The sequence below is a fragment of the Sinohyriopsis cumingii genome, chromosome 8 (assembly GCF_028554795.1).
Source record: "Sinohyriopsis cumingii isolate HCF-2022 chromosome 8, ASM2855479v2, whole genome shotgun sequence".
In the NCBI taxonomy this organism is placed as follows: Eukaryota; Metazoa; Mollusca; class Bivalvia; order Unionida; family Unionidae; genus Sinohyriopsis; species Sinohyriopsis cumingii.
The window spans coordinates 64,438,484-64,652,555 of record NC_142968.1 but is presented as its reverse complement, the minus strand read 5'-3'; the positions used below and the strand labels follow the sequence as shown (position 1 = coordinate 64,652,555).

Here is a 214,072-nt window from a genome sequence, read left to right as displayed (position 1 = left end):
TTCTGACGCCATAGTGTTGGAGCTAAAATGCAACATGTTGATGTGGCACTTTATTGAACGTTTTGCTGAAGTCCAGCAAGATGGCATCTATCTGATGTTTATTGTTCAACCCAACTGCAAGGTCATGAACTTTAGTAATTAGTTGGGTCTCACATGATCATTTCTTTCCGAAACTGTTATTGTTGGTCACGAACGATGTTATTTTGTTCCAGATGCTTCATCAAGGGACTGTGGACAATGCTTTACATGAATTACAACAAACTGACATCAAGAACAGTGTTGGTTTATAGTTGGTGGTATTATTCTTGTCTCCCTTCTTGAACAGTGGAGTGATGTATGCTCCCTTCCAGTCTTCTGAACCTTGACCTTGATCATGTGATGCTTGTAAGATTAATGTGAGAGCTGGTGTAACGGCTGGTGCCATTTTCTTCGAGAAATGATTTGAAATGGTTGCTTTTTATGGGTTCAATTCTTCAAGGAGTCTCTTCACTTTCTTCACACCTTTTTCTTGAACAAGAAGTGGAAAAGCAGTTGGAGAAGAAGCAAATCCTACCTGAAGAAGGAATTGTCACAGTCTTCATTAGAAAAGACCAATGAGAACAGATTATTGAGGATCTCAGCCTTGTCTTTGGTGTCAGAGTAAGTAATACCATCCTTGGTGTCAGAGTAGGTAATACCATCCTTCCTCAATGGAGCCACACTAGAGCTGTCATGCTTCATGCTTTTTATGTAAGTGTAGATTTTCTTGTTCTTAGTGCCAGGCTCATGACCATGAATGAAACTGTTGCGGATGTCCTTGCACACTGACTGGGTGTTCTTCTGAACGTGCTGTATCTCTCTCAGTCTGATTGTAGTCTGGTATAGCTTGCTTTCTTGAAGGCTCTTTGCTTCCATGTCATCAGTAACTTTGTGTTTTTCTTTCCTTTTTCTCACTTTTTACAATACAATAACCATTGATTTCAGCAAATGAATTCTGGATTCCAGTTTCCAAACATTATTATCCTGTCTGTTTCCTTATATAAGAATGTCAAGTTAAAATATCAATATACTGTGCTTACAATTGAAAATGCAGCAAGCAGAGTAAGCCTCACATAAAAAATACCTACATGTATGATCAAGAAAACATGAGGTTCATTGTATTCATTTATAACTTCAAGTATGCAACTTTTACGACTAAGGACAAATGCTATAGAGCAGTTTTTCCTAAACCTTTTTTTTTTCTCACTGGCTACTTGAACATGAGGGTCTCAGTGGACAACATAATGATCCATCCTAATGCTGATTGTACCATTAGGTAACTATTGCAAACTTTCTTTGGATCACCTGAACTTGTGGACCACCAATGGTCCAACATACCACAGTTTGAGAACCTCTGCTTTAGAGATCTCGTTGTCATAAGTGTCTGTAAGTATATGAAGAGTGTACACAGATGTAATACATGAATATAACAACTCAGGTTACACAATGGCTGTCTTTATATATATATATATATATATATATATATATAGAGAGAGAGAGAGAGAGAGAGACAAATAGCAAGTATATACAGGTAAGTCAGTAATGCAGTGAATTTAAACAAATGATGAAGCATAGATTGATAGACAAATAAATAAACAATCTGAAAGAAAACAATTAAATACAATAGTTTAATAGACAGGGACAGGCAGACAGAAGGTATATTAACAGTCAGAAAGAGGAATAAACAGGATTTTATCCTAATCACTCTTTGCTAAAATACAGCAGTTCATGAATGTCCATGGAAATGGAATATTACTGGTTGCTGGTTGCTATAATGCATGTAACTATTTAAGAAATTTTTAGAGGAGTAAGAAATAGTGGTCTGTATGGGTAGATGGTCATTATATGCAGGTTGTCACAATACCAGGTAATTGTATGTTTTCAAACTAAAACAAAATATTTTCATTGCAATTTTATTTAAATTAAACAGTGCATGTTAAATAAATTTTTGCAAATTACTTTCACTTTCATTAAACTGATCTTTATTTGCCAGGCAGAGATTACACATTTATTACGAGTTTAACATGTTACATTTCAGTTAGCAGGTCCATGTGAACTGTTGTGTTAATCATGGTGAGGTTGTGCAGTTTATTTCATTCACCATGCACTACTTCTGTATATGTAAGTTAGGAAATACCAAAGTGATAGAACTCAAGTACTATTACACCATCATCAAAAGTAAGGACAGTCTCACTCTAGTCACTAATTTTATTTTTTGCTTAAAAAGTATACAAGTAATTTCCTCTAAAAACCACTGTGCTTGAAAGAATTGTGGCACCTTGACGTGATGCATTCCTGTCAATGTTAACAAGCACATGAAAAAATGTACAATTTAAAATTTCATTAACAAAATGTTAGGATTGCATTGTCTTCAACATAATTTCTTCAGATGTGGCATTCATATCATTTTGCTGTGTTTAGATGTAGGGTATTTTCTAAAATTCTGTATACTGGAAATAATTAGCTCTATTTTTGGTGAAGGGAAACTTTAGTAAATTTGATCCACTGAAATTTGGTTTTATTTTAGTGCAGTTTCTTTTAGTGGATTTAAGAATACCAAGTAAAATACACTTGAGTATTACAGTAAGGACAAATCTGGAGGTTCTAAATTTGTACACAAACAAAGCCTCACACTAAAATGACCACATAAATATTTAAAAGCCAAATGAGAAGAGCTGACCACAAATGAAGAAACCCAACCTAATTTCTTGACAAGCTTCAGTCATCAACACACTGGGAAAAGTACTGATTCAGAACATCTCAGAGAAGTCAGCTCCAACATTTGGCATATATGAAACAGATTAAGTTAATATAAGCACAATGTGGATGATTTTAGACAAATACTGACATGTGTATATCATGATGAATCATGTAGAAATTGTAACTATCTGGTTCTTGTAAGGCATGCCATAAACCAGAATTAAGTATGTTTATTTTTGTTCAACTGTTTCTGTTGGATTTTCCTCATAAACGGCTGAACATTTCTGAGCTGTAACCGTGACTGTTCCGGTGGCCTAGTAGTTTGATTGTCCACCTTGGATGCAGGAGGTCATGGGTTCGTACCCCAGCTGAATCATATCAAAGACTTATGAAAATGTTACTAGCAGCTGCATTGCTTGGTGCTCAGCATTAAGGGGTTTGTGTTAGGACTGATCAGCCTGCTGACAAAATAATGTGACTCAGGGGTGGGACATCATGTTAGATGTCTGCGGCATGAGGCCCCAGTGCTTATTATTAAAGGTTTTCCCCAAACTAGATACCAATCATGTTTACTGGCAAGCACCTCTGGATGATGACAGCCAGTTATAAACATTTAACACCCCATTTGGTAGATACTGCTATCTTAGAATGCCTTTTGGTATTAAATCTCTTTTAAAAGTGTTCCAAAAATGCATAGCACAGTGTTTTGAGGATATACCATGGGTTGAGACTGATATTAATAACATAACTATTTGGGGAACTTCAAAACAAGATCATGATGAAAAATTCCAGTGATGTCTGGAAATAAGAAATAAATATAACAATGAATCTGGATAATGCCAATTTAGACTAACAGAAGTGTGTTTCATGGGGCATGTACTGACATCATCAAGCATAAAACTTGATCCAGAAAAAGTTAAAGCAATCACAGAAATGTCCACTCTGATAGACAGGAACTGAAAGATTGCTGGATGCAGTCAACTTGCAAAATATATCCCAAATATGTCTAAAGTGCCAGAACAAATCAGAGCACTTTTGAAAAGTGACATGGAATTTGTTTTAGGAAACTGCACAAAAAGATGCATTTGAAGAGAAATTTATAAAACACTGCTGATTCTAAGCAAAGAAACTTTTTTGAAATATTTTGATGTCAAGAGGCCTGTTGTTAGTTATGATGCCTCCATATCAGGACTTGGAGCACTGCTAATGCAATCTGGCAAACCAGTGGCATTTGCATCAAGGTCCTTGACAGATGCAGAAATTTGGTATGCACAGATGGAAAAAGAACTGCTAGTTGTGTTACTTAGAAATATTTAATCAATATACATGTACTTATGGTCATCAAGTACAATATGAATCAGATCATAAACCTCAAGAATCATTCCTCAATAACCCTCTATCTGCCACACTGCCTAGACTTCAGAGGCATTTAAAACTGCAGATGTACAGTTTTGACTTGACTCATTGTCCAGGAAAAATAAATTGTAGCAGATACATTGTCCAGAACACAGACAGACAGACACATCTGCTAAGAACATGGAAAGTGAACTTGAATGCTATGTGCACATGATCATATCAAATCAGATACACAGTTAGAAGCATTAAAGAACTAAACTTAATTTGACAACAAAATGGCCAACTTATGAGAAATGAATCAGATGGGACGGCCAAATGATAAACATCTTTGAAATCCTTTGAAATCAGAAACTTTTTGAACTGCATAAATTAAATTCTTTCAGAAATAGATGGATCACTTCCAAAAGAAGAGAAGATTGTAATACAAGATACCTTTCATAAAGGAATTCTAGAGGAGTTATACAAAAGTCACATGGGCATTGACAAACAAAGAGCAAGAAACTTGTATTGACCTGGCATGAATGCAAAAATTGCAGACACTTTATATCTAATTGTTTTGCTTACCAGGAATATAGAAAGTCAAATAAAAAAGAATCATTATTGTCAACACATCCTAATGCACAGTGGGATATGGTAAGAACAGATTTTTTTATGTTTGATAATTACAACTTCGTCTTGATAGTAGACTGTTGCTCCAGATATTTTTAAGTTGCCAAGTTAAAAAATATATGAGCAGGCATTATAATCACACAAAGTCAGTGTTTGCAAGACACAGAATACCACAAGAAGTAAGGAGTGATAATGGCCCACAGTTCTCCTCAAAAGAATATGGTCTGTTTGCAAACACCTGGCGATTTTAACACCCTACATCAAATCCCAAGTATGGGCTGGACATCTTTTAACAACATTCAGCAGTTAGTATACAATATCATGTCCATGGGCTCTATGTTGGACTTAGTATCAATGGCATTCTTCCAAAAGGAGGAACACAGCTTATCTTCTCCCACTCCGAATCCCACAGGACATGCATGGAAATCAGCCTTCAGAATGGCCTAAGTATTAAACAGAGCTGCCTATGCCATAACAGTAGCTGTGAATTTACAGCTGGTGGAATGATATGCAGTGCTCTCTACTTTTGTCTTATTTAAGAGTCACCATAAGTCCAAGCTTCATTTGCAACCTTTATCTTTTGATCTCCTATTTAATGGTCATGTTGATGGAATCTGCAAACAAGCCTCCAAATAGACCAATTTCCCATCCCCACAACCTCAGTATCAGTACTGCTGACTTTTTCATATATCATGCTTTCCTTGAAATAAAGAGCCACGTCTCCATCATCAGGTGGTGACCATACTGTTGAAGATGCATTTTACCAAGTTATTGATTCCATACTTGAGCAAGTACAGTATAAAGGGTTGTTGTTTGACAAAACAGTTACTTCCACTGAAAAATGGTATGATCTGCTTCACTAGAGGACAGTGACCAAATTTATACACAACCATCCTGACCACATGAGAAATCAACCAACTGATACAGAAAATCTGACTACCTGGCTATCACAGTATCATATGCTCCACTGTGCTATAATTATAGAAATATGATGGTGCTGTTACAACAGTTCAATATTTTTTAAAATTTATATAACAGCTGCTATATTTAATATCTTTTTAATTTCAAATGCATGCAAATATAAAAATTATGGTTTTATTTAAACATTGTAATAAAAGCAGATCTGGGATAAAATATTAGGAAATGGCTTCAAATCAACCAATGGTTTGCGCTGATTTAACTTGTCGTGCGGGATACTGGCTTAGACAAATATTGCCACTCAAACTCGGCGCCTGGGATACAAGCTAGGTAAACTCAGAAACGTTATCAAGGCACTCAGGAGTTGAGGGAGGTAAAGTACAACGAGTTATCAAGGCAGCAGGGGTTAATGTGTTAACACTATAAAATTTTGTCAGTAAAGTCTATACATAACTCGAAAATAAATACCTGTAATGATCCAGATTGAAAAATATTTAATAACCTTGTTGTGTTATTAAATATTTCATAATGAATATAAACCAACCAAAGTTATGGAAACTAATCTCTCTTGAAAATCACAACATACAGTGACAAAAATCTTTAATACGAATCTTCCACACATGTATGACCAAAGGAATTGTAGCATGAGAAAAGAGTTACAAATATACAGGAATAACAGTTGCCATGATCAACAGTTACCATTATCAGGTTTCAAATAAGCAACATGTGGGGCAGTAGAATTTGAACACAATTATCATTATGGACAGTTGAAAAAACTGCATGATTCAGGAAGTCAGTGACATTAAATTTGTGTAACTGGGTCATATTCTTCTTAAATGCTGGTTCTGCATCATTTAGTATTTGTATGGTGTGTGAGGCCTGTCCTTCATTTAGTAAGGGTTAGTCGATCATATTCTGTATATAAGGGAAGTGGGTGTTGGTATGTGGTATTGTAATTACATATGGCTAGAGAAAAGATAGAGAGAGACAGATACATGTAACAGAGGCATGCAGAATTGTAGCAGACTGGAATAAGAGAACTTATTAGACTGGCACAATGTATCAGAAAACCATGTAGCTCAACTGCTGTGTAAAAGAATTGAAGAGGTGGACAGAGCATTATTATGAATATACATGTATATACCTGTAAACAGTAACTATCCCAAATGATTAAGCGATTTATTATACACAACTGAGTTCCCCTCTCTCCAAAGCTGGAAGAAGAGAACCTGCAGCTCAGACATGTTGGAGAATATTCTGGTAAGTTGTCTTTACAGCTAAGCTGGAACTGAAACAACAAATGGCTTTCAGGTGAGATTTTGTAATCTTACTATCCTTCTCAGTCGAAAAGTGTGGTATTCAACATTTTTTAAATTTTGCAAAATCAAATGTCTAAAAGAGGAGAGAAAAACGCCACTTCTACAATTAAATGTATCTAGTGAAGCAGAAAACTGGTTATATTCACTCCCAGAGGAAGTGCTGTCTGATTATACGGCACTGCAGTCACAGAAATGGGAGGACAGATTCTTCCCATCAGAGGACTCACAGCACAATCAAGTGTGAGATCTATATTTAGTGGTACAGGCAAGTGACACTGCTCAGTTATCTGGAGAAAGTGAAATCAAAATGGGATGGACCTGGGAAAACCAATATCAGAAATCTTTGACACTGCAATAAATGGACTGGATTCAAGTGTTTTGATCGTTCATCTTGGTGAAGGAGACCAAATCACTGGAGGATGTGGTGAAATATGAAAGCATGGTTCATTTGGTGGAGGCAGTAAATTCTAAAAAGCTAGGAGAGATCTTGAACTTGAGAAATTCAACAACTGAAGCTTAAAAATAACTCTTAAAGGAGACTAGAAATCAAAATTTTCCTTTTACGTATTTAATTCTCTACAGATTGTAATTCGACTTTAATGTTTATAAATTAAATATCGTAAGCGGGCAGTGATTATATTGCGTGGAAGATACCACGATTCCGTAAATTGCCGAGTTTTTCCGAGTTTTAATGAGACGACAGATCACGTGGTACCGTGACGCAATACTAGCCAGTCCTCGAAACAAACATAAACATTGGCGAGCGAGGCAGACAGGGGACCACATTTTGGTAATATCTCTCAATTTGGCGCAGCGAAGTCCCGATTATTACATTATGTCTGTCAATTTTCATTTGTCAGAAGAAAAAAACCCAACCCCAAACCATTTTTAAATATAACGTATGCAATCCACAGTCTAAACTGCCACACTACTGACATCGTAGCGATATGACTGAAAAATTGTTAAAGCTACGTTAAAAATTCAAATCACACACGTCTAAACCCGGCACTGGACGAAATAATTAATATCATACAACAGTTTTTTTCTTCTTTTTTTCTTCTTCAGTAAATAGAACGTGAAGATTAAACATTATTCAAGTAAATTTCAGATTTTTTAAACAACTACAACAGTACTATAGTAAAAAAAAATAATAATTAAAAGAATAAAATTGTCACCAATTAGCTTAAATGAATTATCACGTTGAAATTTTCTCTGCAAACAAAATCGCATCTCCATTTCCGCCAAAGAAATTCGGCCAGTTAACACCTGACATTCTTCTACCGTATATGAAAAGTTTAATTACCATGATTAAATTACAAGGAATAAAACAAAATATACCATGCAATATATGTGGCCCTAAAGAACTAATTCTGAATAAATATTTTAATCAGCAAACAGTGTTACATGCATTAAGACTTAAACCTAAGGAAATAAGGTGGGGCATAAAACTTGAGAAAAACAGTTGCCACATGTACGGTAACTTTTGACTGCAGATTTGAACTGTTAAAATGAAGTCCATGGCATCGTAAGTAACAACAAAATAGGCATCGTTTATTTGGTAATCAATTGCTGGTGCTTACACATACACACACTGTCGAACATGGTTTCTTTGAAGTATGTCCGAAGGGCAGTCCTTTTCACAAGATCAATGCAAGGATAAGGATTCTGTTCATTAGTCACACCGGCTTTATTGTTTGCGTACTTAAATCAAAACTTTAGCTATTTTGCAGTTTAGCCAGAATATGCAAAAGGGACTTGTCATGGGGGAATAATAAGGCGTATCACAGCGAGAAAAGGCACGTCAAATGGGCGGTCGCACAATGGGGCAAGGGGGGGGGGGTCAATAGCCCCCCCCCCCCGTTCTATTGTCAGACAGTTAATGTGAAACTTTGACCTTTTTTTTTTAATAGCTGCTTTTTAAACTGCCCAAGGAATAGTTTTATATCAGTTCCAATTAATACAGATTACGTTTATGCATAATACATGTATACAATGCATTTTTTTTAAAAAATTAATTTTTATAAGATTACTGAAAATTGTGTTTTCTCGAAACACGACAGGTTTAGAATCTTATTTTTAGCAAAGCTTCCATTTGATTAAAATCAAATCTAAATTTCACCTAGGACAGTGGTGATTTGATTTAGATTGTGCCGTGTTAAGGCATGTATGTCAACATCTTGAAAATACATTTACTCATTTCACCAGCGCGATCAAAGTTTCCTCAGGCAAACAATTTTTGTTTCGACAAGCCTGACGGGCACCTCACTTTGAATACAGGATGGGCCGGAACTAAAACCAGAAGGGGCACAGGGTGTCGGGCTATCAGATTTGTTTTTAGCACTGCTGTTTTAGATAAAAGATATGTGGATTGATTGTTGCATTTTGTGGTCACTTACTCGTCCTTCTGCCTATTTTCGTAACTGACACGTTTAACTCTTTTCCCAGGATTTAAAATGTCCAAAGGTATGTCTGGAACAGCGCCAACTTTTAGTCTAGGCCTAGCATTTGCGTATCTTTGAGCTGCTATTTTTTCATGATCCCTCTCGTAACATTCCTTTGAGAAATGTAACGAGCACAGTGCTGTATGGTGTTGCTTTGAAATCAACTCGTTTGTAATAATGTACCCATTCTTTCATGATGCCTTTATCTTTCGGAAAAGAAAAAAATATTATGTCCACAGGCTTTTCTTAATGTTCTATTACACCCTTAAGCAACGCAAAACGGTATTGTCTTTTACACTGGCAACTCCCACTTGGGCTGCTGGAGTCGCTACTATGACGTCAGATCCCGAAAGTAACCGAATAGGCGCGGAAATTTTGCATACGAGGTCACGGAAATTCAGCTCCTAGAAGATAGGCCAATATTTAATTATTGGCATTACGGTCGCAGATGATACTTCAGAATAAGGTTTTCTGCTATAGTACTTTTATTATTATTCTATATTTCCATTGGTTTCTGGTCTCCTTTAATGCCCTACAGAAGGAAAGGAGCATTTTTTCGTTTATATTCTTGAACATCAACCATCTGCTCCCAACTGGTACCCATGAAATTTAAATGAAAATTACATGTCTGATAGATGATGAATAATTTCAGTAAACCAGCATGGGGTGTACTTGATTCCTCCAAGTCTAAAAGCAACTTAAATAACTCCAGTTTCTCTTGATTTTCTAGAGTATTGATACGGGCTACACATTTGCTTCATAGTGGTAGCTCCATCTGTACAAAAAATATACAATAGCTGTAAATATTGCAGCCTTATAACAGGAATAAATAAAAGAAAAGTAAATAAAAATCTCATTAAATAGTCCCTGGAATAATTCTAATTTTTTTCAATTAAAGAAATGTCAAACAAAAACCAATAGTAAAATCATCATTTTTAAATTTTTCTTAGCACATAATGAAATAGGAGAAATTATTTCATGTGAAGAAATAATCCTCAGCATGAACCAAGTTTTTTTTAAAGAAATATAGTTCTTCATTTCTTTACAAGATAAGCAATTGAATCCTGCCATAAATATTATTATAAACCTGATCTGTTGTTCCCAAATTAAGCATTAATTCTGGCTGCACATTCCTTTCAAACAATATTATCTTCTCCACCCTCTGATAGCACAATCTCCTTTACAATAGATTTGTCACTCAGAGTCCATTTTGACATTGTTTTCAGCATGGTCTGGAAAAATAGATTTGTCACTCAGAGTCCATTTTGACATTGTTTTCAGCATGGTCTGGAAAAAATATTTAAAATCATAGGATCTATAGTAATATCATACAGGTCATGTGTGTGCATTTACTCATCTTAAATGAAAAATAAATGACTGTTTCAAAATTTAATACTAATTTTGTTTAACCAAAGTCTATTCAATCCCAGTTATTGAATGCTCTGCACCTTAAGTGTCATCAAGAAACTTCCATATAAGAATTATCAATCGACTTTTACACTGGTGTCCTGGGTCAAGAAAAGAGCACATCAAATTTTTTAAATTGTCACAATATAGGGTAGTATGAATGTGCTTATCAATATGTATAGCTTTCATTGTGACATCACAGCATGTGACATTCAATCTGGATCATATTGGATCACACCTTTAGGCTGATTTTGTCACAAAATGTCTATGTACTTTAACATAGATTTGTCATTTGTACTTCTTGTGGCTTGTAAATAATAACCTTCCAAAGGAAAATGGATGTATGAAGATTCAAACAAAGAGAATCATTGCCATTTAAAAGTAAGTACAATCAAATTCTAAAAAATGAGACCCATTACTAAAATAATCAGTGATGAACATGACCTGTATAATTTTGACTATAATTAATAGGAAAATGATCTATGAAAAACAAATCAGCAAATATAATGCACTTTCTCACTGACGACAATTTGCAGCAGTAAAATGAACAATATACTGTCATAACCTTTGACACCAATGTTATATCGCAATTCTCCTTATGACTTAACACCAAAAATTTCTTAGAACAGGTACAAATTTTGTGTTAGATATGTTACAGCATGAAATAATGGTTGTTTTATTGTCAAAAATATCTATTCTACCAGATCTGTACACAGGCTGCCATTAGAACTCAAAATGGCAAAAGAAAAACCAACATATGTATGTATGTATGTATGTATGTATGTATGTATGTAACCCCCTTTACTACTTCTCTTGTGAAAGTGTGTGTTTGTACGCAAGGGTATAGTAGTGTGTCTATAAACACTGCTTTACCTTCCTTGTGTGATAGTGTGTGTTTGTATGTAACACTATAGTAGTCTCTCTATAAGCACTTAATACCCTTCCTTGTGTAACAGTGTGTTTATATGTAACGATACAGTAGTGTATCTGTCAACACTTCCTACCCTTCCTTGTGTGATAATGTGTTTTATGTGATGATGTATAGTACTGTATCTGTAAACACTTCCTACCCTTCCTTGTGTGATAGTATGCATGCATGTAAGGGTATAATAGTATGAATAGTCCGAGTTTCCTCTGACCCTTGCCACCTAAGTTTTGATATTTGGATATACACCCCAACATAAATGTCCAAATACTAAAATGGGGTGGCAATGGTCAGAGGAAACTCAGACCTTAGTATGAATGACAGTCAAAACTTGGGTGACGGATATTGTATAAGTGGTGCATTTGAATAGTAAAAAAAATATCAGACCATTTTAACATTACCATACCCCGTTTGACTCCATAAACACTTTTGACCCTTAATATCATTCCCATGAGAAAAACCAAAAAAATATAGGCAACTATATCATTATGATATGATATGACCCACAAGCGATCCCCCACATATGCCTGTATATGATTTGACAGCCAAGCATACCCCGCATGTTTATCAATGGGTGCCTATATAACTAGGTATGATGCTGTTACAACTCAGAGCCCTCACAGAGGATTTGCCTATAGTGGAAATGGGAGAAAAGCAATAATCAGTATGATATACATTTAATCACAAAACATATAAAAAAATTAAACAACTTCATTTGTTTGATTTTGTTTGAGTGTTTTCAACATTTTATTTCTTCTCTCTTTCAGAGAGAGAGAAAGAGAGAGTGCAATTTTAAAGCATTAAAAATCTTTGTTGTATTTTACAAAAGAAAGATTTTTCTTGTTTTTTTTTCTTTGCATAATTTGGTTATTTATTATTCATTTTAATGGTTGTCTTGTGTCCAGACTGAATTGATATGCATATAAAGACATTTATAAAACGTTTTTATCGCTTGAACACATTTACCAACCAACTATATAAGAACTATGCAATTATTGTGGACATCAAATTTTGGCACGTGTAACATATATGAATATGCAGTATTTGGTAAAAGCATAATCAACAGTTTTAATTGGTTATGCAATTGAATTTTGTCTTGTCTTTACAATAACAATAGATATACAATTATCAATGATATTTTAGCCTTTTCTCCTCAAATATAAATCAGCTAACCACTTTTTATGAAAACTTAGAAAATAAAAACTTCAAAAATCTCAAATGGAATAAAAAATAAACAAATAAATATAAATATATTAAGTTCCATGACTACACGCTATTCTTTGTTGCTGTTTGCTAAAATAGAATATTTTATATCGTTATGTATATTTGTGTTCTGGTACTATACACACACACTGTCAAGTACATTAATGTCAGCTTGGAGGAGGGGGACAATGATTAAAAAGTCTCAGAACTGGAGAATATAATTTTATGATTATTTCCATCGGCAACAAACTGTAAAATATTAACTTTTGATTTACTCCATTACTTTAATATTTCTTCTTCGTCGTCTTTACGGTCCACAACAGTACATTACTGTGTTTAGGGTGACAAACCGGGCTCACATATAGTACCGGAAGTTATGAAGTTTTGGATTGGAGTGGAGCGTAGAAGGACAAGATGGCTGAATATTTAGCCTCCATTTTTGGAACAGAAAAAGACAAGTATTTAAATAATTTTCTGTCATCTTTATATTTCCATGCTCAGTTTGGTGCATTTAAAATACATTTTTTGACATCTATACATAGAAACCGGTTTTTGAATCAAATCAGTGACGTACATTAGCAGCCACAAAGAACCACGGTTTGTCAAGGCGAGTTTAACGAAACGTGCTGGAAGCTAAAAAATATAACCACGAATAAAATACAGTTTGCTTAGTGAGAGACAGAGCTACAGCTGATAGGCACTCAATTACGACGGACACTGTCGGTTTGGATATTTCTTTCTAGAAATTTATCATTTTTCTATATATATCCTGTAAATCGATAATCCCCCCCCCCCCCCGTTTATTATAATACGTCAGGTCATGCATGCGCATTTACGCATTTTAAATTAAATATAAGTTGCTTTAAAATTTAACGCTAATTTTCTTTAAGCAAAGTCTGTACAATTCTGGTTAGTGATTGCTCTGCACATTAATTGTCGTCAAGAAACTGCCAGACGAAAATTATTGATCGCTTTGGACTTTTACAGTGGTGGCCATGTACTAAACTGGGTCAAGAAAAGAGCACGTTGAGTGGAATCGTCTCAACATAGTGTAGTACGAATTTGTTTATCAATGTGCATAGCTTTAATTATGTGCGACATTCAATCAGGATGGTACCTTCAGGTTGATTTCGTGCAAAAATGTATATGTACTTTATTGAATTGTCGTATGTGATTTTGGATTTTTAACGTAGCTTTAAACATTTTCCAGTCATATCGCTATGATGTCTGCAATGTGGCAGTTTATAGTGATATCTAGCACTGGGGCATCATGCCGCAGACATGTAGCATGATGTCCCACCCAGTCACATTATCATGACACCGGGCCGACCAGTCCTAACACTAAGCTTTTAATGCTGAGTGCCAAGCGAAGCAGCTGTTAGTACCATTTTTGTAAGTCTTTGGTATGATTCGGCCAGGGATCAACATAGCTGCCAACCCTCACGAATTTGGTGTGAATTTCACGACTTTTTCAGCGATTCACGGATTCACGCCGCAAGCCAAAAATTCACGAATTCTCCAATCCTCAATTATTTTAAATTTTTAATAAAATAACCGATTTCCCGTTAAGCGCTAGTCATGATATTAGCAGTTGCCGAAACGGTCCGGTACTGCTGGACGCGATATTAGTAGATCTACAGCCGATTAGTACAGTTGGCCCAGTAGCAAGCATTTTAGCCTATTTTAATCTGTATGTATAAGAGTAGTTTTACAAATGCTTTTGAGAGAAACCAGGGCCTAACCGGAATTTTGCTCCGCGCAAGCGTCACTAACACTGATTTGAGTTACGGTTCAGCATCGCATGTACGATTTTGAAAACGTCTTCACCACTAAGAAAAAAGAACTCTATTACTCAAAAAGTGAAGTTTAATTTGGAATAAATAAAAAATTGGCCGTGCATTCTGCTATTAAACATCGATATTCATCATGCTTTCTGCACGCAGTGCACCATCGCAAAGACGATGTGAGGAAGCACGTCGGTTGCATAAAACACATAGAAGTTGGGAAAATTAAGAATTCGCAGATTTCAGCTCCGGAATATTTTAAACAATTGGCGGAGGAAATGCAGGCTACCAACACTGAAGCATTATTTGTGAGTTTTCTTGTCGAACACAATCTACCTTTATCAGCTGGAGACCATGCTAAACATTTGTTCTGACAAATGTTGCCAGACTTGAAAATCGATTCCAAATTTTCCTGTGGAAGGACCAAAAGTGCTGCAGCTCCTGTGCATTCCTCACAGCAACAGTGCAAGCGAAGTGTATTTTCTCTTGTGAGGAAAAATAAGACTTTAGCCGGCAAGAAGTTTGAACTGTTTAGAAAACAAAGTTACGATCAAGCAGTTGAGGAAGTTTAAGTCTGTCACAGTATCATGTCTTGATAAATAAATATTTCTGCATATATGTAGTGTTTTAGTTTTATATTGCGAACTTTATATAGTGTAGTATTGACGGTCGGAGTGGTCAGAGTGGATGGAGTTATTGTCATGGTATTTTTCACGAATTCTTGTCTAAATTCACGACTTTTTATCCCTACTTTCACTAATTGTGAGCCTGGAAGGTTGGCAGCTATGGATCAAACCCACGACCTCCCGCATCCGAGGCGGATGCTCTAACCACTAGGCCACCGGAGCGGTTGAATTGTCGTATGTACTTCTTGTGGTGTGTAAATGACCTTCTAAAGGAAGATGGATGTATAAGGATCCAAATGAAGTGAACAATTGCAGTTTTAAAGGCATTTTGAATCAAGTTCTAAAAATTGACACCCATTGCTGAAACAGTCTGTTGTACATAGATTGTATCATCATCCTCGTCGTAAACAACCATTACAGTGTAATTGTTATTCCCATGTGGATCTGGATTTCAGAAATTTTAAAATTGCTTTTTCAGGTCTTGATGTCTGGAAATGTTGAAAAAAATGACTAAAATGTCTTGAAAAATCTTACTATTTTGTTATTACAACTGTGTTAATCAGAAGTCAGTGATCTTTTGTGTTAGAGAGAAGTTTTAGTATTGAGAGGTCTGGACAATTTAAATTTTTGGTCCAAAATTTAGTATTGTAAATTTGTGTCAGGAACCCAATAATAGTGAAAAGCACAACCTCATGAAAATCTAACAAAAAAGCATCATAAAACGGGTCAAGTGCTTACTTATGAATGGCTGATTTTTAAGCTTGGAAGCATATGCATTGTTTTTTTTTAATATTGTCATCATGGTCTTAATGGACAGAGGAGCCATACTGAGTCAGTCTGAAAGACTCATCTGAAGACATGTAATGGCAACATATCATCTTTCATATGTTCCTATCCATGAAGGTTATTGGATATTTTTCTTGGGTTGAACACTTTCCTATATTCTAACATTTTATTTATTTTCTTTCCCAGGGTCAACTGTTCCTTTTATTTTAAAATTGGTGCCTGTCGTCATGGAGAGAGATGTTCAAGATTGCACAACAAGCCAACATTTAGTCAGGTAGATATCAGTCTTAGTAACATGTGAGCTTTGTTCATATCCACACAGAATTGATGTTTAGTTTTTAGCTCTACTGGTAGCAGACAAGAGCTTATGGGATGAACTTTTATCCATACTCTGTCGTTCATACCTTGTTATAGGTACTTCTAAAATGCTTGGGGGATTGCCATGACACATTGCACACATTCATCCAGAGGTCTAGTTGGTCCTAAATGAAAATGGTGCTGTTCAGACAGTGGCAGACATCTTGAAAGTATTGTCTCTATTCCTCCTGAGTGTATGGTTATATCAACATAATGCTTTCACTAAAAAGGCTTTTATTTTCATATCCAATCTGTCCACCACAGCAGCCAGTTTGAAAACCTTGTCAATGCTATTCCTTCTAAGTGGAAAGTCTTATTAGTATCGGGTTTTCACAAGATGACTTTATATTGTGTCTGCTTGGTCCAAATGCCAACCAGAGCAGCCATTTTGGAAATCTTGCCACCTCACTTCCATGATGGAAAGTCATATCAACAGAAGTTTTCATTAGAAGACTTTATAATTTCTGGTTGGTTCTATATGAAAATTATGCTAATCTGACATCCACTATGGCAGCCATCTTGAAGATATTATTATTTCTACTTGTTCTAAATGGAGAGTTACGTCTACATGGGGTTTCCACCAGAAACTAAATATGATATTTAGTTGGCATGAATGAAAATGGTGCTGATCTGATTTCAGATATATCCACCATGACTGCCATTTTGAAAATCTCACTCCTCGTAAATGGAAAGTCATATTGAAATGGGGTTTTCACTAGAAGATGTATTTTGGTGTCTGATTGGTTCTGAATAAAAAGCGTTTGTGATGTATATTTGAAGCAGCTTTTTAACATACAAAAGAAAATCTCTGACTTTCTAAATGAATTTGGTTTATAAAATAAGTTGGATCCTAAGACTTCAAAAGTAAAACCTTTTTGTTTTAAGATCTTTGTAACTTTTACTTGGCATTATATAGCCTGGAGTATGCTGATATTCACTGAAACCATATACATACAGTTACTTTGCTTGAAGTTCACCAGACAACAAATAGATTCTTTTTTTTCATGCAGTTACAAAAAGTGTTTAAATTTTTCTAAACTTTTATGTTTATGAAGCAGTTATAACAATCTTGTCTGTTTTTTTGTGTGAAAAATATGATCAATAATTTTTTAACTGATCTGGCAGCCAGTAAGAAAAGTTATTTCATTGAAACATTTCCAAAGTCTTGAAACAATTATTTGCACATTTTGTATAAATTGACATGTAATTTCTGTTGAGCTTTACTCACAAAATGCTGTTTACAAATGACATGGTAATAATATAAGATGTAAACCTATGTATGTTTTCAAGATATGTTACCTCTTGTGACATGCATTCGTGTTTTATCATAAACTTTCTTTTTCATGCAGACTGTTTTGCTGCAGAACCTGTATTTGAACCCACAGAATGCTGCCCTCACAGCTGATGGTTCCCACAGTAAGTATTCACAGATATATTCCATCTCTGTTTTCTCTGCTTTGTTTTGCATGCAACACAATCACGCTTTGATTTGCTTCATTTTGATACATTAGGTACCAATGATTTGGATGATAAGATTTCATTTCATAAACAATTACGCTTACATGGTGAAATGTACTTATGACTTCTTTCCATTACATGCCCTAACCTGCATTCTTTAACATGGTTGTTTTGTAAAGCTTGTGAGCCCCCTACCATTTCCAATATTTTCAGAGACAAGTCTCACTTGTGTACTACTCTGTTTTCTTTTATGGTGAACTTTGTTCAACTATCAAAAAATGATGCAAGCAGCAGATTCTAGCCAAATTAATGTTGGATTCAGGACCTTCAGATGACAGAAAAACAGGTTAAAGTAACAGAGTTGTAATTATTTGACCAAGTTGAATTAAAACAAATGAGGTCAAAGTTGGCCAGCGTATTCTGTTTATTGTAGGATATCAAAGCTGTCATGTTGCAAAAGGTTACCTGTTTTCCCTAATAGGCTAGTGAACTGCATAATGCTATAGCCACAGATAGAAATGTCACATAGAAAGTGTTCTAGAACATTGATTCTAGTAAAAAAAATCTTGATTTCAAATTTTACTGCAGTCAAGGCAGAAACAAACAAAGGAATTGATCTCCGAAACTTTTATATGTCATGGACAGTTTGGTTGAATGAACAATGACATTCAGAAATATTTAGTATTTCCAATTGTGTAGACAGTAACAAGATATGCCAAATATGTTACCAAAGAGAATAGACTTTCTGAAGATTTTGGACAGTGCACGCCTGTCAAAAGTGAACCTGAGGATAAGAATGCTTGCTTGGACAAAGCACAATTTTAGTTTTTTTATTTCACATGGTTACGTATAGATCCATAATCTCACTCAGTCAGTATTTGTATGCAGTAAGGGTTTAGCTTACAAAAGTATACAGCAGAAAGAACCCATCACTGATGCTGCATTTGTCAGTATGGGGCATTTTTGCAGTGTCCAAATAATCACATGATCAAGTATAATGTGCAGGTGCATTTCATTCATAACTGACCAAATTAAAGAGTATACACTTTTAGAATTTAAGTTCAGACAAGTCACAGGAAGTAAATCCCATTTCATTCATAAATGACCATGTTAACGGTTGTCTATTTTTAGAATGCAAGTTCAGACGTACCACAGGAAGTAAATCCATTTGTACATTTCAATATGCTCGTGTAATGTTTACTAAAACAATTTTAACTTTATCCTAAAATTTCCCAATTTTGTATATGAACAATTTGAACGATTTTAATGTTATTTCTGTTGATTTCAGCAATAAACTTAACTTGTTGTCACCATGGCTGTATTTTGTACAAAACATGTAAAACTTTAGGTTGCAAACATGATTGGTTCTTGGGAATATTTGTGAAGAGGAATCTTGACATAGCAGTTTCATTGGGATCTATTTACATTTGTTGTTGTTGTTGTAGGGTTTAACGCCATTTTTTAGCACATGATAGGCTATACATGGCAGCCAGTATTAATGGTGGAGGAAGAACCTGGGAAAACCCCCAGAAAGAACCACTGCCCCACGAGAAGCTACTGGCAAGCTTTCTCACATACCCACGTTGGCTCTATCCAAGACTCGAACCCACACAGACAGGTGAGATGGCAGTGATCCATAACAGAGAGCACTTTCGGCCACTCGGGGCCCCTTACATGTGTCTGTCTGTTCATGATCACTATAGATTAACATCAGTATTAAAGGGTTTTAATTCTTTATATTAAAGACAGATTTAACAAAATTGGTGTGTGTAGATGTTTCTGCAGTTTTAATAGCGGTAATACAGTTCCTGTTTGCTATTGCATCATTTTTCTTTTCCGATTATGTACAAATGTACACACACAGATGGATATCCTGTTTGTTGTCAGTGGACAGATGTTGAGTGGGACAGAAAATTGTCAAACTTTGTATGAGAGTAAGAAAGGTTCCTCTTCATCCCAGGACAACCCTCTCTGTTCTTGGTTCTGGATTGCTTCTGGTCATGATGAAGTACGCACCCTTACCCACCCACCCCAGTGGGTCTGGAACCAGGAACAATCTCTCTTCTGAGATTGCAACAAGGTCTGATATCAGTACCTGTTAGAGGTAGATCATTGGCCTCTCCTAAGGGAGCTAAATTGTCATTGCCTGACTTGGATGAGTAGCGCCCTCTGCTGACTGATAAGAGCTAGTTGCACCTTCCCAAAGACAGGGAAGAACTACACTTTTCCTCATTGATATCTGTTGAGCACTCTGGTCTGCCAGACAAAGTTTTATCTGTCAGATCTGTAGATCGATCTTTAATAGTGACCAGTCACCAGAGAACACTCTTCAAGAAACCAGGCACTGGGTTTTGATCAAAGATCTTGGAACAGTGACCCATTACTCGGTGTTACTGCAAATTTCCACATGCTTTGATCATCCATCTAAAGAAGAGGATTGAATCAGATTCCGCTTCTTTCCAATGTTCCTGTTTAGTCCCAATGGGATTTGGTTGCCCACACTACCAGGTTGATACTCTACTTTATCCTCCATTACATCATGATGTGTCTGCCTTAGTTTCAAGGTATGTTAGACATGGTAGTCCATGGACTTACTCCTGACGTGTCAGATGTTGTCCAGCAAAAATGAGTTGGGTGACCATTCTCCTCTTGGAAGATCGTTGATGAGGGATCTAATTTGCTAAGGAGTAAAGATAGTATTGTTCGATGGATTTCAGTGTCTCTCACTCCAGAGAAGGAGACTAGGAAGGACAGCCCTGTATTGTCATGGGAGTGGGTTGAGGATGACGATGCCCATTCAATTCATATGGACTTGAATGAGTTTTAAGATGAAATGGTTGTGGCAGATCCTTCACTTCCATTAGAGTCTCTAGTTTCTTTCCACTTCTGTGTCAGATGGAGGAGTCAGCTCCTTCCCCAGACCTGTACACCTAGCCTTCATGGGCATAGGACACAAGAATTCTTTCCAGTCTGGTACAGCTTTCTGGGGCCCTGAGCAATGGTTTATGAGGTAGCGCAGATGCATTCTTGTCGCTAAGAGGACAACAGACAACAAAAGGGGTGGTCTCTTCCCGCCCCCTTCTAAACTACATCCACTAGAGAACAGGTTGATTCTTCTGCGAGGACCCTTAAGCCCCCCCTGCCCCGGGTTTTCTCTCAGTGAAAACCACAGAAGCATTGGAACTAAAGGCTCACACCCTGGTGACAGTTAATTTTCATGCCATCTTTTCCGCCTCCTTCAAATCATTGTCTCTAGCAGCTCCTGGAGGCTGTGACTAAAACTTTTATGCTCTGTCAGTGTCCATTCCATTTACTGCAGAGTTTATCTTCTTCTACAAAGCTGCCATCTTGGAGATGTGCAAGGTCTTGCTGGGCCACACTGCTTGATGCAGAGACACTTTTTGGAAGTATCGTCCCGTCGATGGCATCGCAGGATTTGAGGGACCAGCTACACCACTCCCTAGCCTGAACTCTTGGCCAGTTGAAACCTGCCAAGAAGCTTGCCCACCCTGATTGACATATTTTATCTTCCAGCTTTTTAAACAAGGGTCAACTTTAAAACAACCACATAATCAGTTCAACACTCTTGCCCTACACTACACCCTCTCTAACCCATCCCCAATCCTATACCAGATAAGGCAGTTGTAGAAACCAAGGGAAGATGTCTTTGGAGGCCTATGCAGTCACCTCTCACATTCTGATTGTCTTTCTCTTCCCATTGTACTACTATGTGCCTAACCCTTTTTTAAGAGGCTTGGTTGGGCATGGGAGTAATAGCAGTTCACTTGAGGTCTTTAGGAATCATCATCTGTCATTATGTCTACCACCTCCTCAGCAATACTCTCATGAAGGGCCAATCCTTCTGCTGGGTGGCTGTGACTTGTCTGGATCTAAATCCCAACCTCCATAATTTGAATCTCATCCCTTGTTGGGACTTTGTAGGTTTAGTTTCCACAGGGAGACTTCACTTTTGCCAAATATAGTTTCTGCTTTTGGCCAACTGGAAACCTTATGATGACCTGCTATTGGCTTGAATTCCCCATGGATCTGATTTTCATCACCACTTGAGCTGGTGGCTCGATTTAGATTATTTCCTGACCAGAGTTCTGATTTACAGCTGAGAATCCCACTCCCTTCTGTACACAGATGCATCAGAATCAGTCAGGATGAGGTACAAATCAAGAATCAGAGGACATAGTTCTTCAGGGACTGGTCTTGGGAAGAGGCAACCCAACAGCATCAACAACCAAGAAATGCAGGTTGTGTTCCTATCTGTGCAGTGGTGAGAGAGCCTTGTAGGGTGTTATGATCGCCTCAACACATTGGTAAAAGTGTACCTCTGGTACATGACCTTTCACTTTTTGTGGAAGTCTGCATCATTCTTTGATATGCAGTCTTGGATCTGCCAGTTTCTGGGCCAAAGGACTTTTCTGAGTAGAGAGCTCAACCAGATAGGTCAAGTGGTCCACAGTAAATTGTCTCTGCTCCAGTTGGTAGCAGAATCACTTTTCAGCAGTGGTGGAGGACAGTAGTGGACTTCTTTCCCCTGAGACTGAACAGAGAAGCTCCTCTTTATGTCTCCAGCAACAGGTCAGAGGGATCTGGGTTGAGGACAAATTAAGCGTGATGTGGGATCACCGGTACACTTATGCTTTCCAACCTTCAAAATAAGGTTCTCTACCACATATCAGCTTGACCTCCCCCCACACCAATAGAGATGCAGTATGGAGAATATTCATGTAATTGGTGTAGTAGGAATCTGTTGAACCTAATTTTCTCTCTTTAACTGTATTTGTGGACTTCTCTTCCTTTTGGAGGAAAGAAAACTCTTTGTACTACCATTAGGGACTCTGTTTTAGCTCTAATAAAGTTCTCTACCAGTTCCACCATTGGTTCAGATCTTCAGCTTTCTTATCTCATGAGGTATTTGAGCTTCAGAGACAAGTATGTCATTAATGCATTATCAAACCCTTTATGAAGCTTTGACTGAAGCTTCCTTCTGGAACTTTATCGTTGAGATGGTTTTCCTGCTGTCCATTGCATCATTGAGAAGGAGTGAACTCCATGCCTTATCAATAAAATAGAACTGTTATGGTTCATTTGTAACTATGATTCTGTTTCTTTTCTTTGCCAACCAAAGTTTTTGGCAAAGAATCAGCTATCGTCACTAGACACTTTGCCTATTTAGATTCCCAGTCTTGGTTGTATCTCTGATGGCAATCAAGATAGGGTTCTTGGTCTAGTTAAGGGATTTGGGTTTATTTGACTTACGCTAAAAGGAGCAGGAAAGGTTGGAATTGTCCCTTTCTCCCTCTCAAGGGTTCCTTTGATATTTTGACAGGTCACCTTTTCCAGATGGATTAACCTCACTATTAAAGAGCTTTTCAAACTCTCAGCTAGAGAGCTGTTTCTTTTATGCACCTTAAGTCCTTGAGGTTAATGATATTGCTGCATCTTGGACCTTCTTGAATGACTCCTCTTTTAATAATGTCATGCAAGTCACTTTCTGATGATCTTGCTTTACCTTTTCATCCTTGTACCTTCAATCTTTGGCATACCAGAGTGAAGTAATTTACTCATTGGGTCTAGGCCATCTTTTGGGTTAAAAATGCTCTTAAAGTAAGTGTAAGTACATATTTCTTTCACCAGTTTTGTTTTTGAGATCATCAGTCTCCCTGGTAATTGCTAAATGAAACAATGTAGGCAATATGTTACTGCTTTTAAATTGTTGTTCTTTTCTTTGGATGGGGTAAAATTAATTATATAATACTTAACTGCTACTGTTGCAGTTATTCCTTCCTGCTCTGATGTCCTCTGTAGCCTTGGTCCAAGTAAAAAGAGAAAGATATTCTGTATGTTGGCTACGACTATGGAACCAAACCAGGTCATAGTGTTTTCAGTTTTGGGCCTCTAACATTACTCATTGAAGAAGCGAATATACAACTCATACTGGGGGCTTAGTTTTCACATAGAAATGAAAGCTGTGTAATAGTAGCCAGTAAGTATTATATAATTAAAATTAATTTTAACCCCACCCCATCCCCCAGAAATACATTTTCATATCCAAGTGTCACATAATCACTTTTAACCTCAACATTTGAGAAATTTCATATTTTGTAGTATTGTTAGTCTTTTCTATTCATTTTTAACTGGACTGTTTTGAAGAATAGATCTTATGCACTCACCTGGGTGTCTTTGTCTGATTAGTGTTCATTTGGTTAAAATGTTGAGACTAGCTGCTGTACTTGTTATATCTTTTACGTAATTGACATGGTGCTTAGTTTGAATGCACCTGCACATCATTCCTCTTTAAACAGCCCTAGCAAGTATTGCTGGTGTATTCATGTTTTTCTGAAATCTTGTTTGGGACAAGTTATTTGCATTAATTTTTGTGTTCAGCACAGTTTCTCTGAACATTTAATACCAGAATCCAAAAACTTCCTTGGTTCATGCTTCAGTATGAGTAATATATGCTCAAAAGAAGATCACCTTGAGCTGTATGTATCACATGCTTTAAAGACATTTGCTGATTTTCTATCTCATACAAACCATGGTTAGGTCTTGCTGATCTATATTTCATTCTTTAGCAGCTTTGTTAATTTCAATTTTTTGTGATTTTCTTAAATAATAATAGATGTTGTATGGTCAGGATCTTGGTGGAGGCATGCATATCTATGTTTACTATATGCGTATTAAAATAGATCACTGTGGCAAACCTTTGATTTCTCTTTGACTTTGGTATATTGTCACATTTAAGTTGGTTTCTCTGGCACTATTCATGGTAGGATAATGAATCCTATTGCTGTGATGCATTTCAGTCGGATAAACCAGTGAAGTAAATAAGGTGCTTGTGATCTTAATGTCAAAATTCCACTGGCTGTGATATTTAAGGTAGTATTTTGAATATTGCATGTCACAGAATTATAAAAGTTGTGGATGGTGATGCATTTCCCAGAGAATTGCAACAGAAATTGGTCACCTTAAAAAGTTAATTCATATCATTTCATATCATATCTTTGTTCTTAGAATAATTGAACTTAGCTGTCTTATGATAGCTTGTTCTGGTTCTTTTTCAGACATCTTCATTTACATTTCTTTATTTTCATTAGTCATTGTATGTTTTGCACAGTTGATTTCTTTTCAGTTTTAGTTATTTTCCATTTTCCATACTAATTCTGACTTCCACTTCTTTCAGTTTTAGTTTGAGTTTCCATTGTTAGACTTGAAATATTTGAAATAATTTGCATTTATAAATATGTAATCATTTCACTTTTAGTTGGCCAAAGCAAAATGAGATTTTAATATTGCCCCATATCATTTTTGCATTCATTAGTCACTGTATGCTTTGCACAATTGATTTCTTTTCAGTTTTAGTTTCCATTGTTAGACTTGAAATATTTGAAATAATTTGCATTTATAAATATGTAATCATTTTACTTTTAGTTCACCTGGCCAAAGCAAAATGAGATTTTAATATTGCCCCATATAATTTTTGCATTGTCAGTCCATCAGTTAATACCCCTGAGCAATCAAGAGGCTGATTAAATTTTGATATGCGAGTTTATATCATCAATATGACACACTAGTCTGATTATAAGTGCCATATTAATGATGTGATCCTGCATCTGATCGGTTCACTTTTTGAACACTGTAGCTGCCATATATCTAATCTAGTTTTGATGAGATTTGTTTGGTAAACTTGAATCAAGATCTCAGATGATTTTGATTATGAGTGACATTAACTTTGTTATGTTTGATTTAATTTATATTTGATTTAATTTAATTGTTTGTTAGTTTTAAATTCTTATTGTAATGTAACTTTACTGGATTTGATATTGTCGAGAAATTCAGTTCACTTAAGACTGATTTTTATTTTTGACATAAACAACTTTATGGAAACATTGTATTTAATGATGACCTAGATCCTGACCTTGATTCTGAAACTGTGATAGTTTGTAGTAAACAACTTTTTAAAAAATTCTTTCTCAGAGTAAGATTTATAAATTAAAAGGAATTCAGGCCATACTTGGAGTATGTGACAAATAACATGTAGCAATTGTTACAAACTCTGGTTTTTCCAGAGAATTGACCCATATCTGTGCATCTGTTTTGTGTTGTAGTTAGTTTTAGTATTGATGTTTTGAGTAATAATAATAATAATTAGTCTTGCCTTAACACTTGAGAAGTTAAAGTGTTTTATATTGTGACCAGTTTGGGGCTAATTATTTTAATTTTCTTGAGATTATATTTAAGAAAAGTGATTCTTTTCCCTGGAAATACTAGTGCTCAAAATTAATTCTTGGACAAAGACATTTATTGAAATTTACACAGAATTCAAAAACTGGAATTTTATTTTTTGTGATTCAACAAAGAATTGTTGACACATCAGTATGACGCTGACTACAGTATACGTCATTGCCTTTCATTTTGGATTTCATTGGGATTCTAACTCAATTTCATTAGAGCTTTTTATTACTATGACTTCTATTTTTTAATTCTTGGATTATTTTTGATTTGATTCATAAAACAATAAGTTCTTTTTCTCATTTTTACCTTGTTTTTGTAGGGAAATAAATTTCTTGTTAAATTTTGTAAAGCTTGTTGTCATCACTTTTTTTCTTGTTACATTTTGTAAGGGCCAAAACACATAACAGCTTACATAAATGAGTGATATTGCATCTAATTGGCTGATACAGCTAAGACTAGAAGCCTCTATCCAATCAGATTTTGATGAGATTTGGTATGTAAACTTGTAGCATCAAGATCTCAGATGATTTTGATCATGAGTGACATTAACAGATTTAAATGAGTGATATTGCATCTAACTCGCTGATACAGTGAACACTGTAGAAGCCTCAATCTAATCAGATTTTTATTGGACTTTGTGTATAACCTTGCACCATGGAAATTAGGTCAGTTGTGATCAATAGCCATGATTAATAATAAGGTATATATCATTTGCTGAGCTTGTTATCACCATTGATGTTTTATTGCTGATCAGTTTTTATTTGATTAGTTGATCATTGTTTATAGCATTACTGGAAATTCAAGTGATTCTAGTAATATATTCAAACCCTAGTATAGTGCTTGCAGTTGCCATTTTTTAAAGTTATTTTTACAAAGAAAGGACTTTGATAAGGGCTATCTAAATCACAGGTTTGGGATTGTGCAGAGTGTTTTTGGGGTTGAATGGTCCGAGTTGTGGTCACTGCCAGAGAAGACAAATGATTTTTGCACAATAGTATTAGTTTTCTATCACTGACTTGCACCAAATTATTTGGATGGATTGCACTTTGGGTAAGGAGAAAGAGTATTGAGGTTGGGAACAAATAGTCAAATGTCAAGGTCACTGTGATGAAGAAAAATGGTTTCTGAAAAAGTTGGTTTCTGCCATATGCCTTTGACAGATCTTTTGGATGGCTTACATGGGTAATAAAAAAAACCTATTCATTTTGCAGTTAAACTACCCAAGGTCAAGGTCACTGAATGAAATAGGAAAATAGTTTATGCAACAAAAAAAAAAGCTATAGTTTTAGACAAATGGTACGTACCTTTACTGTGTGAAGATGAAGCTTCAGGAAGTGGCTGTTTATGGAATCCTGTTTGCCTACTACTGGTCCCTGATTGCTAAATCACAATTCTGGAATGCAGCTTACTATGGACCATTTCTCTTTTGGCTTGTATATAGAGTAAAAAGGAATCTGGGGTCTAATGGTCCTGGTAAGACTGTTTAGAAAATAATGGTTTCTGCATGTTATAGTTAGTTTTATGACAAACAGTGAGGTTATTGAGACCTATTGGTTAATAATCTCCAGAGTCAACCTACATCGATGACTATTAAACATTGGACAGGCATTTAATATGCCATCATTGTTTTCTCATTACTTATGGAAAAGGAAACATGAGAATTTACTAATAATGCAAGGTAGCCTCTATGCTGAACAATAAAGTGCCTCTGTTGCTTATAAATAAAGGTATCCAAGTATGATAATTTCTATACAGATTGAAATATGTGCAAGAAGGAGATTCTTACTTCAATAAGAACATTTTTATTGCAAATACCATGTCCAAGTTTATTAATTTATTTGCATATATTTATTGCACACAAAAAAACTTACTGGTAATCACATTGAAAATTTTGAAATATTCAAAGTCTGTTTGATATTTGTTTAAACTAAGTTGCTAGTATTGTCATTAAAATACCTGGAACATTTGCTGTTCTATACATTGTCAAATGTATTGTGCATCATTTTATAGCTTTTCATATACTCAGTAACTTTACTAATTATTTTAAATGTATGTTTTGTGTTTTTGGCTTATAATAATTAAAAAACAATGTTTTTATCCTGAAACACTTAACAGATCTGACAGACAGAATTACCACACATGAATAAAACTATCAGAAGCATAAAGAATGTTTAATTAAGGTAGCATGAGAAAACAGGAAGAGCTTATGTGATTGCCTGTTGTCCATTAGTATAGGTTTGTTATTGCTGCTTCAAATATACTGAGAGGATTGCCATCAAACTTTACAAACATACTCATCTTCAAGCCTAGTTGGTCCTAAATGAAAATCATGCCTTGCAAAGTAAGGCTGCCACTGTAGCCCTATTGAAAATGGTTGTCACTGCTGTTCAAGTATGGATGATGAGAGAATCACTAACAGATTTCTAATGATGGTTGGTTCATCCTAATGATCAAAAGGGTGCACGTCAGGCATGCCCTTGTGCATCCAATATGGCTGCCATGGTGGCTGCATAGTCATATTGACATTGGGTTTTGATTGAAGGATTTCATATGATGTGTTGCCAACATGACTCAATAATGAACGGTCATAGCTGCATACATGTAGGATTTTAACCAAAATACTGATCATGTCTGATTGGTCCTAAATGAATTTAATCTGATTTGATATGCAATAAGGACAGGCCTAGTCACCATTTTGAAATCTTATTATGGCTGCTTCTAAATAGACGGCCATAGTGACATGGTTTTATTTTTGTCAAAATACTCTTTGGCATGTGTGGTTGGTCCTTAATGTAAAGGGTGCCAGTCAGCCATCTAGCATGGTCGCCATCTGGAAAAGTTTCCTATGATTCCTTCTGTTCAGATTGTCATATTGACTTAGAGTTTTCACTAAAGACTTGTGATGTTTAGTTGGTCCTAAATAAAATGATCAGACAACCAGTTCAACACCATTGTTACTTGGTCATATTGATGTGATTTTCACTAAAATAGTTCTCACTATATTTGTATCTAGTTGGCCACAAATGAAGCCACTTTGGTCTCACAACAGTTGATAAATCATTTAACAGCTACTTCTCCATTACGATTAGCCTTGCTGAATTAAAAAAAAAATCAGTTCTTTTCTGCAATATAACATTGTTTCTATATTATGATGTTAGTATAACCTCCAAATAGCAACCATGGTCATTCTTAAGGTCATTTTATGGCTACTTCTCCATAATCAATGGTAATGTCAGTGTGTGGCTTTAGTACAAGCACAGTAGTATTAGCTATTTATGAATGCAAGCAACTCTCATCTGACTCCAAAATGGCACCATAGCTATCTTGAAAATAATTTTGTCACTACTGCTTTGACATGAATAATGGTGTTAACATGGTTTTAATTGGTTCTGAGTGAAAATCTTGCAGATCTGACTTACAACATGTCTGTACTTTTATTGAGGACTTTTGAAGACAAGATCTAATTGACCTTGTCAGATTAAAGGTCATGGCTTGCATTTTTGGACTTCATTGATCTTGTGAACAGAGTGACTTCTTTTTTGTTATACAAGTGGATTTTGAAAATACTTTGTATTTAGTTGTGTTCTGGTGAAGAAGTTGATAGTCAGCCCTCACACATTGATTTTAAGGTCAAAAGTCTTGACTTAGTTATATGCTATACTCTAGTAAGCATCACGAGGCACAAATATATAGATTTTTATTATTAGCCATGTGTGGTTAAATCTGAAGAATGTCATGAATGATACCACTTCAGTACTTTTTTTTCATTCTTCAAAATTATTACTTATGAATATAACCCAGCTTAACATGCAGTTAGATCTTGACATGTTCTCAGACAAGTTCAGTGAACCATGCTACTAGGTTTTAGGTAAACAGGTTATGACAAAGATTTTTTTTTACTTCACTTGTAGTTATGATATCTTGTGAACTTGTTAACTCAAACATAAGGAAATAGTTTTGTTATGTGGGAGATTTGGCAGGATTTCTTGTTTCAGTACTTAAAATGAATCAAAGAGTAGAAGATCCTGGATTTCTGAGGGAAAAAAGTTCGATCAGTAGAGCATCGATCTCTTGGAGGCTATCTTGTTTGTTAATCAGTCTAATGTAAGAATTATGTTTCAGTCCATATGGATGATGTTGAAGCTCAGGAGATGTTTGATGACTTCTTTGAGGAAGTTTTTACTGAGCTAGAAGATAAGGTAAAAACTTATTTGGCTTTGTTTCATTTTAGAAGAAATCCAACGGACAGATCATTCACAGACCACTTCAGCATCTTGTGTTACAGGAAAGTTGTGATATCAAACTTTCCTGTTTAAGTAATCAACATTTTCTCAGGTATTCAAAGAAGTTTAACAAAATCTTGACAAGTTTGACTAACATAATTAAGGCCAAGCCTTTCTCCTAAAAAGTGGTTCATCTGAAAGAAATATTTAAATTTAGTTTTGCTCTTTTTTTGTAAATTTATTCCTCAAAATTAGCTAAACATTGTATTTAAAAAATATGTGCAAATTCTTGCTCTGATGTGAATTATTTTTAATTGACAAAATGGTGCTTTTTGCAGAGGCATGGAAAGTTTCATCATGAGGGAAATACATTTCTAAAATTTTCATACAAGCTATTAAAATTAAATAAACCTAAACATTTCTTGAATACCTTGAGACAGTGGTGGTTATAAAATCAAAATGAATTGCCTTAAATTGCCTAGAATATTTTTCTTTCAAGATTTGTCAAATCTTGAAATATTTTGAATTGTATTTAAAAAGGTGTAATGGTGTTTTTTCTGTAAGCTCAGCATACAGAGAAAGAAAACTTTTATCAAAGATTTTGCATTTATCATCACATTATTATGATTTCTTTATCTTTTCATATCTTTCAACCTGTTAGTTTCTGAAATGTTTTTGTCAGCTAATGAGGCAGCCATGTGGAAGTTAATGAAACAAAAAAAAAGTAAAACACTTGTTGGGCACAAATAAATACTGGTGGCAGTTATATTTAGCCCAGATGTAACTTTATTCAGCCATAAAAGTTTGATACAAATTATTTAGGAATAAAGATGGAAGAAATCAACCATGTTTTTTATGTACTGACTTCCCAACTAACAAATTTTGATCAAAGATCAGTATTAACTATTATTTTGCAAATAACAGATTTGAGAGCATTAGTCCAAAATCGATTGCCTTGTACAGTGTGGACCCATTTTTACTGGTTTGGATATCCATGGTTCACAGTCATGGAAAAACTAAAATAAAAATGCTTTTTGGCTCTGAAGGGAAAAAATGGAGATTGGAAAATATTCTCTGTAATTTTTTAAAGATTTATAGTAATGTTTGATTGTTATGTCAGTTAGAGTCCCAGAGAAATCCGTTCTATGATAATCCGTTCAATGATAGTGGCTGTAACCATGATCTTTTTGCATGCAAGATTTATTAGACCTTTGTTTAGCTAAAAAGTTCTCCATGTGTCTGTATTGGCATGCGATAAAGCCATTCTTCAGCTGAAATTCAAATTGAAAATATAACCTGGCTCTTGAAATGATAGGAACGTGTTGCTGAGTTTTTCAGAAACTAATCGGTTTTGTTAATTTTATTTACAATGTGATGAAATTGCAAAGCTAGCAAGATATATTGGTTGATGTGTAGTATGACCTATGATATGCTCTGTTGTAGTCCAAATGGATGAGCTTGAGATACAGCAGCACTATGATGAGTTTTTTGAAGAAGTTTATGTAGAAATGGAAAAGGTAGGCAGCATTCCTTGATACACATTTATACTATCAGACAGGACACAGATTGTTATGTCACTTGTTCATGTTGACAGAATCAGGATGGTGGCAGAATCTCATTTGATACGAGTCTTGATGCTGTTAATAGAACTTGACACGGCAGTCCATATCATGTTATTGTACTTATATGTTGATTATATGCCTTGATTATATAAATATATGGGACAGAAAATAATTATCATATTTACTAAAAGTGCAAAGTGTGATCTAATTGAACAGAACACTTTTTGGTCACAATCACTAGTAGCAAGCAGTTAAATAGACATGTTGATTCCACATGACCTGTAAAGCCTTTGCAGAAAGACTTGTAATAGTTTATTGCTTTATGGTTATGTTTGTACCCAAAAGTAAGATTTAGTGAGAAAAATTTGTTGGTGTAAAAAATGAAGCCATAAGCTCCTGAAATGGATTAGTGTGACATTACAAAATGGAATCATCCTGATAGGGTGTTTCTTTTCTTTTCAATTCCATCTCATATAGTTATCTATTTCAAGCCTGTGCAGTACCTTTGGGTGATCATTGATAGGAATACAAGAAATATGTACAAAGAAAATTGGACTTTGTGGATTGTTTCTATGAAATGTTATACATGTACATACCACATCATGATCATGTATGAATGCCAGGAAAGGCATAGGAACATTTTGGGAAGGATCCTTAACCTTGTGTCCCTAAATGCCCCAGAACACTAAGTGAAGTCTTAAATTGCATTCATCATTGGTGGCTCAGTCTCAAGAGCGAGTGCGAGTGACAGCCCCTGTTGCAGTTGGTGCAAACATACTAAGAAGTCTGGGGTTGCTGTCGTGCTCTTCTTTCTCTCACGTTTCTCTGCCACCAGCTGGCCTCTCCTCACATCAGTGACTACTATGCCTTTGCAGACCGTCAGTCTCCAGGTGCCTTGGTCTATTCGGTCTACACTTCCAGCAGTCGGGTGAACTGTCACATGCCTTCATGTCCCTCTTGCACACATCCTTGAAACGGAATATGGGTGGCTGACACATCTTGCTGTGTTGGACACGTTCTTGCCAGCTGATTTTCTTCACGCCAGGGGAATGAGTCTGAGGAGGATCCATCATACAAGACTGTTCCCTTCATGTTGGCCTGGATAGAGATTATCATGCTGCTGTGTTTTGGGGGGCAGCTGATCTTACTGAGAAGTTCAAATAGGCCCTTTCTGCTGACCATGTCGAAGGCCTTGGTGAGGTCAGTGAATATCATGTAGAGTGGCTGACCTTGCTCTCTTTTCTTCTCTTAGAGTAATCAGAGGAAAAAATCATGTCTGTTGTTGACCTGCCTGCTCTGAAGCTGTACTGAGATTCCAGGTACACATGGTCCATCAGCAGCTGCAGCCTGTTGAGGATGATGTGGGCGTACACTTTACCAACGATGTTCAGGAGCGAGAACCCTCTGTAATTGTTACAGTCACTGCAGTCGCCCTTGTTTTTGTAAAGGGTCACAATGGTAGCATCCCACATGTCTTAGGGGACTGCTCCTTCCTCCCAGCAGTGGCAGAGTAGCTTATGCAGCTGAAACAATGTCGGTTTACCATATTTGATAGCTTCAGGCGGGATGCTGGTGCTTTGTTGTTTGGGAGGGAGTCAATTGCTTTGCTGAGCTCCTCCAAGGTGGGCACTTTGTCGAGCTCCTCCATGGTGGGCAGTTTCTGTGTTCTGCTAAGAGTTGCGTTGGTGACTGATATTTCTTGGTAGTATAGCTCTTGAGTAGTGCTCCACCCATCTGGCCATCTGTGATCTTCTCTCCCATCAGAGATTTCAGGGATGACCCCTTTCACTGTAGGGCCTAGATCCTTCTTGATGCCACTGTACATACCTTGGATGTTTCCAGACTCGGCACTGCGATGGATCCCTTCACATAGTTGTTGCCAGTACTCATATGAACACTGTCTAGCAATGCGTTGGGTGATACTTTGGAACTTCTGAGGGCGGCAAGCATTCATTCATTGGGGCATTTTTTAAAAGCTTTGAAGGCTTTTCATTTGTCTTCTGTTCTTTGTTCCACCCTTGAAAGGTGTGTGTTGAACCAGTCCTGGCTGGGCCGTTCCTTCTTGCTAAACGTGGACATGGCTGTGCTGTAGATGGCACCCTTCATGGCTGTGGCATCGTGCTCTGGCATGTCCTGGAGAGCCTGTTTGAGGGCAGACACATACCCGTCCGCCTTGGAGGGGACCAGCGTCTGCGCAGTGTTGATGCGAGGGTGACCTTTTGCTTTTGAGTGGTGTAGTGTGTGTGGCTGTAGGTGCACCCTGCTGCTCAGGAGAACGTGGTTGGAATTGCACTCTGCACTGTGGTAGCTTCTCATGGAAAGGACGCTGTTCAGAGCAGAGCACCTGGTGATGACCCAGTCAAGCTAGTGCCAGCAATGAGACCTGGAGTGTTTCCATTACACTATGTTGTTACACACAGGCCATGGTAGGTGCACAGCTGCATTAGTCTCTGACCGTTTTCATTGGTCTTTTCAGTGCAATGATGTTGAAAGCAGATAGACCATGACTAATGGTCCACACCTGCTCTGGCATTAAAGTTGCCAAGGAGGAATTGTGTCTTGTCTTTGGGGCATCCTTTAATCTGTTCATCCAGCTGCCCAAAAATCTGATCCTTTGTGTCTTCTGAAGATGTGTGGATGGGGGCTTAGACACTGAGGATGTTGACAGGACCTGCAGCAGTGGCAAAACAGATGGACAAGAGATGCTCAGCGCCTCCTAAGGGAGGCTCAACTGAGGTCAGGAATTGTTTTTGAAGGTGAAGCCTATTCCGTGCTGGTGGGGCTCCTCGGGTTCTCAACCCTTCCAAAAGGTGTAGTTTTCCTCTCCGAGGGAGCCGCTAGAGGCGAGCCTAGTTTCCTGGAGGGCAGCAATGCTGACATTTAGTGTGGTGAGCTCTCTCTTGATGATGGCCATCTTCCTGGTGTTGTGCACATTCCAGCTTGCAAATCAAAGTCTCATAGTCTTTGTTGGTTTCTTGTTTTGTCTGTTGTGGAATTTCCGTTTGCTTGTGACGCTAAGCAACACACTGAGCTCCAGATACCCACTGGAGCAGGCAGACGTTGGCAGGTCAACACCTTACTGATCAGGGGCTGCCTGGCTTGAGGCATGTGTTAGTTGGCCAGTGGGACACGATGGTACCTCCCACCGTTGAAGCTGCCCCTTCCATACGCCAATCAGGTGGACCTTATAACCTGTAGACTGCCTTTTTCTGTGTTGTTTCAGTTTTTAAAAGTAGGAAGACTTCTAAATCAATGAGGACTAGAAACCGAATTTGTCATAATAATGTAATAGATTGAACACTTGCCTTTAATAGCATCTTGAGTAACAGTCAAACCTCACTTGTTGTCTTGGTTGTTGTCAGTAGTTGAAAGTTTTGTAGGTCACTAGACCATGCCAATAAAACTAACTCATAGCTTTAAGATTTGGTATGGTAGTTGGAATTGGTCTGTCATATTAGATGGCCAATACAAAATAGTTTGCAGAAATTCCATGCAAGAGGAGGGCCATTAGCTTGTTTATACATTGAAAAACATTGAATAAAGAGCTATTGCAGTAATGCTTATGAAATGGTGTTGTTAATCATTTTTTCCAGATTCTATCTGTAGTTGAGGTAAACTTTTTGTCATCAAAGTTGTGAGATTTGTCCACAATTCAGTTCCAGAGGACTGTGTCAGTATTTCACTTTAATAAACATGAAAACTTCTTAATAAAGTCCATATTCAGAACTTGGAAGAAATAGCCTGATCATCATACAACAACTAATGAAGTCCATATTAAGAAATTGGTAGAAAGAGTCTGTTAATCATGTGACAGCTAATCAAGACCATATTCAGAAATTGGTAGAGAGTCTGATAAAAATGTGACAACTGATTAAGACCATATTCATATATTGGTAAAGAGGCTGATAATTATGACAACTAATCAGGTCCATATTCAGAACTTAAATAAAACAGGAGTCTGGTGATTGTTTATTTGCTTACAAATGCCAGTTAGATTGGAAAAAACCAAACCTTGACACCTCATACATCTGGCTTGGGAGTTAGGAGGTTATGATTCAAACTATTTGGTCTCATCTGGTTGCATCATACCAAACATGATCACACATAATTAGTCTTGATTCCGTTCAGGTTAAAAGGTAGAATCCAGCTGAAGAAAATTTCCCTCATCCTCATCCTTCAGAAACAACATCCCATATCTGATCATCCTCCTACAGTCTCTTTAGATGAAGGTCCAGTTACAAGGATAACAGAGACATTTGGGTGTGGACACATTGATTGATGGGCACACGAACAGATCGGATCTCTGACAATGTCCCTCCAAAAGTGAGGATATAAACAGAATGAAAGCACAATGAGTTTAGTGTATAGTTTTTATTAGCCACTCAGATCCATACTGGACTCATCCTGTTTTGATGAAAAATCACATTTCTCTGCAATCAGAATATGGTGAAGCTGTCAGATTGGGAGAAGTGAGTGCAGAAAGTTCAAAAGTTTATGATGTTCAGAATAGTCATTTTAAACATCCCTTTTTCATATTTTCATGTCAGATTATTAAAATATTGATGAAATTCTATCAGAACTTTATACAAATGTTAAAACTTCTGATTTGCTTTGCCACAGTTATTGTATTAAAACAGTAATCTTGAAGATAGCTTGCAAGGGGTGGTTGTCAACTATTCCCATAACTGAGGTTTTCATTTCATACATTTGTGGGCTGAAATAGTGGATAAAATGATTGAGTTTTAACTGACCTGGCTGTAAGATAGAAAAAACAGAATTTGATAAAATTTTACATAATTGATTCAAGTAAGATCGATCTTCCATCAACATGGTCATTGTTACTGAAAGTAGAAAAACCTTGCATTGAATTCTTTGTCAAAAGATGCTCAGAAGAGTTTGACCAAATTTGAAATAAATCATCTGCCATAATTTAGGTCTTTACAGCTGTTATAAATTATGCTGATCTGCCATCATGTGACTGTTGTTACTAAAATTAAAATAAAAAGCAGAGTTCGCTAAACTGAATTCGACCACGTTTAAAAGAATGCACCCTCTCATGGAATTCTTCAATTGTTCAAATGATGATTTGTAATCGAATATGGCCACCTTCAGTAAAAATGATGACGATGAGAATGATACTAGAAAAACCCCAGCTTCTCAAAATCCACTCAAGAGAATTGGGCAGAATTAATGGAAAGCATCCTGGCATGAACAACATTGAAATTTGTTCAAATGATGCCTATCCACAGTCAAATATGGCCATTGTACTACAAATAGAGAAACCTAAAAAAAAAAAAAGACTTTGCAAAAGACAGCTCAATAGAATTTGAACAATTTTGACAGAAAGTATCTAGGCATGAATATATATCAAATTTGTTCTATTGATGCTTGGATCAGATATGACCTCATCTAATAGAAAATGGAAAAACCTACAAATGACTTCCCAGAATTTGCTTGACAGAATTCGACCAAATGTGTAACAACTCATCCTTTCATGAGGGTCTTTTAAATTGGTTCAGATGATGTTTTTATTCACTGGCTACCATCATTATTAGAAAGAGAAAAAAAAACTTTACTTCCTAAAAACCATTTCAGCATAAGCATGCATGCATGCATAGATGACCTTCATTTTTTTACAGATGATTCTGATCCACCATATAATATGGTCACAATTTTAAAAAATTGAAAACCTTAAAAGTGACGTAAACCACTATTGTTCAAGTCACACAGATCATGTAGGCATTCAGCACTGACTATTTCAGTAATGGGTGTCATTTTTAGAATTTGATTCTATATACCTTTAAGTGGCAAGTATTCGCTTCATTCGGATTTGTATACATCCATATTCCTTTGGAAGGTCGTTATTTCGACACTCCCAGACATGCATATGGCAAAATCAATGTTAAAGTATGTAGACGTTTTTGGACGAAATGAACCTAAAGGTGTGATCCAGTACAATCTGGATTGAATGTCGCACGCTTTGATGTTACAGTGAAAGCTACTCATATTGATAAACAAATTCCTACTACCTTTGATTGTGACGATTCCACTGGATGTGCTCTTATTTTGACCCAAGTTTAGTACATGGCCACCATTACAAAAGTCCATAGTGATAGATAATTTTCATCTGGAAGTTCTTTTTTGGCAGTTAACCCATTTTATCCTGAATATGGCTATGGTCGTAATACCTCATTCTATCCTGAATGTGCCTGTGGTCGTAGTATCCCATTTTATCCTGAATACGACTACGGTCATACTCTTCTAAGTATGTGTGTAGTGTCTCTAGAAACGTGTTATACATCACAAATATTTGTGTACTTTTTCACCAACACAGAAAATGGTTAAAGCATACATGCGCAGTGAAATTTTTTTTAAAAATGTGGTTATAAAGGAAATTGGCATAACCATCCACCGTCAGAAATGGCCACTATTACTAAAAAGCTTTTAGTGGCTTCTTCACAAAATTCACTCAACAGAATTATGCTAATCCACTATAAAATACGGCTACAAAATAGGTGATCTTGACGTTACCAGTCATGAATTATATTTTGATCTGTTCAGTTTATTATTGTGAAGATCTAGACGACCTCATCAACAGTTTATTTGGTTAATGTAATTTATTGAAGCAAAGGGGAGTGGGGGACTGGTGTGAAATCAAGGCAAGGTGAAGTGAACTTTTTGGGGGGGGTGTATTTAGGAAAGTGACAGACTTTATCAGGGCATTCTGTAAATACCGTTAACCAGATAATTTACCTGCTAGAGCAGCTGCAACATTTTGCTGCCCCCAGTAGCCTCATCAGGGTAGTATCTTCAGTCACACACAAACTTCAGAATCTTACCTGCTATTTCCAATATCATGGAACATCTTGCTTGAGATCACCTTTATTGCTGCCAGACATGTATCTTGATCATGTTTAATGACTTGATTCATTGGCTTTATGGTTTGTCAGCATGAAAACAATTCGTTGTTGTTATTATTATTATTATTATTATTATTATTTGAAGTGGAACCCATTGAAAACTAATGTATTACAAAGGTAGTCTAAAAGTGAACAAAATTCTGTACGCTTATTTTTGTTTTTGACCAAATTCTTTGTAACAAATTTGATTCCTCCACTAGTTTTCTAAACATTTCACACCCTAGACTTGGCTAGATTATCAAATAATAGCATGTAAACATGCCAGTGGATGCAGGATTAAAAAATTCATGACTCTAGTACGAGTTTTCCATTACTGTCATAAACAAAAAAAGATGAATTGACTATTAAAATTATATTTTTTGTATTTTCAGTATGGTGAGATAGAGGAGATGAATGTATGTGACAATTTAGGTGACCATTTGGTTGGCAATGTGTACGTCAAGGTAAGACGGTTATTTCCAGTACAATAATAATTTTGAGCAATATAAATATGATTGTGTCGTTATTTGTTTCCTTTAATCATTTGCCACTTGTTTGACCTGTCGTTTGAGCCCCTTTTTATTTTTATAACTTAATGGTAATATCAAGCTTAAATTTCAAGACTTTTTTTTTGGTATGCCTGCCAATTATGTTATGATGTCCATCTGGCTGTTACCAATTTTGCTTTTGTATCGTAACTCAGATTGTCTGCCACTACAGGTACCAAACTTTGTTGATGGTTTGGTCTTGGGGTAAAGATGAGTCCTATCAGTTTTGGAGTAGAAACCTCAAATGTCATGGTTACTCTGATTAATGGAAGTAAAATAGGTTCCTCACAATAACTTCAGTTCCACACCAACCACAAATACTAAACTTTGTGTATGGCTTGCAATTATAGTAAGGAGGAGCCCTATTAATTTCATGGTCATAAGGTAAAAGGATTATGGTCACCATAGTTTGCGTGTAATACTTGAATTCTCCACAGTCTGTGGTTAGTAATCTTTATTGATGGCTTGCACTTGGGTTTAGGAAGAATTCTGTCAATTTCAAAAGAGATATGGATGGGTTTCCAATAATGAAAAGTTTCAGCATGTTTTTTTTATATTTTTCCTGACCAAAAACATGCAAAGAGGGTGAATATGGTAAAGATATGGGGGATGTAGGACAAAAGATTGCTGGAAGTCTGTGCTAAATGTGCAACACTGCCAGTGACTGCTAAATGTGCAACACTGCCATTGACTGCCAGACGGATAATGGTCTCTGTACACAAATTTCCTTTATCAACATCAAGGACAATTAAACACACTGGAGGTGTATACTGTTCTGTTCACAGTAATCATGTAAAGTTTGGCATCATATTCAAACTTTCCATTACAACTCTGGCACCTTTTTTTTTTTTGTAGTAATTATAATATTAATCATGCAAATATTTCTAACTGGTTGTTAGGCCAGGCAAGCTTCTGGATTAGCCATTGTCATTATGCATCTTCCATCACATGTTCGTCAGCACATTTGCTTTTTTAAAAAACCACTGTGCCAGATTCTATTAGACTTGGCTGACGGCATTCTCTCTTGGAGGTTTTAAAAGTTTGTACAAATGATGCTGACCTGCAAATATTCATGCTATTTTTAAAGATTATTAAAAATGGAAAATTTATGTAAATGACTTTTTGAAAATGGCTCTTCACAATTTGATCTGATTTAACAGATGAATGAAGAGCTTTCAGTGGTGTTAATCTGCAGTCAAATATAGTTATGGTTCCGTAAAAAAAAGAAAACCTTGAAATGACTTTTTCCCAATACCACTCAACAGAATTTGACCTACTTTGAGAGAAAGCATCCTAACATAAAGAAGGTTTATTCAAATGATCCTGATTTGTGACCAACTACGTTTGTCATTACTAAAACTAAAACTAGAATAACCTTTTAAACAAGTTCTCAAAAGCCATTCTTTGGAATTTAACTACATTTCACAGAAAGCACTCTACATAAATGGCTTTCAAATTAGTAATTCTGCTGATTCATCATCAAATATTGCCACAGTTACTAAAAATGATTTCTAAAAATCACATAATTTGACCATATCTTGCCAGCTTTCATGCCTGATTGTCTTTTAAGATGATAGTATTTTTTAGTTTTTATAAGGAATCAAACCATCATAGAGAATAAAATTTATATACTTTTTGTAAACAACCTATGTGTGAAATAATACATGAGGTAATTTTTGATAGTTTTTACATTTTTGTGTACATATTCTGTTGTTATTCATTCAGTACCGCTACGAGGAAGATGCAGAGAAAGCAGTAAATGACTTAAACAATCGCTGGTTTAATGGGCGACCAATTCATGCAGAGCTATCTCCTGTGACAGATTTCCGTGAAGCATGCTGTAGGCAGTATGAAATGGGGTAGGTGATTCAGTCTTCCATCATTTTACAAACTTTTGATAAATTTTCGTTTAAGAAAGCTTTTACTTTTGCAAATATTAGCTCATCTACTACGCACTCCACTTCCAAAAGAATTTTCAACAAATGTACATGGCTTATCATAGAAGAAATGCTGTTCTAAATTTGTAACATTTAATTATTACAAAAGATAAAATACAGCTGTAATATTAGGTTCAAGCTTCTTGCTATCAGGCATTAAATTTGTTTGAAAGATTTTGATAGACTTGCCTTAAGGCTAAGCATACGTGTCCATCTTTTAGCAATTTTGTTTCTGAACAGTAACTCAAGTTCTTCACCATCTACAGTTACTCAGCCTTGTGGGTGACTTGCATTTGGGGTAAGGAAAAGCCTATTTCTTTTGGTCACATGCATGGACCAAGCTTGTGGACCATTTGCACTTGGAGTAAGGGAAAAGTGTATTGATTTTGGGTCAAAAGATCAAAGGTCAAGATGGCTGTATTTAAGATGGGGGGGATAATGGTTTCTCCATAATAACATTGGTTCTAAATCTTAGACATAAGAAAAATGCTTTTCACAGAATAATGTTAGCAATACACTTCCTACCTGGATTAAACATTGTGAACGACTTGCACTTCAGGTTAGGAAGTAGGCCATTGATTTTGGTGTCAAATGGTCAATATCAAGGTCAGTGGGACTGGAGGAAGTAAATAGGTTTTTGCCTTAAAAGCATTAGTTCCATATCACATATCTAGACCAAACTTTGTGGATGGTTTGCACCATGTGTAAATAGCCTATTGATTTTGGGGTGATCATAGAAATGGAAGTGTGCCAGGTTGGGGTTAATGTTCACATTAGTATTTTATAGGTATTAGTACTTAAATCTTATATGTTATAGAATTTTTTTTGCACCTCAGTGTTTAAAGCCTTATTAATTCCAGCGAGTGTACCCGAGGAGGTTTCTGTAATTTCATGCACTTGAAACCAATCTCCCGTGAACTGAGGCGAGAGCTGTATGGAAGAACTCGCAAATCAAAAAAAAGGTATGTACATGATGCTATTACACAGCACTGCATTAGCTGGGCTGATCAGATTTTTCAAAATCCACTTGTCCAGAACAAGTAGTTACAGTAAATTAACTTGTCCAAAATTTAAATCACTTATTACCTAGATTTTATTAAATGTATGCACTTTAAGAAAAGAATAATGTACAATATATTTATTTCTCATTTTCCATTGTCAACGAAACTTATAGACACCATTTTCGTTTTCTGATATGGAAGCATCATTGATTCCATCAGCAAGAATGGAAAGGAATTTGTTGGAATTTAGATTTTTCCTGACTGCTTTCAAGACTTGATTAGTGGACAGAACAAAGACCATGCCCTGAGTCAGTCCTTGTAATTAACACCAAGTTCAACTGTGTTCTTTTATCAAGTGCACACAGCATTTTTTAAAATAGAAAAGCACACATCATTTTTTAAATTAGAAAATAGGTTTTCACAACAGGTTGGAGTATATGATGTCTTGAAAGAGAATTCTCATTTTTGTTTTCAATACATTCTCATTTAATTTTAAAATGGCTTTTCCTAGTGGTTTGTCAGCAACTATGACTCATTGGATTTTCTTCACATGTACATGCTGGCTGGTGTCATGCATACACTGTGCTGAACATGGGGGTGCTGGCTGGTGTCATGTATATACTATGTTTTACATGTCTACATACTGGCTAGTGTAATGCATATGTTGTGCTGAACATTGGGACATGCTGGCTGATGTCATGCATATACCATGCTGTATGAGATTCAAAACTGTCCTGAGAATTGCTTGATTAAATCCTCAATTTGTCAGTTCCATTGACAAATCCAACTGCTGAATTGCCAACTTGAGCTAGAATGGGATATTGTTCTCATTGACTGTAAAACCTCTTTACTTCAGAGTCAGCGAATTTAAGTCTGGAATAATTATCAACCCAGAGTTGCTATAAAAAAATCTCTTTTTTCCAACATATTTGAAATATTTTACTTCCACAGAGTTTATCTTATGTCTCGTGGGAGGAATAATTACTTCAGACTCTGTGGCAGCTTTACATCATATCCTTACACTTTCAAGTGAAGTTTCATTCTCCAAATCTTTCTATTATCCTTCCTTGTGAAAATAATTTAGGAGAGTACTCGTAGCCATATAGAAAAGATCACCTCCAAATCTTTCTATTAACCTTCCTTGTGAAAATAATTTAGGAGAGTACTCGTAGCCATATAGAAAAGATCACCTCATTGGACAACTACTTCAAATAAAGTGGTCATAGAATGCATTTGGTTGTTAAATGCAAATACAGACCACTGCTTTAGTGTAATTGTTTTGCTTCAGATGCAATACTCCCTTCCTCAGTATAATCAATTAATCATACCAGATTTGTTTTGTTTGACATTATTTGCCTGGCTGATAACTTGGTCACCTAACCACAGTATGCAGTCAAGCTGTAATAGAAATCACATGTGACAATTATCAGTGACTTATTGCTGTAGTGTTACAGTAAGTGGAAGTAGAGTCAAGCAAGCATTCAGTATGCACAGAGGGCATGAATGTCCAGATTAATAGAGATAAAGTGATTAAAGTATGAAAATTAGCACTTGGCTAACTTGCTTTTAAATAGGAAAATCCACTTGTCCCAGTGTGGTGGCATTGAAAAATTTACTAGCTCGACTTCAAGGATATATAGTCTGGGATGTCGGGCTGTGGGATTTGATAGCCATGGTGCTGTACATGAGTACATGCTAGCTAGTGCCATGCATATAGTGTGCCAGAACTGCCACAAGACTTGAGTAGTTCAATTTTGAATTTGTCAGATCCAGTGACATATATACTGGTTGAACTTTGATTTGCTGCCATAGTCAGGCACATGTCTGATTGGACAAATAGTTATCTCAGATTCAATAGCAGCTTTGCATTTTAGCCATAACTTTCATGTAAATTATTGTTCTTTGACTCTTCCTTAATACCTTCCTTGCAAACATATTATCCATATATTAAATATCAATATAAATACAGACAATGCCATAATTAGTGTAATCACTTAAAGCAGAATACTGCATGAGGAAATTGACCCACCATATAATCAGTTAAAATTTCAACCATCATTACTGTCAGAAATGAAGCTGACAATTTAATTGCACTGATTGTAGATTGAAATTAAAGGTGACCCACTTGTATTTTTGATTTGGATGATAATTTGGTTGCTGAACCCAATATGCAGTGAAGCAGTAATTGGATGCACATATATGACTCAAATTGTTAAAACTTCATTAAAAAAATATTTTAAAAATACCCACACAAACACCAAAAAACCCTGCTCTCACATGTGACATTTATCAGTGACCACTTACTGTAGGTGTGACATATTGCAAAATTGGAAAGAATAAATGGAAAGAAGTAGATTCAAGTATCTCTAAGGCATGAATAGTCAGATAAAGGTAGATTATCAAAGAATGAAAATTAGCATTTGCTCAGCTTGTTTTAAAATAGGAAAAAAGTACTTGTCTCTGACTAGCTATTGCCTTGAAACATCCATTTGGCTGACTTTGAGATGAATATTTTGGGACATTGCGCTGTGGTATTTGAACAGCCTTGGTTTTTGGAGACGTGTCTCAATAGCACCATTTCTCAACATCTGCAACCACATGGTGAACAAAGTAGGAATATCTAGCAAAACAAATTCTGCATTGGTTGTGTTAAAAATTTTCAACCCAGACCTGTCAAAAAACTGAAATCCATGGCAGACACATTATGCTAAATACCACCTGTTTCTCAAACTAGAAATACATGTGGGGGCGGGGGGAGAAAGAATATAGTGGTAATGTCTAAATTTCAACCCACAACTATCTTTTAGGTAATGAAGAGAAATGATATTTTTTTAAAAAACTTTTGGAGAAATTAAGCTGCTAAAGTCGAGCTGACTGAATCCAAGTAGTGGTGACTACTTGGGCATCTCTGGGAGATGGACTTGCCAGTGTAGTTAAATGTATGGTACATCTGACTCAAGGACATAGTCTCAGACAGAAATGGCGGGGGGGGGGGGGGCTTTAGTGCAGTTAGGTGTATGGCAGAACTGCATCTACTTAAACTTCACTATAGGTCGGTCTTCTTCAGATACATTACTCAATTATAATACCTTAGGTGTACTACTACTACCTTGAAAATCCAACCCTCCCAAGCTAAAACATGCTAAGTAGTTAAAAATGACCTACCCACATAGATAGCAACTACAGTTGATCTCCCCTTGATACATAGATTGGCCACGAAACCCACGAAAACTTCAGTTCCTGCTTCTGCTCATGCTGAGTTGCACAATCTCTACAGACAGGCCTTTCAGTCAACATGCAAAGTATTATGGAAATTTTCTTTGTTAGAGCAAGTAGGATGAGTGTTCTTTTCAGAGAGAAGTATTCACTATCTCGATTTTCCAACCTTTCTTTCTTCCAAAGACAAAGTTCTCGGTCTTTCTTCAGAATTATAATTTTGCCATCCTCACATGTTTAGGCACCCTTGGTGCATACTTGCACAGGTCACTTGTGCATCCACTCACATTGCTGTGGCTTTATTTTATGTGTGTGCTGTAGAAAATTATATTGTATAGTTTCTGCTGTGTTTGGATATGTGACACTTGGTGACTTTACCTGTATAGGCAGTCAGTTTGCCTTTCCTACAGGTACCTTACAGATCAGTCTTTATCCATTGCCATCACTGACCAAGATTGAATGGCTACAGGATTCAACATTGCATCTTTTCCAGTATTGTCTACCTTGACGTTCAGCCCAGATATCCAGACCAGGAATGACTGTTACCAGTAAGTGCTAAAAACCTGGCTGCAAAGAATAAGATATGGTGGCTCTCTTTCATCGCGACTGAACTTTGCCATCTGATGATTATCACATATGACTATCATATTATGATACATCTTTTCTTGCACCTAAAGGGACGGGTTATAAGGGTCCCATGACCCTTATCCATTCCCAGCACCATAACTTGGGCTTCAGCATCACAATCACATGCTCTCAACCCATATTTGGCTATCATCAGTATGGGGCCACTATAAATACTATTAATTTTAAAGCTACCTTCAATTCTTGCAAGAATCGTATTTCAGCCTGGCAATTCCTCTTGAACAGATTGTGTCTCCCACAGGAACACCTGTGGTACTAATTTAGCAGAGACTTCAGTTGTTACAAAGAACCAATCCACAGCCCAAGAATATTGTGGTAACAGGGTTTAGTCATTGTGACAGAGAATATCATTGTTATAAGTCACTTAGCTTGAGGCCATTATGAATAATACTGTTGTCCCAATGGTGGCCAAAACTTTACTCATTGGAACAAACAGTACCTAAGTGTTCCATTTTCAGGAATGGAAGAACCTCCCTTGGCTTATGTCTGGTGGTCCCAGGCAGTACAGCCTTTGAGTTGGTATGTATGGATGCAAGCACAACAGGCTAGAGTGCAGGTCTCCTTCCATCATTTCAGGAGGCCAGCACACACTGGCTAACTGAGCACTGAGCATCATCTATTGCATATCAGTATCCCAGAGATCAAAACCATAAGGGAAACATTCCGTTGATGGCATGAGGAGCTACATGGACAGGGCGTCCTCATTCTGTCCAACAACTTCACTATGGTGAATTGTATCAGAGAGAAAGATGGAGCAAAGACTCCAGACCTTTGCATTATTTCAGATTTTCTACATTGGCATCTTTCACATACAAATTTGTCATATTCCTGACTGACTAAATGTATTAGTGGACTTTGCTGTGCCAGAAGAATCAGATAATACAAACATATGTGCCTTATAGGATCAACCACTGAAAGCAGCAAGGTGAAATGCAAAACTGTAAGCACATGTCTCACCAGTTCCAGGTCCAAAGACCTGAGTAATTGGTGCTATTTTCATAGATTGGAATGGTTTGGATGCACACACTTACTCTCCAACATTGCTCTGTCCAAATGTGATACAGAAGTCAAAATTCTGATTGTGCCACTCAGGTTTGAATAATCATGTATCAACAGCCTCTTCAATGTGGCAGCGGAAATCCCCAGGAAATTGAGAGCTTTCCTCTGCTAAGGTAACAATGAGGGTGGGCATTCCATCCCAATCCAGAATTGTTGAGCCTGCATGCATGGATATAGTAACAAGCCCTTAAGAAGAAACAGTTCTCTCAGCAAGTTGTAGAGAGAATTACTTGAGTGAGATGGCCCTCCACTTTGAAAGTATGCAGGGGAAAATAATGTTTACCCAGTGATGTAAATGCTAACGCATGGTGCTGTTGAACCAATCAATACATGCACCTGAAATAGTTGCCTTCTTACATTGTCTCTGACGAGAACAGTTAGCTCCAGTGATAGTAAACGGCTACCATTTGATGATCTCCAACACATTAAACCATCCTGAAAGAGAGGATATGAAACAAAACAAAGACCTATCTGGTCCTTTGTCAAATTTTAATTTAGCTTTTGGTGGTGGTCAGTCAAGATTTTCCTTTAACCTACGAGATGTTTCATCCCAAAATCCTCAGCTAGAATTGGTGGTGGGTCCTATAACTGCTGCACAACAGGTAACCTTTCTTGGTTTTTGGCAGCTTGCTTAGGACACAGCTTACTTAAACCGAACTGGTGGTGGGACAATTATTTCCCTTACAGATGTTGTGCCCTGGCATATGGTGCCTATTCTCAAGCTATCTAGAAGCTGCCTCACACACCTTAGGAGAATGGAGATGGTCTATCCAGGGTAAGGGAATGTAACTCCCTCAGCCTTGTGATCGGGTAATGTATTTGAAGAATAATCCAATTTTTCAGTAAGATGTTTTTCACGATAATTCCTGCCCAAGGATAATACATATTCACCCTCCCAGCCACCCTGCAATTACATCTATCTAGAGAGAGCATTTGGCACCAGTTCTGTATTAAGAAGAGATCACTCTTAACTGCCACCTGTATGGGCAGATAACCTTTTGCTTCATAGCTAAGAGGTTTTAGCCTTGGAGGGGTGGATTTGCGAGGTGGTACTAGTTCTAAGGTATTACAATCAGGTAAGTATTGTCAAAGAAACATTTTGCTAGAAAAATTATTCTTGTTTGGGGAAAGCCAGACAGCAAAGTTTCTAGTCATTAAATTAAAGTTATTGGAGCAAAGCTTGTCCAACAAATGTGATAATTTTTGTAAGAGTAGAGATTTTTGACAGAAAAAATAGAACTGGCATTTATCCAATTTCTTGGTGTTAGTGAATGCCTCAAACATTTAAGATGTGAATACAGCTGAGATCTCCCCACCCCTATGTGAAAAACAAGTTTATCTTTTGTCTCTTAACAATTGATTGCATTAGAAGTTCAAAAATGATTTGGGGATTTTATTTCATGTCACCGTGTCTTTATAGATGCAGGGGTATATTGTTGATCTTATTTCCATCCTTCAGTTAGCTCAACTATCCCCATAGTTTTTGATGGATTGCTATGAAACTTGGTAATTATTATAGTTTTCACCTAAATATGCACATATCAACAAATCACTTTGATTCCAGAACTCTTGTTTGTTTTGTTTTTTTCATTTTGGCCATATAGCAGTTTTTGAAAATTATGTGGGGCCCCCAAGTGGCCAAGTGGTCTAAATCGCTCACTGTTCCAGATCACTGCCATCTCACCTGTCTGAATGGGTTTGAGTCTAAGGCTCGGCTAACATGAGTATGTAAGAAAGCCTGCCAGTAGCTTATCATGGGTTGGTGGTTCTTCCTCCACCAGTTATACTGGCCACCATGTATGGCCTATCTTGTGCTGAAAAATGGCGTTAAACCCCACAACAACCTCAAGATATGCATACTGACAAATCACTTTGCTTCTGCAATTTTTTTATAGAGTTCTTGCCCTTTTTGTCTTGAGGCTTCATGCATTGTATTACACAATCTCGTTGCCAAAACTTTTTCTGGAGTATTCGATAGATTGGCATAAAACTCGATAAATTATATGGTCATCACCTGAAAATCAACATATCATGAAATCCCCATTTGCACAAATTTATAAGAGCTATTCCCCTATTTGCTTGCAACTGAATGCAGTGTTTGTCAATGTTTTGATTGAATTGGATCACTGTGAAACATGGGAAATGTTAAATAATCAATGACATGCCATTTTTCGCTCTGAAGGTTATAGAACAGAGGAGTTTTTATGATTACCTGTTACTGCTACTTCTCCTTAACTACTTCAAGGATTGCCACAAAACTTTACATGCTTGCATTTGAAAATGGTGCTGCTCTGGCATCAAGTAAGGCCACCACAACAGCCATCTTGCAAATCTTGGCACTATTTCTAAACCAATGATCAAATCAGCATGTTTTTTTTTTAACTGGAATACTTTTTTAGAACTTAAGATGACGTATTGGTCCAAAATGACAATGATGCCATTCTGATGTCCATCATGGCAGCAATCTTGAGAACCTTGATATGTCTTCTCCCCTTGACAGAAAGTCATATCAACATGATGTTTTCACCAGATGACTTTTTATGGTGTCTAGTTGGTCTTAACCGATTCGGCCCCGATCCCGTCTGTAGGCGTGATGAGGCTGTACCCTACTTCAAAGCCCTGCAGCATCAAGGCCATTTAAGATAGACCAACGTGGATGGTATTAAAAAAAAGCAGACAGATATAGCTCTAAAATGATATCAAATAATCTGGAAGTTCTAGTTGCACTACAAAATACAGTTAGAAAAAGCTCATTTTTTGGACCCGTTTTGTTTCCACCCAAAATTTGCTCGAGATTGGAATGCGATTTTGTGTTCAGATTTTAGACCTTTTGGCCTCAGATCTAAGGCATACCAGTCTTAACTGCACACAGACAGGTGAACCTTTGCAAGACTAGGATAAGGTGGGCATTTGGAATAAATTGCGGTCTCCATACGAAAATGATGGGTCTATTAAGCAAAAAAAAAAAAAAAAAAGAACTCCAACTTTTACCCTTCTGCTCATGCGCAAGCAAAATAACCAATGGAAATTGATGTTTCTAATACAACTAGGCATTATTCTCATGGATAATCCGTTGAAAACCGCTGTATTGCGATGTATTCAGAAATAGCACCCCAAATCTCGTTCCTACGCACATTTCAGGCAAAAAGGACAAAAACCTCTGGGGCCGAATGAGTTAATGGGTGAATTTTCGTGACATCACTAAATCGGAATATGTCTTATTTATTTCATCATTCGTGAATCAGTATTGCACATAAGTTACAAAAAGAGCCATTCTTTGACAATTTCTAAGAAATTTCCATAAACTTGATTCGGCCCCGATCCTGTCTGTAGGCATGATGAGGCTGTACCCTACTTCAAAGACCTGCAGCATCAAGGCCATTTAAGATAGACCAACGTGGATAGTATTAAAAAAAAGCAGACAGATATAGCTCTAAAATGATATCAAATAATCTGGAAGTTCTAGTTGCACTACAAAATACAGTTAGAAAAAGCTCATTTTTTGGATCCGTTTTTTTTTTTTCCCACCCAAAATTCGCTCGAGATCGGAATGCAATTTTGTGTCCAGATTTTAGACCTTTTGGCCTCAGATCTAAGGCATACCGGTCTTAACTGCACACAGACAGGTGAACCTTTGCAAAACCTAGGATGAGGTGGGCATTTGGAATAAATTGCGGTCTCCATACGAAAATGATGGGTCTATTAAGCAAAAAAAAAAAAAAAAAAGAACTCCAACTTTTACCCTTCTGCTCATGCGCAAGCAAAATAACCAATGGAAATTGATGTTTCTAATACAACTAGGCATTATTCTCATGGATAATCCGTTGAAAACCGCTGTATTGCGATGTATTCAGAAATAGCACCCCAGATCTCGTTCCTACGCACATTTCAGGCAAAAAGGACAAAAACCTCTGGGGCCGAATGAGTTAAATAAAAACGTTTGATATCCAGTATGGCCACCATAGCAGCCAGCTTGTTCATCCAAGATGGAAGTCATCTCAACATAGGGTTTTTACCAGAAGACTTCCTATGATGTCTAATTGGTACAAAATGAAAATTATTCCGCTTAAATATCTTGATATTGCTTCTCCTCCTAAATGGAAAGTCATATTGATAAGCAGATTTCACCTGAAGACTAACCATGATATCCAGTTGGTCCTGAATGAAAATGGAGCTTATCAGACCTCAAATGTGGCTGCCACATTGAGCATATTTAAAATCTTGTCAATAATTCTCATTTCAATTTGGGGTTTTCTCCAAAAGTCTTCTAATGGTGTTTTGTTTCTTTTAAATGAAAATGATGCCAATCTTACATCCAATATGGCTGCCACAGTGGCTAAATTGAAAATCTTTTAAGTCAAGAATATCGTAGATTATTTCAACACTCAACAGTTAAAAGAAAGAAACGGTTGTATCTTGAATTCCTGGAGAATTTTTTTTGGGCCAGCAGTGGCAGTCCCTTTTAGGGACTCATATTGCAAGAGTTATTGCTCATTTCCAGATTGATGCACTGTGTAATATAATTTTGTGATTGTAATTATCCTTGCTTGCAGTTTTTGCTGGATTGTTGCAAAATTGGGTACATGTTATGTCATTATTGAAGGTATGCATTTTATTTGCAATTGTTTTATTAGAGTTTTGTGCATCTTTTTATCATAGGGGTAGGGATGGGATGTGGAATAGGTAGGGATATATTTACATTCCTCAATGTCTGTCCACACCCTAGATTAAGGTCAGTGTTGAAGACTTATAGATCAGATTTTTGTTTAAGTTTATTTTATGGGGCTTGACAAAGCGAGAGTCTTTTGTCAAAATTAGTTTTGTATTATTTGTTATTTTAAATCACACTGGTCACTGTGGATGTGTCTGGATAGATTCAAAATGCTTTAATCACATTACACATCTTCATGGGGAAATGTTTGGAGGAGTTGCTCTTATTAGATTTGAAAATTAAGTTTGGTGTTGGTCTTTGTTTTAGAACTGTAGTTTGTGGCTTAAAGTTTATTAATAGTGAAATTAAAGGTTTATTTGTATTCTCTATTGTATTTAATATTCTGTGGATTTAACTGATACAAGAAAGCTGCACATTAGTTAAATGAAACACTCGTTACTCACTCAAGAATATGGCTATTTTCTTCCATTGCTCCTTTATTTGCTTAAAAATGTTTAAAGCTTCTGAAATTTTTTGTTTAAAATTTTAATGGAACTTTTCTTTTGAAGGTCTAAGTCCCGCTCACCACCAACACGACGCAGTAAAAGCCGTGAGAGACGCAGGTCCAGGAGCAGAGAAAAAAGATCTCGCAGTCGTGAACGCAGGAGATCTAGATCACGAGACAGATATGGACGCTACTGAGTGTCCTTGTACACCAAGATGTTTTTTCATCATATTTTGCACCAGTCTCCAAGACCAATTTCACGACAGATTTTTGTGACAGAATCGGCTTGCTTGCCTGTTTCTTTATGCTCATTGATCACTGTTCATTTGTCTTGGCAACTGGCTATGTGGAGTATGTGCAGTTATCATTTCTCATATCAGATGACATTGTAGGGTACTGAGCTTCACAGTAATGTGTATATTGAAAAGTTATCATGGAAAATTCTCATGTTTTGATCACATTTATTATGCATTTTTGGTATTAGTATATTATCACATGAACTGGACTTGATTTTATACTTAAGAAATAAATTCTTTGCTGTCAGTATGTCAGAAGGGCAAAACATGTACAATTATACTGTTTAAGTTGGCAAATAAAGTGTCACTTATTGTGGAATTGCAGAAAATGATAGTAGAGACTGCATCCCATTAAAAGAAAATTTTTACATTTCTCTGGCTATGTGGAGTATGTGCAGTTATCATTTCTCATATCAGATGACATTGTAGGGTACTGAGCTTCACAGTAATGTGTATATTGAAAAGTTATCATGGAAAATTCTCATGTTTTGATCACATTTATTATGCATTTTCGGTATTAGTATATTATCACATGAACTGGACTTGATTTTATACTTTAGAAATAAATTCTTTGCTGTCAGTATGTCAGAAGGGCAAAACATGTACAATTATACTGTTTAAGTTGGCAAATAAAGTGTCACTTATTGTGGAATTGCAGATAATGATAGTAGAGACTGCATCCCATTAAAAGAAAATTTTTACATTTCTTGGTCTTAATGTTTAACAAATGCTTTACAAACATGAAACAAAAAATAGAAGTTTGGCTTTACATTTTGATAATGAACTCTACTGGATATAGACCTAAAAAGGTTATGTGATGCCTGTTGTCCGTCACCATCCTGTCATCTATCTGATGTCTGGTAGCATAAGATCTTTGTACTTTTTCCGCTGAACTACTCGGAGGATTTCCATGAAACTTACATTCATCCAAAGTCTAGTTTGCAAATAAAAATGTTGACAGTTGGACATTAGTAGATGTCATAAAAGTCTCTGTACTATGATATTCATATTGACTTGGGGTTTTCACCAAAAGACTTCAGATGTTGTCTTGTTGATTGTAATGAAAACGATCCCAATCGTACATCCAACAATGCTGCCACAGTAACCATCTTGAACATCTTGAGGTTATGAATGCAGTGATTTTTTGTATACATATGCGAGTGAGTTTGACAACAGTTTGGTTTTATTTGCATTCCAGTGAATACTTAGATAGTTGGCAAATTTCAGCATTTTAGCTCTACATGTTTGTGAGCATGATAACCAAGAGATATGAAAGAATTCTAATTAAACCCAGTTTGTGGATTTATTAGAATAGAATAGTCCAACTGCAAAAAGTCAGATCAATAATTATAATTAATGTAATATATATATATGTATGGCCCACAAACTTTACATTTTTGGTTCGTGTGGCCTGTGGTGTTGAAGACATTGAATCACCAAATATTCAATGTTGCCCATAACAAATTCTCACCAAAACTATTAGAATACTGATTTAACCAAAATTACATTTATGGATATCTTTACATTGTCTGAGACTAGTTTATTTATATTCTGTCCATGGTAATCTGACATATTTTGGATTGTCAGCCAGTAGAGTGTCAGTTCCTTTGAGGGACTTTTGTTTTAAGATATAAATTTCATATGTTTGGAAATAAAAGTGTTTTTTGAAAACCGGTTCAATTTCAGTTTTTCTAATCAAATCTATTATCCCACAGATACAGGAAACTTTGAGAGAGAAGTATAAAATGTGGTGGTAAATGAAAATATGAAAACCGTTTCCTTTACATTTACATAAAGTAAACTTCACATGTGGCAAGAGCTGATACAGCAGAATACTCAGCGTAATGAGCCACTTTTCATCTCCATGGAAAAGGAACTTCATTATCACATTTTTATTAATGGATTCATTAGTGATAAGCAAAATTTTCATGACCTGTGGACTTTGTTAAAAATGAAGTTTTCTATTTTAAATCAAAATGTCAGCAAATGTGTTTTGCTAGTGTATGATTTTCTTACCAGCCAAAGGAGCCACAGAGATGTATCTCGTGACCATCAGTGTTATGGTCGACATGATGATGGTTTTGGTTATGGACCAAACAGTTTGACTGCAAATGCAAAATTCAGCTGATTAGTTCAACAGTGGCTCTTTAGCTGACAGTTTTCATCAAAATTAATCAGTACGCCAAGAATACATGCCATGCAAGGAATCGGTACTACAAGCAAGATTTACTACCCCCGAAATGGAGGAGCTTAACAACAATATCTACACACCTCCAAGAATGAAAATTTGGTAACAGAGTACTCCTTTGAGAATGGGCAATTTCATATTTTGCAAAAACACGTTAACACATTTTTATGAAGACTTTTACTTTGTTCAAATACAGTCAAGACCTATATTTAATAAGTCATCCCAACAGAATAAAGTGGTGAAGTTTTTACATACATGTCCACCAAGCTGGTCAGTTTAGGGAACTAATGTTTACACATTGTGTAGTAAATTTCCAGATAGCAAAAGTGCTTAACTGTATTAGTGCAGAGGTGGGCTTGGTGGGAATTTTCAGTCTCTTATATGTTAGTCTCAAACAGCACAGTGGTTCATGCAATTAGGTACAGCTGTATCAATGAAATTTTGAAAATTGGCAAAAATATAATTGAAGCTATCACATGACCCTTATATAGGATTCATATGACTCCATTTCTTATGTTGGACATCTAGTCTGATTGCAAGGCTGGACTTGGTGCAGACATGCATATCTCAAAGGTGAGGGATTCTATCCTAGAGCTGTCATGGTCTGTGCCTTATCCAGACAAGCACGACTTCATAAGAGAAACCTTTTAAAATAACCAAAGAACACCTTTAAGCTAATGTGGTCCCAGCCATATACTGGCGTTCACAGCTGTGAAACAGTCATAGAATGATGATACTATTTGTTCCTTGGTGTAAGCCTTGTTCAGGCAACATTTAGTAATTGGTAATTTGTAAAAATAAGTTTATCCATATACTGGTAGTCGTCCTCTTGGATCCTAAAGTAACTTGGTTTGAAAATGATAACAGATAGTACTACCACCTCAACACGTTAAAATTTTATGGAGTTATGATCCCTATTTGACTTTTACCTTCTTCATCTGCTTCAGATTGGTTTGGGTGAGTCATGTTGTATAGACATATTTCTAGTTTGAGTGTTTAAATTTCTTTAAATCTGTGAACTTGACCATATTAATGCCATCATTAAATCAGTTTGTTAATTTGTGATCATCACACATTAAAGTTTTGCCTTTGCATTTGGGAAGCATTAGTATGGAGCCAGACAATGTCATCAAAAAAATTATGTAATGTTAAAATATATCTACAATTATATAATCTTGAACTAATGTTTATCTAATAATAAATTTATGAAAATTATTGATTAGACAACATGTAACTTGGAGGAGACAGCATGTGGTATGTATGGTTATGATCAGCCTATTGTTCAAGCTTAAATCCAACTATTCGACCAATTGTAAGTGCTATTGTTACAATCACTAGGGACTATTTTTACTAATCTACATTCATATCTATGTGCCAAAACAATGATATTTTAATGTAAAAAGAAATAAACAACTGTAATAAACGATTTACTTTATTGGCTAAAAGAAATGATATTATTGACCTGGAATGCTGAATAAAGTACAGAAATCAACTTCAGCATTTTTAAGATGACAAGTTTGGATCCCTTTAGGGGCTGGTAAGACTGCTGAATCTCTGATAACATCACAGGAACATAGCTGTCTGAAATCAAAATGTCAAAGACCTAAAATTTCTTTCATGACTTTAGGTATTGCTTAACTTTATTTTGACATTCCCTGTAACAGTGGTATGCTTACTTGCTTGCAGTAATATTAAGAATAACCTACTCCGTTCCCCAAAACCTATGAATCCCTATCATATCTCACATTATGAGAAACATGATTTTACCAATAACTTTGTTAAAAATTTGATCCCATTTTTGTGTTCTTAACTCATCTAGAAACTCTTTGGGGTTTTTCTGTAAAACAACCATGACTATAGTAGTTCTTACACCATCCCATTTGTAAAATGATCATGACAATAGTAGTTCTCACACCATCCCATTTGTACCCACCCATCAATATTAAAAACAGGGTATCAAGGATATAAACAAAAAGTCACAAAACTTGGTCGTTTCTTTCATTGAAAGTTCTAACCTGATTGTCACCATGTGGTCCCAAACACTGTCAGCTTGTTGGCGTTTCAAATCAAAAGGGTGTTTCTTTAGCAACATGGTTGCCTTATTTGCTTGGACCAGTCTGTTTTCTAGCAACTGATATGATGTAATTCGCGGTCTTTGAAATTCCATAAATTCTGGATTTACATCTCTTTGAACACACATACAAAAGTTCATCCAACTTATTTGTTCAATTTGTTTTAGAAATGTTGAACTAAACATTGCAAATAATTGATGCAGATGACAGATCTTTTGATTAAAATAGACTCTTCTAGAAAACAGAAATGGACAGCGAGCAGTCTGTTTGCTTGTTTACATTGGGAGCTGCCATTTGCTTTGAAATGCTATAATTCGACAGTGTTAGGGACCTCTTGGTGACGTTAAGGTTAGACATAAATCAATGAAATGACGATGTTTTTAAATGCTATTGTTTTTAAAATTGGTGGTGGGATGCAAACTAGTATGCGAATACTTGTAGCATTTTTTTGACGCTTGCACACAACTTGTCTGCACTACAGAACCTGAGACTATCTGCTCCAAATGAAACATTTTAATTCATCAGGATGAATTGTTCCTTGGAAGTTAATGTTTCTCCTTGTGCCAGGGTGTCTGCCCATATGTCTGAATCTTTGTGTGAAAATATATATATATATATATATATATATATATATATATATATATATATATATATATATCTGACACACCCTATACACAAAATCCAGTCAATATTAAGCAATCACTCCCAGGGAAGTATAACAATTTGCTTATAATGAGAAAATGCTAAAGAAATCTGGGCCATTTTCTGAAGTGGGGACCTCAATGATTGTTTTGTGTGTGTGTGTGTGTGGTTTGGATATTTAATGTGGCTTTAACAATTTTTCAGTCATATCGCTACGATGTCTGCATTGTGGCAGTTTATAGTGATGTCTAGCACTGGGGCATCATGCCGCAGACGTGATGTAGCATGGGGTCCCACCCAGGCATAATATCTTGACACCAAGCCGACCAGTCCTAACACTAACCTCTTAATGCTGAGTGCCTAGTGAGGCAACTGTTAGTACCGTTTTTTTATAAGTCTTTGGTATGACTTGGCCGTGGTTTGAACCTGCGACATGCTCCATGAGGCAGACGCTCTAACCACTAGGCCACTGGAGCAGTTGTGATTGTTTTGCAGTGAGCATTTCCATCGTATTGGACCCTGCATGTGCATGGTTTAAGAGATGCCGAGAATATTTTAATCGTGATCGAGAAATGAAAGGTTACCCTCCATTTAACTTTGGAACAATGAGTTCAAATATTCTAAGACAAAATAAAGGCAGGTTCTATTAGGTGCTCCAACACAATAAAAAGGTAAAGGGCAGATGAAAAGCACAAGCTTGTAGTTACTTTTCACTAGTGGATTAAACCTGATAATAAAAGTGGTATCGTGCATGCCTGCGGTACAGAGTAAATATTCATGTGAATTGATATGAAATTCCATTATCCATTTAATTAAATTTGGCCCGTTTCATTAATATATATGATTTCAAATACAGAGCTCATCAAATGTGTGTTAATGCAAAAGACATTGTACCATAGCCCGATAATGCAAAGCACCCCGTGACCCGATGATGGATAGTAACCACCTATGAAAGTGTTTTAGTTGAAATACCTTTACTTACAATTTTCTTGTATCCTTAAAAATACCCAACAGTTATTTTTTAGTCTTTAACTGTATGGAGGGTAAGAGTAGATATCTGTAATCTATGTTGTAACTTGTAATGGGTGGAAGATGGTAGCTTCCTGATGACCAGTGTCTCGTTCTGTACATGTTTCTCATGCGATTAAATTCTTGTAACTGTTGATAGTAGAGTTTGCGGCGAAGATCATTGCTGTAGAACGGTATATCACGCCTGCTGGTTGTCATCCAGGGTTCTTTAGTACTGCCATGAATTTGTGGTAAAACCTGTAAAAATGATTAATTTAAATTATTCCTGCCCATGACTGATTCTCTTCTATTAAACCAACCCCTACACAGCCACACACAACAGCTGTGGATACAATGACAAATGTATTTCATCATGAATGCTGCCTTTCATTATTATTTAAATTAGGATATTTAATATTGCAAATAATAAAGTAATACACATACAGTATGGGTACATTATTCATACGATACTGCCAGGATCTTAAAATGTCTTATGGGAGAAACTCGAAATCCATGCACTCTCTCAACAGATATTACATCCATTTTATTCTTTTTTTTTTTCCAATTCCATTCTGCATGATCCACCAGATTTTCATACTTCCTTTTCTGTATTAAACTAATTACATTCATTATACACTCACTCATAAATCAAATATAACTTCTAACAGCAGACTCAGATCTTTGTCACATAATGCAATTTTATATCAGGATCAATGTTGTTTGCAGTTGGATTCAACATGTAATCGAGTATATGCTGTGTATATCAATGTTTTTTATCCTTTGCACATGGTTTGATTTTTTTTTTCTTACTGGTTATCCTGATTATTTTAAAAAGATCTTTTATTTCATGGATATTTTAAAAATAGCTTTTAATACCCATTATTTTGCTGTAGGGTCGTAGGATTAATTTTGGGCTATACATCTTGACCTTACTTCAGATGTGCATTTTAGAATTCATTGATCGCACTTTAAGACCACTCCGTTGGCCTAGTGGTTAGAACGTCCGCCTCGGATGTGAGAGGTCGTGGGTTCAGTCCACGGCCAAGTCATAACAAATACTTATAAAAATGGTACTACCAGTTGCCTCGCTTGGTGCTCAGCATGAAGAGGTTAGTGTTAGGACTGGTTTGCCTCGTGTCAGGATAATGTGACTGGGTGGGACGTTATGCTACATGTCTGTGACATGATGCCCCACTGCTGGAAAATTGTTAAAGCTACATTAAAAATCCAAATCATACACACGCACACATTGCACTTTAAGAAGTTAGTATTGTCTACCCAGGAAAATTTTATTTTTCCTGTTGTAATTACTGCAAAAGTTTGTATTTTGGACTATTTCAAGTTAATTTCTTATGTATATTGGAGCTGCCATTTTGAATGGCCATCTGCTGTGTGCAGCATGTTTCCCTAATGCCAAACATAAGAAAATTTCATTCACAGAACATACAATTTGATTAGAGAAATGTGAATATTCTTTCAATGCTACTTATTGCAAATGCACACAATGCCACCTTATACCAATCCCAGTTTCAGAAGAAAACCACTGTAGAGAAGAACCATAAAGACCTAAACATGATGTTATTGTATATTTAATTTTGGTTATGTTGCTGAAATATTTAAGTTGCAAGCATCTAAACAGTCCTTTTGAATAATTATTGTGAATTTTTTGCACGCTGCCTGCCTCTTCAAGACCCTGATAGAAAGTGAGCTCTTGTATATAAAAAACACTATTTTCTCAGCACAGCAACCAGTGTTATGCTGAAAGACAGGACTTGCCACAAGTCATTCCTGAGATGTCACTGATAACTTTTACAGATGGAACAGGGATGGAACATGTCAGGTTCACAAAGGTCAGAGGGTACAAAATTTGGTAATTAATATTTCTAACACTAGTATATGGAAGTAAGCTATTCTGTTTTGTGATCCTTTTTTCCAATATTTTACAAATGAATGACAAGAAGAAAACATTTTTGTTACATTTTTTTCTCACTTTATCCAATAACTTTTGAATTAAATTTGATGACTTGTATGTTCTAAGACTTTATTTCTGCATGATTAAGGACAATTCAGACACAATACTGCCACAGGCATATTGTATCAACAAGAGGAAGATGGGAACAGTTGGCTTATTTTCAATAGCATCAATATTGATGTACCATTTTACTGAGGAAATTAATCAAATATGAAGGAGAAAAGCAATTGCATAAATGTTCATATTTGTCTTAAGGTCCCGCTCTACAGTTTTCTACTTTGGACAGAGTTCGTTCTTTAATGAAAAAAAGAATTTTGCAGGTTTTCCTCACTTGTTATTCTAGTTACTTAAAAAGACATTTTATATTGGTTATTGTCTGAAAAAAAGGCAACAAATTCTAATTCCCATTGTTTTCTTGTACCATTGTTGGGTGTACTTTGGGTTATAGAGTACATGGGTTGGCCTTTCTCTCAAAAGACAACTCTGCTTGGTCATTTTTATGGTACTTCCTGGACTTAAGTGGTAAAATGGAAAAATAAAATAAACGAGAACGTTTTAAAAAATTTCATTTTTAATATTTCATAATTTATTTATTTTGTACTTGCAGAAGTTAGATTGTCTATTGGATATTTGAAGTTCATTTCCTGAGCATGTTGGAGCAGCCATTTTCATCAGCAGTATGCTTTAAGTGGTGTGTTGTTTCCATAATGCGACATACAAGGATTTTCAGTCACAGTATATAAAAGTAGTCCTGCGGTTTAAGACCTCCACCTTGATATTTATGTTTGAGGTGTAGCCCTAAAACATAAATAACGTAATGTGTTTTACATTGTAGGACTATACATGAAAGAAGCATACGCACAGTCGGTATACTATGTCATAACTGGGATATCCACCACATAATTTCATTGTAAGGTACCTGGAGAATTGCAAGTAATTAGCATGTATTAATCTTATTGCCAAGGACTGTCTGGTCAAACTTCACAAGTTGCAGGTTTTTTTGTTGCTTTTTTTAAAAATTATATTTAGGCATTATGGGATTGCGAACAACAAGCAAGATTTACTTACCTTTAAATCTGAAGAGCTTTGGTTTAATTAAAAACTATGCACCTCCAACGGAAGTGCTCCCATAAGCATCAGCAATTTTACGCTTTGCAAAGACATATGAACACATTTTAAAAAGAATTGTGCTTAGTTTAAAATTACTTCTGAGAGATGTATTAGATTTACTTCAGTATGTCATGAAAATTAAAAAAAATTGGGCCACGTGTTTGGAAATAATCTTGCTCTTAAAATACAGATGTAACCTCAAGAGTTGATTTGCGTAGGTATAATATCCAAAATCGCCAGATAACAGTTGCTTTTTAGCGACTGGCGCAGAATGCTGTCTGGTTTCGGCAAACATTCAAATACATTGACAATTTCAGTTTGCCAGGTACTTTAGTCACAGTCCTTTTTAAGCCGTGGCAAATAAGGAAAGCAGAAGAATAACTTTTACCTTGAAATTATATGGTAGCTATTCCAGTTACGGATTAGTTCACCAACTATGTTATAGGTAAGTCAAGGATCTCACTATTGTGTATGTTACAAATCGCCCCAACTTCAAAATAATTAAAGCGAAACCTACTAGGGTTGAAATGAATGTGCAAGGCACATGTTTTTTGAAATTCATAATTTAATATGTGTACTCTTTATCTTTTGCACTGACCATGATGTAAATTATTTTTGGTTAGTGAAGTATTACAATTAGCGATCACTGATCTGTTGCAAAAAACTTGTCCATTTTTTATTGGTTAATTTCATGATCTCCTTTCCTTTTTAAATTTATTTTAATTACCAAACACCTTTATGAAATCCTGATTTTCTTTTGAAGATAGTGGTCTTGTTTACATTTCAAGGAGTTCATGGAACCAATTTTCGTGTTTTATCTTTGTGTGGGGAAAGATTTTTAAATTCGTAAATCACCTTCAGGTTCATTTGCCCCTGCCATCAGGAATAAGATAACAATATTGATAAACAACTCGTTGATAATCGCTGCTTGCTACATATTTATTGTTTACGCAGTGAGGCAGAATCTTGCAAAAATTTCAGAAGAAAAAAAACACCTTTGGTTTATTGCCATAATTAAATGTGTTTAACTCGTGTAATATTTACTTCTGTTCTGATTATAACCGATATTTAGAGCATCAAAATTTCTAAAATTCATATTGTTCCAATCTTATCTTCATATTTATGGACGGAAGGACACGCTCAGTTTGATTCAACATGTGAAATTTGAAATTCTTGCCATAAGAAATGGAACTTTACAACTACCGCTGTGTAACTCAGCAGATAACATTAAAAAAAAAAACGACATAGGAAATATAACGTTCAACCACCGCCGTATAAGTGAACAGATAAAATCTAAAATCTTAACGTGTGAACATGTGAAATTAAAATTTCAGCACAAAATTTGATTGAGCATGTGAAATTTTAATTTTGGACGTACAACATTGAAATGTCAGCAACCACTGTGTAATTCAAAAAGTTCAAAATCTAAAAACTCGAAATAGGAAATGGAATTTTCAATCACCGCTGTGTAATTCAACAGATACAATCTAAAAACAATGTATGAAATCGAACTTTGAACACAAACAAGTTGATTAAACATGTGAAATTGGAATTCACGATATACTTGCAATGAAATGTCAACTACCGCTGTGTAGACTAAATGTTAAAAAAAATAATACAAAATGGAAGCTTCAGCCACTACTATGTAATTCAACAGATAAAATTGAAAACTCATCACATGAAATAAACGTTCAACACCAGCAATTTGATTTAAACATGTGAAATCACAATTCTCGAAATATGAGATTGAAATTCGAACTGCTACTTTCTCATTGGACCAACTTTTGTCCCGTACGGCGCTTCATACAAAAGTGCTCGTAGTAACGTCTCACCTCAGCTTGTGGTGGTTGTTTTGGTAGTACTTCACGACACCCGTTGAGAGCCGAACTATGGAGTCCGTAATCAATCCTATAGTTGGAACGGGCCGAGATATTATCGTAGCCGAATGTAATTGAGGACTTGGACCTCGGATGATTTCCCATCATAGGTTGGCTTGGATCTCTCGGTCGTCCCTTCATTTTGAGAGGTGTCTTTATAGTCGACGCAAGCTCGTGCAATGATATTACTTAAAGTACTAACAAAACCTAGTGGACAGTCGATCTCTAAGCAGTGACAAGCATCGAGCGTTGCTAGAGTTACAGGCAATGTGACGTTTTGAAGGTACATGACGCTTACGGATCTGACGTCAACATATTATTTGGATGCAAGTTGTGGTACCGGACAATCCACCGTAAATTTCAATCACGCCGCATTTATGTATGTATGTATGTATGTATGTATGTATGTATGTATGTATGTATGTATGTTTCCTTTCTTTCTTCTCATATCCAAGTACACACACAAATGCGTCCCCTATGGATATATGTCCTTTATGAAAAGGCTAAATTTGATGACAAGAATAAGAGAATATAGGTCTACCCATAAATGTTATTCGTCAAATATTGCGAACCGCTCCGATGGCCTAGTGGTTAGAGCGTCCGCCTCAGATGCTGGAGGTCGTGGGAACGATCCCCGGCCGAGTCATACCAGAGACTTACAAAAATGGTACTAACAGCTGCCTCGCTTGGCGTTCAGCATTAAGAGGTTAGGATTAGGACTGGTCGGCCTGGTGTCAGGATAATGTGACTGAGTGGGACATCGTGCTACATGTCTGTGGCATGATGCCCCCATGCTAGACATTACTATCAACTGCCAGATTGCAGACATCGTAGCGACATGACTGAAAAATTGTTAAATTCTACGTTAAAAATCCAAATCACATCAAAACACATCAAATATTGCATCTTGCGACTCGTATTCCCACCTTCTTTTTTTTTCTTCTCCCCCAAATGTCAGTGGATTTGAGTCGAGATCTAAAGATATTTATAAAGAGTGAGAAAGGTGTTTATTCTATCTATCGCAATATTATATTTTTTAAAAAACCTTTCGAGGTCTCTTTGACCTGCATGTTGATAATAGTAACTATATTGAGTCAAAGTTTCTGATTGTGAGTTTTGTTAAAATTGTAATAATTAGTAATCTTTTAAATGTATTTTCATTTTTTGATCACAAAGAGTTTTCTTGTAAATTACTATTTAGCATATTTGGCTTTATAATTACCATCATACATCTTATTTAGCATGTTTGACCTGATAATTACCGTAATACATTTTATTAACATGTTTGGCCTGATAATTACCGTAATATGTTTTATTTAACCTGATTGGCCTGATAATTACCGAAACTCGTTACATCATTGTGTACGTCATTCTGTCTTCTCGATTTTTCTGCAACGAATCATATAATTAACACTAGACGTGAAACAGTTCTGTCATTTATCGATTCAGACGCTTCCGACTAAGTTTGCAACCATAAAACAGAAATCAGAAACCAGACGATAAAACTGTTAATCAGCGGAGCTGCAAGTGCACAGTGTAGGATTAAACATTTGTGATATAATTTATTCCATAAAACCCCCAGATGATCCGATTTCAAAACTAGCCACCCACCAACCCTGCGAATAGTGTCTTGCCTTATATATATATATATATATATATATATATATATATATATATATATATATATATATATATATATATATGCAATAATCTGACAACGAACAGTGCGAAACTAGTATCTAACTAGCATGAGCGCTTTCGACTCTTATTGAGGTTTTTTTTTCAAAGGCAAATACAAAACAGACAAAACAAACGCACAAAACAGAAAAACCGTTGTGTTTGTAAAACTTTACATGACTATTTCTACACGAATGAAACCTTTAAAAATTTATTATGTTTTAACTAATTTACTTTAACTTGATGCAGATGCTGAAAAATTATTTTATATTTGTATTTGCTTTTGAAAAAGACTCATTAAGAGTCGAAAGCACTCGGGTAGTTAGACACTATTTATTCTTATTTGATGTTTGAGATCAACAAAACAATATTGTTATTCTCCTGACTGTTAATTAGTAACGGAAGTACCTTTAACTATGCTTTTATTCCATCTAAACTTGTGAACAAACACATTATTTTTTAGACTGAGATTGTTGTGTTTGTGTTAAACTCGTAACATATTTTTTTCACATTTCTAAAATCTACTTAGATTACCGCAAATAGGTGTTGTGCCATTAGTTATGTTTCGTATAAAATTTTTATTTTGTGATGTGCCAAACATTATGTGCCATAGTTCCGAAGTCACGCTGTACAAAGGCTAAGGGATCTGATTAGGCCGATAAATCATCCCATCACCCGTGATTATGTTGATTTTCGGGTTAGGGGCTGATATCACCCATTTCATAAAAGGCTAATTATTCGCAACCACTTTTATCTGCACACATCGGTGTACATTTTATACACTTACCAGTATTTCTCGCTGCTGTGGAGCTACCGTCGGCTGAAGGGTTCTTCGGGTGACATGTACATTATATTTCTGGAGCAAATTCTATGTTTGGTGACTTGTTAATCCACGTGGAGTAGCACAACCATCTGTCATGTGGACATTTTAAATTTCGCGCTAGACACTGCTGTTACCAATTACTGGCGTGTATCTAAATTGTACGCATTACTATACCGGAATAATTTGCATGCAGCGAAATAGCACATTTAATGATCATGTGACATTAGATCCACATATCGTCCATCAGCATCAATACGGATTTGGGTGGGTGGGTGTTGATTTATCGGACTCCAGTTTGATACATTAGCTTCTATAATTTACAAGTGGTCGCTGGGCTGTCTCATTGCACCTTCGGTGAAATGAACAGTTGTGAAGAAACATCATTGTACTCGCTACAAGACATGGTATCTAATTAATATTTTGCAAGTGGTCTCGAATGGTCATAAACATAGTCAAAATGGCAAATAGTACAGTTGGCCAGTGCAGTAATTAAAAGTTATCTCAGTGATATTTCTTCTAATCTTTTTTATTTATTTTATGTGGGGTTTGCCTCAGCCAATAAGACTGAACTAGTTTCAATCTTTTAATGTGGTGTCTCTTTATCATATAATATATTACTGGTCACCCCATTCTTTTTAGACAAATAGTAGATGTTTATTAATGGATGCAAGACCGCGAACCTATTGTACCTGAAATACCCGGATCTAGCTAATGGTTGATGGTCAAGTAGTAAGAAGCAGCGATCATATCGTTACAGACGAAGGAACGCTATATGACAATACACGACGCTTATGGATCTGACATGAAACTTCAGATCTGATACACGTAGAGGTAGGCCGATAAATCAGCCCCTCTCCCATGACGATACTGAGTTTTGGTTTAGGCGCTGATATTATTATTCATTGCAAGCTGCACAAATTTGCAGAAAATTTTGTCTGCACACATTGATGTACATTTTATACACTTGCACGTATTTCTCACGGCTGTGGAGCTACCGTCAGCTGAAGGGTTCTTTTGGTGACATGTACATTATATTTCCGGAGCAATTCCTGTGTTTGATGACTTGTAAATCCACGTGGAATAGCACAACCATTTGTACTGAAGCCATTTTGAATTTCGCGCTAGATATAGCTGTCACCAATTATATATATGTGTCTAAAGTGTACGCAGATGTGTTCCGGAAATATCTGCATGCAGCAAAATTGCACATTTTAATGAACAAGTGACATTACACCCACATATCGTCCATCAGTATCGACACATATTTTTTTTTTTTTTTTTTGGGGGGGGGGGAATTTATCGGACTAATGTAATAGTAGCAACGAAGTCGCGTTGAATTCTGACATTATTTTATATGTGTAGGTAGGTAGGTTGTGTGTGTACGTGCGTGTACATGTGTATGTATAGTGTATGTATGCAACTGTCGAACAAACCATAGAAACGAATAATAATAATAATAATAATTTTATTCAGACTCAGGTCCAATAAAACCACAATAATTTTAGACAATATATGACCAAAAATAAATAAAAATAAAGACTCTTAATAGAGAACTTTTTATATCAAGGATCATATATTGACCTCTACCAAAGACATTTGCATTTCACCATATTTTGATGGACTTCGTATTGTAATGCTTCATTATAACAAAAACAGTAACAAAGCTTAGGAGTATCAATTCAGTGTAAAAGTTTTCGCATTTAATTTGCTTATCTAAGTTGTGAAACATAGACTTAGCTTTCGGCATAAAGATTTGTTGAATTAGTACACACACAAGTATTAAATAAGAAGATTAAATAGGTAGTAAATTCACAATTATTAACAAGAATTCCGCGGGAATTCCACATATCACCTGCTCCTCCATGGCATAATATAAAACACTTGCATAGTAACCACAGCAGGAAAAGTAGGTTCCTGTGACCTTATCAGTAGGTCATCGAGATGATTATATCCATAATGTAAATACATCTAACTAATGTACACTCAGAAATGTCCAAGGAACTGAGCTAAGTGCAAAAACATAATCACTCTAGCGTACAAAATAGATTATATTGACCTACTTTTGCACATAGTCAGTAGCAACCTCCGAGAAGAATATAACAATCAAGTTTCATGACTGCCTGAATAGCAATGTCGGAGAAACTGAGTTAGAGGCCAAAAACATTATGACCGTTGAGCGTAAAAAGTATGTAACCATGACCTATTTTTTGCCCATGGTGAATCACACTCTCCATGATAAATATACCCATCAAGCTTCATAACTACTTAAAACGGTGTGAAAGAAACTTGAGTTCAATGCCCAAACTTTATGTAACATCTGGTGATTTCTGTGTTACGCATATGCTTCGCAAGCGAGAGAAATATTGACACTAAATATACTTTGACCTCAGCCATCTCGTTCTGTGAACCTTTTGTTAAACTGATCAACTGTCAAATAAACCAACGATACGTGTACGCTCCGCTCCGTTCTTCTACATCACGTATTCACATAACAAACATCATTTTTTCTTCCCTTCTTTGATCTTGGTACAAGTAAATTTCCCACGAAAAATATTTCATCTTGTAATTCACATATTCCTTTTTATTTATCCGTGGATTTTGTTCAAGTTCAGAAGATATCTATAGTGAGTGAGACAGGTGAGTTTTGTTGTTTTTTCTTGCCGCAAACCTATATTTATTTTTCAACAACGCTTTCACTTTGGTTAGGACTGTTGATGGCAGTGGTTCAGTTGATATAAGTTTTCCCTTATCCGTTTAGTGACAGTTAGTGAATTATTGTTTATTATTATTAATTAGTTTATTTTAATCTCTATTGCCAAGATTTTTCTTGGAAAGCATCGTACTAGCACAGTCGTGTTGCTGATGACGATGGCTGATTATACCATCTTCATTTGTTTTGGGACCGTCAATATAAATACTGATATCCTTTAATTAACCAGACATCTTAAATCCTTTCTTAACCTGTTTAATGTGATCGGATCTTGTATGCTGTCATGGGGAAAATTTTGCACTGTCACCTGAAAGAAAGAATTACTTCTTTTAAAAGTTGTATATTTCTATTCAGCTCTCTCTCTCTCTCTCTCTCTCTCTCTCTCTATATATATATATATATATATATATATATACACACACACACACACACACACACACACACGCACACAGAGAAAGAGAGAGAGAGAGAGATTTATAACACTAAAGACGTGTAACGGACATGCAAATTTCAAAACTTGCTATAAAATATCTATTAAAAAATATATATAAAAATAACCATTATATTCCCTGGTCAAGTGCAACATCTGTATATTCCTTGTATAGTACATTAATGTTAAGGCTTAGTTAATTGCATAAAAAAATTAAGACCTACTTAAGTGCAACATCTATATCGGAATACATATCGGTCAAGACCTGTCTATGTGCAGTATGTATATACCATTCATGATACATATCGATTAAGTCCTGGTCAAATCCAGCATCTATATCTATATAACGTAAATCTAATATCATATTCATGAAAACTGTTTAGCCGTCGTAAATCTAATATCAGCGTATCTGTGAAAACTGTTTAGCCGTCGTAAATCTAATATCAGCGTATCTGTGAAAACTGTTTAGCCGTCGTAAATCTAATATCAGCGTATCTGTGAAAACTGTTTAGCTGCCTAATCAGCATAGGGTTTTGTTAATATATTCAGGGTAAGCGTATCACTCAATTACGACATCAAATATTAAGTGGACTTTAAAATGCTGGATCATGATACATAATCAAAATCTCTCCTTTCCACATGTTGCTGTGAAATCAAACGCTAGATGCCTTTGTTTGCGGGCATTTTGGCAAGGTGTATTATATAATCATATCAGTTAAAACATTTAAATTTAATTGCAAACCATAAATACACATAATGTTTAAATAACGTTTTCCTCATTCCTATTTGAACATAAATCTTGGCAATCACAAATAAGCTTTACATAAACCAAGAATATGCAGACACTAGCGTTGGAAGGCAGTGAAAATCATACAATGAAAAACATGTATGGATGTATTTGTGGGGATGACCATCGTCGTTAGCCAATGATATAGAGCCCATTGCACATTGTTCCATGTTCTTTACAAACAAGATGGATGACTCTTCGCTGGCGAAGACGTGTTTTTTTATAAATATTTTTGGTTTTGTTTTTTTTCAATCCATCTGACGTAAGTGAATGAATGATAATTCCAGAAACTCACCAAATTCCTCCCGAAATGTTGTTGCAAGAAACACGAATCAACTAACATCTGACTCAGAAAGTAATAACTTGATTTTTCTCCTGCCAAACGTTGAACCAGATGAGTTAATGTTTTTTGTTGTAATTAGACGGGTAAGGGTAAAGTCGTGTGGCACGTGATTTCGCTTCACCATGGCTTCGGAATTGATATGCTCGTGCTTAACGATGCCAGCTATTATGATAACCTCCAATATGACAACTATGACAAGGAACAATCCCAGTCTCTTCTGCGATTGGTCACACTGCCTGTACAGTTTTCGTATCATCTTCACCTAAAGAAAAAGGGAGGGTAGTGTGCTTAATTCTCTTCCAAGCACTCTGTTCATGTTTTTTTCTTCAGAAAATGTATCCACTAATGATGATACGTTCGTGTTTATAAGTAAACAATTAATTCTTGTCACTAGCTCAGAAATATGTCAAACACTTTATGATGCAACAATATGAAGGTTATACACGGTTTTTGTGTGTGTATGTGTTTATGTCTGTCTGTCTGTGTGCAAACGTTATCTGGAGCAAAGGACAAAATTTGGGCCCGCCAGTTTCAAGCCTTTTTAATTGCTCCAGTAATTTTTTATGCACAGTTACCGAGTATTGTCGTTTTTATGATTACTTGATCAATTACGCAATGTCAGGTACCCACAAAAAGAGCGTTTACAGAAGAAAAGAAAAAAATGTACTCAAGCAGCACGTGAAATTTTCTGGTGCTTGAATATTACTGACATCACAAAACCGAACACTTCCAAGTATACATAATGGTCTTTGCAGACTTCATGCAATAATTACTTGCGTTCAAAAATGAAGAACTCCGCAACGTGTAGGAACTAGGCGCCTTAGAAGCCGAAGATATATATATATATATATATATATATATATATATATATATATATATATATATATATATATATATATATATATAATGAATAATACAGATTTGGAGTATTTTGACAATTTTTTAATCAACTTTCTGGCTTATACCGTCATGAAAAACGTTTCTTCTTATTACAGAATACATATTGCCAGCCAATAAAACGTCGATTTTTATGATGTTATGTTCCTTCTATCAGTGCCAGTTCAGATTAAATACTGCAGAGTAATAAGCCGCATTACTACACCGTACATATGTATTTATACATATATACATATTTTTTTACATATGTACATATATACATTTTTTTGAATGCACAAAGCTTCCCCACTTTTAATTGAAATGGGCACGGATAAGTGTTGATCACGAACCCAGATCAAGTGACTACCGAAACTTTGGTGACGCTTTTGCTGCCAATATAAAACCGTCATTTAATCAAGGTCACGTAATTCGTGTTTGAATGCAGAAATACCAAAATAAATGCGAAAATCATAATAAATATAACAATCATTAAAACCCTAACGCTCTAAAGGCTGCGGCATGATAATGCACCTCCCCACAATGTTCACGATATCAGTCTGCACAAGAAATGTGTTAGTACAAAATATTCCTTCATATTTAGGATGAAAATAACAATCAATTTAACAAAAAGACACTATATATATATATATATATATATATATATATATATATATATATATATATATATATATATATATATATATATATATGTGTGTGTGTGTGTGTGTGTGTGTGTGTGTGTGTGTGTGTGTGTGTGTAATCCTCGCTGGTTTCGACTGACGGCGAATGTAAAATATTGATGCACTAGTATTAGCTTTGTGTGCATTCCTAAAGAAATGAACATGACCGATGTGAGCAGCAGGGAGGGCGGGCAGACTTTTTAGCTGTTTTTCGACAAAAACCATCATTTTTCGGGGGGGGGGGGTAAGGGGGGAGGGTATCTCAATATTGTAACCTCCGTGACATAAAAATAATCCTCGGCAAGGGAAGTTCTACAGACCAGACGGTTCCGCCAAAATAAAGCCTCCTACGAGAACTTTCTCCGTAGAAGCCTCAGATTTCAAAAATAAAGCTTCCTACGAAAATTAATTTGCGTAAATTCAACCCCGATCGCAATTTTTGTGTGCAAAATCGATGATTCTGGACAAAGAAAAAACGAAGATTTTAGGGGGGGGGGGGAATTTATTCTGGTGTCTTTTTGCACAAAGGATTTGGCTGCGAGTCTCATGAATAAATTTGATCAAGACCGATTCGATATCTACTACGCGGATCATGAAGATTAATCGTGATGAAACCATGCGGTGTTGCCTGGGCGCGGCTGAAGAAATTTTTGAATTTGTTTATGTCCATATCGCCGTTGCACCAGGTCTGATGAATATTTCTTAGCGTGTGAGTATCAACGCCATTGAAAACTGATAAGATATTGCAATTGTCCCTAATTACCTTTGGAATTTGTGTATATCGCTGCGTCACGTAAATCACATCGGTGTTCTTGTGTCGGCCACGCGAGAATATCCTAGCCGGATTAGTTTGTTTATCCAGCATAACATCATCGAAAACAACAAGATTATTAACATCGCCATCTAAAATTTCCACAGATGGAGCTTCATTGATGTCTGTGATGAATTCGATTGTGCCTTCGTCGGTATTGTCGCTAAATTCCTTTAGTACTTGATAGCAACGCTGATCATCAACGGACGGCGCAACCAAATACAACTTATCCCATTTTAGCCATCGCATTATCAAATTTAGCAACAACTGCGTCTTTCCAGAACCAGACGGGCCAATAATTATCATCCTTATCGAATTCGGTAACACCGCGTTGTGTTTCACCTGCTCGCGTCGCTTCGTGGCCGAAAAATCAATTACATTCATGTTACAGAATATATGGATCTATATTGTGTTAAATGTCGCACACGCACAGCTACGATAAATCCAATCGAAATCGTCACACGCAATAACAGGAACGCAATTGCAGGAGAATGCGAAGTTTGTAAGACGCGCAAATTCAGATTTGTAAAAAAAAAAATAGAAGAACCGGAGGAGACATTACCGCCTCCATGAAAAATCTACCCGGGTTGCCCTGGGCGAAATATCCCGGAGAGAAGCATCTGCCAGGATACAATTACTGCGGACCCGGCACAAGGCTCGATATAAGACTCAACGATAATAATCAACCAAATCCCGGCGAAGATCCAGTAAACGCCATCGATAACGCGTGTTACTATCACGATCTTGCGTATCGTAGCGGGGATTTACAACAAAGACATCTCGCTGATATTAGGCTAATTCATGCAATAGACGCGATTCCTGACAAAAGTTTCAAAGAAAAATTGGCAACTTGGTTGAAAAAAGGCGCGATGAAAGGTAAATTAGTATTCGGTGCTGGTAAATAATAATGGAGCAGATATATTATTCTCCGCGAGGATTCTGGCGAGGAAAATCAGCAATTGCCAAACTCGCTAAAGCCGCTAAAGTAAAACAATCCACCGCTGAATCGTGGTTATCGAAACAGGCAGTCTGGCAAATATATCTTCCTCCGCCTAAGAAAATACCATATGCAAGTTTCACCGTCAGTGTCCCTAATGAAGTCCATCAGGCTGATTTAATGTTTCTTCCTTACGATACCGTCGACGGAGTCACATATAAATATGTCTTGACAGTCGTTGATATCGCCAGCAGGTATAAAGAAGCCGAGCCGTTATCGAATAAAACAGCAACGGAGATCGCTAAGGCGTTTAGCGAAATTTATTCACGATCTCCATTAACATGGCCGAAGCTTCTCCAGGTTGATCCAGGTCGAGAATTTCTTGGCGCGGTTACTTCACTGATGAAAAAGAATAATGTTAAAATCCGTCGCGGTATTGTAGGTGTTCATCACAATCAAGCTATCGTTGAGAGATTTAATAAAACACTAGCGGAAAGATTATTCGGATACCAGTACGCGCGTGAATTTATTCAAGATAATCGATCTCATGATTGGGTATCGAGGTTGCCTCATGTGATTAACGCACTAAATAACGAGACAACGAGAACAATAGCAATGAAACCTGCAATTGCAATTACAAAACCAAATATACCCCTAAAGCGAGATTCCACAATTCCGCCTGTGCTAGGTAGCGTCACGGTCAGGTATTTATATAAAGAAGGCGAGGCCGAAGGAGGAAGAAAAAGAGCAACTGATCCAAACTGGAGCGTTACGACACATAAAATATCAGCCGTAACAAGATCATCAGGAAGACCAGCAATTTATTTCCTAGATTCGCTAGCGCCACAACGCGGATTTACCAAGGAGGAATTACAAATAATACCGAAAGATACTCAACTACCGCCAGCGTCATTAATGTGAAACCGAATTCTACCTAACTGAGATAATTTTCTTACTCTTGACACGGCTAAATACACTAAATTTGACCAGGAAATTCTATCATCGACAATCCAAACTTGGCCATCCATGGTTAATCCCTGCGATGAATGTATCGTTGTTGCATATCCTAGTTTCCATGGCGATCTTTCTGCGTTTATCGTGTCATTGACAAGATTAATATCAACAAGAATAATATCGTTCAGTACCAAGATCTTTTCCTCTCCGCAGGGTAAAGTAACACTGATATTTTGTTTCCTGGTATCAGCGGGCCTGTAACACAACGGCACCTGCAATGTTGGAAATTTCTCGCAATGCAGCTTGAATAACATTTCCTGAATAACATCACGAACAATTTTCCTACTAGCAACAATCAGATGATCGGGACGCCACAAATTTAGAAAAATATCCATCGGAGTCTCGTCGATTATTTTTCTCATCACATCGCATTGAATTTTATTCGGTTGTAATCGAATTATTTTCTTAAATTCAGTCAGTAAAATATCATCGGATCTATAATCAGCGTCGATTTCCTCATAATAGTCAACAAAGTTCCTGAGCCATTCGTGAGGAGATTCACCATCAATCGGATCAGGCTGGCCATGATCTCCGCACATTACCACGGCTGTATTTTTCTCCTCCAGCCAGATCAGGAACGATTTTAATACAACTAAATTTACTGTGCAAATTTCATCAAATATTATAATTTTGTTGATATATTTATTTCCCATGCGAGCCGAATCCCATAATCCACCGCTGTATTTGAAATAACTGTGATACGTGCAAGAATCAACGTCGCGTTGCCTTATTTCTCGCGCTAATCTGTGAGTTGGAGTCAACACTATCATATCAGATTTCGCAAATAAATTTATCGCTCTCGTTGTTTTCCCGCTACCACCAGGTCCATTCATGTAAACGAATTTACTACGTGAAATCGGGTCAAATGCAGATGCAGCCGTCGATATTTCCTCAAATTTATCTCGATGAAATTTATCGCAATCTTCGACATCGGCGTCCTCACAGTAATCTAGGATATCCTCGTTTTTTATCCTCCAAGTTCCCCAAGAACCATCGGCGATTAAATTATCCAGCCTATACTGGTATTTCTTATCGATATAAAACGAGTCCGTTGCGACCCTTACCGCGATATCAGAAAATTTATTTATCATCGATAGCAAATTTATACTCACATAAGCGAGCATCGATGATCTCAAATGCGTATACTGCGCTGATTCTCCATCGAGATAAGTGATTACGGTACCTAATTTTTCTCCGTCAATAATAATATTCTCTCTGTTGCAGAATATTCCTCGCGATACCGTATCGGCAATAATAAAGTCCATCTCGGCATCATTGATAAATAACCTAGCGTGTCGGTGTTTATGATCAACGGATCCTCCTTGAGTAAATTTGCCAATTATTTTTCTTCCAATATCTTTCGCGTTTTCACAATCCGTCGGCAACCACACCTTAGTTTGTTTCCTGTATGATATAATCGCCTCGCTAACCGTCAACGATATTAACATTGACGAATCCAGCATATACCTCAACAAAACCGTAGGGACCCAACGACGCTGCGATAAATGCCGACCAAACCAAATATAACAAATTTTATGTAAATTTTCAGCAAACTCGAATGAAGTAACACAAGCGAATCCTGTCATGACAAAATCAGGCAACGGTCCGTTAATTGCTACCCTTGTCATTTCGTTGGTGGGATGGCCAAATTTAGCAAAATAATCCGCACAATCACCATATCCAAGGAAACTTCCAGGATAGCACGCGCTCATGTCAACGGATATCATATCTTCGAAATAATATTTGGTATTCCACAATCCGCCATGGCCGTATTCGATACAACTAAGTTGAATATCAGTGAGGTATTCGTTTCTCGTAGGTTTCCACGAATTTCTTTCTCTGGCAGCGTGAGCAGCAACAGACGGAACAGTAAAACAATTCGTTAATAACTGATCAGGATTTGACGAATATTTCACCGCGATATTTTTCATAGATTCATGTAATTTTTCATCACGGTAAATATCTCCTCGCGGCAATATAAACTGATCGTATTTTTCTTCGCTCGAGAATAACCAAACCGATATCGGATCAGACGCGGCTAATATTTTGATATATCTGAACATGGCATCGGAATTGTCTTTTGCGCCTTCAACGGGATAAAATTTAACAGCGCGATCTCGCGGGAATATCATTACCGACTGCGACCACGCATGTGAATTATGATCAATAATTTCGATTGGAACTCCTCGAGATCTATACGGCGACGAATATAATATTTCTCCTGATAGCGTTTTCACCGTGATAGGAAATTTAAGTTTCTTGCTCAACACAGCAACATCGTCAATCGATGCGCCATCAACAACTGTCTTCGCCCATGAGTTAATTTTATTCAACCTCAACTGAGTCAGACCAGATCCACGACGAGCGTTTTTCATGTGCTCGATAACGCGCTCAGCCACGCAGTTTATCATCGGTGATTCTTTCATCGCAGGTAGATTTTTCATGTCAGGATTATTATTTAGCCGATAAATTCCATAAACAACAGCACTAGAAGGATACGCCCTGGCATAATAAGGACCATCGATTCCCAATAATAATCCTGGCTTCGAATTTTTATCAAGAATAACATTTTTCTTACCGCCACGTATTGGATCTCGTTTATCGCGAATGATCCAAGTGTCGTCAGGCATTTGTGCAATAAATTTTATTCCGAAGATAAATCGTTCTTCTTTGTGTTCGAATTTTATATGCTCGATTATCTTCTTGGCCCGTTCCAGATTCATCGTAGCATCAACAGCGTTAGTTTTCCATGTCGACCAAGTGTGAATCGCTCCATCATCGAAGAATTCTTTTTTGGCGCGATCGACCTCAGGAATGATATATTCTGCCTCATCAAGATCAAATGTATCCATTATTATATTTTAGACAAATGTTTAAATTATATAATGCAATGCAAATGGATACCAATCGGATCAACAAAATCATGCGACAAATCCTGCAGAGGTGATTATTGTGGTGCTCATATATATGCGATTCGACGAGGCAGTAAAGGACCACAGCGGTGCTTAGTTTGCCAAGTTGGCACTCGAGGAAAAACTCGATTGTGTCTGGCTTGTGGAGGGAAAAATTATCGGGAATTGCGGCGATATTATGAAAAAAGATCCTCGTCGATAATAACATGCGAAGAAGATTATATTAATCGATTCAAGGCAAATTACGATTTAGACAAATGGAATATTGTATATGGAAATGAAATCGACGATTCCTGCAATGAAAATCACGCACGAGTATAGATCTCATCCAACTATCGAGGGTTACGAAGCGTCGTCCGATGGTATCGTTAGACATATCAAAACAAAGAAAAATGTTGGTAATATTTGCAATTCTGGTTATCTGTTATTTACTGTCGGTGAGAATAAAAAACAAAGAAAATCAAGTTATTTATGCCACAGATTTATATTCGAGTGTTTCCATGGACTCATCAAGGATAATTTGGTCATTGACCATATCGACGGAAATAAACTTAATAATAAAATATCCAATCTTCGCGCGGTAACTCCGAGTGAAAATTGTAAATTTAATGGCGGATACAGAATACCAAAGGCGGTCAAATCGATAAATAAAGAGACAAATGAGGAAATTGTATTCACGTCGATGACCGCCGCTGCAAAATATTATAGTATTAATCCAGCATCGGTGCATCGTACGGCAGAAAAAATAACTAGCGCAGCATTTTCCTACAAAATTGGCGAGTGGATTGAGTTTTACTATATTCCGATAATATCCGAAGAAAATTAATTGAATATTACAAAATTAATATAACATGAACGAACAAACCATAAACAATATTATCGAAGCTATTGATGACCTGAGAAAGAAAAAAATAAATCTTCCCTCAGAATTGGACACAAATAAAATCCGATCCGAATTCGAGACAATTGTTCAAGGAAAACTTGAATACAAATACACGCTACCATCCGAATACAAATTAATAAAGAAAATCCAAATCGCGATGTATCAATCACTTTCGACAGTCAGCGATGATCGCGTCGAGGATTTTGTTAAATTATCTACGCTAGTGGAAAAAGCTAGATTGATTTTATCAGACGCATACGAGTCAAAAAAAATTACAAGTTCACGCGTCAGACAACTGAAAAAACTTGTCGATGAGACCAAGGCCAAGGAAATCGCAGACTCTTGAATTTTCCTGAATATTTTCCGCAAACAACAAAAAAAAACAAAAATTAAAAAAATATATTAATTTTGAAAATTTCCCTGGATTTTATTTATTTTTTTGGCCTGTTTTTCCCTGGCAGACAGATTCTCACGATTTGAAAATTTCCCTGGATTTTATTTATTTTTTTGGCCTGTTTTTCCATGGCGGATGGATTTACGATTTCACCAGCAGATTGATACTTATCGTTTCCCCGCGGATATCAAGCAAATTTCCTTTCTGATCCGTCAGTTTGAAATTTATCTTCGATAATAATCGATTATGACATCGCAGATAAAACGGATTCACCGGCTCCTTTATTATCAAATAACCCGGAGAAGCGCTAGGTGAAAACGAATACAAGATAAATCCCTGCTGTGCTTGATTTGACTCTGACGAATCAACATTGTAACTCCCCTCGACAACATCCGCGTGAATATAAATCGCGATAACTTCCGTTATATTAACGATACCTGGCGAGATATGCCGCCCGCCTTTGGTCGGATCATTATCGTGTCTGAGAAACAGCGCTAATTGTTTTTTCTCTGCCCACGCGGCGTGTAATTTCGGAAATAACTCATCGATGGTATCAGTGAGGGATTTTCTCATTTTATCAACGTCGTAACCGGGAAATTTGAAATTTGGTAATGTTTTCTCGGTTAATTTATGTAATTCCATGAATTTTTTCTTATTGCCTGAATTTTTGATCAATGTAAATTTGGTAATAGGAAGAATATAATCGCCGATTGATATATCGTCGATGATTGCCTGAATAAACATTTTATGATAATATTCAAGATCGTTCGCAATTCGATTCAAGCGTCTCACATGTCTTGGGAGATAATCACACCAGCCTGTTTTATTTTCGATACATTCATTGAAAAATGATCGAAAATAAGAAAATAGCATCTTATGTAATATATTAAATTCATTGATGGTTTTTTTTACATAATCGCCGTCTATTGGGGTTATTATAATTTTTTTATATTCACCAATATCTATCACTGTATCCGCGGGTGGGATTTTGGGAAGAACCAACCATGAAACATTTTCCACCTTAAAATTAAAAGAAAACACAATACGACCAAGTTTATGTTGCTCCATGAGATCAAGAGCCTTATTGATTATATCAAAGCTGGATGTAGGGAATGATCCCGAAGCCTCGTCGGTGACAAAGTCGGATTTTTTTGGTTCTAATGTACTTGGTAAATCCAACGAGGTAAACCCGGGAGTTGTATCATCTGATGTTTCCACAGGAGGAATTTCGGGCCAACCTAATATGGTCCTAATCGATGATTGGTAAATATCAACGATGTACGGTGATTTCACTTCTATTATCGATGATAGTGTTGGTTCGTGCGCAGATATTTTTATTCCCGGAGTAGCATCGCCGGTTATATTTGATATTCTGGTGGTAAATTCCTTATCCAGCTGATCAATTTCGTAACTTCCTGTTGGTATACCGACATATATCCAATCAGGTGTTCCATCGGGTTTGGTTTTGTTGGCAAAAACAAGTGAATTATTTGACAATAATTTACCGAATGACGTCGATCTAACATTAGGCCAGCTGTTGTAGACACGCAATTGTGTTAACGCAATTTCTTTGACGCTAATTGGTGTTGGAAAATTGATGCTAAATTCAGGCTTGGTTGAGCTTAACGATATTAACGTCGTTGTCGGCGGTGTCGTGTTTGTCACGATCTGGGCTAGCTCGGACATTATTAATATTCATTTGTTCAATCTCGGAGTAAATACCGATCATTGCTGAAAATTCTAGATCGGAGATAACGCCGTCATTGAGACTCTCCGAAAGCAACGATGATAATTTTGAATACGCGTCGTTGATCTTGGTTAGTTTGTTTTTGTACAATGATAACTTTTCACTTGTGCATGATGAGATTTTTTTCGCTACGATATTGAGAACACCAGCGATTGTCGTTGTTGACGAGATTATTATCGTTGCAACGATTGGCGCGATTGTTGTTACCGCGGATAAAATTATTCCAGCACCAGCGACTATTGCACTTACCGCGTACACAGCAACATCGATGGCAACTAATCTACGCTGGTATTTCTTTATTTTTACCTGATACTCGTCGAGTAGCTTTTTTAGCGAATCCTGCCATGATCGCGCCTGATTGTAACGGTAGTCAGATGCGGTCATTTATTAGTTATTTATCTAGCCAATTGATTGGGGATTCTCTATCTCGGCAGCTGCAACCGGCTCGGGACTCTCTTCCTCGTCAACTGCGACTGTCTCGGGATTCTTTTCCTCGGCAATTGTAAATGGTGTAGATCTAAACACTAAATATTCGATAATTACAAAATAATACTCTGGTCCCATGGTGGTTCTGTCTTGTGGTTCTATTGTGAAATTTGCGATGTTACCTTCAATTAACGAAATAATGAAATATCCCGGGGAAAATTCATTATTTTCATAAAAAGTCGAATTTACATTGAATTTTATCTTGGATACAACATAAACTCGATATACACCCTGAAATGGCGCTTTAAATCTAAAAGAATTATCCCCGGGTGTCCAAATGCGATATAAAGTTCTAACAACAAATGTCACACTGCAATGTAAATTCTCTGTTATCACCTGTTCTGGTATCGAAATACGCGACAACGCAGGAATATTCAACGACGATATTTCTTCTTTAATATCGTTAATTTTTGTAGTCGCGTCGAGAAGTTTCGCGTTGATTTCTTGAATTTTTCCATCGTTCGCTGATGTATCAACCTTTTGACGCGCTAATTCACGTACCGCGTTAATTTCATCGTTAATTTTAGTAATATCCTCGTCGATTTTTCTTGTTTTCTCATCTGTCGATTCACGTATCGCGTTAAACCCCTTGGTAAATTCGGGAACAACAAGATCGTTGAGTTTATTAATTTCCTTGTTGAGATCGTCGATTGTTGCTCTCTGACCTAACGAGATATTTATTTTGGTAATTTCCTCGTTAATGGATTTTACTCTCTCGATGAGATCGCTGTGTGATGTTCTATCGGCTTTTTGAAAAATTAATGCGCGTGCCGATTCAATATCTTTGTTGATTTGGGCGATATCTTCGTTTATTTTCTTTGTTTTCTCGATGAGATCGCTGTGTGTAGTTGAGGAGGTTTCGATGAATTTTTTTATATCCTCATCGAGTTTTTTATTGAGATTTTTTGATGTATCGTCTAGTTTTTTAAGATCGTTAGTTAGCTTGGTAAATCTTTTTGTCACTCTATCCTGAAGATCGTCGTGTAATGCTTTATCGGCCTTTAGAAGCATCGCCGCTGATAACTCCTTGTCGGATTTTTCCACATCCGCGATATTGGCCTTTAGTGGCAATACCGCTAATAGGTCAGTAATATCAGCTATAGATTTCAACACTAATTCTGATTGACGAGTAAACTGACTAATATGATCATTATATTCTTCTCGCTTGATTATATCAGTTATTTTCACGTTGCTGGTGTGTAATCGCCCTTCGGTATTTTGAAAAACAGCAACTTCACCAGGGTCCACCTCTGACAGCGATAGAAGATTGTTAATATCGCTCTTGGTTGCGAACTTTGATAGATCGACGTCAGTCACTTCTGTTTTTTCCTTCCTGTAGATAAATCTACCGTAAATATCAACCATGATATTTATCTACGGCGTATTCAAATACAATTTTGTGATACGGACCGGATGATTTTGAAATTGCGTCAAGAACATTAATTGACTCCGGACCACATATTGGTGGATCCGCTAATGTTTGTGTTGGAAGCGTCGAATACCAAACTGGAAGTTTCAACGAAGATACGTATTTGATAAATTCATTTGGTGGTGCTAATCCATAAGAGTCAAAGTAAATAACTTCGCGAGGATTAATCGCGTAGGCAACCCAGTGTGTTCCAGGGCCGGTATTTTTATCGAGATTTATTATTCCGTCTCGGTAGGGTTTGGTTTGTTTGGTAGTTGATCTCGCATAAATACACCTCTGAAAAATTTTATTTTTTTTTTCTTTGCTTCGTCGATTAGATCTAAATTTGAGGCTGGTAGACGCGACTTAGGCCGGATCCGTATGGGGGGCGTCTTAGATAAAGGCCGGATCCTTTTTGTTGTTTTTGCATCATTTTCGTGATTAAGGGATAGAAGACGGGAAGTAATCCCCCCCTTTTTTTTACGGTATCCACTTCCGATAATTTTACTTGTTACTGCGGAACCTACTTGGGAACCTATACCTGTGAGCGCGCCTAATCCTAGTGCCTTTCCAATCATCGGAAGAGCCAATTTCGCTAGCCCCAATAGAGGAAGAATTCCGCCTATTTTGACCATGTCTCTGATTGCGCCTATTGAGAGATTCACATGAACACCGGAATTCGCTGATTTGGCTCTGGTAAATCTTTCACGTTGACCTTTAGTTAGCGATAGTTTGTTAGGTCCGCCATGAATCTGATCGTTTTTCAAGGTTAATTTCAAACCACATCGCTTTGATATCGCTGATTGGAGCTTTTTTATCTGACCCGGGGTCAGAGTTACACTGACGTGTTCGTATGGCATATTAATAATCGCTTAGTCTAAATTTGGAATTTGTCACATGTTCTCGACAGGAGCATCGATGACTCTCATTCTGCCGCTGATGCCTTCCAGGATCATTGTTCTATCGCTGAGGATTACCGCGATGGCTCTTGCTGCTCCGGCTGTGTTAATTCTGGCTTTGAAATGGATATCAACGACGGATTGTTTTACCAAATCGAGATGCTCCAGGGAAAAGTAATAGATAGGATAAAGTTTATTAAAATCGAGCTGTGATATTTGCAATCCGGTATCGATATTTTGATCGCGGCCCATGAAACTTAGCAAGCGATGATATGCGCGGGCCGTCGAATTGGTGGCAAAATCGATGGCTATTTCCTCTGATGGTTCTTGCTGGCCGTTTATTCTCAGTGATACATTTGTTGCCGCGAATCGATCGAATATCATATGACTGTGATTTTGATCGTATCTGTTTGCAGCTTGAAGAGCAACGAAGATGTGCCTAGGTGCCGAAGCGCCCTGTTGTGACGCAATTCGCCAAGTAAATATTCCGTTGATATTAACATCGCAGGAGTCGGTCATCGTTGTCAACCAGGACATGACGGATTTTCCGCCTTGATTTATGAATGATAATAATTTTTCTTCCTCGAGCATCGATGGAACTATCGCTGGCATCCACAAAGTAAATTTAATTAGTAGTACCTTGCCTGCATCACCTGCACCCGCGCCTACTTCTCGCCAGATGGCTTTGTCACTGCCAGCAGCATCTCGAACGAAAGTTATCGTGTGTTTTGCTCCGTAAATAACTTTTCTGAAATGTCTGCAAAATCCAAAAATGTGAGATAGCGGAATTGCACAGGAAAATATTCGTTCACCGCCAGTCAACATAGCTCTTCGCGTGGCAAATCCAAGGTTGTAATTGTCATTGGGGGCTATCATCGCTGAAAGAACATCGGCGGCGGCAGCATTAGCGGCATTTTGCGGTCTACCGATATTATACGGGAGATGTTCAGGGGTATTGGAGTTATCTTTGGCGAACATCATACTAGGACCGGCTGATCTGGTAAAATCATCCGAGTATCTCGCTAGTCCTATTATCGTTGTTGCTATATCAACATTGTCCGTAATTGATTCGATTTCTCTTCCATCGATCATATAAGTAGCGCTCTTGAATAATGCCATAATGCCGTTATTGACAAATCCGACTTTAAAATCTCCTCCATAGTCGGTATTATCGGTTTTCTTAATTTTTCCAACAACCTCGATATATGCCTCAGACGGAAGAAAATATCTTGTTGTATCGTGAACTTGAATTTCCAAGCGATTATTTGTATTTGGGTCAACTGCGTCGTACGAGAAATACTGGAAATCCCGCACGGATGTGTCTCTGCCTACAGGCTCGTCCATGTCAAAAACTTCATTTGACACTTGTGTGAACATTTATTATTAAGAATATCATCTAAAACGAAGACCGCTGCCTGAAATGAAGCTTGTATTTGCTAGATTTGTCTTAGCAATTTCCTTTACTAGATTTGTGTTAGCAACTTCATTTGCGAGATTTGTCTTAGCAACTTCCTGCGCTATATTTGTCTTAGCAACTTCCTGCGCTAGATCGTTTATTTTTTTATTTGCCGCGTCGTTTATGACTTTGCTGATTTCGGGTGGCATTTCTCTGGTGCTAGGTAATTTGACGGGTTGTTTTTTGCGCATTAAATTTAATATTTTACTTTTGACAACATTGAAGCCCTTGCTGGCCAAATTACCGATACCAGAAATGGCAGTCTCGCCAATTTTTCCTATTGCTTTTAACCCGAGCTGTTTGATCACGGGTCCAATTTTAGGTATTATTCGCGTAAAGAGACTTCCAATGATATCGCCGAATCCATTGCCGTGGATATATCTGTATACGGGCAATCGAGAGTTTACTACGCGGACCTGTTTGGGTCTGCGCTGATGTTTGTGAACAATCATGTTATTTCAATTGTGTTGTTTTAATCGATGAGTTCATCGACAAGTTCTTTGTAAATGTGAGAATTGATGATGCCACCGCGGAATAATCGCTGACAAATATCTGAGGCTTCGTTAATTACTTCGCGAGAGTTATTTCCAGCTCGTTTTCCTCCGATTAATACCTCGAGGCGAGACACGTCGTTGACAACACTGTCAGGGCAAATGGTATATCCGCTTCCTGACTTTGGTTCTGGTGTTGATGGTTCACTAAACCACTCCGATAACACGTCCTCCTCTTCTTCTTCTTTTTTTTCTTCTTCACTTTTTTGTATTATTTTTTTGATAAAATCTTGGTAACCCGGGTCATCAAGATTGACGGATTTTTTCTTTGAAGCAAAATATACCGCAGGAGCCCAATTTTCTTTAGTAAATTTATTAACGCGTCCCGACTTCAAATATTTACCTCTTTCATCGAAGCCAAATCTGGCAATATCGATTAAAATATCCTCGCCCTTGTTGAAAAAATCGGAGGAACCTTCGTCGAAATGTGTGCGTGGAAAAGTTCCTGAGATATTGGTTCCCTTATCTGTTGGAGGAAGTACCTGAGATGTATCAGAGGATTTTATTTGGGATATTTTCTTTGGTTTCGAAGATTCAGGTTTTTCTTCCACCCTCCGAGGTTGACTAATATTATGCGTGAATCTATCCCGTGCAGATTGTTGAAATCGATGAAAAATTTGGTCACCAGGAGATATTTTCTCTATATTAAGTTTAGCTCGGTATATATTCCTGAACCAAGCATCTCGCGATTTAATTTTTTTTAATCCGTCACTCGTTAAAAATTTCGATCTAAAACTAAAGGAATCCTCAGCAAATGCACCAAGTTCATCAATATTTTTGCCAGATATTTCGAATTGTTTTTCTATTGTTTTCCAACCATCATCAGTAAATTTATCTTTTATTACTTCCCGAGGTTCTCTATCACCTTTCTCCTCCTCTTCTTCTTCTTCTTCTTGCTGTGGTTGTTCTTGAGGCAATTGTGTTTGTTTTTGCTGCAATTGTTCTCGCAGCGCTTGTGTTTGTGCTTGTACTCGCGCTTGTGTTCGTGCCTGCTGTATTTGTCCCTGTAGCTTTTGTGTTTGTGCTCGCACTCGTGCTTGTGCTTTTTCTTGACGCGTTTGTTCTTGTCCTTGATGAATTTGCTCAAGCTGACCCGGTACTAATCGAGTGTGTTCCTCGATGTCTCTCGTCATGGGAATAAGCCCGCGCTTCCTAAGTTCCTTATCTTCCTTTTTGTCACCGTATGCGACTTGTTCGATTGCTCCAGTGACTGGACTCAACAACTTTGACGATATCTCACCAAAATGATATTGAGAATCTTCGTAATCACGAACTTTTTTCTTAAATAATTGTTTTGCCGGGATGAGTTTCTTTACTGCCGCTAACTCTTCTCGCGCTAATCTGGCAGAATGAGGCTCTCCAACTCTACTAGCTTTCGGACTCATATTATTTTCAACTATATTGTTTTAATGCGAGGTAAAATTAGGATCAGCAGCCAAACTTTGCAAACTTCGTCGACACCAGAATAAATTCCCCCCCCCCCCCTAAAATCTTTGTTTTTTACTTGTCTAGAATCATTGATTTTGCTCACAAAAATTGCAGTCGGGGTTGAATTTACGCAAATTAATTTTCGTGGGAAGGCTTATTTTTGAAATCTGAGGCTTCTACGGAGAAAGTTCGCGTAGGAGGCTTTATTTTGGCGGAACCGTCTGGTCTGTAGAACTTCCCTTGCCGAGGATTATTTTTATGTCACGGAGGTTGCAATATTGAGATACCCCCCCCCTGGACCCCCCCCCCCTGAAAAATGATGGTTTTTGTCGAAAAACAGCTAAAAAGTCTGCCCGCCCTCCCTGCTGCTCCGATGTGCTTCTCGTGCAGACTCGAAAACAATTGTGTTGAATATGAACCAATAGAGTGTACACTCTCAACAAGGACAATATACACATGCGTAGATACACATATGCACGCAGCATTTATATTCGGCATGAGTCGGGACCATAGAAGGTTAAATTTTTCATGTCATCTAAGCACTGGAGCTTGGCTACAATGCACTTGACAAATGTGCAGTGGCGTCACTCGGGCTGGTGTCACCCAGTGCGGTAGCTCATGGTGTCACCCACATGGTCCTCCTTCCGTAACAGACCATACAGAATCCTTAGTAATGTCATTTTGGTGTCACCCCCTCTGATGGTGTCACCCGGTGCAGTCCGCACCCCCCGCATCCCCCTAGCGACGCCACTGCTGTGCCTGCTAGTCATGTATTTAACTATGATCGGTTATCCGCTTATGAAATCCGACTAGACCGAGCAGTGTGTGCTCTGTAAAATTTGCAATTTTTCATTTTGGTGTCACCCCTCTGAGATGGTGTCACCCGGTGTGGTCCGCACCCCCCTAGCGACGCCACTGCAAATGTGTAATCAACACAGCCGTTAACTTTATCTGGGGTACTGATAGATAGGTCCTTTCTATATAATATTCTGTTAAAATACAGGAAAATACTTGGGGTACCGCTATGGCTCGCTGGCAAAGGTGTTGGACTTGTGACCGGAAGGGTGCGGGATCGATTTTTACCAAAGGACGCGAGTGTGTGCGTGATTTAGATTTTTAACGTAGCTTCAAAAATTTTCCAGTCATATCGCTACGATGTCTGCAGTGTGGCAGTTTAAAGTGATGTCTAGCACTGGGGCATCATGCTGCAGACATGTAGCATGATGTCCCACCCAGTCACATTATCCTGACACCAGGTCGACCAGTCCTAACACTAACAGCTGTTAGTAACATTTTTAGAAGTCTTTGGTATGACTCAACCTCCCGCATCCGGGTCGGACGCTGTAACCACTAGGCCACCGGGGCGGTCTTACCAAAGAAACACTGGGAGCGAATCCACCATTTGCACTGTCTTATAATGTGTTGCTGTTACGCAGACCAAATCAAACCAAACGAGTTTAATTGAATATGCAGACAGCCCTTTGCTATACGGAGTCAGCTGTTATTGGCACCTCTTCTTTGCTTCTTATTACACTCATAAATGTACCCTGTAGCCACATTTTATTTTGCGATGTGTTCATGTGTGTGTGTGTGTGTGAGAGAGAGAGAGAGAGAGAGAGAGACCCGAGGTGATATCGTCACAATAGGGATGCCACTTTTATCATCACTGTAGCGATATAAATTATTCTAAAGCTGATAAATTTAAATACTTCATTATCATTTTAAATTGTATTATTACTGTACTGGCCCTAGAAATGCAAGGCATGACACATTCTGTGTTGAACGAAAACGCGTGAAACCGTGAAAGAGGGGTGCGGGTGGGGGTTGCTGAATTTGGTTATTTACAGTAACCTTGTAATAATATCCCAAGATCACTGGCAAATTTAGACGTGTCACCAGCTCGCCGCATGGAGTCAAAGATATCTGATAAAATGCACCGAGTTATGTAACCGTCATTTGCATCTCATCCCCAACTATGGTGTATTTATGGTTTCGAGGGTCAAATACCTTTATCTCTGGACTAATTCACTGCCCGTGTCCCCCGGAAGTGTGCTTTTCGATACATTTGGAAAACATTGGATAATTATTCAATTAAAAGATTAACCAACCACTTCGAAAATAACCTCGACACAAAGGGATGGCTATTTTTGTTTCCATATGAGTACCTTATTTATGTGGAGTCAGGGTGGGAGTTGTCAGATAAATTGCTTGTTAATAACTACGTCCAGATTGTAGTGGTGAGGATATGTATGTGGTCCTTTGCAGATCATTGAAGCATAAAATACACTCACTTACTTTCAGGATTCCATCTCCTCCCTCCCACCTAATATTCGGTTCTTTACATCAACACGTAATCCATCGATCTCCATCCCACCCTCTTCTTCTTTTCCTTGTCTAATATCTAGCCATATGTGTGATGTTATTTTCTGAGTACAAGCAGAACTGGAATTTGTATATGCAGCTATGAATACTTACCTCAGACCATAGATTTATCACGTCTTGATTCAGTCCGCCATTGTTCCATCTCCGAAGCCTACTGATATTGATCCATCATATTCATCGTTAAATGTACTCCGAAACATCAACACACACGAGGCATGGACATCGCATCGATTTTCTTCTCCACCGAGTATAATACCGAACTACTTGCTTCAAGATCATTGATTTTCTTCATCATAACGTTTGGAAGGCTTAGATGTATACCACATATTTTGTTTTACCAAACCCCTTTTCAGAAACTGGTGCAAGGTTCTGTCAAACGTAAACTGTCATATACTAATATATCCAGATAAAACGTCACGAGCCACTTTATTTATTTATCTATATTTTTCAATTTATTTACCGTCTTCATGTGCAACGACATCTGACATCACATTCTGAAGAATCGATGCACATATCGATCATGCGGTGAAAAGTTGAACTATTTATTTCTACACTCAAAATAATCTTTTGTAGAGATGCGAAGGACGTCTTAAAACAGAATATTTCAGGAACTAACTACTTTCCTTGTTCAATTTAAAATCCCCATAAATGAGTGAGAAAATTTTACTTACGTACATATGCAAGTCATACAAAAGGCTAAATTTTTCCTAGCCATTTTTTTAATGTTTCCGTTTTTTTTCATTCAATCGTATGCTGCATCGACGAAAGTTTTCTATATACGTATGTCCATCTTTCTGTCAATATGTGTCACTCTTCTGGAATCTTGAGATTTTTCTTATCTTTCTATCTTTTTCTACTATACGCGGACAGAGAAATAGCATGATAGGTTAATTGTTGTGGATGATTTAACTGAGAATAGTTGCCCTGGGTTTGTTTTCATCCCTTAACAATTATTCTATTTTTATTTTAAGAGAGAATCTGCCAGCTTGAAACTGCCAATTGTTTAATTTCTATAGTATTCAGTAATGAAAATATTTGATTTTAATGTTGGAAGAAAAATGTCGAGGTTAGGTTTGTCTTTTTTGTATGTATGAAGCAAAATAATATTTTTAATATAAATATTTTATCCTCAGAAACAATATGTTCACAATATGGGCACCTTCATAAAGGGGCAAGTAGGGCATCTGTTTCCCCCCCCCCATTTCACCTCGAAACACGCATATTTTTACCTACGTCCGTAAAACTTAATAGATGACCACTGCCTGTTTGCCCTCACCCCCATAATTATGCGGGCGCACTTTGCTCACAAAATTCATACTTTGCGTGTTTCTGTTATCAATATTTTATTGTCCTTACCATTTTGCTCATGAACACTCACAAACAAATAAGGTGTTCACATGGTTACAATATATATACATGTCATGTTTTACTTTTATTTGTACGTTATTCAACTTTTATCACGCATCGAAAAGAAAAAGAAGAATTGAACAGGTATTTTTTTGTACATGCTCATTTTGAAAATTAGATACTCGAACGAAGGTTATACCTGTAACAACTTTTAAAATCGGGACACGCGGTTTTCCTTGAAACATGTTTTAACCGTATAAACTAACAAGTCAAGAAATATTTTTATTTAAGTCTAAATAATTTAGATACATCGGAAATACCAGTGAGAACTTTTTCTTTATTTCCAGGTTGTTCTGAACAGGTTTCTACGACCTGAAAGATAAATAAATAAAATGCGCTGTATTTAGTTTAGCCATAGTTATATACTCTCCCCAGTTTAAAATGAATACCTGTGTAATATACTACCCCGGTTTCGTATGCATACATAATACATGATAAACCTTCCTCTGTTTAACATGCATACACGTTTTTTCTTGACCTTTACCAACGACCTTACAGAATCTTTCAATAAGTAGAATTTTCCTCCGAATAACGGGTAAAAACTATATATGCACGAAATGATTACTACATGTAACTTATGTAAATTAGTGGGATGAAGACTTGAACTGTCTTTGAATGATTGACTGATTGATTCATTGATTGATTGATTGATTGATTGATTCTTCAGTTTCATAACTGGTGCGTAAACGAAGATCTGGTTATCATAAACGTTTTTTGGTTTGGTTTGGTGCTGAGGTAACTGGAGCACAGTGCCTTTCCCAAGGACACACCAAGGTGGATGACCCAGGGTGGTACAATGGTAGGATTTGAACCCGCACCCTTTCAACACGCTAACCACTCAGCCACCACGGTTCCCTATTATAAACTAAGGTTGAAAGCTAAACTTCTCAGACATGGCCCGCCACACACTAAAGGACAGGGCATTAATGAAAAAGGTCAATAATCACACTCTGACTGGTAGATGTGAGTTGAAAGGAGGATTCGTGAGGTCAAGCCGTGTACATTTAAGAATCGAGTCAAACGTGTCATTAGTAAGTTCGCTTCTGATATGAAAGTTGTCGCGATTAAATTATCATTGCATTCTATAAAGAAATGACTTACTTTCCATTGGAGGAATGTCGCCATTTGAAAATATCCTGTATAGGGAAAGACCTTAGTTTTTCATTTATCACTTTTTGAATGGTGAAAATTTAAAAAGTGATGTCAGAAATCCAAGATGACTTTTAACATTTTCTTTACAATAACAAAATGCAGTGACTAAAGAAGCTGCATGCATTAATGTACGTAATTGTATAGGTCCGTCGGACGCCGAGAGGTCGCGGGTTCGAAACTCGGCCGAGTCATACCAAAGACTTATAAAAATGGTACAAGCAACTGTCTTTCTTGGCGCTCAGCATTAGGAGGTTAGTGTTCGACCAGGTCGGCCTGGTGTAAGGATAATGAGACAGGGTGGGACATGTCTGCAGCATGATTCCCAAGTATTAGGCATCACTATAAACTGCCTAAAAGTAGACATCGTAGCGATATGACTGCAAAATTGTTAAAGCTACGTTCAAAAATCTAAATCACACACACACACATACACATACACACACTCTCTCTCTCTCTCTCTCTCTCTCTCTCTCAATATTGCCTAATAGAAAACTAGCGGAACTTGGTTAATACGTATGAATAACCTCGGTTGGTTCAGTGAGCCTCTCGCGTGACTTTAAGATATTTGTGCCAAGCTATACATTTTATTGGTATTAACTGAATATTAGCTATTTAAAATCCGGCGAGGCTTCTTCTATAACGTGAATGCATACCTACCTCTTGGCATACTGTTCATACCCATGCTGGTTCCACCCTGGCTGAAGGGGTTCCCACCGGGATTTCCGGCTAGGTTCATGGGGCCATTGTTACCAGCGTTCCCACCAAAACCTGAGGGTGACATATTTGGTCCATATATCGCATTCGGAGCTCCAGACTTGAACGGCGTCCTGTACAAATCATTATCATCACCGGTACCAAACGGCGTACCAAGTTTGTTTCCTGCCACCCCCGTGTTGTAGTCATCATTATACGCCATCTGTTGCGACATTCCCTGATTTAGTCCGCTAGATTCCTGAATTTTAAACGGTGTGTCCCCCAAATTAAGAGAACCAGAACTGCCAATATTTTGCTGTCCGAATATTCCAACGTTCCGACCATTGGAGGGCAGTTCTGAAAAATGTACATTTCCGAACTCATCTAATCCATTGTCTTTATACTGGTTTGAAAATGAACTCGACATATCCGAATCTGAGTTATAATTTCCCATTGTGTCGCCCCCATTAGATGTGTCAGACTGGCCATGCATAGTGTTATCTGTTCCCGAGATGTCAAAAGGATTTTTCATTAAGCCGTTCCCATTATTATTGGTGTCTTTGTTTCCAGTTCCAGCATCAATGCTGAATGGTGTCTTTAGCAGATCACTGCTTGCCGAACTACTCTGACTGCTGCCAACGTTTCCATTTCCTGCATTTGTGTACGTCATAGCATTATTGTCATCTTTCATATAATTCGTTTGTTTTCCACTGTAATTGTCACCGTATGGATTTTGTAGATTTGTGGATGATGCGTCCATATTAGCATAGGATCCAACGCTACTATCTTTAGCGGTGTTATAATGAGTTTTTCCTCCTTCGGAGGAGGACGAGCCTGCATTGCCATATTTTGGCAAATCATATACTTTACCATCAAAAGGGTTGCCATTTACCAATTGTTGATCAAAGTTAGCAGGTTTAAACATATCCTGAACCATCTGTTGATATTCTCCAGTATCGAACCTGGAATTATCTATTTGTCCTGCCTCTCCAATATTTGCATTTGACATGCCACCTGTTGCACCATTGTTAGGCTTCGATGCCCCGCTACCATCACCATTGTATGTGTCTGTGCCGGAATTTAGACCAGGTTGATTTCCGTTATCCGAGTTACCGTTGTTGTTATCTGTTACAAAAGCACCTCCTGTCAGACCTCCGGGACCACTTGACATACCTCCTGTATGTGTGCCCATGTCAACTGAAAATGAAAATGGGGTGTATGTTTAAGTAAGCAATTATGGGAGAAACAAAAAAAAATATCATTATCAGCAATCTTGAATGTGATCCAAATGTCGAGATGGGTAAAATGGACCTTGATGTAATGGTTCATACATTTATTTACTTCACACCTCATTTAACGTTTCCAACTCATTTTTTCGTCACGTTTCCTGGAGGCTACAGACCCCTCATTGCCATCAAGTATATTTTCGATGAGCTTTATCAGGGTAGTTGCAGCTGGCTCTTGAAGCGTGTGGTTTGGAACGGAAACCGTTCTCAAACATCAAATGTACACATGTCAAAGAGGTGTTTTTCTTTTGTAGATGATTAGTAAAAACTTTGTTCATTTTGCAATTGATGACAGAAATATGACTTTAAAACGATTAAGGTGATTAGTACAAACTTAGCTAATTTTGTAATTAATAATAATAATAATAATAATAATAATCTTTATTTAACCAAGATAACACATTTGGTTATAAAAGACCCAATTGCATTGTGCTTCTCAATTTTTGTAACAAGTTATTTTTTTCAAAATCACACACAAATATGCTTGCACACGTACTCGCACAGATTTAAAATGAATTAATTTTTGTAATAACAGGTGCTTATATGAACAAACAAAGGAATACACATTTTAGCATGTCAGAAGACGTATATACATAGATAAATTTAAATATGCACATATTGTTTCTTGACACAATGATAATGTTCTTCATTGGGAGGGTTAATATATCGTTCCAGCTGGTCAAGAAAGAATTTCCGTAACGAGGTTTTAAAAGAAGCAAGGGAAGTTTAACCATGCTTCCTCGGGGAAAAGGAATTCCAAAGGTATGTGTTGATGAAGTATAAGAGCATCTGGAATGGTTGGTTTCTGGAGTATGGAGTTCGTTGCTTGTTGTTGATCAGAGATTACGCTCAGTATTTGATGATTTTAGTTCAGTTAACTTATACATATACTTCGGACAAAGAGCGTTTAAGACTTATATGTCATGATTCCTTTAAAATAAAGAGTACCTTCTTGTATATGTAGCTATTGTAGACGTGAAAACGAAATATTCGAGGGAGCCATAATGGGAAATATCAGATTTATTCAGGCGGCCCTTTTCTGCAGTTTGTCAATTTTGAATAGATTTTGATTGGAAGTGTTTCTTCATATGGTACAGCCGTAGTCCCTCATTGGTAGTATATATCGCGAAAAATAAAACTGAAACGACTGCGTGGTATAAATTTCGACAATAATTGTAAGAGATCACTTGGTTTGCAATATCGTTATCATCAGTGGCGTCACATGGGGGTGCGGGGGGCGGGGGGCGGTACGAATCGCGCAGGGTGCTACCATCAGAGGGGGTGACACCAAAATGACTGTCCATAAAATTTTTGAATTTTTGTGCAGGCAGGAGGTCAATGGAAGTGACACCATGAGTTACAGCACTGGGTGACACCAACCACAGTGACACCACTGATGATCATCAGTGTAACTAGAACCATTATTTCACATGGACGTGGAAGTACTGGCTTCACTGAAGTTAGTTCTCGAAAGTGATTCCAGATGGATCTCTTATAAAGACGTCCTACTTATTTTAAGGCGATTAGAATAAATTTAATTTTTTTGTAACTGATTACATAAATTGGACTATTTCAAAGTGATGAGTAAAAGCCTTGTTCATTTTATATTTGATGATATCAATATCACGATCAAGTACGATTTACTTGACTAAAATGTTTACCGGAGCACATGTGGGAAGACCTTTGGAGCGTTCGCGCTCTGGAAAACGTTTGAAATAAACACAGCATAAACAACCCTTATATCATAAACCGGATCTAGTATGACTAGATGTATAACATATGATTTCTGTAAAATGTATTATTTCTTATACCTGGCAAGGCAACACCTGCAGTTAAAGAGGTAACGATGCCTGGTGAAGTGTGAGCATGTCGTCTCCTATGTAATCTCTTTATAACATACACCATCACTTTTCCTACAGGACACTTTTGTTTCAGCAAGGTTGCTATACTTAATCCCTTCAAAAGTTCATATATGCTTTTGTCGCTGTATTCTTGCGTATTTACATTGAATATTGTGAACATTTGACTTCCGATTAATTTTGCTTCTACAGAAATACTTGCAAATCATTGTTGTTTTTATATAATAAAAGCATCTAAAATAATTTAAAATCAAACAAAATTTAGCTTTAAGTGAGCTAATAAATCTGCCTATTACTTATATCACCATCTTCTTCATAATTAAATTACTGTTTCTTGTTACGTTTGTTTCTTTCGCAGTATGTTTACCTTTGAAAACGAGCCATGTAAGTACCTAAAGCGCAAAAGATAGTTTAATGCAAGTTCTGAATCATGTTTTGCACACACACAAACACACACACACACACACACACACACACACACACACACACGTGTGTGCACAGGGCCTATACATAATACCAATCAGATAGGAAATTACTATCCCTGGACCTTTTACGATCATACGTTTATATATATATATATATATATATATATATATATATATATATATATATATATATATATATATATATATATATATATATACATATATATAAACACTTCTTATCTGGATTTATAGTTACTCTTGTGGCTGATAAGCAAACCAAATCAGGAGAAGATTATACAATTTTTTTTTACCTCCCCCTAATTGAGATGACGCTTGGAAAGGACCGTTGTTTTCTTTGGCCATCTGGAATGGATTAGCTCCTATATTCTGGTTGTCACCATTCCCCCCACCTACAGCAAATGGATTTGCCCCTCCCTGACCGTTCTGTCCGTCCCCTGCCGCAGCAGAAAATGGACCTCCGCCTCCTTTTCCTGTATTTCCTGCCGCCATTGCAAATGGGCTAGCTCCTTTACCATTGGCTTGATTTCCGTTACTATTCCCGCCTCTACCACCGCCGAAAGCGCCTCCGCCATTTCCAGCCGCAGCGAAAGGACCCATTCCTCCTGCAATGGACCCTCCTCCCCCTACCTCGCCAGTCGCATCGTCCTGACAGTTTGTGACGAGGACATGAAGGATCAGTACATTGAGTATGAGTAACGTATCCTTATGATATCTGTTCATTTTTGTCTGAAACGAGAGGAGAATTAAAATAGCATACTACAGACACATGGGCTCGTATCCTTGCTTACAACTGACCTAGTACAAGTGTGACAGGTCAATTGTAAGCAACGATACGAGCCCCTGTGAGTATAGACACACAGTGGTGGCGCGAGGGGGGAGTGGGGTTTTTCCCCGGGCGCCAAGCAAAGGGAGACACCGTCGGGAGCTTTATTATTTTTTAGCTGAAAATTTCATAGTATTTTACCTCACCTTAGTGTAATGCTGCCAATTCTTGATAAAACTTTTATTGATTGGGGAGGTATCCAACCGACATAAAAACTTACCTCTGGCAAGGTAGGGGTGCCACTAAAAGACAGTGAAGCGTAAAATATTAGCAATAAACCTTCTGTTATAGCGAAAATTATTAATTCATTAGCGTAACGCCGGTTTGTGATGACAAGGTTGCGGGACTTCCAGAAAGGACGTTGAAGAAATCAGTATGAGTGTTGCTTGGCCTTTCCCGTGGACTAGATGGCAAATTTTGTAAGCTCAGGGTTTGTTGTTGTTGTTGTTGTAGGGTTTAACGCCATTTTTCAGCACACGATAGGCTATACATGGCGGCCAGTATTAATGGTGGAGGAAGAACCCGGGAAATCCCCGGAAAGAACCACCGACCCTCGAGAAGCTACTGGCAAGCTTTCTCACATATCCACATTGGCCGAATGCGAGACTCGAACCCATGCAGAGAGAGGTGAGATGGCAGTGATCCGTAACGGAGAGCGCTTTAGACCACTGGGCCACTCGGGGCCCCCTCAGGGTTTGAAAGTCGACTATTTGAAGTCCCGGTAATTCACCCAAATGGACTAATATTATCCAAAATGTACCCCTTTGGAGACCCAAATGCGAACACAAATGGTAAAAGAAACTTGGCTAGAAATTAGCAAATCCAAATAAGCACACATACACACACACACACTATTTTTAATTCAACAGAAAAGAAAATGTTGATGCCGACAATATTTTTATTTATTTCGTGTTTGAGAATCAGATGAATATTTTAAAACAACAAACTCAAATTAATTAAGTTTTAGGCGTTAATAAGTGTATTTGAAAGAACATCGTAGCGTGATAATCGATGTAGCGGCTAATTGTCTTTCACCTGATCAAGTTTGAATATAGAAACTTTTTCGATGAATTCGTTAACAAACGACCATCTTCATTAACAATGACAATAAAGCAACGGAAACGGCGTTTGATGACAGCCACGTTTTACCAGACGAAATGAAAGTAGAACTTGTAGATACTTTGAAAAGAACGAAAGGAACATGCTTCAAAATAAGACCTGAGCTTTAACAAAATACTTACGACATAGGTACAAAATGCCTTTAGAATGATGTCGTGTCAGTTGCTGACGTTCTTTTGAACCGTATATATTAGTCTGACTATGTCTGTAGTTATAATTTGTAAACGTTTTTTTTTTTTTTTTGTTTTAGAAAAGGACGTTGCGCTCTAATTAAGAAACAATAACGTAAATTTAAAAAACATGCGGTCTGGAAACTCGAGTGTGTTCTTTGTGATTTAGAAATTTGCAACTTTGCTCAGATGCTCTCGTTTCTTTGAAGCAAGAATTGTTAAAAATGGGTTCAGGAATGTTTAAACCGGTTTTAAATGGCCGACTATTTTAGGAATATTTAATTGTTCTAAGTATTTTTTTTTTCGTACAGATGTACAGTGATTTTTTAAACCAGTGTTTCAGCGAGTATACTGTTTTAATTGGAATACCACCTCACTGCTTCCGTCATATGTTGTGCTTACGTCAACAATTGCGTGCTTTAACTTCTCTAAAACCAATAGACTAATTTCAGGCAAACGTGGCAGAAAGCATCCTCGTTTAAAGGGTGTGTACGCTTATACATCTAATGCCGATCCACCATGAAACATTAGAACCGTTTCTAAAAAAAAGATAGCAAAAATGTTTTGTAAACTTTCCTTAAAAATGTCTCAGCAGAAGAAAAAAAATTCAGAGAGCAAAATTTGTGAAATTATGCAGATCCGGCATCAAATATGGCTGCCATTACTAAAAATAGAGAAACCTATACACGACTTCTTTTCAAACATCGCATAACATAATTTTAAACATTTTTTATCGGAAGCATCATGGCATAGTGGGCTTTTAATTTTGCAAATGATTCCAATCTGATATGAAACACTGCAGCTGTTATTAAGAATAGAAAAACATTTCAACAGTTTTTTCTTTAAATATAAGTGCAACATATTTTGATCAAATGTTTAATAGAAAGCATTCTTGCGTGAAGGGTGCCCAAGTTTGTATAAATAAAGCCGATCCACTATCAGTTTTGGCAAATATTACTAAAAACAGAAACGTTTCAGTAGAATCTGACAAAATGTAAGCGAAAGCATCCTGGCATAAAGTGATTTCGGTTCGTTATAAATTGTGCCGATTCGTCTTCAAGTTTGGCCACCGTTACTAAAAATATAAAAACCTCTTGACGAATTTTGTTTCGAAAACGTTCAGCACAATTTTACTAACTTTGATATAATGCTTTCTGGCATAAAATCATTCCATTAGTGGACAAATGATTGTTATGTGTCATCCAAATATAGATGAAGAAAGCAAAAACGGAAAAAAACAATGAAACATGTGTTTTCTTAGCATAAGAAACCAACAGCACTGAAAGAAATTTCTGGAAAGGCGATGTGCTGTTTTATCCCTTTAAACCTTTGACACTGATGGTGAAGTAGATCATTCTAGATAGACAATTTTCTTTTAGGACTTGATATTTATTGGAAACAACAATCTAGCTATTATCCCTAAGATTTTCAAAAGATGAATATTCTTTTCCTAAAAAAAAAAAATCCACCCTAACAGAATATGAGAATTGTAGACAAGCTGATGGTGAAAAACGAGTAAACCAAATGTTTTCAAGTGCTGGAAACAGTGGTCTTGGCCACTATAGCCTACATGTAGATATTAGAGAGGTTTTTGTATAATCTTAGTCTAAGTCTCTACTGAGATCCACCGGCTTATTTTTATTCCTTCCTGACTGCTGCCGGTGGAGTCTCTATCATTTTCCAACATCTTGATTTCTGCTTTTAAACTGTGCACGTCATAAATACCCAATAATATCTTTTTAGTCATTATATATCCAGTCTTCATCCTTTCTGTCGCAAAAGCAACATATTCCATTGACAAAATATTTGATTTTAGGTAGCAAGTATTTTCTTAAATTAACCTTTTCACATTTTGTCAGAATATCTAGCCCCATCATCGGTAGCCATGGGTCGTCGGCCCAGCTCTTTTAACGTCAACGTGGAACTAGGTGTATCAGCTGCCGACAGAATACGGATAAGGACTAACACCGTACACAGTCATAATACCTATTGGCTTACCTCTGCACACAATCACAATATAATATTGCCTACCCCCGTACACAATCACAATACAATAATGAGTGTCACCTTGATTTTGTATTGAGCAAATCTATTTTACGACTTTATCATTTCATTGTTTTTGCTTTCAACTCGTTTCGATCTTTCCAAAAATGGTGTATTTTTTGTGAGCTCCCCTGCTCTTGCGTCATATGACAATGACCCAAAAATAAAAACACCATGTCTAAACAAAACTGCTGTAATTTATGAAGGTCCGTTTGATCGTAAAGCCTACAGTATGCTTTGTTTGAGGACATAGATTAATGTTAGGGTGCGGGAAGGATCTGAGATTACTAGACTTGATCTTCTATTCGGACATTTTCTATGGGGTTGCAAACGTTGATATGAAATGCCGGGGCTGGGACGGGAGGGGACAGAGAGGGTTGTTATTAGAATGTTGTAAGGAGAGTTGATCTAGAGCAAAGCTTTACCGGAAAGCATTGAAAAGCGATTGGAAACTGAAAGCAGCACATAATTTACAGCTGTCTAGACACATTCAGATCCATACCACATAAGTTTTAATCAATCACAGCAAAAACTGCAACCAATTAATAACATTTAAAAACCTGGTACATTTGATATCTTATAGAAGTGTACTCCTTGGGTAGTAGTTGCTTGCTTTGTTCTCTGAAATAGCTAAATTCAAGGAGATGATGAAATTCATCACCAACACGGTTTTGCATGCAAAGCGCATACAATATTTCATATCTAGACACATTTTCCCATCTTCCCTTCTCCATAGGTAAACAGTGATTACATGTTCGAAATTTTATTATATTGGCTTATATATATATTTTATATTTTCTTTAACAAATAGTTTTCTAATTTTAATTTCGTTTTAAAATTTCTGATCATGATGTCTTTCATTAAATATTGTATCTTGCCAGCATTTGTTGGGAATGTTTTGATTAACCAATATAAATTGAAACGTAGATTCTGATGTTTTAAATGCTCTCAACCCATTTGTTTCTGTCTAGACCATTATTATGGTTCTGTAATAGCATCAGATACATAATGTAAGATAGTTTCCTTTGTTTTTACCATTAATGAAATTTACTCAATAGCCGACCATTCTCCTTGTTATTTGCAAGTGTTCTACCAAGCTCGCCATAAAATATATACGTGGGTTGGATTTTTTAAAAACTGTTAGCTCATGTTTTAGAAAATATAAATGAACCCGTTCCATTATATATTATTTTGTTTTAAAACCAGAATTCAGCCGCGTATGAGAAAATCGGGACAATTTTCATATCACAAAGTTTAAGCTGATAGTCAACGTGGCAAGTTCAGATTTAATATTCTTTCGTTAATAAAACAATTAACTTTCCTGGCTTGACTAATTAGTTCTTAATTCCCAAGATATCTACCATTCTCCATTAGGATTAACCCTAATTATTTATAATTTCTGACAATGTCAAGTTCCGAATCCTCAAATCTGAACTTCACATTTTTCCCGTTTATTCTTTTTCCGAAAATCATAATTTGTTCGTTGTGCTTGTGTTAATGATAAGTTTATATTTCTGGCAGTAAGTAAAAAATGCGTCAAGATTATTTTGTATCTCTCTTGTGTTACCCAGCCCTCTGTATGTCAGGGAACACGACGGGACAGGTCAAATGGCGCATCTCAAATTGGGGATCTGTGGGTATGGCAGCAAGGGCTTACATTTCAGCTGCGATCGACAGCTTGATACTGTTAGGACCAGATACTGTTCGAGTAAGAAGTCAGCAGAAGAAAAAAACACCTTTACGGCCTGACAGTTTGCATTGAATTTCTTATAGCCTAATTACCTTGCACATATACCGCTCCGGTGGCCTAGTGGTTGGAGCGTCCACCTCGGACGCGAGAGGTCGTGGGTTCGATCCCGGCTGAGTCATACCAAAGACTTACAAAAATGGTACTAACACCTGCCTCACTGGGCGTTCAGCATTAAGAGGTTAGTGTTAGGACAGGTCGGCCTGGTGTCAGGATAATGTGACTGGGTGGGACATCATGCTACATATCTGCGGCATGACGCCCCAGTGTTAGACATCACTATAAACTGCCACATTGCAGATTTCGTAGCGATATGACTGAAATTTTGTTAAAGGTACGTTAAAAATCAAAATCAAATCACACACACACACACACACACACACACACACACACACACACACATATATATATATATATATATATATATATATATATATATATATATATATATATATATATATATATATATATATATATATATATATATATATATATATATATATATATATATATAAAGCCATTTGCGTCACTATATAAAATAAGAATTTAAGACAATATGAAGGCTCAGAGCAAATGCCTAGAGACTGGCACGCCCTAACTCTTTTGTATGTCTGTTATTTAATATAAATGTTTATATTGTGTATGTTTTCGTGACGACATGTTGGCTTGATTGAGGGATCATATGACAGCTACTTGTGAATTTTTATTGCAATCTGGACACAACAGTGACGCAAATGGTATGAAAATTCCTGTATAAACACTCAGGTTTTCGTTCCAAAAATATAGCGTTGTTTAGGATGAAGCAAACTAATAGTTTTTACTTGCATCAGGGTAGCAGAAGCACTTTAATAATTAGAGTCGTCACATTGCTTTCGGTACCTTGATTTTTCTCGTTTTCTTCCGGAATGAAACTTTTTTATCTTGCCAACTCAACAAATAGTAAACAGGTTTTATTTGTAAATCAGATGAAAGGGTTTGCATGACAATATTAAAACTTGCAGAAGCACCAGTAACACCAATAACGCGAATTCATTATTTACATAAGTCTCAACATAATAAATGATGAAAATAGTATTGATTATCTCCCTTCATCAATTAGCTTCAAACTTTATGCTTAAACATATCTTTTAGGACTATGTAGGGTTAAATGTATGTGCTTCCTGTTATTTTTTTTTATGACCATCAATTTCAACAGCAATCACATACAAAATTTAAATGTAGAATATGCAATTATTTGACCTTGGATCTCAAGTTTGCCCTTAAAGTTCAGGACCGAGAGAGGTACCCACCAATTTAACATTATCATTCTGACTTTCATTGATCTGTTCGTCTTGATTTGTTAAAGATTCGTGTCAAAATCTTGTAAGTTTTCGCCGTCAGATTGTCATCTCATTTTACACTGCATTTACACTTGGTGTGTCATCCACTCAGACCATAATCAGCTTTAAGCAACTAAACAATAAAAGTTTTATGCTTCTACTAAAAATATATAGAAAGAAATAAAAATTTAAAGCACTTGGCAGGCGAACTACTTGTACTTACGACTTGAAAACAGTTATCAAATACTCTAGGAAGCTGAAACTCGCATTTGACCAGTTTCAAAACAATCCATTTCATTTCATACATTTTAACGATAACATACACTAATAACGGTTTGCAATAAATATATCACGAACATTATTGCTGTTTTGAATATTATAATTCAACTAAATGGATGCAGATAGTTAGTGCAAGTGATGAATACCTCAGAAAGAAGGTCGTGGATTATCTTTATCGATTCTGTTAACGACTCATTACCGAAGACACGAATAAAATGAAACTAACATAAAATAACAATGGTAAAAACACAAGTATTCCACGACATAAATGTTGTTACATACTGGTCGTATACTTGTATTTGATTAACAGTATAAAATTGGCCTTGTTTTAATGAGTTTTCGAAGACTGAACATTTTGTAAGTGCGTGAAGTTTATACCAACATATTGTTTTAAGTTAAATTCCTTCTTAGTCATCCTTTAAATAAGTAATTTAAATATATTATATACCAATTATAGCACTATAATAAATCTTATACAAAATAATATTGTAACTTTATTTTTTCCGACAAGAGTACAATAATGCAAGTGTCAGCATATATTTTTTGTTATTAAATGTGCAGAACTCTGTATTTGTTTTCTTAGTATATTTCGTTTAACGAATATCTGAAAATATTTTTTCATGACTACGAGACACAAATGCAGAATCAAAGTGTTTGATCCATTTTTTTTATAACTGATTTGTTTATTTACAATCTTACACTAACCTGTCAACGATTTTAAAGAAGAGAAGAAAAAAATCCACATCTGATTATTTCATTTCATTGATAGTAGTCAAACAGTTATTGTTCACCGTCACTGTTAATTTATACTGTTCATGCATATAGCCGACGTAAGGCTACATGATGCAAAACTCAGAAATGTAATTAAATTGTATAGATGATGTGTAATTTGATGGGACTCGGAAGCAATATATATATATATATATATATATATATATATATATATATATATATATATATATATATATATATATATAATATATATATATATATATATATATATATATATGCGCAAACACGTGTCAATGCCAATAATAATAATAATAATAATAATAAAAATAAAATAATAATAATCAGCAGCAGCGGCAGCAGTAGCAATTAGTTGCAAGGACTGACACAAATATAGTTATTAAAATAGACAATTCTACAGACTTCATGTTGAATTTATTTCGGGAGCGTCTTCATCTTGAAGGAAGTCTCTTTTGAAACAAGCTTAAAAACCAACTTAGAATGTTCGGAAACCTATGAATATTTCAAAACCCGCAGACATGATCCATTCAAGATATGTGTTGCTAAACTAGGTAAAAAGGAAAAGCAAGAATATAAAATAAAACCTTACTCTTTTAAGCTGCCTGTATAAACTGCTCAACGTCTGTTACTGCGCTACGAAAGCCACCAGCCGCCTTCGGTCGATCTTTGGTAAAGTTTAAGACGGGGACTACACCTGTCCGTCTTATCCACCTATTTGACAGAATTATCATTTGTCCGTGTTTAGTAATACTTTCAGGTGACACATTTGTTGGATCTCACCTGTCAATTTTCAAAACTGAATTGATATAATGATAAACGAGCAGGGATAAACTCGTGCATTATCAATATTTCGGGCGTAGTAGATAATTATGGAGTAATTTCTTTGCATTATATATTTAAACAGTTCCATATTTAACAAGAAACGCAGTCTGTATTGTTATGATACAATATGTCATTTCATACTCTATCATAAGTTCATGGTATAGGATATATATACTCTACATAAAACACGCAAAGTCATATATATTCGTTTCAGCTAAATCTTTTTCTTGTTACGTGTTTAGGCTCTAAAAACCGTAACAAAGAAAAACTGAAGACAACAAGCTTTGTAAATTTTAACAAATAATTTATTTCCCTGGAAAAACAATGTAAAAATGAGAAAAAGAACTTACGGTTTTAAGAATCAAAATTCAAAAATAATCCAAGAATAATCCCAGAAGTCCTAGTGCTAAAATGTTCTAATGAATTCAAGTTCGAATCCCGACGAAAAATCTAAAATGGAAGGCGATTACGTATAATATGGTCAGTATAGTGCTGCTGTGTCTACATCCATGTTTTGTTCCACATACAATAATATTCCGGTGTTTGAATTCCAAATTATATTTAAAGAAATGTCTTTGTCCAAGAATTATGTATGAGCACTAAAATATTTCCAGGAAAACGAATTAATCTTTTAGAATCCAAATAATCTGAATAAAATTTAAAATGTAACTCCAAACTAGTAACAACAAAACGAACGCCTTGACAGCAAGTGTTTTTAAGCCCAAACTGACTAAATTCTTTATAAAAATCGGTATTAAACATGACCACTGCGCAATTCCGGTAAAACCAGAATTTCGAAATAGAGGTTGTTTAATCTAAAGTCACGTATTCCCAGTATGACCTTGACAAAAACAAATTATTTAAAGTTGTTTACTTGTCTCATTTGTTTCTAAATCAAGGTCGGGAACTAGGTCAGGTTTAGGATACAAAGTTCTATTTTAGGTGTTTTCGACAGAACAGTCAGGTCAAACTAATTTCTTGAAAATATCAAGTTCTAGTAAACAAAATAACATTATTTTTTTTAACTTACACACAATTAAATTAAATCAAATATACATAACATTCTAAATAAACTGACTCTTTCAGTTTTAATTGATTGTTTTGGGTCCATTTAAGGTAGGATAACCATTATTTGTATGATTTTCTTTGCACAGTATAATATGTGTTATCGTGAATCAAAGGTAAATTTGTGATGATGACATGACCGCAGTCGTCACGACTGTCGTAATTATTATTTTATCATCATTTATTGTTTAACGTGCAAATATTACAATAATTTTTATCTAATCATCTAATGACCATACACTACGAAACTGTTTTTACACGTGGTTTTACTGTCTTCATATTTGTGTGATTCACGAGTAAGCCTTTTCGAGCCGAACATTAGTACGCAATACAAAACAAAACCCAAATACATAATACAAAAAGAATTATTCCTACCTCAAAGTACTAATCACGCATACCTAAACAATATTCAGAGAATGCGCTATGTAAAGAAATTATAGTCCATTTATGAAACTAATCCTTGTTGTCACAAGTCTCGTGTATGTACATTATGGCGTCTACTCCAAGAAATTGGTTAACTGCTCGGGTTGAGAAATATATTCACAATACCGACTCACCATAATCAAACAAACAATCCCTAAAATCGAATAGAACTGACATGTAAATACAAGTAGCACATACCCTAGGTTTATTACAATGTGATTTGTTTTAGAATAGTATTTTGAGGTGATCTCTTCATTAGACTGAGATGAAAACTCATCAGTGTCCTGTGAGAAAGTAACACAGCCCATCGCGTTGGAAAACGGTCGAGATGCAGTAATATATATATATATATATATATATATATATATATATATATATATATATATATATATATATATATATATATATATATATATATATATATATATACTGTTTAAGTGTGACAGACCAATGAGAGCAGCTAGGTGGACATTACACTGAATGGAGCTTGTATTGCTATGGTTTTTTTAATGTGCAGATGTACATGGGATCGGGATTCAATCAATGTAATGTAAACATTATAGCACGCAATGTTGTGCTGAAATGTGTTACCAAAAAGGTAACGAACATTTTACGATTTATTCAGTGTAGCTATAATAATAACAAAAAAGTTATGAAATCCTCCAAATTTATTACAATAAGCTAGCATTTTAAAGTTGACATGTACTTCTGTTGTTAGAGATACATTTAGATATATTTATCTCCAAACGTTGAATTACTGACGAAAACATGTATAAAGATGTATAAAAATGTATAAACATGTATAAATGTTCATAAACATGTATAAATATACACAAACATGTATAAAGATGTATAAAAATGGGCATTAACTGTCGATTAAATCACAGGATATTTTTACCTCACATTAAAATGTACCGTCTCTTTATGTAAATCCTTGCTTCCTTCACAGAAGAATATAATTTTCCTTTATTAATTATTTAATATGCAAACTATGATATGTTTAAACTAATTATCACACTGGTAATAAAAATAACGAGTATGTTTTATGTTAGATTAAATGTGCCAATGCTGTCGGGTAGGACAACAATGAATACCGGAAACATCAGATATATGTAGCTAGCAGTTTGGGAAAGTCATAATAACTTTGGTCATTAAGCTTACACGTAAAAGGAATCAGTGATACACAAAAAAGGCCCAATTGCAGAGACTAAAACATGTTTCTTAAAAACACGAATATGCTTCTTTATAGTGAGACAAAATTAGTTGGACATCATTTATTTTGATTGATTTTGTGATTTAAAGCTGAAATTTTCACATGCAGAAAGAAACTTAGAGGATGCAACATATTTTCGTCACATTAAAATGTTCGTTACCATTCGATTTTTCACAAAACAGCATATATGCGAGATATGCATTTCTGTTTTCCTATGAAGATCTTCTTAACGTGTTTACATGTTAATCCTCCGATCATTTGTATGTTTTAATATTATTTGTGTGGTTTAAGTCTTACAGACTTGAAAAAGTAGACGGCATGGATATGGAGTGTTTCATTTTTATAGCGTCTCAAATAACTACAGCAATATTGCTCCAATAATATAAACAGAAAAGGTTGAAAGCGAAAGTTTTCTATCACAGTACTATGATATTGGAAGGTTAACAGATAATGTTCAGAACTTCTAAACACAGGCTCTCTGATGAACCCATCATTGAGTCAATGCACATTTGGAGGAAAGAAGTTTACGTTTTGATGAAAATGATATCGGGAACGAATTTCATTATTTATTCCTGTGCTCACAATTTTACAAAGAAAGAAGTTTTTAAAACCGTTCTATTACCGCAAAACCCTGTATTGCAAATTTACAAAACTGGTTTGAGACCACTAATTACAAAATTCTCCAAAATCTTGCCAAATTTTTGCTATAGTATAAACCGTAGGCAATTAGTTGAATTTGAAATTTCTCATACTTCCTAACACTATCCTTTTTTCACTTTTTTAACATTTGTACACTCCAAGATAGCTATCGCTTACGTTACTCTCCTTTCTCATTATATATAAAATAAATGTTATATATATATATATATATATATATATATATATATATATATATATATATATATATATATATATATATATATATATATATATATATTCTCACATTTTCTTAGAATTATTTTATACACCTGTTCCGATTATAAACGTTGACCGTGATGTCATATGAATCACTATAGGTTTATGATGTCATTTTAAAAAATTTTAACAGTTTTAATACTCGCATATGGCACCTGTGTGTCTGACATTCACTTTTTGTTCTGTTCTCTTCTGTACTTATGTCTCCGTTTATAGCTTTGTTTGATGTTAATGAGTATTTGCTTACTTATCGGAATCGATATTGTGAAGATATTTCTAAAACTGATTAATCATCCAATTATTAAACACAGGCGACGTTCAAACTGTAATCTGTTACGTGTCTATCGTCTTAAAAAACTAAGAAACAGAAAAGAGCGAAAACCAACAAACTTGGTAAAATTCAACAAATAATTTATTTCCCTATAATACAATGTGAAAAATTAAAATGATCTTACATAATTGTGAATTAAATCACAAAGTGTTCTAAAATTTCCCAGAATTCCAAATATATAAAGTTCCAACTGAATTCCAGTGGTGTTTCAACAAATTCAATACTGAATGTGGTGATGTGCCTCTAGTCTCGAATATGATAAAGTGCCAATGGGGAGTGAAGCGATGTGCTAACAGCATTTTTATGTATCACAATAATATATTCCGAAATGGCCTTGTATGAATTCACTATATTTCCAAATAGTTTTAGTCCTGAATATTATGGAACACTTTATAATTCCAGTGAACAATAATTTGAATAAATAAACCCATCCCAATTAAAAGCTGAACACAAAAATAAAACAGATTTTGCTTTAGATGTTAAGGCAAGAATTGATACTTGTACGTAAACAAGATAACGTACACATCTACTTGACCTTGGTAGCAATTCATATTTTTTAAAATAATTATGTCACCTTAAAAGGAAATTTTCATTATGGAACATTTTAAGGTCAGAATCAAGGCTGTATCTTTAACTCAAATCGAAGTAAACATGTTTACAACTAACAAAGATCTAAATATTTAATCCCCAATGATCGATAAATATTAGCTATGTATTATGCTGTTTACAAGATAAATGCCACTGGTCAGGTCAACTATTGACTTGATTTAAAACAATGGTAAAGTATAGAATACAGATTTACATAACATTTAATAATTAAGAAAAGCTAACAAACAATACAAATTAAATTTACATAACAAACCGTGGGACTTTAAGTTAGCATGGACCAAGTCGGTAAAAAGGTCTCATACAATTTTTTACATACATATTCTCACGAGTCCTTTGAGACAGGAATAACTCCGTATTAGGTTGTTGGGTAATGTTTTGCGGTACGTAGAATAAAATATAAATCAACAGCTTCGAAATGTGCATTAAGAAATAATGCGAATGAGTAGTGAGAAAAACAATGCAAATGTGACATTAGTGACATTAGCGTCCATTGAATGTGTGGTTATTAGTTTGATCAGTGGAAAATTGTATGTGGTATTAGTGTGTTGAAGAATCTTTCAATCGACAACAAATGTCGTGTGGTCCGTGAAAACAGGAAAAACATCGACCTCACGCCGGCCTTCGTTATTATTTCTTACACTTCACAGTAAGGTACCGTTAGAGCCCTTACGTATTACATTATCTTAAAGAACATTCTCTTAATTGTTTTTTGTTTAAAATTCGTGTTTTTATAGTGGTGAAGTAAGCAAGCTACAGTCTTCATAAAAAATGCAACGAACAAACCGAAAAAACTAGTCTTTCACGATATTAAATATAGCGGTCTTTCGTGAAAGAAGCATCAGGTTCGCATTATGGAACGACCATTTAATTTTCTGCGTTGGCAGAAAGGTGGGAGGGCTACGTTTTTTTTTTTTTGTTGTTGTTGAGCCAAGGTTTTTACTTTAACCTTCATATGTTTTTTGTATATAAAAACACACCCAACTAATAACTAATATCATATACGTGTATAGTTTCATTTTCGACAAATTGGCGTAAGAATTATTTTTCAAACTTTTTGATTTCGGGGCAGGAAATCCTCGAGGTAGTCTTAGAATGTAAGACATAGCACATGTTGTTTTTGTTCTAATGCCATCACCCGCCAGAACAAAAATATCGGGTGATGTGTCTTACGTTATAGGACTAACCCTTGAGGATAAACGATTGGTCCCTCGAGTCATACTTAACTGACCTTTAGGGCTTAATAGCAAGGAGTTCGAATACAGTGCTAATAATCAGTTGAAGAAGTTCGCTCACCTGACGTTGAGGCTCCCTCTTCATGTAAATTTCTATGCGTGATAAGACCCTGAAGCATATACATTGGTCATGTTACTAAGCATTTTTAAATTCGTTGACCCTTAAAAGGGGCAGCTCGCCAAAAAAATGGGTAGAAAATAAAAAAAAAAATAGCATCACCATAAATAACCTTACGCAAACATAAGTAGTTTGGTGCGAGGTTTTCTTGTAAAATGAACGTCAGTGTTGTAGGATACACACATACAGCTGGAGAACACTGGATTGAATGCATGTTTAAGTTGGAGTAAGGGAGGTAAGCACAGATTTAGACGGTATGAATAGAGTATGCGAAGGGGAGATAATCTCATATTTTGAAGTTAAATAGGCTCGACATGTTTCCTTTGTATGTTAATTTTTGTTACCTATATACAGCATGGCTTATCCCACCTTTTAAATGCAAAAATTCAAACTCTTCGCAGGATACATGCTATAATTTCGCACACCTGACAAAGATTTTGTTTTGCTAATTTTGATGTCTCCAACCCCAACCAAACAATTATACAAGCCTATGTAGCACCAAAGTTTTGGTATCACGGTACCAATTGTTTTTCCATATATCTCAATGCTAATGTTTTGTGAAATAAATATACTTTTTATCCTACCTCTGCATGCATGTCACACACTGTCATAGAGAACAGTGCTTGATTGTCAACTTGACAAGGACAAAACCAGGTACTCCATTGCATTTAAGAGAGATAACTCTGTTGGAACTAGACAGGGGTAAGAGTTATCTTGTCACAACAGACAGTTTCAGCTGTGTACCACATTTTAAAATAATCATAAAAATACAAAATATGATCTAGATATGAATTAACATAATCTCACATGTTGCCAAGAGGCACAACTTTTTTTAAAAAGCCTAACAGAAAGTACAACTCTTACATAATGCACTAATCACAGTTTGTGTTGTTCTTTATTTCTGAATGCAATGTCCCTACACCTTATGTTACGCCCACATGGACTTGCGCAATTGGTACCGTTATACCTATGGAAGTGCTCAACGTCCCCACCCCTGTAATAGGTACACTCTGGTCAATATATGACTTTATTTCAGAATAAAACGCGATGTCAATTATTGGCTCATTAGCACCTATAACTTATAAAATTGACTGCATTTCATTAAATGACCATAATGCATTTAACTGTGAGTTATCAGTTGTATTTGTTGCATCTTTTATATTATTATGGCGACACTATCAAGCAGACACAGGTGAGCAGAGATACTCGCTAGCATAGAAAAAGCTTTGCCAGCACAAACAAGATCATGCAAAAGCTACCATTTAAGATATATACTGGCATAAGTCAATATATGTACATGTATTCATTACTTTATTTCAGCCATTATAGAAAATAAAATACATTTACAGCTAGCAAATACATGCACAGTACATGTATGCAGCATGATGACAACTTAATAATAATGTGCATGATACAATAATCAGGAAAACTCATTAATCTGGACATATTCACTGGGAACAAAGTTGTCCAGATTAACTTGGTTTCACTGTATTTAAATAGCAGTATTTCCAATATATTTTTCACTACAAACCGTAAGTGTGAAACTCTTTCAGTTTTTTCTATATATATAAAAAAAAAATTGTCAAAATTTTTGCAAAAGCCCACCTGCATTCTCTCTCTATTTATATTCACAATTAGACCTTCAGATTAATGAGCACAACAAGTTTCATTGCAATCCTTCTGTTACTTTAGATGAATGACTATAACAAATTTTGCTAATTGATATATCACAGGGAACTGATGATGGTGACTGGTGTGTGTGTGTGTGATTTGGATTTTTCAGTCATATCACTACGATGTCTGCAGTGTGGCAGTTTATAGTGATGTCTAGCACTGTGGCATCATACCGCATACATGCAGCATCATGTCCCACCCAGTCACATTATCCTGACACCAGGCTGACCAGTCCTAATGCTAACCTTGTAATGCTGAGCGCCTAGCAATTCAGCTGTTCGTACCATTTTTTAAATAAGTCTTTGGTATGACTTGGCTGGGGTTTGAACCTGCATCCTCTTGCATTTGAGATGATGAAGGAGAATAGAAGACAGTAAAATGCATAAAATTTTCTGGTCTAAGAATGGTAGAGCTATAAATCATTAAAAATTCTCGGTGAATTAAACAGAAGCTCAAAAAGAGACATGCATGCAAGATAAGAATAAGAATGTAGCTTGCAATATGAACTAAATTCAATGATGACAGGGTCTGAAGGCCACTATAAATCTTGTGTGCTGTATACACTCATTTATAAGTCAAGTCAAACTGCAAACAACAAAGATCCCGATCTTCTATCGTAGAATGTTATCTGTAATACTGACAACTCCTAACAAACTGTGCAGACCTGGATCTGCCAGAGTTTTATGCAACAGTTGATCTAGGTCTGTGCAGTTTGCAGTTGGACTCGTTTTATGAGGGAGTAGATATGGTAGAGACGTTAACTTTAAATTATGGCCATACTATTATTCAATGGTTTGAAAACATGGGTCACTACTAGATGAATGTATTTCCAGCCTTAGAATGGAGGCATGGTTGCATAGTTTACACTTTATTCAAAATCAAAAACGTTTATGAGACAAATACAAAACATTGATTGCAAAACATGTGTTAAATGATTGATAAAATCTATGCCAAGGAATGTACCAACACCAACTTTTGACTAACATTTGGCTAATGTGCATAAAGACTTTGGTCTGGGCTGACAGGAAAATACCTCAACAAGAGGTCAAAGTGGGACTTATATCATTCACCAGACTTACACAACAGCTGACTAACATTTCACTAAGCAGACCCATGTACTACTGTAAGAATGCATCATTTGTCAGCTATTTCCTAAACTTAATATCATGCCGAATTTACCTATTTTACTACATCCTAATACAAATTCTTTTTAAAAATAAAGGCTTAATTAATATGCAGTCTGTTACTCCTAACCAAAGTCAACCAGATCTTGAAGATAATAAACCAAATAATAAACAATATGTCTTCAGGAGTTGTGCATCTTCCTCATTACTGAACCTACACACAATCTTAATGATATAAAACTCAATTCCAAGTTTGACCAGAATCACATCAGAAATGAAGCCTCCTGAGTGGTAACAAGCTCAGCCAATCAGATGCGAGATCACCTCATTACCATGCAACCATGTGTTCTAAGTATGACGAAAACTAGATCAGAAATAAGACTTCTGGAATGGTAACAAGCTCAGCTAATCAGATACATGATCAACTAATGAATATTCATGGCTCTTACTCAATAATGAACCCATCCAAAATCTTGATAATATAAACTCATATTTCAAGACTGATCATAATCAAAATCTAAATTATAGCTTTCAGTGGCATTACAAGTTCAGCCAATCAGAAGCAAGATCACCTAATTAGTATGCATGGATCTTGCTCATTATCAACTCAGTTAAGGTCTTAATAATATAAGCATATATTCCAAGTTTCATTGAAATTCGATCAGAAATGTAGCTCAGACAATTCTGTACATGATCACCTTAATAAAATGAATGATTCATGATGAACAATGCTCCAACTGATGATGATGATGATGATGATGATGATGATGATGATTTTTAAAGCAATTTCATGATATTGTTTTTACAAACTTACTAAAGAAAGTAAAAACAAGACAAGTCTCATTTATGAGCACAGGAAATATCAAACATTACAGATACTAATTAATAATATGTACAACTTAAAAATGCATTATTTACAGTTTTACTGTGTAGTACAGTGCTATATATTTACAGCTGCAAACTCTGCAAGAATGTTGTTATTGATAAATTTTACATTTAAAATTGTTCCACTTTTCATAAATTTTTCTACAAAGTTGTTTAAATGTAAAAATAAATTTTGAAAAACCAAATTCTCTAACTGAATCAACACTGAAACAACATAGTTATGATCCCAAAAACATATTACATGGATATAGCATGTAGTGTGTGCACGTGTGTGTGATTAGGTGCTTATGCATAGCCTCCTGGGGCACCAAGGCTTGGAAGTGGGTGGGTGAATAACCCAAGCATATAATAGAAAAAAATGGGTCTTTACTAAAAGTACATTATAATTAAGATCGATACGCTATAATGTTTAAAGACTAGAGGTTAGAGTCTGAGATGCAGGAGGTTGTGAGTTTGAACCCCAGCCAAGTAATACCAAAGACTATTAAAAATGGTACTAATAGCTGCCTCACTAGATGCTCAGCGTTAAGAGATTAGTGTTAGGTTTGGTCAGCTTGGTGTCAGGATAATGAGACTGGGTGGGACATCATGCTATATGTCTGCAGAATGATGCTGCAGTGCAATACATCACTATACACTGCCTCACTACAGACATCATAGTGATATGGCTGAATATTTTTAAAGCTATGTTAAAAATCCAAATCACACAGACAGAGCTTTCTTTAACTAATGTGACATGTTAATGGCTCAATTTCTTGTGCCATAGCCAAATAATACTGATTCATAGCAACCATGAAGTCGTTTAATCTCTGTATAAGATATAAACGTTCTGGGTATATCACTGAGTGAATATGACTTTTAGAATACTGCTTTGTTGATTTCACTCACCAAAGCAAGGCCATATGTCTGGTTAATAAAGCCTCGATATTCAATTAACAAAAACAAACAAACAAGCAAACAGAGCTCTATTGATCCTGTATACCAATGAATAGCATCAACCATAATTAAGTAATAAGCAAATAAACAGTATTTCTTAAATGGCTGATCAACATGTATTTAGTTATTAATAAATGTAATTAGCCTTAAAAACTGTTTTTTTGTTGTTGTTAGGTACAAGGACTTCAGATTAGCCATTTGTCAGCCATAATCTGTCAGGGTATGTATCAGGTACTATTTAACCTCACATGCCCTTGGGACATTTTCTGGGTGTTTGTCTCACATGCCCTTGGGACATTTTCTGGGTGTTTGTCTCACATGCCCTTGGGACATTTTCTGGGTGTTTGTCTCACATGCCCTTGGGACATTTTCTGGGTGTTTGTCTCACAGATCGGCCCACTACAGTACCTGCTAATCATAATTAATCTGTCCCAGCATGTGTCAGGAATTTGGCAACTAAAATATGTATCCACATTAAAATGAGTTTTGGTATTATGTTTTTTTTACGTGTACAATTGAAATTGGGGATCAACATTTTTTTGTATATTCAGAGTTGGGGTTTCAGTTTACTGGAAAAAATGATAATATTACAGAAGGAAAAATTCAGGACTAATATCAATTTTGACTAAAATTTCAGTTTTGATCAGCTTCCCTGTATGTGTATATATATATATATATATATATATATATATATATATATATATATATATATATATATATATAGTAAAACATAGTAAATATTATTTATAACATTTCACAGGGGACTGTGAGTTTCAAAACATTATCACCTAGAAATATTAAATCCAAACTGTTTATTTTTCGGAAAGGTTTATGTACTTGTCTGTCTTGATTATGATGGAAATCAATGTAGTAAACAATTTATACTGGTATGAATACTGTCAGAACTCATAATGCTTTAACCAATTACATTTTGTAGCAATGGAACATGACAACTAAGTTTTTGGAATACAGAGCAATCAGGAATATTAAAACAGAAAATGTTGTATCCTGGAATGTAATAAACAATCTGCATTATATATATATATATATATATATATATATATATATATATATATATATATATATAAAGAATACAAATCATATGGCGAATAACAGTCCTTTCAAGTGCACTGGATCCAGCAAGGGATCACATGTGTCAGGGATTGATTAAGATAAATGCAATAAACTGACAACCAACAGTACAAAACTAGTATCTAACTGGCCTGAGTGATTTTGACTCTTTACAAAACTGTTTCTACAGGAAATAAACTTTTAAATTTATTATGTTTCAGCTGGTTTATATCAACTTGTTGAGGATTCTTTCCAGTAAAGTTTTGCAAACGCAATGGTTTTTCTGTTTTATTTGTTTGTTTTGTCTATGTTTTTTATCTGCCTTTGAAAAAGACTCATTAAAGAGATGAAAGTGCTCAGGCCAGTTAGATGCTAGTTTTGCACTGTTTGTTGTCAGTTTGTTGCATTTATATATCTATATGATGCTAAGAAATGAAAACTTGTGTTCTTGACAATATGATCTATATAGAGTAAACCCATTTTAAAGTGGTGCTTGTTTTTGTAGATCTGTATTGAAGTCTGCCAAACTAATAATTTTATTGTGTGATCCACAGCTTGAGAGCCAGTTGAATATATTCTTTCCAAGAACTTCTTGTGGTAAGCAGCCGATAAACAGTTTAAGTTGAAGCTGATTTCCGATAAGCTTCACTTAAATACCAATGCCAATATGAGGTTTTTGAAAGGGGCTTTGAAAGTCATTTTTTGAATACACAACAGTTGCATGTGGTAAACTGAGGTTTGTGGCTGATCCATGTGACTTATTTGGCATCCAGTGAATGAACAGTTTTCATCTTTGCAATGCGAATTTCTGAGAATATCATGTTAGCCATAAGATGGTTTTGATCTGCAGCACACACCTTGTCCTTCTTATGAGATATTTGATTAATGTTGAATTTAGTGTGAGGGTGTGTGTGTGCATGTGTTTGTAATGGAAATTAAATTTCAGTGTCAGCAACCTTGATCTAAGACCTTTCGACAACATGAAATGATTAGAAGCTGCGACTATCCAAATAAAGCATACCTCTAGAATTTTATGAAAATTGGGTTTAGTTATTAAGCAGAACCAAGAAAGTACTTTCATGTCCTCTGATCCTGAGCTATGACCTTTGGTTTAATCACAGAATCATTAGAGCCTGACCTCTGACCTCTGGTTTAATCACAGAATCAGTAGAGAGATGCCTTTCCTCAATTGTAACTATAAAAATTCATTCCAGGAAATTTGAAGAAAGTGGACCTGACATGTGGAACCAAAATTTAAATTTTTTGGTCTGATGACCTTGTTTTTTTTATCTCCCTTGGATCCGAGAATCAATAGGGAGGTGCCTCTGCTCAAGTGTAGACTACCTATTAAGTTTGATAAAAATCAGAACAGAACCATTACTTTTCAAGAAAAACAAATGAACAAACAAAAATTATCTCAGCTCCAGTGACCTTGACTTCTCATCTCATGGCCTTTGGAGCCAATAGGGAGTTATCCCTGCCTAAGTGTAGTATACCATTGAAGTTTTGATGAAAATTAGGAATTTTTTCAGCTCCAGTGACTTTGAACCCCCACAGAATATCTGGTGGTATACCCATGCAGAGGCATGTGTTTTTGGATTTTTAATGTAGCTTTATCAATATGAGTCATATCACTATATTGTCTGCATTGTGGCAGTTTATAGTGATGTCTAGCACTGGGGCATCATACAGCAGACATGTTGTACCATGACTAAAACATATTATTCTGACACTAAGCTAACCAGTCATAATAATTACCTCTTAATGCTGAGTGCCATGTAAGGCAGCTGCTAATACCAATTTTTATTAGTCTGTATGACTTGGCTGGGGTTCGAACCTGCATCCTCTTGCATCCAAGGTGGATGCTCTAACCTCTTAGGTCACTGGAGTGGTCCCAATGCAAAGGCAAACAAACAAATTCATGGAAAACTCCATACGAACCTTTATTTGTACCCTGTGAATGTATTTAATGGTCTTGTCCAGTGTTAATCCTTAAGACTACACTTTACAAATATGAGCAACTGTTAGGAAATTTGATTGGAAATAAAAGTCAGTTTAGACATGGCGCAAAGACAAGACAAGGCATCAATTAACATGCATCAATTATAAACAAAAATTAATCCAAAAGAATATTGCTCTGTAAAAGTTTCAGACAAGTGATAGAAGTGGCACAGGACCAACAATATATTACTGTATATAATAAAAAAAAATAATTAAAAAAATATAATAAAAAAAATGTCGGGATGCTAATTTCATGTTAGAATTTCACTATTGATGTATGGACTTTACCAATGGCAGTATGACCAGATCACAATCCATTAATTTTTATTTGGGGCCCCAGGTGACAGAGTGGTCTAAGATGCACACCTTTACAGAGTACTCACATCTCACGTTTGTCCACATGGGTTCAAATCTCAGCTTGGCCAACATGGGCATATGAGAAAGCTAGCCATTAGCTTAATGCAAGTCCTTGGTACTTTTACCACCAAATATACTAGCTGCCATGTACAGCCTATCATGTGCTAAAAAAAGCATTAAAACCCACAAAACCAAAATTATTTTTATTCAAAGAGTTCCAATCTTTCTTGGTATTTGGCTCCTTTGAACCAAAGACTTACACTTCTATTACATGAAATTATGTGACTCTATGATGTCTGAGAAAATGACCCAAAGAAACCCTAATCAATAGCATTAAAGCTAAATACAAAGGTTACTCAAAATCACTGGACCATAAAATATACATTTATGGTGACCTAATTTGTACTGTAAGAGTCCTTGTGATGCTATTACATGTGACTCCATAGGCCTGAGAAATTGAGCTAAAGGTTAACCAAAATCGGTGGACCATGAGATTTTCACTTAAGTTAATGCATTCCACATGATCAATATAAATATCAACTTATTAAGCTGTAAGTGTGCAAGAAAAATGACAAGCTATAAACCCAAAGAGAAATTCAATTAATGCAAAGGTTAAGCCCAATTATGGGAGTGAAATATGGATCACAGTGATCTAGTGTTCACTTACCGCTGTATTACTCATGATGCATGAAAACAACAAGATATGTAACTTCATAGTTAGAAATGCCTGAGAAAATGAGCTTATGCAAAGGTTAAACAAAATCACTGGACTGTAAAATATTGGTTGAAGTAACCTAATTTTCATTGAAAGGTGTTGTTCTCCATATGACACATCAAATACCAACTTAAGTGACTGTGTGCCATAGGGCCATAGAAAATAACATAAATGCAAATCATAACTTAGAGCAATGGAGACAAATTCAATGGTTAATTAAAATCAATGGATTATGAGATATAGGTCACAATAACCTAATTTTGAATGAAAGGTATTTTGCTCCATTTGATGCATTTAATGCATTTCAATACCAACTGATATAAATCTTTGAGTAATAGCGTCTGAGAAAATAACCTCAACACCAACCTTAACCAAGAGAAACTAAGTAAATGCAAAGGTTAACAATAATCACCATGAAATATAGGTCACTGTGACCTTCTTTTCATTATTAGGTTTAGTACATCTCATATGTAATTGCATACCATGTTATGTGACCCGATAGACACAGTTCATGATTAAATGAGCTAAATGTGAAAGTTAACCCAATTCACTGGACTGTAAAATATAGCTCATGGTGACCTGCACTGACAGTATAGCACTCCTCATCTTGCATCTAAGTACTAACTAGTCCAAAAAATCTGGACACAAATTAGTACCAATATGTTGGGTGTCTTGGAGTTCTGAGCATTGATCTGTTTGGGTTAAAATGTAAAATAAATCCCCCATTTTGTACTTTGACATGTTCTTAAACAGAGACAAATCCAATGAGAATATTCATCACCTGACGTTCACATGATAAATCGATAGACATCTGAGTCATATGACCATTACAAGCATTTTGAATATCCAAAGTCACATCTAATTAGTTCCTAGATGCTGAATGAACAGCTGCTTTATCTGAAAATGTAGTCCCCTGATTCAAAATGGCAACAGGAGGTAGGTTGGTGTTATTCCATGTGGATTTACAAGTTGCCCAACATTGGATTCAATACAGAAATATGACTCCTCAAGCATTAATGTCTAATACAATTACCTAAAACCAAACCCTCACTTGAGCTTTGATACCAGATATCATCAATCCATAAGCCTCAATTGCTCTGCAATGTGGTTAATAAAATTATAAACTGCATAGGCATTTTCTTTGAATCCTGACTAACTCTGAAGAGATGGAAAAAAGGTATGTTTTTACAAAACTTCAGACAGTATTAGTTTAAATATAACCCAATCTTTTCTGTGTAGTACCATGGCCTGCCTGTATCAAACACTTTTCACAGGTCACCATTAACATTAGGAATTCTTTTAATGTCCATTTTATTGGGCAGAGCAGAGTAAGTAAAATAACAAAAAGAATAAAAATTGTTCACTTTTTCTATTTTTCATAGTGTTTCACATTTTATTCTGGCAAACAAAATCCTCTTTCCTATTTGGTACATTTGTAAATGGTGTGACTTTTTCCTAATGATTCAATTATTGTCGTCTTGAAATGGGTGAAATTGCATGGAGTGATGATGTAAAAACTGCTCATCAAAGATAAATTTTCCTTTATAAAAAAAGTTTATTTTGTTTTAAATGACTGTTTAAAAGAATAAATGATCCAAATTAAATATTGATATTTTACACTTACATGCCATATGTACTCACCTATAAGTTGAGTCCAAGTGCAAACAAGACTGACCCCGATCTGCTGTGGCATTATGTGGTTGCAGATCAAGGTCTGACTTGAAAGCAAGTAAAGAAGTATGGTAATGGTTTCAGTTTGTTGACTATTATTATAGCTTTGTACTTTCCTTAAATCTCACTATTTCTCCCCTTTGAATTAAAGTATTTTGTAAAACGCGCAGTAGATGTAGACACCTGTACGTAGATCAGTAATATAAAAACACCAATATAATTCATTTTCAAAATTAAACTATTAATTTACTAACTTCAAAAAACCTGCTTTTCAACATTTTTCCAAAGGACTTAAATTCAATAGCAGTTTCTTCCATTTCTTATTTGCTTGTCATTCTAATTTTGACACAAATATGATGAAATATCAAACTCTCGAAGCATCCATTTCCTTCCGCATTTCAGCTTCTTTTTGATGGAGCTCCTGATACTTGACGTAAGCTCTTTCCTTGCCCTCTTTATCACCAAGGTCACCAAACATGGAACTAAGATGCCAGAATGCAGAGGAGCTTCCAATTTTCTCAACCAGCTGAACAATGTCTGTTAGGTGCTGCCCAAGTAACTGTATCTCATTCCTGGCGGAGTACACTTTTTGCAGTGTGATATACACATTCAGCATACTGTAGCATGAGAAGTCATTTACAAAGTCGGCATGTGCCTTGCCATTCATTTGTTTGTGCTCTTCTCCTGTTGAGACCGACTGAGAGGCTTTCTCTTCCCATTCTTTTTGCCTATGGATGCAGTAGTATAGAACTTGCAAAGCATGGTTACTATTGCCAATATGATTAAGGTATTTAGAAAACTGGCAGCTGAAAGAACATATATCCCTTGCAATATGCTGAGGTACCTGAGCATCTACATACTTCCCACAAATGTCTGCTGGAAGTATATGTCCAATCCTAATTAGCTCTTGACCATGGTATGAGCTCATTTCCTGCATCAAAGAGGTTGCCAGTTGGCCCTGGAATCGTTCATCACAGTACAACAGAAACCAAGTAATTGGAACAATACCAACATCACTGATGGCTCCGTGGATGAATAAGTTAATTGGTATCTGGTCATCGCATGTGCAGACAGCTAATCTATCTTCATATGCCTGGGTCAGACGTTCATAACCCTCTTTGTAGTTTTCATTTCTAACGGATTCCTTTGCTAATTCAATAGTTTCTGGTACGAAAAGTTCCAATGTTGTTATGCGTGCACTTGGGTAGATTTTGAATTTCTGAATATTATCTATGACCTTTTCTAGAATATCAGTTGGTTTCCAGGTGGTCTCCATCAGCAGCCTTACATACAGAAGGATGTCTGACCGCAGATTTCCCAGAATTTCTTCTACATCCTTCAGTTTCTCTGCATCAGTCGCATCCAGCAAATTGTGTCTTGGGAGAAAGTAACTGGGCAAATTTCTTTCCCTGATGCACTTCAACAGCTCATCAAACATAAAGAAGATACATGGACCAGGATGATTTCTCCAATGCTCAGCTGGGACTGTTTCACAAGCAAAGAAAAATGTTGTTTTGTAATAAATAGCTCCTAAGAGATTCTTTCCTTTGAAAACCTGATTGCAGATTGCCTTCCAAATTATGTAGCAATAACGCTGCTCATCAGAAACTGCTTGCAGTGCCAATTTCTTCTCAGCTAATGCAAAGGAAATCTGAAACTCCACTTCTGGGTACTGGCTTTTCTTATGGGGCACTGGGAGGACAAGACAACCTTCATTAACAATATCATGAATAATACTTTCTGGGGGCCAACCTTCAAACCGTTTTCTGGATGCCCATTTCTCAGCTGACTTAGGCCAATATAAACATTGAATGCCTACAATATCTCTTACCTTAATCTTCTTGTACTTAACAGTGTATGGATAATAAACTTGTTTTGGGCTCTTGAAAAAATTATTGCTGATATATTTTATGGGGCTGCCTGGAATATGGGCACCATGAGCATGTTGTATTGACGGATTGGCTGATATCAATCTGACAAAACCAGGATGTACTGTATCCTCTTCCATGTACAGATGGTTAATACTCTCACTGAGATGCGATTGTTTGATAATCTGGAGGTCCTGTCTCACAAAGATTTCTGTAATTTCTCCCCAATCATGAGATAATCCACACTCATTGGACACATCCAAATCTGGGCAATACAGGCCTTCAATGACTGACCCCACTAATGTTTTAACATATGTCCTCTGATGAACTGTATTTCCAGGACAAAAAGCTTGCATATCACTTTCACATGACACCATCTCATTGGAAACACTATTGGCCTCTTGCACGACTGTAGCAGGAGAAAATGTCTTCTTGAGGGCAAAAGAGAGGTGAATTCCAGGACAATTACTCCATGTATCAACATATGTTTCTTCAAACATCTGGACCTTCTCTCTGCCTGAAGTAGAGAAGCAATTTTATCAATTTTTTTCATACATTTTCGAAATTGTGAAGGCCAAGAAGTTAAAAAACATTGAAAAAGATAATTAAAACCCATATTTAGTTTGAATTTTAACATAGCCTCAAGGGCAATTATTCTTTGACTGGAATCATTCTCTATTAATAATAATAATAATAATAATAATAATAATTTTTATTATTATTATTATTATTATTATTATTATATTCATAAAAAACAATCCCACCCTGCCACCAACAGGAGGAGCACATCTGAAGTAACCAGCAATATACAGACTGGTATGGGAAACTGATGTTGAGTCAATGGGAGTTACATGCCTTGCACAGAGAGACACCATGATCCAGGTTGGTCTTCAAACCCTTCACCCACTGACTCAGTCATTGCTTACAAATGAGTCACCATGTGCTGAAATATACCATAATATACTACGCATTAAGGTGTATTAACATACCAAGTTTCATAAGTTTACGGAACTCTCGGTAGAACAGTCCCCTTCCAGGGCATCTGGTTTCTGGTTCTGGACTCTCAATTTTAAAAACTGGTTCAACATGGGTCAACAGTTTTTATATACACTATTGGATCCTTAGTTTGGGAAAAATGTGTCTATGGACTTCCATTTGTAAAATCCTATATACAGCTGTGAATGTTGGGTAAAAACAAATTTTTAAGAAATAAAAATGTAACGGAGTTCAATAAAGAGAATGTGAGAGACAGATGCTAAAGATACAAACTGCACTCACATGTGAAAGCTACGTCCAATTGACCTTGTTTTATAAATATTTAAGTATGTACCAGTATGTAGTCGTGTTTTATGGCACATCAGCACAAACATGGTTACACAGCACCAACCTAAGGTAAACTATGTAAAAATTAATTACACATAAACTCATGAAGTCTAGCCCTTCCATACAAATGTAAACATTAAGCACAACAAGACAAAATGTAAACTGTAATGATGTTAAAATTCTGTACAATGCATATAAAACAGCTGATAAAGTAATACATGTACAATCTTAAAACATGATTAAAATTTTCTGTGTAAACTGCAGTCCTTTGAAAAATCCATGATTGGTGTAATGTCCCCATACAGCTTCTTTAAGTGGTTCAAGTCAAAATACTTAATTTTCACCAGACAGAAATTAACAATTTGACAAGAATGTGCTCCACTGCCAGTGGACATTGGCATGGTATGCATTCCAGTCAAGGTTCATCCATCAGGAGGCATGCATGAGTCTAGTATGTATGTCCAATATGCATTAGGTACAATACATTAAATGACTGAAACAGCTGCTATTAATTTTGCTAATGGTTTTTTTGGGTATCATATTTCATACATTTTTAACAGGGTAGTGAGAGTTTATCTCGGTGTTTTGCTCGTGCTTTTTTCTCTAGTTCGGTATTTACACCTCATTTCTCCGATATGTTCTACACAAAATGTCTGAGGTATGTCACTCCATAATAGTGGGTTTGATGATCTAAACTTGGTGGAGATTTCATTCCACATATTTTGCCAAGTATAACTAGTATACTGATTTATTCAATATTTAAAGTCAGTATATGGCACCTCTATTTGGAGACAGGTGACTGCAGAGCAGCTTTGGCTGCTTTATCCACCCTTTTGTTACCCTTTACACCAATGTGACTAGGCAGTCAACAGTACAAAATACTTTTCCCAGATTGTATGGGAACATTATGTTTCTGAAATATATGGGATATTAACAGAATGTCAGATTTAAGATTTTGCAAGGGTTAAATAAAACAGAATCCAAAACTATGATGAAATGTGTTTTCTTTTTTTAAAAAAAATAAATATGTTTCAATCTAGTTCAAAGCTTTGATTATTGCTGTAATTTTTTAAGTAATTACTGAGGCTTTATCTGGTACCTAGCTCAAGATGGTGCCATGGGATGCTGCAAATGGTAGCTCCACCTTAATGTCTCCATCATTTGAACCATCTGTGTACAGGAATTTATGGCTATGACTAGATTCTGCATTCACTGAATTTACTTTGAAAAGGAGTCTTTTTATAGGACTTTCTGAATTCACAAAGGTTCAAGAAGAGGCTTTTTGACAGAACTTTTTAAATTCACAAAGGTTCAAGGATAGTCTTTTTCATAGGACATTTTGAATTCATAAAGGTTCAAGGAAGGTCTTTTTCATAGGACTTTTTGAATTCATAAAGGTTCAAGGAGAGGTGGCTTTTTATAGGAGTTTTTGAATTCACAAATGTTGAAGGAGAGGTTTTTTATTTGACTTTTTGAATTAACAAATGTTGATGGAGACTTTTTTATAGGACTTTTTGAATTCACTAATGTTCAAGGAGAGGCTTTTTTATAGAACTTTTTGAATTAACAAATGTCAAAGAAAGGCTTTTTTATAGGATTTTTTGAATTCATAAAGGTTAAATATTATTGTGGGAGGTTTTGATAACCATGATGATAATTTGGGAATACAGAATTTCCAATATTTCTAACATTTATTGTTGCTGTTTCTAAGTGAGGCCGAATTCATATTCCAAAAGGCAAACTTAATTTTTGTTTCTGAATGCATAAGGTCTGGTATTTGGGCTTAAACAATACATCATATGTGGGGTTAGATTAATTAGAAGATGGTTTGGTAGCATACTGAAGAGCCATTTTCATTTGTCTGAGATAAAGTCACAAGTCCCTGACTGTGTTTCTGATCAAGCACAAGATTTACAAGCTGATCCATATACAACTGAGCCACAGTCAAGTTTCCATCTTACTAATGACCTGCATGACCTATCATTTATACTACTTATAAGTCGAGTCAAACTGCACATAAGAAAGATTCTGATCTGCCATAGCATAAAGCACCTGCAGATTATGATAAATGTTTATTCTACTGATTACTTCTAACAAACTGCACAGACCCAGCTCTGCTGGCACATTATGCAGCAGCAGATATGGGTCTGAGTTTTGCAGTTGGATTCAACTTACATGCGAGTATACATTGTAAGCAAGACCTTCCAAATCTATGTTTGTCATGACTCGTATTAAATACAAGGCTTTTTGATGTTAATTGTCCTTGAGGTATCTGATATGTGGAAGAAAAGTAAATTTTATTGTCAAAAATAAGCCCTAACAATTTGCTCTCCTCCACACAAGGGATAAGACGGCTGTCAAGATTGAGCTCTTGGAGATCTGGAATATGATGTAATCAGCATAAATGCATGCAGTTAGGTTTTAATGTTCAAAATTGGAACCCGTTTTATTTTGCCTATATCTGAACTTTGTTTATGCTCATTTGTAGCTTAAGTCTAATAGTAATTACACGCTGTGGTCTTACAGAAGATGAAAAAGTCATCAACATACAATGAACAGGCATTTTACTACTAATCTCCCAAGGATAGCTTTCAGAAAGGGTGCTGCCTACTTTAACACTTAAGTTTCAATCTTTCAAAAACTGGAGATAAAGTTAGGTAGGTGGCCCGTGGATCTAGATGATGTTGATCTTTGTCCACATTAAAAAGATAACTATATTTTTTTCTTTATAAAGCTTCTTCTATAAATACTTTATGTCAGACAAGATGGATGCTTCATGTCAGACAAGATGGATGCTTCATGTCAGACAAGATGGATGCTTTATGTCAGACAAGATGGATGCTTTGTCAGACTAGATGATCTCCTATAACATTGGAATCCACATCTCAGTCAATCATCATATATTCCATTTATTTTGCCAATAAACCTTGTTAGTAATATCGGACAATGGCTGGAAAAGTTGGTTTTGTAATTTCCAGGCTTGGGTATCACCACTGCTTCTTGCCAAGACTGTGAGAAGTCACCAGTTCAGAATTGTTTCAACAGTGTATTAAAGTGTTTTGTCTTGTGATAGTGAATATCATCTGGTACTGTTGAAGCGTCATAGGCTCAATTAAGACAGTCTTGAATGATAGGTTTATTGTAATCACCTTATTAGAAGATTAGAAATTTAGAGGATCCTAATCTCATTCTTTCATGTTTTTGACATGGCAGAAAGTGTCAAAGAATATTTATTTTGTGAAGAGTTCTTAAGTTTGCTTTGGCAGATGGTGTCAGAATAGTTCTTTTGTGAAGAGTTCTTAAGATTGCTTTGGCAGAAGGTGTCAGAATAGTTCTTTTGTGAAGAGTCCTTGAGATTGTTTCAGTGAATGTATTTGAGATTTCTGGTATATTTGTGACCATTTCATCCGATTTCTTTAAATGCTTGATATAGCTGCTTTTGTTTTTGCTAATGATTCTTTTGGACCATATTCCATACCAATTTACCAGGGGTCCATGAGAGTTTATCTCTATGTTTTCCTCTTGCTATTTGCCCTAGCTCAGTATACATAGTACTGTAACAGATTTTCAGTTGTCGGATTGGCATCAAACTATTGAAGGACTTTTCTGTTCCCTGACAGCATCTTTGCATAATAAAATCTTGCTCATTCAATTTTCATTCTCTGCCTGAGCTACTGAGGTTTTGGGAATATTACTTTTAATGTTCTGGAAAGTGTGTAGTAACACATTGGTCATAACCAACTTCCCAAGAAAAGTAAAAGAGATGGACTGCAGATAGTCAAATCTAAGGACGAGTAGAATCCTGTGGCAGGATACAGGTAGATAAGTGACTTATCATTAAAAAGGCTAAGATTGTGTTATGAAAAAAAATACTTCTATCTTCTTCCTTCTCTTGTTGATATCTTCACAGAACCATACTGTATGGTGGCCATTAAAATCACATAGCAAACCAAAAGGTACCATCTGGTGGAGTACTTGGAGACAGATATATTGAACAGAGTAAAAGAGTTTTATGTAATGACACACAAATGGTTATGGCACATAAAATGCGTGTCTGTGTGTGTGTGATTTAGAATTTTAAAACATAGCATTAACAATTTTAGTCATATCACTATGATGTCTGCAGTGTGGCAGTTTTTAGATTTGTCTATCACTGAGGCATCATGCCACATACACGTGGCATTATGTTCCACCCAGTCACATTATCCTGACACCAGGCCGACCAGTCGTAACACTAACCTCTGAATGCTGAGCACCAGGTGAGGCAGCTGCTTGTACCATTTTTACAAGTCTTTGGTATAACTTAGCTGGGGTTCCAACCTGCAACCTACCATATCCAAGGTGGATGCTCAAACCACTTAGGCCACTAAAGTGGTGGCCTGTTAAGTAGTACTGAGATTAATTTGGTTGTGAAGAGTTCTATTATTTGTGATGAGGGTTGCTTCTCCATCAGCCATATCCTATTTCTTGAAAACCTGCTGCAAGTAGTGAAGTTTTGTAAGACAGACTCTACTGCATTCTTTTAAAATGGTTTCTTGAAGAGAAACAACTATTGTATCACGTATCTTCTTTAAGTAGCAGACTAATGTTATTTTTATTTGCCTTCAAACCTTGGCATTTCCACTGCATTATGGTGTCAGACTAATTTATGAAAGTGGTCGTCCGCATTCTCTTGACTCCCAAACTTATTTAAGAGTTTGATTGGATCATCATATCCTTTAGGAAGTCAGTTGCATTACCACTGGGCCAGTGATCTGCTGCTTAAATTGGTGGTAAGAAAGCTGGGAATCTTCTGTGGTTGGTCAAGGTCTGTGAATTTGGTTTGACCTTGTGGCCGTCTATTGTCCGTCTATGTACAGATTATAGCATTTGTGGAAGGTGTCTTCTCCAGTTTAGTTGTACTGGAGTAGGATTTGCTAGATATATTAAATGGAGCTGTGGTTTCTGCCAATTTCCTGGCCTCAGGAAAGCTGATGCCTTTCTCATTTTTTGTTCCATACATTGAATTTCCTTCTCTTATTTCCACTTAGGGCAGTATCTAGAGTATGAGAAATGTTCTGCCTGGCAATTCACACAAAAAATTTTCTCTATGCAGGATGATTCATCATGACCATCCTGCCTGCATCTGGGACAGACTGGTTTCCTTTTTCAGCCATCATTGTGGTCTCCATATTTCTGGCAGCTAAAACACAATGAAAGATTAGGAATGAAAGGGTAGACAGCGATGTTTAAGAACCTGGCTTGATTGCTGTAGGTAGTGTGACACAGTTCAATGTCAGAATGCAAGTGCTTGTGGAAATCAACCTGCCATTATGGTGAATATTGATTCATTTCACTTGTGAGATGTACTGAGAGCATGCATTTTTGTGCATCTCAGCCTCACATTTCTGTGCATCTCAGCCTCACATTTCTGTGCATCTCAGCCTCACATTTTTATGCACCTCAGCCTCACATTTCTGTGCATCTCAGCCTCACATTTTTATGCATCTCAGCCTCACATTTCTGTGCATCTCAGCCTCACATTTCTGTGCATCTCAGCCTCACATTTTTATGCATCTCAGCCTCACTGCACCCATCCAAGTTTTTAGACAGAACAACACCTCTTGACAAGCTGAGGTGTGTGTGGAAGTACCCATTAAGAGTATCTCCACAAACCGCTCTGAGCAAAGCAAATTGTCAGAGTGAGCTTTGCAGCAGTATTCTAGTTGGACTGAACTAAGCTTTTGGATGCTTCTTGGTCCTCCAGCCACTGCGTGAAGTGCTTTAGCCATCACAGAAGGTGAAAGCTTGCTTAGATTTTGGTTCTCATTATTTGATTCAATGATGAGAAATTGGGGACACTTTCCCTGACTTAGAAGAATTTCCTCATCCAAGTGACAGGCTGAATTATTCCTGGTCCTTTTAAGAGCAGACCTCACACCAAATGTTGAAATTCGGGCTGGTTTTTCCCTAATGTCATGCATTTATTTCATCATTTGTGTTTCCCACCACCTCTATGCCCAACAAGGGGGCAAAAAATGTATATTTATTTATTACATTTCTCCTGTCAGGGCTACACACGGTGATATACTTCAGCAAGGATGAAGCATAACTCAATTGACCCCTGTCACTGACCTCAGGGGTTATGCTCTTTATAAGGTTTGAAAAACAACACTTTCTTGTTTGATCAATTTTGTAAAAAATGTATATAATTCAGTTAACTGAAAGTCTTTAGCATAACCTCTAAAGCTTGGCAGGACAAGCCAATTAATGAAACTGGCCCTTTCTGATTACCCATCGAGCTGAAGTTAAGCCCAAAGTGGTTTGCTACATCGAAATGGAAACCCTCATTCTCTCCTCTACTCAACTGCATGGATCTCCTCCAACAATATGGGATGCAACCCAGGCAAACAGGTTGCCTCCACTCAGTTACCTCTCATGACATGCAGCAAGGATACACTGGGCCTATTTTTCAACCCCGAACCTGTTGGGAGATAAAAATATTTGTCTTTCAAGCATAAAAATCTGGTCACATTGTATTAGTTTGGGTATGTTTGAGTTACTCTCCCTGGGATATATCAACATACCAATTTTCAAGAGTGTTGATGATATAGGGTCCAACATATTGAGAGTGAAACAATGTTAACTATTGGTCATGTGGTTTTTGGGAAGCTTAAAACAACAACTGTTGATATATGCATGGTGTATGGCACATGATGGATGATAGATGCAGAGCCATGTCATGAGCTCACACAGGTGAACTAAAAATTAAATTCCTGAAGCATTAAAAGTAGGTCATTGTGACTAACTTTTGTCTCTGGTGAGTAGTAATGTCAAAACTGAATACACCTATCTAATCTCCTGATTGTACATGCAACAGTGTTTAACAAAAGTGAGCTAAATGCGAAAACCTAACATGATCACTCTGTCAAAAAAAGGTCACTGTGACCTAGATTTGCTCTTGGCAATGATCAATACACCATCAAGTTCCATGATTGTATGACCATATAGCCATTATTGTGCAGATGTGCCATTAAATTCTACTATCACTGTATATAAAATTATGTCAGAAAGTAAGCTAATTACAGAAAACAATGTGGACAGTGTGATTAGAAAAGTAATTCCTATGTCCAGCCTATGCTTTGAAAGTGAAATAAAGTAATTCCTATGTCTAGCCTATGCTTCGCAAGTGAGACAAAATAATCCCTATGTCCAGCCTATGCTTTGCAAGTGAGACAAGGTAATCTCAATGTCCAGCCTATGCTTTGCAAGTGAGACAAAGTAATCTCAATGTCCAGCCTATGCTTTGCATGTGAGACAAAGTAATTCCTATATACTGCCTTTGCTTTCAGGTGAGAGAAAAACACCAAGTCACATTCAGAACAAAAGTGAACTGAAGGATCTAAACTCTATTCTGTGACTCAAAATGAATGATAATAACTCACCTCAGGAGAAAATTGATTATTAAAACTATAAAATAAAACGTATCAATATAAAATCTGCTTAATATCCATAATAAGAACTGTAAAGGGGGAGGGGGAAGCTGTAAAACTGTACCTGGTATACTCATTAACATTTCCATGTGTTCATATAACGAGGAATTTGCAAATTAACTCCAAATCAGCAGCTTAAAATTTTCCAGGAAAAATGATGGAAAGTAATGCCAGTTAATCATATGGACTTTAGCTACAAATATATATAAAAGATCTCTTATATATTAAATCATGAAGCTACATGCTAAAACTAGAAATTCTGTATCCACATATAAAAAATAATAAAGTTTGGATAAACCATCTGTAAGTAGTAATGGTAACTGGTAAACATAATTAACAATAATCAGTGGTTTCATGTGTCATTACTTATTTCAAACTTGTATGTTTTTCCTAAAACCCACTAAAAAAAATCTTTGTTGAAAGATTTTGTGCATAAAAAACATACTGAAACATCAGGTGTTCAATGGCTAAAAAAAGAAAATGTTTTGAGAATGAATCAAGCTTAAGATTTTGTGTCAGCCAATCACAAAGAACTTTATATTTTTAAGACCACATTTTATTGGCTAAAAATGAAAACTCAGTCTCAAACTCAATAAGCTCAGCTTCATGATTAGTGTATTTTATAGTGTATTATACTGTACTCACAGTCAGGGGACACACGTTGAGGATTTTCTCTTTCCTCATCTTTCTGTTTCTCAGGTTTTGTTACTTTCTTCTCCATCTCCTCAGCTTCATGAGGTTTTTCATTCTTCTTTGGTTGAATAACTGCCAGATCTGCAATATAAAAATCTATAGAAAATCCACCTATCATTACATTATTTTTTGGGCATTCTAGAATATAACTACAGTTCATTCAAAGTATTAAAAATTTTTTGGCTAGTTACAAATAATGAAATTCTCAGTAGAAATAGTACAGAATAAAGCTAGTAAAAAAATATATTAGAATCATACTGATCCTGTTTACAGTCAGTCATAATTTGTAAATATGCAAGAAAGAGATTTACTGGTTGGGAGGGGGTGTTGAACTTTAAAAAGGTCTTCTTTATTTTAAATTCCTCATAAAACTAATTTGCTATTTTATTTGTCAATTTAATAGATAGCTAAAAAAACATTAAAGTAACAAAAACCCTAAAATACTGGAGCCACCAAGAAATGGTGAAGGTGACATTTTGTTTCTTCCCCCGAGGAAGCATATATGAAAGAATACTCCAAAAGAAAATAACATTAATATTGTCTTTTTTAAAAGTGAATATTATATTTACCAAATTCGACATAGTTGATGAAAACCAGCAGGCCTATCTAACAACCTGGTCAATAAATTTTAAATTAGTTTTAAATGACACTTTTAGCACATTATTTGCCTATATCATGCAAAGAAAGAGAATTGCTGTGTGACATTTGCTTTATCCTTAACTCTACTTGACTACAAAAATTTAAGGAGTCAGAGTAAACACCCCCATGAAACCTCTTCCCACAGGACTTTTGCATAAAGCTGCTGATACTGACTCACCTTTAGACCGTAGACTGACATAGTGTGACTCCCCAACGTGACCCAATAACAGGCTCTTCTCATCCTGTGAAGACTTGTTGAATTCTGGTTCTATCTTTGTTACATGAAACTCCAATGTTTTTTGGGGAGTCAAGACTTCTATGGTATGGTTTAAAAATTCTGCAATGGCTCTCAATATGATATGGTCTCCCCACTGAGTTTCCTGGGACAGTCGTAGTAAATATTCCTCCCAGGATTCAGAGTCCAAAAAGCTGGAATAGTGCGTTCCATCCTTGCTGCATGGATTGTTTCTCAACCAATCCACAGCATTCTGGCGAAGATTCCATGCATCAAAGCGATGGTCTCCCTGAAAAAGTAGCTGGTCAACCACTGCTGTGAACATGCAGTTGCCATCAGGATTCACATCACAGACCTGCAGTCCATTTTTCTTTGCAGCTTGATTCATCAGAAGCATGCTCTGCATCACGTTGCTCTGGCACTCAGGTCTACCACAGCCTGCATGGAGATTGGGACATTGCTTTTTATTAGCATCACTTAAACATGATCTATATCATGGATAAAAATAAATAACAAAATCAACTAGAGTTATTAGTGTTGGGTGTATAACAAAAGGTCCTGTTCGCTATATTTAGTGAACATGTGTAGCTCATTTAGATCTTAAGCTGAGGGAACTTCTAAAGCTCCTTTGGGTATTATGCTGAGTAACTTGTGTAGCTCCTTTGAGTCTAAAACTGGGGAACTTGTATAGCTCCTTTGAGTCTAAAACTGGGGAACTTGTATAGCTCCTTTGAGTCTAAAACTGGGGAACTTGTATATAGCTTCTTTGGGTCTAAAACTGGGGAACTTGTATAGCTCCTTTGAGTCTAAAACTGGGGAACTTGTATAGCTCCTTTGGGTCATAAATTGGAGATTTTTTTGTTGGAAACCAAAGTTAGAAGATGGGTACCCAGATGCCATGTCTGCTTCAAATGATAGTACAGAGTGTTTTAAATCTAACAAAACAAGGAATATGTTGTTAAAAAATAATTTAAAGTTGATCAACAAAGATCATAGGTGGAGCTGATAAGAAAATAGTCATAAAAAGCAAATCTAGATCTATGAACAATGATGACATCAAACTACATCACAATTATTGAGGAATGGCTTTCTGAGCTATGCTGTTGACAAGCAACATTCTTTGTAAAGATATAAAGTTGACTGACATGGTCCATAACTCTGCCCAAAATGGAGGTGATAAAACAAATCACATAAAAAGAATGTTCTTACCAAATTCAATCAGAATATGTTGAATGATTCTTGAGCAATAATGATTATAAGCAATCTTCCAAGTTTCCATGTAAAGGCAAGACTCTGCTTGACAAGGGACATAACTCTGTCCAAAATGGAGCAGATGGGACTAACCTCATAACAGACACATGTAAGTCTGTCAGAAATATTCATACCCAACTGCGTCAGAATATGAACTAAATCCATTATTAGGGGGACAAAATTATATCCAATATGATGCTTAGGAGACAACACCCATAAGAGGCACTTTTAAGTCACACCAGAATGCATTAGAATATAATAATAATACAAAACTATTCCCCATTGAGGTCTTTTTTTTACAGCTATTTATGTACAATATATAGATTATTTAACAGAATCTGAAAAAGAATGCTTCTTTCTTATTTTGCATGTAGTCAAAATAATTTATTTTAAAAAGTATTGAGAGTATTTTATTGCTTTATATAAAAATGATGTTCCAGACAAGAACCCCTTTAAATTTCAAGCTCTTTTTGAAATTCTGTATAAAAAAAAGGTCTTGGTAGCAAGAGATCTCCAGCTTCTACAGATCAGCATGCACTACTAGAATTTGTCTGGCTAAACATGTCTTGTGGATACTGTGATGCAATGTATCTGGTTAAACATGTCTTGTCAATACTGTGGTGCAGTGTATCTGTCTATACATGTCTGGTAGATACTGCGATGCAGTGTGTCTGTCTAAACATGTCTGGTAGATAATGTGATGCAGTATATCTGTCTAAACATGTCTGGTAGATATTGTGATGCAGTGTATCTGGCCACACGTCTTGTATTTGTTGTGGTAAAGTGTATTGGGCCAAACATGTCTTGTAGATATAGTGCTGCAGTGTATATGGTTACATGTCTTGTAGATATTGTAGTGCAGTGTATATGGCCATACATGTCTTGTAGATACTGTGGTGCCATGTATCTGGACACACATGTCTTGTAGATACTGTGGTGCCATGTATCTGACACATGTCTTGCAGATACTGTAATGCCATATATCTGGCTAAACATGTCTTGTATGAGCTGTGGTTATTAACATATACTTTTTCTGATTTAGAAGCATTTTGTTTTTCTTGCACCATTGATCAATACTGTTCAGAGTTTTATTTAATTCGGTTTGGATGGTATTTAATTATGGAACCAAAGCATATAATGTTGTGTCATCTGCAAACAGGTCTATTGGCATTCTTGATAGTATATAAGAGGTCATTAAAAACAATGGACCCAATAGATACCCTTGTGGAACACCAACTTTACCAACAATGGACCCAATACTTACTCTTGTGGAACACCAACTTTACCGACAATGACCTAATACTTACCTTTGTTGATCACCAACTTTACCAACAATGGACCCAATACTTACCCTTGTGGAACACCAACTTTACCAATGGCAGAAGATTAAGTGTTACTTATACATACATGCTACCTTCTGTGTTGAATGTTGAATGTTCTTTAGCTATGCCTTTTTCAAGGAACATCAAATGTGATGCTACAAAACCCGTTGTCAAGGGTGATAACTCCATCCAAAATGAGGCAAAACACAGAATGCATACATCTAGGTCTATGTAGATAATGTAGATAATAAATTAGATCAGATTATCTGAATGATAACACTGAATACTTATTGCAATGATATTCTGTAGTGGGGATTTAAAATTGATAAAGACAAGGCAATAACTTCATCAAAGTTGGACCTGGAAAGATTAAACACATAAAGCCATATCCACAATTGTAACAGGCCATTCACCAACCAAATGGCATCACATTTTATTTTAGGGTTTAGAGATATGGTGATTACAATATGTAATAACAGATGGACAGATTGAAAAGGTGAGCAATACTGAGCTCCTACATCTCATCTAGTTTGTGGCTATAAATTTTTCAAGGTTTTGCAAGAAATGGAAATTTTATTGGTACTTCAATTTCTGGATTGGAAAATGAATCTCACTGTTGCCAAAGAATAACCATTATTTGTTGGGTCTTTAACTTTCGATCTCATCTGTTTTTGTGGGTATAAATTTTTCAAGGTTTTTGCAAAAATTGAAATTTGTATTGGTACTTAAGTTGAAAAAAAAAATTTATCAGGAGATGTAATCTTAAAAAAGTCCTGTTTTAGAAGAAAATTCCAGATCCTCTACCCCTGAAAATGAAATGGTAGATCCCTTAGAACAGATGACAGGAATATCTTACCCATACAGCAAAGTGTGCTCCTTTGTGCTCTTTTTCGACCAATAGTTTGGAAAGCATGATGGATTTCTGAGTGATCAATGTCACAGACATTGGATGAATCACACAATTCTTCAGTCTTTCTTTGTTGATTTTTTGCTGAATTTGGCTCTAAAGCTTTCACTTCCTGCTTAGTTACATTTTTACCACTGTGTCCATTTTTTTCTTTCTCTCCTGAAGACTGCCTGAAGTAAGAGTTTTTCATAGTGCCTGATGGTTGTGATGGAGTCTTTGACTCTGTTTTAAATTGGGGCTTACTGTCATCTACTTCCTCTTTCTTGGTATGTACATCTTGTGTATTGGTCTCTATCTTTGCTCTCTTTGAAGTTTGCTTAACATCTTCTTCCAATGATATTCTTACCTGATCCCTATCCATAAGAGATGGGATGGCTTCATCAGAAATGCCAACAGCAGAAGATATTTCAAACTGTACATCTGGTTGAGGATTTATCAGCTTGTTGTTGATTGTGTAGGCTAATGCTGTTCCTGTTCTATTTTCATCAACACTGTTATTTTCTTCCTTTCTTGTCATGGTTACCATTTGTTCCTGTGGATTATTTTCAGAGTTTGCCATGGTTGCAATGTCTGATTGATCGACTCCTTGAAGTGAATCTTCGTTATCACTTTTCTTCTCTGACATGCTGGCATCAAAGTTTACTATTGTACTTGCTGCTACTGAATCATCATTGGTTGTTTCTGCTTCAGTTTCTGAAGGCCCTTTGTTTGTTGGATTTAATACCATTACTTCCATATTATCATTTATTGTGTTATTATTTCCAGGCTTTACACTTGTATCTGTTTCACTCCTTGTTTTCTCTTTTGTACCTTCATCCATCAGTTTCTCTTTTGCGAATTCAACAGGTGAATTTTGGCCCTTCTTTGGTTCCTCCAGTCCAGAACCTTGGACGATTTGTGTTGACATGTCATTTGTCTTATGTATGGTTTCAGTATCCGAAATGGCAGCCTTCGTACTTGATGCTTGGTTCACATTTTTACTTTTTATGACATTTTTATGACCTGTCTTTCCTGAGGTGCCATTTTTGCCACCTTTTGTTAACTTAAGGTCATTCTCCACTGTGTCAATCTCACTCAGTTTGGGCCCTGAGGACATCTGAGGAAAGAAGATCAATACCTTTAGATCAGGATCTTCTCTGTTCCCAGATTTTGCAGGAATATCTGACTGTGTGTCTTTCTTGTTATCTTGTCTTGTTGTAAATGAAAATGTAAATGTAGTGTATTCTTCCTGTGGAGGAATTTTGTTCACTGTTGGAAGCTGCATTGCAAAATGTTTATCTGACCCTGATTTTGCTTTCTTTTTCTTCCAGCAGGGCTCTCTATTGATGCCTGCTTTTCTCAAGGCATATGGTACCACATCATCATCATCATCATCAGAGTCATCGCTGGTTTCATTTGTGAAGCTCTCTGGAATCTTCACTGGTACACTTCCTACAGACCTGATCTGACTAGTATCTTTGTTGTCATAATTAGTCACAAAACTTGTATTGACAGTTTGTTTAGGTACCACTTTGGCTTTATCATAATCAAAGTTTTTAGTTTTCTTGGGATAATCTTGTTTTATGTCTTCAATGACAGTGTCCATACCTTTATCAACCAATACATGACTTGACTCCAAACCCTTAGTGTCTGTAGTTTCAGAATCTTGTTTTGATGTCCTCAGTTTTTCCTGCTTCTCGTATGTTTCTTTTATGCTCTGGCTATATCCTAAATTTAAAATTCTGTTAGTGTCCACATTGTCAGCAAATGCTCTTTTCTGATCTTTTGTGTCTTTATCTGACTGTTGTCTTTTAACAGGTTCATCAACAGACCTTTCTTGCAATTTCAACCTCAATGACTGTTTTATTTTATCTGCACTAATACTAGATGACTGGCTTTGCTTGGTACCTTCAGCAGCTGTTGGCATTGTTGTTCCATTTGAAGCCCCACCTTCAGTGGAATTTTCCCCACTGTTTTCTGTCATTTCCTTGACCATTGCAGAAGATTTGGTAAGCACTGAGTTTTTGTTCTTCTGTGATTTTTGTCTAGAAACTACAGTATCATCTCTGCCTGTAGAGTGTTCTTGAAATCTTGACACAGTACTAAATTGTTGACTGGCACTATCTACAAATGTCACACGGGAATGAAGTGCTTCCTGTAGATATTTTTCGTCAACATAACCTGCTAACATCATGGCTACAGGAGGCCTGTGTTGGGATCCAATAATTTCCTTATGATCTAATGATGAATGATATAAGTCTTTAACATTTACAGAGTGACCTTTTCCTGATGTATCTCTTTGCTGAATCTCCCCTCTCTGTACCTCAGTTAAAGGCTTCTTAAATGGATCATTATGAGTAGAACTGACAGCAGTGTGAGGTGTATTTGCCTTTCTAACTTCTAATATCTCATTAGACTGGCCACTGGAATCAGCCTCACTAGATTCTTTCAACCTTTGGTATTGACCCTTTCCATCTGGTACAAACTGATCCTTACTTCCTTTCTCTTCTACTAGCTGTGCATTTTTTTTCGTTCCTGCATTTTTGTTCTTTGGGACAGAAAATCCTGATGAAAGCTTGTGGCTTTCTTTCAAACCGGTGCTGAATTCTCTTTTTCCAGTCAGAGGAGGATCTCTATAATACTCGGTCACAAGTCCGGCTAAAATCAATGCAAATGGAACCCTATTTCCATTCTTATCACGATATATGGGACAAGCTCTATCTTTCTTCTTGGAAGCAGTCTGCTGTTTTCTTCTGGTCTGCTGTGAATATGAATTGAAATCTGCACTTAACTCATAATCGTCATAATCATCCTCATATTCAAGATCCATCTCCTCTTCATACGGCCCCAAAGAATATGATGAGGAAACAGCCTTCTGTTTGACTGCACTTCCTCCATCATATTTACTTGTAAACTGAGACTGTTCACTCTGGGAGCTGGTATTCCTGCTTGGTAGACTGGTTCCATAAGAAAAGTGTCCTTGTGCTCCAACTGACCGAGGCAAGGGTTTTTTGTCTTCAATCTGAAGTTTAACTGAAAATGCCAAACAAATTATGATAATGCAGTTAAGTGGAAATGGTGTCAAGAACAAATGTATTATGGAATAACAATATTCATGCACTGGCCAGTGACAGATTTGTTTGCAGTAGTAGGCTGGTATCCTTTATGTCAATGAATAACCATGAATTATTACAGGTTGTTAAGGTCTCTGTTACTATGCTGACTGATCGAACTAAGAAAAATGACAAAGCCCCACACTAATCTACACAGATGAAGATGATCATCAGAAATGACCATGAAAAAAAATCAATATATTGACACCATATAATAATTCTAAAGAATTTATATTGTTTAATGTCAGTGAATGGATGTCAATTACCTGCCTGCAAGTTAATATCAAATCTGCTTCAGGCATTGGCAAGTAGTACCATTTCAACTTTGGCTTCCATTTAACAAGGAGTTGCAGAACACTATGTCTCTCCTATAAACCTCACTGTGATGTATGTAATCTGTATGACTCCATATCAATTGTTTTACGATATGCTGTCGTATGCATTTCTTTTTAAGTATATGCAGCAACTACAAAAATATGAGACATACATTTGGTTGAGGATGCCTCCAAGGTAAATAAAATACAGCAGTCAAAATTTGACATTAACACCAAGATAACAAAGATAAATCTCTTTGAAAAATGGCTGCCATACAAACTACATATTAGTCTTGGTCCAGTGAGATTAAAAAACATCTTTACCTGCCACCTGTAAATTCAAGTTGATGACTTCAGCATTATTAATAGATCTATGAAAACATGAGACCAAATTGCAAAAAGTTTACACCCAACATGTAATGGATTTCATAATAAATTGGTACTCTTTCATTGCATCCATTTTTTTATAGTTTAACCCAGGAGTGACATTATAATAGGTGTGTAAGATGCAGGTGTGCTGAAAGAGGGGTTCCAAATGATAGATGTCTGTGATGTGTAAGATGCAGGTGTGCTGAAAGAGGGGTTTCAAGTGATACACATCTGTGATGATAATTCTTGACCATATGTGTTATGTACTTTAGGAGATACCAACATCAGTGGCAATCACTCTTGACCATTTGCATGATGAGTTTTAAGAGATACAGACATGTATGACAATCATCAATGACAATGTGTGTGATGAACTTTAAGAGATACAGACATCAGTGACAATCATCACTGACCATGTGTGTAATGAGCTTTAAGAGATACAGACATCAGTGACAATCAACACTGACCATGTCTGTGATGAGCTTTAAGAAATGCAGACATCAGTGATAATCATTACTGACCATGTGTGTGATGAACTTTAAGAGCTGCAGACATCAGTGACAATCATCACTGACCATGTGTGTGATGAACTTTAAGAGATACAGACATCAGTGACAATCATCATTGACCATGTGTGTGATGAACTTGAAGAGATACAGACATCAGTGACAATCACCACTGACCATGTCTGTAATGAGCTTTAAGAGATACAGACATCAGTGACAATCATCACTGACCATGTGTGTGATGACCTTAAAGAGATAAAGACATCTATGACAATCATCACTGACCATGTGTGTAATGAGCTTTAAGAGATACAGACATCTATGACAATCATCAATGACTATGTGTGTAATGAGCTTTAAGAGATACGGACATCAGTGACAATCACCACTGACCATGTGTGTGATGAACTTTAAGAGCTGCAGACATCAGTGACAATCACCACTGACCATGTGTGTAATGAGCTTTAAGAGATACATACATCAGTGACAATCATCACTGACCATGTGTGTAATGAGCTTTAAGAGATACAGACATCTATGACAATCATCAATGACTATGTGTGTAATGAGCTTTAAGAGATACGGACATCAGTGACAATCACCACTGACCATGTGTGTGATGATCTTTAAGAGCTGCAGACATCAGTGACAATCACCACTGACCATGTGTGTAATGAGCTTTAAGAGATACAAACATCAGTGACAATCACCACTGACCATGTGTGTGATGAGCTTTAAGAGATACAGACATCAGTGACAATCACCACTGACCATGTGTGTGATGAACTTTAAGAGATCAGACATCAGTGACAATCATCACTGACCATGTGTGTGATGAACTTTAAGAGATACAGAGATCTATGACAATCATCAATGACAATGTGTGTGATGAACTTTAAGAGATACAGACATCAGTGACAATCATCACTGACCATGTATGTGATGAGCTTTAAGAGATACAGACATCTATGACAATCACCACTGACCATGTGTGTGATGAGCTTTAAGAGATACAGACATCAGTGACAATCATCACTGACCATGTATGTGATGAACTTTAAGAGATACAGACATCTATGACAATCATCACTGACCATGTATGTAATGAACTTTAAGAGATACAGACATCAGTGACAATCATCACTGACCATGTATGTGATGAACTTTAAGAGATACAGACATCAGTGACAATCATCACTGACCATGTATGTGATGAACTTTAAGAGATACAGACATCAGTGACAATCACCAGTGACCATGTGTGTGATGAGCTTTACGAGATACAGACATCAGTGACAATCACCACTGACCATGTGTGTGATGAGCTTTAAGAGATACAGACATCTATGACAATCACCACTGACCATGTGTGTGATGAGCTTTAAGAGATACAGACATCTATTACATTCATCACTGACCATGTGTGTGATGAGCTTTAAGAGATACAGACATCAGTGACAATCATCACTGACCATGTATGTGATGAACTTTAAGAGATACAGACATCAGTGACAATCATCACTGACCATGTATGTGATGAACTTTAAGAGATACAGACATCAGTGACAATCACCACTGACCATGTGTATAATGAGCTTTAAGAGATACAGACATCTATGACAATCACCACTGACCATGTGTGTGATGACCTTAAAGAGATACAGACATCTATGACAATCATCACTGACCATGTATGTGATGAACTTTAAGAGATACAGACATCAGTGACAATCATCACTGACCATGTATGTGATGAACTTTAAGAGATACAGACATCAGTGACAATCACCACTGACCATGTGTGTAATGAGCTTTAAGAGATACAGACATCTATGACAATCATCACTGACCATGTGTGTGATGAGCTTAAAGAGATACAGACATCAGTGACAATCACCAATCACCATGTGTGTGATGAACTTTAAGAGATACAGACATCTATGACAATCATCACTGACCATGTGTGTGATGACCTTAAAGAGATACAGACATCTATGACAATCATCACTGACCATGTGTGTGATGAACTTGAAGAGATACAGATATCAATGACAATCATCACTGACCATGTGTGTGATGAATTTTAAGAGATACAGACATCTATACAATCATCACTGACCATGTGTGTGATGAACTTTAAGAGATACAGACATCAGTGAGAATCACCACTGACCATGTGTGTGATCAACTTTAAGAGATACAGACATCAGTGACAATCATCACTGACCATGTGTGTGATGAACTATAAGAGATACAGACATCAGTGACAATCACCAGTGACCATGTGTGTGATGAGCTTTAAGAGATACAGACATCGTTGACAATCATCACTGACCATGTGTGTGATGAACTTTAAGAGATACAGAAATCTATGACAATTATCAGTGACCATGTGTGTAATGAACTTTAAGAGATAAAGACATCTATGACAATCATCACTGACCATGTGTGTTGTGTTGTGTTGTTGTGGGGTTTAATGCCATTTTTCAGCACACGATAGGCTATACATGGCAGCCAGTATTAATGGTGGAGGAAGAACCCGGGAAAACCCCAGAAAGAACCACCGACCCTCAAGAAGCTACTGGCAAGCTTTCTCACATACCCACATTGGCTGAATCTTAGACTTGAACCGCCGCAGACAGAGGTGAGATGGCAGTGATCCGTAATGAAGAGCGCTTTAGACTACTCGGCCACTCGGGGCCCCGACCATGTGTGTGATGAACTTTAAGAGATACAGACATCAGTGACAATCACCACTGACCATGTGTGTAATGAGCTTTAAGAGATACAGACATCAGTGACAATCATCACTGACCATGTGTGTAATGAGCTTTAAGAGATACAAACATCTATGACAATCATCACTGACCATGTGTATTGTGTTGTGTTGTGGGGTTTAACACCATTTTTCAGCACATGATAGGCTATACATGGCAGCCAGTATTAATGGTGGAGGAAGAACCCGGGAAAACCCCGGAAAGAACCACCGACCCTCGAGAAGCTACTGGCAAGCTTTCTCACATACCCACATTGGCTGAATCTTAGACTCGAACCGCCGCAGACAGAGATGAGATGGCAGTGATCTGTAACGAAAAGCGCTTTAGACCACTCAGCCACTCAGGGCCCCGACCATGTGTGTGATGAACTTTAAGAGATACAGACATCAGTGACAATCACCACTGACCATGTGTGTGATGAGCTTTAAGAGATACAGACATCAGTGACAATCACCACTGACCATGTGTGTAATGAGCTTTAAGAGATAGACATCAGTGACAATCATCACTGACCATGTGTGTGATGAATGAGATACAGACATCAGTGACAATGTGTGTGATGAACTTTAAGAGATACAGACATCAGTGACAATCACCACTGACCATGTGTGTGATGAGCTTTAAGAGATACAGACATCTGTGACAATCATCACTGACCATATGTGTGATGAACTTTAAGAGATACAGACATCAGTGACAATCACCACTGACCATGTGTGTGATGAGCTTTAAGAGATACAGACATCTATGACAATCACCACTGACCATGTGTGTGATGAACTTTAGAAACATACAGACATCAGTGACAATCACCACTGACCATGTGTGTGATGAATGAGATACAGACATCAGTGACAATGTGTGTGATGAACTTTAAGAGATACAGACATCAGTGACAATCACCACTGACCATGTGTGTGATGAGCTTTAAAAGATACAGACATCAGTGACAATCACCACTGACCATGTATGTGATGAACTTTAAGAGATACAGACATCAGTGACAATCACCACTGACCATGTGTGTGATGAGCTTTAAGAGATACAGACATCTGTGACAATCATCACTGACCATTTGTGTGATGAACTTTAAGAGATACAGACATCAGTGACAATCACCACTGACCATGTGTGTGATGAGCTTTAAGAGATACAGACATCTATGACAATCACCACTGACCATATGTGTGATGAGCTTTAAGAGATACAGACATCAGTGACAATCACCACTGACCATATGTGTGATGAGCTTTAAGAGATACAGACATCAGTGATAATCACCACTGACCATGTGTGTGATGAACTTTAAGAGATACAGACATCTATGACAATCACCATTGACCATGTGTGTGATGAGCTTTAAGAGATACAGCCATCAGTGATAATCACCACTGACCATGTGTGTGATGAACTTTAAGAGATACAGACATCTGTGACAATCACTACCGGTAATGACCATTTCTGTGATGCATTTGAAGACAGAGACTTCTTTGACAATCCCTCTTCATTGTGTAATGCACCCATGACAATTACTTTCATAACTGCTGTAACACAACATGTCATGGTAAAATCACAATGTTTTACTCCCCCCCACACACATGGTCATGTTTAAATAAAACATAATTTTCAGTAATGTTAAGAAAAACCACCACCTCAATACATGTATATGCCTGCAACATGTAGCATGCATAAATGGTAAAGTGTCCTGCTTAGAACTGATGTAAAACTATCCTGTGGGCAATTTTATAAAGCAAATTGTCATAAAGGCAATTAAAAGGGAAGGATGTCAGGTGGGCAGGGGGTTGTGCACCTCTGCTCTAGGTATTTCAGTATAAATATGCTATTTTAAATGTGATCAGAGTAGGTTGTTTTGATTAATAATCAACAATAAAACCAGTAAAATACAATTGTATCTGGTATTCATATATTTGAAAGATTTTAAATTTGGGAAAGTTCGTTATAAACATTATCTAGGAGTACGAAAGAACCAGCATGGTTCATATGATAATCAGGACTTTTCAGCAGTAGTTTTTAATATGTGACAATCTCTGTAAAAAAAAGAAAAATGTTTTTGATCTTAAAACCTCCCGAAAACCATGCTGAAATATGAGATATTGAGAATAAGTTGTTTCTGAATTTCTTACCTATTAGAATTGTATTTTCACAGGGGATACATTTTCCTTCTGTTTTATCAGCTGGGATCTCAAGCTCATTTCTCTGTTTGAAGCAGTCTGCACAGTAGGCCTGCAAAGTCATGGAACCAGTCAATTTTGTCATGACAACTCTGCAATCAGCACAAATTCAGAAATCCTCAGATATATGTTTCTCCTCTCCATTTTATTACTTTGTTGGGGTGGGAGGAGATAACAAAAAAAACTAAACAAACAATACAAAGTTTCTAATAATCAAAATAACAAAATAATATACTGCTCATGTGCTGTTTTTAAAACATATATAGACTAAATAACAAGTAAATTAAATACATTCAAGCTAAGAAACTAAATTTCTACCTGAATACCACATTTAAATCTCAGCTCTTCTTTTACTGTATAACATGCTGCCAGATCTGGGTCTATGCAGTTTGTTACAGTACAAGTCACATGGGTCATCCATGTACATTTACTCATCTTAAAGTAAATATAAATTTTTCTTTTAAAATGAAACACTAAATTTTTTTTAACCAAAGTCTATTCACTCCTGATTACTGAATGCTCTGCACCTTAACTGTCACCAAGAAACCTCCAGATGAAAAGTATCTATCGCTATGGACTTTTACAATGGTGGCCATGTACTAAACTTGGGTCAAAATAAGAGCACGTCAAACGGAATCATCAAAATCGAGGGTAGTATGAATTTGTTTATCAATATGCATAGCTTCATTGTGACATCACTGGCGTGCAACATTCAATCCGGATTGTACTGGATCACACCTTTAGGTTCATTTTGAAAAAAAATGTCTAAGTACTTTAACATTGATTTTGCTGTATGCACCAATCTGGGTGTCTAAATAATGACCTTCCAATGGAATATGGATGTATGAGAATCCAAATGAAGAGAATACTTGCCACTTAAATGTATGTATGATCAAATTCTAAAAAATGACACTCATTACTGAAATAGTCGGTGCTGAATGCCTACATGATCCATGGGACTTGCACTATAGGAGTAATGAGACAAACAACACAGACTCTATGCTGTCTGCAGTTGGTTTTGACTTGTATGCAAGTATATATGGTAAGTCAATAATTTATTTTTCATGACACTGTTTTGCCATGTGACCCCATCATGAGATGAGTTTTTTTTCCTCTAACAGATGATATTCAAAAAGGCTGATTCTGAGATACAACTGGCACATACTCTCTGTTTTGTCACTACCGGTATTTTATTTTACTAACTCTACACTAAATTATTAAAAAAAAAATAAAGATAAGAGAAACAACATGAAATCATGCATTCTTGATACCATAAATAATGATGATGAAACAAGGATATAAAGTAGGAATGTCTCCTAAGTCAACAAATTACACCACAACCAACCATACCATTTCATGCTACCATGGAGTAGCCACATTTAATGTGGTTAGACTGGTTAGCTGCCTTTGTTTCCTAGTTTACCTATGCAACTATTAGTCAGGTACATTATATATCTGTCCTAATTTTATTAGTCCTCCATAAAAGCACTAGTATGGTATTGGTTGACTTGGGAGATCACTGACCAAGTGGTCTCAATGACCTCTACAGTCATCAACTAAACCTGATCTGCATAAACTGTTTTTTTTTCTTATTAGACTTACCTTGACCTTGACCTGCTACTACTAGATCCCAAAATCTACATGTTTCTTTATTATTTTCAGTGCAATCCATCCACAAAATTTATTCAAGGAAACAACTCAAGAACATAACATTGTTCTGTAAAACCCATCTTTCTTAGAGACACAATCATCCTGACCTTGGCCCTTTTGTCCCCAAAATCAAATTTTTGACAGATACAAAATTGTTTAAAATGCAACTGCAATAGTTTTACATTTTAGTAGTGAGAATAAAGATAAAAATGTAGCAACTGACAAATAATAAAAACAGAGGCAGTGAAATAAAAATAATTTTGTCTGGACTGAGGTGATGTGGAGAAAATATAGAAATTAAGAAATATTTATACACAGTCAATTCAAAAGGAAAATGAGAAATGGACTAAGTAACTTCAGTAATGAACAATTACAAAGTCAAGAACTTCCATAAATTTTGGCAATGAAAAGAAACTAAGTACTTTTTCCATACTCCGATTTTCTTTAAAACTTTCTAAGTTATATTTCTCCATTATCTTTAATTTTTTTCCATTGCAGACGATTTCTATGTTTCAATTTTCTACCAAACTCCATATAATGTGCATAATAATTTTCACACAAATGTGTGGGATTATTTCTGTGGGACAAACTATAAATCTGGAAGTCCACAGAACATTGTACAATTTCTGCTGAGTTTCCATGGATTTCAACATTTCCACTGAAAATACTTGTGCATCAATGGATTTCAACAGATTTCCACTGAAAATATTTGTGGATCAATGGATTTCTACAGATTTTCACTGAAAATATTTGGGCATCAATGGATTTCTACAGATTTCCACTGAAAATATGAATGCAACAGTGTAAAATTCTAATGTGTGAGAGTATCATTATCCATTCAAAATTAATGACAGCTGCTATGACCAGAGACATCATACATTTCTAAGCACAAGGAAGGTAATCAAATCTTTATTAAAACTTAATAGGCTTAACTCTTTATCTTACTTAACAGTCTAAACTGAGGACTCTTTATCTTACTTAATAACCTAAACTGAGGATTCTTTGTCTTACTTAATAACCTAAACTGAAGACTTTTTGTCTTACTAAATAGTCTCAACTGAAGACTCTTTGTCTTACTTAATAGACTAAACTGAAGACTCTTTTTCTTACTTAATAGCCTAAACTGAAGGCTCTTTGTCTTACTAAATAGCCTAAACTGACAACTTTTTGTTTTACTTAACAGCCTAAACTGAAGACTCTTTGTATTACATAATAGCCTAAACTGAAGACTCTTTGTCTTACTAAATAGCCTAAACTGAAGACTCCTTGTATTACTAAATAGCCTCAACTGAACTCTTTGTATTAGGTAACAGCCTAAACTGAAGACTCTTTGAGTTACTTAATAGCATAAACTGAAGACTCTTTTTCTTACTTAATAGCCTAAACTGAAGACTCTTTGTATCACTTAATATCCCAAAGTGAATACTCTTTGTATTATGTCATAGCCTAAACTGAAGAATCTTTGTATTATGTAATAGCCTAAACTGAACTCTTTGTACTACTTAACAGCATAAACTGAAGACTCTTTGAGTTACTTAATATCCTTAATTGAAGACTCTTTGTCTTACTAAATAGCCTAAAGTGAAGACTCTTTGTATTACTAATTAGCCTAAACTGTACTCTTTGCATTATGTAACAGCCTAAACTGAAGACTCTTTTTCTTACTTAACAGCCTAAACTGAAGACTCTTTGTCTTACTTAATAGCCTAACTGAAGACTCTTTGTATTACTTAACAGCCTAAACTGAAGACTTTTTGTATTATGTAATAGCCTAAACTGAAGACTCTTTGTATTACATAACAGCCTAAACTGAAGACTCTTTATACATTGTAATAGCCTAAACTGAAGACTCTTTGTATTACTTAATAGCCTAAAGTGAAGACTCTCTGCATTACTTAATAGCCTAAACTGAATACTCTTTGTGTTACTTAATAGCCTAAAGTGAAGACTCTTTGTATTACTTAATAGCCTAAAGTGAAAACTCTTTTTATTACTTAACTGTCTAAACTGAAGACTCTTTATATTATTTAATAACCTAAAGTGAAGACTTTTTCTTACTTAATAGCCTAAAGTGAAGACTCTTTGTATTACTTAATAGCCTAAACTGAAGACTCTTTGTATTATGTAATAGCCTAAACTGAAAACTCTTTGTATTATGTAATAGCCTAAACTGAAGACTCTTTGTATGACTTAACAGCCTAAACTGAAGACTCTTTGTATGACTTAATAGCTTAACTGAAGACTCTTTGTATGACTTAATAGCATAAACTGAAGACTCTTTGTATTACTTAACAACCTAAACTGAAGACTCTTTATATTATGTAATAGCCTAAAGTGAAGACTCTTTGTATTACTTAATAGCCTAAAGTGAAGACTCTTTGTATTACTTAATAGCCTAAACTGAAGACACTTTATATTATATAATAGCCTAAACTGAAGACTCTTTGTATTTTGTAATAGCCTAAACTGAAGACTCTTTGTATTACTTAATAGCCTAAACTGAAGACTCTTTGTATTACTTAATAGCCTAAACTGAAGACTCCTTGTATTACTTAATAGCCTAAACTGAAGACTCTTTGTATTACTTAATAGCCTAAAGTGAAGACTCTTTGTCTTACTTAATAGCCTAAAGTGAAGACTTTGTATTACTTTATAGCCTAAAGTGAAGACTTTGTATTACTTTATAGCCTAAACTGAAGACTCTTTGTCTTACTTAATAGCCTAAAGTGAAGACTTTGTATTACTTTATAGCCTAAACTGAAGACTCTTTGTATGACTTAACAGCCTAAACTGAAGACTCTTTGTATGACTTAATAGCCTAAACTGAAGACTCTTTGTATGACTTAATAGCCTAAAGTGAAGACTCTTTGTATTACTTAATAGCCTAAAGTGAAGACTCTTTGTCTTACTTAATAGCCTAAAGTGAAGACTTTGTATTACTTTATAGCCTAAACTGAAGACTCTTTGTATGACTTAATAGCCTAAACTGAAGACTCTTTGTATTACTTAATAGCCTAAAGTGAAGACTCTTTGTATTACTTAATAGCCTAAAGTGAAGACTCTTTGTCTTACTTAATAGCCTAAAGTGAAGACTTTGTATTACTTTATAGCCTAAAGTGAAGACTTTGTATTACTTTATAGCCTAAACTGAAGACTCTTTGTATGACTTAATAGCCTAAACTGAAGACTCTTTGTATGACTTAACAGCCTAAACTGAAGACTCTTTGTATTACTTAATAGCCTAAACTGAAGACTCTGTATTACTAAATTTCTAAAACTGAACAATACTTTCGCTACATTGCTTTTAAATTCAAATCCTACATTTTTCAACATTGAAATTTATGTCCATTAAAGGTTTAAATGAAATTAAACAAATTTAATTAAGTATTTTAATTTACAACCCTAATTTACTGTAGTATATAACTGGCCATAAAATACCATGATGCAGGAATAATAAACTCCAACATCGCGATTTTGCAAAATAAAACTTGAAAATAAGAAAAATTAAATGGAGACAACAACAACACTTTCTCCCTCGTATGCAGATCAATGCTATAACCCAGACATGAGATAACATGGAAATACATGCCAGACCTTATCACAATCCTTGCATCTTTGTACAGACTGTGTACTGACAGCATTCTCACACGCTGAGCATGTGAACCCCTGTCCTTGTGCTGCAGGAAACATGGTACAGGGCCTGGGTCTCTATATCTCCACACTAAGGCAGATCTAGTCAGCAAGCTGTACCATACCTACTGATAGACAGTTGTAAATAGTTATGAGAAGGATGAGATATCATTCTATCAATCAACTGTACTAAAATGGAAATCAGTTTTTACAACAGTGCATGGATTTCTGAAGAAAAAGGTAAAAGTCAAAAGGTTTTAATTACAGGTCATTAATTTGTAAATAACAAATTAAATATTTGCTACTGTGTACATCTATTACAGTGATTTTCCCCTTTAATATTTATGTAATGGGGGATTTTCAATTTTAAAAGAGAAGGAGGAAGTTTTTATATTAAAGCAATACTATAAATAAATCCAATATACAGTACTATGTTTCAGCAAACATATTTGTGATGAATAACTTTTAATGACTAATGAAAAAACTTGTATATACTCCCTTTCAGTACAGTACTGTGGCAGAGATGATGTGTTATGACAATGGTACTTAGTCATTTGTATTAGAACTACATGCTGTGTTATGAAAATAGTACTTAGTCATTTGTGTTACAACTACATGATGTGTTATGACAATGGTTCTTAGCCATTTGTATTACAACTACATGATGTGTTATGACAATGGTACTTAGTCATTTGTATTACAACTACATGATGTGTTATGACAATGGTACTTAGTCATTTGTATTACAACTACATGATGTGTTATGACAATGGTACTTAGTCATTTGTATTACAACTACATGATGTGTTATGACAATGGTACTTAGTCATTTGTATTACAACTACATGATGTGTTATGACAATGGTACTTAGTCATTTGTATTACAACTGCATGCAAATGCAAAGATATTTTCACCAAATACCAAAAACTACATGTTCACCATGGTACAACCATGCCAAGTGTAATTGGTAAATTGTGATTGGGACCAGCATTAGAAGTATGTAGACATATACAAAGAAAAAGTTCAGAAAAAAGGAAACAAATACCAAGTTTGGTGGTTGTACAACTGTTTTGACAATAAACTCAAATTCTGGCCTAGCAAATTTATTACAGAAAAGATTGTTTACAATGTTTCACTGGGGAATGGAATTTTTAGAATGTGTATCTGATGAAAGTGTCAACATAAATATAAATACACCAGAGAGTGAATAAAAAAAAATCACATTTATTTCAAATCATATTTGTTCGGTAACACAGCTGCTTCCTGGCAATCACTAATTTCACAAACAATGTCCTTGTGGTACAATAAATTTACATTTCAATTGTTAGTACCACAGGTGTGGCAGCATCACTATCAAAATTAACATAATCCATGAACTCAACATGCTATTACCAAACCAAAGTAGACATCATGCACAATAGCAAAAGGAACATCATCATCAGCATTGCTATCAATGACACCGGTTTCCTCAATAAACCTTTCCTTAACAAAAAACAATTTGCATCACAATATGTGGACTGCTCTGGTGGCCTAGTGGTTAGAGCATCCACCTCGGATGCGGAAGGTCGTGGGTTTGAACCCTGGCCGAGTCATACCAAAGACTTACAAAAAAAATGGTACTAACAGCTGCCTTGCTTGGAGCTCAGCATTAAAAGATTAGCATTAGGACTGGTCAGCCTGGTGTCAGGATAATGTGGCTGGGTGGGACATCATTCTACATGTCTGCGGCACGATGCCCCAGTGCTAAACATCACTATAAACTGTCACACTGCAGACATCATAGCAATATGACTGAAAAATTGTTAAAGCTACATTAAAAATCCAAACCACACACACACACAATATGTGGAAACATGTCATTCATAAAAAAACTCTTATTGATTGTGGTCAGTATATTCATTTTGTTCACAATGTTTTATCAAGGTTTGTCAGGTATCTGTAGATTAGAGCACATCACTGCTTTAACTTTTTCTATTTCTTGTTTGTAGTTTTGTGTCTAAAGACAAATATTTTAATTGTCTGGCAAAATTTCAGCCACTTTTACAAAATGAACACATGAGAGATTTACTTCAAGATGTAACCAAATTAGTCATTAAACATGTATATAATAATAGTTCACGGATATTTCTAAATTATTTAGTTTAAAAAGTACAACACAGAGACATATCTTTTTATGCCTTAACTGAACTGAACCAGCACCTGTGATTCTAAAGTACCAGTTATAAATGTGGGGTGATTATCACACCTTTGTTACACCTGTAAGGCTGTCCATGTGTTTACCACAAACCTAACACCTTTGTGTGTATCAGAAGTCAAATCCTGCTACATGAGACTTTATATCAATATCACAAATGTTGCTCCACATGAGTTTTAGGGTTATCCTTAAATCCGTTTGTTTGATTACTGTGCAGTATATCACCTGTATCTCACCTATATCTGAAAAATTCCTAAAATTATTACTTCTATGTATATTACTTCTTATAAATACCCTGTTCTTTTGTTACGTACTATAACATCTTTTTGTACCGCATCATGTATGACATGTAGCATGGGCCAGCGGCCTATATTACAAAAAAACACTACTATATTCACACACACAAACACACACACACACACACCAAAGTATTTAATGTTACTAAAATGCACTCAAATAAATCTGAAAATCTCAAATAAATCTGAACACGTGCAGGTTTTTACAAGTTTCCTGTATCGATAACAGACATGGGTCAATGGATGTTTGTTTATTCAGAAGAGTTAGATAGTGTTTTCTCAACCATAAATCAACAGTTTGACAGATTTTTTCTCTCAGGTATATTGGAGAACTTGCCCCACTGGACATCTTGCTCCTTGGAGAACTCATCCCAAATGTCAGAAGAAATCACCCCAAGGTCATGAAGTCGCACCATTAATGCATCTGGAAAAGTTGCCCCAAAAATTATAGATATTAATTTGCAGATGTTGCCCCATGGTGGTTGCTGCTTTATTTGATTGCCTCTTGAATTGTTCAATTACCAAATTGAGATTATACTTCATGGTGGTTAACATTTTTAATCAGTGTTCTGCAAAAAACAATAGACTAACAAGACTTCAGATTTTGGGCAGATTGAAAACTGCCCCAGGCAGGTGGAAATTTTGATGGCTTTGAAAGTACAAGGTCTGCAAATTCAGGATATAGAGGGCCTACAGAATGGGGGTAAAAATAAATGCATACTGTACCCTAAGAACAACACCCCTCTAACTAAAGAAAGGGAAATAGAGATCAAAGGGTTGAAAGTAAGAATTACTGACACAGAGCCCATAGTCAGAGAGGTCGAGGCCAAAGCAATCGATGTATTCGTATCTGGCCTCCCTCTGGAAGTTGATACAAGGGAAATTATTGAAAAACTAAAAGAAAAACTAAGAGTACCTGTTAAAAGCAGTAAAATGGCAACAGTGTACGGCTTCCAAACTGTTAAAACTGGAGTGAGAATAATACAAGTACCAAAGCAAGAAGCCAGAAGAGTTCCAACTTATTTCTATGTGATGGGCTTCTTGCTTAGAACTTGGTACAGAGGTTCAGATAGAGAGAGACCCTGTACTAAATGTAAGCAAATTGGTCATGGACCAAAGGAATGTACAAGTCAGCCGAGCAGCATAAGGTCCCAAACTTACGCTGTAAAACTGGCCTCTAATGTACCAAGTACAACAAAATCAACCCTTGGAGACTGATGGTCAAGACAAAATCGTAAGACTTATACAGCAAATAAAAAAAGAGAGAGGAGAAGGAATACCAGTCACCCTACCGGACTTCGAGCAATCAGAAATAAGGGAGACAGGGGACGAGATACAAAAGACCTCAGAATGGATGCAATTCCTCACCCCACATAAAACAATAAAAGGAATGGCCCCAATAAGGGGGCAAACCAGCACTTACAACAGGTTTGAAGTGCTAAGAGAAGAGGAAGAGGAATTGGAAACTGAGAAAGGGGCAACAGAGCTGAGTGGGCTGCTGCCCCTTACATCAACACCAATACCCGACACAAGGAAAAAGAGAAAATTAAGGAAATCTCTGTCAATGTCATCAGCAAGTGACGATATATTGACAGAAGAAACATCAGCAATAAAAGAAGTGAATGAGAATATCCCCAAAAAAATGAGAGAACAAAAATTAAAGGACGTGACAGAAAACAGGAATGAACAAACAAAAGACAGAAAAAGTGACCCTGAAAATAAAAATGAAAATCAGGACAAAGACGAAAGTGGAAATGATGAAAATGATAATGTTGATGATGACGATGCTGATGAAGATGAAGATGAAGAACTGGAACTGGAAATAATCAAATGCAAATTAAGTATGACGGAATCAGACAAAGAAACAGACATGGAAACTGAACAGGAAAATGAGACTGACCTTACAGAAAACAAAGCGACTAATATATCGGAAGCTGATGGGGGGCCAGTGCCCCTAACTAACTAAACATTTTATCCTTAAACAACCACTAATAACAAAATAAACAAATAACTCATATACATAGTGTAATAATTAGAAGAAAGCGGCCACTTGGAGGAAACAAAAAGGGAAGGAACAAACTTCCGAATTGCTTCAATCAACACTAATGGATTAGATAAAGATAAAGTCAATAAATTAGTAAGCTTAACTGATTATGATGTAATCCTTTTACAGGAGACTCATAATAGTTTTACCAAAGAATTTATAGCCATGATTGAATAAGAAATGAATGTAATTGTAATTTTAAATAATTTTAAGCAAGATGATATACGAGCAGGGGTAGCCACGATTATTAAAAACAAAATTGGTTTCAGTTGGGAAAGAATAGAACAAAGGGAAAATTTGAAGGGAAGGACAATACATATACTTTTAAATTAATTACATATAATCAATGTATATTGTCCAGCCACCAGACACAAGAGACATGAATTCATCCAAAATTTAAGTAAACATATCAATGACTACACAATGGAACAATTAGTTATAGGAGGTGATTTTAACTGGGTGGGGGAGAGTGTAGACAAACAGGGGGGACTATCAACAAATGATTACAGTTCAAGGGAAATAATGGAAAAACTTTCGAAAGACCACAATCTAGTGGATATATATAGAAGATTTAATTTATTAAATACAGAATACACACATGAATACAAAAACATGTTACAAAATATGAAGAAAAAATACACAAAAAGCAGAAATTAATGATTTCCAAATTTCAGATCACAAATTAGTAAATTTAGAAATGAATTTAAATAATAGGAAAAAATGGGGTAAAGGGATCTGGAAACTAAATAATAGAATACTAGAAGAAGAGGGTTTTGTGGGAGAAGTTAAAAATGAATTAATCAAAATAAAGAATGAAAAAAGGGGACATTATAAGTAATATATTATCAGATTGGGACGCACTAAAAGATAAAATTAAAAAAATAGCAATTTATCATTCAAATAAGCATAGAAAAATACAACAATGGAAAAGAAGAATTAAAATAAGACTTAACAGATGAGAATAGGAAAACATATACGGACAGGTTGAATCAAATAGCAGAGGAAGAAAGAAAAAGTATAGAGATAAGAGCAGGAAAGTTTAATAAAATTTATAAAAAGGCAGAAGGTCTGTATAAAAGGGAGGAAATGAGGAGAGGAGGAGAGAAAACAATAGATAAATTAAAAGATAATGGAATAGAAATTAAGGATAAAAAAGAAATAATGGGGAAAATAAGAGAATACTACACTAACTTATATACGTCTCAAAACATAGATACACAGGTAATATTAGATTATTTAGAAGGGGTACCATGTGAAATGATACCATCAGAACACAGAAACCTGTGTGACGATTTCATCACAAATGAAGAAATAATATCCACCATTAAAGAACTAGCAAAAGTTAAATCTCCAGGGAGAGATGGACTCACTGCAGAATTCTACAAAAAATTCCAAAGTGAGTTAGCGCCAATTCTTGAATGTTTATATAATAATATACTTTTAAAAAATGATACAATGTCTAAATCAATGAGGGAAGGGTTAATAACTATTGTATACAAAGGGAAGAGCGACAGGGAAGAACGTAAAAATTGGCGGCCCATCTCCCTCCTAAATACAGACTATAAAACATTAAGTAGAATTTTAGCAAACAGAGTTAAAAAAGGAATGAATGAAAAAATAAATATAAATCAAACTTGGAGGGGGGAAAGGAAGAAACATTCAAAGTAATATTTTAAATATAAGAACTATAATTGACTTTGTAAATTAAAAGGTACAAAAAGTGCTACGTTACTTTTTGACCAAGAAAAAGCTTTCGACAGATTGGAACTTAACTACATACAAAAAGTATTAGAAAAATTTGGTTTTGGAACAAACTTCCTAAACTGGACCAAAATCCTGTATAACAAAATAACTGAAAGTGTACAGGTCAATGGAGCTGTAACGGAAAAATCTGACATAGAAAGATCAGTGAGGCAAGGTTGCATACTGTCAATGCTATTATATGTAATAGCGATAGAAATTAAAAGTATTAAAATCAGAACCAACAAAAGAATAGACGGTATCAAAATTCCAAATTTAAAAGAAGAGTTTAAAATGCTCCAACATGCTGATGATTGTACAAACTTTATTAAAGACTCCAATTCCTTTAAACACTTGGAAAAGGAATATGAATCTTTTGGAAAAGCGCTGGGGTAAAAAATCAATCATGACAAAACTGAGATACTAAAAATAGGGAAACCACCCGGGTATATACCACCACACTTAATTAAAGACAGGGTTAAAGCCCTAGGATCTTTTTTGGAAAAAATGAAGAAAAGGAAAACTGCAAAAATGTAAAAATGAAAATAAATGAAAATATCAAAATCTAGGCACTTATGCCATTATGCATAATGGAGCGAACACAAGTTGCAAAAATGTATTTATATTCTAATATGAATTATCTTTTAAATTCTGTAGATGTAGGGAACAATGAACTAGACAAAATTGATAATGACATTATAAAATATATTTGGAATTTTACAACACATTATGTTAAAAATTCTACAATATATAGGGCCATGAATAGGAGAGGGCTGGTCCTACCAAGCCCAATTTTAATTAAATGTTCCAATATTTTAAATAGATTTAAAAAGCTAAATAACCAACCAAAAATTCCTTGGAAAGCGTTATATATTTATTGGTTTGGTTTTACCATTAGGAATAGAAGTGATATATACAAAAATAATAAGTTAGTCAAAAGACTGGAAGTACCAAGGAATTTTAGGAATATAAAAGAACTTTTATGTAAATATAGGGATGTTGATGAACTATGGGGAATTAAAACGAAGAAAACTTATAATTGGATATGGGAAAATTTAACCCTAAGAATAAAAAATAAAATAGAAGAAGAAAATATCTCCGTTAATTGGGATAGAGTTTGGAGGCACTGGGCCAACATCGGCTCACCCAAGATTCAAAGTATAATATTCAAATACTCACATAACGCATGGTTAAGTGGAGAAGTCGCACTATGAAGAAGAATGATTAGAACAATTGTTAAATGCCCCATGTGCAAAAAAGCAAATTTTACGAAATATCATGCTATAGCACAGTGCAAAGAAAGGAAAATGAAAGAATTCAATTGATAATGGAAATCTATAAGAAGGAGAATTACAGAAGAAATCAAATCCTATATTAAGACGGCAACTTCGATAAAAATTTAATAAAGATTACAGATTATATAACTAAAACAATGATGGCATGCGGCCAAGTCATAATTAAAAAATAATAAATTATAATAACTAAATTAAGGTTCATTTAAAGTTTTTGGGGGCCTATGGACTGGGGTGAGGAGAAGGGGGGCGGAAAGGGCGCTTTGGAGGGCACCCCTTATGGATGTCACCTTGAAATGGACCGGAGATCCCAGTCTCGCTCCTTGACTCTGAGGCTCTCTGGGCCGTGAGGCAACAGAAATCTCTAGATGTGTTTTAAGATTATAATAAATGTAACAATTCTAAAAATAAATAAAATATTTAATTTAAACATAGACACTGTGTACCTTAAAAATTATCTTTTTAGATTAGGGAAAGTTTTAAATACTCTAAAAAAAATATAAAGAGGGAGGGGCTGGGATCCGTAATGGGGAAAGTACAAGATAAGGACATCATGGGGCTATGTCACATGGCGTCACACGAAGTGAACAGACCTATGAAAGAGTTTTGGAAAACTACCCCAGGTAGGAAAACTTACATGCATAACATAAAAACAAAGACTCTCGTGTAGTTTTCTCTTTGTTTCTTTCCTTCAACTGTACAGCTCCCATACTGTACAGTTAATCCCCTTTGTGTGGGAAACTTAAACCCTCTAGAAACTTTGGCAATAATCCAATAAATAATTAGAGATGGCCTAACTCAAGTTGAGAGAAATATAAATAAATAAAGAAAGAATGTGTGGACCCCAACATGAGCACAGCTGACCTCAATCAATAAATCAATTATGCGAAGAACGACACAGATTAACACTCACATGAAACAATATAGAATTCTTTTCTTTCTTCAATCAAACCAGTATTACATCGTTACTTCGCCAAAATTCAAAATTCAAATGAATTAATATAAAAGTAAAGTTTTGATCCAATTATCATCTGGATCGCAAGACAACTGGAGACGATTTGACAATAACTGGCTATCCCTACATGAAAACTATATATATACCACACATACAATATAGCATATACTCATATAGCACACACGGGATATAGGCGACCTTTAGCCAAGGTCTACTTGGAATCTAGGGAAGGGATTTCGAGTTAGGTGATAGAAACCCACTCGGAAGAACAACCCTATAGATAACACTAGGGATTTAAATACCCCATCTAAAATTTAATCTAAATAATATTTTTTATCTAAATTCTATCTTAAAGTAAAACAAACAACATATCTGTGGGGGGTAACACTTACACATAAAACACCTTTTATTTATTTTTTTTGATACGTAGGGGGAGGCATCTGTCTGGTGCCCAAAAAACACAAAAAAACCAACAAAAAAACAATAGTGATTTAAGTCATCTATACTCAAGTCTAAAATACTGTGATGGTGGATTGAAATTTAGCATGTAATTTCCTTTAAGTATTTCTTTAATATATGAACTGGTTCATTTGGACTTATCCACACTGAAATTCAAATGTACCCCATCTCTTCTTTTTCTACAGCAAGTGTTGTAGATTATATACTGCACATGTATTTTTTATTAAAAACACCCGTTAGCAATTCAGTGAAGCACACAGACACACACACACACAGACAAACACACACACATTTAACATCTGGATTGCAACTGAATGTAGTAAAATAGCATCATTTCAGTGGTGCATCTTTAGTGCCATAAAAAAAGTCATTACAAGTAGAAAACTCGATCTAGATAAAAATTAACATCTTATCATACGTAGCCAAGAGAACATACTTGACAGTGACCACAACTCGTACAAAATACACCAATCACAGCTAGCTTTAGTATTTATTTCTACAAGCAATGTTCCCTACACCTTAAGCTCCACCCACTGGAGCTTATGCAAATGGTACCATGATACCAATAGGATTATGAAGCAAACTGTCAATGACTATACCAGTAGTTATTGACAATTTCATCTTCATTTAAAATTGAGATAACAGATTGACTTGTTTGTTAATACTCTTTCTCTCTCTCCAGACAATCTGAGGTAACTTTCTCAACCATCCAAGGGCAACTTCTCCAGATAAATCAGGGCAAGTTCTCCATAACACATTGGCTCCTAATTCGCTTAACTGATTAGAAGTCATGAAAAAACTTTGGTCTCAAATACTGCTGTGTCTCTTTACTCCAATAATTCTGCAATAATTGTAAAAAAATATAAATTGGTCCAAATCAGAATTGATATATGGACATATTTTTGGAATATATATTTAATCTTATGAATAAAATAAAAATCAATACCGGTAATTATTTATTTTACTTGTAAGAGAAATTAATAATTGTCTGTTAGAAGTAAACAAAAACAATTAAAATAACCTTGTACCCAATCAAACAAGTGTTTTGAAAAAAAAGTTAAAATAAAAACAATTCTAAGTGATGACTTCCAATGAAACTGGCTAAAGCTTTAAGACTGAATGAGAAGATATTTACCAAACACATCATAAACAACTCTATGATACTCCATGACTTTAGTGGTGACATGACAAAAGCATGCTGTGAAAAACATGGTGTTGCAAAACTGAGGTGAAACACAAAGAAATTTTCCGGAAATTCCTGAAGAATTCAAAAAATAAAAAGTAAGACATAAAAGAAGTAGTTTCAACAAACAGAAAATTCTGTTTCAAACGTGCTAAGTACACTAAGAACACTGCTCAAACACAAAACAAATGGAAAAGACAAAGAATGAAAAAAAGAAAAAAGCAATTTGAGTGAACTGACATGGGAGTGAATGCTAAATGTAATGTATCTTTATTCTCTAATCCGTTCCTTAGTGTGATTTTATTGCTTTAACATTAACATTTTTAAGGGGAGGGAATACTGTCATGTGCATTTATATGTATATAAAAGATGTTTTATTCAATTTTTTCTTCTCAATCAAGTGTCAGTCAGTATTGTTGTAGCTCCTCCTTAAACCATTCATTTTATTTATAAGTTTATAAGAAATTTAGTGTATTTGTGTGTGTTTTGCATGAGAATCCACAATGACATGCAAGGTGTTTGTATGTGTGTGTGTGTGAAGTTTTTAATATCATGTAAAGGCTAGTTATAGCAAAAATCTGTCCTTTTAAAAATAGCATTATCTCTGGTGTTTACATCAAATAAAAAATATAACGTACAACTTTTGTTGTCTTCTTCTGGGCAGATGATCTGAAATGGTAGATTGAAATTGTAGATACATGGATTTAGTTCCCTTTGAACATTTCTGCAGTACTATACAGCTAGACAAGAATGTAAAACTGAAAATACAAATCATTTGAATCAAACATTGATTTTAAATCAAATTTGCTTATAACTGGTCTGTTGGTATAGTGTAATTTGCTGATGTCTATAATCATGTTACAAATTGTATGAAATAATATGATCCTAAAAGCTTTATACACAATAAATTTCATAACTAAATTTCATGGGGAAGGGGCACTTGTTTTGAAAGCTCTTAAAATTTATATAACATCTGGTGCAAAAACAGCAAATAATATATGTTGTCAAATAGTGTTTAAATAGCCTCTCCTTATATACATGCCAGCGAGGTATGGAATTGCTACAGAAAATTGTAGAAACTTAAATTAATATGTATGAATAAGAAAAATAGAAACCAATAAACATTTTTTTACAAAAATGATTCAGATAGCAATCATCACACTCAAATTTTTGGGGATAAAAAGAATAACAATTGTGAAAATAGAAATGCATATCTAGTTACAAAAAAATTCTAACATTAGTACCCTGACCTTGTACATGTTGAGGCTATGACATCATAGCTAGTTACTAAAATGCACTTAAATATATTCAAATCATATATAGTCAAATAAAGTTACTTATTTCAATTATCTATTTTGTAGATTATTTTAAGATTATCTGAGTGATGAAATATAATATTGTGAAATTTAGCAGCATATAAATTACTTGAAATTTGTTTGAGAACAATGTTTAAACAGAACCTGAAGTTTGCAGGTACAGTAATAATTTTCTTGTGAATATAAGGTATGTTTTAGTGATTATGAAACATTTTATAACTGCAAATCAGACTAGGTGTTAAATTATCAGTCTTATTTCAAAATTTCTTTATGTATTACATAGTAAGTTCCACATTTTGTTAGCTTAAAACATATTTTCACAGGTAAATTAGCATTATCATGCATTTTAAAGGTGGTTTTTGGTACGTTTGTGGAGGTTTGCAGTGGTTTGTATTGGTTTGCGGTAATACATGGATCCATCCTATGGATTTAATATTTACTGATTATGAAAGATGAATAATTATCATGCCTTTGTTACCCAGTGCCTTTGTTATTTAAATGTCCGCATAATTATTTGGGTAATCTTTTTACACTGCTGGACCACAGGTGCTCGACGCGAGTTTGATGTTAAAAAAACAAAACAATCATCTAAAAGAAAAAATCATACAGAGTTACAAATATACCTTAGATTACCCCCATGACCCATTCGGACACAGGACCCTCTCTATCATAATATACAAGATATATATATATATATATATATATATATATATATATATATATATATATATATATATATATATATATATATATATATATATATATATATATTATGATGGAGAGGGTCCTATGTCAGAACGGGCCATGGGGGTAATCTACGGTATTTTTGTAACTCTGGATGATTTTTTCCTTTAGATTATTGTTTTTTCTTCTCAGCATCAAGCTCGCGTCGAGCACCCCTGTGTATTGCACTAAGTGAAGTCTAACGTCAGTCAAGTGCTAAAACAAGTATACAAGTCAAACAAAAGAAATAGTTTAACACATAAATTTAAACCTTTTTTGATTATTAGCTTAAAAGACGTACTTAGCTTCTGACTCGTCTTTAAGTTATGGCATTTAACGGAGTAGGGTGGTCGCTTCGTTTTCATTACATTATTACTTAGAACCAGGAACTTAATCGAAACGAAAGTATAATCCACAATTCACCAATCGGAATATCCTCGGATTCACAGAAGTTTGTTATGCAGGCTTGTTCCTATTGACCCCGTGATAATTTTTTTAAAACTTAAGTCTATGTTGTGACTTCGTCAGCTCTTATTGTACAATAATTAAAGCTATGGATACATTTGTGAAATAAGTGTTTCGGGTTTGTGTTGTTCTTGAAACTAATCTCAGGCATGAACCCCATACGATCGACGATAATATTACTCTGTCATTTCATTGTATTGGAGAAATAACCTTCGATATATTGTAGGAATACACATGACATGGTAATTTGTCTTCGGAGTTCACTAAATATGTTACGAAAAAAAAAAAAACAAAAAAAAAAAAAGGCTCGATAATGTTTTGATTGTGATTTGATCTCTTTTCAGCACCACATTGTGCCGTATGAAAAAAATATTAGCAAAGAATATAGTTCCCAAGAGCGGCGAATTGCATCCGATGTTTCTTTTACCATAATCGTACAACACACTAAAGTCATTCAGAATGAATGCCACTAATTATGCGCTTATGCAGTCAGGAAATAAACTGTTTTGGATATAATCCTAGTCCTACATGTAAGACATAGCACATGTTGATTTTGTTTAGGTGAACAAAACATAAATATCAGCGTCAGGTCTTACATGTAGGACTAGATATAATCCTTACACCGATCAATTTGGTGGACACGAATGTTATGCGTCTTGAGTTATCTCCATTCTTTTTCAGTAAGACATACTATGCATCTCAGCACGATTTTAGTCCTAAATTAGTGTTTTTCCTTTTAATTAAAATTTCGATTTTAACCTATCATTTTAAGTTAACATTACCTTTTTCCCCCATTATTATGTTCTTTTTGTTGTTGTTTTTCCTCATCCTTCGGTTCATCATAACCTGTAGATTTTTAAAAAAAATTATTAGTATATATAGTTGCCTCAATACTAAATTGACTTTTAATTACTGCTTTTATAAATGCTTTACTTGCTTGTATGTTATGTTATGCCTTTTGTCCAGCTGTATCTCTGTATTATTCTGTGCTTTTATGTCTTGCAAATCATATTCGATTTTATGACATTAGTGTTTTTCTTTCTTTTTATTTTTGATGTAATGGTCGTTCAAGAAATTTCCTTAGGGTATTTGCTGGGTTGTTTTAGATCATGTTATTTTATCTTCACAAAATGGTTTTAAAATTTGCCCTTTACGTATTTTATTGTGATGACTTGAGAAAGCCAATCTAATATATATATATATATATATATATATATATATATATATATATATATATATATATATATATATATATATATTGTTATTTGAGATAATACAATTCTTGATTAAAAAAATTGTGTTAACATATGTTTTTGCAAAACGTAAAATTGCATATGCTCATTGGATCACTTTCGTTGTAAAATCTTCAGTTTCGTAGGTGCATAGTTTTTGGAGGTTGTTTTGCTCTACAATTTCGGAAAAACCAAACCAGGAACGTACTAACTTTGCACTTAAGTTTACGTTTACACAAGGGCTTACATAGCGCCTCCTAACGGTAGCTTTATTCGACGCTTTACGGGTATCGCTAGTGCTAGTGATAGTCTGGTTCCCTGCTTATGATGCTCCCTGAGTTACAACGTTGCAACGCAGGGAGCATTCTAAACAGGGAACCAGACTAGTGCCAGTGGGTACATGTTGCAAACTTCTCAAGTTCTGGTTATGTCAAACTAGATTGTCAAGCTTACTTATCGGCGATGGTACAGAGTCCACTTGTCACACATAAATTGGCTGCGTCATCCTAAACTTGTGTATTTATCTTAGAAGCGACATGTCATATCGAATCTTGTGACAATATAGTGACAGATGTCACCGATGAAAAACGAAGGTCCCCAATGGCAAAACCCCAACTTGAATCGCACAGAAAGAAAGATGAAGAATTCCTCATATCCTTTAAGTATCTGTGTAGGGAACTCGGAAGTCTGTCCTTAAGTAATGTGGAGTATTATAGCGATGGTAACTCTAGTATTAATGCCCGTTACCACACAGCATTTTCTCAGCTTGAAGAGCTGATTTCTCGGGCAATCGAACCTCTAGTCATTGGTTTGGTTCCACGCTTGCACACCTTTGACTTTTCCCCAGAGGTTCCCGCTAACGGATACAGAAGCTTTGTCAAAATTACGCATAGTTGTTGCCTGCATTTATTACAACTATGCAGGCACATCAGCCACGAGAAGGGTACCCTTCTCTTTCGAACCCATCATTTTTGCAAGGAGCTTGAAGCTTACGTGGACACATTAGGGCAGTTGAGAGGATGTCTGTACTACCTGCAGAAGCTGCTAGAATTAAGCCACGGGGACACACTGTTTAGTTATGTGGAGGGGGCAGAGACCAGTGAAGCAGAACAGTTAATAATGGAGGTGGAGATGTTGAACACTGACTGTTTCTATGGAAGGACTGCAGGTTTTCAGGTATGATAAAATAAGATTTATTTAATGTCGGCATAGTTTAAAACAACAATTCAAGATAAGCTCTAGTTGATTTTTGTATATGCTGAAATTAATATAATGATTTAAATATAATTAAATATATTGGTCAAATATAAAAGGAAATATAGCTTGGAAAACACAAGGGGGATGGGGGAGTTAGGAAAGTGAAAAATATACTAAGATACTTGAATAACACCTATTTGTATGGTGTCAATAGAGGATAGATTTATGCAAAAGCTGTACAAGTTAACTTGTTGGTGAAAACACTAGCAGTTGTTATACTTTTAATGTTTTCTAATGTCTGGAAAGTTTGTGATTTAGATTTTTAATGTAGCTTTAACAATTGTTCAGTCATATAATTATGACGTCTGCATTATGACCGTTTATAGTGATGTTTAGCATTAGCACTGGAACATCATGCCGCAGACATGTAGCATGATGTCCCACCCAGTCACATTATCCTGACACCGGGCCCACTACTAACCTCTTAATGCAGCTGTTAGTACCATTTTTAAAAGTCTTGGGTATAACTCGACCAGGGTTCGAAACTGCAACCTCCCACATCTGAGGTGGATGCGCTACCACTAAGCCACCGTAGCATCAGAGAAAGTTTTTTTTGGGTGCATAACATATCTTTCAACCAAACTATAAACCTTATTAAAAATTGGCACATTTCCTGATACAAGTATATGTTCAGTTTGGTTTGGTTTTGATTTTTTTAAAATTCATTTTGGTTATTTTGTATAGTGGTAATTGATTATTAAAGAAACAAAATTTAATATTAAGTATAAATTATGTGGCCCCTTACTGGTTGCCAAAGGTCAGATGGAAGAAATATTTGTGGCTTTACCAGGGTTCAAATTCAGACCTGTAATATTAAACATGCATATCAACCTGTGGCACACATACAGTGTATGAAATCTATCCTGAAATTGTGGGTTTTTTAAAAACTTATTTCTGTGGATGTTGTCAATATATGTGGGTTAAAAGAATACAGTCCATTTGGCAAGAGTGACATAATTATTACATTAACAGGGAAAAAGAATTTTTATATTTGAATGATAGAAGGAGGTTAGCTAAACCAAAATTATATTGATTTGCTTAAATGTGCAATTTAATGATGCTGATAGACTCTCTTTGACAGTTAAGCTGAAGTCTTTACATGTTATACCATGTTATGCATATTTAGTTGATATTATGTGCTTTTACATTTTTTTCATAATTGGGATTGATGATGGAGTTTTTGCATAACTGACTTTTGTCATAATTGTAAATAAGTTGTTGACAACATTTGAGTTCAAGGTCAGTCTTGTGTACTGGTGGACTTGGACTTTCCATCGGAAATTTGTTGCGTTGTAGGTCAATTGAAAATGTGTGTAAATTGAGGTTTGATAAATAATTAATTCCTCTTTTAAGTTAAATCTATGGGAATCATTGTGTTCAGATAAAATTTGAGGGAAATTTTGTTGTTGTTATTGGGTTTAACGCCATTTTTCAGCTCAAGATAAGCTATACATGGTGGCAAGTATTAATAGTGGATGAAGAACCACCAACCCACGAGAAGCAACTGGCAAGCTTTCTCACATAACCACATTGGCCGAGCCCGAGACTCGAACCTACACGGACAGAGGTGAGATGGCAGTGATCCATAACAATGAGTGCTTTAGACCACTCTGCCATGCAGGGCCCCAAATTTGAGGGGAATTATTTATTTTAAATTTTTCTTTGGCAAATTTGAGGGGAATTATTTATTTTAAATTTTTCTTTGGAACTACTAAGTGCCTCATTGACAAGACAATTAACACATTATTTTGGAATTATTGATAACTCATTTAGTGATATTCTGGATTGCTTTATTGCTGTAGATTAGGACATTCAAGACTTGGTATATCAGTACGCTCAAGGTTATTTGTACAGTATTACATTCAAGACTATTGGAATTCATTGGAACAGTCTGTATGTTTAGATGATTATTTGCAATTAATTCACAATACTGTCATGATTAGTGTCTCTGAAATTTGTTATTTTTTAACTTAGAGAAATAAATTATTCGTTGATTTTACTAAACTTGTTGCTTTTACTTCTTTCATTTAATAGTTTAAAACATAGAGTCATAACAACCCCTTTAAGAAAATACTTGTCTTCACATTGACTGAAATCAATATGGTTCAAGAACCAATCAACATATTCAGATGGAATTTGATAAGACCATTGTCATTTAAACCCAGATATATATTTTGTGGGACTTGACTACACAATTTTGGATAGCGCTATTCAATTAACTTTTTTTTTTACATGGAAATTTGCTTTTAGTCAGCAGAGCCTATGAAAGCTAAACACATTCTGATGCAGTTTGTGTTTTGTTACAGCTTTTCCAGATTTGAGTCATTTGACTTTTCACATAATTTAACATCTTGACACAAAATTGTGCTTGTTTTGAAGAGTTTTTAAAGAAATTTGATTTCAGGCATTCTTAAGTGTCATTTTGAGGGGTCATATTACATGAATTCCTTGCCATCAATCAGAGGGGTCATATTACATAAATTCTTTGCCATCAATTCCTAGGGGCGCAGAGTGGTCTAAAGCGCTCTCCATTATGGATCACTGCCATCTCACCTCTGTCTGCGTGGGTACGAGTCTCGGATTCAGCCAATGTGGGTGTGTGAGAAAGCTTGCCAGTAGCTTCTCATGGGTGGGTGGTTCTTTCCGGGGCTTTCCTGTGTTCTTCCTCCACCATTAATACTGGCTGCCATGTATAGCCTATCATGTGCTGAAAAATGGTGTTAAACCCTACAACAACAACAATATAAATGCCTTGCCATCAATTAGAGGGGTCATATTACATAAATTCCTTGCCGTCAGTTAGAGAGGTCATATTACATGAATTCTTTGCTGATATTTAGAGGGGTCATATTACATGAATTCCTTGCCATCAGTTAGAGAGGTCATATTACATGAATTCCTTGCCATCAGTTAGAGAGGTCATATTACATAAATACCTTGCCATCAGTTAGAGGGGTCATATTACATGAATTCCTTGCCATCAGTTAGAGAGGTCATATTACATGAATTCCTTGCCATCAGTTAGAGAGGTCATATTACATGAATTCCTTGCCATCAATTAGAGAGGTCATATTACATGAATTCCTTGCCATCAATTAGAACGGTCATATTACATGAGATCCCTTATCATCAGTTTGAGGGGTCATATTACATAATATTTTTATCCAAAACTGCCATTATAAAGCCTCTGCTGAAGAAACCAACACTAGACCATAATGATTTAAAGAACTATCGCCCAGTTTCTAATCTCCTATTTATATAAAAAATCTTAGAAAAGGTTGTTCTATCCCAGCTTGTATCTCATCTAAATTCAAACAGTCTTTTTAGCAATGTACAATCTGCATATCGCCCTTGCCACAGTACTGAAACTACTCTTTTAAAAGTAGTTAATGACATTCTCTCTGCTTTGGATAGCGGAAAGATTACAGTTCTCACCCTCCTTGATTTGTCTGCAGCATTTGACACAATAGACCATGATATATTACTTCACTGTCTCCAGCATGTATTTGGGATACATGATACAGCTTTACTGTGATTCAAGTCCTACTTGGTCAACAGGACACAAATTGTATCTGCAAATGGAATACACTCCAGCCCAGTTGATCTATGTTGTGGTGTTCCACAGGGGTCTGTTCTTGGACACTCATTTGCTCTCAAGTGTCACAGATCATCATCCAACGTCTCACCATTTGTATGCTGATGACACACAAATATACAAATCTATTCACCCAACTGAAGTTGCTACCATCCAAGGTGTAGAGAGGTGCATTTCTGATGTGAAATCATGGATGACATGTAACAAGCTGCAGATGAAGGATGATAAAACTGAGGCCATTCTGATCACAACACAAAGACTTTCTCATTCACATCCTTTACCTCAAACAATAAATATCACCAACATTAAATTCACACAATCAGTACGAAACCTAGGTATTCCTCTGGACAGTACTCTCACATTGCACCAACATGTCATGAACATATGCAAGGCTGCATATCTTAAGCCGAGATGCATCAGCTCAATTCGCAAATATCTTTCAGTTGATGCAACTAAAACACTTGTGTGTTCATTAGTACTTTCAAGACTGGACCATTGTAACTCAATTCTGTCTGGTTCATCTCAATATCTGCTCCAGAAACTTCAAAAAGCTCAAAACACAGCTGCTCAGATCATACTGAGAGTATCACAATCAGAGCACACCTCCCTGCTGCTCTGTACCCTACACTGGCTATTCATTCGATCCAGAATCAAACACAAAATTTGTTCTCTGTGCTACATTTCACTGTCGGACTCTAGTCCAACATACCTATCCGACCTCACCAGCAAGATACTTACGCTTCTCTTCTGACAATCGTATACTCATTATTCCCACTATGAAAACAAAGTCATATGGACAGAGATCTTTTGCATACCAGGGCCCAGCAATGTGGAATGAATTGCCCACTGAACTTAGACACAAAGACACAGTGATCACATTCAAGAGGGCTCTCAAAACTGACTTATTTCGACTGCAAGAACAAACTTTTTAAAGACCTAATAATGTTTCCTACCTTAAATGTTCTCAGCATGTTTTTTAATGTTTTCTAATTTCATGGTGTTTGTTTTTGTAATCATATCATCATATGCTTTTTATCTTATAGGTGTTGTCTAATGTTGTAAAGCACATAGAGCTTCTAAAGATTAGGCGCTATACAAAGTCCTCATTATTATTATTATTATTACATGAATTCCCAGCTGTCATTTAGAGGGGTCATATTACATGAATTCCTGGGGCCCAGAGTGGCCGACTGGTCCAAAGCGCTCTCCTTTACGGATCACTGCCATCTCACCTCTGTCTGCACCGGTTCGAGTCTCGGATTCAGTCAATGTAGGTATGTGAGAAAGCTTGCCAGTAGCTTCTCGTGGGTCAGTGGTTCTTTCCGAGGTTTTCCCGGGTTCTTCCTCCACCATTAATACTGTGCTGAAAAATGGCGTTAAACCCAACAACAAGAACAACATGAATTCCCTGCTGTCATTTAGAGGGATCATGTTACATGAAATCTTTGCTGTCATTGAGAGGGGTCATATTACATGAATTCCTTGCTATCATTTATAGGGGTCATATGACATGAATTCCTTTCCATCATTTATAGGGGTCCTGTTAGACGAATTTCTTGCCATCATTTAGAGGGCTCATATCTCAAGAAAGACCATCTTTTCATATCCTTTTATTTTCTTATTTTTTAATGTTATTGATTCCATTTCTCCAGTTTTGTAAATCTGTCCATAAATTGGTGCAAGGGCTGTTGACTGTCATGGCTTCATTCAGTGAGGGATATCAGGAAAAATATTCTGTTATGAAGTTAGCCAGCTCCATCCTGAACAGTGGGAAGTATGTGATGGACCTTGATTTAAGGGCCAAACAGGTAATAATCACAAGATTTTTTATGAATGCATGATACAGTTATATACAGGTCTTTGAAAATGTTATTGGTGGTAGTGTTTTTTTCTTCTTCTTTAGAGTCGGGATTTAGCTTGGAATTTTCGAGGATATATGCTTAGTAAAACAAATAAAAGTACAAGGTCATTCTATCAAGAAGTACAATTTTACATTAGTGTCTTTCGTATATTCACATTGGACACATTGAATGAAAAGCAATAAAACATTTAGATGGCATCATGAAGGCAAATATATGTATTTGAAGAACATATTTCTTGAAATGCATTGAGTGTAGTCATTCTCAATTAAATGTAGGCTATATTTTCATTAAGTACACATAACATTGCATGCATCTCAGCACATAGTATTTTGCATTTGGGTACAACACAGTATTTGGCTATTTTTTGATTGTTGCATTATTTCCCTCATGCTGTCATATTTTTGCCAACTGGTTTCAAGTTTTTGATTTACAACATATGAAAATATGTGCCCTAACTGTACCTGAAGTTTCGTAAGTAAGGAATTAAATGATTTTTTTTTGTCGGTATCCAAAAATATACCACAAAATTGGTCATTTTTAGGTATTATGCAGTCTCACCTAAAAATTTGCAATTTTTAACAATGTATTAGTCTCTATTATGATACTAACAGATCATCGAAATAGCTTGCATCTGATAGGAATTTTTTAAATAAAATTTGATACCTTAATTTCTTTATTTTATATACATGTATCATGTAAGCCAACATTTTTATAATGCAGAACCTATACAAATATCAGGGCTCTTATCATTAAATAGGGATTTAGACAATTCAGTAGTGTCCGTATCCATTTTGTTGTATTATACCTTTAGGATACTGATAACTCTTACATTGCTTTGACATTTAGGGGCCCCGAGTGGCCGAGTGGTCTAAAGCGTTCTCCGTTACGGATCACACTGCCATCTCACCTCTATCTGTGTAGGTTTGAGTCTCGGATTCGGCCAATGTGGGTATGTAAGAAAGCTTGCCAGTTGCTTCTTGAGGGTCGGTGGTTCTTTCTGGGGATTTCCCGGGTTCTTCCTCCACCATTAATACTGGCCGCCATGCATAGCCTATCGTGTGCTGAAAAATGGCATTAAACCCTACAACAACAACAACAACTTTGACATTTAAGCGGTGGGTCAAAGGTTGGAATAATAAAACCTTTTGAAAAAATGCTGTAAACTTTCAACTCAGTATTTTAAAAAAAAATGGTTATGGACACTTCAAAAAGTATTACCAGAACATGCATATCAAAACCTCATGGGTTATTATTTTCTGATGTGTTACAATGTTGGAAAAAATATATGACATCTGTGTTAAATTGTCTTTATCTTAAACATTTCCAAGAAATGGGATGATAAGTTTTTATGATGAAAAATTGCATCATGAATTATGCCATAATGAAAATAAGAATAATAAGCCCCTGCATTCATAAACAAGAATGGGTTTTAAGGACCCTGTCTTTTGTTATGATGTTCTAAATAGAAGAAAGGGATACTAAATGATGGAGCAAGAAGAAGAAACAGTGTCTGGCAGTAGTATTGGCATGTGTGTACATATACAACTTGGAAACTCAAATTTCTGTAGTATCCGTAACCTAAACTAAACTTATGTCATTTTAATGTCTTAGTCTGTTATGGTCATTTCAATGAAAATATACAAATCATGTAACTGAAGTATATCTCTACACAAAAGATTTATATAATACACGTATATCCATTTTATGTGTGAAATTATGCAGATTTGTATAAAAATCACAATTTGATGAAGAATTGAAGATCACTTCTCTGGTTACATACCATGACTTGAAATGGGGGCTCTTAGATGTCCTTTATAAATGTGTATGCATGATACAAACAAAGAAGAAAATGCTTTGATAGCCTGTAAACTAATTGAAAGTTAGTACTATTATAATGATGATAAAAGGGTATGGACACTACATAAAAATCATTTCTTTGTTCAATTCATAAATGAACCATATTATTTTAGAAACTGAGATTAAAGTATGCTGAATGATCTCTTCTCTGCTAACTTATATAAATTTTTTGATTTAATGTGTGATTTTTATCATTTTTATGAGTTTATACAAATGGAAATATCAACAATCATCGTTGCATTGTTCGGTCTTGGTCAGTGTATATTTTATAACACGTACCAATTAAATTAATGTGTATTGTACAGCTTTAATGTTCCTTCACTAATACTGCACTGAAAGTGATATATTTAAATATAAACCAGGAGTGTTTGTAGCAGTATAGCTTAAGCCATCAAAGTGAAGTCCAGTGTACAGTTTTGTAGCAGTATAGCTTAAGCCATCATAGTGATGTCCAGTGTACAGTTTTGTAGCAGTATAGCTTAAGCCCTCTGTGAAGTCCAGTGTACATTTTTGTAGCAGTATAGCTTAAGCCATCACAGTGATATACAGTGTACATTTTTATAGCAGTATAGCTTAAGCCATCAGTGAAGTCCAGTGTACATTTTTTTAACAGGATAGCTTAAGCCATCAAAGCAATGTCCATTGTACATTTTTGTAGCAGTATAACTTAAGCCATTGAAGTGATGTCCAGTGTACATTTTTGTAGCAGTATAACTTAAGCCATCAAAGTGATGTCCAGTGTACAATTTCTTAGCAGTATAGCTTAAGCCCTCTGTGAAGTCCAGTGTACATTTTTGTAGCAGTATAGCTTAAGCCATCAAAATGAAGTCCAGTGTACATTTTTGTAGCAGTAAAGGTTAAGCCATCAGAGTGATGTCCAGTGTACATTTTTGTAGCAGTTTAACTTAAACCATCGAAGTGATTTCCAGTGTATATTTTTGTAGCAGTATAACTTAAGCCATCTAAGTGATGTCCAGTGTACATTTTTGTAGCAGTATAGCTTAAGCCATCAAAGTGATGTCCAGTGTACAAGTGTTGGTGACTATAATTTCAATTGTGATACATGAAAAAAAGCAGAAATGTTTATGTCTGGTCAGAATCTGATAAAAAAGATATTTCATGCAAACCAGTACAGCATCCTGTTTCAACATTAACATGTAACCAGAACTTTTCAATGAAAGGGGGCACTTTAACTTGAATGTTACAGAAGTGAATAAAGTTAAAGCAGACCAAATGAAACTTCATGGACGGCTGTATTTCAGATGTGTATATAATGTAAATTAATGTATGCTAGAAGGTATTAAGCAATTAATTTGCTTACTTCTTTTATCCAGGTAATGAATTTTCTTGCTGACCAAAGATACACTGCACTGGACACTTAAAAATATCAATTTTAGCATACTAATTCTTGTACAGTTTTTCTTATTATTTAAGAACTGGCTTGTTTGATTTGCTATTTTCTGAATTAGAAGAGCGGTTATAGAAAATGCAGAATTAAGAATTTATATACTGTAGTTAATGTTAGCAATATCAGAAGAAGGAAGATACAGTTGAAATGCGTACACCAAACATGAAGTGATTTCTTACATCACATTTTATGATTAAAATTACATTTTTTATCTTTCCTGCACCTAAAATGTCATCAAATGCTTTGCAATTGGTGATAGTTGTGGTTTGTAAATGGATGCTATATTTACTTTGTCTGGTGCATTCTTTGTCTTCCATGGCATATTCAGAAAAGACAAAAATCTCAGAAAGGAAGATGCTGAGGACCACAAAACAGTTCTTTTCCCCCAAATTGTGAATCAGTCCTGCCATTGTTTCATCTGAAAATTTAATTTTATTGAAACTGTGCAAGACTTTGCATAATTTTTGTTCATAATAAAAAAATGGAATGAAAATATCATGACAGTTTGGGGAAAAAAGAATTCATTCTAACTGCACCTTTACAGTTTTCATAGTTTAAAATTTAAAACAAGGTCAAACCATTATAAAATAGTATGTATTTCCTTGTACCATGTGTTATGCAAAAGAGCTTTTGTATTAGAATATTATTCTGTCATCTGGTGTGTTAAATTAGGGGTTTCTGTTTATTAATTATAGATTTACTGACACAGGGTGAGTTTGACCAGTGTTGCTTTATTGGAACCTCAAATCTGCAAAGAAAAGAAACATATCCACATTTTAGTACACAACTGCAAATGTTGTTTAAAAATAAGCAAATATGCATTTGTCCTTGTCGCTATTTTACAAGCATAATCATCATGTCATGACAGAACAAGAATTTTAAGTAGTTTATCATGGATTTTCTGCTGCTCATTTTTTATGTTCAGCCAATCAGAAATCACATTACATATGCTGCTATGGTAGAATTGTATTTTCATTTGTCTCATCAGGTTACAAACATCACACGAAGAGGAGACATTGGTTTCTGCAAAGCATTTTGGTCCATACCTGAGTCTGGTTTTTTCCAGGTATTTAAATTAACCATATTTGATGCTTCAAACATCAGTCTACACAAATGTGGCTGCCCATAATGTGGCAGCAGATCAGGGGCTAATAGGGTAACAATTACCATTTCAAGTACAAAGAGTGTGATTTAGAATTTTAACATGTTATATATATCTGATTTAATATTTATATATATATTTTAATTTAGTTGTTTGTTTGTCAGTTTTAAATTTTAATTTTTCTTACATGCAATTGTAATGTAAATTTATTCACTAGAGATGATACTTTTTCAGAAAATTATTTGACCTTGACTGTTAGTTTATAAACAACATGTGTTGATCTAAATTCTGACCTGGATTCAGAATTAGTAAACAAAGTTCTCTTTTATTTTAAAATGATTGGTTGTTGTCAAGGTCATGATGGCACTACATGGGTTAAGAAGTAAACACTTTTTACAAAATTTTATTCTGGGAATATAATCATTGGTCTAATCAAGGCCATATTCTGTTTATGTGATATAAACATGGTCATGTGACTCCCCTCTGATTTTGCAACTTGGGGGAATTTGAAACTGCATCTTATGATACAATATAATCTTTGTTTTGAGGGAGATTTCTCAGTTTTGGGCTTTTCATACTGATGTCAAGTTAATTAGTTGTAGCCAGATTTGAGCTATAATAATTTTTTAGATCTGTTGGATTTAAAAAGGATTAAATCTTTATTCTCTGGAAATATTTTGAGGAGTGCTCAAACAGAAACCTTACAAATTTAATTTTGATTTCCAATACCGGAGTGCCATTATTTGTATTTCTACAAGGAACTGTAGATAAGTACAGTACTAAATACAACATACGTCATTGTCATCCATCCTGGATTTTACATCAGGATTCGAATTTGACATTATTAGAACATTTATTACTAGGACTTTTGCAATTTAATTTGTGGATTATTCTTAGATTATGTTTGGATTTGATTCTTGGAACTGTAAGTTCTTCTCCTTTTTTCATTTTTTACAGAATTTTCCAGGAAAATAAATTATTTGTTAAATTTTAGAAAGCTTGTTGTTTTCACTCTTCCTGTGTTACTGTTTATTCGAGCCTCAACATGTAACAAACATAGCTTTAACAATTTTCCAGTCATATCGCTACGATGTCTGCAGTGTGGCAGTTTAAAGTGATGTCAAGCACTGGGGCATCATGCTGCAGACATGTAGCATGATGTCCCACCCAGTCACATTATCCTGACACCAGGTCATCCAGTCCTAACACTATCCTCTTAATGCTGAGCGCCTAGCGAGGTAGCTGTTGGTATGACTTGGTTGGGGTTCAGACCCATGAGCTCCCTCATCCAGGGTGGACGCTCTAACCACTAGGCCACTGGATTGGTCTTCAAGTACAAAGAGTTAGCATACTTGAAACAATTATGATTTGAATTAAATTTGAAAAGTAATTACCAGTATATTATCAAGCCATAGGATTTAGTATTAGTTCCCCCCAAAAATATGCGCTTTCTATTGCAGTGGTTTTAAAATTAGGTTAAGCAGGTCATTTTCAAAAACAAAACAAAAATTTAATGTGATTTTTATGATTTCAGTTTTTTATCGTGTGTGTGTGTGTGTGCTAGGGTCTGCACTGAAAAACAGCAATGGTGGGCTGACTGAAAACACAAATATATTTTTTTAGAGTTTGGGCTTAAAAATAATAAATTTATAAAATTACAAACTGGATGCCCAGTTGAATTGAAATTATTTTCATCTAATTCTAGGACATATTTTGTAATACGCCAGATTTAAAAGCAGACATATATTTTTTTCATTAAAAATATGCATTTTCATTGATAAATGAAATGTATTTAGCTCAAGATATATTTTGGATTAAATTTAACAACTTGCATATGAAACGTTTTACATCGTATGTAAATAGCAGCATTTTCAGGAGTATAACATATTTATCACTTTAGTATTGCCTCTGAATCAGTCGGATCAAAATCAAGATATGTAATGGAGATCTGACCTGCACCAATAAATGTTTATGTTTTGGGTGACTATTGGAATACTTATCCACTTATTTTTAGTATCATTTAAATACTGCATTTCCTGTTAGAAAGGGTTATCATATAATAATGATATAGATTGAAAGATATAATTTGATTGGTTAATGACAAGGTCAGCAGGACATGACCATGTATAATTGCCTATCCGATCTTTTAATTTGAAGTAGATATCAGTTTTAATTACATTGACTATGAATTGAGATGCAAGGTAAAGCATATGCAGATTATTTATTATTGACATTTCTGTGACATATATGCCTCATATTCAGAGTTTCCAGAGTATTCTTGATGCTTAAATATTACCATTCATTTGTATGATGTTAACTTTATAAATCATTCATTGTAAAAACAAATATTAGAGTTTCAAAATATTTGTTTTCACCCGTATTTAGTATTTATATCAGCAGTTTTGTTCAATTAATTCTTTCAGCAAATTCAATCCCTAAGACAGCGTCATGTTCAGGTCAATAAAGTTATCACCCTAAAGACGGATCCATTCGAGGTGCCACTGGTGGACAAGCCTGCTGAGACTGTTACAATTACCTCCCCTTGTTCCCACACTGGGCCAGGCCCACTAAAGCTTAGGCTTATTTCGCATGAACTCAGAGAAGGCCAGGTAGGAGCCAATAATTGAAGTGCCATTGGTTCAGTGGACCAAATTAATAAAAATTGCATCAGGAACATTCAGATGTGAAGATTTTTCTGTATTTATTCTAGTACTTGTTGGCTTATTGACCTGGAAGTTCTGAAAATTTAGGTCATCCAGGTGATGATGGTCAATAAAATTCTTCCTTATGCCAGAGATATTAGCTCCACACTAATTTCTGAAGTTGAAATATTAATTGTTCTATGATCATGTACATAATCATTATGTTAGCTAAGATGAGTACAGTGACCCTGCTATAACACAGTATTTGGATTTTATAGATCCTGACTGTGTTATAAACAAACCATGTAATAAGCAGCCAGGTTAGCTAGCTGAAGACAATGATGCATGTACCAAAAATTTTGAACATGGCCTTGGTGATGTTGGTAATAAAAGCAGGTGCAAAATATGTGTGCTTTTGATTAAATGAAGACGAAACTAGTCTGAAATACACTTGTATATTGACAACTTACATTTCTGTAGTGTAGTCCATAATGTGTTAAATACATTTATATGAAAAATCAATGAATTCGAGTATAGATCACATGTTATAAAATTCATATATCAGTGACATCCTGTTAGAAAACAAATGAGATGCATGTAAAGAATCAGATTTATATCCCATTGGCAACAAATACGTGTCACTAAACAGTTCACTGTGATATTGTCACCTGGAGAAAGCTGTCATCTTGCTGAGGCTACCCAAGGGATGAGGCTATTCACAGGGAAATGAAAACGTGAACAAATTAAAAAGCAACTTACAGTTTCAAACTAATTTTATGATGAAATAATATACAAGGGGCAGTTAATATATATCCAGATCACCGATTCTAATTTTAAAACACAAGTTTGTATGTTTTATCATCAAAGGATATCATGCAGGAAATTGATAGTTGCTACCTTACTCGGAAAAGGGTTGATGGTCAATCAGCTATCAAAACATAATGCTTGTGAATGGGCAAGAGTTTGTTTGTTAACGTAATTGATATAAAAACTAGGCCTAGCTACTGATGCCTTGATGAATACATTTCGCTACAACACTAGAACTAACCAGGCCAAGGCGAGTTTCATTTATAAAAAATATGGTATGGTCAGTCAGTGTACCTCTTAAATAATCACAGGGTGATGTTGTTTTCGCTTTCATAACAGAAGAAGGCAAAGTTTACATTTTTAGGCAACTTGTCACCCACTTACGAATGGCATTTTGTCTATGTCTCAACATGTCTTGATTCTGAGGTCACGCACACTGCTTATTCTGCTACATTCGGAAATGAACACAATAACGAAAGCTAAAGTTGTTTATTTGATGTACTTTTACAAATGACCACATGTACATCTCTGGGTCTTTCTGCCTCTGAATTCAATCACTGTAAATACCAGTACACCCAGCCCCCAGTCAGAGTCTTTGAACTTGTTGCCAAGCTATTGCATCGTGTTCTTTTTTATGTATTCTTTTAAAATGGCAACATGTATGTACATCAAGGGGTCTTTCAGTCACTGAATTCTGCCATTGTAAATATCAGCACAGATCAACACATTTTCCCCACAAAGCAGGAGACTGAAGCAGGCCTGGCAAGTCTTTGAATTTTTCCGCACATCTATTACATGCGTATGAAGGACTCCTGCCTCCATGATTTTCTGCGTCCCAGATCAAAAATTGATGTCCAGATATGCGTAATTACGCGTTTCTGAGATCTCAGTGGTAGCAACATATAATAATTGTAGAACATTGATTGGGACTGAATTTTTTTTCATTTGCTTAGTATTTATACAGAACTATCAATGCTTCAAAGGTAATCAACAAATTGTCTGAGTACATTAAAAAAACATTAGTCCTCATTTGGTCGATTGTAGCTAGTCCAGTGGTATGACTGTTTGAGTGGATTAACAGCATACAGTACTCAAGCCATATGTCAGCATAAGAGGATTATGATGTAACAGTGCACTGTTGAGATGTCTTGTGAGTATGAACAAAATATTCATTTATTGGACAATAGATAGATTCTGGTGCATTTTTTATCCACAGTTTGTGGTTCCTTTCATTGTGCACTTGAATTTCTCCTCTCCAGTAAGAACAAAATCACAATTTGCGACATTGGTGAAGCCCAGTGCAATCCCCGAATACAAAAATGTGTGCGTTATTTTTTATACCTTTAGGAAGAAATTCTTTTTTTTCATGTATGAGAAAATTACATACATATATAATTTCAGTAACCATGACATGATTATTTTTTATTAGGATTCATATAGGTAGTAAAAGAGAAGAACTGTTGGCAACCCATTCTCCTTCTTCCTCTCCCCCCATTGCTAAATCAGTGCAGAGTTTCTCTGTTGCTTTGTATCTTGTTTACTTGGATTTAATTAAGAGACTATAATGTGTCACTCAGTAAAATATGCTACATTCAGTTTTGGTTGGTGGTTATTGTTGACTCTTGTCCATGGTAAATAATAACTACCAATCAGAACAGAATGTAGCTTTCTTAGCTCAAGTTCTTTGTTGTTTTTCAAGGTCAATGAAAAGAGACTGATTCATTTGAGTAATGCAGGGTATTTGAGTGATGAAAGTTGCATTTATTGCCCTCAGTGTTTTTAATTAGAAATTAATTGTAGCAGTTATTATGAAAAACTTTACCCAGTTATTGTTAGTACTTTATATCACTGAGTGGTCTAAGCTTGTCAGTAGTATCCTGTGGGTTGATGGTTCTTTCTAGGGTATCCCTTGGTTTTTTTTCTCCATGTAATATACTGTTAGGTATCCTAGCATGTATTGAAAAATGTGCTAAACCCCAGAAAACTGAACATATTTTGATCATACGTTGAGGAGGCCATTGTAGAATCTGCGTGTTATTGATGCTTTTTTTAAAATCTGTTACAGTTTTAAAACTTGTTGCTAGGACATAATATTTAATTATTTCATTACTAAAGAAAATTTGCCTGACCTCCTGAAAAATATTGACTGCCTTGCTGACGTCTTTTTATGGTTGGCAAGTCTGATATGGAATAAAGCAATTTCACACTGAGCTGGTATAACTCCAATGGCAAGTTAAGTGCCATAAAGCAGTATTTTACTGTATATATTTACTGTATATATTCACTTATAAGTTGATTCAAGCTACAAACAAAAAAGATCCTGATCTGGCATAGCATAATACACCCGAGTGTGTGTGTTGTTTGTTCTACTGATTACTTGTAACAAACTGTACTGCCAGCACATTATGCAACTGCAGATCTGGGTCTGTGCAGTTTGCAGTTGCACTCATCTTATAAATGAATATATATGGTAATAGTTCAAACCTTCGAGTATACATTTAAATGCCATAGAGCAGTTAAGGTTTAATTGCTCTAACCTTTGAGTAAATGATGTCCGTAAACCCAAATCAGTGTTCCTGTTTTTTTAATCACACATGTAGATGGCATTTTACTTGCTTTATAGCTGAGTCCACTGCAAACAACATAGATCCAGATCCACCATTTCATAATGTGGAGGCAGATAAGGGTCTATGTTGTTTTTGTTATATTGATTACGCCTAACAAGCTGCCATCAGTTCTGGGTCATAGTAGTTTGCAGTGGGACTTTGGCTTAAAAGTGATTTATATATGTTAGTCATTGTGAAATTCAAACATGTGAATGTGTGCCTGTTTTAAAGTTGAGGAATGTTTTCACAAGTAGCCTTATTTAGATGAAGTGGTATACACTCTTCTGAAAAAGTTGCTTTGGAAGGGGTCAGTCTCTCCCAAAGGAGGACTGTATGGTAGAAATGTACTTTCTTAAGTGCAGGATAAGATGGCCTCTCATTAGGGATAGCCTCTCTTGACAAGGGCATTGTAAGAGGATATCAATGTAGATCTGCATAATTTCCACTTTGTTTTAATGCATAGATGAGATCTAAACATGACTGGGATTGTGTATATGAAGATGTGGCGGTATTTATGTCATGTATATTATGTATATGTTGGTATTTATATGTCATATAACATTAATTCAGACAGAACTAGGGTTGGGTATATGAAGATGTGTTGATATGTATATGTCATATAACGTTAATTCAGACAGAACTGGGGTTGTGTATATGAAGATGTGTTGATATGTATATGTCATATAACATTAATTCAGACAGAACTAGGGTTGGGTATATGAAGATTGGTATTTATATCATATAACATTGATCAAGTCATAGGGTTGTGTATATTATGTATATGTTGGTATTTATATGTCATATAACATTAATTCAGACAGAACTAGGGTTGTGTATATGAAGATTGGTATTTATATCATATAACATTGATCAAGTCATAGGGTTGTGTATATTACATATATGTTGGTATTTATATGTCATATAAGATTAATTCAGACAGAACTAAAGCAGAATCACTTTTTTTCTTGATTCATTCTTGGTAGAGCTTGATATGCTTGGTTTTTTAGAAATTTAATTTAACATATGAATCAGCAGTTGTGATTAAAATGAATAATTAAAATTCCTTTTAATTAAAACTGTAGATTCATATGTTAAATTAAATTTACAGGAAACAACAGTAAAAACCTCAAAATCACAATATACAGCTACAACTGTTGATTGATATGTTAAATTTACAGGAGACAACAGTAAAGACCTCAAAATCACAGACACAGATAGGACCACCATCCCCAGCGTTACTGTTCCACTGTCATGGTGGGGGCTTTGTTGCTCAGTCTTCTAAATCACATGAGGTAGGAGTTAGTCTGGAGGAAGATTGAATGGATGGGAGTAATTTTAGAAAAGGTGTTGAATTATTCTGCCAATTAAATGTTGGTTTACTTATAGAGTTGCTATTTATAGGAAATCATTGTATGAGTTTTAAATATTACATCAGTATGTATATACAATAATTTAGGTTTATTCGGTATTTTTGGAAAGTCATCTGTATGTTGTCTGTTAGGTTTATTCGGTATTTTTGGAAAGGCATCTGTATGTTGTCTGTTAGGTTTATTCGGTATTTTTGGAAAGTCATCTGTATGTTGTCTGTTAGGTTTATTCGGTATTTTTGCAAAGTCATCTTGTCTGTTAGGTTTATTCTGTATTTTTGCAAAGTCATCTGTATGTTGTCTGTTAGGTTTATTCGGTATTTTTGGAAAGTCATCTGTATGTTGTCTGTTAGGTTTATTCGGTATTTTTGGAAAGTCATCTGTATGTTGTCTGTTAGGTTTATTCGGTATTTTTGGAAAGTCATCTTGTCTGTTAGGTTTATTCTGTATTTTTGCAAAGTCATCTGTATGTTGTCTGTTAGGTTTATTCGGTATTTTTGGAAAGTCATCTGTATGTTGTCTGTTAGGTTTATTCAGTATTTTTGGAAAGTCATCTGTATGTTGTCTGTTAGGTTTATTCGGTATTTTTGGAAAGTCATCTGTATGTTGTCTGTTAGGTTTATTCTGTATTTTTGGAAAGTCATCTGTATGTTGTCTGTTAGGTTTATTTGGTATTTTTGGAAAGTCATCTGTATGTTGTCTGTTAGGTTTATTCGGTATTTTTGGAAAGTCATCTGTATGTTGTCTGTGGTGTCATCCTTTAAATGAAGCTGCTTCATTGTCAGAAAAAACTATTAAAAAAGATAATACGAAATTCAGAGAGTGTGAAAAGAACAATTATTATCAATTAACATTCCTTTTCAAATATTTCTTGACCATATTTGTAATTTAATTGAAATTATATTGATAGCTTTTAATTAAAGGCTTGATAAATGTTTTTAGTATAATTGCATTTAAAAGTACCTACCGTATATACTTGTTTACATGTATACGTTGAGTTCAGGTACAAACAGCACAGACCTAGATCTGCAGCACAATTTGTTACCATTAGAACAAACATAGACCCAGATCTGCTGGTGCATTATATAATGGTAGATCAGGGTCTATATTGTTTGTCATGAGACTTCACTTATATGTGAACATGTATTGTACTTCATTATCTCATGAACCTGTATACAGCGTAGCACGTATAATCTGTTCATCAATGGAGAGCAGAAATATAGTCTAGAGCTGACATGACTGAACATAAAGAAATGTGAGCATCAATGAATTTTTCAGCAGTAATGGGCTTAGATCCTGAACGAGTGAGTTGATGGGAGGGTGGGTGATTTCTGGGTAGGTTTCAGCTGTCAGTTATCTCACATAAGGCATGCTAGAATTATCTACCATGTAGTACCATATGCACTCGCTTATAAGTCAGGTAAAACTGTAAGCAACAAAGTTCCTGATTTGCCATAGAATAATGATCCAGAAGGTTAGAGTCAGTGTTTTTTATTCTACTGATTGCTTCTAACAAACTGCATAGACTGAGATATGCCAATGAATTATGTAGTGTCAGATCTGGGTCTTTGCACTTTGCAGTTGTGCTTATGTTATAAGCAAGTAAATACTGTATTCTAGAATTGAAAGATACTGACTTATTAACATAAATATGTATGTGACTTTTGACAAAAAAGATGTGCATTTATTAAGGCACATATGGTAGTTGATGTTTATGCTTACCTGGATGAAAGAACAGAATTGAATATAAAGCTACATTATTAAATTTTTTTGTTATTTGTTTCAGAATTACCTGCGACAGTGGACCTGGGATCTGCAAGCTCCTATTTTGAGTGTAGATTATGCTCTGGCCCCAGAGTTTCCTTTTCCAAGAGCCTTGGAGGAGTGCTTTTATGCTTATGCCTGGGCCTTGAAAAATCACAAGAAACTAGGTTATAAAGACTTCCTTAGACTTTTTTTTATTGAATGGGCTTGATAATGATAAAGATCCACACTTGTTAAAGAGGCAATCTTGTATCTGAGTGACTGAGGTTGTTATCACTCCGGAAGTCATATTTTTTATCCAGTTTGATTAATCTCAAAATATATGCTTATATAATAAAGATCTTGGACAGTTTAATTAATTAGCAAGATCCATGCATATTAATGAAGTGAACTTGCATGGGTTAGGCTAAGCTAGGGTACCACTCTGGAACCTATACAGTATTTGATCAGACTTGGAATGTGGGCTAGTATCTTCAGAATCTTCGATGAGTTTGGTAATGATCCAGATCTATATGCAATAATGAGGTAATCTTGCATCTGATTGGCTAAGTTTCTTATCACTATGGAAACAATATTTTTGATCTGACTGAACATATGCCTATGTGATTGATATCTTTTATGAGATTTTTAGTGTCCTTTTTCCATGCATATTGATGAGGTGATCTTACATGCTGAGCTTGTTACCTCTCTAGAGGCAGGCTGTATTTCTGATCTTATTTTTATAAGTCGTCAAATATATGCTTATGTCATCAAGATCTTGGATAATTTCATTAATGAGTTCCATGCATGTGAATGAGGTGATCTTGCATTTGATTGGCAGCTGCTCTAATGGGCTAATGGTTAGAGTGTCTGCCTCGGATGTTGCAGGTCATTGGTTCGATCCCCGGCAGAGTCATACCAAAGACTTACAAAATGGTACAAACAGCTGCCTCGCTTGGCACTCAGCATTAAGAGGTTATTGTTAGGACTGGTCGGCCAAGTGTCAGGATAATGTGACTGGGTGGGACATCATGCCACATGTCTGCGGCATGATGCCCAAGTGCTAGACATCACTATAAACTGCCACACTGCAGACATTGTAGCGATATGACTGAAAAATTGTTAAAAGCTATGTTAAAATTCCAAATCACTCACACACACACATTTGATTGGCTGTGCTTGATTCCAGTCAAGAGCCATAATTTGGATCTTTTTTATGAATACTATTTTTGAGCAAGATCCATCTATATTTTGAGGTATTTGCATGAGAATGGCTGAACTTGATGTAACCTTGATGACTCTTTGTGATCATATATTTATCAAACATAGTAAATGTGTTGTCAAGATATACAGTGATGTAACATGTTTTATGGTGAGTAAGATCTCTTATTGTTGTAATTTTGAACATGATTATCTGAGCTTCTGATCAATTTAATGACTGTATTTTAGTCAAAATGTTTAGTTAATTGGCTGATATTGTCAAGATTATTTATATTATTAGCAATACCAAGCATTGCACATTGAGCTTGGGCTTTTTTGTCACATGTCCCCCAAATACTGACCCTGTGCACCCCCTTTGGTATGACTTTTCATGGGAACATATTAAAAAAATATGGCTTCTACTGTACATTAGTGGATGTCCATCCATGTTTATGGTGGTGCACGAATTATGCTAATGTTGCAAATGGTGATAAAAAAACTAAGATGGCAGTGAGTATATATTTTAAAAGACTATCAACCCAGCTCATCATCATGCTGTTGGTGTCGCAGATTGGTAACCCAGCTCATCATCACACTATTGGTGTCACAGATTGGTAACTCAGCTCATCATTACACTGTTGGTGTCTCAGATTGAAAACCCAGCTCATCATCACACTATAGGTGTTACATATTGGTAACCCAGCTCATCATCATGGTGTTGATGTCACAGATTGGTAACCCAGCTTATCATCATGCTGTTGACGTCACAGATTGGTAACCCATCTCATCATCATGCTCTTGATGTCACATATTGGTAACCCAGCTCATCATCACACTATTGGTGTCACATATTGGTATCCCAGCTTATCATCATGCTGTTGATGTCACAGATTGGTAACCCATCTCATCATCATGCTCTTGATGTCACAGATTGGTAACCCAGTTCATCATCACACTATTGGTGTCACAGATTTTTAACCCCACTCATCATCACACTATTGGTGTCATAGAGTGGTAACCGAGCTCATTATCACACTATTGATGTCACAGATTGGTAACCCAGCTCATCATTACACTGTTGGTGTCAAAGATTTTTAACCCCACTCATCGTCACACTATTGGTGTCATAGAGTGGTAACCGAGCTCATCATCACACTATTATTGTCACAGATTGGTAACCCAGCTCATCATCACACTGTTGGTGTAACATATAGATTGCTAACCCAGTTCATAATTAAACTTTACATTTTTCATTTAAAAATAGTAGCTGTTTTATCAATTGCAATTAGTATTTACCAGCAAATTGAACAAAATTAAATTTTCCTAACTTCATTAGCTCAACAGATATTAGCAAAAGTAAAACTCATTTATTACATAGAATAATCTTGAGCTTTCTTTCTCCACACAGGGTGGACAGGGGAGAAGATATGTATTGCTGGTGACAGTGCTGGAGGAAACCTGGCTCTCTGCACAGCTTTAATGGCTGTGAATTATGGCATCAGAATTCCTGATGGAATCATGGTGGCCTACCCAGTCGTCCTGGTTCAGTATACACCCTCCCCTGCTCGTCTCCTGTCCATGATTGATCCTCTTTTGCCAGTGGGGATACTTACTCGCTGTCTTGCTGGTTTGTAACTGATACCTTCTAAAGTTTGTATGCAATGTATGCACTCACCCCCACCCCACCCCATCCAAAAAAGGAAATTATGGAGGATGTTTATCTTGCTGCATCATGTACTTCTGTATACCCCTTGTGACTGTGCATCACAAATTTTGTTTCTAGTGTTTTTAAGGACCTAATGGATTGAAAAAATATGCTAGGAGGCTTAATATCAGGGAAACGTAGTTTAAATTCTGTTGCTGCTTGGGACCCAAAATGACTTAGAAGATTACCACCACCTAAGGAATTTACTTTCTGCTCATTAGTAACTTTTGATGGTTGTCATGGATTGCAGTTTGGTATAAAGCTTAAGTTTAAGAAAACCTAGATCATTTGTTTTGTTACCTTATTCTACTATAAAAAGTTTATTCATCTATGGCCATTGTTTAACTGATTTTTAATGAATCAGTATTTCTTTAATTGTACCATAATTATCTGGGAACAGGAGAGGTGGGCATCTGAGTTTATGAACATGTATTAGTCCCCTTGTAGCTTTTAGTTATTTCATTCTGAGATATGTATTAAATTATTTTTAAAAAGAAATATAAGCATAATATTTTTAGAATAACATTTTAGTATTGAGAGTCAAGTTCACAAATTAACTCTCAGGTTAAAAGTCGCTCTCATTTTCCAGAGGAAAATTATAGATCAGTAAACTGTTATCTAAAATTGTTTATTTCAGTTGACTTTTCTTCCAATCTCTTTGTTTCCATGTGCTGCTAAAGCCATGATTGACTTTGCATGGAGGTTTATAAAAACATTTATCACATGATATTATTTGTATAATATAACATTTTATTTACCCAATAAACACATTACAGCCATGTAGACATAATGTGCAAGATATCATAATTTGTAGATACGCAGGCATTGTACCAAGTAATGTTTCAGGATCAAAGCAGGTGCACATTTTGTTCTTTGTAGTTTGTGACTCCTTGCAGGTCATTCTAAAGTCGTTAGTAAGAAAGGTTATTCAAGGAACAAAATATATCAAGCACAATCAGAAATAAACATTTTACTTTCATATTTCTGAAATTGTCAAATTTTTATCAAAAATACATATTGTCAAATTTTTCATTGTTCATTTATATTCAGAGAGCCATAGCAAGGTTGTTCACGTGAGTTACAATATTCATAGAAGGTACATTCTTGTTCTTGATTTCATGTGGACTGTTATTTGCTTTGGAAAGAAACAATATACTGTACATGTTACTGAATGGTCGACTGTACATCATTCCTTGCACACATGCAAATGTAGCACGTTTACTGATTGGTCTGGTGTACATCATTCCTAGCACACATGCAAATTAGCACACATGCAAATGTAACATGTTTACTGATTGGTCTACAATACATGTACATCATTCCTAACATATGTGTAAATTCCTAGGACATGTGCAAGTGAAACATGTTTACTGATTGGTCTGCTGAACGTCATTCTTAGCACACATGCAAATGTAACATGTTTACTGATTGGTCTGCTGTACATCATCCCTAGCACGCATGCAAACATAACATGTTTTCTGATTGGTCTAACTTAAGATTTTGTAGCAGGAAATTCTTTGATGCACGATAAACATTCTGACAACTCTAAGATGTTATGAGACTGTCTGTGACATAGTACCATGGAAAATTATAAATTCTTCTTTTCTTTGAGAAAATTCTCCTAAGTGTGTTTGAATGTGAATAACAGTCTTTTGTTTGAGGATTTTAGAATATTAATGGTGGTTTTACTTTTGCAAATATCTGTTGAGATGTCACCAGTAAAACCCATTTTGCAACATTGACTGCCATTATTGGCTCAGATCCTTGAACACAAGAACATTAAATACACAACTTTTTCATGAATTTGTCAAATTCAGCACATTTGTAAAATTATATTTTTGCTTTTGACTGATCATCTTTATTGTATCATATACCTAATTCAGGGCTTGAAATCAGGATTTTGTTTTCACTAAATGACAGAATCACCAAAATAGTTTTTTTTACTGATCCTGTTAAATTCAAACCAAAGCCAGTTCAGTTTCTAATTCAGCATGTATTGTTCCTTAGATCAACTCTAAGCAATAATAACTATATTTCACAAACAAGACTCATGAATGAAGTACCCAATGCACTTCTACATGTTTACAATTGTTGCAGCACAATGCATTCAGTGTTTATCAAGACTAATATAAATATTAAAACATATTGGTAACATTCTTAAATTGTTTTGTTGAGTCAGCGAACATTTCTGAATGGTAAATACTAGTCTGAGACCTATAACTTTTGTATTAATCAGTAATGAATCAGTGCTTGTGTGCAGTACACCTGGGGGGCCAAGCAGTCTAAAGCACTCTCCTTTACCAATCACTGCTGTCTAACCTCTGTCCGCATGGGTCTGTGTCTTGGTTAATGTGGTTATGTGAGGAAGCTTGCCAGTAGTAGGTTGGTGGTTCTTACTGGAGTTTCCCCAGGTTGGTCCTACACCAGTTATATGACAGAATAGCAGATAATCATTTATTTCACTTTCATTGGTAAAATCATTAACCATAGAATGGTAGAGTAGCAAACTTTTCATTTAATTTAATTGGCAAAGTCATTAACCATAGGATTAACATTAGTTTGATCAGCAGAATCACTAACTATCACAAATAGTAGATTTGCATTTATTTAAAGCCCTGCTTAATATTATGCATTGATAGTTTTTGAAAATGTTTGTTTCTCCACAGAATTCATGAAAAGTTTGTGTTCATGGTAGAGCTGTTTGATTTTACAGTAAATGTTTTTTTTTTAAATCTTCAACAGACCATTTCTAAAAGGTTAAAAATCATGAGGAACTTTACAACAAAACATGTATCAGTCATCTGAGTGACATTACATATTACCATGTAGCAATTTCACACATGCTTGGCCTGTTCAGTTTCTAACATGGACTTTTGGCTGAAAAACCCAAACATACTTCAGTCAAGAAAACAGCATGAATAAAGAAGTGAAGTGATTTTTTTTGGTACTTTTAGAAAAAGTTATTTTAACTCCACAGTATTGATATATTTTAAGTTCTGTAGTTTTCCTCAAGGCTGTAATCATGTAGAGTGTTTTATGAAGTATCCTATACAGTCAAACCTGATGTAGTGACCACACTCAAACAGCAACCACCTGTCTATATTAATGTTTGCTTTTTGTTCCCCTCCAGTTTGTCTGTATAGCTTACAGCTACCATTAGCCTATGTAGCCAATGAGTGCTGAGTACAGTACAGTGATAGGCTGTCATATGTAGCCACTGACTGCTGAGTACAATGATAATCTGTCATATGTAGCCACTGACTGTTGAGTGCAATGGTAGGATGTCCTGTGTAGCCACTGACTGTTGAGTACAGTGATAGGCTGTCATATGTAGCCACTGACTGCTGAGTACAATGATAGGCTGTCATATGGAGCCACTGACTGCTGAGTACAATGATAGGATGTCCTGTGTTGACACTGACTGCTGAGTTCAAAGATAGGCTGTCATATGGAGCCACTAACTGCTGAGTACAATGATAGGCTGTCATATGGAGCCACTGACTTCTGAGTACAATGATTTACTGTCATATGTAGCCACTGACTGCTGAGTACAATGATATTCTGTCATACGAAGAGTGTTGGCTACTATTTATGTCATATGAGATGTCTCAGTGACTCTAATCTAATTACATTTCTTCATTTTGGTATATTTTTCTTTTGCTTTTCCTTTCTTTCAGTTTTCTCAACCATTCTGCTTATTCTTCATCCAGACTTTCAATGATCCCTAATGACTTGTATACAAAGACCAGCTGTCAATCAGGAAAAATCTTTTTGGTTCTAGTCTACCTATTTTTCAACACATTCACATTTTTTTCTTTCAATTTTCTCTACCTCTATATATATATCTTCCATCTTTCAAAATTACTTGTAGGCCCCTGGTGGCTAAGTGATCACCTTTACTGATCACTGTTATCTCACCTGTTTTTTTTACATGGGTTTGAGTCTCTAGCTCAGCATGTGATAAAGCTTGCCAATAACTTCCCATGGGTCAGTGGTTCTTGCCTGAGTTTTCCTGGTTCCTCCTCCACCAGTTATATATACTGTTCCGGTGGCCTAGTGGTTAGAGCATCCACCTTGGGTGCAGGAGATTGTGGGTTCAATCCCCGGCAGAGTCATACCAAAGACTTACAAAAATGATGCTAATAGCTGCCTTGCTTAGCGCTCAGCATTATGAGGTTAGTGTTAGAACTGGCTGGTCTGGTGTCGGGATAATGTGACTGGGTGGGACATCATGCTACATGTCTGTGACATGATGCCACAGTGATGGGCATCATGATAAACTGCCACATTGCAGACATTATAGCGATATGACTGAAAAATTGTTTAAAGCTATGTTAAAAATCCAAACCGCGCACACACCCACACCAGTTATACTGGCTGCCATGTATAGCCTATCATGCATTGAAAAATGGCATTAAACCCAAAACAACAACAACAAATAACTTGTATATAAAGACCAACTGTCTGTTAAGAACACTTTAGCTAGTACTATAATTGGTCATTTTAGATTGGTTTGACTGGACAAATTAGATCGTACATAGGTCTGTTAAAGAACTAATTTGTGCACAGTAAGAATTGTTTAGATTAATAGCACTGTACTGGATGGTACATTATCATTATTATTTTTATTTGCAAGTAGCTGTTGTCACACCATATATGCCTTAATGGAGCAATCAACTTTTTGTGCAAGCCTTATTTCTCATTGTTCATTTTAAGAAAGTGAAAGGTTATCAGTAAATGTACAGGCTTTTAGTGCTGGCTTTTCAACATGTAGTAAGTATATTTGTTTTCCTTTTGAGTATTTTGATATCATATAATGAGTTTTGCTTTTTGAAGAGTTTCCGTAAGTTCATTTTGTTATTTCTAGTTTTCTTTAACCCATTTTATCCTGTTTACCAATTTCAACTGCAGTACCTAATTCTTGAGAAGCTGTTCTAATACACTTTGGTGAAACGGGGCATCATACAGCAGCAGGGGGATTTTTTTCTAAGCAAGTTTTTTCCAGATTAAATCATCCCAGAGTAACTCAAAGTAATGTTGTGCATTGGCTTCTTCTGAGTGTTGAACAGTTGCCCCTTCTGTCAATTTAAATTGTGGCTGCAACTGAGGTGAAAAATCATCTTGGACCCATTCCTCAGGAAAGCCTTCAAAATCAGCTTCTTTCTCCAAATCACTGACAAAAAGTGCATGAAGCCATGCATCATCCCTTTCATCAACTTGATTCAATTGTAACTCATCATTTAAGTCAATATTATCATCAAATCGTCAACTTCAGTGTCGTTACCCATGCTATCAACATCTATGTTTACATTTGATTTGTTGTCCATCATTTTACCGATCGATTTTTCCAGCCAACAATTTCTTTTCCAACCACGTTTTCTTAAATTTCACTGCACATGCGTGCTTTAACCATTTCCTGTGTTGGTGAAGAAGTACACAAATATTTGTAATGTATAATACATGTTTCTAGAGACACTCCACACATACATAGTAGAGTATGACCGTAGTCGTATTCAGGATGAAATGGGTTAAAGTATATGCTACATACAACACTGTTACACTGATAATTATTGAATAATAATAATTATAGGTAATATATGTAATTAAAGTGAGCAAAGAATGATTGATGAACATATAATCTTCAAAATTAAACAATACCTCAGATTTGAACTTAAATAGTTTGCTAGTTAATGTCACATTTATGACAGAATTTTCTTCCACGCTGACCAGAAATCTGTCTCAGGGAGAAACGTGTTCCAAAGTATTTTTACATTTTACCTATCTGGAAACATTACTTGTATTAGGATTATTAGCTTTTATAGTCAGAGTTAGAAAGTTTTTATATGAGTAATCAGAAATATGAAAGAGTTAACTTGAATGATGGTCAATCATTGACATTGAAACATTTTTAAGAAAACTATTTAATAAAGAAATTATGCATGCATAATTCAGACTTTGCAACAAATGGAACCATATTTGTCATGTTCTGATATCCTTTCTAGTAAAATCTTACATGAATTTATGGTTTGTTTTTCATTTTTGCAGGTAGATGGAATTACAGCTGGTAATGAATTATTATAGAACTCTAATTCAGCAAACATGCTTAAGCAGTTTTTGCATCAAAAGAGAAAATTATGTTGTTTTTAAATCATAGAAAGTTTTCTAGGTCAGAATGAGATAAATGGTTCTGATGAATTTCTGTCTGGACAGTCATGATCAATTTATGCTGATCTGTAGGTAGCTTTCGTATTTGTTGTTTCGAGATTTGCTCTGGGTTTAGAAGACACTGTCTCACATGAAGCTAAGTTTGTTCCTGGATTAGAAGACACTCTCTTACATGAAGCTGTAAAATTTATTCCGGGTTTAGAAAACACCACCTGACATGAAACTGTGAGACTTGTTCAGGATTTAGAAATCACCATCTCATACGAAGCAGGGAGATTTGTTAAGGATTTAGGATGCACATAAAGTTGTGAGATTTGTTCAGGGTTTAAAAAATGTCATCTTTCATGAAACTGATATTTGAACAGGGTTTAGAAGACATCATCTCACATAAAGCTGTGAGATTTTTTTAATGGTTTAGAAGATACCATCTCACATCATCTGGAGATTTGTTCAGGTTTTGGAAGACCATAACACAGGAAGCTGTAATGTTTGTATAGGGCTTAGAAGACACTAACTGACATGAAGCTGTGCAATTTGTTCAGGGTTTAGAAGATATCATCTCATAGGAGACTACCCACTGCAAAAGCAACATGAAGGTCTTCATAATATATATGGTACATTATTATTCTCTTGAGAGAAGAATGGAGAAAATGTAGCAATAAAAAGGTCAGCACAGAAAATTGGTCTGGGTTTAATCCACCTGTTTTAATCATACAGACCCCCCCATTCTCATTCATTGTGAAAATCCACAAATTTCACTGTTTCGAGCATTGCAGAGAAGTTATAGTGCAAAATATATGCAGTTTCTCTTTCACTACATTAACATTGGTCTTTATTTTTCAGCCTATTCTGGCATTGCTACCGATTTCTCCAGTGCCCTTGCCAAACAAATTCCCTACAGTGCCCCACATGATGAGAGCTGGGATGTAATAAGTAAAGAGGAGTTAACTCAGGAAGAACCATCACAAGAGAATAAAGATAATATTTTACACACAGCAGCTGTGAAAGAAGATTCTAGTGAAATATCTCCAGAAGTTCATACCAAATTGAAACGTCTAGGAGGCTTCAAGAAACACAAAAAACATCCATATAAGACAAATGACTGCAAAGATATGGAAAGTCCTTCTCTTGTATTCAACTCATCACAAAGCACAGATTTGACCAGCTCCATGGAAGACAGCAGCAGTTCCATGCCAAAAGGGATACAGACTGTTGAGGACTTAAGTTCGTCAGGCAGCACTGCACAGGTGAAAGCGATGGATACAAGTGTCAGTGTGACAACCAAAGCACACGAGTCACAGGATAATATATCAGGCCATAATGACATGACATGTAATACTGCTGGTGTCATTACAGAAACCAGTACATCCACTGAGATGCCATTTACCAATCCAGGATCTAACTTTGAAATTCAGCACGGGTCACGTATAGAACAGAATTTGGACAGTGGTCCAGATGTTGAAGGGCAAGTGATTCATTCTTCTCAGTCAATACATGTGAAATGTTATAACTCAGCAGTTCCTTCTATGGCAGGACATATAAGTCAGATGACTGAAAAAGATTTGTTTTGTCAGACTGGTTCTGTCTTGGCTGATAATAAGATATGTATTTGTGATACCCAAAAAATAGAACTTACAAGGCTGATGACTTCGTCAGATACCTCTGATAGTGGCATCCATGATGACATGGAGAATAGTCAGGAAAAAGAACCTGACTTGAGCTCTACATATACCTGTAATGAAGACATACAGGTGGACAATGATTCTTTTACAGAAACATTTGACTTTAGTCCAGATGACGGGGACCAGCAGCTCCAGACATCCACTGACCAAAGCAACGTGCCAGAACAAAGTGATATCAGTTTTTTACAGACGAATATGCCACTATGTTCTTCACCGAATGACTTGCCATTATGTTCTTCCACAACCGCAAATCTTGATAAACAAGAACAGCAGATAGATAAAAATTCTTTTGAAGGACTTAAGTTTAGTTTTTCTGATGGACGCCAAACAGTACTTCCGAGACAAACTTCAAGCACTGATCTGCAGCCAAAGAAGTTCTACCCAAAGTCTTTCCCCATGGAACGGCAGATTGTCCAAAGTCCAATCAAGCTTTTTCAGCGTCTTCCAATTGCAAAAAACCCTTACATGTCTCCCATACTTGCTCCTGATGATCTCTTGCAGGGTCTTCCCAAGACATTCATTGTGGTGAGCAACTCTTTTTAACAATGGTATTTATTTGTCTAGAATTGCAACAGTAGTGAAATAGTTTGCACATGCTGTCACAGTTCAGATGTTTAGATTGTATGGTTTTAATATTGGGGAAAAACCCAGAGAATCCTGACATTGATCATGGGTATGAGGTCAGGTACGTTTCAAACCTTGGAACTTTAGATCTAACCCAAGACTGAAAGATTGCAAAAGTGACCATGTAAGGGCAGCTTCAGGAAAACATACCTGTGTCCTAAGGAAGGTACTAGCAGCATGGAATAGTCACCCATAGATGCATTTTAGAATTTTACATTATTGTCATATAAGTTCTTTGAGTAATCCAAGTACTCTGGTTTTTATTTTTGTAAAAACACTATTTTTCCCAGAGCACTGTGTACATTTTAATGGGACAGCCCTATCCAAGCAGCTTTTATGTTGGTGCAGTGATTATCAAAGTTTTTCACAAAATTGATACTGTCCTTTGTATGAAAAGTTCATTTGAAGGAGAAAAATGTTCCTGTTGGAGCCAGTTTGATCAAACTATTTTAGCCATTTTCAGTAGAACTTTTCTCAAATTAAATCTGTAAATGGATTCATAAAATGCAGCAGTAGAGTTTTAGAAGTCTGAGGAGATTGTCGGTTTTTATTTTATATATATATATATATATATATATATATATATATATATATATATATATATATATATATATATATATATATATATATATATATATATATATATATATATATATTGTACCGGAAGGATTGTTTGCTGTGATGTTGTTTAACAGCTCAGTTATGGATTTCAGTAAGAACAAGACAGTTCAGTCCAACATTTCCATTATGTTTGATTTGTTAGATTGGCAATCATCAATCATGGAGAGTACTATAGTACTATAGCTAATTCTGCAAGCAGTCATAAATGGCAAATACCTTAACAAGGCTACCAAGAAATAAGGAAAACAAATGTCCCATGAGGGTGACTAGTTAGACATTTTGACTTGTATATTTGGTAGCATCATATATAACCTTATTGTGTCACTGAATATTATCACATTTAGTGCATGTCATAAATCAATAGTATATCATGATTTCCATTTCAGGCTTGCCATTTTGATCCCCTTTTGGATGATTCCATTACATTTGCCAAGAAGCTTAGAAATATGGGGAAGATGGTAGATCTACAAGTTGTTGACTTACCCCATGGCTTTCTTAGCTTCACACAGGCTAGCAAGGAGGCTCAGCTTGCAGCTGACAAGTGTGTCGCCAAAATCAAGGCTGTCTTTCAAAATTGATGTCAGCAGAGAGTATCTATGGCCATATGAAATGTACCTTTTGAAGACATTGTATAGCATATAATGACTTAGTTAAACATTTAATGACATTGTTTATTATAGAATAACTGGTTACAGTGTATCAAATTCAAGCCATTCATTCAAACTGAAAGGTGATAATGGGCTTTAATAGACATGTGATATGTATACTTCTAAAATATTATACTAATCTTTAGCTTAATATCATCACATGAAATCAGACCTGCTTTAAAAGTTGCCTTCATCTAGCAGCCACTTTCTGGCTTTCTCAAGTCCTGTAGAAAAAAATTATTTTTGATGTAAACCCCAGTTAAGTAACAACCTCATCTTAGAATCCACTGTGCACACTTCCTAGTGGTGACTGTTTAGGAGAATAAAGTATGACTATATATGATAACCGCCAAAAATCCCATCATTCATACTATTGCACTATACATGATACAGCCAAAAATCCCATCATTCATACTATTGCATTAAATATGATACTGCCAAAAATTCCATCATTCATACTATTGCACTATATATGATACCTCCAAAAATCACATCATTCATACTATTGCACTATATATGATACCGCCAAAAATCACATCATTCATACTATTGCATTAAATATGATACTGCCAAAAATCCCATCATTCATACTATTGCACTATATATGATACCGCCAAAAATCACATCATTCATACTATTGCACTATATATGATACCGCCAAAAATCGCATCATTCATACTATTGCACTATACATGATACCGCCAAAAATTCCATCATTCATACTATTGCACTATATATGATACCGCCAAAAATCACATCATTCATACTGTTTCACTAAAAATGATTCTGCCAAAAATCCCATGATTCATACTATTGCACTATATATGATATCTGCAGAAGTCATGATTCATACTATTACAATATATATATCGGGGTCTCAAACACAAGGCCTGCCAGGACGTATCTGTGGCCTGCAGAATTATTGGCTTCACAAGGTGTTATGAGAGATAATAAAGGTGGTGCAGCTACTGGACCATTGCAAATGCCCTCATGCAGCCCTCAGGGTGGTTTGAGTTTGAGACCCCTGCTATATATGATACCTCCAAAAATCGCATCATTCATATTATTGCACTATATATGATACCTCCAAAAATCACATCATTCATACTATTACACTGTGTATGATACCTCCAAAAGTCACATCATTCATACTACTACACTGTATATGATACCTCCAAGTCACATCATTCATACTACTACACTATATATAAGACCTCCAAAAGTCACATAATTCATACTACTACACTATGTATAGAGTTTCTGTATCAAATATATACCGTAGCAAAGTAAAAAGCTTGTTGATCGGGTGCAGTATATACTTAAAAGCTTTCATTTTAGTTGATTTAATATACATCAGTATTTTGTTCTGTTGTTTATGGTTCTGTCGGATATTTAACAATCATGATTTGATGTGCCTATTTTTTTACTGCTATTATTCATATTAGAGAAGGATTTTGCTATTATTCACATTAAGGAAGGAGTCAGCTATTATTCACATTAGGGAAGGAGTCAGTTGTTATTCACATTAGGGAAGGAGTCAGTTGTTATTCACATTAGGGAAGGAGTCAGCTATTATTCACATTAGGGAAGGAGTCAGCTATTATTCACATTAGGGAAGGAGTCAGTTATTATTCACATTAGGGAAGGAGTCAGTTATTATTCACATTAGGGAAGGAGTCTGCCATTACAACATATTTTCACATTAGGGAAGGAGTCTGCCATTACATATTATCATATTAGGGAAGGTGTCTGCTATTATTCACATTAGGGAAGGAGTCTGCCATTACAACATATTTTCACATATGGGAAAGAGTCTGCCATTACATATTATCTTATTAGGGAAGGTGTCTGCTATTATTCACATTAGGGAAGGAGTCTGCCATTACAACATATTTTCACATATGGGAAAGAGTCTGCCATTACATATTATCATATTAGGGAAGGTGTCTGCTATTATTCACATTAGGGAAGGAGTCTGCCATTACAACATATTTTCACATAGGGAAGGAGTCTGCCATTACATATTATCATATTAGGGAAGGTGTCTGCTATTATTCACATTAGGGAAGGAATCTGCCATTACAACATATTTTCACATATGGGAAAGAGTCTGCCATTACATATTATCTTATTAGGGAAGGTGTCTGCTATTATTCACATTAGGGAAGGAGTCTGCCATTACATATTATCATATTAGGGAAGGAGTCTGCCATTATGTATTATCACATTATTAGGAAATGAACCTGATATTACATATTTTCATAGCAGGGAAGGAGTCTGCCATTACAAATCTTTTTCTAGTTTTAATAAGAATAGCACTGATATTGCCAATTTCAGTTAGATATTTTTTGCTGCTATTTATTTGTCAAAATAAACAATTTGTTACTACCTTTGATATGCTTCTCATTCAGATGTTATTGAGGCATCTGTTCAGATATTGCTTTTTATTTGTGAAGCTGATCATGCGTACATAATTTTCTTAAGGAAACATTCGTACACATTAGAAAAAAATAATAATTTTCTATCGTGCAAATAAAAATGTACAAAGTATGACTTTTTTAACAAGTGCATAAAGTAAATGTTTCTTAAGAATGCATAATATGCCTTTTATAACAAATGCACAGGGTGTGCTGATTCTAACAAATGCACAGGGTGTGCTGATTCTAACAAATGCACTGCTTTTTAGAAAGTGTCTTTAGTAATACAGACAGCTGGACTACTACTGCCTCACAAATCCAGAACTTTTAGCTAAAATAACTAAAAGTTATCTGCCCACCTAGGTGGCAGATATTGGGATTGGCTGCAAAATCTGTGAATATCTCAGTTACTACTTTTGCTGATGCTGAGAAGCATGCTCTCACCATGAGAGATTTTGCACATAATGGAGACAAATCAACAGATGACTTTCCAGTTATGAAATGCAGGAACTCCACATGGTCAGAGAGAGCCCTGGCCCCTGTGTCACCACAGGACTGTTCATTGCTAGAGATACCTTTAGCCCATGCCTTCTTGTGGTTCTAGTCTACAGCGCTTGATAATAAACGGGGAGAGAACAAACAAAACAAATTATCCTTTTATTGTTAGATGATCTGGTCATGTGCATCAGACCTCCCATATCCCATCCCATCATTATGACATCGATGACATCCTCCGTACAAATATGCCCTATTTCTGTTTAAGCCAGCCTAAGCCTACTCCAAGGGATCTTCAGTTACAAACACCGTAACACTATAAGTTCCCGGAACTCATTCTGTTGTCTAGTCTGTCAAACCCATTGTATGGCCTCCCTACACTCTCCATTGATGATGCTAAACATTGTACCTACCACCTGTCAATTCTCTCGACCCTTGGTACAATAGACAGGACTCTGTAATTGAAAATCACCATTTCTTCTTCAGGGACCCATGAGTTTTGTCAGCGGCAGTTCTCAACACTTTTTGTGGCTCCTTCATTTAGGAGAAAAGAGACAGTAAACAACGATGGTGATGCTTGCTCTCAGGCTGCTTCTTTACTTCTTGATTTCACTATGTTGTGGGAAGACTCCGCTTTCAGAGTTTGAAGTTTTCTGCCTTTTGCCTCTCGAGTTCTGTTTGCTTCCTCCTGCTTTATCAACAACCTGAACTAGAGCTCCAGCATCTGTTGATCTTATTACAAAAAAAGGAAGAATCCAACTTCCAATAACTTGCCAGATTCCAAAACTTTTTGAATTGTTTAAAATCATCAATTACAAGAGACGGGGACATCAGTAGCATCATCCCTCTTTTTCTCTTGTAACACCTTCCATCAAGTTTTTGTTGGCAGTTCTACTGTTGACATACACCAGCCTTTCTTTTGGAAACCCCAACAATTGACTGGGACATAGCAGCTTTGGATGACAAAACCATACTCAGTTTATATGGATCAAAGGTCTGTCAAGTACATTCACCAGTTGGTCTGCAGTTTAGTAGCCATCGGCTCTATATTGGATTGGGTATTGATGGTTTTCTTTTAACAGAAGGAATAGAGCTTGTCACCTCTTACTCTGAATTTCATGGTATGTAAATGGAAGTCATTCTTTTGAACAGATCTGCGTAACTTACTTTAACCAATCCTGTCACAACACATGCATATTTACAGTTGACAGAATGAGAGGCACTGCTCTCCACCTCCACATTCCTTAAGTATCATCATAAGGCACAGCTACGATCGCAACCCTTCTCCTCTAATCAATGTTTTTATAGCCAGATCAATGAAGTATGTAAAGAAGCCACTCAGGAGACAAATTTTCCTGCCCCTCTACAGAAACACCAATGCAGGGACGTTTCAGGGAAACCAACAAAGGAACCAAGGGACACAACTTGAACACAAACCTCTGACCAGTTGTCTTATCATAGTTCCTCACATCAAAACTAAAGTTCTCACAAGAACCAAAAGTGGACAAAGACAGGGAAGTGGTGATAGCTTATACCAGAGTTTCTCTACACGACTGACTGCCTCCATCTGTCAAAAATAATTTCTTTGCTGCTGAGTAGGATAAGATTTGTCACAGTGATCATTGGACCTGAAAGTGGTTTCTGAGGGATTCTGCATCACTTTCAAAACACCTCTGTCCAGAGTCCCATAGTTACAAACATTCCATCAGACCCATTCAAAGCCACCACCATGCAGCAAGAAATTAATGACCATCTTCAGAAAAGGGCAGTAGAAATCGTTTGAAATAATAAGTTCTCTAGGATGTCATTTTTTTGTTAAGTGCCCTCAATCAATTCATTCATGCTCCATGGTTCTGGATGGAAACATCATGACACATTTCGAATGCCACTCAAGAGGGATGACTTCACAGTCAGAATGGACTTAAAAGACATATCTTCACATGTTCCTTATTCACAGAGCTCCAGGATCTTCCTGTGATTCAGCTTATCTTGTTCCCATTTGGACAAAACATCAATCCCTGGGTTTTCACTTGCCTGATGAACCATGTTATGGCTCATGTCCGTCTCCAAGGTGGTGACATCAAGTTACCTGGACAACATCCAGCAGAAACAGGTGAGTTCTTAATTAGAACATGATCTGAGTTTCCATGCCAAGAAGGACCAGTCCAACCTAGTACCATCTCAACAGTTTGTTCATCTAGGCATGGAATTCAACACACAGGTACACAGTATGTCTCCTTTGAGAATGGGCACTGAAAGTCGGACCATGGTGGCTTTATTACTCGAGAGGGAATCTCCTTATTGGAATTTCTTTGCTTTCTAAACTTGCTCAGTGCAGCAGCTGTCATCCTTGCCTTCATATGCACCCATTATAGATAATTCCTTTATCCCAATAAGAGGCCAAAAGTTTGCCCATGTAACTGACCTCTTCCTATTTGTACAGTCAAGGTACCATCTGCAGACCTAGACTGACCTAACTTGGCTTTTAGTGGGTATACCACTGCAAGTACAACTGCCCAAGATCAGTATGTACGAAAGCAAAGCAAGAACAAAAAACAGGGGGCACACCTACTACCACCTTTTTGGGTAGCCAGTGGAGTGAGGTCTTCTCAGGACCGGCATCTACATATCAATATCCATGAGATGGAGGCCATTTTGAAAGCATTCCTTTGGTGGCTGGAATTTTTTACTGGAAAGGGAGTCCTTATTCTAACTCTACAGTGGTGACTTATCTCAAACGTCAAGGTGGAACCAAGCCCTCAGTCCTTTGTGTACTGGTGCTGGACTTTCTAAAGTGGTGTCATCAACATCCACTATTTTATCCAGCTCATCAATCAATAAATACAGTATTTGATTCAACTCATTGATCACTATTTGATCCAGCTCATTTATCAATATTTTATCCAACTCAATAAATACAGTATTTGATCCAGCTCATTGATCACTATTTGATCCAGCTCATTTATCAGTATTTTATCCAACTCAATAAATACAGTATTTGATCCAGCTCATTTATCAATATTTTATCCAGCTCATTTATCAGTATTTTATCCAACTCAATAAATACAATATTTGATCCAGCTCATTTATCAATATTTTATCCAGCTCATTTATCAGTATTTTATCCAATTCAATAAATACAGTATTTGATCCAACTCATTTATCAATATTTTATCCAACTCAATAAATACAGTATTTGATCCAACTCATTTATCAATATTTTATCCAACTCCTCAATCAGTAAATATGGTATTTGATCCAGCTCGTCTATCTTTGAATAAATGTGGTATTTTGATCCAGCTCATTTATCAATCTTTTATCCAACTCAATAAATACAGTATTTGATCCAACTCATTGATCACTATTTGATCCAGCTCATTTATCAATATTTTATCCAACTCAGTAAATACAGTATTTGATCCAGCTCATTTATCAATATTTTATCCAACTCAATACAGTATTTGATCCAACTCATTGATCACTATTTGATCCAGCTCATTTATCAATATTTTATCCAACTCGATAAATACAGTATTTGATCCAGCTCATTTATCAATATTTTATCCAACTCCTCAGTCAATAAGTATGGTATTTGATCCATCTCCTCTATCTTTGAATAAATGTGGTATTTTGGTCCAGCTCATCTATCAATGTTTGATCCAGCTTATCTCTCTTGGAATAAATGTGGTATTTGATCCTGCTCCTCTGTCTTTAAATAAATGTGGTATTTGATCCAGTTCCTCAATCTTTGAATAAATACATTATTTAATCCAGCTCATCTATGGGTGTTTATAGACATTTGTACTGTACTGTACATACCTCTCATATAAATGGTGTAAGAATCTGAATGACTTTGATGAATATGGCGATCATAATCATAATCTTCTGCAAAGCAAATATTTTACAAAATTTATCCCTCCTGCCACCCCCACCTCCACACCGACCTGAAAGAGCTGCCTTGTTTAACCATTGTATTCCAACAGTGCTCCAGTACACTGTTCAACCTAAAAAGACAAAGGTGGGGTCAAATGGTCTGAATTTGCATGAGTATGTAGTTTTCTTAGGACTCAACAAGAGTTTAACTTTTTGATTAAGGATAGATGTTGAGTGGAGAGGGTGTGGGCAGGTGTTGGATGGATAGCTAGAATATGAGCTGAACATATTTGCTTTATTGTTTGCTTTATTGTAGAACTGTATTCAGGTAATGGTGATAAGGTTGAAGGATTTTGTTGTACATGTCTTAAATTTAGTCTCAGATTTTGTTTTAAAAAGTATTATTATCATTATACGTTAAAGAATAATAGTATCTTTAACAAAAGCTTAATATTCTGTTTCTCTTTTCTTCTCCTTGTATGGAAACCATAAATTGCAGTTTAGATATGACCTTTAACTTTAGTGTTTTCTGATATAATGATCTATATTTAGAGATCCTATTTGTGACTAGAATTTTGGATAAGACATTTAACTTTTGAGTTTTCTAATGTTTGTTATAAGATAGCCAATCCATGACTAGAACAATTCAGTTGTTTGAAATGATTCTGGCATGGATTTCAGTACAATTATGGCAGCCATTTTGGGTTAGTTACTTTTAAAGGCAGGTGCTGGCCCAGTAGTTGGCAAAACCAAACACACCTCACAGCCTGCATTTAGTCTGGAACATCCCATTGATTATAGATTTGTCCAGCATGGTTGTGATCCATGTCATAGCTTTTCTTATAGACTATTGCAAACATGGTACAGTCCCTCCATGGCAAGCTTTTCTAAGTTATTACTTTGTGAGTACATTGTATAACTGATTTTATTTAGGTGCTTAGTACTGGAACAAAAGTTATAAACACATGATTATTGTTTAAGAATTTGGTATTGGGTTATTTACCATCAACTATTTTTCAAACTCAAATTAACTGAAATTTATCTTTCACGTTGATCAAAAATTGATTGTATATATTGATCACTTTAGCATTCCACCATGAAAATGAACATTTTGTTTTATTAAATTTGTTTTTGGAATGGAACAAGAATTAGTTTCATCTCTCAGAACTTGTGTATGTTCTTATGCATGTATGACAGTATGTCTTTACATCAATTAATGAGTTGTTGTTTTTAACCAATTCCATTCATGACAGAGTATTCAGACTTGGCAGGTGACTTTTTTTGCAGGATATAGATTTATTGTAACATTTCCATATTTCTGTTCACCTATGTTACCAGGAAATAGCATAAAGGTGCAAAAGACATGGAATGCTCTTTATTCTGTTATATTTTTCCTTTTCATTGTGTTACAGTTCCTAAATTATTCAAAATATATAATGAAATTAATGTGATGTTCACAGCTGGCATCAGGAGCCGGGGATCAGATGGTCCAAAATGGGGACTAGAGATGGGATATCATCAAGATGTGCTGTTATGGAATATGTCAGTTCAGGGATTTTTTAAAATATTTACACATTGAATTTATGTTAATCATCTCATTTACCTCTGGAACCCAAGGTCAGGGGTCAGAATGTAAAAATAACATGATATTGCTTAACCACATTGTCATGGGAATGAAATTGAATGTTTTTGAGATCTTTGTAAATGTAACTGAAATTTTATTTTCAAGTATTTTAGACTCAGTAATGACATAAAAATGAGATGTATTTTTGTATTAAATTCTTTCCATATTTGAGTAAGACATCATTCTCCTACCATACCCACACCCCAACTCACCTTGATATTCAGAGGATGCTTAATATAAGGTCATCTGTTGAGGAAGATTTTTAGTTTACTTTTTCTTACACAACTTGAGATGTTGTTGTTGTTATTGTTGTCTTCGTAGGGTTTAACGCCATTTTTCAGCTCACGATAGGCTATACATGGTGGCCAGTCTTAATGGTGGAGGAAGAACCCAGGAAAACCCTGGAAAGAACCACCGACCCACAAGAAGCTCTGGCAAACTTTCTCACGTATCCACATTAGCTGAATCCGAGACTCGAACCCACGCAGACAGAGGTGAGATGGCAGTGATCCATAACGAAGAGCACTTTAGACCACTCGGCCACTTGGGGCCCCAACTTGAGATGTATACCGGTAAAGTGTAATGTCACTTTTGTGCCTTCTTTTTCACCCCAGAGGTCCTTGAGGATGAGTGGGTTGGGCTTACAAGTGGTAAAACAACAGAGCATCTCCACATCATGTCATCATGGGTGGGAAATCAGCAATTTTTTATACCTTTCATTTTAACATTGAAATAATGTTAATCCTGGACAACTTACAAAATAGTAAAAGACAGGGCTGTAAAAGAGCCAAACTATTTGCTTTGGTGCTATATATAAATGGGTTTGATGAGCTACAATACTGAGGTATGTTGTTTACCCTAACCTTGAATTTGGAGTCACAGAAGGAAGGCACATCATGTAGCTAATTGAGTTTTGGTTCTAGCATCTGCATAACCGTTCAGGAGTAGGGTGAAAGTGGGGGTTTGTGATGGGGAGGAGAAGATGTTCGGTCTGTGATTGCAAGCGATCAAAGAAGCACTAATTTAAATTGCTTTCAGTAAGAACAAAGTTTTCAAAGAGCCGGTTATTGCAATGGCATGTTATCAACCTTCCTCTATTTTATAAACTGTATAAAAAATCTTACTGTATTTATTCTGATTCTATTGCTATATTTTGAGATGATATTTAACACTTCTAGAATATGCTTAAGAAATATTTTTCATTTAACCAAATGTATTTGCAGTTGTGATGCATGTATTTTCATACAGAACTGTGATATTTTAGAGATATGGTCACACAAACTTTATCTTCTGTGTACTATTTTTACACTGGTCATTCTGTAGCTTCCAACACTGATCACTGCTTGTGCTGAGTTGTCAAAACCAAAAATAATATATTTATTAAATAAAACATAGAAGGATAATAAAGTCTGCAGATACAATGCATTGTATTCTTTTCAGTCAACATAAATACTGTTTTGTCTTGTAAAATATGAATGTCCTACCATCCTTTTTTAACCATGAAGTATAACGGGTATGCAGTGTTTCCCATGTCCTCATATACCTACATCCTTTTTAGGTTTGTAATAAGGTCAGTGTCATATGACATTTGTTTTATGTGCCTATTCCTCATGAATGGAAGGCCATATTGATGTGGGGTTTACACCAGAAGACTTCATACGATATCTAGATGGTTCTAAATGGAAATGGTTTTGTTCAGACTTTTAATATGATCACCACAGCCACTGTCTTGAAACTCTTGTTAATGCTACACTTAATTGGATGGTCATACCAACATGGGGTTTTCACTGAAAGACTTCTCATGATGTCAGGCTCATTCTAATTGAAAATGGTGCCACTCTGAAATCCAATATGGCAGTCACTATAGCCATCTTGAAAATCTTGTTTTTACTACTCCTCCTGATTGGAAATGCAAATATACCAATGATCTTTTTACCAAACACTTCTTGTGGGTCATAAATATAAAACTGCCAGCCTGATATCTAACTGGACCACTACAGAGGCCATGTTGAAAAATATTATTGCTTACTGCTACTCCTTCAGGCTGGAATGTCACATTGATATTGAGTTTTACCAGAAGCTTTCTTATAATTTCTGTCTAGTGATTACCAATTGCAGATTGTGCCAATCTGACATCAGTATGGCCAATATGGCAGCCATCATGAAAATCTTGTTATTGCTGCACCTTGTAAACAAAAAGTTGTATTGACATGGGGTTTTCACCACAATAATTATGATTTATAGTTGGTAATGATCTAACATAAAATATGGCAGCCATCTTGAAAATCTCAGCTCTACATGGAAAATGAAAGTCATATTGCCATTGGATTTTCACCAGCCGACTACTTTTGGGGTCTTATTGGCTCTGTTTGAAAAATATTCCTCATCTAACATCCAATATGGCCACCTTAGCGACCATCTTAATCTTGTTTTCACTAGTTCTCCAGACTTGATCATGATATTGACTTCAAACTTTTCACCAAAGATTTCATACTATATCTAGTTGTTCCTAAATGAAAATGGTGCCCAACAGACATGCAGAATGGCTGCCACAATGAATATATTGAAATATTTTTGTCACTAATTCTTCTGAATGGATGGTCAGATTGGCAGACAGTATTCTTGTATTCTTTCTTATATTGCATTGCCCTTCACAGTTCTTTTTTCCCCCATATTCTGCCAGTATTAAAACTTGTGCAGCTTTTTATTGAGCCACCAAGGTGTAAGCTAGGCATAGTGATCACTTTGGTTTTTAAATTTGTGTCTACCTGTACATGGATCTATTCCCTTGATTAAGATAAGTGTTAAAATTTTGTAGACAGCTAAAATGTTTGTACCAGCTACCTTCAACAAAAAGGGGGTTACTTGTTATCAATAGCAGTCAAGGACATTTTGATGTATCAGTTCATTTTTTTAATCAAAATGGTTGAATCAAGAATATTGTGGGAGAAACCGCCACAATTATTATTGTATTTCTACATCTTTTCCTTGCCCTAACCCTCAGTCTGAGGGCAATATTCCATCTGCCAATTGGATGTCTGAAATGAGAAGCCTGACAACAGTCAGATACCCCAGTCCACTTCAGCAGTCAGAATATCATCCTCTTTCCTTGTATTTCTACTCTTATGTGTTTAGGCTGGAATAAACAGTCACAAAAAGAGTGAAAACAACAAGCTTTGAAAAATTTAACAATTTATTTCACTGGAAAAATACTGTAAAAATGAAAAAATAAGAACTTACAGTTTTAAGATACAAATCCAAAAATAATCCAAGAATAATCCATGAATTACATTTTAGAAGTCCTGATAATGAAATGTTCTTAACAAAATTTAAATTCAGTTCTGGCAAATTCAAGATGGAAGGTGATTATGTATACTGTAGCTATTATTGTGCTGTTGTGTCTATAGTTCTGTTTAATTCATAAACAATAATTCTGGTGTTTGAATTTCTCAATAAAATTTAATGAAATGTCTTTGTTCAAGAATTCTGTATGAGCACTCATTAATTTCCAGGAAAAAGAATTAATCCTTTTGAATCCAAATAATTCAAATAAACATTAAAAAGTAATTCTCAAACTGGTCACAAACAAACGAACACAGTGGCATCAAGTGTTTTAAGCCCAAAATGAGAAAAATCTTAATAAACAAAGATTATACAGTAAAATAAAATGCAAAACAGATTCCTGGATGAGGGTCAACCTTCCAGAATCTTCGAGACGTATTTACATCTAAAAGCACGTAGTCCCAGTATGACCTTAACAAAAACAAATAATTTTAATTTTACTCTAGGAATAAGATAAAAAGAAAAAGTTGTTTACTTGTCTCAGTGATTTCTGAATAAAGGCCGGGAGCTAGGTCAGCTTTAGTGTTTACAACTGAAGAGTCAAGGTCAAACTATTTTCTGAAAAAATATAAAGTTCCTAGTAAACAAAACTACATGGGGGGGGGGCAATTCTACTGTCAAACATATATTTTGCGTTTGTTATTTTGTTCCCAGCTCTTTGGTTTTGTCCATCCATGTTGATTTTTGTTTACGTATTGAGTATATTGCTAGTGAAGCAGTTCTTATTTGTTTCAACCCACAAATAGTAAGTGTCAAGTTAAGTAATTCCTGCCAAGTTCTTCTTCTGGTTGATTGTTTTGTATCTTAAATTTCAGCCTATAATAATGCCTAAAGGTGTTAGCAAAATGTGGCAGAATCAAGGTTAGACCCCGCCTAATGGCATGCACAGAATGTACACACAGATGCCACATTTGTGGTTTGATGAAGTCTGAGACATAGCAGATGGATGCTTGACCTATAGGACCAGGAAGAAGGGTTATGCTTTTCCTCTTCATGCCTTGAGGATCACATGGCACTTCTTAATGTCGGGAAGTCGCCATCATCTGTAAATGACACATCCAGGAAAAGGAAATTGCTCACTTTGACCTTCTTGGATATCTGACACTTGATAACAACTTGTTAGCTCCTGAGATATATGAATCCTTGGTACTTCCTGGCCTAAATAAGTTACCAACCACCAATAGCAAGTCCCAACTTCCTGTTGCAAGGGAAGCATATTGTCTCGCTCAAGCAGACCTGGATTCAAATCAAGATCTCATTCATCAGAGTTGACTTTCCCACAAGATTCTCCAGTAATGTTTACATCACTTGACTGATAACTGCATAGTGAAGGGGCACCAGGTAATGTGTCAGCTGATGTTAATGAGAGGTCTCATGCCAGGTTATTAGGCACTGGACATATTATGCAGGTGAACATGGATTGTGTCAAGTAACAGTCTTAGAAGCTTTGGCACCCGGTTCTGGGTGATGTCTTGAGTGACATTTACGGAGTGTTTATCACTGGGTACTGGATATGGTGCATGGGAAGATGTTCCATTTTTGGTGTCTGGTTACCTATCCACTGAATGTTGAACATCAGTCTTCAGACCAGGTTACTGTGTTTTAACGACCGGTTTTGCAGTAGGGATTAGTTTGATAATCTTCTCTTTGTTGCTCGTCCTGATATCACTAGAAGATTGGGGGGGGGGGGGCAAGAGTGGTCTAAAGCGCTCTCCGTTACGGATCACTGCCATCTCACCTGTCTGCATGGGTTCGAGTCTCGGGCTCGTCCAATGTGGATATATGAGAAAACTTGCCGGCAGCTTCTCGAGGGTCGGTGATTCCTTCCGGGGTTTTCCCGGGTTGTTCCTCCGCCATTAATACTGGCCGCCATGTATAGCCTATCTTGTGCTGACAAAATGGCGTTAAACCCAATAACAATAACAACAACTAGATGATTGGCTTCTGAGTATGTGAGTGACTGATCAGACCAATTTGTGCTCAGGGTTGTTTATGGTACACTTGGAGGAGATTGGGCTTTGCTTGATCCATAGGGGAGGTGCTGCAGTTCTGAGATTTAGGCTGCTCACGCTTCTGGACTGCTTCAGCAGTTATTCTGCATTCAAAGTCTAGCTCCAGAATCTGAGATGCGTCAGATGGAGCGATCCTGTACAAGATCTTCACAAGACTCGGGGTCAATGTTGAAGTGTTCAGAGATGACTTGATGGAATCTTAAAGCATATTTCTTCTGATCACCCTGGGATCACTTTCATTCCTTCAACATGCTGTAGATCTTCTTGCTGTAGTCACTCTTATGACATCCTGGTTTCTTTTCCATCACATCTGCAATTTTATCAGCAGATTGAAGATGCCTGGAATGTCTGCCTGTGTGACAAAGTCAGTGGCTGTGACCCACTCCTACCATCTTATCATCAGTTTCCTCAGGCATCCCATGTGAAATTGGTTCATTTTCTTGGCATGGGATTTGTACATAGTCCAGGTTTTGCAAGCATACAGCAGTGTTTGCAGCACAATGGCTGTGCAGACTTTAAGTTTTATTTGTAGGCTGATGCCTTCCACACATTTGCCAATAGTCTGTCAAATGCCACTTGCTTTAGCAATTTTGGCACTGGTTTCATAATCGATGTGGACTGCACGTGATAATGTGCTGCAGAGATAGGTGAAATTGTCCTCTGCCAAGAGGGTTTGTCAATTTACTGTGATGGTAGGCTTTATGTAAGGCTTTAGTACAGGTTGGTTCATCATTTATATTTTCTTGATGCTGATTATGAGACCGATATTGTCACAAGCGGAAGAGAACTGGTCATACTCTATTGCATGTCAGACTCCGATTTGACATTTGAGGAGCAGTTGTCAGAAAATAGGCGATCACAGTAATTTCCTATAACTTCACTTCGTCTGTAGTCTCTTAAGATTGAAGAGCTTTTCATCAAGGCGGATTCTGTGGTCATAGTCACGGAAGGCATCGACTAAAGAGAGATTGCGACAAAAACAGTCTTGTTTGAGCTTGACTCCGTTGGTAACGGTGAATATTTCAAATGACTTACCGTCATCCACGACACTAGCGATCATATCATAATAGACGTACAGAACCATAACGATGAATTTCTCTGGGGACCAAATTTTGTCGTGATCTTCCAAAGGCCTCCACGGCTGATTCTGTCAAATGCTTTTGTCAGGTTGATGAATGTCGTGTACATGTTGGAGTTCTGTATCTTGCATTTCTCCTGGAGTTAACAAGCTGTAAACACCATATACGTGATACCTCGTCCTTTCCTAAAGCTAGACGGACCCTCAGGCACAAACCCTTGATCGGTGTTATGCACAGGACGATTCAACAGGAATATGGCGAGGATTTTGCCAGCTATTGACAGAAAGGTGACACAACGATGGTTGTCGCAGGATCGTATGTTGCACAAGTGGACGATGGATGCATCGTTGTAGTTCACTGAGTACACATTGACTGTAATAGTTCAGTCAGCTTCTGTGCCCGGTCTTTTGTTGTTTGACAGCTGGTCAGTTGATTGTATAGTTTTAGTCAGCATTAAAGGAGCAGCAAGTGATGCGTTGATTTCCGCTTGTGGAATTTAATTAGCTGCCTCCTCGCTGATAGATGAATGCTGTTTTGTGATATTATTGAAGTATTCTGCATATTTTTAAGTGTGGCGCCGTCAGCATCAGTATTGGAGATGTTCCTGATGACTTTGACTCGTTGATTATTTTCAAATCATCGTAGACGTTCATCATGTCATTCCTGTCTCCATAGAACTGAATCGCATCTTCCTTATTGCATTGGGCTGTCTGCTCGATGCTGTTGGATGCTTCTTACTTGAATGT

General features: G+C 35.9%; 5 protein-coding genes across 20 annotated transcripts; 2 read left to right on the top strand and 3 right to left on the bottom strand.

The window, feature by feature from the left end:
* The first annotated feature begins 13,205 nt into the window (after positions 1-13,205).
* LOC149793696 (splicing factor U2AF 26 kDa subunit-like) lies at positions 13,206-53,397 on the top strand. Of its 4 annotated transcripts, none has more exons than XM_089967683.1 (8): positions 13,206-13,354; positions 16,279-16,366; positions 17,799-17,865; positions 31,821-31,894; positions 39,231-39,302; positions 41,112-41,245; positions 42,169-42,285; positions 52,465-53,397. In XM_089967683.1, the coding sequence occupies exons 1-8, from the start codon at positions 13,311-13,313 to the stop codon at positions 52,595-52,597; spliced, it is 729 nt and encodes a 242-aa protein (XP_089823809.1). In that variant the 5' UTR covers positions 13,206-13,310; the 3' UTR covers positions 52,598-53,397. The 4 variants fall into 4 exon arrangements, with proteins under 4 accessions (XP_089823809.1, XP_089823810.1, XP_089823808.1 ...); XM_089967684.1 differs by lacking the exon at positions 31,821-31,894 and adding an exon at positions 30,277-30,353 and having other exon boundaries at positions 42,184-42,285; XM_089967682.1 differs by lacking the exon at positions 31,821-31,894 and adding an exon at positions 30,277-30,353.
* A 2,906-nt stretch (positions 53,398-56,303) lies between these two features.
* On the bottom strand, positions 56,304-89,560 carry LOC149793695 (uncharacterized). 4 transcript variants are annotated; one of them, XR_016422876.1, is made up of 5 exons: positions 89,293-89,560; positions 70,288-70,597; positions 69,027-69,082; positions 58,581-58,864; positions 56,304-56,465 (listed from the first exon to the last, which is right to left on the bottom strand). XR_016422876.1 is itself a non-coding variant. In XM_089967686.1 (3 exons), exons 1-2 carry the CDS (start codon positions 63,704-63,706, stop codon positions 58,613-58,615), a joined length of 438 nt encoding a protein of 145 aa, XP_089823812.1. In that variant the 5' UTR covers positions 63,707-63,819; the 3' UTR covers positions 56,304-56,465; positions 58,581-58,612. The 4 variants fall into 4 exon arrangements, 1 of the variants encoding a protein (XP_089823812.1); XR_016422875.1 differs by lacking the exon at positions 70,288-70,597 and having other exon boundaries at positions 89,293-89,545; XR_016422877.1 differs by lacking the exons at positions 69,027-69,082; positions 70,288-70,597 and having other exon boundaries at positions 89,293-89,540.
* Positions 89,561-90,855: 1,295 nt separating this feature from the next.
* On the bottom strand, positions 90,856-104,986 carry LOC149793694 (uncharacterized). The gene is made up of 4 exons (XM_089966455.1): positions 104,882-104,986; positions 96,333-96,768; positions 92,416-93,648; positions 90,856-90,918 (listed from the first exon to the last, which is right to left on the bottom strand). The coding sequence occupies exons 2-4, from the start codon at positions 96,760-96,762 to the stop codon at positions 90,884-90,886; spliced, it is 1,698 nt and encodes a 565-aa protein (XP_089822581.1). The 5' UTR covers positions 96,763-96,768; positions 104,882-104,986; the 3' UTR covers positions 90,856-90,883.
* Positions 104,987-109,124: 4,138 nt separating this feature from the next.
* Positions 109,125-165,049, bottom strand: LOC149793693 (uncharacterized). 6 transcript variants are annotated; one of them, XM_089967675.1, is made up of 8 exons: positions 164,199-165,049; positions 162,497-162,527; positions 151,659-151,822; positions 146,367-146,466; positions 137,114-140,176; positions 133,628-134,122; positions 132,763-132,891; positions 109,125-123,839 (listed from the first exon to the last, which is right to left on the bottom strand). In XM_089967675.1, exons 3-8 carry the CDS (start codon positions 151,752-151,754, stop codon positions 121,819-121,821), a joined length of 5,904 nt encoding a protein of 1,967 aa, XP_089823801.1. In that variant the 5' UTR covers positions 151,755-151,822; positions 162,497-162,527; positions 164,199-165,049; the 3' UTR covers positions 109,125-121,818. The 6 variants fall into 6 exon arrangements, with proteins under 6 accessions (XP_089823801.1, XP_089823800.1, XP_089823803.1 ...); XM_089967674.1 differs by having other exon boundaries at positions 151,659-151,819; XM_089967677.1 differs by lacking the exon at positions 162,497-162,527 and adding an exon at positions 153,320-153,486.
* Positions 165,050-165,875: 826 nt separating this feature from the next.
* On the top strand, positions 165,876-208,314 carry LOC149793692 (hormone-sensitive lipase-like). 5 transcript variants are annotated; one of them, XR_016422873.1, is made up of 10 exons: positions 165,876-166,770; positions 172,099-172,254; positions 176,562-176,639; positions 179,099-179,284; positions 183,909-184,022; positions 185,884-186,028; positions 188,449-188,667; positions 195,754-197,117; positions 198,224-200,427; positions 200,492-208,314. XR_016422873.1 is itself a non-coding variant. In XM_089967672.1 (9 exons), exons 1-9 carry the CDS (start codon positions 166,195-166,197, stop codon positions 198,413-198,415), a joined length of 3,030 nt encoding a protein of 1,009 aa, XP_089823798.1. In that variant the 5' UTR covers positions 165,876-166,194; the 3' UTR covers positions 198,416-208,314. The 5 variants fall into 5 exon arrangements, 2 of the variants coding, with proteins under 2 accessions (XP_089823798.1, XP_089823799.1); XR_016422872.1 differs by having other exon boundaries at positions 198,224-200,525; positions 200,687-208,314; XR_016422874.1 differs by having other exon boundaries at positions 198,224-200,525; positions 200,653-208,314.
* Positions 208,315-214,072: the final 5,758 nt, after the last annotated feature.

Excerpts from the sequence above, each read along its gene's own strand:
- LOC149793696 (XM_089967682.1), top strand. The coding sequence starts at position 13,311 with ATGGCTGAATATTTAGCCTCCATTTTTGGAACAGAAAAAGACAA. Across the intron at positions 41,246-42,168 it reads TGTAGGCAGTATGAAATGGG|CCTTATTAATTCCAGCGAGT; the intron begins GTAGGTGATTCA and ends CAGTGTTTAAAG. Across the intron at positions 42,286-52,464 it reads ACTCGCAAATCAAAAAAAAG|GTCTAAGTCCCGCTCACCAC; the intron begins GTATGTACATGA and ends TTTCTTTTGAAG.
- LOC149793695 (XM_089967686.1), bottom strand. The coding sequence starts at position 63,706 with ATGAAGGGACGACCGAGAGATCCAAGCCAACCTATGATGGGAAATCAT. Across the intron at positions 58,865-63,520 it reads AACAACCACCACAAGCTGAG|GTTTTACCACAAATTCATGG; the intron begins GTGAGACGTTAC and ends TCATTTTTACAG.
- LOC149793694 (XM_089966455.1), bottom strand. The coding sequence starts at position 96,762 with ATGAACAGATATCATAAGGATACGTTACTCATACTCAATGTACTGATC. Across the intron at positions 93,649-96,332 it reads GTCATCTCAATTAGGGGGAG|TTGACATGGGCACACATACA; the intron begins GTAAAAAAAAAT and ends TTTCATTTTCAG. Across the intron at positions 90,919-92,415 it reads TATGAACAGTATGCCAAGAG|GTCGTAGAAACCTGTTCAGA; the intron begins GTAGGTATGCAT and ends TTTATCTTTCAG.
- LOC149793693 (XM_089967675.1), bottom strand. The coding sequence starts at position 151,754 with ATGTTTCCTGCAGCACAAGGACAGGGGTTCACATGCTCAGCGTGTGAG. Across the intron at positions 146,467-151,658 it reads GATGCAAGGATTGTGATAAG|GCCTACTGTGCAGACTGCTT; the intron begins GTCTGGCATGTA and ends ATGACTTTGCAG. Across the intron at positions 132,892-133,627 it reads TGTCAGTCTACGGTCTAAAG|ATCTGGCAGTTATTCAACCA; the intron begins GTGAGTCAGTAT and ends TTTATATTGCAG.
- LOC149793692 (XM_089967672.1), top strand. The coding sequence starts at position 166,195 with ATGGCAAAACCCCAACTTGAATCGCACAGAAAGAAAGATGAAGAATTC. Across the intron at positions 184,023-185,883 it reads AGTCTTCTAAATCACATGAG|AATTACCTGCGACAGTGGAC; the intron begins GTAGGAGTTAGT and ends TATTTGTTTCAG. Across the intron at positions 188,668-195,753 it reads ACTTACTCGCTGTCTTGCTG|CCTATTCTGGCATTGCTACC; the intron begins GTTTGTAACTGA and ends TTTATTTTTCAG.